This window comes from Corvus cornix, chromosome 3 (genome assembly GCF_000738735.6).
Source record: "Corvus cornix cornix isolate S_Up_H32 chromosome 3, ASM73873v5, whole genome shotgun sequence".
In the NCBI taxonomy this organism is placed as follows: domain Eukaryota; kingdom Metazoa; phylum Chordata; class Aves; order Passeriformes; family Corvidae; genus Corvus; species Corvus cornix.
In genome coordinates, this window is record NC_047056.1 from 52,924,758 (window position 1) to 53,136,473 (window position 211,716).

The following is a 211,716-nucleotide window of genomic DNA, read 5'->3' on the forward strand; positions in this document are numbered from 1 at the left end:
AAGACACAGAAGAAAGATCTTATGTAGAGCAGCAGTTCTGTTGTGTGAGTGTGACTAGTGAAAGGCTTTCTTGGGTTATGTTGAGGCAGCTATCACAGAAAGTGACCACGGCAGTAACAATTCTCTTGTGCCTCATTGCTAAGTGCTCAGAAGTTGTTCTTTCTCAGCTGTGAAGGATTCATTATCTCTTTAGTTTTCACAGTTCCCAGAAATAAGTGCCCTTCAGATAATAGCTTTGAGAAGAAGTCAGACAGGTGAGAAGGTTTCTCCCCCAAGACCTTGCTTGCAGAGGCAGAAAAAAATTTACTGACAATGCCTTTTCTCAGAGAACATGAGCAAATTACCAAAAATATCCCTTACACCATAGCTTGTGAATTGCTTTCATGAGACACAGGGAAATGGCTTATTTTGACTCCTTATTTCACCTTAACCTAGCTCCAAATCTCCTTCCATCATAGCTGACAGCCTGTATTTCCACACAACAAGAGATGTTCAGACTGCTTGCTGAAATCCCAAAAAATCAAGGACCTCTGTCCGTGGAAGGTTCATCCTGAGGCTTTCCATGATTACAGCTGTGAATTGAGGTCACCACTGGATTTTATAAATTCTGTATTTTTTTCTTGTAGCTTGCAGAGAGTTTTTTTTCTGTTATTCTGATTCTCTGTATTTGCAGAGGCTAAAACAAGGTGGGGCATGTGGATGGGACTGAGACTAGATGAGTTTTGATGGGGCTTATTGCAATAACAACCAGTGCAGATAAGAGGGGGAAGTGTGGAAGAATTGGAAGGGGAAAACTGAAACTGGCTGACTGAGACAAGTGGGTCCAGGGAGGGAGAGGAAATGAAATTGGTACTTTGAGAACAAGTCAAAAGCTGGGACTTGTTCGATTAAAAGAGAAATAGCTGGATGAGGTCAGGAATGGAAGCTGGGAATGGAGAGGGAATAAAAATGAGGCAGAGATAAGGAGTCAGAGGTGGAGAAGGTAGAGGTCTGAGTCAGGGTCTTCTGTGGTGGGATGGAGCAGAAATCCCCAAACTCTGGAGGGGGTGTAGTGGTTTGGTCATTACTCATTACTCATTACTCCTTTGGTTAATACTCATTACTGTTTACCTTCTGTGAGGTAAGAATTAGGAGAAAAGCAAAGCAGGCACAAAACTTGAAAGAATATAAAGAAGTTTATTAATAGACCTAAAATAAGGAAAAAGAAAAGAAAAAAAAATCATACCACACCTTCAGAACACTTCTCCTCCCCCCACCTTTCTCCCTTCTCCCCTTGACAATGTAAAAAGACAGCCCTTGAGATGTTCAGTCTGTTTACCACTTCCATAATAACCTTGTTCAGTTCATTTAGGAAGAGGAGTCTCTCTTGCCCATGCTATGGAGAAATTATCACAACGAGACCGCTGCCCGGGTTGGTTCTCTGCTTGCATCATGTGGGAATCCCTTCCCACGACTTGCAGCTTTTCCTACAACTGCTTTCGAGGGTCCAATCTTGAGTCACTGGGGTACAATTTTAAGGTTGAGCCGTTCAGAAACAAAAGTTCACCCATCTCTGGGGGCATTTCATCTCTAAGAATAGAGGCCCTCCTCCTTCCCTGGGAGCAAGGGGTCCTCCTCATCTTCATCTCTAGGACTATCTCTGGGAGCATCTCTAGGAACTGAGGTTTTCTCCTTTCCTATTTGGAGCAAAAGTCCTCATCGCTTCTATCTCTCCCTGTTCAAACTTCTCATCAAATTACAGCTGCTTCAGCGTCTGCCTATCTCAGCACAGGTGCTTTTGCTCACAAGTACAAGCTGAACGCTCCACCCCCCATGCCTTCATGAAATTACAACGGGTACTCTGATACCTCATAGCTTTACAACAGAATTTCAACTTTAAGCATCTCCTCTTTCTCCTCCCTAAGGTTTTCAGCTCTTCACAGCACTAAAAGTGTTAATCTCACCTAGGCCTTGCAGCTGGACTGTCGATTATTGCTGTTGGTCACATGATCTTTGCTGGGCAGCAGGGCAGCTTCAGCTGAATCTTGGCCGCACTGGAGAGGGGGAGCCAAGCCGCTCCGTCTGCACAGAGCCGGGCTGTGGGGGGGGCCATGGGTGGAACAGGGCCCATCGGCTCCAGGATGGCCATGGCCGTGGCCCGGCCCGGCCTGGGACTGAGCAGGGCCTGGGCCGGGCCCGCTGGCCCCCTGCACTGGGCCCACAGCCACCTGTCCCAGCACCGGAAACGAGAGAGAGAGTCTGCCTGGGGTTTGTCTGTTCTTAAGTGTGGATCACAGAGGCGGTCACAACTTTAAGTGGCTTAAAAAATTGTCCATATTCAAACTGGCCCGCTGATAGGTTCTGTCAGGTTATAGAGGAGCTGTAAGCATCCCTTTGCAAGAACATCACTTCCGGGACTATGCTTTGCTAACCCATGACAGGGGGGCAAGCAGAAGCGCCTATACCTGCTCAAGAATGCTTCTTTTGAAGACACAGATGGTGCCTAAAATCCCAAGTGTTACCCTTTCTGTGGTGGCAGTAGAAATGTCAGCCCTAGATTTTACAGACCTACTTAAGGTATCTAAATGTAGCATGTGTATGTAAGGTGAAAGTCTAAGCTTACATCACAGTCAGAGAAGATTTTGGGGAAGGATTTTACAACCTAAATGTCTGGAATTTTATCCACTTTTGATGCCTTAGAAAACTCCTATGGCCCTAAGATATCCAAATGACTTGAAAGGACACCTTCTTTCAGACAACTGTGTTGCACCTGCACTCAGCTCAGTCCCAGTAGTCCAGAGAGATGAGACAATAAGAGCCTATGCCTCATTTTCTGCAGACTGTGCAGAAGATGAGGCACAGGCTTACATAAATGCTTGCATAAAAATAAATAAATGTGTGTGTCTACATCTGCAGTCTGCACCTGAGTGTTTGAATGCCTGCAGTCTGCCTGTGTGTGAAACCTGCAGGCATGATGTTTCTCTCAGTCTTCACTAATGTTTGGCCACAGAGTTGATGACAATATCCTTTTGCTGTAAGTTGCCATCCTAATTCAAGTGGCAGAGAACAAGTTTGCAACTTCCTGGTGCACAACATGGTTAAAGAAGGAGTTACTCCATGAGGAACTCCTTTGTTCTTCTGTTTGCTCATTCAAATCCTGGCAAATGAGACATAGATGTATGTCCAAAACATGGATGCCTGCTAGGCAGACTATGCTGGGGAATGCCAGAACTAAAGTTTTCCCCTTTGCTGCACAACCTCGATTCCTTACCGGTGCAGGTGCATCTTATGGGAAAGAATAGAGTGAACCATGTGTTTGAAAACAGCAGGCTGCAAACATAAGGAACTGAATTCAAGCTGCATCACCAGCCTTAATTCCAGCATTGCCTTACAAGGCAATGGCTTGGATTTTCTGCTTTAATATTGCTTTTTTCCCTCTTCCAGTTCTACCTGCCCTGTATGTTTGGAGTGTCTTCATGAAATTTAATTAGAAAATTTTGTGTGTGAAGCAAGTGGTGCAATACTGATGACGGACAAACTTGTGGAGAGTGGAAGTCTGACTGTCATCATTCGACTCTTGTGCCAAAACCCATCTCCAGCTGACCCAGTTCTAAACGGGTGTTTGATCATTCTGGCTGAGGAGTAAAAGGCAGCTTTGGCAAGGCACTTGTAAAACAGATAATCCACTTGGTGGATACAGGAGTTAAAGGGCCTTACACTTGGAGTCCAGGGTAGTTGGTCTGTGTCTTAGAATGTGGTAGGGTGGACTGGGAGTATGATGAAATGGTTTTCTGAGCCAAAGGCCAATGAGTAAGTGCTGAAGCAAAGTTCTCTACTTCTTGTGTCATTCTAGTCTTTTGAGATCTCTTATCTGCCTGCATAGAAGAAAAATCACTTCTATGGAAATACATGACATGAAAATAATGCTGACTAAACAGTCAAGTCTGAAGGGGTGAAGGAAGTCAAAAGCTATCTGTCAGTGAGGAGGCAAATATCTTTTGGGGTCTGTTTGCATTCAGATTTTCTTTAATCATGGTATTTGCTGGACTTGAAGAAATGCAAGAGCAGGGTGAGGGGGACTAGGCCACTCTTTTATAGAACTCCTTCACCTTACCCCTTTTTTGTTAACAATGTATAGAGCTTCTCTCTCTTCCTTTTGAAAATTGTCTTTTCCAAATGTTTTTTCTTATTCAGGAGCTGGAAGATTTATACTCATCAATATTGAATATTTAAGCCCAGGTGAACTTTCTGAGTGAGATTGTCATATATGCCTTAGGACATCTTAGACCTAAAGAGAGACTTTCCTTGTCACTGGTGAAGTGACCGTGCTTATTTTCCCTGGGTTTTCTGGTGTAGTTACAGGGCAGGAATCTTCTTGGGAGACTTAGTCTTCTCACAGTCAAAAAAGAATGAGTCACTTAACAAAGAAGGAGCTGTATTGTTTTTAGATTACATTTCAAGGTTCGTGTTTTCTGTTTTATGGCTTCTGAGCCTTTTCACTGCACGTGGATTATCTCTTCATACTTGTTCTTCCATGAAGGTAAGATGCCTGGTTTTTTACACAAGAAAAATATAATTCCACTAAACCCAGAACTAGAGACAATAGGCACAAATTAAAATACAATCAAACTCCATCTGAATGCAAGTAGACACTTTTTCAGTGTGAGGCTGGTCAAACATAGGAATAGGTTGCCCAGAGATGTTGCAGAGCCTCCATCTGTGGAAATATTCAAAAACTGTCTGGACATGATCCTGGGTAACCTCTTCTATCTGACCCTGCTTGGGCAGTGGGGTTGGACAGGAGGACCTCAAGCCTCACTGATTCTGTGACCCAGGAGATGCAGATTCTAGAAAAAGGTAAACACCTTTTGCATCAGAGCCCTCTCATTCAGCTTGCTTGGAGGCAGAGTGCCGGTTTGGGAGGCCAAGAGAAGTGACGTTTTCTCTAGTTGCAGACTACCAATATGGTTTTTCTCATGTAATTTCTTCTCAGGTCAGGCACCCTCCTTCCCTTTTCTCTGTGTCCTGGGAACACCCATACCTGGAAAACATCATTCTTGAGAAGGTGGTGTGCCATTTTTAATGTGTTGCACTTTCAGAGCAGCATCACCTCTTTGCAGTTTAACTGCTGTTACATGGTTGTAACAACAGAAGTTGTTTTCCTTGAAGAGAGGGATTTGTAGCCTGCAGCCTCTTACAACAACAGCAGTGATACTGCTGGTCATTTCTTTCTGCTACTCAGCTATGCCATGTCATTCAAGCAGACCTGCAGTACCTGTAGAATAGTATAAAAGTTGGTACAGTATGTGTATGGCCTGGATGTTTTAAAAACTGACAATGGACAGTTAAGCATTCATGCAGAGAAATGTTTTATTGTAGTGAAGTTACACAGGAGTCTCCCTGCTCCTGGTTTAAGGCTATGCTGAGCCATAAAAACACATTGCACTTCCAGTCATTTTTACAAGGTTATAAGGACACCACCGAGTATTTTCTTTTTGTCTTTTTTTTTTTTTTTTTAATGAGCTTTAAGTATTTAAAGCTGGAATGCAGCATATTTCCTTATTGGAGTTTTTGTTGTTAGTTTTTTTTTGTTGTCCTCAAAAAAGCAAACCTGAAGACTGACTTTCTTTCTTTCTTTCTTTCTTTCTTTCTTTCTTTCTTTCTTTCTTTCTTTCTTTCTTTCTTTCTTTCTTTCTTTCTTTCTTTCTTTCTTTCTTTCTTTCTTTCTTTCTTTCTTTCTTTCTTTCTTCACCTGTCCAGTGTATTTAGCCTAAAAGCACCTCAAGACACACGAGGGTTACTTTACACATTCCCGTAATGACCTTAGAGGGCTCTAAACCCAGGCTCAGTGTACAACACTAATCCTGATTAGTGGTCAGATCATTCTTATCACAGCAAGCAGGAAGATGGAATGGCAGCAGGTACAGGGGGTTTATGGAAGAGTGCTGAAGTGGCCGAGATAACAGAACAGCTCTTCCCCTATGAAGGTAACTGCCAGCCCACTTTTGAATGCAGAGAACCAGCGAAGCACTGCATCAGCCTGGAGCACACACACGCATGACAAATGGTACAGAGTCTGTGACAATACAGGAAACAAAAAGAAGGTGAGACAGGTTTTGGACCTGCCAACATTTTAATTGTCATTTCAGAAATACAAATACAACACTGTTTATGATCTGCTAACTACTCTTCCCACACAACAGGTTATGTACAGCATACTAACTTACATTTTTACATAATGATACACAGGTTTTCACCAGCAACAACTCTTGTGGTGAAAGGATGTGACATGTCAAGCTGACAGATACTTCAGAAAAAAAAGTTCATGCAGAGCTAGCTTATTCTTTGTCTCTTGAAAGTAAAATCCTACAAATGATTAGCAAGATGTCTATTTTTACAATATTTACTTTGTACAGTGCAAAGAGGAAGGATAGGCTTTTTAAACGTAGGACTCCTTAGCAAACTGGATCTGCTCTACCTCAAAAAGCGGCTGGCTGCACCTCTGTGCTACATACTCGAGTTTGTTCTTTTGACAGGACTCAGACATGGCTCTCATCCGGTAGACTCCTGGGGTCACGGGTAAACTCACACGGGAGTTTACTCCTACAGTGATGCTGAAGGTTTCAGTTTCCATGTCAGAATCCTTTGTTGCAGAAACTCTGGCACTGTGCAGATCCCTTAGATCCGTATATGCTGTGTCCTGTGCACTGTGGCTGCATGGATGAGGCAGCAAAGCATCCTGGTTTGACACCGCTAATCTCAGAGTTTGAACTGTGAGACTGTGGGAGGGAACTTTAGTGGCCAGGCAGTTTTTAACAGCCTCTTCATAAGAGGGTGGTCTTCCAGGGTTTTTCTGGTCCACATCTCTGAACACTTCATCAACTGACCTGAAACGGGGCCTCTGCTGATACTCCACATGCAATGGTTTGTCATCATTACGACTGTCCTCCTGGACAATTCTGCAGGAGAACTGATCTTTCTTTGTGAAACTGTCCCTCTGAAAAAACATGTTTTTTCCAGGCCCCCAACTCTGGGTTTTTATTAGTGTTTTCCTGTGGTTTGCAAAAGAGAATGACATGGAATGTTTTTTGATCTCTCTGCTAGGTGTACTGCAGTCTTCAGTGGCCTTGGTGGAAAAGGACTGAGGCCTATTTAAAAAGGTTTTTTTGGGACTAGAGGGTGAAACTACTGGGGAGCTGGTGAAAACTGAGCCATCAGAACTCTCCAGAGAGCAACTGGAGGATGTTTTGGGTAGAGAGTCAGTTGATAATTGTGAAGGTAAGGCTGCAAGACGTTTCTCCAGTGCCTCCAGCCATGGCTGTTTCTGCTGAACTGGAAAATTGTCCTCACTTTTGTTTAGTTTCTGTTTCCTTATTGTGTCATCAAGGCAGTTTTGGAAGGACAAGTCTGACTCTGAATACCTCCTGTCCATTGTGCTGATGTCATTTCTGAAATTAGTCAGTGAAGGGGCAGAGATGTGTGTTGGGTATTTTCTGCTCACGGTAGCATTCCTCCCTTTGGCCTGCTCCATCTCAGAGGTACAAGGGCAGCCTTCCACTTCGGGATCTGGGCTGTCATAGGCAGAGTCATTCTGATGAGCTGCACAGAGTTGTTCTGTGGGGAGAAAGCAGACATTAGTTTTCACTGACCAGCTGAGAATGAAAGAGAATTACACAGAGAGAGTTCAGAAGAGCACTTCAACAGTTTTGAACCCTCTGTGTTTCCACAGATATATTCGCATATCAAATTCAATAATTTGGCCCAGCAGCCCCAGTCAGTGACATCCCCAGTCCCTTCTCATACCTGTGGAGCTGTCTGTGTGCTCTGGTGACTCCTCAGCCAAGGCACAGGCAGGAAAGGCAATGTCTTCCTCAAATATTTCCGAGCAGTTGTTTATGAGGAACTCCACCAACACTGTCACCTGCACACAGAAAACAGCCCATTTCAGTCAAGAGGGATGAAAACATATTGCAGACTCTTTCCTGAGCCTGCCTGCTGTCTCTGTAGGAAGGATGGCGCAGAGCAGGGTGGCTTCTGCAAAATCCTGGCTTACAGTCTGAGGGTGAGTCCACGGTGGGGGTGAGGCCTGGTGCTGCAGACAAATGGATCTGCCCCAATACAGACAAAACACCACCAGCCCCAGCTTTGGCCTCGCTGCCCGAGGGCCCGGGGGTGACAGTGCCCACGGGTGGCCCTTGCTCTCCACATGCAAAGTCTGCAGGAGCTGTGCTGTGACTTAGGGGGCTGCAGGGCAGCTGCTGCTTTTGCTCAGAGGAGGCGAGACCAGGGGCAGCCTGGCCCATCCCATCGCGGGCTGAGGGACACCTGAGCCGAGGGGTACCCCCAATGTCCCGGGGTGCTGTTCTGTTCGGCTTCCGCAAAGGCAGTGGGATCCCTGTGGATGGCTCTGAACTGCCGCAGAGGGAGGGAGCGGCTGCTGGGTGAGTTCCACGCACCTTGTCGTTCATCTCCTTCTGCACTTCCAGCGGGAGCGCGTTGTCTGTCCCCGGGCTCAGCATATTTGGGCCAATGCAGATGGCCAGGTTGCTGGAGTCCATCCTGTTGGTCTCGGCATTTTGGCTGATGTGGTGGAGCAGAGAGAGCAAGTGCTTGAGCAAGACGAGGTTTGGTCTTGGCAGCTTGTCAGCCACCCTGCATGAGCACAAACGACATGTGATGTTAATCGATGGTGCAGTGGCCTCTGCTTCTTGATTTGAGCAAGTCTCAATTAAACTTGGAGCGACAACACTTCCTCCAGAAAGGGGCACGTGTGTGCTCACTGTAACTTTCAGAAATCCCCAACTGCAGCTGAGCATGTGGTTAATTATGAGACCTTGAATTACAAGGTCCTGACTGAAAGGCAGCATTGCAGAAGCCCATGTCCCTGGGTAGATGGGATGCTGCCAGGAGATGTCACTGGAGGCTTCCCAGCACCCGTGGTTGTACTGTGGGGCTTTCAAAGCACTCCCAGTCAGCCTCCACACCTACTGTTCCTAAAGAGCAAAACACAGTGGTGGTCTCCATGTGCCCAACTCCACCCCCAGCAGATGTGAGAGCTCCGTGGCAGTGCCTGTCCCACAGCACCGTGACAGCGTTAGCTGAGGCACTCCAGCCTCTCTCCTGTTCCTGCATTGGTGGTTTCATAAAGCAATCTCAAGTAACTTCAGGAAGTCCTGGAACCCTCTAAACCAAACCCCATGGAGCAATAGCAAGCCGATATAAATGGCAGGTTTTTAAATGAGACTCTTGATTTCAAAAGACATTGTTGGCCTCTACCAGCCACTCCATTTCATTGGGGCTGATTGCAAAATTTCCTGGTTGAAAAACTTACTCTTTCAATTCTTCAATTTTTTCTTGCTTGTTTGGCTTCTCTAGAGCTTGCATCCATTTCTCATAGAGGTCATCTGACAGGAGTTTGGAGGGAATATTTCGGAGAAAGTCCTGCAAAGCCAAGAGATTTAGATGAAGCTTTGACACCACTCCTGATCACAGAGGGAGCATTACTGTCACATGGGCTCTCTAGGAGGCAGGTTGACTTGAGCTACCTGACCATCAGCACTGACAGAGCAGTGCAATGCACAAGTGCACTTGCACTTTTGTAGTAACAGGACCCAGCTTTCAGTTGCTTTTCCTTTGCCCATAAATCTCACTATTGCTCCCTGGCAAGATACTGAGCAAGAGGACAAAGTGAGTTTCCTGTGGGCATGCAGGAAATCAGCAGCCCAACAAGTAGGACTGAAAATCAGGTGGAAAAGGCCAAACTTTCCTAAGCCTGAAGCAGTAAGTCTGGCTTTGTTCTGTCTTTAGCCAAGAGTCCCACCTAGGTCAGCTTGGTGCATTGGATTGGGCCTGTGCATATTAGCCATGTCCTCCCACCAGTGTAGCTCACAATTACTCACCTTCAAAACCACTGCCAGCAGGTGCACAGCTTTGCTTTTCAGATCAACATTCCCGCCTTTGTTTAGGTCCTCCTTCAACTCCTTTCGTGCTTTCTCATTGGCAGCTTTTCTGAATATCCCTTCAGTAGAAGGTCCTTTCATATACAATATGGCTAGGAGATCCTGCAGGAAAAAAAATCAAACAAGAATGGAAGAACAGTTACTTCGATGAAGGAAGTTAGCAGGTGAGCATTTCTTTAGAAATAGAAGAAAAATTGTCTGAAGGTACACTGTACTCTGATTAGCTCAGAATCTAGTTCTTGCTCCAAGTAGATTACATGGGAAGTAGTCTGATTTTCCTCTAATCCACCTTCTTTTTGAACTGATGAACTCCACTAACTTCAGTGGAGTCATCCTTGCTTACTTCCGGAAGGAAACAAGAGATGGCTTAAATCTTAGTTCACATCCCCTTTCTCACAAGCCAGGCAAATACTACATAGAAGAGACAAATGCATGTCTATCGGGAAAGCCAATTCAGTGTGAGAACTGTTTTTATCCAGACCATTTTTATCTAAAGATGGTCTTTGTTTGGTCTTTGTTAGAAGATGGTATTTGTTTGTGGCAGTCCATAGCTGAATACTTTTTTTTTGTGGAAATACAGAAATCCTTGGAAGTTTATGTTGCTGAAAGATTCATTTAAATTACTTCTTTAAAATCACAGATGTTTATACTAAGAAGCCTATCTTCAGTTCCTGGTCCTGGGCTCTCTACACTCCAAGTTACTTCCAGTGAAAGTTGGGTGGGCTGGACAAAACCTGCAGACCTGAGCCTTTCTACATCAGGGATGGGTCCTGAGTTTATCAGGGGTGTGTGTGTAGGGTAAACACCAAAATCACTCATCTCCTGGGTGATGCAGCAGAAGTACAGGGTATCCTGCCTCACACTGAAGTCAGAGGTATCACAGAATCACAAAATGGTTTGGGCTGAAAGGGACCTTAGGGATCATCTCATTCCAAGCCTCTGCCATGGGCAGGGACACCTTCCACTAGACCAGGTTGTTCCAAGTCCCATCCAACCTGACCTGGAACGCTTCTAGGGATGGGGCAGCCACAGCTTCTCTGGATGACCTCATACCCTCACAGCCAAGAATTTCTTCCCAATGTCCAATCTAACCCTGCTCTCTGTCAGTTTGAAGACATTTCCCCCTTGTCCTGACACTCCAGGTCCTTGTAAACAGTTCCTCTATAATGGTACCTCCTTACCTGGACTGGCTGGGGCAGTGTGTCATCTTCCCCACAGATAAGTGCCAGAGGCTGGCCAAACAAAGTGATTTTGGCACCTGAGTCCAGCTGTCCTGAGGAATTTCTTTTGGTAAGGCTCCGTCTCAGAGTAAATGACTGCGATATCACCTTCTTTCTTTTCTTTGTTCCATCTGCTGCAAGTAAGAGGAAAACAAAAGATCGATTTAAAATAAAAAAAAACCAACAGAGCACTATGTGGTCTTTCATCTGTGTGCAGTGCAGAGATGTATGTTGAAACAACTCAAACCAAATGGGGAGAAACTGAGAGACAACTAAGTGGTTACTAGGGAAACAACTGCATAAACTGTAAAACTGTGGCCATCTCCCTAAGGCCACCACCTTTCCTGTTTTGGGTTGGGTGTTTTTTACATTCTAGTCACTGTTTCTTCTTAGAGAGTGGGAACATACAAGGCACAGAAATAACAACATTTGTAGAGATTTTTGATATTGCAGTAGTTTCTGTGATAACTCTGAGGCAGATATACCACTTGGGCACCTAGCAATGACAACAATAATTTTCACTATGTGGTCTGACTGTGCCCCAGCCTTAGGGCAAGAGTACAAGTAGGGGTTCCTGCTTCTTGGCCCCTTTCACAGCCTGAAAACATATGGCTCCAGCTCTGCCAGCTCTGGAGCCAGCTCTATTGACAATGCTCCTAGAGCTAGTGCTTGCCCCCTGCCAGCCAGCCAGTGGAAGGTGATACTTGCTCCAAGAGGATGGAAGCATCAGAGTAGGGCCTCACTGGCTTCAGGGCTAGAGATCTCTTAGAATGGGTTTTCCATCTACTTCATAAAGAGGAGGGCCTGGAATTTGAAGAGGATAGTTTTAATGGGGGGGGGGGGGGGGGGGGGGAGTATGCCTTTTTTTTCCCTTTCAGAAACAGAGAGAAAAGAAACCTTTACCGCGAAAGCTTTCTAAAGGATTTGCCTTCTGCAAACTTCCAATATATGTCATGCCTTCTACTCCAAAATGAAGTTGTCTTACACAGATGAGAAGTTCTCAGGACCTCTCCTTGTGACTTAGCACAAGCTCTTGGTAGGTGGGGGTTAAAAAATTTGAAGAAGTCACCTAACATTATAGTGTAATGTGAAATATTTGCTTCTGATACTCCTGAAAACTGATCTGCTGTGGTGGTCTGCTCCAAATCTGACCCTGCTCTATTAATGGTCTTCTGCTCTGGGTTGTTTACAGGTGCTGAGGTTTTGCATGGTGAGAAAAACAAGTGCTGGTGCTTCTGCCAAGAGGGTTTATTTGCTCTGGTGTGCAACAGCTGGTAGCAGTACTCAGTACTTTCTTGCAGTGCCACACCTCAGTGGGGATGCTTGAGTGAGAAAGAAACACATTTACTTCCCATTGCTACCACAGAACACAATGAAACCTGGCTCTGAGGACCAGGGAATGGGAATGCAAGATCTCTGTCACTCAGAACTGTCACCTCTGCCACTGAGCATATGGGAAAGAAGTAATTTGTGAGTGGCAGTCCAGGGCTTAAGTCCTCTCCTGGGTGGGAACTGTGGCTTGCTCTCAGGGAGGGGAAGCAGGCGGTTTCGGGTGGTTTTGCACAAGTGCCAGCTTGCAAGCATTATATAAGAAGGCAGTTCCTCAGTTTGTTTTTGAAACTCACCATTTGAGAGGCAAAGTCCGTCTTCAGTATCTGCTGGGCCTGACAAGGGACATTTCTTGGTATCATCCTGCAAAAAAGCATATTAGGGTTACAGAGCTGCCATAGCAGTGAGGGCCACCAGCGAGCTGCTGCAGCTCCTCAGAAGTCTGGGGAGGCCCTGGGGAATAACCAGACATGCCCAACATCTGCTGAAGGGGTGCCTCGGCCCAGGACTGACACTGCATAGCTGCCCAGTGGAGGGGTCTGTGGTAAACCCTGCAGCCAGACACCCCAGTCATGCTCAGGAGGTCACAACCCTGTGCTCTTTCAGGCTGCACTTTCAATCCAGAAAAGCCACAGTAGGACATAGCCTCCATTTTTGTGTCCTCCCCTGGCACTGGAAATTTCCTCCCAAACTCCTCCAGGAAGCCTTGATGGCTTTGAAGCCTGTAAGATTCCTGAGAAAAGCTCCTCATGAGCCAGGGGAATGCATGGACTGCCCCCAGCAATGTCCAGCTCCCTCTGCTCAGTGCAGCACAGAGCTGCCTTTGAAGAGCTCTGCCCATTCCTGGGTGAGGGTAAGCAGCTGGCAGCTACTGAAGGAGCCACCCCCACTTTGCCAAGGTATCTCACACCAGTACCCAAGAAGGATCCAGGAAAATGTAAGGGCTGCTTACCTCTGTCTGGCACTCAATCAGACTCTCCATGTTCCCAGCATTTAGTGTCTTTGACTAGTCAAGAAAACAAAGACACTGTGTGAGTAACTGAATGCTGTGGTTTAGAAATCAGAGCTTTTCAAAATCACTATGTTGACAGAGCTGAAATAATTAAGATACTCACAGTATTACAGCTGCTTAACACTTTCATTAGGAGTTTGATCGGAGGAGCTCTGGACACTCTGGTTTCCTTCAGTCCTTTTGTTTGCCTGTTTATTGAATAGGGAATGGACAAAGAAGGAGTCTTTTACAACTGCACCCTTCTTTCTCCTCTGCAAGCCAATCTAGCATGTATGATCCTGAACCAGCAATATCTCCCACACAAGTAAACCATTAATCCCTTCTCTGGAAGGGCATTCAGCTCTGCTGCCCTATCTGCCTCCTGATTAAAACAAAATAAAAGCAGCTTTCCATTTTTAATCCACACAAAAAGTGAGAAAGTGGTGACAGTGTGGTCATTAATCCGCACACCCAAGGCTGAGCAACTCAGTCAGCTCTGCCCACAAGCTACACTTAGCAGTGGGTGCACCTCTCCCCATCTATATTTTTGTACATCTCTGTGAAGCTGCATCTGAAGCTCTCCACTGACTTCAACCACCATGCCACAGATTTTATCAAAGGCAGTACTTACCCAAGGAGTGAGTCCAGCCAGAGCTCCTTCACCTCCCTTGAACTGCAGAGGAAAGGAGAAACAGCATCACTCCCCACTGCTTACTAATCCTTTGGATGGAGGCAGGCAACTAAACAGTGCATACCGCGTGTGCTGCCGTATATACGCAGAAGGGGCAGGTGGAAATTCACAGGCAGGAAGAAGCATCATGGGGCAGGACCGAGACACTACCAAATTTCTGGCTTCCTCTTTCCTTTTAGAGGAGCTGTTTTTTTTGGTTCCCCCCCCCCCTTAAAGAAAAAAAAAGAAGCTCTGATAACTGTTATGGATGGAAAAGATGAGACACTTGCCAGGTAAAGGTTCCAGCTGTCATCACCAGCATGAGGTGAGATGTGCAGAGGGGACTGCAGTGTGGGCAGCTTCTCTTTACCATTAAAGGACAGTGGTTACAGTGTGTCCTTTGACTGCTCAGAGACATTAGATTTGGCAGTTTAAAGACGCACCACCAGATCAAGTTACACTAAGAACAGTGAAAACAGCGGGGAGGTGAAATAGACCAGATTCAGAGGAGTGTTTCTGTGTATCTTTTTAAAAGCTAATTGCAACAGTTTACTGTCTACAAGCAGATGTAGACACACATTTTGTCAGTGCTAAGTAGTTCTTGAAAATCTAGGCACTGGACTTCTATAGATGAAGTGGTGTTATGTAATAATTTAGTAATGCATGACAATATATAATTAAAAAGTCTTGCTTAAAATATATCTTAATAAGAGCTTTGTGTCCACATATTAAATTTTGATTCAACTGAAGAGATAAAAAATCTAGGAAAAATCTACTTCTGCTTGACCTGTACCATTCTGTTGCTGACTGCCCCCCAGCTTGGGCATATCAGGAATACAGTGCTCACTCTACCAGGCCATTATGAAAATTCATTAAGGTTTGATGTTAAATACATGATATTATTTCTATTGATTTATTGACTGAGGCAAATTACAACCCTGTTCTGGGTGCCAGTCTGCTGATCTTGTGAAAAAGAATAGCTAAGGCTGAGAGTCAGGGTTGGGAATTTTTCAGTAGTGGATTTAGCTGGAAAGCACACTTGTAAAACTGTAGTTCTGTCTTTCTGCTGCTTCCCTTGTGGATGCTCCATTTCACATGTGCAGAGGATCGGGCTGTCTTAGCACAGCTCTTTGCAGATGCACATAATGGCTACATCCGCTGCTGAATTCGCCCTCAAAGCCATTTTTGTGTAACCACATCAGACCCGGTCAGTGTAGTACTGACCCTGTTTCATGCAAAACAGAAGGGTGATCTCTGTTTGACTCTGGCAGAAATTCAAAGTGCAAAATTCACTTTTGGTTCAATAGAGATGTGTCCAGAAGAGCAAATGGAGACCTGCTCTGCTTTTGTAGGGGGAGTTGCTGTAGGTCACCTTTTAAGTCCTCCTGAGGCCCATCATTTCCATGCTCCTGTAGTGGCACTGGTCTGTAGACTTGTTTAGGGCTGAAACTTACAGCAATCTTGATCAATTAGTCTGCAGCCCTGTGCATTTACCACTGATCTTTTACTCACTGCTCTGATTTTTTGTTGATTATCAGTCCCATGACGTTTGTAATTTCCCAACTAAATTCCATGGGCTGCTGCACATGCTTCCAGAAATATTGTCATCCTACATCACTTTCTCCTGAGAATTTCTTTTGAGGGTCCTTGGCAGCTGCAGCACCACTGCTGATAGTTTCAGTGGGATTCCTCAACAAGAAGCATCTATTTTTCGCTGCATCTGTTAAATGTATATCCAAACACACCTGTCTCTTAAGTATGTCAGAGGTTTAGGGGACCTATGCTGTTCAATTCTGCCTTGCCTTCACTTCCAGCACTGTACATAGATGTATTTCTGAGCTTAGTCTGTTTCATGATTAAGACATGGGGTTTGATCTGGAAAATGTGTGACTTGTGAAGAAAATGTGAGTTTAATGGGTGGTGATTAGGTGATTGGAAGCTTAGATTACAGTTCTGGCACTGGCTGTACAAGGGGCACAATGCATTGAATTTCCCAGAAGATACAGTAATGGGTGGTGTATTGATAGCACATCACCAGACTGTCCACTGGCACAAACTGATGTATCTCTATCCAATTAGTTCTCATCCATTAACAGTTGTGGAGATATAATGCCTGTTGTATGTGGAGGGTGTGTGTATAGGCCTGCCTGTCTGCCCATTTGAAAAACAATTTGATTTGTTTTTACCCTCCTGATGTCATTCTTTATTTAATAGCTCTTTTATGGTATGTATCACAGCACTTAAATTGTGCCAAAATTACTTTAAAGCAGCTTAGTTTATTACAAATAAGTAGGCATCCTAAAATAGTATGGTTTGGCAGAGTAACTGCATGGCAACACAGAGGGAATCTTTACTGTTTTTGTGAAAAGCGGGAAGCAAGCACATGCTGATTCCTGCCAAACACCATAGAGCTGTGTGTAGGCTTCCAGGGTCAGAAGAGCTGCTCTCACACCTGCCAGCCAGAGCAGCTTCACAGCTTCCCCATCAGCATGGAAAAGGTAACACAGCTGTAGGGCCCAAAGACAGTCTCCACCCTGAATATTAACAGAAAAGGCCTGTCATATGAGATGTTTACAAATTAAGTTCCCTTATATGAACAACTTCTCTCCCTGAGGAGGCCGATTCCATCTCTACCTCCCAGTTCCGCTTTGCAGACTTGAAGCCTTTGCTATGGTCAGCTCCTCCCTCAGTATGGTGCAGATCTTACACCACAATTCATCAGAGCAATGTGTCTGTTGTACCACAGCCACTGCCCTAGGGCAAGCAGAAGAGATGGCAGGTGGCTTGGGCACACCTGGAGCTGTTTGCAGGTGATGTGTCTCTCCCAAGCCATCCCTGGCTAAGTGAATGCACTGTCCTTCAAAGACACTGGATGTTTACACAAAGATCAAGGCACGGGAGAGGGGGTGGATTTGCAAGGGTTTTGTAGGACTAGCCTGTGTAGAAGCTCTTCCCCTGCTGTACACCAGGCTCTTCCCTCAGTTCTGCTGAAGTGCTTTACATTCACTGGAGAGAAAGCAGGAACAGGGAGGTCCTGCAGAGCAGCCAAGCCTGGGTGGATTCAGCCCTTTTAAGGACTGGGTTTGCCCCCCCGAGACATTTTCCTTAGAGAAGCCAGGACATCAGTTTGATGCCTCTGCCTCCCCGTGGTCCCAGCCAGTCCCTTTCCCCTCCCAGACTGCAGCTGCTTTTGTGGTCCACTCCCAAACCCCCTGCCTAACCAGTGTTTGGAGAGAGGGCTTATATAGCGCTTCCTGGCAGCATGGATTTTCCAAATGATGATTTTCCCCTTTGCATGAGCTCCAGTCAAGCTAGGCATTTTCTCTTCTTTTCTTCTCTTACCCTGTGGCTCTGTGAAGGACTTTAGACCACAGCAATGAAAGAGCAACACCAGTTGGCACGAGAAAGAAGTCAGGAGTTGACAGTGAAAAAAAGAACAAAAGAATAAATCTGCTGTGACTGGAGAGTGTCTGTTTTCTTCTCTCCTTGTCAAACCACGAACGGGAAAACCCCAGCCACAGCTCACTTTTGTTTATTTCTATTATTTTTGCAAATGTTTGACACCATGGCTTTTAGGAAGGAGGAGTGTATGAATGAATCCTGAAACTCGCCTTTGCCCTGCTATCAACCAGCAGGGAGGCAGAAGGAGCAGAGCTATGAGAAGGCTACAGCAGAATGTGCCTGGAGCAAGGATCCTTTCGAGTCCATATAGAGCAGAAGGAGCCTTCACCAGTGCCTCTCCATGTGGAAAAGGGATTGTATTCCAGATTTGTCTTCACTGCCACAGCTGCAGTCTCCCTAGGGAGGAACAGGAACATTTACCAAAATAAGGAAACTAGTTCTGCCAAACTCAGAGAGCTGTTGGGTTGGTTGTTTTTTGGAAGGGAAAGCTCTGTACAATCTGCCCACTAACTCAAAGAACAAGGTGGCAAGTGGGTTCCTGGAAACAGGCCACATTTATAGATGCTTCTGAAGGCAGCTCTGATTTCCTACCACTTTCCAGAGTGTGTTGTGAGATGCACAGGCATTGTTCAGGGTTTGATCACAGAAAAGAGGTCAGACAGATCTTTGATCAGACCAGTCCTTACTTCCTACCTGTAACAATTCAGAACAAGATCCATCAATCCAGCTGGTGTTGAACTCCTACAGATTTAGTAAGGTAGAATATGGGCTCATGCTAAACTTGCCTTTGGAAAGTGAAACACATTGTCAGTTTTTCCCAGCTCTGTTCAGCTGATTTCATCCTGAATTAGACACCAAGGTTAGATTGCAGTGTGGGTTAGATTGCACCACTCTTCTACACACTGTGCTACTATTGCACAGGAAAAAGTTACAAATCAAAAATAACACTATAAATACAGCACAAGGTGTATTCTATGCCCTTCCCATGACACCATTTTGGTTGCATTTGCCTTGCAGGATGGTTTGTTTATTCTTTCATGGGTGCCAAGACTAAGTTGGCAGCTCTAAAGATTTTTACTCATCCTTGTGTGACTGGTTCCAGTGGGTGCTTTTTTAGTTGTGGTGGGCAGGTGCATATGGGCCATTTTTCCAAAGGCTCTGTGCTGCTGTTTGGCTGTGTCTGCATTCAGCTTGCTATTGTATCTCTGTGGCACTTGGAAATTACTCATTCCTTGGGTTCCCTGAGGTGGCCAGCACAAAGGAATCAGGGCATTGAAGTCGCCCATCATTTCTGACTGAGCAGATGCAGATCTAAACTTTTGCTTACTTACACAAAAGTAGTAGAGAACATGTGTAATTCAGTCTGAAATCTATTCTTTTCAAGATGCCTGGTTGAATGTATTCAAACAATATTGTAAAATGTTATGCTTACTTCTTTTGTTACTCCAGCAGGTTTTTCACTTAATTTGCTTCTTTATGTTGTTCATTCACAAATCAGAAACTGAGATGAGACTTTGCCAAGCTCGTTTGCTGCCAGGGACAGATTATGCCTCTTACCAAATACAGTGAGGTGTGAATCTTGATTTTGCTATTCAGGATTAATATGAATGTTTTCTTTTAGACTTTTTTTTTTAAATAGGCTTGCATTTCTCTTGTTTCTGCACCTTGTGTTTTGCTTTGAATTTCAGCATCAAAATGATCTCAGATCTCAAAATATGAATCGGGGGAAACAAGAGAGAACCTGGATTTGACATTGAATTCTAACTTGCATGTGATTTTCAGACATAAGTCATCTCACTTTCCCATAAAATATGATCTGCAGACTGCCCACTGGTCTAGGAGCCAGTCTGGAATAAGACCAAGAAAACTTAGCCCACGTATAATTCGGGGTTTCATTGTACATGTGTCTCATTGATACAAAAATTAGAAAAGACAGGCAGGTTCAGGAATGGCAAGACCTTACCACTCCCCTGGTAGTGTGAGAGCTGCTCTGGGCATAGCAAGTGCCGTGGCAACAGCTGTTACCACAGGTGCCCAGAAGGAACAACCAGAAGTAATTGGATTTTGCCCATCATTTCTCTCCAATTGGCTTCCTCCAAGCCCCAGAGGTGTGATGGGAACATCCCCAAACTCTTCGTCATTGTGTTGCCCTTGTGAGTTTGTCATTCCTGCGTTGTACCTGCTTCCTAAGTAATAAGTACAACTGCCAGTAACCAGGTCCTCAACACCACTAAATTAACCAAGAACAGGAACTTTTATGACCACGCATCTAGATTCCATTCTCCAGGCAAAAGCAGTGTCAGGCAAAGCAAATCTTTCCAGGGACAACTCTGCTAACTACAGCTGAACTCCCCTGAGCACATTTGACCCCATGCTTCAAGAGGGTTATTTGTTGTCATGTGCTGTCCTTGTGCATGCACAGCCACACACTGCAAAATAAAATGTGCTGTGAAGTTTTGGCCACCCATCAGAATCAAGATGATAAATTTGAAACAAACATCTCCATATTAGTTGGTGATTGCCATATTGTTGCTACTAGCAACAGCTGCCCTGTTAGTGTTTTATATAAACACTCCACTTCTGTACTGCTATCCCATTTTCAAGCACGACTACCTTATGAGGATTTCTGAAAGCAAATGCTTCTCATGGCACGGGTTCTGCCTCCTGCTGCAGGGCATCACGAGGTCTCCGGGAGGAATGGACATGCAGAGAGTGGAGGTGCCCACAGGGCAGGCCAGGCTGGCGTTGGGCACCAGCTCTGACCGACCAGCACAACTGGAGGGCACCGAGGGCTGCCGCACCCGGAGCCGGGGCAGCCAGGTCCTCACCCTCACATTTGCAAAAGTACAGTGACACTTCCAGGCCAGGAATAAGAGAGGAATTCCCACCCTGCAGGGCAAGCAGTAGGTGGGATCTCCCCCTTGTGAGAGTGGGGTCAGAGGAAGAAAAAATGCTTTTGAGTTTAACTATTTGACCCATTGCTGGAGAGGGCTCAGCTTGAAGGCCAGGCTGTTCCCTTCAGGCCTGTGTTCCTGCAAAGCTGGCCATTAATTTATGCTGCTGACATGCAAAGCAGGTGCTGTTATGGCGCCTTTGCTTATTCTGCCTGTGTGTGCCTGCTCTGAACCCTGCATTTGCTTTCAGTCCTGCAGTCACTGCACAGAGATGACACTAAGGAGTATGTAGAGAAGGTACCCTGCAAGCCAAAATGTCCATTTCCCTGTTCAGTGATGGTGGAGACTTGAAAAGAAGAATTTGTTCTCCACTTCCACTTCCTTTTAAAGGTTTGTTTGTGCTTTGTTTGCGCTTTATCTTTTCTCCCACTTATCAGAGTATGTTTCTTTGGGATTTTTTCCCCTGAAAACAGTATCTGTGTGTGTTCTTACAGTCACAAACTGCCTTATTCATAAATAGCAAGTCTGTGAGGGGGGATATATCTTCAACTAGGCCAAATAATACAGGTACAAAACCCTTCCGCAGGTCTGACAAGAAATGTCTGTCTTCACTCTCAGGACAAGTTGAGAAGAAATGCTCTGAATTTTACTAGATCCATTGATCAGTTACACAGTTACTTGTTAAGATTAGATACCCCAGAAGTACCTCAAGAAGGTCTCTTTTCAAAGAGAGGTGGAATACTCTTTCCTTTAGGCACCATAAGATCTAAAAATGCTAAGCCAAAAGATGTGCAGTTCGGCAACTGCTGTAACGTTTGTGTAAACCGAAGACCGTATTTGCTACAGAGTCTTAGTTCTGCTTGTGCAACACTGTGAACCAATCTTTTCCTTGTGTAACTTGACTGAACTTAATATTCAGGCAGTAAACATGAACACTCATTATCCTGTAAGTTATGCCAAACCAAAGATGATGGTACTTGTGTCAGGGGGTCCTTCTTCCATTTAGTATCTAACAGGTCAGAGTAGCTTTTATTGAATTATATAAAAATCTCCAGAGTTTATCTTTCAACTTTAACCTCCTGGAATTATTATAACTAAGTTAATCACCTCCAATGCCATACTCAGAGAAACAACGTTTGTAGATACAACATATCATAGTAATTGACACCTGTCTGGGCTGTTTTAGGAGAGACAGATTGCTGGCAGAAGAGTTTGAGAGGCCTTTCTTATGTCCCAGTGGTTGTTCCTCCTCCCCGCAACATTTCCATTTGCTTCCAGAACCAAATATTCCCACAGTTTTCTTTGGATGAGAGTGTGCTGCAATGTAAACCTGTCATAAGTGTGAGACTGACACGAATAAACAATGCAGATAATATTTTCGTTCTGGCCTTAAAGGAACAGTCCTAATGAACGTCACAAGCATGGAAAAAGTCGTTACTTCAACAATTGAACATGCTTACTCAGCACTCAGTAATCAACCCGTAAATGTAAACAAGCCACTACACAGTAATCCCCCTTTTAGGGAATTTTCAGACGAACCAAAGACTATAATTGCATTTTTGTGTTGGGATTTTGTGGGTGAACTCTGGGAGATGCTTCAGTTTGCCCTTTGATTTTCCATGCAACATCTGAAAGGTAGCCAGTATTCTGTGTAGACAAGGTGATTTTAATGAAAATAAGGAAAAAAACATGCCTGTATTTTCCAGTTTAGTTTCTAAATGCTGGATGATATTGTACTTACTGAAAAAAAATCAAGAAGTTTCATCAGCTTGAAAGTAGTTGCTTAATTTCTTATATGGATGTAATTCATTAAAAGGAAATTATGGTCAGACACTGGTTGTTCTCTTCTCTTCCTTCTCTTTTTTATTCTTTACAATTGCTTAGCAGATCCTAGTTTTAGTTCCTCAAAATTCAGTTTTTGTTCGTTCTCCTTTTCTCAATGAGCAAGATGCTACCAGTCTTTGAATTTTCCCGCCAAAAATGCCTTCCCTCACAGTGGTTTGTGTGGCTCTTTCTGTATCCGTGTAGGTACAACCAAATAGGGCCCCATTCCTACAGCTTGGCAGTCCAGGCACCCCAGGTATAAAATACCACCATTCTGTTTAGGTGATGTTCAAAATTAAACAGCGATAAGTTTCAACAGAAAATGGGAAAAAATCCCAGGCCTCTGGTTTTGGATTGTGGCTTTATGAGAGAGCACTTATAAAAGCCTGCTGTCATGAAATATTCAATCACTTTTAGTAAAAATTTCTATCTTCAAAATGGGGGATTTCCATTAGGAACCACAGACGTGGGGGTTTCAAAATTATACACATGCATGAGGGCTCTGCTTTATATGGTCAGGGTATCACCCTAGTCCCTGTTCATTGGAAGAGAAGAGGGGATGGAAGCAGCATGTGCCTACTGGTGGGATTTTATCTCCTTTGCCACAACTTCTGCACCATCTCAGTAGGAGGAGACTGGAGCTGCCCTTGGCATCTGTGGGTGTCCTTGTGCTGGGGAGTTACCACTGAGGGCTCTGGTGGGGAAGTAGAGCCAAGGACCAGATTCTCAAAGGGACCTATTTCCTTTTTAATCACCCACTCACCCTGAATCAAAACAGGAGCTGAGAACATAACTGCCTTGGCAAATGTTGGATGAGGTTAGTGCTGGGGAGAGGTCAGGCAGGCTCCTGCAGCATGAGGTCTAACTCCTTTCAGTTTGCTCTTCTTCAAGACCACTGTGCACTAAGCATGGCTGCGATAAAACTAACCTGCACTTAGGCAGTACCTTCTATCTGATCCCTTTTATTTTCAGTACCAGTGAAAGGAGGTACAGGGAGTCTACCTGATGCAGCCCCCAAGTCACGTCTATAGAAAATAGATGGTAAAAGCATAAAATCTTGACCTAGACTGTACATGATAATACAGAGGATGGATTTAATACCAGGATGCTTGCCTGGAATTCTAGGTCTGGAGACACAGAGAGAAAAGAGATGTGGCTCGGCATCTATGTTTTGATTTGAGTTGTCACAGAAATATTGCACAAGAACATTGCAAAGCTGGGATTCAGAGATGAATTGCTCTAAATAGTGCTTGAATCAAGTTTTAGTAAATGACTCATCTCTAAAAAAATTAGTATGATTCAAAGACCTAGTTCCAGCCAAAATCTTATGAATGAAGAGATTTCATTTCATCCCTAGTGGAACTCTGTTCAGAATGACCTCTGCCTTGGACTAACTTATGGGGTCACAGTGAGATGTTACTTTAGTGCAATATCCTTTACTGTAAGTGGGCACTGGATCTCTGATATCCTTTGGCACACCCTCACCATGGTACCATGGGTATAAGCCTTTAACAGGACTTTGGCATGCTAATAATCTTGTGCACAGGCAGGAACCATTCATTCTCCACAAATCTGGGGCATTAAAAAGGGATACACATGACCACAGAAAAATGAAGAAGGTATAATTTTCTTTCATGAACAGTGTTAAACTGCAGAGTGTAAAGTACCAATCCCTCTTGCAGAAATTCAGGAGGTGTTGGGATGTTCCCATATAATATGCAACAATAACAAAAGTGTAGAGAAAACCAAGAAGCCATCCTATTGTATTGGTTGATTATGGGCAGTAGCATTTGTACATCACAGCTGATTTGTACTACAGACTCCCCAGTTGTCACTGGGCCTCATCCCATTAATGCTGGCTAACCTGATTCCCACTAACCAGCTCTCCTATGGGAGAATGTGTGTATGCTCACACTTAACACCTCCAGGAATGATTACACTTCAACTGAAGAGCAGCTAATAACAAACCTTCAATGCACCTGCTGACTGTAGCTCTCTGTAGAAGGGGGCTAAAGACAGAGTGATACAAATAACCCTTGCATCATTTTCTTCAGCCCCAGTCAGCTTCTGGGGAGGTAGAAAGTACCCAACATTGTCAAACACAATTAAGAAATATCGCCACCATTTTCCTTCCACCCATTCTGCTCACAGTATTCAACAGTAGCACCTTGCTCTTAAACTGTTCTTCCCAGCAGTAGCTCTCACTCTGCTCTTTTGTGTCCCGAAGTGCCTCTCATTTACCTGCCTAGGCTCCCTTCAGCAGCATGAGTCCCTACCACTCTCATGCCTCCCTTATGACAAAAGAAGCCTGGGATTCCCATGTCTCATTTCTCTTGGTGGTTTTGTAAGAGCTGCTTTAGCACCTGCCATGCCACTGGAGATGCTCTAAGCCGGGTCCTCCCCAGCTTTGCCCAGGGCACAGGGTGCGAAACACTCCCAGGACAGCAGTTGGGTTTATGCCTCCAGACCAAGCAGAAATCAGGCAAAAAAGGAATTAGAGCAGAGGCAGATCAGCAGATGGGATTGCACATGTCAGCAAGGGCCTCCTGTGAAGGCTACGTAACAGCAGGTGCTAGTGAGAGGATGTTCCAGCCCACTGTGCACTCAGAAAGTAATTGCTGGTGACATTTCCTCACACCATCCTCCTCCTCAGAGAGGAATTGGCAGGTTCTGAGGCATTACACTTTTTGTTTGCGTGTGGGAGGCTGATAAAACTAGAAGTGAGGTCTGCAGGGAAAAACAGTCCCTTTAATCTGAGCAGCTATAATAACTTTCAGACTTGCAACAATCTACAAGAGAGTACGGAAAGGTAAAGGTTTGCCCGCTTTCACCTTGCTGAGACTGGGGGCCTTGCCCGTCTCTCTCATTAAGGCTCTTAGGGACTCCTGAGAACAAGGGACTAAGAATACAGAATGCTACAGAATGGGAGAGATAGAAAGCCTTCCACCAGGGCCATGGCAGCTGATCTGCTGAGTAACTGTCTAAAAGGCACATTAGAGAGATTTTACTCTGCAAACCTGGTTCACATGACTGACAGCATCATAAGATCCATGGCAGCTGGTCAGTCTCTTGCTTCAGTACGTAGTGGCTGGCATGTTGTGCAAGCATGAAAGTTTTCTACAACTCAGATACACTCGGTTTCTTTCACATGAGATCTTCACTTTGTTGCCAGTCAAGTGACATAGCTTGACTTGTGTTTTTCTTTCGAAAGCAACTGTGTGCCTTTTGTTGTTTGAGAAATTTGCTGAATTGCTCATTCACATGACCAGGTTTCTCTGTTTTCTGGGACATGTTGGTTATCATTGCCCCACTGGGTCTTCCCCCAGTGCTGAGATGACCATTGCTTGTGTCATCCTCACAGCAGCTGACTGACTTAGTGATTACAAACCATAATATAGTTGAAAAAGTCAGACAAGGGTTTCAGATTATGTGGTAACACAGTGAAGAATGGTTGTCACATTCATGCCTGACCAACCAGCATTCAGTCAGCCCAAAACAAGGCAAAAGTTCTCTTGGACCCCTGGGAAACAGTTATTTATCAGTAACACCTGTGGGTGACTTCAAGCTATTTTTTTAGATTTTTTTCACTTGTGGGGTTTTAACCTTTCACAGATGACTTCAGTCCTTTGGAGACCTTCAAAAACTAGAAAACATACAAACACACACACACACACAAACACACACACACAAACACCCGCATCCATCAGCCCAAATACAAATAACAGTTCTGTGACATAACACTGGCACTCATCTAGGTTGCCCTTTAAATATGCTGAACATCATTTATCAGTCCAAGTCACTGGGGCACGTTCTGTCTGTGGCAATGTTCCTGAGGTGCCTCAGTGTCCCATCAGATGAGAGCCTCATTTGATTGCAACATTAGCATAGCAGCACGTCTGCCATCCTCCCCATTTCCAGGACAAAAGATAGATGGTGAAGATGGGTTTTTCAAGGTGAGAAAGACACAAGTGAGGTACCCTCATTCTTCTCCAGATCTCCTGGCTGGTCCCCAGGATCTCTGTCAGCCAGCTCACAGGACCTCTCCATGCTTCTTTTCTTTGCAGTATGAGGCATTAAGAGGCAGAGCAAAACCAATCAGACAAACAAATCTTCTTTTCATAGACGGAAACTTAACATTTTGCAAATATTTTCTAACCTGGAAGATGCTGAAGCCAAGACCCCCAAGCCCCAGGCAAGGAGGAAGGTCAGGGAGTTCTAACTGTTTCTCAAGACATCAGCTGCCATCAGCCTGGTACTCTGTGCTGGGAAATGCAGACTGTGCTCCCAGCCTTCCATGGCTATCACACAACACTGGATGCACAGCCACTGTAACAGACAACCTCCTGGCCACTGCTCTGAGCTGGTGGTGATAAAGCAGAATTCTACTTTTGAGTGACTATATTTTACTAAACAAGCTATTTCTATTATACCTATTTATTCCAAATTGAACAAGAAAACCTGAATTTTGAAGAGGCTGGCCAGAGTCTCTCTGAGCATTGCTACCTCTGTCTCCTTATAAAAATGCACTGTGTAAGGAAAAAACTAACAGGATCAATCCCAATAAATGCACAGTTACATAAGCAGATATCCATATACACAGGTAGGCAGCATTTGTGTGCTTACATGATTTTTACTTGGGGAAAAAATAGGGGCATCCAGGGCAGATTTGCAGACTACATTTATATCTCACATCAGTAACAGTTTTGAGGCACACAGTGTCCGTTTAAGGGGACTACCCTGCCCTTTGTCCATGCTGATTGTGTTGAGGTGTCTACAGAGCAAATCCTCAGGCAATGCCTAATCTAAAGGCTTCTTTGTTGCAGTCTGATCCTCAGAGGCTGGGGTTTTCTGAACAGCCAAGCACAGTCTCCTTACATTGTCTTTAAAATATGCTCAAGGATGGGGAAGCCCAAAAAATCTGAGTTACAGAAGCACTCAGCAAGAATGGCGTACCCTGTGAATGAGACTAGCATTTGTATTAGCTCTGGAGGTCTTAGTAGTATCCTTCACTTCCTGATTTTAAAAACAGCTTGGGGAACTTCCTTTCTTGGGCTATTTTGGAACTTCTGCTTGTAGTTGTAATTGAAACCAAGCTCTGTGAAAACGTGTGGTGGTGGTAAGCCCCTACTGATGACCACAGCAAAACTCCATACCCAAATACTCAGCAGCTCAAGGGAGCCCTGAACACAGTTGAATTTTCAGCTTGGGTCATTTTGTTGGAGAAAACTAGTGTACATAAAGTATAAGAATATAGAAAATTAGCAGGCTGGGTCATTCTCCTGAACCACCTAATCCAAGTTTCTATCTCTAATGGCAAATGATGCTACTTGTTTCCAAAATAGGTGCAAATCTCATGCCTTCATAAGAAGCTTTTTCCTCCAAGCCTCTAGTTCATTAATTTTATTTACTCTTGAGAAAAGTATATAGGAGTAGGCTGATTTAGTTTCTTACTTCATTAAAGACTGTTTTCCTAGAAAAAGTTGGAATAATAGTGAATTTTGGTTAAGAATTTTGGTTTTACTATTATATCAGCTTCTGTCCCCATGGGCAGAAGAGCAGAGAGTTCAAAAGAAAGATGGCTGGTAAGGAGCCAGAGCATTCTTCTGGGTACCTTCTACCCTCAAAAGTAGAATCACTTAACAAACTTTCGTCTAATCCATGTCTTGTGACAGCAAGCTGTCACACATATGCTGCCATTTTGCATTAAGTCTTGGCAGTGGGACTGTGAGCTTGCTGTCCTTGAAGAGAAAAGAGCCTTTTTGTGTCAGAGCCTCTGCTTTTCACACCACCCTGTTCTCTCAGCCATATACAGAAATATCCTTACCTTGGCTGTTCTCTGAAAAGCAGCATACAGTCATGTTAAAGAATGGGGACATTCACTAAGTGAATTAATGTGTTCTGTTATTGCATTAGTCTTTTCATGCAACATAAGCAAGATGAAAAATGCTTGAATGAGCTTACACTAGAAATTCTGTGTTTAATTACTCTATTTCTTCCTCAAAGGCACCTTAAAATGATACTTTTTACTGCTGTCTGCTAAAGAAGGTAGATGAAAACATTTCCTTTAAATGTGCAGCCTTTTTTCTTTGAGTGTCAGCTGGGTTGCCATTCACTTTCCTCTGCCATCCAAGAAGAAGCCAAGTAAAATAAAGACAAGATTTCAAATTTTTAGTAGTGCTATCAGGAAAAAAATAAAGGGGAAAAAAACCCCACCACCAAACAAACCCCAAGTAACCAGGAAAGACTACTGCTCTTCCTCGTGCTTCTCAGCAGAAGAAAAAAAACAAAACACAAACCTATGTCATGGTATCATAAAAGTGACATTGTAAATTGATTTTAGGAATTCTGCCTATAGGTACCTTCTAGGAAAATTTCTGATGGGAAGTGCATTTAACACAGTAACACAATAACTGAACAATAAGTGAAACTTTTTAAATTACTCTAAACAATGGAAATTAAAATCTACCTCCGAACTGGCTTTAAGTAGAAATTAATAACAATATATTTATGTATTTCTATTCTTTTTCAGTAATCTCTCTCTGATAAGTCACTTCTCAGCAGACATGAATAGCATTGATGGGAAGCAGAAGATGCTCTTTGTCCATTAGACAAATACCGCAATTGAGGCTGAATCAGTAGGTGCAGCCTTTGTTATTTCCCACATCTTCAGACTGATAAATTAATTCATCCCCTGACTAATTTAAGAAGTGTGGGCTTTACCAAGAAGTACCAACTTGTTTGAATGTAGGAGGAAATCAAAAAGTCATTGAAGTGTGGTGGCCTGACTGACCTGTGCCCAGGCTGGATGTTTTGCCTGTGAGAAGCGAAAGGGTGTTCAGGGGTCTTTGCAGTTTAAGACTGTAGCAGAAAGACTTTCAGAAAAGTTGGTATATTTTCTTCCCCGAGAATTTAGAGCTTAGGCTGGTGATTTTACTCAAGGAAAGGGTCTTTCTAAGAACCAAACAAAATTCTTTGGGCCCTGGAGAATGATAAAAGTCCCTTTCTCCAATCCTGACAGGAAAAGGAAAATTAGTCTGATTTGTGGTGTTGCTTTTCTAAACATGCAGCACAATTACCTGGGCAGAACACAGGAGGATGCCACCATTTCTGCTACATGTATGAGCTACACAGAGTTTAGATGCATGCAGGCAGAACAGTTAGAGGAAAAAAACAAAATAACCCCAAAACCCGTCAGAAAAACAAACAGCAGATGCCAGCAATGTCATACTTCATGACCCATTCTGTGCCTGCTAGGGTACAGAAAACCTTTCCTTCTATTGCAACAAAAGAGCTGTCCTGGTCCACTGGGCAAAAGCTTTGCTAAGAGTCACTAGTCAGATTGATTTACACACTAGATTGCAACACATGCAGCTGGCACCTGTTTAGAGTGGCAGCGTTTTCTGAATAATGGTCTACAGTGTCCTAGATTCCTGATGCATTTTTTTGTGAGGATCAAGAGCTTTAAAACCATCGTTCCCCTCAGGGTACCTGGTCTCCTCCATTTTCCTCTAACTGTGAAGCTTACAAAAAACAAGAGCTGGGACCCTGAAATTAGCACTTTACCCAGCAAAGAGGCTAGAGAAACATTTATGATATGTGAAGCAGATGAAATGCATTTTAATGTTGAACCTAATCTTTTTTCTGCTGTGGACTTCCCTGGAGCTATGCTAGCAGTTCCCCTTACACTAAGATTGTCCAGGGAAATTCCCTTTCTGCTTTTAGTATTCTCCTGAATAATTATATTTCAAAGTTTCTTCAAAATAAAGAGAGATGCTGGCTCTCTCACTTCCATTTTTTCAAAGGATCTGCTCATTAGATAGCGTCTGAACCAGAGACTGTATTACCAGGGTCTAAATGGAGAAATCCAACCAGAAAAGTAGAGCTGGAGGAGGAGGAGGAGAGCTGCCCATGGCTGAACCCCAGTGGGGAAGAGGAGTGGATATTGATGATTTCCTCAAGGTGAGCACAGATTTTATGCAAGTTGCTGTCCTGAAGTGAAAGCTTGCACCCTTCATGTATATCAGGATACATCAGATGGCTGATTTGAAACTCATTGATGAATGCTTAAGTGCTAGATTCACTGAAAAGCTTGTTAAGCACTGGAACAGGCTGCTCTGTTCACCCGAACAGGGAAGTGGTAGAGTCCCCAGCCCTGGAGGTACTTAAAAGATGTGTAGATGAGGCACTTGGGGACATGGTTTTGTGGTGGGCAGTATCAGGTTAAGGGTGGGACTCGATCTTAGAGGTATTTTCCAACCTAAATGATTCTTTGATTCTGCAAAGAGTCAGTTGACTGTTTTGATAAGGAAGGGTTACTATGTCAGTATGTTATATATTTAGAAAGGCTGGGTTTATGGTCCGAGGGTGGGCACGCCTGATTGACTCTGCTGTTGCTGACCTTGCCACCAGCATGTTTATTATTGACCTTGCCTCTTGTAGCACAGTGCCTGGGGCTCAGCCAAATCAGGGCACCACCGGTGACACAGGGACCAGGTTTCTGCCTGAGCAGGTTATAACCTGGACACAGCAGGTACCTCTGGTCTGTGCGAGGAGAAGATTATCAGCTTTGCAGATGAAGAACCTGCTACCAGTTTCCTGGGAAATATTTTTATAGCCTAAGCATAACAGCCTGGAGAGTTGTGACGTAACTAGGCTCTCTGAAGTTAGGATGTGGGCAGATTTCCCTGGGGGCAGTGGCACGTCCATTAGCAGGTCCAGGCTGATGAACCAGGTGTTGCAGCCGCTTGACTGTTCTGCCATCTATCTATATGTGAACCTACAGCAGGGCCAAAGTGGTAAATTTGCTGAGGAAAAATAGGGGAGGTTTGTCTCTTCACAAAATGAAGGGAAGACTGAAACTGTTTTAAAAATTACTTCTGCATCATGAAAACTTTAACTGAACATAAAATGCTTTCACTGAAAAAAAACCCATTTCTTCAGCTAAACACCAGCTACTCAAAATGTGAGACAACTTCTTAAACTTCTTCCAATTTCAGGACCAACGTTCCCAGCAGCCTGCCAAAAATAAGATTTTGAGCAGCTGTTCTTAAGAAATCAAGGTCCTTTCAAGTTTCTTCTTCAAGCCAGCACCAAAAACACCTGTTTGATTGGTTTGGTGTGGGTCAGAAGCAGAGTTGCAGATTTACCCAGTTCACCTGTGGTTGGCTCAGCATGGCTCCAAGCAGAGACTGACTTTCACTTTCAGTTTGGCTCTGAGCTCACTCACGCAGAAGTTGAACTTTGAGAAATCCCCAAACACAAAGCCCAGCCACAGTGCGACAATTAGTCAAGTGTAGGATTTTCCCATTGTCTGTTTATAACTGACTACTGAATTTCTTGGGGGTTTTTGTTATTTTTCAAGAAACACTTAAGATGGGGGGGTTTCAGGGATTATTTTTAGATCTATGAAAAAAAGATAAATATAAGAGGTAAGAAAATCAATTTTACTTGATATTTGTGAGACATAATCAGTAGGGTTACTGCTGTTAGCCAAGGAGAGATGGTTTCTCATTGCTGGGTTTCTGGGAAGCTGTGATCCAAGGTCACCGTGGGTCAAACCTTACAGCTGTGGATAAGAGCAAAGTGTGGCTGGCTGCAGTTAAATATTCCTGCTTGCCCAACAAAGCGAGGAATTGTCTCTCTAGATGCATCTGGATGTGTTTGGTCCCTTTAGATGCTTATTCTTTTGCCATCCTGCAACCCAGCCCTTATTTTTGCAAGGAAGCTGTGAAAGTGACACGTCAGAGTCATGTTCTGAGCTGGGAGAAGGGCCAAGGGTGAGATCTGGCCTTGGCCTTACAGAACCATGTGAGTAACACTTTGAAGAGGTTGGTGGAAACTATGCTCAGGTGAGGACTGCAGGACGAGGAAACGTCAATCAGAAGAAACATGTTTTTCTTTTTTCCTTGGGAAAACAGGTAGTATGAACACATAGGTTCATCCCCAAGGCCAGAAAATAGTCCATGAAATCATCTGGTCTGACTGCATGTCCACACTGGAATTTCATCTGGTTAGTCTTGGAGCAAACCCAGCCAGCAATGTGTGTCCGACTAAAATGCTTCTGCTTTTAGGGAACACATCCACCTCCTCTCCATGCCCCAAAAGGCTCTTCCTTTTGACATGGTGATCTCAGCAGAGACCACCATTTACCTTGATTTTTTTTTTTTTTCCCCCCACTGTGGTTCAAACATTCACAATGGCTTACTAACAGCATGGTTATTTTCACCTTTTATTTTTCCCAGTTTGCGCAGCTAACTCTTCTCCTAACACCAATTTCACCTACTTCTAAAAGCCCCTTCTTGCAGTTGTTTCCCTTACATGAACACATCCACACATACCCTGAGCCATCTCCTGATCTTCCTTTTACTATATTACCTAGGCTGATAGCCTTCAGATTCATTCTGCAGGGCTTTCTCAGACCCTCCAGCAGTTTTTAAGGGATCTTTTTGCAGTTTCATCAAGTTTTCAAATCCTTTAAAAAATACAAACACCAATATGTGAGACATCATCCAGTTCCACTGTTTCAAACACTTTTCTAACTTAAAATTAATCTTCTTACTTCTGCTAAGTGCTTCATATATACCTAAAGGTCACATCAAGCTTTGAGTACATAAAAGCTTCCTTACAAGTGGTTGTCTTGGTAATAAACACCTGAAAAATGCTTTAAAACAAGTTACTTCTTCCAGTTTCCATTATCTACCTTCATTAAAGCAAGATATGGACCATGGACACACAGAGGATGAAGGAGCTGTGCTATTCCTTAGGAAAGCTGATGCCAGGCACCATGGGCCATGCAGACGCTGGTGGGCAGGTCTGTCTGGAGATGCTACGGCCCTTTGGCTGCAGGAGACGTGGGGACAGCTTTCCCATGACTCTGGGGGATACCAGGACCCCCAGCAGCTTTACACCTGCAGTCTTGAGGAAACCCAAATTCATACCCCAGCAGAATAATGTTGATAAAACTCCTGTATATGGATATAGAGTGTAGAGACTGACCCACAGAGCAGAGGAGTCTTTTTGACCAACAGCGTTTCTAAGGGCTTGCACTCAGTGGGTGCACAGTGAGGACAGGACTAAGGCATCCTCCTGGATGAGTTTCGTGGGGTCAGACTGAGTACAAGAGGCTTAGAAATACAATAGTTGATTGTATATATATATTATTTTCTCGGGATGATATTGTTTAGTAAGAAATAAATGCAATGACTTTGGCTAAAATCCCTCCTCCTAGCCAGAGGTGGGCAACCCGGTGAGACTTCATTTTGACATTAAAGTAAGTGGAATTCTGCTTTTATGTCTGTAACTGATTTAAAATTAAATAGTCCATCCACTGATGGATGAGTGTTGCATGGGAAGCACCAAAGACATACTTTATCCTCCCCTGAGAGCTCCTCAAGTCCCTTGCTTTTCACTGGATGCTTGAAATCTAAGCAACTACTTTCATGTGCCAAAATCAGCAGCATTTCCTCAGGCCACACCTTTATGGGACTAATTAATTTCCATGCCCACGTCTTCAAGGCATGTGAAGGTTCTCCTTCGTCAGCCAGCTGCAGCTTCATCTGCTTGTTCCCTGCCTAGCTCACTCTTCCTCTGCAGGGCAGGTGACGGGGTGACACGTAGAATGAAAAACACAGATGATGCTACAGTAACCCCCTTTTCTCGTGCAACAAGAGCACACCCACATACACGCTGCTTCCTCCCCAGCCCTAGCTTGCTGTGCCAGCTGAGTGCTAGCAGGGAGCTCAGGACTGCTGAGAACTGCAAAGGTTTTGCTGCTTTGGTTGACATTTAACGATTAACCAATTTTGTGGAGACTGAAGGAAAAGGTGTTGTTTGTGGGAGGTGATGTGTGGAAAGGAGAAAGAGTAGGAGTAGCAGGTGTCATGCAGAAGGAGCTGTCTGAGCGTGTCTACCCATTTTGACCTTATCTGTCTTAAGGACAGAGCTCTTCTGGGTCCCTCACAACCACATGAGGTTACAGGCACCCATGCTTGGCTAAACCTGGGAGTTAAGTATTCCTGGGCCTGGCTAGCAGGAGATTGCCTGGCAGTAGAGGCACTGCATAAGTTCATGTGTGACTGAACTTAAAAGCTCTGCCAAATATGAGAGCACAGGCGGGGAGTGGGAGAAAACCCTCTGGTTCTACTCTAGTCCATATAGGCTGACATTGAGGCACAACTCAAAGCTGATCTCCAAACAAACCTGGAGACATCTCATCTTGATGAGATGAGACATGCCTGGCTCTCCTAGCTTCAGTGAGCACCAAAGACTCCCTGTTGGGGAACAGGCACTGCTTCAGGCACACCTGAACAAGGGGAGGATGAGTGTTATGTGGCTCAGCTTAGCCCGGGGGCTTCTCATAGCATTGGGATGGCCCTGCAGCCCACTGTCTTTCCTGATCTCAAAGATGCCCATTGCCACTGTCACAAGTGGGCTGCACAAGGACATGCCAAGTGCCTTTGCAATGGGATAGCAACAGGATTCAGCTTTCATATGCTTTTCATTCACCCATAAATCTCAGTATTCCTCCCTGAGAGGATGCTGAGGAGGATGACAAAGTGAATTTCCTCTGGGCATGCAGGAAATCTGGACTCCAGCGGGACTGGAAGTAACGTGGAATAGGAAAACAACAAACTTTCCTAAGCCTGAAACATTTAGTCTGGCTTTGCTCTGGCTTTACCTTGGAGTCCCACCTAGGTCAGCTCAGGGCACTGGAGCAGGTCTGTGCAGATTAGCAATGTCCTTTCACGGCTGGAAGTGGAGAAGGGAGCTAAAGAGACCAGGGCTACGCTGCTGGCATGGTTGGGCCCTGTCCACACCCTGGCCTCAGGCAGAGGGTGGTTCCTCATAGTGTCCTCACCTGACGACTGGGGAGATGCTAAATACTGACCACGGCAATACAGCATGAGCCTGGTTCCGTGGTGACCTGGCACAGGGCAGCCCGCATTTTTGCTGTCCAAGGCTATCATCCTGCCGAGCAAAGACCTTACCCAAGCTGCCTGCTGGAGATGTCCAGCTTGTGCCAGTTTCCAGATGGTATCAAGATTCTGCTGGCAAGGGCTGGCTGGCCTGGGCAGATCTGTGCTGGGAACACCTGAACAATTTCTGAGATGATCAATCGGGTGCCAGTGATGGGGAAAGTCCTTGACAGCACCATGTTTGCTAGCAGAGCAGGTGCCCTGGTGAGCCCCAGGAGACCTCTGGGGCTGCCTCATGCTGCTGAGCACAGGAGGGTCCTGGATGGAGTGCCCATGGTGCAGTGGTCTGCATGTCTGGCACACTGCTGGCTGTGCTGCCCACCCTGCAGCAGCAGCACGGGGGAAATGGCAGGCGTGAGTGTGAGCCTCGGGACGCCCACAGCATGTTTCCTTTCCAGCAGCAGACAGGATGTTAGCTGTCATGGGTGTTAATTAGCCCACAGCGCGATGTTCCTGATTTTCATCAGTGCACCTTTCGGTTTGAGGCTCTCTCTTCTCAGACCCAGATTTTAACAGGGTCACAGCACTGAAGCCCCCATCCCTCTGAAGTCTTCTCGAGGTGCAACTTATTTTTTATTTTAATGAAGAATCCTGTATTCTACAAGCATCCCATGAGCACCACTGGCCATTTCTGGAGTTTGTCCAGATGTCTGCAGTGCTGATAGACTCAGATAAGTCCTAGACAGCACTGCACATGCTGCAGCACGTTCCCTGTGGCACACAGATATGAATAGCTGTGTGTATGCAGAAAGGTCATGAAAACCTTTTCTGGCTCACCTCAGAGTTTCATTTAGAAGTAAAATGAAATTATTAGCTGTTTAGAGATAAGCTGGTTATGACTGAGGCTTGGACACATAATAAAAGTTTTACTGTTTTAAACAAGATGTGTTGGTGGAAGTACAGATTCTGCCCCGTGTGGAACAGTTGTTCAGGTCAGCATCTGTGAGGGAAGCAGCTGCTGCCCAGCAGCTGGATGTGGCTTGTCACTGGCCATCTCATGAGAACTCTGCTCCCACCTGTCTGCAGGTGAAACAGAACAAGTGAGTGCTCCCAAATTTATCTCCAGTGGGAAATACCCATCTTATTTCATGCCCCATCACGCAGAATTGTAATACAGAAATAGCAGAATTGATACCAGAGCACCCATCAGCATTTGCTGCTGTTTATAACTTTCAAACAGGGAATGGTGTTAAGTGGGAACAGGGCAGTAACACCTGAAGACTCTCCAGCTTTTTAAAGCTGTGTGGATGCCTTTATGGGCCACTGCAACTTGGACACTTCTTGTTGCACAGCTGCATGGGCTCTGCAGACCATGCTGCTGCAGGCTGATGCCTGTGTAGGACATGCTCCCAATTCACCCCATTGAACTCATCTCATCACAGCCCACTGGGACTGGTCGTGGAGTCACAGACATATTTGTGGCAACATCAACCAGCGTCGGGGCAGTATTCTTTCAAAACATGTTTATTTTCCATGTTTTTTGGAGTTTATTGAATACATTTGGGTTGCAGCTTTCATGAAACTGTAATTTATCAAAAGCACAATGAGGAATCACACAGGCCAAGTTTCTAAAGCTCACATTTAAGTTAGGTCGTAGGTAGAATGAAAGCTTAAAGGTCTCTACCAACAACAATGACATTTTTTTCCCACTGAGAAGCTTTTCAGTTTGGGTGATATTTTCAGTGTTGCTTTTTTTCAACACAAATGTAACTTCTCCAAAGAAAGCAGACACATTCTATAATAATGTCAGCCAGCCTCTGAGTTTTTCATCAGAACAATTTCTATAAATTGTTTTGAATGACAAGCTGGATATATTATTCTGTGTTTATAAATAGATCTGTTTTCACAAAACTCTTTCTCAAGGAAATTGCTCTTAATTAATATGAAGTACTTTCACTTATTACTTGTATTATAAAAAGAGAGGAATCCTGCATGGATCAGAGTCCTGTTATGCTAAGAGTTAATAAAGGGACAAGTCTTACCCTGAAAATACCTCATCTTTTGGTTTGCTCCAGGTCTCTGCAGTCCCTGATTGTCTAATACCCACCTCCAAATTAATCAGCCCCATCATTCCGTTGAGGCCTTAACTGCTTCTTTCCTCACCATATCCTTATGAGGAAAGGCAGCACTATTAGCCCCGTGTTACAGATTGGGACCTGTGGTGCAGAAGTGAAATGTCATGATGAAAGTTGTCTGAACCAGAGCAGGGAATGGATGCCTACTCTTCCCCTAAAAAGCAGCACCCTGCCTGCTATGCTTCCATTCAGCTGGTGCTGTGATAGTATTAGATTTTTGTTCATTAATTTCCCATCAGTTAGTCTATGAAAGAAAACTCACAGTACTATTTTCAGCTGGTTACACAAGAGAGCGAAAACATTCCGCTAGTATAAGCACACAGAGGGTGAAAAATGGAAGTTAGTAAAAGTGAATGAAGAGAAAAAGTGAAGGGCAGGAGCAGTATGGTTGTCAAGAAGTCGTGGGAGAGTATGGAACAGAAATTGAAGCTTCAAGCTGACCCATAAAACTCCGTGATGTTACCAGCAACCTCACTGATTTCACCTTCAGAGACTGTGTTTTGCAGTAACCTTCACTTGAGTCATTGACACCTGCCCACTTCAGTCCTGTGGCCAGCCAGAAACCCTCCTACCTCCCCTAACCACAGCCTTGCACACAAGGGTCTCTGCTGTCAGCCCCCAGGCTCTGCATGGCTCACCCCTCTGCATCTCTGCAGACACTTCCCTGAGCTTTCTCAGCTTGCTATGGCAAAAATAAAAAGGCAAATAAATGGGGTTGCATGATGACAGGAATCAGATTTTCAGTTTTGGGACGGGATCCAGTGTCTCTGTAGGAGAGTTCAGTACATGATGTGCCTCCCTGCTTAGACCTGGCTGTCTAGGCAGGAAAAGGAGCCAGGGTAACTTAGAAAAGACCACACAGAGCCCAACCTCCCCCATTCCTTGTTCTTTCAGTGTGAAGAAACCCCCAAAATGATGTTTCCCTCTACATGGAAATGCAGTGCTAGCTTCATTATCAGGTTGGAAATCAAGAGAGTGATTAGTTAAATGACTTTCCCCAATGTCACACTAAGGGCTGCAGATCAGACTTGCTTCACTTTCCTAAAAGCCAGTTGAGTGTTGTCTTCAGTACACTGCTCCTCTCAGCTCCTGCAATTGCATCTGCAGTCACAGCAAGAGCTGGTCTGGGTCTACTGACTTCTCCAACACGACATCAGTGGAACACTCGGTGAAAAACCTGTGGGGTAAGAATCCTGTCCCCATGAATATTTGAAGAGAATGCACCTTATCTAATGTCTTCCCTGTCAGGAGTGGGCAATGAACTTAGCACCTAATGAGCAATATGCAAACTCAGCCTCAGAGGTACACAAGATGTCCGGTACAAAAATAAACATCAACTGCCAGAAAATATCCTCTGGACAACATCCCAAGGAATAAGTTTCTTTAGGGACTCAGTTTGCTAGGAGGCTGTTGGCTTTAAAGTAAACTTTGCCTTACTTAATTCCTGAGGTTTGTCATTGGTAGTTTTCCAACATAAATCTGAGGATTTCTGATTGGCCTGTTGGTTAATAACCAGATAGTAAGCACAGGATTATGCTCATGTTACCTTTTCCTAATGCTACTGATAATTGCTCAATAGGTTCAGAAACCAGACACTTCACTGACTTTTATCTCATGAGCCAACTCTTCATGCAATGCCTGGGTCTGCACTAGTTGATTAGAATAATGTTACTGCAGTAAGGAATTGGTTTGAGGGCTGGAGGGTACAGTTTCTAGATTGTTGAACCTGCAGGATGAATAAGTTAATCCATTTTCTGGAAATTACTTATGGTTCAGTCCCAACAATCACCTGCATTAGCCCAGTCTAGTTGCTTGTGCATTTCCATAGGGGAAAGGAAAAATCACATTTAGACTGAAAACATGGATGGTTCAGAGGTTTGGCAACAAACTCACAAATGCTATTGCCTCCATGTGAAATTCATCCTCAATGTATAGTGGCTAAGCAGGATAGTGTTCCAGTAAGTGCTCCATGGTACTTGCATAGCTTACTGCCTGCAAAGAAAAAAATTCAGGGAATATTCCATCTGTGGCTGCTCTCCATCCTGAAAGGTAACAGCTTTATGAAGGTGGGTTACTTGTTAAAATTCCACCTTCCTGCTATGAAGTGTAGTAGAGGCTTTCCTTTTTATGCTTCTATACGTGCAGGGGCTTTAGACCATGTCTGCAGACAGCAAGTCTGGAATGTTGCCCAAGATGGCAGTGTTTTTGGAATACAAAAGATATTTTTCATTTAAAGGCTGATTAGCTTGTGCTGATCACAGACACTCAAAAATCACTTTCCATGGGGCTTTGTGGGCCTCCTCCATTGCTTCATGTCATGGTGAAGCCACCAGCGGCTTTGTCACGAGGCTGTGAGGTCTGGGGAGGGACTGTATGGAGCACAAAGGAAGCTGGGTTTGACCTGACTTTCACAACAGCCTCTTCTGCACCTCAGAGGTTTTGTGTAATCATTGACTCCGGTGTATTCAGTAGAAACGTTACTTCATTTCGTAAGATGAGCTGCTTCAAGGCCTTGATGGCCATTAGTGCTGTGAGGCAGGTGCCGATGAGGAAGCTGGGGCTCCCTCCAGGCTACTGAGATTAGCACAGCTCGAGGGATAGGCTTAAGCAGGCAGCCACCCACCCACAGGAGCAAAGAGTGTGAAAACATCACAGCTCTCCTGCCCACATTTCCCGGAGAGCAATGTGAAGGCAAGGCTTGGGGCAAAGGGAGGCAGCAGCTACTGCTGAACTGCCACTTGGAGGAGCAAAATTAGGTGCTGGCACGAGCTGCAAATTAGCTGATGGCACCAGCAACAATGTGGATTAGACCACTGAGAATGCTCTGCAGGAGCTCTTGGTAAATGCTGCCTCCTGCGGAAATGAGAGGGAGGGCCCATACTGAGCATGAAGTGGGGATGAGGCGCTGGGACAACTTTCCTGCCCAGCACAGTCTGTTCTCATGGACAGAGGTCCAAAAACCAAAGCCAGAGGCTGAAGGAGGGAGGAACTCAGGGCTGGACAAGAGGCACAACTGCCCTCCAGCTGATCACCCCCATCACCAGCTAACACAGGGATGCTGCTGTCTTCTTCCTATAGTGACATCAACAGCCCCTTTTTTCCACAGGCATCTGTAGTTTGCAGCTATTGTGGGCAGGAGGGTAGGGTGGGGTGTGTGATAGTATTTTTCACTCGTAACACCTACCAAATTATGGCACCAGTGAAAACAGAGCAGTGAATCCTAGGTACTCGTTCAGTATTTGAGCTCCTCCTGTCCTCCTGGGCTCTAGGATGATTCTGGGCTCTGAGATGGAGCCGTATGGCAAGCCAGGAGGTGTCACACAGAGCCACTTCACAGACTTCAATCAGGAATGTTTCCAGCAAAAGAAAAATGTGTTAAACTCAGCCGTTCTCACAGTCTGACAGCTCCTGATGTTCGTGTCAAGAAATGAATGCAAAAAAAATGTGCTCTCTCTGAAGAGAGACATAACTGACAAATAATTAATGAGTAAGTGCTCATACAGCACAACTTGCCCCCTTCCCCATGCAAGGAGTGCTCAAGGCCTCAGACTTTTGAAAGACAAAGACCAAAGATATTGATGCCCTTTCTGCCTTTCCCCTGAAGACTTTTTTGTAATACGTAACAAGCCCACTTGCAACACCACCATGCCCAGTTAGCAGCGCTGTTTGACTAACTGCTCTGGGTTTATTTGAGGGGAAATTGGGGCACTGAGGTGAAATAGCTGCAGCTCAAATAGCAGTCCTTCTTATTGGAAATAGTTTAATCAAGGAAGGAGACACTGCCACTAACATCAGCAGGTATTATTTCCCATTGGTTTGTGTAGGTAAGCCATGACCTGTAGCAAAATAAGGCGGTAAACTCTGCCAACTCTTCTGCCTGTTTTGGAGGCTTTGCTATCCAGAAGAAAGAAGAACAGGAAGAAAACAAAGAATCAGAATGCACCAATGAGAAAGCCAATGGAGACTTCTCAACAGCACTAGTAAGAACAAGGAGCCAGCACTGGCAGCCCTTGGCATGGGATTGGAGAGATGGAGGGAAGAGGCTTATCTCCTGCTGCACAGGCCTGGTGGGAGGGCGAGAAGAGCAGCTGGGTGCAATGCCAGCAAGTGCAGTTCCCACCACCTCTCCCATCCATCCCATCTACACCAGCAGCCCCCACTGCAGCCACAACTGCCAGCTCAGCCACCCCAGGCACCACAGGTACACTCCCACACCTGCAACTCGCCTGGGGTCCTCTAGTGCAGAACACTGACAGCACATATGCATGGGCAAGCCAAGGTGTATGACCTTGCTCCTGGGCATCAAACATCTGTGCAGCCACTCGGTGTACGTACCTGGCTGAAGGCAACCATGGCTTGCTCAAACCTTTGCTGAATAGAAGCGATGGTGCTGAACACCGGCGGGAAGGAACAGTCTTGAGGGGCTGAAACCAAGAATAAGTTTGTTATCAGTTTCCATCCTCCAGCAAAGCTCCCACAAAGGTGAGGGATTTGATCATTTATAGGAGTCATTGTTACAAAGTGTGTATGGGAGGAGAATACAGTCTGTTTGTGCTCCTGACTCCTGGATGCTGCCAAATTTCCCCTCGAGTGTCAAGGCTCCAAGCCCCATGGTGTTCGGCACAACAGCTGCTGTCACACAGGGCCAACTGGCCTCGGGGGCAGTGGCCAAGGCCAGCGCACAGCCACAGCACTGTGGGCAAAGCCCTGGGGCCACCAGCTGAGGCACCCCCCACTTGGGGCAGGCTCGGCACCAATGTCTGCACAGGGGCTGCTCAACACGAGCTGCTTTCCGGGCAGTGGGGAGACATGGACACTTGCAGGGCACCGTTCTTCCCTCCCTGCTTCTGCAGCAGGCTTGGGAGAACAGGAACCATGTCCTTTCCCAGAAGCGCCTGCTTCTCTGCCCTGACTGTAAAAGGCCTTTGGAGCAACAGGGTTGGATACAGACCTCTGCATTCTGAAACGTGGGGTGAGAGGAGGCCGCTCTTGGTGAGCCCAGCATGCAGAGGCAGCCAAGCTGGTTTCAATTAGAGGTGCATAAGCTGCTGCCTCCAAATCCACAGGGAAGCTCCATGCCTCTTGAAGATCTAAAATCCCTGCAATCTGTGCCTTGGGACAGCAGGTTCTGTGTGGCTGCCCGCCATCTGAACACAAGCATGAGTGCTAAGGAATGAGGCTATTTTAGGAACAAGTGACACAACAGAGGAGCATCAGAGGCAAGAAATGGCTCCTTGCTGCCAAGTGTTGACATGAGGCCAATAAAGGGCAGGTTACCACCCTTTGGGGGGATGCCTGTCTTATTAAAGTTGTATTTACGGTATTTTTTGAGATACTTGAAAAGAAGGGTGATATATTTACAGAGAACTTTCTGAACATTTGGCCTCATTAACTGAGTGGAAAAAGAATGATTAAAAACACCATCTGCTTTTTATTGAACTTTGTTTCAAATTCATCAGAATTTCATCAGCTTTAACCTCTAATTCTCAATTTTTACTCCTGAAAGTATGTTAGCAGCATACCACCCCATGCAGTTTACAAATGGCAAACAAGCCCTGGTGGTGTCTGCAGATCTTCTCTACTAAGATCTCACCAAGTCAGTGCAAACCAGCTCAGCACAAAGGGCAGGCAACTGCACGACATGCAGCAGAGCTGGAGGCACCGCGTACTCCCTGAAGGTGTCTGAGACCAAGCCCTGAGAAGGGTGACTGGGAGTCCAGCTGGCTGAGACCACCCCATGGTGCCACAGCCCATGTAACCCAAAGCAAATGCAGTTTCCCAGAGGAGATGAGCGATTTTCCCCATCATTATCAGCAGAAAAAAGTAAAGCAGCAGCAGGAGAAGTCACCTCACTCTGCCTGCAGGGAAAAGTGCTGGCACACATAGCTATGAAGCTGCAGCAGCACTGCACTGGGATACTAGAAAACCACTTTTTGCTAGGAAGAGTGAAAGACAGGAGTGGTTTGTATATTTACTCCTGGTTTATACCAGTTTGACACTGGTATATTTAGCCCAGTGGCCTCTCTGTACGCGGGAGCTTGTGTGACAGGCATAGGTGACACTGCTTCATACCTGCAGAGGAGCTGGTTTCTGATGGCAATGTTTGTTCCCATATCTGTACCATCATGGCCTTTCTGCTGCCTACCTTTGACAAATACCTAAATACATGCAATCTGAAGTCAAAGAAATTAACATTGAAATTGCTAATCATGTTATCAGAGCAGCAGGTCTTTGCTTTTCTAAGTAATGACTCATTATGACCAGAAGTTCTTCTGCAGTCTGCTGCCCAACAAAAGGTCAGTATGTGACAAAGCCTGTGCTGCTCTCGCAGAAGTCACTGCAGAGCTCATGGAGTTAAATGCATTTTGGAGAAAGGTTATCCTTCTAAGATCATTCTAAGATGCTGTAGGGTGTTGTCTTCATGCTTAAGCCCACTGAGACTCTGGCTGGGGGTAGTTCTCTAGCTCCAATTAAAATACCATACGCACGGAAGGCATGGTCTATTCATCACTGCGTTTGTAGTATCAGGATAAAATACCAGCCTAGTGATAGAGCAATGGAAATAGCTGCTCCCTGCAGGGGAAGTGACGACGAATCCTGACCCAGGCAGAGGCCCATTTTCTCCCCAGCTTACTCCCTTGTATCCTGAGCTCTGATCACAGCAGCTTATAACACTGTCAGTGTTGTCATCCTGCCTCCATTTAAACTCACAAGGACTGCTCAGTGCAGACTCCCAAACAAGATACACTTGGGAGGGCAGACACCAGTTTCTTAATCTGGTGCAACATCTGAGAGGTCAGCCAGGATTCTTTTCTGAACCCACCCAGGACCAGCCAAAAGGCACTCTCTTTGCAGAGCAGACAGGGAATGCTCAGGAAAATGCAACCCTCCCGGCATCCTCCCAGAGTGGCCATGGGGGTTACAGCTGCTGGCAGCAGGATGCTCAGGGTGCCTGGATCAGTGTGTCACCAGGACAGCAAGCAAAGAGCGCTGCACTGTGGGGGAAAATGGTTTTGTTTCTCTCCCCAAATCAGTGTAAAGCAAATTATTTCTGTTACCGTTATTCTTATATTAACTCTATTCTAGAGTTGGCACAATTTCGCCTGCCAAATGCATATAGCAAAGATTAAACAAGCTGTGTATTTCAAGTGATATATGTACACACATGCACCTTTTGACACAAGTGAAAATATCAGGCCTGATATTCCTCCTCTCACTCCAAAAGCAAGGGACTTATTACTTGGTTTATTGAATAAGATCATGTCATGTCATGAAGAAAAACTTTATTCCCCAGTGTTGCTGCTACTTTGGTGGAAAAAACTACATGTGATTTTTACTGAAAGACTGCAGCAGGTGAAGAGAGGACAAATTAACTTTGCCCTGTGCTCCAAGACCTGGGAGAATTCAGAGTTATGCCAGTATTCGCTGTCAATTACATCATACTTTCTCTCTTCATGGAGGATATCACAGTTTCTGCCACAAGTTTAGCTCCAGCCCTTCTTACTCCAGCCTGTGACCTGCTCTCATTCCGAGGCACACAGCAGATAATGTAAGGATGGCATCTGCAGATGGCAGAATTTCGAGAGCACTCATGGGGATTCATTTGCTCCAGGAAATCACCTACATGCACATGCAAGGGCTTCATCCCAAGCAAGGGCTTCGTGCCAGGCACCCACAAGGAGAGCTGCCTGAAGACTCAACCGTAACCAGAAAAACAGAAGGGAAGTCTAAAAAAGTATCCCAGTGCTCTGCACACTGTGGTGGGATATAGGGACGAGGGTGCTGAAAAACGCTTGCACCAAATGATTTCCTTTTTGAAACTGGCACAAAAATCAAATCTCTTTTATTATCTTGAAGCACTCCACCAAAAGTCCTGAAAATCCAGAGTTCAGTCATTCTTCCTCAGGTGACCTAACCATGTCCTGTTGGTTTATAGACAAGCGAATGCATTGCTTGTCTTTACTCATTCAGAAAGCCTTTCAGAGTGTGTATACAGGGACATGATTTTGCCATCTGAAGGGATTTTTGGGTGGCCAGATTCTTCAGCAAGTAACAGCCAGCATGATCTGAAAACTAGATGCCATTTCTAAAACCTTGGACTTTTGTTTCTTCATGACTTTCAGAAATGCCCCCACATCTACTAACATATTTCTACAATCCTTAAGGAAAAACTAAAAGCCTCTTTACACACTCGGTGAGAGTCCTTGTGAAAACAGTAAACTCATGTCCTTTCTTCTGCTCCTGAAAGAATCCATCAGCAGCAGAAGCACAGTTCACATAAAGTGATCACTTAACCCAAAGCCCACAAGACACCAAAAGCAGAGGAGGAGAGCCCAGAGGATTTCCAGGAGGTGTGGTGGCAGGTAAACCTGCCTTTCCTTGACCAGGTTTTCCCAGGGAACACAATGAAATTCCCAGGGACTTTCCTTTCCCCAGCCATGTAATGCACATGCACATGCAGAGGAGGTTGGGACAGGGGAGTTGTGATCACCCTAGCACATCAGGCTGCCAAAAAGGAAAGGAAAAGGGGCTCCTGAAGGCAATGAGTCCTTTAAATGAACTTTTTCATGGACCTCTTCCCAATTTTGTCTCTCACTTGAGGTCACTAGCAAGGAGGTGACAAGAGGTATGGGGATGCCATCCAAACACTCTTCAAGGAAGTGTTGCACTGCCAAACCAAACCACTGCAGATGCTGCTGGTTTCATGGCTCAGGCTGTGCTTGTGTTAGCCAGTGCTGCCCATCCTGAGGCAGGACTCTGCTCCCACTGGGAAGATCCCAGGACACTGCTGCCTCGAAGAGGGCAGGGGTTGAACATGGCAGTGCTACTTGGCATGGGCCAAAGAGGGTTCAGGGCTGGCTTTAACAGTTTATGTGTGATATTATAATTTATAATGATTTTAGATAATTATGCTGCAGTGCCAGGGAGCACTCTCAAGTGCTTTTTAATCTGTTAGTGCAGGCAAATCATGAATTGTGCATGCCCTGGTCATTTCTGCAGCCAGTCCCACTAGCTGACATTTCAGATGAGCAACCCTCTGTGAGTATTTCCCAGTGGCACACAGATGTGTGGCATTGCCTGGCTCCTTTGTCCTTCATGAACCAGGGCACATCTGTACCCCCTGGGATCTGTTGGGTGCTCTGCTGCCTCACTGCCCCCAGCAGTACCCAGGAGAGCTGCCCTGCAGATGCTCCCTAGGGGCTGGTTTGGCTTAATCAAGCAGACTGGGAAGGAACTTAGAATTGCATGCAAGAGGAGGATTTCTGGTCTTGGTTGTGTCAGCGTGGGCAGAGTGGTCCCTCTGAAATAAGCAGCAGCACTCAATTTAAACTAGCCATCCCAAGGTGATCGGTCCAGTCTTATACAGAATAAACAAGACTGGAATTTGCCTTGAGCTAGTCCACAGTAAAACTCTTTTCCAAAGCAACTTTGTGCCACTATCACCACTCGAGTCAGTGCAGTTACTCTGGACTTCTAACAATACACAGAGTTTTATCTAAATAGGTTTAAAAGCTGACAGCCTGGTTATGGGGACTGATGAGATTTCCTTTATTGACTGTGCAATCAGTGTGATTTAGAGTCTCCACGGGGGCCTTGCTGAAGGCTCTCCAAGACCCAGCTGTGACAAATTCTCCCCCCCCCCACCCCCACCCAAGCTGGACACTGCTGCTGGAGACAGCGGCTGTGGTTGTGGGACCTTGTTCCCCCCCCCCATCTTCCCACCCAAGCTGGACACTGCTGCTGGAGACAGCGGCTGTGGTTGTGGGACCTTGTTCCCCCCCCTCATCTTCCCACCCTCCTGATCCTGCCTTCCTGGTGTCCTGACCTCCCACGGGGCCAGTTATTTGTCTGGCATCACACCCCTGCCTTCCAAGGTAATAAATTACTGCGGGAAGCAGCTTTGCACTGGACCTCATTAACAGCAAACACGGCCGTCCCTTTTCCTGCCACACCATGCAAGCCAGACATCCATGACTATCGGCAGCAGATACGCATTTCTCAAGCTCCCAGGAGGACCCCCAGGTCTGTGGCAGATGGTGCACTGGACTGATGGATGCACAGGGCTGGGGAGGCTAGCCACCCTCCTTGCCTCTTGGGATCGTGTCCCAGCACAGCCTGGCCCTCCTTGTGATGCTCCATTCCGGTGCCATTGCAAGGGATTTGTGGACATTGTTAATATTGAAAAAAGTGGGAGGTAGAGTGAAGAGCCTCTTTTGGTACTGTCTTGCTCCATTTTCAGAGACTGCTGGTACTCTGAAAAAGCATCAGGCTTAACAAAACAGACCCACAAAACCTGAAGTGTCAAAGTGCAGTAAAATGGATCCATTCCCATGCTATGGGTGCAAGTACTAGGGCTGTGTTATGTCTAAAGAAAATAGCAAATTTTTTTCAATGTATATTGAATGGTTGAATAAAGTTAAGTAAAAATTGATCTTGGGGCCACCAGCATCCCAACGTTCTCTGCTAAACAATCACCCACTCTTTTCTTTTTATTTCTTCTTTACTTTCTCACCAGAAACAGAAAAATAAAGAGTGATTAAAAAGAAAGAAATGGGAAGAAGAGAGGGAAAAATACGCATATCTGAAATTTCCTTTTTTTTACAATGTTTCTACAGACAACTTTGAAGAAAATGTAACTATTATTTGTTTCTCTTTTTTCCTCTTAACTCCTTCCTGTTTTGGTTTGGTTTTTTAATGTAAGCTCTTTCTTATTGGAAAATAGTTCATTTCTGCTAGCAGCCCTCGTTTTGAAGAGCAGGAGGAACAATGGAAAACCAGATCAGTTGTCACGTAAAATACTCTTCCAGGTTTTATACTTGGAAGCACTGAAGCTACCACTTACGATCCATGCATCTCCATGTAAGGGAACCACGCAGAGAGCCCCTCATTTTTTGCAGAAAAGTTGATTTGCCAGAGCTGACAATGTCATGAAGAAATGATACGTTTCAGAGCAGAGATTCAGTCCTCGGCAATTTTCTTTTTGTTTCCCTAGCCAGCACCTCGCTCCTGTCTGAGGTCAGAGTAAATGATGTAACGCTCCCTTCTGGCCTCGTAATCGATGGGCTGGTGGCCGGGGCTTCTCTCCCTGCTGACAGGAGCGTTCGCTGCAGCTGAGACCCCGCCGGGGACCAGGCTTTGGTCCTGGGCTCGCACCAGGAGACTACCAGGTGCTGTGGGACAGTGTTCACAGCATGCACTAACGTGAAACGTGTTTCTTGCAACGATGTTAAAACTTCTCAAGAAGAACAACAACAACAAAACAAAACCCATCTTAAACTCTTCCCCTCACAAAGATATAACCAAGAAACCCGCCAGTTTTATTTTAACCAACGTCCATTTACTCGTGGCTGAGGGTTTTATTCGGTTTGTTCCGTTTTTCAAGACTCTGCTCCCCTAGACACGGCGCTAGAGCAGTTTGACAGTGCAGTGATATCGCCAAGAGGTCTCTTTAAATTCCATCTCTGGCAAGAAGGGAGGGACTGCACGCCGACCTGGCCCCTGCTTATCTGACCCTGACTCCACCCGGCTCCCGTGGCCCCTTTCTCGGGATGAGAAGTGCTCTGCGGTGCGGGGCAGGGACCACGCACCCGCGGAGCCCAGGAGTCCGGGGCTGGCCCAGTGCCCTGCGAGCGCATCTCCGGAGTTGAGCGCGGGAAGTCTTGGGGTTTGTTTGTCACCGGATTCAGGACCAGGCTCAGATCCCCGGCAGATCCTCAGCTATCCCTACGCCCAAGTCACCCGCGGCAGCGGCAGCAGCCGCATCCCCTCTAACACCCGGGAAGGAGCGGGGGCTGCCCCGCGCCCCCCGGCCCTGCCCCGCTCCGCGCCCGCCGCGCCGCGCCCGCACTCACCGCCTCGGGCGCGGGGACCCCGCTGCCGCCTGCCCGCGGCCCCGGCATCGCGCCGGGAGGCGGCCGCAGTAGCGCCGGGTCCGGGTCCGGGTCCGGGTCCGGGTCCGGGTCCGGGTCCGGGTCCGGGTCCGGGTGCGCCTCGGGCGCGGAGCCGGAGCGAGTGAGCGGAGACCCCGGCGCCGGCCGCCCCCGGCCCTCCCCGCCGAGGGAGGAGCCGCTCCCTCTCGCAGCAAACCCCGGGGGTCCGCCGGGATGCCGAGCGGGCCGCGGGCAGGGCTTGCCAGAAAAGGGGAGGCAGAAATCAATAGGCGCAGGGAGAAATGAAGTGAAAAGTGTCTTACAAAGAGAAAACCCTTCACGGGTTCTTCACAGCCAACCTTTCAGAGCCAAGCCCTCCCTGCCAGGATTATTACTGAGGCAGCGTGGCAGATATGAATGTAACACCGTAGGGTGTCGGACATAACGAGCACCAGCGCCGGGCAACTTTCAGTCCAAATCTGCGTCCATCAGGCATGAAGGAATGAGGGATGGGACCAAGCGGCATAAGGGACAGGGGTCTGCATCACCACTGGCCTGGATGTAAAGACTCTGTAATGCACTCATCATCCATACAAGTGTCCACTTAGTCCTGGAAAACACATTCTCATTGTTATCCTGAGCACAGTTTGGGGAATCACCCTTTTAATTCTGGTAAGAATGGCACAGAGCTATAAAGAAACTGGGATTGACTTTCTGCTACTCAAAGTTCTCCATCTTCTTATTGAAATCTAAATGACCCAAGCACTGGGAAGCTTTATCAGTTCAAAGTGGATTATTTCTTCTACAGACTTGCCTGTACTTAACCATCATATTTTACAAGTGACCTGCTCTCACTGAGTTGTGCTGCTTGGCAGCTAGAGATAAAGCTGCGGGATTTGTTTCAAGTAATGATGAATTGTCTCCAGATGGGACACTTGCTCTTGCAAGTGGATTATGGTATTTTCACTAGGAAAAAAAGCATAGGAACTGCCCTTTCCCATGAGAAGAACAAATGTCCTGTCAAATATGGGCTGGTTGATAAGAGCTCCAGTTTGTCCTTGAGGAGAGGGAGGGGTGAATTATCATGCCCCTGACTGCCCACAAGGCACTCCTTAGGAAAAAAAACCCAAACAAAACAGCAAAATACAGCACCTTTCAAAACCACTCAGACCCGTTTAAAGGACAGGTAGATAGAGATCCCTGCATTAAGTTGCTTTGAATGACAGCGGCTCTGCCTCTGCTTGTGTATAGCCAGCTGCTGTCAATCAGCCACCTAGTTCTGCCTGCATTTTCCTCCCCTTCCTGGCTCTGTGTGATCCAAGGATTTCTGGAGGGCTTTTTGGTTTGTTTGGGTTTTTTCCTCTTGTATTTTTTCAGCTTTATTACTGGGAACATCACTTGTATAAAATATTAACAAAACTTCATTCCAAGCTGCTGGGTCCTCTCTGTGACATCCTCTGGCAGCCTGCAAAAAATCAACAGGGAAGTTACATGAGATTTGGCATCATCACTGCAACTATTGTGAAGGATCAGTTAAGCCCTCCAGGACATGAATGCAGGCCAGATTTTCAGGAAGTTGCAATATGTTCCCGGACAGCATGATCAGTAGTGATTGATTTCTACATTTACAAATGTGTTTATTATTTTACATTAGCTCAAATTGGACAGATAACAGACCTCCAGAGAAGTGAGACAGACCATTGCTTTGCTGTTTAGGTCAGAAATATTTTCTTTATTGCCGCGAAGGGAAGAAATTTTTTCTAAGCTCACACAACACCTTGGCCAGGACCTTTAGGCATGTAAAATATTGGATAATTTAAAGGTGAAAACTGAAGACTACAGGGAGAGAAATCAGAATTGCAAACATGGTCACCTTATTTCTTACAATTCATATTTCTTTTGATGCTTACTCTAAAAAAGAAACCGTTTTGATCTGCACAAAGCCTCATATGTTTTAGCAGAGTAAGATTAACTGGGATGCCTAATTAAAACAGGCAGTCACCAATTAAGATAATAAAAAATTGCTATTTGAAATTCATAAGAGACTGAGAAGTTAAAGAGACACTAATCCAAGAGCTTAGCAGGTTTTAATTTGCGGATACTTAAGGAAAAAAAAAAGGTGAAGACGCACTTTGGAACACAGCCCAGTAAAATCAGAGAGGAGTCTGCGAGCTCCTGTGACGCTTCATTACCAAAGCGCCTGCTGCTCGCCAGCCCATTTGCTTTTGCACTCCATCTGCCACGTCTTGTATGTACTGAGACCCAGGCTCTGCTACCATCACTTGTGCTGACAGCTCCCCTCAGGTGTCCCCAACAGCACTGCTTGGACCACCTGAACAGTGCAGGACCTGTCCCAGCACACGGGTTTTCCTTGGGACTGGGACAGCACTTCACTGACATTCACTCAACACTGCTTGCTCTCACTCCTGGAAGCTTTATGCAACACAGTAGCAATATTATTGTTGTCGTTGTTTTTATTAATAATACTACTAATAATAATGACAATTATAATAAAATTATAATAATGAGTTCAAAGAATTTATGTCAATTCTCCAACCTGAAGTTTCTTTCACATTTAGTTGCACCATCTGAAGCTGACTCAGTCTTCTCTGCCTGCTGTTACTAAGCGAATTCGCTCGGGGGGAACATTTGTATGTTCAGGTATATGAACATATGTACCAGCCTGTGAGTTTGTACATGCACGAGAGTGTGGTGGGTTAACCTTTGCTGGCTGCCAGATGCCCACCCAGATGCTTTCTCATTTTCCCTCCTGAGTAGGACACGGGGACAAAAGTAGATTTAAAAGAAAACCTTGTGGGTCTTCCTAATCACGCCTTGGCTCTTGAGCTGGTGAATCATGGATGGGAACCACGGAGCCTTGGCTGATGTGTATTACCAATGGTGCACCATCGTGGCAGCCATGGGCACCTCCTGTCCTTTGGCATGCAGCAGTCCCACAACACAGAGATCCTCCAGGAGGCAGGGCAAGGCAAGCAGATGTTTATCCTTCTCTGAATCAATGGCAACTACATCAAAAGCTCATCACTGCCTTTTTGGGTCCTTGAAGTATCCTCTCCTGAGACAGTCTATGTCAAGGATACATTGGGCCTCTGAGCAGGTCACAGTGGAGTACTTTTTGCCATTTGTCTCCTCTTAAGCTCACCTGAGCCTCCAACATAGATATCTTTTGGGATCCCCCTGTCAATCCAGAAATCCAGATGGGTTCCTCTCTGATGTGTCATAATGCCACTAGGGTACACTGTGCACCAGGGTCTAGCAATGCTTTAGACTTCTGTGGATCAGTGTGCCAGGCCATTGAATCCACACAGCCCAGTAAAGCTGGTCACCCCTCTCCTCCTCCTGACCAAAGGCAGTGACCCTCTATTCTAGGCTGGAGACCCTTGCAGTGTCAGACCAAAAGTCCCTTCACCAAAATCAAGAGAGGCACTCTTAGTCCTCTTCTATACCAGGGAGACTGCTGGTTGCCTTCTACCACCTCAACAGCAGCTGAACTGACAGCAGTCTTGGATGGCCGTCCTTATCATCTGTCTTCCTGGTCAATTTGTGTACCTGGGCTCCTAATTTGGAGGAGGATCACCATCCTACTTCCTCATGAGGTCACTCAGAGGGAACCAGAGAGTGGCACACGGCATGTGTCTGGTTGCCCCTGACAGCCACTGCTTTGACCTGTGGGGACAGGGAGAGAGACAGGTTTTCGGCTGAAGCCAGTCAGTGGGATGCTCTCTCCACAGCTGGTATATTCAAGGTCAGTCCTTGAATCATTTCCAGGCAGATGGAATAAAATGCTGGTGAATTCCAGACAACCCTTCTGCACTTGCTCATGTACAGTGGCCATCTGAATCTTTGGAGAGACATGGTTGTCATCCAGGTCACTGCAGAAGACTTTCCAGCACTGCTAGTTGTCTCAGATATTGGATGCCCTCTTCAGTGGTAGTGGCAGCAACCTGCTTGCCTGTCTGGAGGCTGTAATGTTTTACCATATTTTGAAGTCTGCCCAAGTTTCAGAGCTGGTCATTTCTCTCACTTCCTCCTCTTGCTTCCTTGCTGAAGGACCAGCTGCCAGATCAGATCCTTCTTCCTCCTGCTCCTGTACTAATTGATGGTATGGACCCATGACCTCTGCACCCAGTGATTCTTTATGACTGCTATGCTAATTACTGTAGCTGGGGCTTGGGTCCCTATCTCATCCATGGTGTTCCCAGATGTGGTTTGGGTCTCTGTCTCAACCATGTTCCCCTCATGAGGCTGAAGGGAGGCTCAAGAAGCACAAGGAAAGCCCCAGGGTAGTGCCAAGAGCTGCTAGGTTTCACTGGAGCAGGCAAGGCACCCTTCCATCAAGTATGCCAGTTCAGCGGGATTACACGCCAGTAGAGGTGCAAGATCACAGGCTATGGGAGGTGATAACCATGCCAGGCACCCTCCCAAGTCCTCCCACACACCATGCAGGCACCCAGGGATCAGTGGCCTAAAGGCATGTTTCCTTGTCACCTCACTGGCAAACTGGCTCCTCGTAACACCAGACCAAAATTAGTTTCTATGCAAATGGCAAAAAGATGACATTAGTCAAGCAGCTTAGATAAGGATGTGGAGAGGACCTCTGGAGAGGAAGGCAGACACATCAGTCCCAGAGGGGAAGGGAGAGGTGTGATCCCTCAGCTCACCAGAGGACAGCCCTCCTGGCACAGGAGCAGTGCCCATGCCAGGGCCAAGCACAGGGCTGCTGCTTTTATCAGAATGTTTCCAGGCACAGCAAAACACAGAGATAAATGCTGCAGCAAAGACAGGAGCTGAAAGCAGCCACTGCAGAGCCCGAGGCTCTGTTACACTGTAAATCAAGCAAGCCTGTGAGCCACGCAGAAGCCTGCCAATTATCAGCTACTAGAGCTACAGCACACCCAGATCAAAACTGGCTTTATCTCGTGCCCAAGAAAAAGGACTGGTGGGTTGATCTAGGCTGGCTGCCAGACATCCACCTGGATGCTTTCTCACACCCCCCCCACCCCCCCAACTGGACAGGGGGAGAAAATGAGATTAAAAAACTCCTCAAGGGTCAAAGACGGTTCAATATAAAAAGCAAAAGCTGCACATGCAACCAAAGCAAAAAGAGGAATTCATTCCCTGCTTACCATCAGCAGGCAGATGCCCAACTACTCCCTGGGAAGCAGAGCCTCAGCACGCGTAAGGGTGGCTTGGGAAGACAAACACCATAATCCTTCTTTCCCTGAGCTTTTATTAAAAGAGATGTGCAGCCTCTCCTTTGTGTGCTGCTTGCCCTGTGGGTTGGATCAAAGGGCTGGGAAGTGTGATCTGCTGAGCCCTCGGCAGGGACCATGCAGTGAAGGAGTGTCTTACCTCATGTGTGTGCTGGGGGCAGGAGTGTCCCTCTGCAGCCCAGCAGGTAGGATGGAAGGAGATTTAGCAACAGAGAGCACCTGATTCTTGCATCGGGCCACATGAACACTTTACACCTGGGGAAATGTTCACTGCAGTGCTGGTGGCCGGTTGCAGTGTGGGTAAGGCAACCTCTGTGCCTAGGTTGGTTCATTCAGCTCTCCAGTTGTTCTTGAGGGACGCTCCTGGTGTTTATTTCCAAGTTCAGAGTTCATGTCATCCCCAGATGGACTTTTCTGTTCAGGTCAGCTAACAAGTTGGAGGTGTGTCATAGATCATTCCCAGAGCTGCTGCGCATAGATCAGGCACTGCAAGTGACTTGGATCTGCATATGCCAGGATATTCCACAACAACTGCTCAGGAACTGTATCTTGAAGGGTTTGTACCCTGGAAAAGAGGCACATCTGCATCCTTTTCTTATTGCCAGCCCTGACTGGCAAGTGCTGCTTGCAAAAGCAGCCAGTCCCGTGCCCCATGGTCTGGAGGGAAACTGGCATCAGGCAGCACGGGATGAGGCAGAATTTGTTCCTCGAAGACAAAGAGCACCAGAGGAATTGCTGGTGGATCCTGAGCAGTGAGACAGCAGGAATATATTCCTTATCGAAACACTGCTACAAAAACATTGCATAATGCTTGCTGAGCTTTCCCTCCAGGACTCCATGAGAAGAAAATGTTAGTGTTTTATGCAGGCAGCTACTTTGCTGTGGACTGGGGTAGGAGTAGTGTCAAGGGTCTGTGCTAGGAGCTCTGCTCTTAGGAAAGCAGTCAGAGATGCTGGAGGAAATGAATCGCCACTGGCAGCTCTGGGACTGCAGACTAAATGAGTTTAATGCAGTGTGCAAGCAGAACAAGGCTGCTCCCTGCACAGGGTTTGGTAATGAGCCCACAGTAATCTGTGCTTTTTGAGGTACAGCACACATTTTTCAGGTGGCTGTTGAGTGTTTCATTTGGTTTTATACAGCCTGCTCTACAGGTTTGATCTGTGCATTTGATTTCAGAAGTTAAGCAGTAGAAAGAAGGGAGTGTCTTGTCATTTCCGCTGAGCTGTGGGACTGGATTTCCACAAGGACAATGTCCCTGGACAAATTTTCAAAGCAGCCAGAAGATAAAGCTCTTCTGAAAATTTGGGTTTTTGGCAGCCCATGTGGGATACAAACTTTTTGGAAGATTTGCTCCAGAGAATAACTTCCGGTTTTCAGTGGTTTGATTTTGCCATATCCTTTTTCTTCACAAATATTGCAGGAAGATTTCTGTGACAACAACAAACAAAAAAACCAGAAATCCAACATTGTACCTCTCTGAGTGCTGAAGCCTCTGCTTCACTTTCACAAAGTGTGCTGGAGCTGTGGTGCACGATTTCTCCCACCTTCAGCTGAGTCACCTCATAATGGTGGTGTAAAGCTAAAACACCAAATTCTGGCAAGGAGATGACAAGGGCTACTTACTGGGACATCCAAAAAGATGGTTGAATATAGGAAGGGAAAGGTATTTTTTCCTCCAGGGAAATTTTTCCTTACTCAAAGGACAGACTGAAACAGCTCTGCTGAACTTTTTGAAAGGTGAGGTGTGGTGTGGAAACATTCAGCAGTTGCAGTTAAAAAGCCCTGAAACCCACCATCGTGGTGTGGACTTAGCAGAGGACATGTGGACTTGTCAGGGGCATTGGATTCGATGATCTTTAAAGGTCGCTTCCAACCCAAACCATTCTGAGTCTGTGCTCTTACTGTGAACTCTGTAGGGTGACCCTAAGTTTTGGTTCCTCACGTTAAAAGTATGACCAGATTTTCCAAAGGGTCGACACCTTTGGGGTTTAGCAGAGGAGAGAAGTCCAGATGGGTATTACTAGTGCAGGGTGTGCAATGTGTAGTAGGTGACATTCCTAATGTCTTTCCAGCCATTTCTCCAGCCTGGTTGCCGTGGGCTGTCCTGCCCTCTAGTGCCTGCAGCGCCAGCTCCCTTTGTCCTCTCTCTGCTCCCCCGTGTACATACACACTCACACTCAATGGATGATGCTGTGGCTCTGAGTAGGAAACAGGAGCTGGAAACCCCCGTAGCCTCCCCTGTGCGACGATAAGTGCAGAGCCAAACTGGGGGAGAAGCCCTGTGGGAAAGTGAAAGGCTTCTTATCAAATCCACAGGGGTGGCAGGCTTATTATCAAAAACAAAGTCTAAGATGTTTCCTTCCAGCTGACACATCCAGGACTGCAATTTTCCTCAATGCTCAAAAAAACCTGCAGCTGACAATTTCTGCAGCAGCCAGGCACCCTGTAGCACCCATGCCTGGCTGTGCAGACCCACGTGCAGACAGGGACTGTGTGCCAGACCCCATGCACTGGGGAGCAGCAGCCCCTCCGGAAGCCAAGACCCACACCCAACCGCCTACCTTCATTTCTGTGTCTCCTCAGCTCTGGGGTGATGGATCACATTATCACAGTCTCTTTTTCTAAAGCATCATGAAGTTCCGAATGACTTTTTGATTTCGGACTTAGTGGTGGCAGCCCATAGGCTTTCTGAAGAGGATGTCCCTATCCTTCTCCATGTTCCTGTCCCCTGGGTTCATGCAGCTCTGGCTCACAATGTTCTGCTTTACCTACGTGTCTCTGAGTACTTTGTAACCCTCCCAAGGAGCCTCTGACTGGCGAGTATGGGAAAACACCCTCACCAGTCACTCCATTTTGTCCAGGGCAGACCCTGCTGGTGGCTGCTCTACAAAATGAATGGCATAGGAACAGGGCAGAGGCTGCAGTGCCTCAGCTAACGCTGTCACGGTGCTGTGGGACAGGCACTGCCACGGAGCTCTCACATCTGCTGGGGGTGGAGTTGGGCACATGGAGACCACCACTGTGTTTTGCTCTTTAGGAACAGTAGGTGTGGAGGCTGACTGGGAGTGCTTTGAAAGCCCCACAGTACAACCACGGGTGCTGGGAAGCCTCCAGTGACATCTCCTGGCAGCATCCCATCTACCCAGGGACATGGGCTTCTGCAATGCTGCCTTTCAGTCAGGACCTTGTAATTCAAGGTCTCATAATTAACCACATGCTCAGCTGCAGTTGGGGACTTCTGAAAGTTACAGTGAGCACACACGTGCCCCTTTCTGGAGGAAGTGTTGTCGCTCCAAGTTTAATTGAGACTTGCAGAGAAGCAGAGGCCACTGCACCATCGATTAACATCACATGTCGTTTGTGCTCATGCAGGGTGGCTGACAAGCTGCCAAGACCAAACCTCGTCTTGCTCAAGCACTTGCTCTCTCTGCTCCACCACATCAGCCAAAATGCCGAGACCAACAGGATGGACTCCAGCAACCTGGCCATCTGCATTGGCCCAAATATGCTGAGCCCGGGGACAGACAACGCGCTCCCGCTGGAAGTGCAGAAGGAGATGAACGACAAGGTGCGTGGAACTCACCCAGCAGCCGCTCCCTCCCTCTGCGGCAGTTCAGAGCCATCCACAGGGATCCCACTGCCTTTGCGGAAGCCGAACAGAACAGCACCCCGGGACATTGGGGGTACCCCTTGGCTCAGGTGTCCCTCAGCCCGCGATGGGATGGGCCAGGCTGCCCCTGGTCTCGCCTCCTCTGAGCAAAAGCAGCAGCTGCCCTGCAGCCCCCTAAGTCACAGCACAGCTCCTGCAGACTTTGCATGTGGAGAGCAAGGGCCACCCGTGGGCACTGTCACCCCCGGGCCCTCGGGCAGCGAGGCCAAAGCTGGGGCTGGTGGTGTTTTGTCTGTATTGGGGCAGATCCATTTGTCTGCAGCACCAGGCCTCACCCCCCACCGTGGACTCACCCTCAGACTGTAAGCCAGGATTTTGGCAGAAGCCACCCTGCTCTGCGCCATCCTTCCTACAGAGACAGCAGGCAGGCTCAGGAAAGAGTCTGCAATATGTTTTCATCCCTCTTGACTGAAATGGGCTGTTTTCTGTGTGCAGGTGACAGTGTTGGTGGAGTTCCTCATAAACAACTGCTCGGAAATATTTGAGGAAGACATTGCCTTTCCTGCCTGTGCCTTGGCTGAGGAGTCACCAGAGCACACAGACAGCTCCACAGGTATGAGAAGGGACTGGGGATGTCATTGACTGGGGCTGCTGGGCCAAATTATTGAATTTGATATGCGAATATATCTGTGGAAACACAGAGATTTTCTGACCGTTCAATATGTAAATGGATTGTTTTTCTACAGGAACACCTTCCAGAAGTTCAAAATTACAACACTCACAAAACAGAATTAAATCCCAATGTTAAACATCTAATTCAAGCATATTTTGCTACAGATGTGCTGAGACTTCAAGGATCCTTCTGGAAGGCTCCAAAGAGAGGATCATTCTCCCAGCCAAACAGTTCTAGAGGGCTTTACTTAGCCACTGCTTCTCAGGAAGAACAGGCTATGAAAAGAAAGACACATTCTCAGCATAGCTGATATCCTATCTATGTCCTTTTTTGCACTTGCCTTATCAAAGTTAACTGCCTCAAGAACTGTTTGTTCTTCAAGGTGAGATGAAACTTGAAGGTTTCGATGCTGGCTTCAGAAGTCTGTGGTGTGAAACGTCCTCTCAAGAAGCATTTTCAAAAGAGCAGAACACATTACAGAGAACATGACATTACAGCATACACAGATGCCTGGTGTATGTTTTTAGTTGGGTTTTGAGTTTTGGGTATTGTTTTGTTTTACTGTTTATTTATTGGATGTTTACCTTACTGAATTGTCAGGTTTTAAAATCACAGCAAAGTCCAAAGTTTTACTTTCTAGAGCTGCATTCAGAAGAGGAGTAAGTGAGGTGCACACAGAGAGTGAGAAGGGGCCTTTCTGGACACACAACCCTCTCCGTTTTTTGCCCAAGAAGAAAGAGGAGTACATGCAGCCATGCAAATATGAAAAGGAGAGGTGCAGTTCCCCAGCCACTGTCAAAACAAGTCCTCCTGTATGAAACAAGCATCTGATGCAAAACTGGGGAAAAATCAGAAAGGAACTTCTTCTCATAGAAGGTATTGAAACAAAAAAAGTCTTCAATTTACACCATGATGTTAAGTGCAAAATTAAGGAAGATGTGTTTCCATGTGCACTGGTTCTGCTGCTTTCAGCTAAGAACTATATCGCTGAGAAATGCTGTCCCCTATAAAATGTGTCCAGCCCCAAGAAGGGACTGGGAACACAGAAATAGGGTCCAGGGAAGTGCTTGGCTTCTCCCTGACAGTCCCCACAGGGGCTGTGGGAGGGCGTGTGGTGTCTCACTCCAGCCCACTCACTACTTAGCCCCCAGCAGCACTCATGATTCTCTCTGCCTCAGCTGACACCGGTCCCTCACCTGCACCTGCTGAATTGTTGCCATGTTCATTGATTCGGAAGGGCTGTGAGATCTGGAACACTTACAAGGCAATATGTAGCTAACAGTAACAAAGAACAGGTGTTTATCAACTGCTTTTCAGGCACATTAAATATTTTGGTGGCTTTCTTGGTTCCAGTGTTTCCCACCACCAAAAAATCCCATGCTATATACAGACCTGCTCAGTGTTTGCTCCTGTCATGGAGCACAGTCACCAGACGGTTTTGTCAGAAAGAAATACATTTTGGGAAATACATCCTTGTAAAATAGTTCATTTGGGATGGGCCATTTAAATTCATACACAACCTTTGGAAAGATTTGAAATGACTTTACTGCCTATTACCACCAGATGTCACTGATAACACTAAGCAAAGCACCTTTACCTGTGATTAAAGCCTTCCCTCAAAGGCAGGCTTGCACACCCACATATTTATTGCCCACAGTCTGCACCATGGCCACAGGTGGTTGACATTGCAGACATTACTTTAGCATTTGTCATGCAGAGCTTATTCAGTGTAAAGCCCTTCCTGGCATCGTTCCTGCTTATCACACATTTCAGGTTGTGTAATATTTTTCTCCAGAATCTCTCCAGATTGGATGGACAGAGGCCTAGGGACCAGGCTTCCCTAAATGTGCAGCTGTGGGAGTGACTGGGAGACCAGTGCAGGCTTACTGATGCAACCTGGCAAGGTACCAAAAAACACACTTTCCATAGTTTAAGGTAAAAATCAAAAACCTGAAAACTGAAATGGTAATAAAATTCTACCTCTGGACTTGTATCAAAATGATTCTAGTGGGCAACAGAGGATTAGGATCATCTTTAGAGAGACACTCATGGAGATTGATGTGGCTGATATTAAGGGTAGGCCAGCAGCCACCCTCTCCCCCTTGCCCAGGGCAGATTGAGCAGACCAACCCAGCCTGGGGGCTGACAGGGACCTGAGAAATGACTAACAGGAAAGCTATCATCACATCTGCCTCTTGTGCCCTGACAGAGCCTCACATGGGTACCTCAGCAGGCAATGGAGCAAAGGCTACTGTTCCTAAAGGTCTTCAGAGTGTTGTCTGCCACATGTGCTGACCTAGCAGGGTAGATCCCAGTCTGAGAACAGAATATCAGGAATGACACCGTTCAAGGACCCGATCCACACCCCACACCCTCAAAAGGGTCCACTGGACCACTTACATTTGTGGCTTCAAAGGCAGGCCCTGCCTTCCACCCCTCCAGGGCTAGAACCATCAAGTGATAATCAGGGCAGCTCTTGCTTACATGGAAAAGCTCCCTTGGAAGGTGTCACCCTCTCTGCGGGTGGCTGAAAAACAGAAGTAATGAGATGTAACTATCAACAAATCCACTCAGTGGTTTGAGGATCAGCAGATTTGAATGTGTTAAACTGAGTGTCTGTAGTCAGATGGGTTGAGGTCAAAACTAGGCTAGCATATCACAGACATGTTTTAAGGATGCAGTGCTCCTCTGTAAACTCTGGGGTTTACATCACAGCAATTCAACACACTGTGCTATATTTTCATTTATCAGTAATTCCTAAAAGTATCCAAATAGATGTCATTTCTCTGAAACCAGAACCTTCCGTGCTCACCCCACCTGCCTGTTAGTATTTGAGAACAATTGCTCTGTTTCTTTTGGTGACACGCAGGACAGGAGCCAAAGGCTGGCGGTGAAAATTAGGTTTAGGTGTTGAAGTCAATGGGACCACGACTTTACAACAGTTTTGTTTTCATGAGAATGGAGACTCCTATCATGACTTCATATAAATCAGTCTTATTATGGCTTATTTTATCTGGTTTAAAATAAATAAAAAGGACATTAAGGTGTGGCATGTGAGAACAGTAATATTTTAGCATCTTTAGCGGAATATTAAATGTCAGTTTTAGGGATTACTCATTACTGGATGTCCTCTCGCATCTTTACAAGGGAGTAAGCATCACTAGGAGGATTGCTGTGGATATTTGCAAAAAGATTCAAGCAACTGAATGCTGACTTTAATATTTGTTTTAGAAATTGCCCAAGGGAAAAGTGGTCAACTGGAAGATTTTAATTTCTGCCATTTCTGCTTTGTGTTTTATTGGCTGGAAAATTTAGTTAGAGGGTGCTGAATTGTTGTATTTAAATTGTCTGTGATGTTATTTTTATTCTTAAATTGTTGTAAGAAAAATTAATGAATTATATCCGTTGCAATAATTCAGTAATATTGGTTTATGAAAGGTCAAGAACACGTTGAAGAGAAATTCCAAAGTTTGTACATCACTGCTAATCATCACATAACATTTTAAGTGTTGTTCAGAAAGTCCCTGTCCTCACCTACCTGAAGTGAGACAAACAATGCACAAGCAGAGAAAAGAAAGGACGCTTGGTTATATCTCGAAAGACAGGCTCCTGACTTCATATCACTTTTTTTGTTTTAAAGTAGAATGTGAAGAGTTTGTTTGGATTTTTATGTTGTGAAAATTGTCAAGAAACACCCAAAGTCAGCCTAAGGTGTTTTAGCTGATGTTGCTTGGGATCTCACCCTCTACCTGCTGTGGTATGGGCAGAGGGCACTTGTGGAAAGTTATGTGAGAACTTACATGTTGATATTTTTCCTGTAGCATCATGCACATGAGAGTGCCACTTTTACTTCACTAGAATTTACAAATAAATCCAAGCCTGTAAATCATACCTACACTTTAAAATCTGCACTTAAGAAAAAAAAAACTGGCATGAAAATATTACTACACTGTAAAAATTACCTTGCAATAAATTTGCAGAATACATTAGAATAGGAGAGCCAATTCTCTTAACCCTAAAATATGGTGCAATCTGTGTTCTTTTGTCAACAGCTAATGGTTATGTTTGATTAAAAACCTCATAAATCTGTTTCCATACCCCCTAAATAAAATATTTGTTTAATGATAACAGCAGCATGGGCACCAGGAATGCTTATTTGATGAAAAATATTTCTTCACATGGATAAGGTGTACCCAAGTTTAAAAGAAAAATATTATAATGGCCATTCCCAAGACACCTTTTGCAAGTGACTCTTGGTGGAAGGACATGACTGTGCTCTGCAGTCAGCCCGGCAGTCACATTCCTTCGGCTGAGTGGGAATTATTTAAGTTTGCTCCAACTTAAAGATAGCAGTAGCAACAGAATTTACTTAGGAGCCAGACAGGCTCCTATGCCAATAAAATTGCGCTGCACTGACCCAGAGAGGGCATCTTGCTAGTAGACAGATCAGTGGTTGGGCAGGTTCTGCTGCATTTCCTTCCACTTGCCCCAAAACATTTGCACACAGCAGCGTTAGAAACGTGCAGCAGGGACAAGCTGACACACGGACAGGGAGCTGGGGGGGACTAAAGGGTACAAGAGTTGTGCCTGACAGGTGACAGCTGGCCCTGGGGTCTCTGCTGGGGAGCAGAGGCAAGTGAATGTCCCGAGGCTGGAGAAGTGAGGTTACTCCAGGGTGACCAACCTTGCAAGCCGCCTGCCAAAACCCTCATATGGCCAAAGGTTAAGGAAGAAGAGAAAGCTCCAGCACGGGTTTACCTGAACCCCATGGGCCCATGCTCTCCATGGGGCTGGGGAACCACCTCTACCAACAACCTTCATGCAACACAGTGCTGGTGCCTGGGGTCCCCTGGCAGATTCTGTGCCTGCACAACCCACTGCTCATCCTGTGAGGCCACTCCAGCCCGGGGAACCGCACTTGTCCTGCCCAAGGATCCACTGCTGGACACCTCTGATCTCTATTCCTAAATACCTCCACCCTTCCCAATGCATAAGCTCCTTTTGAAGGGTATTTTACTGATGTGGCAAAGACAAAACCACAAGCATTAGGATTTGCCAGCGCAGCCCTCGAGGTTCTTACACAGTGCACGCCATAGGTGCCTATAGAAAGCCTCACCTGTCCTTGCTCCATGCAATGCCAAGGATGGACACGGGACGAGAATGCTACAGGGACTTCTTGGGGACAGAGGTGGGTTTGTGGCAGAGGGTTGCAGACAGAGACAGAGCAGGCTGGCAGTGTCACTAGTTCTGGGCTTGTCCAAAGCCTGCCTCTTCCACCGAGGTCACACGTAATGCTAGGTGAGCATAACTGAAATAGCTGAGAAATGTATTTTCCTGTTTCACACAGGTATAAAAACGTACTAAATTTAAAAATCTTAAGAACATGGGGTTTGCAAACAATCTGTTCACTGATACTGCAATTCACAAATCCAGTATATTACCTTTGTTTAATAAACATTGATTCATAATAAACATATATTATTTCGGTAAGTATGCCCAGATTATTTCCAACAAACACCTTAAAGATGGTAGTTTTCTGAATTTTGAATTACAATTTCCCTTCAATGTTAGCTTGACACACCAAATGAAGAGCAAAAGTATGACTCACTAAAATGTAAAAATTACAAATACAAATTAATGTATTTTCATGTGTATAACTGCCCAAACGACAGGCACTGTCTAGTTCTGGTTTGAGAAAAACACAGACTGAATGAAAATGTTATATATGTGTCTGTGAATCAGTACTGTCTGAAGACACAGTAGTGAATAAAGATAAGTCTTTCTCTTAGAAAATTAAAAAAATATATTATTTTAATTTTTTTTCTTTCATTATGCCTGTGTGGCACCATCTCTGTATCTTTAGACAATCTATCAAAGATTCCCTCTTCCAAAGAGTCTCAGGTACTGCCCCCACTCCAAGGAAACATTGCTGCCCTCCAAATGCTATTGAGACACAAGATCTCCTGCCATCCCAGCCATGGATGACTTGCAGTTCCTACAAAAGTTGTGCTGATGAACTGCTCCATGGGAACACACCTACACCCTGTGCCTGGGCTGCAGGAGTTCCCTGGCCTTGCAGACAGTACAAGGCTGTAGCAGCACCTGTGGGAATGGGCTGGATGAGCTGAAGGAAAACTAAAAGGGAATCCAAGCCACGTCTTGTTCAGGAGCTGAAACTCACAGGAGTCAGGAGAGCTCTTCCCTATCACTCTGAGAACTTTGCATGATCTTAATAGGGCCACAGCAGTGTGGGACTTGAGACTGGAAAACCTGTCAACCACAGGGACATCGTGCCAGCACCCCTGACCTCTTCATTCCTCCTATGTGACTTCAGACTTGGGACTTTTGGACACCTCCTAGCAGTCTGAGGTTCATTAAAAAGTTACTGGGAAGTAGAGAAGGCGGCTATGGGTGTGCAGCCAATGTGGTATAAATGTATGCTGAGTGTGGGGCAGGTGGAATAATTGTTCTGCAGCCCCTTTTTTTGAGCTGAAGCCCAATCCCTGCTGCTGGTTCTGTGGGACTGAGCTCAGTGACTTATTCCATCCCTTCCAGGCCCTCCAACTAAAGAATAAATTCAGTTTTACTGTCTTTATTTACAGCGTATGCTAATTCACTTCTGGGGAAAAGCTGCTGTACAAAGCATCTGAGTCCAAGGTAGTTTCATGTTTAAGCAGCTATTGAAGAACTACTCATCCTCATGAAACAGCTACCTCTGAGGGGCTGCTAAAGCCACAGTCTGCGTGGTTATCAGCAATACAGATGGCAGTCATGTAAAAGAAACATGACTTTGCAGCAGGACAGGCTTCCATGGTCAATCTCTGTAAGTAGCTGCTGTCTCCCATTCCATACGTATGCAGCCTCTCTCTGATCCCCCACAAATCAGCAGAGCAATGGGAACACAGGTGAGACAAATAGGAAGAACAACACCTCTACTGTTTGGCTTTTGCTGGGTTACCCACATCCATCCTGAGCTGGATCCTTGTACACGTGGGAAGTTCTGCCTCCAGCCCAAGAGCTGTACACTGTTGTAAAATCCAATCCACATGGCAAGGATACTCCTCAGCAGCAACAGGTCCTCTTTTCACTTCTCCTTAGTGAAGTGGCCTTCCCTCAGGTTATTGCCATCTGCCTTATGACTGATACACTGGATTTCCACTACGTTTAAAACAGCCCATGAGAGTCTGTAGCAGTTCACCAGCCTTGACAGGAAAGGAACCTTTTTCACAAGACCTGTGCTGAATACTGTTCAATACAATGGGATGATCATGCTCCTTTTCTCCATGTGATCTCAGGGCACTTCCACCCCTGAGCACTAAAATTTGTCTTGTTTTTGGGAAAAAAAACCCCGCAAACAATGCCAAACTGACTCTTTGACAGAAAGTGTATGTGGCAACCCATCTCCTTCCAGCAGCAAGGCTGGAACAGGAGCTCCCTCTGGGCCCCTCAGCCAGCTCAGGCAGCTCAGGGCAGAGCTGGGGGCTGGCACCACTCAACCCCCCATGCCAGTTCTGCTATGCTGGCACCTCGTTCTTGCTCTCACCCTTCAGAGTCAGCAGGTTCACAAGGTCTGGTCCCTAGCCTAGATAATAAATGCAAGCCCTTGCAGATGTGGAGTGTGGAATTTTAACTGTTTAGGCAGGTATTGCTGGTATTTCAATCACTTTCTCAAACGGCCCATCTGTCTCATTCTGCCAGCAAACGATGACTGGAGCTCCACAGTTTCTTACTTCATGTCTCAGTTTGAGACAAGTTTAGGGGGAAATGCTCTGGAAGGAACGTCTCCTCCACAGAAGACAGGTTTCAGCACTCCCTCCCCCACCAATACGAAAGGAATTTCTTGGAGTAAAGTGAAAAAAAAAAATTATTTAACAAACAAAGTGCCACAAGGCACAGGAAAAAAAAAATAATGTTAGATATTAAACTTCCTCATTGCGGAGAAAGCTGGTGGATTTAGAGTTCCCTCTGTAGCTGGCCTGGCCCCTCCCGAGGTCTGAGGCCAGGATGTGGCATCCCCACAGCCTCCCTGCCGGTCCACAGGGTCTGATGATCTGGTCCTCGGATCACAGCTAGACCAAACAGTTCCGGAAGAAGAAGAAGTTACCAGAGGATTTTGGTATGCCGGTATGCAGTCCTGGGAAAATTTCTGGCCTCAGCTAACAGGCTAGCTAAAAGCAGGAATATGCTCTCTCCTGCTGCAAGCAGAGTCGAGCAATACAGGGGAGAGTGAGTCCTTGAACACAAACTGCACTGAAGAATTTGCCCGGCTTAAACCCCCCCCCCTCCCTTTTTCCTCAGACCCAGCCTAAAGCTGCGGGACCCGCTTCTGGGCATAAAGTGGAAAATAGGGAAATACAGTATTGTCATAAAATCACCCCAAGATGCTTCGAGTGTTTGAACAAGCAGTGAACCTTTTGGCTTGTGGCCACCTTCAGAAATACAGATTATTAATATTTATTTATATCAAATAATTAACCAGGAAATACAGGCGCAGAGCAGTGCTCAGCTCGATAATGTGGCATTATACAACCACGCAGCAAAGCAACCTTCCATCCCTCAATCAAAGTACCAGGCAGGAAAGAACAAGAGAGGTACAGAGCATAAGGAAAGAGCATTTCTGTGCCACAAAGATTTATTGCAAGAATTGCTGTCTATGACTAATAAAAGATTTTGAAAAAGCCCATGTTGAATGAAATAACAGTTAAATGTAGGGATGACTGTGCTGGGTCAGAACAGCAGCATTTCAAGCCCAGTCCAGGACTATCTCCAGAGCAGCCAGCAGTAATTGCCTAATGGCAGCATGAGCACAGGGGAGGCTGCTCCCCAAAATGCTTCCGCAGGATGCGGATTTGCACCTCAAAGAGTTCCTGAATCAGAGGTGTTTTTGTTGAACATCCCTGCACAGATTTTTCTTCCATGATCGTGCTTAATTGCTTTTTGAACTGCTTCCTGACATCCTGTAGCAGTGAGTTCCAAGATTTGAAGAGGCACCTTCTTTTGAACCTGCCACCCCATAATTTCATTTGATGATCACTCTTCTCCCTCAGCTGTTATGCTAAGCATTTCAGTAAATGCCTCCCCTTGAATCCAGTGACAACTAAAAGAAGAGAATAAACTTCCTATTTAGAGAATTCAGCTGTATGAAAGCATATATATATCTATATAAAATCACAAGATACTCTGCAAGGTATCTTCCCCAATAGCAAATGCATATTCTTTATTATCTTACCAAGGTCTCACCAAAAAAAAGTAAAAAAGCCTCCAAAAAAAAAAAAAAAAAAAGAAAAACACAACAAAAAAACCCACCCAAACACACACAAAAAACCAAACCTGGTGATCCTATAGTAGATACCCTATCAGAGAGTAGCAAAGGACTGTGTGCAAGTAGCAGGGTGAGAACAGGTACATTTGCACAGTGCAGACTGAGAACATATATGTTGGGAGCATTGCCACAAAACCAGCACAGCTTAAGCAAGTAGGAACACATCTTTGAAGGCATCCACTGCACTTACAGCCCATGCAATCTTGAGTATAGTCAGGAACTTGGTCTATTTTTAACATTTTCCGTATCACTTTTTTTAAAAAGGCCCACATCTTCAAAGAGGAAACCGTTTGCTTTCATTTTGAGTCATATCAGTTTTCACAGTTCTCCTCTCCTCACCTGCTTGTGATGCATTCCCATCTTCCCCAGCTGGAAAGCAGATAAAAAGAAAACCCCACCTTAGGTTTCTCCATTGGTGGATGAGAGTTCATGCATTCATCGTGCATGTCTGTATAGGATGGGGAAGCCCGACCCCTGAGCCCCAGGCAGGGCGGGCCTCAGTAGCATCCTACCCAGAAAGGGCCTGGCCCTGCACTATCTCTGCAACCTTCTCCGGTGGCACCACGGCTCAGACTAATGCAGGAGAGATGGAAGAGCTCGGGCCAAGGCGATAAGCTTTATCAGTCCACTTCCTCCACTGGGAACAGGCAGTCTCAAGTCTCAAACAGATGCTGTTTTAAAAGCACACACATGACACGGCTGCCAGGACAGGTTTGGGTTTTTCACCGGCTCCCCTCGGTTGCTGCACAGGAAGGTGGAGCGCACGCTTTGAAGGGAGGAAGGAGCTAAAACCTGCAGGAAGAGTCACCGAGTCCTTGAGGGAGGACAAACTGACAAAGCCAGGCACCACGATCCCCGAGGCTGCCACACCCCGGCTCGGAGCTTCTCCCGCGGGCCGGGACCGCGCCCCAGTCGGCCGCTCGGGGCGTGGGTGAGCCGCGACGAGGGGAGGGGCGGGCGGTGGCGGTGGGGCCCGGGGCGGCGGCCCCCGCGCTGCGCCTCCGCCGCACCTGGGCCGCGCCATTTATAGCGCGCTATTTCGGGCGCGCGGGGCCATTGGGCGCCGCCGCGTGACGGCACCGCCGCGCCCGGGGCGAAGTCCCGCCGCCGGGGGGGCACGGGTGGCGTCCCGCGCGCGCCGTGCGCATGCCCGGGCACCGGGGCTGCCGGCGGGGCGGGGGCGCTGCTCCTCCGGAACAGCCCCGAGGGCCCGCGGCGGCCTCCTGCCCCGCCGGAGCGGGGGACACACGGCCCCGCCCCGCCCCGAGCCCCTCTGCCGCGGCTGGGGCAGCGCCCGCCCGCTGCTGCTGGGGAAGGGAGCAGCGCCCGAGGGTGGGATTGGCAGGGGCGGGCAGGGAGGGAGTCAGAGGCGTATCTCAGGCCGTTCATCCTCAGCCGACCTGCCGAGGGGGAGAACATCGGCAGCCACTTGTCTCTGGGGCAGCGCAGGGACGAAAAGCTGGCAGGGGCAGCTGGGCTCAGGTATGAGCCTGATGGGAGGTGGGTGCGAGGGAGCAGCGACAGCAGGCACAGCTGCCCTAGGTGTTGGTCTGAGTGTTAGTGTGCTGTGGCACCAGCAAAAGGAACCTGCAGGGAGCAGCCAGGTTGTGTCAGTCTGTAGGTGTACAGGCTACCTTCCCAGAATCAATTAGGTTGGAAAAGACCGCTGAGATCATGGAGTCCAACCTATGACCAAACACCACCTTGTCAACTAGACCATGGCTCTGAGTGCCGCATCCAGTCTTTTCTTAAACACCTCCAGGGATGGTGACTCCACCAACCTCCCTGGGCAGCCTATTCCAACGTCTAATCAGCCCTTCTGTGAAGAAATTCCTCCTAATGGCCATCCTAAATCTCCTCTGGCACAATTTAAGACAAGGTCCTTTTGTCCTGTCACTAGTTGTCTGGGAGAAGAGACCAACCCTCACCGTTCAGGGAGTTGTAGAGAGCGACAAGGTCTCCCCTGAGCCTCATCTTCTCCAGGCTAAACAACCCCAGCCCCCTCAGCCATTCCTCATAGGACTTGTGTTGCAGATTCTTCACCAGGTTCATTGCCCTTTTCTGGACCTTAAAATACCTTAATTCAGCTTTGCTGATTTAGGGCTCCAGATAGGAGCATCCTCACATTCCCAGTCCTCCATGACAGGATGGCACAGCGTCCTAGGGCTCAGGTCACTGCAGAATTTTTTTTTTTTTTTTTTAATTTTTTTTTTTTTTTGCATATAGCGAGAGTGCTTTGGAAACATTTAACAAATGGGCTAAATGTTACTAGAAATGTTACTAAGTGCCATTCAAATCAGTGCCATTCAAAAATAGCCTCCAGAACCATGCCTCGCCCATAAAAGCCATGTGTGACTTTCATGCTCCACTTATAGAGACAGTGTGTGATGATGGGTGGGATATACATTTTTTGGCAGCTGCAGTCCTCAGGTCTCCAGTAGGCCTGGTGGGTACATCGGTGCACACCTGAGAGGAGGGTCAGAAAACTCCACTGGGAAAGGTGAAAGAGCAGACTGCTATTTCATGTGGCCAAAGAGCGCCACAGTAAGTAGTGTCAAGATCCAATTGCCCAGTATTGTTACATGAGTGTGGAAGTTTCTCCAGTTTACCAACTCTGTTCGGCTAAGACAGCGCTTCAAGAAAGGTGCAATTATTGGCTTGGCAAATGTAGCATGGGACTGAACAAGCTGTGCAAATTGCCTTCCTTAAGTCTTACAGGAGTCATCATCCCTGAAGTTCTTGGATGTAACTCTCAGGAGAATGTAGAAATCAAGCCACATGGAGCTGGGTGTCCAAAATCCCCAGTTTTCTACAGCCGGTAGAAAAGGTGCTCCCAGCATTTTCTGGGAGCAATACAGGTTGGAAAAGCAACAACATATTGGCATGGCCCTGAAATAGTAATTTGTGTAAGCTGTTCATCGCTCACAGGATTTTGTCTGTGCAGGCAAGTTCTGTGTTAATCTGGAGCCTGAGCCAAAAGACTCCCGGGCAGTTTCTGCCAGGTCATAGGTCTATCACATGCTAAGCACACAGACAGGGAAGGACATTTTACATTTCTTGTCTGCTAGCAGCTATAGTAAAATATTATGACTTTGAATGGTTTAGTTCACACCATTTCATGACTTAGACTACACTTCTGGCAAGTGGAGTGCAACATCTAAATTTTGCAGAAGCTCTTTCTGTTTGTCCATCTCTTGTTGTAGGGTTTCAGAGCCTTTTTATGTTATGGCTTTAAAGTTATTCCCAGGAGTACTGAATTGTTTAAACTAAAGATTATGCTACTGTCTGCCTGGCAGTGCTTTGTAATGTCTAAAGAACAATCCTGGCTGTAGGACTTTTGTCCATATATTTAGAAGCGTATCATTCTTGTACAGGCACAAGTTACGTGTGTTTATTCTGCATATGAAGCACTGTTAAAGAGAAATGCACTCCTCCCAACAGCTGCTGCTCATTATTTCATTAAAATAAAATCTACTTCTGAAAAGCTGTTCATTCAGGAATTAACATGTACTATTCTATGAGGGTTCCCAAGCTGTCACCACTATCAAGCCATATACAACAGTGTACTATAAAACTGTACACATTTCACAAAGCTGGGCACTTCCACCACTCTTGATCATATCTAGAAAATGAAATTTGGGAATCTCTTGATGCTCACATTCAGAAATTGATTACAAGTCCATTGTAACCTGTAAGAGTCTTTCCAAGAATTTCACTGTGCTTGAGGACATGCCCTCAGTGCATAAAGGTTCATGGAATCCTTAATAGAGCTTACTGCTAAATTGTCTTTACTAGGGAAAAAGTTCAGAAGGGAGCAGAAAGTTAAGTTTACAGGTTTAGTATAGATCTGCCTCATATCTGGTTAGCTCTGTCCTTGTCCATGTGTCTTCAGTTGTTTTATCCAAACAAAAATAAAACTAGATTCCAGTTTTATAATAGTCTTAATTTAAAGACAGTTTACAATGTCTGGAAAGTCAAGGTTCACTGGCATCACAATTTCAGTATTGTTCCTCAAGGAACTGTTTTGGAAAGATCCACACTTCCCAAATGCTTCAATTTAGCAAAGTTTTAGAAGAAATTCAAGATTGTATTATCAACTTATAAATTCATCTGTCAGCTAAGATCTAACAAAAGCTTATATTTGGATGCAAAGATTTTATTGCCTTTGAGCTAACAGTATCAACTGCTTGATAAGCGGAGCATTTCTGCTAATATTTGGAGAATAAACCTTGACTGCTGGGCTTTTCCACTATCACTGAAGCAAAGGGAAGGATTCTCTAAGCTGTCATTGACTTAACTGGGAATTAAATCAGAACCTGTGCCAAAAGTAAAATGCAAGTAGTTCCACAACATTAAAATAGTGAAACTGCATTGTTAGTGGAGATGTTGATTTGTGTGGGTTTTATCACTTAACTGTAGTAATTGTAGGTTACTGGGACAAGCAGTTTTGCCACCACCATCAAATCAAAGGCATCATCAAGGAATGCCAATGAGGTTTTGTGCTCACTGAATCTCATCTACTGCGGGGCGGGAAAAGACTGAGTGGTGCTTAATGATTAGATAGATCCAGTTTCTGCCTTGCCATTGCCTTGGTCAGCAGGTGCACTGCTCAGGGTTTTCTGAGACTCTGGAATGACAAAGAATGAACTGAAACCAATAAGGAATAGCATGTGATGGAGGGAAGTTTGGGAATGATGTTATTTTCATGAAAGGAGCTAGTTTTATATTACAGTGGTTAACCCAATGTCATGATCAATTGCATGAAGTCAGATTCTACCTGCCTCATTAATAAACAATTTGTAGTGCACAGGGAAGGGCAGACTGAGGAGTAGTATGTGCCTTTGCATTCAGAAGACTCTTTTAAAAGACTAATGTAAAGGGGTGCTTAAATAAAATTATTTTGCCATATGCAAAAGATTTCTTACCAGGCTGACCAAATTCTTGGAAGCCTAATGAGAGTGTTGTTGCAAGCCAGTGTTGTTGCAAATCATGCTGCACAGAAAAATAATTGCAACTTTTTTCATGAAAATGTGAGCTCCAGCATTCAGGGAAACAGTGCACCATTTTGCAGAAGGGAACACGAGGTCGTTTTGGGTGCATGCTCATTAAGGAAAGGAATTGCATTGGAATGTAGGAGGGTTGAGAGTAAGAATTCGAAGCTCCTATGTCTGCAAGAAAACAGGGCAGTATGTATGCCATGGTGACTTCTGATGTACAGACACCATACTGAAATTCTAAAAATGTTAAGGATGTAAATTAGCTGTACTGAAGATCACAGTCACTGTAAGTTGTCCATCAGCTCTCCCTGAACTCATTAGTCAACTATTATCCTTGAGTATGTACAGGAATGCCTTCTGGGCCCGGGCTTTATTCAGGCTCCAGTTCAGCAAGACTTTTAAAGGACATGCACAGGGTTAAACAAGTCTTGTAATTTCACTGAATCCTGGAGAATGCCAGCAAGGCTGAAGTCAGTAGCCTCACAGTGAGGTACAACCTGCCTTGCCACTGGGTCCCAGAGACAGTTCAGATATTCACCTTAAGCTGTGGGAATGCTTCAGATCCAAGGAGATCCCAGTCTTCATCTGGGTCAGTTCCATTTGCTGTTCAGCAGTGAAACTGCACTGTGAGAAACAGTGTTACATCTGTGAAGAAACAATTGAATAATGACATTTGAAACCTGATCTATGATTTCGAGGATCAAGAATAGAGGAGTCCAGATCTGTTTCTCATACAGGGGTAGTTGTAACAGGACAAGACAGGGGTTGTAGAATTATTTATTTATGAACACTTCTAACTTTGAAGAGTATTTTAAGGCATTTGTAAGAAACCACCCTGATGCTGGGAAGTAATTGACAGTCTCTTGGACTTCTTTCTTACCATTTCAGTTCAAGTACCCATCCTGGGCCTGGCCCTGACTGAATGAAACCCATGAGTGTTTGGAGTAAGACCAGGGTCACTCTAATGCTACATTGAGGCTGCATGGAGCAGAAGTGCTGTGGAACTAACAGAAACATTGAATTTTAAAGAGCTGGGATAATTTTCACTTCCTCAATCTTTTTCAGTAGCAACATTGATTTATTTTTACACTGTTACAGGCTGGTTGCCGTGTAGTCTGAGGCTGGACCAAAAGTGCTTGGTCTTCTCTAAAGTGTTGTGTTTGCTCACCTGTATGTGCCACTACTCCCACAGAAATGCAGTACTCAATGCAACTCAAGTGTTTACACAACACTGTAGTAAAGCAGGCAGTAAATTACTTCCTTTATGGATAGACCTGTGGGTACATTCTTCTCACTGCTGTATTAACTGAATATTAATGATTAATGAAAAAAAAACAAAGACATGAAGAATAGTAAAACCAACCTGTTATACTTTTAGGATAATATAAAGTTTGCTGACCGCTGTAGCAGACTGTTTCCATCCTGCATGTATTGCCCTGTACGCATGCTCTGGTGAAGGCCCTGGCACAACCTACAGCAGCCTGTTTCTAGCCCAGAACACCTGGAGCCAGCCTGAGAATCACTACATTATAGATCAGATTAAAAGGAATCTATTAGTTTAAATAATTTCTCTTCTATCTCTGTCTAGGACAAACAACAGGCATAGGTATTTAATTTGAGTTGAAAATAAACAGGGCAACTGTACTGACCAGGACCACTTCAATTTTCCCTGATTACCTCAGATTTTTATAATTGCTGAACCACTAATTTGTTCCATTCACGTCATCTCAAGTTTTCTAAGAAACATAGAACTCACCTCTTCCACCTCTAGTCGTGTTTAAATAAGATTGCACAAGAAATCAGGTAATAGCACCATGGCTACCAGCAGCAGAATCAGGCTGGTAAGATCTATTTTCAGATGACTGTCACACCCACAGACTTTTAATCTGGTATTTGATAAGGCCCAAAAACAGCTGGATTGCTGTGATCAGGTTGTCAGAATCAGCCTGATTATGACCTCACACAAGTGCAAAATAATTTCTGACTTTGTCCCTGTGTACTTCATGCAGGTCTTTGGATTATACTTAAACCATGAACACAGTTCAAGGTTATCATTTCACATTAACAAGAGTTGGCTGAGAGGCTAATCTAAAGTAACCAATTAAGAATTACCATGGAAGCCTCTCATAGTGAAGTCATGGAATTTTCTGCACTAAACCTCTGGGTTACAGGCCTGGTCCCACTGTCTTGACTGTGAAGGGCTCTGACAGGATGGCAAGCTTGAGTCCTGTGGAAGGGGCTCACTTACAAGCATCACTAGCTTGCATTGAAACAACCTCCGGCTTTCATTCTCTTCTCTTCAAGTAGGGTTTCACTGCAGCTGAGTTTACCATAAATGGGTTATGCAGAATTAATTACTGTGTCTAAAAATTACTCAGTTACCTTTTTCCTGATGTTTTTCCTAATATTCTGAGATAGCTTACAGGATATAAGTTTGAATCCATCTGGGTACTGGATATGTAACATTGTATTTCTTCTCAAGGGAGAAATAAGCAAGTTATCAGAAGAAAAAGAAAATAACTTAAATCCACATTTAAATCCTGCAATGTACTTCTCAGTGTGAGTTTTACTGCTTGAATTTTTTTGAGGATACTCATTACAAAATAAATCTTTTAACACCATGTAGTTTCTGCAATCATTTTCCCATGCAATAGCAATTTAAACAAAATTGTTTTAACTGAAGTTAAAAAACTCAATCTCAGAAATTTACAGCCACAGTAAGAATCAGTGGTTAGAGATTTTAGAGCCAGCAGAGATTATTTTGATTATCTGCCTTGTCTAACATGAAACTCAGGTTGTCAGTCGGGAATTCCAGTAAGTTTTGTTTAGGACTTTGTTTGAGTTAGATTGTCCTGCTGAAATTTAACACCTGCAAAAGCAAACAAACCTTTTTTTACTTCTTATTTAAGCCATTATTTACTCACCATTGCTGTGTGGTGGCATTTGAAACATAATACTTAATTGCTACTTGAAGCACAGAAAAAGAGATCGTTTCAAATACTACACATTGGAAACCATGGGGAAAATCGTGGCCACAATCTTACTTGAAACAACACCACTGTTTCAAAAGTCCTTAGCACTGCACTAACTATATTGCATGCTGCATTTTAAGGCAATTTCTGTAAAGAGGGGTTGTTTTTTTTTGTTTTAATGTTCTTTTTTTTTTTTTTTAAACTAAGGGTGCAGACTGAACTCTGAGACAAGAAAGAACATTGTGCAATACTCTGTGCTGTTATCTAAAGAATATTGTTTCTTATCTTCTCTGGATTTGTACAGCACAGCATGGCTAAACTTTAGTGATGAGTGAGCAGTTATTTCAGGCGACAGGGGTGGAGGGCATTGAGAGGAATGCAGGGAAGGAGCACATTTAGATACCTGGAAAGATAATACATTATAAAATTATTCTTTGCTGTTACATTGCTCGCTTACAGGACAGCCTCCTACAGGGATCAGGAGAGTTCCCATCACTTTGAACACAAATGGAAAAAATGGTGTGTTGTTAGAGATGATTGCAGTGGGAGAGAAATAAAGTGTGTGAAGTGCTTTCATTAGACCTGTCCATGTGGCTTTCTGGGAGCACCTTAGGTGCAGTTCTCCAGGATGTCCCTGAACCCTCCCAGGCACATCTTCTCTGTGCAGAGTCCCCGCCTGTGAGACCAGTGTCTTGCTTTGCCAGTGTGTCCAGCTGTTACTCCGCCCTGTGAATCAGCTGTACATGCACACCCTGTTTTGCTGTCATCTCTAAGGCCCTTTTGGTGTTTTCCTGCCTCACCATGTCAGACAGGTAAAGGGAAACCAGGCCAGTGGCCAGAACTCTCAGTTTTCCCATTCTGTGCTGCTGTCCTGCCTGGCAGAGCAGCCATGGAGGGCTGCAGGTCTGGACTGCCACGTAGACATGGAGACAGCTGAGCCCTTCTTGCAGGCTTTCGCGAACAGGGCTCAAAGACCACATTCCCTATGAGTGGCAGGCAAGAAGCCACTTGCATCCCTGGAACCAGAGCATTTGGACACTCTGAGGTGAGTCTGTCCCGGGTGCTTCAATACGCTGGGTCAGAAACAGTCCATGTTACCTGGCATGGCCCTTACTGTGACAGCATCCCAAGTGCTCACAGCAATGGCTCTACATCAGAGCTCCACAAAAGATGGCCACAGCTGACACTGTGCTTCCCCCTCCATCTGCCACAGCAGGCAGAACACAGCCAGGGAGAGCAACAAAGGGCAACCCACTTTCTCACAGGAAAATGCTGCATGTAACAGTGTAGTATGCCTTAGGGACAATATGGTTCACCCAGGACTACAAGGTGTTCCCAGCTCTTGTGCTCCTGGTCTCACTCAGGAACAAACTGAGCCTGGCTTTGGAGATGATCCAAGGCATGACTTTGAAGGTTTCTAATGGATATATGTTTGTACTAAATTACCCAAAGCAAAGTCCGTAAGGCCAAATGGCATGGGTAGGAAAACCAGACAAACCTCTTGGATACAGAAACTCTACTTCATTTCTGATTGCTGCAATGACAATGTTTTTACTGTTCCAAGATAATTAAACATACTGAACAATTAGCTCATGAAGCACCAGCTCTGGAGTCACCCGGTCCTCACCCTCAACTGATACCAGGTGGAAGGACACAACACCCTACTTCTGGAGTCCAGCAGGACCTCACCCTTCTCCTCCCACACTGGAAGTGCTTGAAGGTGGAAACAGAGCAGTGGACCAATGAATCTGGCTCCAAAGGTGTTGCTAGCAATTGCTGAGACATCACACAAATGAAACCATGGCACAGAAGGTGTTCATAAGATTACATATGACAGATTTTGCCCTTTCATCTTGACATTTGTGTTTTATTAAAAGAGACCAAAGAATTCATCATGCCACCTGTAAAAGATAACAAGCTTATTACATAAATGAACTGCTGAGCTGTGTTCTTCCTAGGAGCAAATCAAGTCTGTGTGAAATCCTGGTTACATCTGAGGCAGCACAGCAACTTTATTTTGAAAGCTTGAGTGCTACTCAGTTAATACTCAGGTCCTGAGTTGCCTGCTGCAAACACGTGAAATTCACCCAGTATTTTAAAGGAGGCATACTGATATTTTCCAAAGTGTTTTGGTGAGTTGCTAGCCAACATGCTACAAGACTCAGTGTTTATCTTTTGTGTCATGCGTCAGAGCTAATTACTTCACTGGGTAGGTGTGTCATTGGGAAGCACTGAAAACTCCCTTTGTTTCAGGTTACCTGCATGCCTCAGTGTGGCAGGTGAACAGTAATCAACCTGATCCCCTTCTCCTCCAGCAAGGCCTTACAGAAGTTATTTGGTTTGGTAGCCTCTTTGTTTCTGAGTTACTGCCTTTAAGGCAGCTGGGGCTGATTAGATAAGGTGACTGTGTATCTGCAACCTTGACAAAAAATGGATTTCGTTTGGCCTCAGTGTTTAGCAGGGTCGTTGAAAACCAATTAAGGATATATGTAGCCATTTGTAAATCGTATATGAGCTGTTTGCTATGAAACACAAATATTTTTTTCTCATGAATGAATATTTAATTGAGGTACAGTTCGAGGTAAGCCCTTGCAAACTATCAGAGTTAAAATTCAGGTCTGGTGAAGGTAGGCAGTGTGCTGCTTTGTTTAGAAATGTCAGTCTGCTTGTATCTCTCTTGTACTTGGTCTTATGTCTTCATCAGTGCCCACCTGTTTTCAGCATTATTGCTATCACAGAGCAAACAGAGGATTTCCCAAGAGACAGGTGGATACTTGTACTTCAGACTCCAGCCTGGTGTCTTGCTCATGATACACTAAGGTCAAAACTCCTTTATCTGTGTGAAGAATCTCCATTAGTATATTCTCTCCTGTTCAGTGCTGAGAGCTCCCTGTGCAGCCTGCACTGCTGTTGGGCAGCTGTGGTCTGAGGGGAGCACAAATAACTTCAGCTCCTAAGGGCACTTGGAAATGTTCATGTTTGCAGCAGATGCAAGTGATGCAGAGTAGGAGAGATAATGTATGGACCAGTAATAAACTGCATCCCCAGTATTATATATTTTCTGTTTCTCTCACTATTAGATGCAGTCTTTAAGGTTAACTAGTCTTACACTACAAAATAAACCTGATCTCTAATGTTCAAAGGAGGAGAGCCTTGTTGCATAGAGCACTTAAATCAGGCTCGGCAAAATATGAGAAAATATCTGAAAGAGGCAGTCCTGAGTGGCAAAATAGGCTAGAGTGATATTTGGGACTTCTGAACCTTACCTAGTAACCTCTACATCTAGGAATTTTTTCCTGTTTCAATTGGAGAAAAATATGAAGAAATGGTCTGGCACCAAACTGCACAGTAATGCCCAGCTTATATTACTGACTTAGCTAAGGCAAGATGTTTTATTTTTCACTGAATATTTAACTGCATTATAGATAATGCAGCTTGTGAAATTGAATGAGAAATACAAGTACCAGTCAGTGCAAACAACTTTCACAGCTTACACTGAAAGAGCACTTGGCTCTGGAGAGAACTGGTCAGGAGGTAGAATCACTGCCATTCAGTCTTGAGACTGGGGTTTGAGGCCTTTCTAATGTTACACACTGGATTTGAGAATCACCAGGCGAAACTCAAGAGCTTAGTTTATACTGAAAGTCAAACAATGTGATCTTAAAACTGATCTTAAAAGGTGTGTGTGGGTATCATATCACAGGAAAAGAAAAGGTACCCTGTCTATTAATTGTACATTGAACTTTGCACTCTTATCCCTGGAATTCTGAGTTTGGGCACCCTTAGTTAAATTGAAATAGCTAATTACTTGTGGTTTTGAACTCTTACAGCCTCATTCCCACAGTCGGAGCAATACAAATGTCAGCAGTATATGTAATTATAAAACAATTGTTTTGGAGTAAAAAAACCCAACTGTACATAGACTATGAACTATTTTTCCCGCTATCAACCAGTGGACATTTGTTTTGCCTCCACCTTCCTTACCACTCTCATCTTGCTCTAAACACAGATCTGTGCTCTGTCTACGAAGCACATGAACTAAGTTAGTTAATGTTATTTGACATGCAGTTTTTGTCAGCACCATCTTAACAAATCTCTTACTTTGATGTTAAAAACCAAAACCATCCAAATGAAAAAAAACCAAGAAAAAACACCACCAGCAAAAAAAAAAAAGCCACTAAAAGAGCTGGTCCCATAGAAAGTGCTCATATGTGCAGGGGGTATTTGCAGTATATGGCACTCAGCTCTGCTTTTAATCAGATTTCAAATAGAAAGCACAAAGGAAGATATCAAGGTGAAATAGAGATTACTTAAGCAGGGGAACTCCCTTCCTCTTTCCTTTCTTATCATAAGCATTAAGATCATAATTTCATTTTAAGACGTAAAGGCTGCGTTGGCCTTAGTTTCCATTTGCTTTGAGCCTTGGACAAACATGGCTGGATTTACACATGTGGTATAATCTCTACAAATTCAGTATGTCATGAACTTCATTCATCATTTTACAGATTCTTAAACAATGGTTTGTGACATGATTGTTCTCATTAAATAGATTCTGAAAAGTCTCAGTGCTTTTTCTATTTGTTTATTTGTTGGTAAATCAATAATTCATTGTGGATTTCAGTTACAAAGATGATTACCATAGAATTTCCTTCCCTGGTCACATTCATGTTTAAACCTGCCTTTACTGTGAGTAATATTTTATCTGTATTTTACCTACCACTAAGACTTGCCTTCCCCATCCATGGTAAATAATTTCTCAGTCTCAGTGTACACAAAATGTAAATGCCAGATTATGTTTTGTTTCAGTTGAAAAGAAGATTTTATTGCACACTTTGCATCACTCCCTGTGAAAGTTTCCTGTGGAAGAAGAATGTGTTACTAGAGTGGTTACTAAGACAACTCTCATGGGAACTGAAAGCAAACTGGGACTTCTCAAAAATTGCTGAGAAGAAACATTCTCATAATCTTCCTTGAAGATTTCTTTCTCCTTTTATGATGGGTAAGAACAAAGCAGATAAAAGCATGAAGTCTTGTCTGCTAATTTTTCTTTCTTACAACATTTTCAAATAATCCTTCATAAACTTCATCATATATACTTTTCTTCATAATCTACCATGTCCTCATAGGGCTCCATGATGGTCAATCAGAGAGTCAAATAATCCCAAGGACTACTTTGGGGGTGCTGCTGGAAGACAAAATGGTTGCAAAGATAAGGATCTTCCAGCATGTAACCATTGGATTATTTAATGAGGTTTATTTCCAGGCCTGAATGAACCTAACCTCTTGTTGGTGCAGGAAAAAAACCCCAATCTATGCTTACTGAAAAAAAAAATACAGCAAAACAACAAACAACTGAACCTGGCAACAGCAGCTTTTCATGTAGGAACCACAAACAACTGAACTTGGCAGCAGCAGCTTCTTGTAGGAACAAAATGCAAAAATGAGACACAAGCCTTGCGCTCTTTTTCGCCATTTGTCCCCTTCATAAGAAATCCAGAGAATGTCTCAAGAGTGCTTTGTCAATAGATGCTGGTCCACTGTGACCTCAATCCGTCAGGTTTTCAGTAAGCTCAGTGGGGGTAGTGGGGGAAGTAGCTCTCAGTGCAGACAGAACTATAACTTGCCAGGTCCTTGGTCAGTCTTCCTGAACGGCTTCTTAATCCTGTAACTTAAAGGCTTCATTTTGATTTGGGTCTTATGCTTAATTGTGAGGTCTGACTGAAGATGATGTGGTTAGGGTGGCCATAAAAGCTCTCTCTTCTTCCTGAAGTCTGACATTTCAGGAATTATAATGCCAAAATTTCAGAAAGTGCAATGGGTAATAAGCTGCTTATTCAGTTATGCACAATGAAAGAGAAACTATTGTCAGTAATACCATATGGTTCTTTTTTCTTTTAAAACTCTTCCAGTTGACAAAGAAAATCACTCTTGACTGTCCTGCATGACAGCAAGCCTCCTTAAAACTATACAACATGTCTCAGAACATGGCATCATTTCCATTAACTGTTCTAATGAATATCCTTTCTTTTAGCTGCTATACTAAATGCACAGTCTATGAGTTGTCAGGAGGACAGAGTTAGCTACTATCGATTTTTGTTAATAAAAAAATCCCTGGAGTAAATCTGCAAACAAACCAGCAGAGATGCTGCAAAACTCCTCCAGCTATGCCTGACCTTACCTGGATGAAGCTTTCTGTTCAAGAAACAGGGAGTTTAGGTATATCTGTTCTGCAAGAGCAACCAAGAATGATGGATTTAGGGCATGAGATTCCATGTTTCCCAGTTCCAGGATGAGCTGGCTTAGGAAGTTTTATGTTGACTAAAAATTGGCTGGCATGAAGCCTGTTAAGCAAAAGCCACTTTATAGTGAAAGGACTTCCTTGAGCAAACTCAGCCAAGTACTTGGAATACATAAATGACCCACATCAAGTTTAAATGTTATTACAGATTAAAGTATAAGAGGAAAATTAAATGGGTCTTCTCTCTAAAACAGGGAAGGCAGGCTTGATGAGGATGACACAGTTTGGTTAGGGGTCAGTAAGTCACAGGAACTGTTACAGGGAAGAAGACAGAAACTGGGTTCTGCTACTGACCTGCTGAGCAATCGGGATTCTTTCATCACCTCCTCTGCCTTATTAATTCCTGTAAATGGTTAGTAATGCTATCCTCTTAATAAAACAGGTTAAGAGTAAGTGCTGGATTAAGGCAGATCTTAATCCTGTAACTTAAAGGCTTCATTTTGATTTGGGTCTTATGCTTAATTGTGAGGTCTGACTGAAGATGATGTGGTTAGGGTGGCCATAAAAGCTCTCTCTGGCTTTGCTAATGCCTAAATCAAGAAGCAGCCAAATTCCATGGAGTTTTCATGTGGAATTTTCTCCAGATTATATATTTGTATCTGTTTTTTCTATATTTGTACTTCTGCCCCAGGATGTCTTGATGTGGGTTGATTGTTTTGTGCCCATTCCATGCCTTCTCCAATATTCCCTCACACACACTCCAAAGTGGATCCAGTCTCTAAGCATTCTTAGACAATGCTTATTGGTATTATACATGATGTCCATACTCCCAAAGTTCAACATACCAATTTTCAGGACACTCTCAGGAAAAACAGAGAACTGAGGGCTTTTACCCCCACTGTGGAGCAGAGGGGAACTGGTTTGTGTCTGGAAAGGATGAGAATGCTCCTGTATAAAAAGGAAGAAGGGGCTTGCATCATATACGTTCCCATCCTTCTAGGGGGGGAGGTTGGGAGAGAACTACAAAGGAAGGAGCTGAGTGACCCAGCTATAGAAGAGAGTTTCATACTGTCACAAAGACACCTACCCAGCCAAGTGTACGATAAGGTACGGAGCTCTGCAGGCAAGAGGGTTTGAAAACACACCTAGCACAAGGCAAAAGCCCAGGAAGGAGGCGAAGGGTGTCTAACACATACTCCAAGCTGGCAATTGTTCTGGTTCCTTCCACTGAGGACAATTCTTCCTGTGTAAGCTCAGTATGTTCACAGTGGCCGGTTTTGGGTGGAGCGGTATTGGGCAAGCTGGTAGTTACGGATGCCATTGAGGTACCTACCTTTCCCCATGTATTGCAGGTGACTGTGGGAGAATAGCAGAAAGTTATGTGCTGTGGCAAACAGGAACCTAGAGATTGTATGTTGCCACACTTAATTATTAGTCACCTAAATTCCTTTTGCCCCTAGGTCTGTGTGGTTAGGAAGCAATGGCTAGAAGGAAAAAAAACAAACAAACAAAAAACCCCAACAAAAACCCAACAAAAACAGGGGTTTATGCTTGGATATGTAACTAACATATGGAAACAAATACCTGACTAAATATGATCTATTAAATGAGACATCTCTCTGACATGGAGTTGCTTCAACATGAAGCCCCAGGGTGATGGTCTCTGAGCCCATGTTGAGCTATGGACAGGAGAGGATTTGGGGAATGAAAATCTCTCAGAATGGCAATGGGCTTCCCATTAGATCCGTGCAATGGTTTGTTTCAAGGGGATGCAGACACACATAGTTATTTTGATTTTCTTTTTCCAATCACAGACAAAATATGGATTTTAAAACTGGATTTTAAGGCATGAAAATAACTCATCTGAGTGAGAGCTGCAGAAGCTGGGTTCTTACAGCACTTCTTATTTGGAACAGTTGTTCCTTGTGCTTGGCAGCCTACCCAAAACACTGTGATAATTTGGTCTGGTTCATTTCCAGTGTCATCTTACTGAATAAGGCATGAATCCCACCATAAACTTATTGCTTAACAGAAGAGCATAGAAGTGTCCCCACAAATCATATTTTTGTTAAATTAACCTGATCCAAGTGAATGTCAGTATATTTTGTTAAATTAACCTGACCCAAGTAAATCTCAGTGGAATTGTTTCAACTGAAAATGGAGGCCATATCTGTTTCCCAAGGATGTTTGATCCCATGGCTCTTTTCTTGGAAGCTGTTCAGCTTAGACTATTTCTTCCCACCTGCTGTTGGCAAGCTGCCACCCCCATGGCTCTGTTTTGATGGTAAAGCCACCTCTAATCTCCGAGGATCATGCAACAAGAAAGGAATATTACCATGAATTCTCTCAGCCTTCAACTCAGCTCCCCTCCCCTTTCTTTCACAGACCTGGCACAGTAATGATTCTTTTATTTTCATGTGGCACAACCAGTTGCTGCTTGGTGGACTCTCTGAGGGATGACAGCATTTGGATCTCTGCCAAAGCAGGACCCGTATTGTTTGGGCCATCCTTTTTGTCACCATGCCTTGATATTTCCCAGGCTCTCTCCTGCCCTATGTATTTTCCATGTAGTGGGTTGTTATTCTCCTTGTTCTGTGCCTCCCTGTTCCTGTGCTACGTCCTGTGCCAAACAGACAGACACTGGTTGAAGTGGGATGTTGCAGACAGCAGTTTCAGTACAGGCTGCACAATTTCCTCAATCTCACAGCTCAACTACATGTCATTGCTGGCACAGTGGAAGAGCTGTGTCCTACAGGCCGTTGCCCATGACTATGTAAATCAATGTGCTCCTGTGACCAGCCAAGCAAGGAGATGCAGTGGGAGGCCAGCGGCTCCTGGCAGACACTATCCACAGAAGTGCATTACATTAATGGGTGAGGAGGGAGAAGGAATGAGGGGCAGAGACACAAACTTTGTTATCTGTGTATGCCTATCAACTGTTAGGCTACTTGCATGAGCTTTTTTGTGCTTTATGCAAAGTCAGAACCCACTGAAGTATACCCTATGCTTTATAGTTTCTGACTGTAGATGGATTTTCAAAGTTTGCTCTTTTGCTGACATTGCTGAAAATATGGTTTACTACACAAAGCAAGCCTGTATTTTGTTAAGTAATCATATTTTCCGACCTTGCTCTTCAAGAAACACAGTGACAGTTATTATAGGCCAGCGACAATGCCCATCACTAGAGAAAGCTGGAACTCATTCCCCGTTCCCCGGGCTCGATGGAGGCCGGGGCAGTTGGGGACTCGGTGAGCCCACGTACGACAGCCGTTCCTCAGGGTCCTCTGTCTCCCCTATGGCGGACGCCTTCCCCGTGCCATCCATCGGCTTGGGAAGCGCCGACCCCGGCGCTAGCCCCGGACGGCGCCGTGCTCGCTGGCCCCGGCGCGGCCCCGGCAGGTGCGGGCGAGGCGGTGGGGCGGGGGTCTCCCCGCGGGGGTCGGCGCCGTGCGGGGAGCGGGCTCGGCCGTGCCCGGGGGTCGGGACGGCGCTGCCCCCGCGCTCCGGCACCTGTTGCCCGCCGGTTCGCGGGCGGCCCCGCCCGGCCCTCACCGCGAGGGGCGCGGGGGCTACCGGAGGCTCCGGGCCGCGGTGCCCCCTGCGCCCCAGGGACGTCGAAGCGAAGCTGGCGGGGGTGCCCGGCGGTTGGGCGAGGCCGGTGCCGCGCTCGGCAGGCGCCGGGGGAGCGGCGGGCAATGGCCGGCGGCGGTGAGTCACCGCCGGGCCCCACCTGCCGTACTTAACCCGCCGCCGGGAGGCCGGCGCCGCATTCGCGGGCTGTGCTGCCGCTGTGGCCGGGAGCGGCTCCTTCCTCCTCCACCTCCTCCGCACGGGGCGCTCGGCAGAGGCGAGGCAGGCACTGCATGAACGTTTGTCTCGGGAGTAGCAGAAGCACCAGCAGCCCTCAAAATGCCGAAGCCGGTGAGTGGGGCGCGGCGGGAGGGAGGCGCTCCGCGGGGCCGCACCGGGGCCCGCCCGCCCGGCGCTGGGGGCTGCCCGAGCCCGAGCGCCCGGCGGGGCGGTCACCTCCGGGTGCCGCGGCGTGGGCTTTTACCGGGCTGGAAGAGCTGAGTCCCGGTCCCCGCTGCCCGGGAAGGGGCGTTTGTACTCGAGCGCCCTGGGAAGTTCTGCGCGGCGCCGGGAGAGAGCGGCGGGCACCCCGCTCGGGAGCCACATCAGCGGCTGCTTGGAGCGGGAGGGAGCGCTAGGGCGGCTGCCTGCGGGCGCAGGGCCGCGGGCAGGACAGAGGCGCCTCGGGTGGGCTGGAGGATCACCTCGCCGTCCCGCCGCCGGGAAGGGGGGCACGGAGCCCCGGGAGCTGTGCTCCAGGGATCAGGCGGTGGATTGCTCCGTCTTGTGTAGCGCTTCCGTGCTAGACACGCACAGAGCTCCCAAGCAACTCTCGAAAGAAGAGCTTTCATCACACTCCCGCTTAACGAGAAATGATATAAGTGTGCTGGCTGCCATTTAGTATGCTTGTGGCCTATGCATTTATCTACAGGAAACATGTATGCGTCTGTAAACATAGGAGAAACCTTGTTCCGCGATCTAAAAACTAAATGCCGAGGATTCTTAATAAAGTTCTCCACACTGGTCTTCACTAGTCATTACCAAAGACCTATTTCTGGTTTTGGCTTTTTTTTTTTTTTTTTTTTTTAATTGAACGGTCTGTTTCATGCCTTCGTCTTTCTCCTGACACCAGCACCACCTCACCGGCTCTCCCTCCGACCTTCTAGTGGTTTTTTTGTTTGTTTTATTTTAAAGTCTGTTGCTACTGTGCCGGTTAGAGACGGTAATTCCCTTGGGGAGCCAACTGCCTAATGCAGAGCTTTGAGCACTCGTTGGAGCAGACGCACTTTTGAACTTTGAAGAGCATAATCAGAACAGATTGTTGTTACTATCTGTTTTCAACAGAGGCAATATTTCTTAAAATGCAATGCAGTGAAGGACTTATGTGAGTATTAGCTCACATAAATGAAATGTGAAATAAGAGCAAACAAGCTTATCTTTGTGGTAATAAGTAATTGATGCCTTACCACCATAATATTAAAGTTAGTTGAACTTTTTTCTTTGTTTTTTAGGTGTTTAGGGTAACTTACATTGCAGTTCCTGTAAACCTACCAAAAAAACAAACAAACAAAAAAAACCCAACAAAATCAACAACTCAACAAAAGACAAAAACATGCCAAAACCAAACTGTGCTCAGTCCTTTTAAGAACTGATAAATCTTCAGTCCCCCTGGCTCTATTTCATCAGTAGGATGTGATATATTCCTGCATATAATAATGTCTAACTGAAAGGACCCTTCTGTAACTGGGGAAGCAAATGTATCTTTTACAAAGTATGGATATAGAGGATTGTGTGTGAATAATCTCTTTCTACTTTGTTGCTGTTTGCTAATTACAGAGTGCTTTCTTGAAATATCCTGGTTAGAATAATCTGAAATCCTGGTTTAGGACTAACTTGCACTGGAAGCCATGGATGGGTACACAAAAACTCTTTAATCTCTTTAAAAAATACAGCTGTGTTTATCCTTTTGCTTGGCAGGGCTATGTTTCTATTCCCTCAGAAATGGTGATTTTTCTTTGTTTCTTGGCTGACTAGCCAGTGAATAACAAAGGTGGATGGTGTAAACCACCTTCCACTGGGAAAGGACAGTAGTACTGTAAAGACTTCTGAGATGTGACCTACTGGCTGGGATTTATGGACAAGACTCTATGTAAATACTTTGTAAATATAAGCTTTTTTTAAAATTTGATCTGCTGTTCAGTAGGGCTAACTGCCACCTTTTTGTAAATGGAAAAGAGGAATTTTGCAGAGGTTATTTTAGTAAAACACACTGTTCAGTCTGTCTGCTTTAGACTGAGACTGGATTTGGATCCTTCCCAACTCAGCTCATTTAATCTTAATACAGCTAAATAGGATTCGTGTCAGTTTGCATGGAGAGAGGATGTAAAGCTGTCACTCCAGTGGCAGAACTGTGCTCAGGACGAATGTGACAACAGCCTTTGGCATGTGTGAGGAATGATAGCACTACCTCTTGGGATGCACAGAGAAGCAGGGTGTTTCTGCTGGGTACTTGACATGGATGCTAAATATTTATTACCTGTGCTTGTTTGCATGTGTCTTGTCTACATGGCATAAGTAAATATGGTGTTGCTTGGCAGACTTCATGCTGCCGTGTGTGAAGTCTCACACACTGGTCATCAGTTATTTACAAGTAAAGATGATGATGACAGAAAGCAAAATTTTGGCAATAACTTCCCCTCTTGCCCCTCCCCCCACAACCCAATAAGCTAAACGTTTGTACGAAGCTAATGTTTTAAGAAAAATTATAAATGCACACACAAAGCTTACAGATCATGTTTGTAATTTATTATTTCACAGTAAACGACTAGTGAGTCCATTTACATGAGAGCATTAGTGATTTTGTATTTTAATTGAGTACCAAAGTGAAGTGCCAGAAAGCCAACTGTATTCCCAGTTCTGTGGTAACGTTTGGTCATAGTTCGTAGTGTGTGATGCGTGTTTACCATGCTCAAAATAAATTTTAGTAAAAGTCCAGAAAATAATTGTGAAATTAGTATATTTGTTAATATAGACACATTTTAATATGTAATTTAACACAGACAGTCTGCCACGTGTAACAGTTACAAAGTAAAGAGATCTCTCCAAGGTAAGCTATAAATATATTACCTATAGCCAGTTCATGAGGGTTTATGGCTGGGAGTTCATCAACAGTTCAGATGCATGATTTCCATAGAGTCTGTACAGAGGTTCGTTAGGCTTTACAGGTAGTGAATTATTTTGTAAGGAAATGCAAAAAGCATCATCTTGTCCAAATCTTGCTGTGTTATCTGGAAACGAGTGAAATGCTAAATAAACTTACTTGCTCAGCCTTGCTTCTTTTCATTACTGGAGTATCTGTGTGCTCTCTGCATTTTTCCTAGATTCATGGTACTAGTTTATTTCTTTTTGACTCTTTGAATGGATGATGTTTTAGGTGAATTATATCCTCTTGCAAAACAAACCAATCTAATAAATTGTGGCTAGAACAGCACGGCTGCGGGCTAATGAACAGTGCTTACCAAAGGAGAAGGAAATGTGATCTCAGGTCTGTAGAGCTGTTAATTTGATCTGATCTACCAGCGTTCTTGGTTACTTTATTGGAGGTGGATTTTTTTGTTTTGTTGGTTTGGTTTGGGGTTTTTTTCTGTTTCCTCTTGGGGGGAAAAAACATGAAACTTCACAAGAAATTAAGTCAACTTTGCAACATAGTATTTGATTGATGTGGTGTTGCACAAGAACTTTTAATACTTGTTTGAATGTGTATAAAACTGTGTAAAGAGAGGACAGCAGTAAATGCAGTCTCACAACTTCTGGTGCTAAAGAGAAAATACAAGTGAATAATATCCAGAGGCATCTTTTTTTAATACCTTCATTAATGGCATGTGGTCAGAAAGCTGAGCATAGTCATGAAATCTGTTAGTGCCATGCTGTTGTGGGGGTGGTATTGATGCAGAGGGCCAACATATAAAGGGGATTGAAGGACTGGGGTAATAAGGTCCCTTTGCATATAGCTAAACGTGGAGGGGTGGGGAAAGAAGGTCTCTCACTAGGATAGGGTGGAAGGAGATGGATTAATCAGTGGTAGTACAGCTGTCCCTGTTGTGCATGTCATCTGCAATGTGTAAGGCTTCTCTATCAGAAAGCATCAATAGAAGGTTCTAGCGAGAGCTTTCCTTTAATGTAGGTACTTACCTCTGTCCAGGAGAGACAAATTCAAAGCAAAACCTAGAGAGGGGGTTTGGGATGACCAGAGACAAAAATCCACCTTAAGATAAGAGGGTGCTTGGCTAATTTAGCCTGGTAGAATTCAAGGAGTTATCTCTTCCTTCACCTGTGTAAAATGTAAGGGATTAAAATGCCAAAGAGGAGAAAGAATTGCTTTAAGCAGAATTTGTGGTTTAAGAGATTTTAAAGCTTTAGAACAGTTAAGTGTGTGTGGTGGGTTTTTTTTTTTATGGGTGGGTAGGGGTTTTTTTTGCCTTCCTTGTTGATCTTATTAGAAGACTATCCCAAGACCTAACATCCCTTAAGATAAATTTTGACAAGTACACAATTTAATGCTGCTGCTTGTAGGAATGGCGAACTGGAACTGATGTCTCAAAAGGTTTTTCCCAGCCCTGTGTTGTTAATGTGCTGGTTTTTGCTAGGCATTAAGTGGTTAGACAAGTCCTCCATACCTGTTTGATGTTGAATATACATGCATGCTGTCTGCAAGTTGTTTTTTCAGAATACAAGTCTTTGGCCAAACCTTTACCTGTCTCTGAACAGACTATGGCATTAAAATTTAACAAGTTTTCAATAAGCCAGCCCAAAAAATATGCAAGTGTAGTGACAGGAATTTATTTCTAAATATAAACAATTAATAATAATGATCATTCCCAGATCTTCTCAATTTATTCTTGACTGTATATCTTCTAACAACACACAGTGGTTTTATCTCAGAGCTCTTCACAGCAGGTTGCTATAACTGGACTGAAGTAAAAATACTTTTTCATATCCTCAAGTGTTCATAATCAATTAAAATACTCTTAGCTTATGGATGGCTATAGATTTAGTCAGGAATAAAATATTGCCCTTGTAAGCACCACTTGCAGTCCATCAGGTGATACAGTATGTGGTGTATTTGATACCAGGAGATGAATGCTCACTCTGGGGCAAAATGGAAACCCAAGGAAGCTTCCATTTGCCAAATGTAAGTGTCACTCACTGCTGCAAAAGAAAGGTGGAGGATTCTATGAGTAGTAAATTTAAGGAGATGACTAAAGTTATCAGAGAATGAGTTCACAGTTTTGCCAAAAGCCTTATTTACTGCATGAGCTGAATAAGCATTTCCGAGGGCAGTTTCTTGTGGGATGTTAGCTGCTACAGAGAAACCAAGGGTGTTAACTGTTATGTTAGTCACTAATTAAAGAATTTCTTAGCCTTCTTAAAGGTCAAAAGGAGGGAGCTAAGCCTTCCTGTTCGGCTCCCTTCCTCCACCCACATGAACATCTTCTTTGTCCATGAAAAAAAGCTGTGATACGTCAGGACTTTTTGAGAATAAGACTGTTTGATGACCACTGAAGATTTCCACATTAGTGTCATTCTTGTTTGGCACACTGTGCCCAAAGAGCTTTACATGGACTGTAAATCCCCTAATCACTCGATTGACCTTGATGGAAGGCAGTGCTGCCCAAGATCACTGAACCACGCTGCACACTGTTAAGTAATGTACTTTAGCTGTGTTGTGTGCTTGCTTTGAAGCCTGGTTTCTGCAACAGATAACACTTAGCCTGTGAGCTAAGAAGTACAGCTCTTTGCAGAAGAACAGCAGCGTATGGGATCCTTGCACAGAGGAGAGGGGAAAATTGTTGCTATATGAGGCTGGAAACAAGGCATAGCTCAGTGTAACAACTAACCATGCTGCCTCCATATTGCTCATCTGTTCAGATCCAGATTTTGTTTCTCTTTCTAGTTCCTACTTCATAGTGGGGAAATTCACTTGCCTTCTCTGCATCTGCTCTCATCTTTGAAAGAGCATGAGTAGCAGGCATGTGCTCAGCTGGGGCTGATGGACACTTCATAATAACAGGTGCCCATTAAAGTAAAAATCCCAGCTCTAAGCATTAACATGCAGGAGTCTGCCTTCTCCTTGAGTAAGTAAGAGAAACTGTTGCTTGATGACTATGGACTTGTATTTGGCTACCTACTGTGTAGGCTCAGTGGAAGCAATACTGACTCCCCTACACAAGGCCTGTAGCCTTTTGCTACCTTTGAGAAGGGAGTGTGTGATTGCCCTATTTGGTTTGTATGCATTTACTTCTCCCTGTCACTTTCATGAGCAAGTGCTGTAGCTATAGTGTAAAACTCTGAGGTGTCACTATCACCATCTCTTCCTCTCTTGTTTTTGCATGAAGAAGTCCAAGCCTGCTATAGTTGTTCTAACCTCAGCACAAAATGAGCGTGAGAGAGCTCTCTGGGGATGAGTGGATGGATGTCCTGTTGCTGAATCTTGAGCAGGCTTACAAAATTGCTCTAGAGTGGCTCGGTTCTGCCAAGAGACCACTGCTGTGTAGATGCAGAGAGCAGATCTGTGAGCTACCTGCTACCTAAAAAAGTAGAGATTTTTAATCTCACCTTTGTACCCAGGCACCTGAATTTAGCCTGTGTAGCCTAGTAGGTAACTTCAAGCCTGTACTGTAATTTCTGGGCTTCAGAGTTTTTTGTGGGAGCTAAAGTTGTTCTTCAGCACCTAGCTGAATACACTTAGCTGGCTGGACTTTTTGTCTTTGTAGAGATAAGTGATTATACAAAGTTCCTGCTGCACAAACTGTGTTGTGAATTGGTGGGGTGATTTGCATAATTGATACTCGATGATCTCAGTGTGGGGGAGAATCCTTTTTCCTCCACAACAACTGTCACAGCTGTGAAAGGAACTTTTTCTGCCCTCCTTGTGCTCAGGGTATACTTTGGGAACTGCTGGAGCATATTTGTTTGCCATCATAGATCTATAATGAGGGGAGTGGGAAGAGTTTCATCTCAGAAGTCCTTAACCTGTTTTAGGGGTTAGGAAAGGGTACTTGGCCAATCCTTGCAATCACTTTTCCTTTATGATCTGTAACTGCTCAAGAGCAATATCTTTGTGCTTAGGTGACATTCCAGGACTTGCTATGACCTATCTTTATCTGGGAGCAAATAGTACCTGTTGCATGCTGTTTGAAGTACCTTCTTGAGAAGTGGAAGCAGTGTAGTGTATTGCACATAGATCAGATTATCAAGCTGTCAGAGGCAATCACATCACATAATTCCACTGATGAATTGCACAAATGCCATGCAGTATGTTCCACTGAAGTCCGTGAGTAAAATGAAAGAGGCTGATACAGAAGAGGTAAAACAGAAGGGTGAGATATCAAACAAAAAAAAAAAAATCTCTGACAAAAGGATTTGTATCTAGAATGCAGAGTGAACAAACATCATTACTGGGCCTTGTGTGACTTTTTGCGTTGCTATTTCTCCCTAAGTAAATGGAGTTCATTTTCCTTCTGCACTTTGATGTCTATATGAACATGGCTGGCCTTGTAGGTCAGGCAGAAGCCCTTGCAGCCTAATAGTACATCTCTGATGTTGGCCAAAAGCTGATGCCTGAGGAAGAATATTTCAAAGAAACGCACCATTGCTTTCCTCTGAGGTATTGGAGGTTGAAAGGTCCTATATAATGAGTTACTAAATGGATTTCTGTGAACTTGTCCAGTCTCCCTTTGAAACCCTGTGAACTCGAGCATCTACAGTATACTTTAACAAAGGCTGTCCTAGATAACCTTCACATTGTTTGGAAAGTGATCTACAAACCTCCTTGCTACAGTGCTATTTGATTTTTTTTTTTTTTCTTGTTCAGTGTTGGTGCCCTGTAGTTGTTTTGTTGGTAGAACCATGAACACACGTTCCTTGTCTAGTCTGTTCATGCAGCTCAGGAGTTTATATGCTCTTATGTCCTAGCCTCAGTTAATTTTCTTCCAAACTGAGAAGTCTAGCTAGCTTAGCCGATCCTTGCATGGTAATTATTTGAGCATCCTTGACCTTCTTCCAGTTCACATCTGATGAAAATACTTCTTTGCCTCCTGTAACATCTCGATCTTGGAAGAGTACAGTTACTGAGAACATTTCTCCAACAGTTGTTTCTTGGATGCCTTAAACTCCCAGGTCATACTCCTATGAGAGAGTAAGTCACAGATAATAATCCTTTTGTTCACTCAGCTCACCCTGTTCCATGGCAATGTAGCTCTTCCACCCCAGAACAACCACCACAGGGTCTACTGAAAGTGTTGAGAGCTGTGTGCTGTCAGGCTGTGTTGCTGCTGTCAGACTTCTGGCTCTGTAATGGCTGTGGGTTTTCCATGCACATTGCCCTCTGGAACATAGATCTCTGCACAAGCATTGGAATAAAAGGCACCAGTATTGGTGCTTGGATTCAGGGGAAGCTCTGAGGCTATTGTAGCTTTATTTAGGTTATACACACCTTCAGATCCTGCCCTGGTTGTTGTGAGTTGGTACTGTGAAGTTCACTTTTTGTAGAAATTGTCGTGTGTTTGTTGCTTTCAAGTGAAAAAGCCAAGCAGAGGTATGAAATGGTGTTTGTGTTCCAGATCAAAACATAAGATACTCATTTATTTTTTATTTTCTCTCATGGGGATTGCAGAAGGATGATATTGCTTTATGTAGTGTAAATATTGGAGATGTTAAATTGTTTAGAAGACTCTGAAATTACTGTAAAACTTGAGCTCTCAAAGCTCTATATTATCTGCACTTGGCCCCATGCTTATGTTTCTGATGGAAGATGGCAGAAGATCTAAGCCATTCTGGACCCTGAGCAACTTCTTGAGATAAAGCATATTTGAGGATTGTTTGTGGGGCTTGCTTTAAACTTCATGTGTAAAGCATTAGTCTCACTACTTCATTATGTTTAATTAGATGCAACAGCTGTCATGATAAAACAGTCTGTGTATGCAGAAGTTTGATCCAGTGGCCTCTAGCTTTCCTCTGTATTTATTCTTTACGTACAAAGGAGCTATTGTTGCTGCACTCTGTGTTCCTAAATCCATCCTAGCATCCATTGAGGGCAAGTGACACATCCAGGCAGTGGTGCTACATTGAGCCTGTTGTCACTGGCTGTGTGTTCCTTCTTTAAAGAACAGACTGCTGCTTGTACACAGATATTCTGAAAATGCTAATGGAGTATCGTACAGCATCAGAGAGTCTTTAAAGTGAAAATTAATGTATTTCAATGAAACACCATAAACCCTCCTGCTTCTTCATAATATCATGTTCAAAGTAAATAATTCTTACATCCTCCACATAGAGTGAGGGCAAGTGTTTTGCATGAAAAACACCTGGGCTCCCTAAGTGTACAGGGCTTTGTTCAAGGGCAGTATCCTGGGGCCTGTCAGACTTACTCTGCATTGCTTTATGTTTTGCCAGAACATAGAACTGTGCCAAGGTAATTTTACATTTAAAAAAAAATTGAATTTTAAAGTTCTAGGTAGGCCTCTATCTCTGTTTTTCAATTTGTTCCTAGCTCAAGATGCAGAATGATGCAGATTGCTTGTTAGGAAAGAGCTGGGGAATCTTCAGTGACTGGAAAAAGATTAAATTTTTTTTTTTTTTTTTTCCCCTGGGAAGAGTGCTTGCTTGGTTTTACTGTTTCACTGAGCAGTTATTGTTAACTGCACAGAGCTGACCAAAGGTGGAGAATGCTGGCAGTCTGTCTGCGGCCTAGGCATTTGGGAGCCAGGGCTATCAGAGATGTACTGTCACTTGCACTTGCCACACCTGCATGAAATCTTCATGATCTTTTGGCATGCAAAGTGCTATTGCTTGACCTAAGATAAAGAACTGAATTGCAGCCATGGCTGCTTCTTGATTTTTCACGCAGGTGCCTACTATGCAGTTAGTACATGCTGACAGAAGAGATAGCAAGCTTTCATTAAGGGATCTGAGATAGGCATGTAATTTAGTTTGGCATCTTCTGCACATCTAAACATAAAAAAGTTTGAATTTGCATTCTAGGATTATGTTCACGTTTAATTATAAGAAAGGTTTCGTGCTATCTTACAAAGAAGAGTTAAGTGACATGGCTGCAATACCGAACTTGATGATTTGCTTTCTTGTGACCTGTTTGTGTGTGCTGGCAGGGAGGGGGAAGTTCATTCTGAAAATTCCACCTGCTTTGTTAAAACTGGAATTTGTCTGACTCCCCACATCTGGGTATTGAACGTTTTCCTGCTCATATGAGCCCCCCTCCCCTCCCTCCACTTCATCCAGAAGTCTAGCTTTCAGATTTCGCTCCAAAATGTTTCTCAGCTTCCCCTCAAAGTACTTTATTTCCTCTTCTGAAAAACTGCCACAGAAGAAGTCATGAGTCTTTTTCACCATACAGGAGAGCAGCAAATACCTGGGCTCCTATTGTCTTGACTAAACTTAAGAAATTTCAGTTTAGTATAACTGATATAATTATTGCTCCTTAAATACTGAGGACTAGTGCCCCCAAAAATACGGTTGTGCAAGATGTTGCATTAAAGCTGACTAGTAGTTAAGGCTAACAATCATACTGGACAATTTTAAAGTAACTACTAGATTATAGATTATTATATACAACTCAATTTACCCTCAGTGGTATTTCTCCCTCTCCTGGGAAGGTAAGCAAGATTTTAAGGAGCAAAGACCAGCCTACTCAGCTCTAATTTTACCTGTTGCAAATGCAACAATACCTAACTGCTTCATAGACTCTGAGGAATTCCATTGGAACATGACTTAATGTTCCCATTTATTTGCAATGAGGAAGCAATGTTTAACACAATGAGGTCTGAAATGGAACACGTCCTTCAGTTCACAGATGGGTATTTCAATTTAGCATGGTATACTTGAGAAACTGGGTCGGTCAAATGAGTGCAACCAGGTTGCCTTGTCAGCCAAGGGGATGCCAGTGAGGCCATCCCCTGTTCACAGTTTGTGAACTGCTGAGGCTCTTTTTTTCGCTGTCAGCAAACTGTGCTCCCCAGTGTGTGGGGGAAGGCTCATGGCTGCTGTGCTGTGCTGCCCTCTCTGAAATGCTCCGTGTTGGGCAGGCAGTGCATGACAGGTTCTGCCATGGGAGCAGGGCGGAGCATGTGAAAGGCTTTTTTTGGTGCTGTGCAGTTCTTTCCCATTCTCATAGAAACTGGATTCTCCTTCCCACTGAAGAGAAATGGTGGGTCTGTCATTTGCCTTCTCATTTCAGGTTCTTGGACGTCATTTAAATCATAAAAATGTAGCACTGAGAAGGACTTGAACTTGTGTTTTCTGAAGGCTGCATGGAAGTGGTTACATAATATCATAGTATCTTACCACTCCAGCAATTATTGTTTCTTGTCATATCACTCAGCCTGCAGCAAGAGGGGTTTTTACTGGTTTTCTCCATGTGGCTTTAGAAGTTGCTGTCTTCTATATAAAATGTGTCATGTTTCAGACAATTCCCATTTGGAAGGGGATCAGTGAGATGTTTAAAAATAAAATCTAGTTTGAAACAAACAAAAAAAACCCCCACAAACCAAGAACCTCATAGACACACAGATTAAAAAAAAAAAAAACAACTGGCAGCCAACCCAGAAACTATTGACCTGTAGATTAGTGTAGCTTTTCCTTGATGAACTTGCCCCCTTCCAAAAGAAGCATTCAAATTTGGGTGACAGCATTCCAACTAGCAAGTCATCAGGCAGGCCGAACAGAATAGTCACCTTCTGTAATGCTTCCGGTGACAAATACACTCAAGAATGTAATTTTCCCTTCTATGTAATAGCATCACACCAGGAAATGTGGTGTTTTTCTGGGGATTATAATAGAACACATCCTTGTCTACAGTCCTGCTGTAGCCCATTGTTGGCAAGGCTGTAATTTGTTCATCTCTGCCCTTTGTCTATTCTCACCTCTCCGAGTGTAACACCTGTAACTTCAGACCTACCAAGATATTTGAATTCCAGCCCTGTCCTCCCAAAAGTCTTTCTTACTTGTTTTTGACTAGGTGCTGTTTGTGATCTTACTCTGTGAGAGTACTTAACTTTGTTTTCTTATTCCTCAATCCCACCAGACTCACATCCCCTTTTTAAGACCTTGGCTCGACAGGAAAAGGTCAGAGTATGTGTCCCTGAAATAGTGCCAGCAAGATGAAGGTGCTGAGCCCAGCTGGGAGGGGAGCTGTGTTTTGGCAATCCTGCAGAAGCAAATGGAATTGATCATTTGTTTGATATTCATGACATTTGTCTCCTGCTCTGAAAGAAGCTGTGGAGAATGTGGGTGCACAACGTGTCATTTGGTTGTAATTTCACATGGCTCAGATTTGTTTTATGCCTAGTCTATGTTGTATGGCACCATGTCAAATATGTTACTAGATGAGATTTGCTCCATCAGGCAGGTTATTCTGTCAGAGAAGAAACAGAATTGTCTCCAGGTGTTGTGTTCTTGACATGCTGGTGTTCATAAGCTCTTAAGAAGAATATCGTAAATTGAACTAATATTTCTGCAGTTGCTTCTGAGTTATTTGTGCTATTTACCTTCTCAGAGTTGTCTTCTCCTCTGCACAGTCTCTGAACCATTACCTGTTGACTTAAGTAACTTGTGGAGGACAGAGGAATGCAGATACTGAAGTGTTAGCAGACTAGCTCTGAGTTCTGAAGCCTCTAAGATTTTTTTCCCTAGTCTAAGTTGAAAATTTTCCCATAACAGTTTCCAGGAGCTGGGACAACAGTTACTTCATCAGTTAGCACAATATCTTTCTTTGTTATTGGACCTGGAACCCGTGGACACTACTGAATGGAATGTGGAAGAACAGAGAGCAGTTGCAGTGCCCTTCTGATGCTGCTACATGAAGTTGTTTTTCCTATTACCAGATACTTAATCACTACACGCGTCTATGAACAGCTCTGGTTGCTAAGGTCAAAATGAGATTACTTTGTCCTTGCAGATGCATTGCAGCCCAGGCCAAGAAGCTTGCCTGTTATTTATTCCATTAGAAGTTGCTGCTTGTGTGGCGAAAGAGCAGACCTGCAGGAGTGAGGATTAATGCTACTACTTTCTTAACAATATTATTAGTGCCACTGCTTCCTCTTGCTTGTTAAGACTTCGGTATTTCTTCAGCACAAGCAAGTCCTTATGTACACAGTCAGTTTGTGTGTGCACGAGAAGGCTCAACAGCTCTGCACGCTGTTCTTCATAGAGTGTGCTGTGCAGCGCAGCACTTCAAAATGTGGCTGATTTGCTTAAACGTACCAGCGACTCCTGGGATTTCCAGACACCCAGCGACTGAAGAAAGGAGGCGTGTCTATCTAGGCTCTCTACTCCTAATTGCCACCACTTGGAAAGATACTGCACTTGGAAACCGGCTGTTTCGGAGGCTCTGGTCTTTCTTCCTCCTTGGAAAGAGGAAGAAAACATTCCTGAGCATTGTCTAAGGCATTTAGAGCTGCTAATGATAAGTGACACAGTTAAGTACCGGTTTGTCCTGTGTTAATGGGTAAAAGTTGGTATTTACTGCCCTTTATCTTGTGTATTCACTGGAATTGAATTGTATGGTCTTACTTAAATGACTTGCACAACTTCATGGTTTCACTGAGCTATTTTATTATGCAAGTGAACTATTAGATTACATGCATCAGGGTGCAAAATATCCACAATGGCATAGTGTGTCTGAGAGCTGTGGGGTTGGTTTTTTTTTCCCCTGTCCTGCCTGCCCTTTTCCCTTCAGTGTGGGATCTTTTTCAGTGGAGCTGCAGTATCAGGAGAGGATGGTTAACTTCAAAGATACCGTGTTGCCTGCAAACAGAGACAGATTCTGCACCAAGGCACTCAAGAGTCAGATGTTAGAAAAAACTACAGCTGTGCATTCATAGTGTCCAACGCACCTAGAAACTGGGTTTTTGTGACAGAAAGGGATTGAAGAGGCAATGTCATCTTGGGTTCCTGTCTGGGCCTTGATTCTTCCGCAGAGATGGTGCCACTCAGCTGGTTGGCAGTGTGTTGCCTCCTTTGAATATTTTTCAAATGGCACTTCAATTTTTCAAGTTAGACACTCTACTGATGTGCATGGACTTTGAAAGGCTGCACCTGCCCCACAGATTGATCTACTGACTTAGCATTAGAAAAGATGTTGTTTTAACAACAACAACAAGACCAAATGCATGACTTAAGGGCATTGCTGAAGCACAGAAGATTCCATTCTAACTACCACAGCTTTCCATAGTGTTACAACCATTTAAACTTTACTCTGAAGTTCTCTCTAGCTCTGGCCTTCATCTTCTACTCTCTTGTTCGAGCTGGTAAGGTAGCTAACATGTTGCAGTCCAGTCTGAAGTCATGGAACTGGTGTTCAGTCTTTCAGTGTACTTAGATCTTCAGCTTCATGGAGAGTTTCTCCTTTTAATGCAAATGGCATTGCCTTTTACACAGCATGCTCTTGTGGATCCAATTTGTTAGCAATTTTATGCATCCTAAGACAGGCGAAGAGGAAAAACTTGTGTTCTGTAATGTTTTTGTAAGCACAAGCAAACCTTAAAGGCCCTATTTCTCATTTTAAGTGTGTTAGCCTCAGACAAAAAAGTAGAATTACTGAATATTTAAGGTTGTAAGGGACCTTAAATATAATCTGTTTCCAACCCCAAGAATAATAAAGTGTTATGACATTGGCCTATCAAGAAAGAAGTCACATCTTACTGTCCAGGATTTTTAGCATGCTTTGTGTGCTTAAATGCACATATTTTTTAATATAACCCTTATTTCATGTAGAACAGCCATATGCTGTTCTCTTCCCTCCACACCCCTGTGCTCTTAAAAATGAAAAACTGTTTTCATTTTGGTTATGGCTTCAACATTGTCCTGGATTATTGCCAGGATTTGGTAGGATCTTACAAAGGACATGCCTTGCCTAGACAGGGTGAGCAGGACTTCACTTGTGAAAGTTGTGTTAACTGTGTCTTGCTCTTTTTGTTGCTTATGGAAATTAGTTTGAGTTGTTCCCTGTTTTCCTCCCCAACAATACCTGAGTTGGTTAGCACTTTGGGTGTTGATTTAATCATCTTGTTGCCATGGGGAGTTTCATCTGGTCTGACCTGAGTCCCAAACTGATTGACTCTCAATGTAACAGGCATCAAGGTTTCTTCAGACTGTCTAACCCAGGGTTTCATGTGGGTTAAGCTCTGTTTGCTGCTTTACTATGAGCTTCTCTGCGGCTAAAAGCTTGTATGGAGTGGTTGTAGGACATCCATTTAGAAACACTGTTAAAACTATTATGTTCTTGAAGTCAAGGTTAAGGTTTGGAGATGAGAAGCAGAAGGGCTTAATAGGGCAGGAAGGAGACTCAAAGGATATTCCCAGGCAGTCACCAACTCATTGAAGGGACAGAAGGCCTTGTCTCTTCTTGCTCTGCCTATCATGTGGCTGGCAGTCTGTCTGAGGGCACACCAGGGAATTCCTCTTTGTCCTGATGGTTATGCAGCCCTTAAAGAACACAGAAATTAACCTTTACTGCAGGGCCCAAGTGTCCTTGAAAGCTTTTTGGATAACCAAGTAAGTAGTCATGTTCCTGCATGCTTCTGACTTTAAATGATGATTGAAGTGGAAAAGCACATTACTACAATTTTTGGTCTTATTACTAAAATAATTCTCAAAATATGTAGCAGCTAAATGGCTTTAGCACCAAATAGCTCACTATATAGCTGATCCTACAGTCTTTTAGTGTTGTAGTAAAACAGGACTAGGGAGTTTTAACTTTTTTTACTAGCAGATTAACCACTAAGGAGAGAGAGGAAAATGCATACATATTGGTACTAGCTGGAACTTTGTACTCAGCCATCATTCTGCAGGTTTTCTGGTAAGCAGTAGGAAGCACTTCATTTTAAGTTCTTTAGCTTGTAAAGTGATACTTATTTTACACCACTGTGGTGTTCCAGCCAGAAGTACAAATAACTTGCACAGCACAAAACTGAAGACAACAAGCATATGTTTTCTTGAAGTGGGTAGAAAGGGATTAGAATATGATTAGGGATTTATTGTTGAGAGGGATTAAGCAACAGGTGTTTTTTAAGGTCACATCTTTGAATTGCAGCCTTGCTGTTCCAGAGAGTTTGATACTGAATTTCCCCTCCCTTCCTACACTGGAAACACTTCTTGGGAAACCTTTGGTTCTTAAGGCACAGGAAGGAAACCTTAAGCATAATTCCATGCTCCATTATGATCCCAAATGCTACAGTTAGGTTTTCCAAGATCTCCTTTTACCTTCTTGCTTATTCTTTCATCTTGCATTTAGAGATTTTTTTTTTTTTTAAGTCCTAATTTAGACAGCGCTCTAAAAATACAACTTGAAAGTGGCATCACTAAGTCACCTTCTCTGGTTCAGTTCTGGGGTCCCATGACTTGGAAACTGCCTTCAATCATCTTTCTTTGGGAGGGTCCTCTGTCAGGTGGGAGAGCACAGAAGAAAGAAACAATTCTATAAAGATACTTGATGCCTTCATAGAATCACTTAGTTTGGAAAAGATCTCTAAGATCAAGTTCAGCCATTACCCTAACATTGCCAGACCCACCATTAAACTGAAGAAGGTTGGTTAAACATTTAGTGTCTCACTGAAAAAGGAGTACAAAACTTTCTAACATATTTTACTAAACCTAGCTGAAGCAACTTGTTTTATTCACAGTTCTGTGTTAATTATAACATTCTTACATCTGACATTTATCCTAGAGTTTAAACATACATAATTAAGTTGCTGGGAACTGCTGAAGGTCAAAGCTTTGTAGAGAGTGATTCTATTCCTCTCCTGCCTCTTTTACCTCTCATTTCTTCAGAGGTGTGCCAGGCTCTTCTGGTCTCTTAGCCCTGGCTTTTTGTAATGTGACATTTACAAGTTGTTGGGAAATTGTCATGAAATCTCATCTGCCTGTGTCTTACCTGTTGTCTGGCCTTGTATTTACATGTCCATTTTTTTGTCTCTTTTGTTGAAAATATTGAGCTAAAAAGCTAGTTATTAGCATAACCATACCACACAATCATCCATGTTTGGGTTTTTTAGATTTTTTGGCGGGATTGTTGGGTTTTTTGAGAAGTAGTGTGATATTGCAAGCTGTAGTCAGAACATTTGGAGATAATCCTTTCCCAGTTTTCCATTTTGCTGGTCCTTATGCCATTCCCTGCAAGATCAGGTGCTGCTTTTGCCTCCCAATTAACTGCTAGTAGACTTTTTCTAGTCATTAAACACTCTTGCCTTCTGCATTCAGTAGTAACCTCTGTCTTGCAGTCTAGTGCCATTGCAGTAAATCTGGTTATGTTGTTTCTTCACTGACAGCAAGAGCTTATTGAACTCTTGCCCTGTAGCATCATTCAGTACCTGTTGCTGCTGTTTTTATGTGCTGACTAGATTTTTATGAGGGAAAGAATGAATGTTTATCCGGTTAATGCTGATTGCTTTATAAGAATAATCTGCAGCCTTTTGCCTTTAAAACCTCAGACTAATTCCAGCTCTAATATAAATGGAAGTTAAATTATAAGTCTTAAATTTAATTTAGTCATTAGGGCCTTTCGTAATCCAAGGGATGGCCTGCAGGCAGCTATACTGTGCATTCACAGTAGCTCTTAGTCCAAGAGGGTTTAGGCCTGGAAAGGGTCAAGTCTAAAATACCCTCCTGTCGAACCAGAAGATCTGTCCAATCCTCTGTTGAGTAGGAAAACCTGTGGTGCAATTTGGTTAAAACAGCAGAATGAGTGCCCCAATTAAATTTGCTGGTGTGATAACACGATTCTAATTGAGTCTTAAGTGTGTTTATTATAGAGGTTATGGGAGTGCATCAAAGCGTAGAGACTCTTGTACACAAAGTACTGTGTTAATACCTAGAAAAACTTCCAATGCATCTTAAACAATGCTTTTTGTTTTTCTCCTTAGATCAACGTTCGAGTTGTTACTATGGATGCAGAGCTGGAGTTTGCCATCCAGCCAAACACTACAGGCAAACAGCTGTTTGACCAGGTCAGTGAAGGGTTGGTGTGGGTTCTTGTCATTTAATTTTGGAGTATGTTTTGGACTATAATGTTTTCTTAAGACTGGATTCCAAACCTGTCTTTCTTCTCTCTACCTCCTAATCAAAGGGTCCCACTCTGAACTAAGATCTCTAAATTTCATCACAGTAAAAGTAAAAGGTAAAAACCGTTGCAGGTATGTTGTGTTCCAGTGAAACCTGTCTTCCTGGCATGTTGGATGATGAAGTGTCACAAGGGATCTAAAATGCTTAGACAGCATAGGTACCATGTAAAAATGCACCTCTTGCTTTGAAATACAGCTTAGCTCTTATATAGCTCTTAACTTCTAAGGTTAAAATGGTTCTAAGGCTTCTAAGGTTTTATGCTCTTGTGCATAAAACTCTTCAGAATCAGGTCTTCAGGTGGCTGATGAGGGTGTTGGCACAGCTACATTCATTCAGATGCTGGGTTTGAGGAACCACTTGCCACAGTTGTTTGAGTTTGCCATAGTACTGGAAAACCAGAAGAGCTCGTGGTCTCTGTGCAGCATTTACAGGCAACATGCCTTGTAAGAAGCCCCTGTGCAGCAGGACAGAGCAGAGATCTGTGCAGCCTGCCTTCAGGGATTCCCAGGGAAGTGGAGGGCATGAGTGGCCAAGACTCTTCTCCCTTACTGTTATTCTTCCTGTTACTGCATTAACAATGTACAGGTCTGTTTGAAGATGGACCTACAAAGGTCAGATAAAGACAACTAAAACAAACAATGTGCTATTTATAAAACTTTGTTATTATTGTCTTAAGTAGCTTGCTGTTATAACACTGAAGCAAGGCCTAGATTTCAGCAGAAAACACTTACTGCTCTGAAACTCAAAAAAAAAAAAAAAAAAAAAAAAGAAAATACTTGCTTCTAGCCATTTCTACTGTAGACCAGAAAATAAGACTTAGTCTGTGCAGATTTCAGTCACACATTTTAAGGTGATCACAAACTGTTATTTGCACTTCTCCCCTTGTACCCACTAACCTTGATAGCAAAGGGTGGTTGAGTTTTAACTCAAGTAGGCAGTACCAGCTAAACAATGTCCATTCCTTCTGAACTGTTGTTGGTACGATTTCTTGTTTCAGTGAGTTAACTAGAACTTGCTAGGCCTTATGGCAATTGTGCATTAAGAAGTACTTAAAAAGAAAACCCAAAAAACCCCTCAAAACAAACAACCCACAAACCAGTTTAAAAAACAAACAAAATTCCAAACCCCCAACAAACAAATAGGGCAAAAACACTTTTAGTGGGTTCTTGAAAGGAGTGAAAGAAGGAAATCAAATTCTAATCACTGCAGAACTTCACAGTACAAAACCGAGTACTCCAGCTTGGGTTTACCATTAAATCTAACTTTAATTCCTTTTGATTACTACTGCTGTGGGATAAAGACCAAGTATTCATTGAACACGGAGGTCAAGGGTTCAATCCCCATGTGGTTCATTCATTTTGGAGTTGAACTTGATGATCCTTGTGGGTCCCTTCCAACTCAGAATATTCCACGATTCTGAGACTGGAAATTTGCTGAAGAGCATTTGAAACTTGCATTTTTATGGAACCAGCATTTGGTGTTTGATCTTCCAGAGGAGGGTCACCAAGTTGATTAGGAAGATGGGTCACCTCTCTTATGAGGAAAGGCTGAGAATTGTGTGATTATTCAGCTTGGAGAAGAGAAGGCTTCGGGATGACCTAACTGCAGCCTTCCAGTACCTGAAAGGAACCCTCAAAGAAGTTGGAAAGAGACTATTTACAAGGGCATTAGTGACAGGGTAAGGGGGAATGGATTAAAACTGAAAGAAGCAGGTTTAGATTAGATATTAGGAAGGAATTCTTTTCCCTGAGGGTGGTGAGGCACTGGAACAGGTTGCCCAGAGAAGCTGTGGATGCCCCACCCCTGGAAGTGTTCAAGGCCTGCTTGGATGGAGCTCTGAGCAATCTGGTGTAGTGGAAGGTGTCCCTGTGCGTGGCAGGGGGGTGGAACTAGGTGATCTTTAAGGTCCCTTCCAACCCAGGCCATTCTATGATTCCATTCACTGCTGGTCACCATTGCATCAGAGTAACTTCTTCCCCCAGCCCATTCATGTTAATCCAAAACAGAGAAATCAGATTTCGTCTCTGACAGTACAAAAATCCAAAGTATTGAAAGCCAGGCTTTTAAAAGCAGTGTTTTAGATTAGACTGTAAGTATGTCCTTATGACAAGCAGTCAACAAGTACTTCCCTCCACCCCACCCCCGCCCCCCATATATATTAACTAATGTTTACATCTGTTAAGAGACAGGGTCATCTGTCTGGCAGAAGAGAAGCTATTTTCTCTGCCTTCAGCTGAGAAGTTCAAAATCCTGAGACATGGAAAAGGCAGGATGTTTCAGATTGAAGATACTTCTATTGTAGCTTGCTGTCTGGGTACTTTGGGATTTCTGAAGAATGCTTGTCACAGCACATAGTGCATTATTGGGATAGATCTACTCCTCATAAAGATTTGCTCCTTATATCCAATGGCTTGGGTTTAAAAGCTGTGATTGGAAGTTCTTATCCATATTTCGTACCTTTTTGGGGGTACTTCTGCATATTAAGGGAAGGCTGAGGTAGAAGTGTGCAGCACAAAACCAGTAAAGGTGAAGACCATACATTCTCTCTTCAGTTCTGTTGAGCAAACCTTTCACTAGGCCCTTGTCTTGGGTGGAGTTTACACTCAGATAGAGCCTGTGGGGCCACAGGTTTTCACAGGTATGGGGAGTGGCCCAAGGTGAACTGCAGAACCACTGTGGGGGTTTTGAAGAAGCCAGCTATTTTTAAAAACTACAGGGTGATTTCTTGGCCTGGTTGTCAGCTAACAGAGCTACTCTGTGCCCTTGTGTTTTAGGCTTTGCTAGTATGACTGTATCCTGCACGTAAGGTGTATCAGAGCTCCTTTTATAGGAGAGGGAAAATAGTGGAAACCTGGGGATATTAAGTTCCATTCCACTCAAGCCTGTCCTGTAGAGAGTTTATGCTGCAGTGAGGTCTGAGGTGTCCCAAGAACCAGCCCCCTGGACTCTGCAGCTCGCTGAAGTATCTCCCAGGTAGTAATGTGCCCTTCTGACCATGAGTAAAAGAAATTCAAATGAAAGAGAGTGTAACTGGCATTTTCTGGAAGTAAATGCATTACTGGGTGGAATGGGCAGACTTAAGATTTGCTGCTTCATGCATTTGAGGAAGCAGAGGAGGTGTCTCCCATCTTGTATATAATGCCTCATTTCTTATTTCTTCCTTGTTTTGCCATGGAGGAAGTTTACAGAGCATTTCCCCGTACAGCTAGAACATTCTTTGTTCTTTGTTCTTTGTGTTGGAACTCAAACAGTCAAATTGTGAAGTTTGGCTCAATACTTTCTTCTTCCTTGCTTTTAAGTTTTTGGGAAGAACTTGAGGGGTCATAATTTCTGCAAGCTTTCTAACTCTATTTTTAGGAAGAGTGTACTTTTTCTCTTGGAAGAGACATTCAGAGATAATGACCTGATAACTGCTTGATTTGTGCAACTTTTTATTTTAACAAAGTTGCAACACTCTTTTGTGCAACAGGAAGTACCACACTCAACATACCCCTGCTTTTCTGCTAGACTTCATAAAAATACATCCAGCTGTCAGAAAACTTGTCTCTTCCATGATGAAACAAGCCACTTTGAGGGAGGAAGGAAAAGGAATTTTAGTCAAGTTAAAGCTGAATTATTTTCAGACCCCAGCTCTTTTTAAAAGGACATGGGTCTTGGGGTTGTTTTGTTGTTGTTGGATTGGTGGGTTTTATTGTCTTTTTGGTGAACTCTAGTTAGTCTTAGCTAACATACCATTGTTTCTCTCAAGTCTGCTCTCCAGCCAGAGTGTCTCCAGCAATACCATAAATGTGGGGGTGAAACAGATCCTTGGTTGAGATCTTAGATTTGCTGAAGCACGGGTAACTACACATTCTCAAGTCTGTCACACTTCCCTAACCTGCAAAGTGGTTTTAAAAACTTCTTGCCTTCCACTCAGTTGAACTCCCTGTAGCAATGCCTACATCACTTTTTGAGGGGCTACTCTGCAAATAACATCTTGGAAGTGATCCAGCTGTGTACGTAGTAGATCTTTGCAGATTTTGGCTGTGTCTAGAGCACAACTTTACAGGTAGATGAGCTGGCAGCCAAGCACTTGGCTATAAGAACAAGCTGTCAAGAGTAGGAGGAGGTCAGGGACCAGTTAGGCTCTATCCTCCACTGAGGAAAAGTAACATGTACAAACAGGACTGTTTTTCCTAGTAGGTGTGCCATCCAGTCAATGGGTGGTGTTTCTGCATCTTTCAGCTGGTTAGTATTTACAATATAGGAAATGAAAGTTGTCCTAATGTGGGGCCATCAATGTATTTTTGTCCTTCATAAACTCCCTTCTTGGGAGTTTAAAAAAATAATAACCTTGACTGAGAATACTTGCATCTTGTTATAACTCTGAGCCACACAGCAGTGGTATGAAGCATCTCTCAGGTGCTTCCTCCAGAAGGAATAATTTCTGGTGACTGGCAGACAAGATCACTTGAGCCATTAGTACTGCTGACTAGTTGTAGTTAGTACTAACGCCATTATAGAGACCATCCCACCAACAACTTTGGTGACATAATTTGTCTGCTTCACTAAGTACAGTTTTAAGATGGGACAGTAGATAAAGGCAAGCAGAAGCCCCACCTGCTGCCAGTGTATCAGTCCAGCAGCTGGTGGCCTGTCACTTGCTGTTTGTCTCACCTGGTTTCCCCAAGATCATCATCTTCTAGAAACTGGGTGGGACAAGTACCTTAGCCTATGCTGTCATCTACTATGGCAGATGGGTATCTTTGTCTACAAGGTGAAATTAAGAGATGCCAAATGAGTAGGTTTAGGCTGTTGCCTGCACCCATCACAGGTGACATGGGACTCGAAAGGATACCTGGACCTCAAGCGAAGTTTCAGCTGCAATAACTTTTTCTTTTTTTACCTTTGTGTTGCAGGTGGTTAAAACCATAGGTTTGCGAGAAGTGTGGTACTTTGGTCTGCAGTATGTGGACAACAAAGGATTCCAGACCTGGCTGAAGCTTGATAAAAAGGTAACAGACTTTGGGCTAATTGCTGGCCAAAGGTTAAAGCTTGTGTGTTTCCTGATGTGTTATTGGCTGCAACTTTATACACCTTGTGCCTGTCGTTGATTGCTCCCTAATTTTCATAATTCCAGGACTGTTTATAGAGTTAACTTTGTGATCTCCATTGGTGAGGTGTGGCGTGGTAGAAGTTTGCCCTTTCACTCTCTGAGTTGCAGGAAGCATTTGCCAGATGTGCAGCAGCAGCTTGATACTGTACTTTGTTGGGATGAAGCAGCTGCGCTTCCTGTGGCTGGAGGAGCACCTTGGCTGATGATGGGCTTAGGCCCTGCCAGTGTAGGATCAGTTGTGCACTAATTGGTAAAGGGGCACTTCCAGGCTGGGCAGTCGAGTGCTGACACCTCTGATGTGCTGCTGTTTGTGTATTCCCAGCTCTTATGAGGGCATGAACTGCTTTTCTTGATGGGGCAGTCAGTGACACACCTGTTTAGTGTCAGGGGGCTGTTCTCTGGCAAACACACAATGCTGGATGGGCTTGCCATCTGATACAGCACAGTAAATCATTCTCCACTGACCAGTATTTGCTGTACAGACAGTATTTAACTGGCTTATTTAGAAAACATAATGCATCTCCCCTGTGTTCTCATACTAGTAAACAGCCAGAATTAAGGAATTCCACTAAGGAATTGGCAGTCACTCGCCTCTTACGGCAAATGCCCCAAATCCCTTTTTCTGTGTGAAAGCAATCTATTCTAGTATTTGCAAAAAAACCACCTGCTCATTTGTGGTGTCACCTCTGTCCTCAGGTTTCTGCTCAAGAAATCAGAAAGGAGAATCCCCTCCAGTTCAGATTCCGTGCCAAGTTCTTCCCTGAGGATGTGTCTGAAGAGCTGATTCAGGACATCACGCAGAAGCTGTTCTTCCTGCAGGTGAAGGAAGGGATCCTCAGTGATGAGATCTACTGTCCTCCTGAAACAGCAGTACTTCTTGGCTCCTATGCTGTGCAGGCCAAATTTGGAGATTACAACAAAGAGGTGCACAAGCCTGGATACCTCAATTCAGAGCGTCTGATCCCCCAAAGGTGAAGGAATTGGCTGATGCAGTCTTTTTTAAAATTTGAATTCAAGTTAAATACAAAGAATTTCATTTGAAAGCATGCTTGGGTTTGTTTTGTTTTTTTTAATTGAACTGTATACAATTGGGGTTCTCCCTTATTTTATTTCTACCTGTCATATTTGAGTATGTTTTTGCTCCTCCTTGATTGGTTAGAGAGAGGAAATATAGTTTTGTATTCAGCTTTTATTTCTTAAACACTACTGCTGTACTGGTAACTGTAGCAGTAGGAATGTCTCCTCTTTAAGAAGAAAAGAGCAGCATTAAGTCAAGAATATGTCATTCCTGAAGAAGGTTGGGTTGTGTGTCCTTAATCCTAATGTACAATCCTAAAAATCTTCTATGTGGAAAGCATGTCTTGCAGCTACACAGTCCATCCCCACACAGGATCAGTGGATGTTATCAGACCAATGGCTTCTGCTTACACTTCCTGATGACACTGCAGCAATGTCTGATTCCAGGGATTGCGCCAACTTTTGCTTTGCTTTAATCCCCTGGTGTCTGCAGCATGTGTGTGATTCGTTTGCAGTGTTTTGCTTATACCCTCTCATGTGTCTGGTCAGTGACCAGAATGGCTTTGCAGAGGGTTATTGTTCATTCTGAGTTGCTCTGCTTCACAGAGAACATCTTTGGGCTGAGTAGGGTTTTCCTTTTGGCTACAGTAAGGCTTCCACCAGGGTGAGAATAAGACCATAGCAAAGATCCCCATCAATGGATACTGCAGAACATCTAATCTCGCTCATGTCTGTTTCCTTGTACAGGGTGATGGACCAGCATAAGCTCTCCAGAGAGCAGTGGGAAGAACGGATCCAGGTGTGGCACGCTGAACACAGTGGCATGCTCAAGTGAGTGTTTTGTGTTGGTCCTTGGACTGGTCACCTTGCTGCTTGTTTGATTACCTTAAGTTTGCATTTCTGCAACGTGTTTTGTTACTCTGTGGTTTAGACTCTGAGCTGCCTGTGTGAGCCTACTCCTGGTGTGTTTTTTTAGCTCAGTATTGAACCACATGGCAAAACACAGCAGTGTATTTTGTACTGGTGCTGAGAACAGTGTGGCTTCCTGAAGATCTTGGACCTGTGTACGTTGTATTAGTGATAGCTTTGAGTGGGAAAGAGAGTAAATGTGTATGTCAAACCTTAGAGTCATTGAAGCATTTCCATTGGCAGATGGGGAAAGCTCAAATACTATACCTTTCCTACTCACCGTACCATGAGACAAGGATGAATGCTGAGAGAGATGAATGTTGCTAATTTTCTGTCTGGAAATACTAGGGATTGGTAAATGGGAATACTCTGTCTGTGTCTGCTGATAGATCTGATATCATAACTTCTAAAGTGAATCCCAAATGGTGAATGTTCAGTTTTAACTTCTGTGTTTGAAGTGAGGTTTAGGAAAAATTATTTTTTTCTTCCGAGGTGTTTGTGCTTTCTGAGACAGAGCAGATGTTGGTTTCTCATTTATCTGACTTTTTCTTGTCTCAATCAGAGAGAATGCCATGCTGGAATACCTGAAGATTGCCCAAGACCTGGAGATGTATGGAATCAACTACTTTGAAATCAAAAATAAGAAAGGAACTGACCTTTGGCTGGGAGTCGATGCCTTGGGGCTCAACATCTATGAAAAGGATGATAAGTAAGACTTTTGTTTTCACCTTTGATCTTCCAAAAAGGGCTGGTATGGGACATTTCTCATTTACAAGAATGCTTGTGTTTGAGTTTTGAATCAGTGGGTGAAGCTAGGAAATGGGCTTTCACATCACCTGTGCTTTCATGTCTTTCCCGACCTGCTAACAGTACCTGCTGTATAAAGAGAGATGTCAGTTGTACAATGCCATCTTCATAATAGTGTGCAGTGGTGGAGCTGAACCCCAAACTGAGGAGTTTACCAGGCTTTTCCTTGAGTCAGGTCACCGAGTTTGCCATCAGTGGCCACAACACAAGAACCTGGCTAGGCTAAGGTATCTGCAGTGTTCAGACACCTAAGGACACTCCTGTCCTGAAGTTAATGATGGATGTGTGTGCAGCTGCCTGGTTCTGAAAAAGGCAGATTATGGGGTGGACACAAAAGCAAAGCTGGGTGACACCCAGAACTCAGGGAGGAGCTAACCTATATAGTTACTGTGAACAAGGAATGAAATGAGGGCTTGCTGAGGTATGCACAGTTTTAATCAGCCCTTCTGGTAAAGGCAGAGCCACTATTAATTGGATAGTAGGTGGGAAATGATAGACTACATCTATAAATAAACATAATAAGAAGGTGAGAACAGCTGTGTCTAAGCCTGCTAGTCTCTTCTAATACTCTGCAACTGAAGGATTGAAGGGAGCTAAAATAGATATTTTTTAGATGAAGCATTGCTGTCTAGACTGCTTTCTTTTCCTCCTCCTGATGTTTCAAACCTTTGTTTCATGTCACTAATCTGTAACAGGCTATCACTGAAATGCAGAAGGGATTTCACCTGTTCTATGTCTTTGCCTCCAAAAAGCTTTGAATGCAACCCAAATATTAATTGGAACTCTCTGGAGCTTCACTTGATAAGGCAAAGAGAAAGCAGTCTTTTCTGCAATGCTAATATGTGCTGTCACCCAGAAAACAAGGAGTGTCACTTGAAAGAAAAGTAGTTTCGCTCATGTAATACTCCAGTCTTGAATGACTGGTCTTGCTATGTAACCATGGTCACCCAAACAGGTTTTTCGAGCTGCAGAAGCAGCGTGTAGCCATTGACTGTAAAGAGCTATCGAGAGCGTTTGCAAAACAAATACAGTGCTGGAATAAACTGCTTATTTCTGCTGTAACTCTTGCCACAATATAATTAAGTCTTTGCAGCAGATATGGGGACTAGAAAAATAGTGATGTGTATGGCACCTCTGGTTTGTAGGTGCAAAATTTGTGGACTGAGGGCAAAGGTGAAAAAGCAGAGATTTCATTGTTGAAGTTCAATGTGAGGAAAATGAGGCTGTGCTGTAGGTGTGTGAGCCTCTATACTGCAGTGCATGTCAGTGTCCTGTTTCCAGGTATATTCAAGCTTTTTTTTTTCATGCATTAAAGAGGAGAATCTGCAGTAGAACTTACTAATGAGTGAATTATTTTAGTTGTCTGTCATACTGTATTATCTAGAATTTAAGCACTTGTACTAATATGATGGAGGGTGGAGTAATTAGTTAATCTTAGTCTAATCAAATGATTTTCTTTACAGTTCTTAATGTTACACACATGCACTTGCATAATCTTGCAGTTGAGTTAGAGGTTAGGGAGTGGAAAGTTCTGAAGAGGATGAATTTTATTCTTGAAGTCTGAATTTTAAAAAAGGGGGTTTTGTGCTTGGACCCAGCAAGATCTTGTGATGTAGTAGCTTTCCATCTCTTTGAGTGAAATTCTTCCCAAAATTGCTCTTTTTTCTTTAATCAATGTAGTCCATAGAAGTCTTACAGAATTCGAGTGGTCCACTGTGATGATAGACATTTCTTTAAGTGCTAAACATTAAATACTTGTGTCTTAAAATCATTTGCAAGAATAATTGTGACAGAGACACATGTTGGAGGGGTTAGACAGTAACAAGAAGATTGCTCATTGGTATTATCTTTTATGTAAAACACAATTCTTAATCATTAACAGTTATCTCCAGAGAATACACCCTCCCTTGATAAGAGAAGAATAAAAGAATAATAATGTGATATTAAATATAAAAACAAAATATTTGGTTGGGGGAATTAAAGGACTTTATTACAGTCAAATACACGAGTCCTTGTAATGCTACAACTGGCTGCAGAGCTGATCAGGTGTGTGAGGTGAAGTTTTGGAATGGCTCAGAAACATTTGATCTCATGACAAACTGGATGCTTTTTATATGCAAAAGTCTGGAGAAATTCAGGCAGAGGAAAATCTAAAATGTTGAGTGAGTCTTATAGAAACAATTTCAAACAAATCAACAGACCTGGACTCAGCAGCAAGGAAGAGCTGGGAGTCTGAATCTTGCCCTTTGCTTCATCGGGGAGCTTTTCAGTAGTGGGGAGCCACGTGGCACAGCTCGTTGCATGACCAGTGAGTAAAGTTCTGCTTGGTGACTCATGGGATCGGCTGAAAGAGCAGTTTGTATGGAAGGAAAGAACAGGGCCCTTTGTTACTAACATTGCCTGTAATCTAGGGGAGGAGAAATGTGAAGGGAGGGTGTCAAGAGGATGAAGTCAGGTTGCTCTTGGTGGTGCTGAGCAATAGGACAAGGGGCAAGGAGCAGACACTGATGCACAGGAAATTCCACCTGAATATGAGGAAGAACTTCTTTACCATGAGGGTGACCACGCACTGGAACAGGTTGCCCAGAGAGGTTGTGGAGTCTCCCTGACTGGAGATATTCAGGACACAATTGAGTGCCATGTGCTCTAGGATGACCCTGCTTGAGCAGGGAGGTTGGACCAGGTGACCCACTGTGGTCCCTTCCAACCTGACCCATTCTGTGATTCTGTGAAACAAAAGAAAATAAATCTTCTCCTACCAATTGTGCCTGTCCAGCACTTCAGAGTGAAGGCATCAGGAGGTGACTGGGCTAGCTGTAACACAGCAGGGTAGGTTTGCCTGTGGCTGCTGTAAGCTCAGTTACTTTGGCTTATGCCTCCCAGAGGTGTGCGAGAGGCCTCTGGGAAGCACTGCACATAAAGTCTGCATGCTGTGGATTTTGGGCCCAGATTTCAAAAAAACAAGCTTAAAAGCAGGTGAGCATGTGGCTTCAGTAGACACCATCCCTATTACATAGTCAAAGGTCAGTAGGGTGGCTGATGAAAATTAGAAGAGACTCAGAAAGGGAGGCTACTGGTCTTTTCCTATTCCCTGTGGTATTCTGGTTCAATTACTGGCTTCTCTCTGTTGGGAGAGCTTTGTGAAGCATTGCATTCCACCAAGTCTGTGTGTTAGAAGCAATATGGGAGAAAAATGTTCATTGCATCATCTCTTAAAACAAGTTTTTCTTCTTTTCAGACTAACCCCGAAGATTGGGTTCCCCTGGAGTGAAATCAGAAACATCTCTTTCAATGACAAGAAGTTTGTTATAAAGCCTATTGATAAGAAGGCACCAGTAAGTATATCTAGAAAGGATTCCTGGATATTGCATTTGAACAAGTGATACTGTTTCTTCTCAAAATAAAGTAGTCTTGGGAGAGGAGAAAGCCACAGATACATGCAAAGATATAGGCAAAATAAGCATTCATATTTAGAGTGTACTTAGAGCTGTCTGTTTTTCTGTGCAGCATAAATGAAGGGCTTATAGTGATAGCTAATGTGGAAAAAGATAAGGATTTTACAACTGCAGAGTCTCTTTTTTTGTAGCAAACTAGGTATCTTCATGCTCAAATTTGAAATTCTTTGCTAGTTCTGAGAGTCCTCTCTGGATTTCTTTCAGTGCATGGAAGCTGATAGGTAAATTTTATTTTTGTTTTTTCATTTAAAAAAAACCCAAACATCAAAAATGTTCATTAAAAAAATTACAAAAGTAGTTCAAATGCTACTGCAAAACCACGTGGACACATGTGGCTTCCCATTCATCACTGCTTACTTCCACACTACTGAGAAAGTAAAATGTGGTGTTCATTTGCTTTCTTGAACACCAAGGTAAATCTCAGGGATATGACTTTGGTGGAGAACTGAAATGTAGGTACCTGTGAATGTTGCTTTTCAATATTTAAAAGTATGTTTTCAGAGTTAGTTTAGCGAGGAGTTAGAAACTTACTTTGACCTGTGGAGAACATAAGGTGGAATAACTGGTATAGGTGGATGTCATTCTGTCAGTCTTGTGAAATTACTGGAGTAGTTGAGAAAGACCTCCTCTGCTCTTCCCCCACCCCAGTACTTGGCCTTGGTGGGTAAGTACAGCCCTGAGAAATAATAAGCAGCCTGGCTTTGGCAAAGGATGATGGCTTATAAATATCTCTAACAGAAAAAGATCCTTGCAGTAATTGAAATGATACTAATGCACAGTGTGCTGCAGGGATTTCTTCCTTCCCCCAGATAAGAACCTGGGGGAGAGGAGCTTTTTTCTGTGATGCTGTTAGTGAAAACCAACAAAACTCCCCAGAGACAGAAAGCTGGTCTGTCAGGCATGCTTTTCTCAACAGAAGAGCCTCTTGCATGTGTTGAACATAATTATAAAACACACATCATGGCTTGCCACCCACTCCCCAGAGGGTAAATCTGACTGAGTTTGAAATGGAAGGCTTGCAAAAGGCTGATGCAGAAAGGTGTTAACATTGAAAACCTCACTTATGTTTCCTCCTTCTCTGTCAATTGTTCTTTTCCCTCTGGCTGGTCGTATGTTTAAAGCTGTGCCTAAAAAAAGAATTTATCTGGGCACTAATTCTGAATATTCAGGAAGTTGTCTGGGTCTTTTCATGTGCTTGTGTCTCCTTTTAAAAAGGATAAAGGCATTATAACTACAGCAAAATACTCAGTCCAACCAAGATGTGGGTTGGAAGTGCTCTTTTAATTTGGAGGATTCTACATGCCTGTATTTAAATTGACATTAATGTAGAGGGTAGAGTCCTGTGGCACCTTGCCCAGAATAAGCTTTTTAACTTTTATGCTTGTCTGCCCACATACTCCAAGGTCTTCAGCACATTATCTTTAAAATATTGACGTGCGATGCTCCCAGTTATGTGAGATCTGGGGTAGGCTGGGGATGAGGAAAGAAAGGAATTCTTTTATATTCTTATTTGAATATTTTGTCCCTTGATTATGGCCTTAAATGACAAATGCAAGCACCATCCATGCCCTCAGTATTTACTTCCATGTAAGTGAGCTTTGCCTCAGCATAGGACTTGTTCATCACAATGAGCACAGTTTTTGTTTTTACAATTACTTGTCAGAAGTAGGAGGTTGGATGAGCAGCTTACAGTCAGTTATCAGGATCACAGGATCAGACCTGTGCAGCTCGGAATGGCTCCGGCAGGATTTAGAGGGAGAGCACAACACACTGCCCTGACTGCCTCTTCTGCAGCCTGTGTGAGCATTAGGGAAATGCATCAGAGAAAATCAGTCTTTGTCAGCACATTCATTTTAATATCACTTAGGGAGCTTTTAATTGTTCTAGTGTGACTTCCAGTCTTCCCAGAGACTGTTGTGCTTCACAGTTGTGCTTCTGAGCTCAAGCAATTAAAAAAAATGATCCGTGCTTCCATTCCTGGTTCCATCTATGGCTAAAAGTGAGGCAATCCACAGGAGAGTGATTCCGAGGAATGGGCACTGGTTTATGGTGGTAACGTGGCATCTTGCCCACTGTCCCTGTAGTACACAGAAAAAGGACAAGAATGTTTGTCTACTGTGTAAGTTCAGACTGTGTTGTAAATGTGTGTGGTTGTGGATTCAGAAAAATCATCAGGGAGGTAATGAACTCGGGCCTCCTGTATCCCTTCCTTAGCTGGTTTTCTTCTAGAAAATCTAATCTGGTTTATAGTTTCTGTAAAAAGTCTGATTATAACATATAATGAGAAATTTGGGAATGTCCTTTTTATTGAACCAGAAATTTTAGAATATCTTGTGTTTTGTTACTGCCTGCAACCTGATGTTCCAAATAACCCATGTGGTTGGTTAAAAATTATTTTTCATTTGACGCTCTTGTAACAGCCTAGGTCAACTTAACTAGGAAATGCCATGGAACAGAAAAGAATTATATTGAAAGGCATTTTTCTCTGAAAAAACACATGTGGGGCCTTGAAGGTTGATTCAGATAGATCAAGAAATTCTACAGTTACATTTGTAGTTTGTGCTTTGTCTTTCAGTCACCAAACTGCAAACTGAAAAACTACTCAGTACTAGAGGTCTGTGTGTTGCCCAGGTGTTTACCTGTCAGCCCAGAATCTTCTGCAACATCTAACAATCTCCATTTAAATGAGACTTCATCAACTTGGGATTTTTCTCTAAAAGATGCTTTTTCTAGAAGAGTAACTTGTCAGTTCTGTGTAGAATGGGGAATATAAATCACAATAGTTTTGGCTTCAGATCACATTTGCAGTCCCTGCTGTTATTGTTTAAATGGTCTTGCATGTATGTCTGAATTAGAATGAAATTAGTAGCAAGATGTTGTCTGCAGTTAGCTGGGAGAAGAGAAAGTGTGTTTGGAAAAAAAGGACTGTGGTGTCTCTCTCCTAGGACTTTGTGTTTTACGCCCCTCGTCTGAGAATTAACAAGAGGATCCTGCAGCTCTGCATGGGCAACCATGAACTGTACATGCGGCGCAGGAAGCCCGACACCATTGAGGTGCAGCAGATGAAAGCCCAGGCCCGGGAGGAGAAGCACCAGAAACAACTGGAAAGGTGGGCTTGGATAAAGGCAGCTGACATGGGGTGGCAGAAATAGATGACCCTGAAGTTCCGGGGTTCAGCAAGCAGCTGTACCTGTCAGTAACAGGGGTTTCACTTGGGAGAGGCTCTGAGCCATCCCAGGCTCACGAGGAGCACGTGTGGTCCTGGAACTCTGGAGTACAGGGGGAATCACCGGGGTGTCCTGAGTGGGACTGTGTTACTCTTCCTGCTTGGCCCTGTGTCTACACAGTCAACTGTCCTGGCTGCAGCCTCAAGAGCTGCAAGGAAATGTGCAAGTAAAGGCACAGCAGGCTCTGGTGGGGTGTTGTGCGCCTAGAGAAGGGTTTTCCTGACTCTTGAGTGTTGGTATCTGATTTATGTGCTGGGCCATGGGATGGTTGGGAGTAAGGGGAAACCTTCACAGGGAGCATGTGTGTATGCTATAAAGACAGAAGGAACAGGAGTACAGGCAAGGAAATGGGAATAGCAATTCTACCACTGGCTGCAGGTTGCTTATGATTCAAGAAATTGTGCTGCTTTTCTCCTGTACTTGTGGATTGTTTGTCCCCATTCCCTCAGTGCTGTTGTTTTCACACCTCCTTGATGTTCCATACCACAGAAGTAACAAAGTTACATCTCCTCTGCCTTGCAGTACAAGTCCTGTTTTTCTTCTCTGGGTCTAGCAGCTGTTTGGTGTTCTAAATTTCTGTGGTAACCAACAAAAATACAAATGTTTTTATGGAACGGGGCATCTAAAACTGAGCAAAAATTCTGAAGAGATGAAGGAATGGCCTATTTCTGTCTGTTGGCTCCTGTTTTGTGGCAGCCACTTTCCCATTCAGCTGCCTGGAGAGATTCCCAGCCTGCTTTCTTGTCTGGCAGTAGCTTGGGTCTGAAAGTGAGCTTCCAGCATGAAATGTGTTTCTAACAGGAAACAACTAGAAGATGAAAAGAGGAGGAGAGAGACAATTGAGAGGGAGAAAGAGCAAATGCTGAGGGAGAAGGAGGAGCTGCTGGTGAGGCTACAAGAGTATGAAGTGAAGACTCAGAAAGCAGAGAAAGGTAAAGTACTTGTCCTGGCTGACCAGACCATGTGTATTGTGCTCCATAGAGGGGTTGTACAGGTTGCTGCCTATGCCTTGCCTAAATCTGGTGACACTGGGATCTCTTGGCAAGACTTACTAATGTCTGCCTATACAGCTAGATATACAGATGTGCATCCAAAATATGAAAGTAGCATAAAATCTACAGATTTAATTGGGAACCAAAGGGCAGGAACTCTCTTCTCCCCTGTTGCCAGGAGGATTTAAGTAGCACAGCCTCTTCCAGCAGTGAGCAAGAGTTCAGCCCTCAAGTACTTTTTACTAACTCCTAACAGAAAACATACTTTGGGAACAAGTCTTTCCAGTGAAATGGACGCTTCTGTTTCAAAGCACAGAAGAGCACATTGGAGGCAGCAACATCTGGTCCATGCAGTAAACTGTCAGTTAAGGGCAGCAGGGTCTTGTCAATGTTACAGACTTCAGTATAAACATCTTACAGAAGATTTGATTACAGTGTACATCTGACTACTTCTGAATCCAGTTACTTGGTGTGTTATGCAAATAATTACTTTGAGGTGCACAGTGAAGGGAGTAAAGTCCTGTCATGACTTCTGCAGTTACCTAAGAGACTGAAGTTCCTTAGCTTTGACCAGACTTGTGGACTAACCACATTGATCTGTCTCTTTGCAGAGCTGTCAGATCAGATCCAAAGAGCTATTCAGCTGGAGGAGGAGAGGAAACGAGCCCAGGAGGAGGCAGAACGCCTGGAAGCTGACCGTTTGGCAGCTCTGCAGGCCAAGGAAGAGCTGGAGAGACAAACTATGGACCAGATAAAGAGCCAGGAACAGCTGGTAAGACCCAGTTATTTTGAGAACAAGATATACAGGCATGTTACTGTGCCCTTAAGTAAGGCAAAGCCATTGTGTCCAGGGAAAAACATACTGCAGTGAAGTACTAAACCATGTCTGGCATGATTGTGGCACTGGTTTCTATCATAAGCAATGTAATTTTTATTTCTTTGTTTCCTATTCAGTCTCTATTACTGTATTTAATACATATATATTATATATATATATCTGTATTTTTTGTTGTGTTTGGTTTTTTGGTTGGATTGGGGGTTAAGAGTCCTTATAATTCCCATTTTATTATTCAACAGGCTACAGAGCTTGCAGAGTATACAGCCAAGATAGCACTTCTTGAAGAGGCAAGGAAGCGTAAAGAGAGTGAGGTTGAAGAGTGGCAAATCAGAGTGAGTTATCTTCTTTACAAGTTGCTCTAAAGGTCTGTGCTTAAGCAGAGCATACTGTGGTGCTTAGCCCAGTGTGAATTCTCAAACATGTGGAGGCAAACATCTGTACAGCACTGAAGAAGGGCAAACTTGTGATGAATGTGCAATATGCCTGCAAAAACACCTTTCTTCTAACAACCCTTCAGTCAAAAGTCAGAATGAAAGCCTGTATAAAACCTAAAAATGTGATCATTGTCTTGGAGCCTTGGAGAGGAAGGAGCACATGAATAAATAATGCATGTAATCCATGATATAATGTCTGAAAACATTACGTCAGTCCAGAGAAGATGCTGCAGATGCAGCCACACTGCAAGTATCTGTTTTGAGGAGTGAGTGCTGTTGTCAGTGGCTTCCTGGTACCTGGATCAGGAGAGTATAATCAAGTGTTGCACTAAAACCAAAGACAAACCCCACAAGGCTTGGAGTGTTGGCTCCCAGTGTCCCCCAGCAAGCGCCATGGGACACATGGGAGGGCAGAACCACTGCAGTAGCAGGGAATGTGACTGCCTGGTGTGTAATTTCATTAAAAATGCCAACTTAGATTCCCAAGTTCTTACTCTGTGGAACACATGTCTCTTCAGCCTACAGCTCTTCATGGATGGAGAACAGAATGAAGATAACTGTAGCTTTCCATAGAACCTTTTCCTGGGCTGTTTTATTGGACAAATATTCTTTGTTCAGACCCCTGAACATTACACAGTGCCTGATGATGGTGATAGCGTTGCTAGCGCAGAAAAGGTTCTCTAATAATAGAGTACCATCAGCTGCAGACATTTAATCCTCTCTTACTTTTCATAGTAGATTGAAAAAAACTGGGAAGATAAGCATTTGTGTTCATGAAGCTGATTTAAAGCAAGAAATGCATTTAAAATATTTTTCACTCTTTTCCCAAAGGCCAGGGAAGCACAAGAGGATCTGGTAAAGACCAAGGAGGAGTTACACCTGGTAATGACTGCTCCACCTCCACCCCCACCCCCTGTCTATGAGCCAGTGAACTACCATGTCCATGACAACTTGCAAGATGAGGGCTCTGAGTACTCTGCCTACAGCGCTGAGTTCTCCAGCGAGGGCATCAGGAATGACCGCAACGAGGAGAAGCGCATCACTGAGGCAGAGAAGAACGCACGTGTACAGAGCCAGCTGAGGGTAAGGCACTGCTTGGAGGAGGCAGAGCAATTGAAACAATCATTCCACTTGGTTAAACACAAAAAGTATGGCAGTTTCTCTTTGTTTACATTTCCTATAGGAAGTTTGAAATAAAGGCAAGGTATATAAAGATTACTCTCATTGCTCAAGCTTTGACATTGCTTAAATCATCCACAGTGTTAATAGAAAGCCTGTGTTGTATCCACGTCACTTCTCTGTCCGGGCATTAACAACTGTCAGGAGCTGAGAGCTTCTCACATCTAACCTGTATTTAATGTTCTTCATGTTGCAGGCACTGACAGATGAGCTGGCCCAGGCTCGAGATGAGAACAAGAGGACCCAAAACGATATCATCCACTCAGAGAACATGCGCCAGGGACGGGACAAGTACAAGACGCTGCGGCAGATCCGGCAAGGCAACACCAAGCAGAGAATTGATGAGTTTGAGGCAATGTAAAGATGCTTGTAAGAAGACAGGACTGTGGGAAAGGCAGATCTTAATGCTGTGTTCTCGTTTTGGGGTTTTGTTGTATTGGTTTTTTGGTTTGGTATTTTTTTCTCTGAGGAGGGGTCACTGTATGACACTTAACAAATGTTCTCTAAACCCAGAGCTGTTTGAATCTCCCTTTTATTCTGAACCTTCTGTGAAATTTGGTATAGTTTAAAACTTATTGTACCACAGATCCTGGTAACTTGCTCATGCCTTTGCTTAGTGCCAAAAGGCCTTACATCACATCTCTCTTTAAGCAAGAAAATTTTAACAGGCCATGCTTCTATTTAAAGATGTGTGTCCTGTGCAGGTGCTGGATTCAGCCTGGTCTAAAAGATAAGCATCTGTGGGTGAATTTTGTGCCATATGTCTTTTTATTATTAGCTACAGTGTAAAGTATGACAGCTGAGAAGACAGGTTGTAGAACTTAGGATTTGCAAGCACCTGTATGGGTGTTGTTCCTCCACACACAGGTGCTTGTAGACCCTGTTTTTCCCTTGGTCTTGATGCCCATGTTCCCTCCCCTGCCCCCCCCACACAAAAGAACTGACAACACCTCAGACCTACTTTGTGTAGAAATTAGATATTTTCTGGTTGCTGTTCTCAACTGGAGAAACTGTGCAGTGATGGCTCAGAAGTGGCATAGGGACACTGATAACTTCTTCATGTAACAAGAAGCAAATACTCCTGGAATTTAAGACCACTGTGTTTGCATTCCAGCTTCATTACTGATCACTTATAGTGTAGTATTTATATATATATATATATATATATATATATAAAAAACATGCAATACATGAATTGCATTACTAGTTAAAGGGAAATAGTTTTGCTCTGTATATTTTGTTACTTTTCAGATTTAATAAGACTTGCATCTGTAAAAATGCCTAAACAAGACTGTAGTCTGATACAGTGCAACTGATTATTTAGTATAAAGCATTATTTGTAAAGATCTTTTTTTTACTTAATGGAAACTGTTAGATGTACACATGATCCAATATATACAATTTTACTGCACCTATTTTTCTAACAAATTTTCTAATTTTTTTAAATGTTTGATTTAAAGTTTCAGACTCCAAAGATGAAGGGACTGCTTGTTTATATCACAGTTGTATTCTCTCTAGTAGAGAGCATTTCTGTGACTATCCTTCCCCCACTCTCCCCTTTTTCCTTGAAAATCTGTTAGAAAGTGAGATACAGTATGTTGTCACCTTTTCTCTTCCATTTACAATATCTATGCTGCATTATACTTGAGTTGAATCTTGTGTGGGGTGTTTTTTTTATTTGCAGCAGCAACCATCTAAATAAAAGATCTGCAAAGTAACAAAGGTGATGGAGTGAAGCGTTTCTTGTGTGGGGTGAATTTTGTGTAAGTTGTGCTACTGCTTTTTTAGTTCCTGAGCTCAGCTTATGAGTCCCTGTGTCTTTGAATCTCAAATACTTAAAAGCCACACTCACCTAGAAAGGAAGAAAGGGGAATACTTGCAGTAAGGACTGAAAGTATAACTCAGCAGCACTTGGTACAGTTGTACACAAGAAGTTTCTGCTGACTGTAAAGCTACATCCAAGGCAAGGCAAACAGACACCGGAATTTGGCCCTAAGCCTGTTCACATGAAGAAATGAAGAACTTAGCTAAACTCTTGCCATGTGCTGTACAACCCTATGTCTTACAGTGGCAGCTGATAAGAAGGAACTTGTTATGCCCACCCTTATTCCACTGGCTGTGGTCCCACACTGCTACTGACAATTTATACATTTAACTTTCTAAGCACATGCGATAGCACACATTTGAGAGACATGGCCACAGGCCAAAGCTTTTGAGGATCACATGAAATAGTGGCAGTGTAGATAATGCTGAAGCACAGAGACATTAGCATCACCCGTTTGCAGCAAGCAGACAAAGATAAGCTGGTTTTGAATTCCGCGCCTAAAACATCAACAGCAGAGCGAAATAATGTCATTGCCTTGCTGTAACAGTTATTTTTTCTGAAGTAGTCCAAGTTGTGCTTTAAATTAAATTGTAACAGTTCTGCTAGGCCTGGAAATAGAAAGCTGTATATTGTCTGGCTACTGTTGCTTTGTCAGCATAATACATCTCACACTGAGGCTGTCACTCCTACAGAAACAACATTATCCTTACATTCCAGCTAGAGACAGAGGTTAAAGCCTTAACTTTTGAAGAAATAAAACATTCAGACTCTGACACATGTTCAAATACATAATTCTATTCCCCAAAAACTGGAATAGATGCTGTTGCAGTGTCTGTTTTCCTAGACCTGAAGTGCATGTACTACTTCAGTTTAAAACATCAGATGTGGGGAAAGAAAATTGTTGTGTGATAACCTCTCATGATTTAAAGTTTTCCTTATTTGAATGCAGTACAAGTGTGAAGTCCGTCCACGTGTTTGGGTTGCAGAGCACTTCCTGCCATTGGAGCACTGCCTGAGACACAAGGTCCATAGAGCCAAAAAATTCCTCTGCAAGAAAGCAAAAGGAAAGATCACAGAGTTACTTTTCACCTGGCCTTACCCAGCTTCTGGCCAACCCTTTCACGCACTGGTACAGTCATTTCAGCTGTTCTGTAATTCCTAAGGCACTAATAGCAAAAAACGGTGTTTATACTTTGGAACAATTATTTACATCCTGTTAAACTGGAATCACTCTCTGAAGAGTGCAACTTGCAGCAAAGAAAACGTTTTTGGTTGTATGACTGAAAGCAGAAGAGCAAGTGTGCATGCCCACAAAAGTGCAATTCTGCTAAGTGTCCTGCTTCAGTTCATCTCCACTGACTTCAATGCATTTCCAGGCTTAGGGCTTGGATCACTTACAAGCAGATAGTCCCTGCTCTAGCAGAAAGGCAAATGCTGGATAGGATAAGCAAAAAAAGTTCATGAGGAAGCCTGCAGCATGACATTGAGTTACCACCAGTGATAATACTCCTGTAAAGTGCATGGTGATACCAAAACAGCATTTGATCCTTTCCTCTCAAATACTGAAACCCACGGCACTTAACGCACTGGGGGGACAAGGGTGGGAGACTGTAGGGCAGCCTTCAAGGGACAATGCTGCCCTGCTCAACTACCAGTGAAACAGGGCCTAGTCAGTGAGGAGAGGATTTCTCAGACATTGCTCAGCCTTGAGAAAGAAAGCTCACACTTGTGCTAGAGCAGAGGCCAAAACTTCAAACATCCAACAGCCCCTTTGGAGCAAGTTTCACCTCCTGTATTTATTAGATTGGATTGATTTGTGGATGTAAAATAATAACGACAAACATAAGCAAGGTTAGAGTCTATGAGATGATTAGTTCTCCTGCTTCCTTTTGATGAGAAGTTATTTTAAATAAGTCAATTCATAGAAAACAAAGGAATAAGTCTTTAAAAATATGTAGAGCTCTGTGTGAGTTAGAGCCACGCCATTTCTGTGCTTGTCTTAGCATGGCTCTGACCCTAAAAATCACCACACTAACAAATGGCTTTCCTGAAAACTTCCAGTGACAACCTTGATCTTCTGCACAGACCTGAACTGAAGCACCTGCATCAGTCCTTGCAGGATCAGAGCCCAAGACTGCAAGTTGCTTAGGAAAGAGGCTGGGACTGTATGTCTAGGCACATGATAGCAAGCAATAAATAGTACAGTGTGATTATTATTGCTTGGGATATAAACTAAATGAACTTTTTCCCAAATTACTTTCAACTTTCAGTGATAAAGAACTTACTTGCACCAAGCTTGGCTCCTCCTAGGAATTGATCACTTGAGCTGAAAGTTGACTTGTGCCAGACAGTCAGGTGTAGACATGACCGCTGCAGCTGAGCTAGGGTCACACCATCAAAGACAAACAAGTGTTTCCACTGTGGACAGGCTTCTTTCTTCAGGACAGGAGACTTTTGCTTTACCTCTGCTTGGTCTGGAAGGATAAGACAACTTCCCCCAAAAAATAACAGTTCAGCAAGGTTACTGACTTCTCAACCAGAAAATGGAACATTTTCCATAACCAACTAGGGCCCTTTGGTTTGCTTTAGATAGGAAACAAGTTCAGCCTTAGTGCAAGGTAGAACATGGTGCTCTTTTGTTTATTTTGGGACTTGCACCTTTTCCTGCCAGCCTTTAGTGCAGGTGCAAGTAGGCTCTTGTAGTCTGCTTTGACTCTGCTGTCACTGACTGCTGAGGGCATCTTTGCTCTACATGCTGCAACCCAATAGTACCTGAAACCTGCCTTTCAGGAGATTAAATGCTCACCCATTTCACCAAAGGTGGGTGCCACAAGAGGTGAAATGGCTTTATGAGATGTAAGTTTACCCCAGTATCATACTTCCAGTGGCATCTAATGCCCGACAGCAAGGAAGTAAAATGATCCCACATACAAGCTACTCAGCACACCGAAGAAAAATTCAGTTCCTTCTCTTTAAAATGTCAAGAATGAAGAGGATAAAAGTTTCAGTGTATCCAGAGCTATACTTAATTCTGCAAAGGCACAGCTGAAACTGTGACAACACCCTCTTTATTTGCACCTTTTTTTCCCCTCTCCCCTAATATCTAAGAGCACATACCTAAACTAGAGAACTCCAAATCTAATGTAATAATTAAAATCTAAAGTTCAAGACCAAAAAGGGCAGGTGGGACCTGTCACCACCCTGCAAACTGCTGCTGTTCTGCAGACACCCAAGGGTCACCATTAATAGTAAGTCTGACTAAGAGTGTGGGGCAATGCCACTTTCCCAAGCCAGTCTCCTGCTGAAAACATGTTAATATGTACATTTGCACAGAACACGTGTGACATTCTCTATTTGATGTGTTAGGTCTCAGACATACCCTTTAACAAAGGAGTTCAGCATTCCAGCAGATCTCAGCATGGGCAAGTTCTTGGCTCCAAATATCATAACCTGAAGCTGGCAGTTGAGAACCCCTTGGTCTCTGTTTCCTGAAAAAGGAGCACTTATCACATGAAATGCCCAGTTAGTTCAGCTCATAGCTTAAGGCTGCTAAAAGTAAGTAGGGGAATGCCTAAGTGGCACTACTGAGATAAGGAGTCATAAGGCTGGACTAGGAACATTTGAAAGATTTGAACATTTGTACAGTGAATGATTCACACACAAAGAAAACCAAGCAGTGAGTAGCTGGCTGCTTTGTGATCCCTGTTCCAAAGACAAAGCTTTCTGTTGTGTTTGTGAAAAGTAAACACTGGGCAGTACACACAGAAGCATTTCTCTGGAACAGTCAGAAGCAGGGGAGAGAGCCAAACCCATGGTGTGATACTGCTCCACTCACAGATCGAGGGACAGAGCAGAGACCCAAAACAGGTGGGCATAGGGAAGCTGGTAACTTTAGGGTCATTTGGTAAAGAAAAGGGAACAAAAATAACAAAACAGCTAATTAGAGCTTCCTATTGGTATGTACCTGCTGCTGTGGTCCTGACACAGAGAGCACTATTAGAGCTCTGAACATCTGTACACCTCACTAAGGTCTAGGGAGGTAAGGAAAAGGAGGTTTTCCTATCTCTCCCTCCCAAAGTGTTTATTTCCACCAGCAGGTGCTTGCTCTGACATACTACAGTAATACTTAGTGGTCTGGTACCCCTGCAGATACTTCCCTTCCACTTTTTCCCTAAATTGGCAATCTCTGCCTTGGACAGCAGAACTGCTGTTTCACCTCCAGAATGATCTCTACTGGTAACATCATGACAGGCACAAGTTTGGAAAACAGCTGGATGCATCATACAGCTGCCATTATAATGTACAAGTTTTGTTGGCATTAAAAACAACAAATATACAAAAGCTTGAAAATGTTTTGATTTTAAATAATCTAAGATATAAAATACCAAAAAGCACCATTTGCTGTAGTAGTTAAAAAATCCATACAGGAATATTACATAGACACTTTGCCAGTCCTTCATGGATCTCAATTCCTTTCTAGCCAAAGAATTCACAGAATCATAGAATCATTTACGTCAGAAAAGACCTCTAAGGTCATTAAGAGCAACTGTTAAGCACTCATGTACGCCAAACATTTTATACCTTCAAACTGGAGATTTTGATACTGGGCTGGCACTGACAGCCTTGCAGACACGAGGAGCTCACCGCTGTACTGGATAAGCTCATCTTCAGGCTTCTCAAGCTGAAGAAAGGGACATACAGGAGTCTGCATTATTGCAATCATTCTCTTCCACATCCTTCTCTCAGCTTATTTATGTTTCCAACATATCTTGCCAATGGGCTGGATTGACAGCATTTTCCCCTCCATAATCTCATAGGGGTGATTTTTCTCATGGCTTTCACTACATCATGCTCTTAAGGTACAACTAAGCACGAAAACTTAAGAGTCACCTTGGGTTTGAGTGGGTACCAGTCCAACAACTGCATCGAGTCCTCTTCGAAATTCCACACTGCCAGGGGAATCACCACTTCCCCCAAAAACACCCTGTATTTGAGGGCTCCTGCATGCCACACAGAGATCTGAAGTTGCCGACTTCTTAGCTGGGAGTATTCAATCTTGTACTAGAAAGATAAACAGCATTTACAGAGCAATGCACAGGATCAATGCAGGCCCATGCTCATGACCTGCTCCCAGGAAGGCCAGGCACAGCATGACTGAAGGCCTCAGGATGCAGACAGAACCATGTTGTCTGAGTGTGCTTTGCAGCCTGAAAAAACCCCAACTACTTAAATGCTGAATAATGCTCCTTCAAATAGGAAACAACATTCAAGGAATAACTTGACCTGCCTTGCTGAAGTTTTTGATTATTAATTCAGAACTTTAAATAAGTCTTGACCACTTTTGCTGGGGTTTTGGGGGAGTTTTTTTGTTTGGGTTTTTGAGGAGGTTTTTTGTTTGTTTTTTTTGGCGGGAGCGGGGGAGCTTATGTGTGTGGCTTTGTTGTTGATATATATGTATATATTTCTGTTTATACTCCCAATAGAACATGGCTGCTCTGAAAGCCAGTTCAAGATGAAGACATCTAATGATGGTGCTTAAACTCCCACTCTGGTCAGTGGGCATTACTTAAATGCAGTCAGCAGGGGCAAGGAAGCAATTCAGCTGCTCAGTAATTAAAGCCTTGATCCACTCTCCAAACATAGTTAGAGAACCCTTTGAGACATTGCTGGGTATCAAATATACCCACTGAGACTGGCAAACCCAGCCCATAGGTGACCTGCATGGAAAGCTGGAGGCAATGGCACAGGCAAGGAAATCAGTGCCCATATTTAGGCTGCTGAATCACAGGCCGGGTGTGGGCTCTGTGGCTGATGACCCTGAGTCACCCTGAGCTCCAGTGACTGCCAAGAGCACTTGCACAGCTCTCACACATGCAGCTACCTTAACCTGCAGCTGAATCCCACCCAGTTGGATCTCAGTGTCATGATGGGAGTTTACCTGCAGTAGTGCTGTGCACTTTTGACCATTTTTGCTACTCTGGATAAACTAATAATTAAACTACGTTTAAGTATTTCTAAGTAAACACCTTTAGAGTTTATGCAGCCAGATCAGGCATGGTTCTCATTTGCCTTCTATCACTTCTGCATGACTCTGGCATTGAAAAAGGACTACAAAATTAGGACCAATGATTTCAACTTCTGGCTCTTTTTTTCTCCCAACTTAAACCCTACAGACAGGCTTTGGGCTGTATAAGAACCATATATGTTACAAAAATCCTTTTTTGGTATTATGAAACTTTTAACTATGGTCTTTACAAACATTCTGCTTGTTTCACTCACTACTGATTCTTGATATTCATACACACCAAGAGTTGGGGGTAACACAAACTTTTGTGTAGTTCAAGAAGCAACACTACAAGTTTGCCCCTCCACTAACTTTCTTTTATCTCTTCCAAGACAATATATTACTGAAGAACTCATCATCTTATGTTCTACTGCAGCTCACCACAGCACACACACACAAAAATGGTTTACAGTGATCTGAGTACAAAAGTGGAGCTGGGAAAGCTGGGAACAACCAACTAATGCAGGCTCTCCCAGCTGACAGTACTCAGCTTCATATTTCATGAAGTGTCTGTGAAGTAAGAATAATGGCTCCCATTTCCTATGCAGAATTCTAACCAGGATGCAAGAAGCAATACTGAGATGCATTAAGGAGCTGAAATCATAACTACCCTTCTCTGGTGGAATTATTAATGTTTGAAATTAGACAGTACAAAGAAATGGCCTGGCATCAGTTGCACAGGGAAAAGGAAGCAGACAATGTTTTAGAGATTTCAGTAGGCATACAGTTAACTGTAGAGAGACACTTCCAGTGGCACTGACCAAAGGGGGATCACTTGAAAGGGATACTTGTGTAAAATTCCAGCTGTTCTGCAATACACCCAAGTTCTGACTGTACAAGTAAAAGCATCTGTGGAAGACAATTTTGCCACAAGGTAAATCAGAACAATACTGGTATTCACTAAAAGTATTCTCTTGAACAAAGGCAGACTTTTCTAATGGTTTGCAATTTACTGTTGCAGGTCCAAAAGCAACTGTTTTACTTAGACAGAAAAACATAATTTTAAAAATTATTATTGTCTGTGACTCCTAAATTTGCCCCATCAGGTCAGTTTGGAACTTGCAGGGTTGTACCACAGAGAAGCACACTTAGCATGGAATTGCAAACCTTACCTTCAACGTCTCATCAAACTCTGGATCCACTGTGCTCTTTTTGACAGCTGTCTTCCGCTTATTCCAAGGAGATTTATCAGGAAGTAAATAAACCTTAACATACCTTGGAGATAAAAGAGAAAGATACATGGAAAATGATCAGAAGGGGTAGGGAGGATCAAATGAGAAAAACAATTAGATGAGAGGAGATTTTTCTTAATTCTTAAACAACTTTGACTTTGTAAGTTCCCAAGCAATAAAATGACAAAATGTGATTTATATATTTTCTCAATAAAAGCAGCTAGACTTTAAGGATCCTTGTGTACCAAGTTAACGTGCTTCAATTCCATTGTACTTGGGAAAGGATTAGGAACTGAATAGGAATCCTGTTATCATACTCTTGGCTCTGATAAAACAGCCCCCTAAAGAAGTCACCTTGTCAGTTGTAGTGACAGCTTTATAATGAAAAAAACCAGCATATTATGTGCTCAAAAAAATGCTATATATATAAACTCAATCAACTTTAGGGTTACTGCTGCTTATTCATGAAGAAAATCTCATCTTCACAACATCAGGTACCATGTAGAGAAAAAGGCATTATCATATAAATAATACAGAATAATTCATAGGTCTTACAAATGCTAATTGTTCTAATAGTCACTAGAATGAAAATGGGAGATTGTCTAAAGGGCTCAAAATTGCCCTAACATTGATTCAAAGAAAACCAGCCAAAAAATTTCTGGAAGCTGAGTTGGACCAATGTCAAGCACCAATGATTCATACCCAAAGTTTCTCAAGTGTAGGTCAAGTGAACACTAATACTTAAATATTCCCCTCAGTATCAGTTCAGTGTGCTGTACTTGTGTTATGGCTTCAAAAGTAAAGAGTTTCAGCAATAGAGAGTTCTCCCAGCTTGTCAGGGAAAGGAGTGGTTGTTTACATAATACAAACCATTTTTAAACTGTAGATATACATATTTCAGATATTATGACTTAAATGAATTTTAAAACATCCTCTTGATTAACTTACTGGGTAAACAAAATCAGCTGTATCTCATAATATCAGTGCAGAACTTACACATATTCCCTACTTTTTCCAAACTGATCCATAGGTAAAGCTACTTTTTAAAATATACAGGTACTAGAAGATTTAGCTTCTTGTTCTATGAACCTAGATCATTTTAATTAAAACATAGCCAGTCAGACTTCAAACCAGCAAATAAGCTAAATAATTCATCAGGTTTTAAACATCAGTTAAAAGCCTGCTTTTCAGCAAGCACGTCAAATAACTGTGCTGTACTCTTTCAGTTGGCTTGGAAACCAACAGAAATATAGGAATATATACCCACACAGAACATAACGTTTGCTACACAGCACTTCCCACATTTCCCTTCAGGCTTCCTGCAAGTGTTTGCCTGGCTTAATTACCAGGGGACTTAGAGAACCTTGACCCACTTCTGAAGTGCTCCCAAACAGCCCTTCTCCACGGGCTGCTCCTCCAGCAAGGCACTGCTCATCATCAAGCTTGTCTTTATGAATATTCTCTGCAAGATGCACAAAACCCATCATCCTTCTGGGTGAAGGTGACTGCAAGTCCACAATTCCAATGTGGGCACTCAAATGCTCAAATACAGTGAGACAGCAGGGGCAAGAATAGGTAGTTAGGGATTCTACCTGGTGATTTTCTACCAATGGTTACTGCATGGTTAGAGAAGACTCTAGTGATAAAGAGAGAAATCACTAAGGCTTATTCCAACCAAAATTTTCTATGGCATATTTAATCGCAGAAGCAGATATTTGTTCCTCTTACAATGGTACATAATCATTAAACAGCTTTTGATTTTAAAATACATTGCAGCACCTGAAATTTCTACTTTTATCACAGAAGATGGAAGCACCCAAGTAGTATAGCAATCACCCAGTGCCCCACAGCAAGTCAGCAGTCAAATTAGAAACAGGACATCTCATGTTTCAGCCACAATTTAAGAACTAAAATGTGAACAGCTATTCCTGAAGCCCAAAGGTACTCACCAGCAACACACATACCCAACTGCCTGCACACAGGCAGGGAAAGAAAATTCCTAGCAGAAAATAGTCAAAATGGAATAAGCACTGGTATGAAACCTGTTTGTCTTGCAGTGTGTACGTGTGCAAAGCATTGGTGTGTATGCTGGATGTTCTGAAGGTGCCAATTCGGCATACAATCACATATAAATCTGTTTCACTGCGAACATACATGAGTATTGTAAAAAGCAGAATATTTTCCTTACATTTCTTCTCCTTCTCTACAGAAATACTTACGGGTTACACTTTTTCTTCTTCTCTTCTCCATAAGCCAGGTTCCTGCATCCCTTGATGCAAACTTCCAAGATGCAAGCTCTGAAGTTGTACTTTAGGGCAAACTCTATTTCTCCTGTGATGTTAGCCTTGCCAAAATTGCCAGACTCAGTGCAAGTGCTGTTAAGACTATACAAACTCCCCTGAGAAAAGACAAATGTCTGGTAAAAGCAGTTTCAGATCAAACAGGAAAAAACATTTATTTCCCTCAATAGCCAGTACCTTTACAGACATGACTGTAAAGCTACTGCAAATCATGAAATTAAAGGTAATCTGTATAAAACATTCCATTGCTTTCATAACATCCCTGAAAATTATGACTGTAATTGCAATTCTACTGCTTTGCCCCCTTCTCTTCAGCAAACTCTCTAAGCTGAGAAAATGCTTGAAGTAACCTCTAGATTTAGAACCTGTCTTTATATAAAACTGCTATATCACTTCCCATGAGAAAAATGGGGTAAGTATCTGAAAGGGAATGAAAACACCCTCTGAAATCTAAAAAACATTAAAAACCCATTGAATTAGACTGCTTTTAATACATAGCTCATAGTAGGGTACATTCACAGTAGGGTACATTCAGTTCTACCATGTATTAGAGGAAATACCAAAGTGGCCTGCACATCCAGTAAATATTTTACAAGATGTCCCAATTCTATATAAAAACGACATACGCTGTATTGCAGACCATTCAAGAGAGACTAAAATATGAATACTTCCTGCTGTTGTATGTGGGTGCATAAAGATGATGTTCCCTAGCTCACCTCAGCCCTTTGTTCTCCCTTCATCTACTTTCACCTTCGGGGCGAAGGTCTGTATGCTTTATGTATGGTGCATCCACACATATAAAGAGTACTTATGTCTAGCATTTACAGAAGCCAGGACACTGCAAAGAAGGAAGAGACTAATCCTTCATGTGGCCCAGCCCAGACACTTAACTTTAGGGTGCTATCTTGCCTTCACTGTAACAAATTATCAACTCAGAATAGTTGGGTCTCCATTCATTTATAATGATATTCTTTAAGGTGAGCCCTAGAAACTTCTTACACAGCATTTGTCACGAAGGCACCACTGTTGTTGGGATCAGTTTCTCAGCAACACTGCCCTAGATTGCTAAGAGATCTGTGTTAGATCACTCCTCCCCCTGAAAATAAACACCAACCCACAGAGGACTGGTTGACCAAGGAGTTCTGCATTGCACAACCCAGCAGCTACGAGTGCAAAGTAGTGTTTGCAAGATTGTATCTCTCTTCTATGGAGATGCTTTTCTTCCTTTGTACAGCATGCTAAATACTCAATTCACACCAAAAGATTTATTAAAGAGGCTATCTGCTCTCTCTTTTAAGCTCTAAGCAACACACACGTGTCAAAAGAAGGGTTAGAGAGTGCTTACTGAGGAGGTCAAAAGAAGTGTAAGGACTGCTTTGACCGGATGCTTGTTGCATGTAATATTGCCCCCTCCACAAGACGTGTATCAGTGTAATCAATCTCCCTTGCAGCTTTGTTCAGCTCTGCTCTTTCATTCACTGACATATTTTTATTCACCAGACCAGAAAATGCTTATTTTCCACCAAAATCCTTTATGGCAATGGAATGCAATCAGAGTTTTTTCCTAAGCTCATATGTCCTAAAAAAAAATTCTGCAAAAGTCCCTAATATTTATTCCACAGAACACCCTATTTATTTAGGAAGGCTGGATAGGTGTTATGATTAATGATGTTTGGACTGAATATAATTACATATGCCTCACATCTGATAAGGCATCCCATGGATGGGTGGAAGTCACCCCTTTTGGTTCAGTGAGCAAGGATTTAGCAATGACTTAACATATTGTACTTCTGCTAGCATAACTGGAAGCAATGCCATCTGATGTTTTGGAAGATATATTTTTTATGGAGTTGCCTTCAACATCCAGCAATTACCCATAAAGGGAAGTTTAATGGAATTTGACCTCCACCTTTATAAGATAGTAGAAAATATTTCAGTTTTAAGCCTGAGCTTTCTATAGCCCAGCTCAAATGGTTGTCATGAGAATCACAAGTGTAATACAAAACTGTTTTCCATTTGTCAGCTTAACACCTCAGACTCCACAGTGCAGTAAACTATGAGAGAGGACCAAGGCCCCTGTGTGTGTGTTTGCTTCTCTGTCAAGTGAGTAGCCTGGTTTAATTCTGATTCCCTAAGCCATTTTAGCTCCCTTCTTTGCAAGATCAGTCATGAATTCTTTGGATACTTCACCTTGCTTAACCTCATCACTAACAGAGAGAAATTAGCTTCCACAGTTAATCATACAGGCTTTAAAGCATGTGCTGAATTCATTTATAACTGGCTTCCTTCTCTCTCATTTGCAGTATTCAAAATGCCATCCAACAGAGGATGATTCAATGTCATCCCCTAAGCCTATGAACTGCTCCCCTGGCTTCCATCACTGCCATCCTCTTCATTCACTCACATTCTGACATTTGAATTTCCACTGACATTTCCACTACCACAGTTCTTGCAGACTGACAAAACCCTTCTAGTAAATGAAGCTTGAAGAGAAAAAGCCAGATACTAGGTGAGAAAGTACCACATTCATAACCCCAATCCTAATAATCAAATGGGAAGAATGTTAGTTGCATTTGCAAAATTCATAAGAAGCTGTTCTATCAATTATTCATTATCAGTGGATATATCCATCAATTATCCATTATTAATTTAATTTGCCTTATGCTTCAGAAAGTTCACAGTGTTACTATGATGACTGTGCCAAAGGCATCAGTCTTTCATCAGATACAAACTCAAGTACAATTCCTCTTTCATTTTGTAATATAATCCAAAATACACCAACATTCTGCACAAGCTTTTATATCTGTTCCCTTTAAACACTTCTTCTGTTGTGTTTCACCCTTAACTTACATGCTTTCTGCCATCACAGAAAACTGTATCACTTGTAGGACTGGTTGTCATGTCTTCTTCCTCCTGGCAACTACTTTTGCTCTGAGTTTCACTGTCATTTTGGGCCCCAGTGATGAGCTGTTGCAGACTGGGTGTACTTTTCATCTGTAAGAAATCCAGAAAGTTGGGGTTTTTTTTTTTCTAATTGAAGAAAAATGTCCCAATTTCTTCAGGAAAAAATTCAGTAAATGGCTACAATTGACACTGATTAAGGTCATGCAGGTGGCACACCTTCAAAGATAATGTAGTAACTTAATTTAAATGTTGATTTATAACTCTCTCAACCCAGTTATTGGTACACTCATTATATTAATAATTCTCTAAAATCAACATACCATCAGCTAATCTAAGTATCACAACCACAGTAATTACTAACAGCCATCTACTAATAACACACCAAAAGTAGCAATATACTAATAAAAGTCCTTATTAGGCCTTAACAAAACAGTAATTTTGGAAGAAAAAAATAGTCTTGACTCCAGGAAATTAAAAACTGTATTTTGCAATATGCATGACACATGCCTGTGTTTACCTATGCAAGAGTGAACATAAGTGGAAAGAGATTTGAAAATAGAAACAGACTTCCAAGTTCTTATTTAGTTTGACTTTGCTTTGACTAAGTCCATTCACCTTTCCAATTTTCCCATGAAAACCCTGCTAATTTCTGAGAGAGTTATATATATATATATATATCAATCAAAACTCCTTGAGATTTATCTACAGCCACCTCTGTTACCAAGAGCAACAGTTAATGGAATGAAGTGCTGGAACACAAATACACAGGGCTGGAAATATGCTCAAAATATTGGTGCTTCTGGCACACCACTTCCTGGGGATACTACAATCTATGAAAAGTATGTTAACACCTCAATGGATAGGAAAAAAGCAAGGTAAAATTGTATATAGTTAGGATCTAAGAAAATAATTTCTTTCAAAAGGTTTTGTAACAGATTACCTGAAAGACTAAAAAGAGTCTAGTGTGACTGAATCAATAGAAAGGATTAGGACTTATTTGCATAAAAGAAACAGAAAATGTGAGAGAATCCCTCCTGCACAGTCAACATAAAGCACTAGAGAACGACAACGAGAGATGAGATAATAGATGGAGATTACTTCTGAAAAAAACAGGACGTGCAAAATCCTAACCAGTCTGCTGTTATTAAAACACACGGAAATTGTTATGTCTATTAAGTGTCCTACCTTAAGAATAGATGCAAGAATTAAGTTACCTTGTGAGAGGGAAACAGACAGAAAATGCATTCAGAATACAGCCTCAAAAAAACCCCAAGCAAACCCAAAATAGTATTGCCTATCACAGAAACTGTCTTCTGCTTTATAAAAGCTGAAACACAATCAATTTCACTTGCTAACCAAAACAACCTACTACACACTGAATTTTAGCTTCTGCTTGGATCAGAAAGACTTCTCTCTTGTGCAGTACAGAACATAAGAGACTGACAAGGCAACAACAGCTACCAGTGCTAAACTCAGCATCCGGTCACAAGCCCAGGCCAGCTCTAATGTCTGTTTCTGTTGCCACAGGAGAAGTATCCCACAGCTACCAATGCACCACAAACAGCTCCCAAACGTGGCACATGCCTGCTTGTTCCCCCAGTGAGGCAGATATAACTGCACTTCCCTTAATAAACTTAGGGATTCTGATGATGAGAGGCCCTTGAAAACACTATTTATTTCCCAAATCCAGATTTTACACTGGCTGGTACTTCATGCCATTGGATTGGGTTTTTTCACTAATACTGAGGTTAAATATGATCTCTTTCAACTTTAATCTGAAGCAATCAAGTTCTGCACACATCGCAAATTTAGAAAGCTTACTTAAAAAACAGACAGTGTTCTCGAGGCTTAAGTAGTGCCTCAGCCTTACACACTGCACATTCGAACTTGTGGTTACAGTTATTACTTCACAGTCATTCCTAAAAGAAAAATATTTCTAGGCAGAAAACCCTCTGCTCTGATTCATTCTCTGAAAATGAAAGTTCTTTCTGGGGTGGAAATCACAACAAGTAATATTTCAACGTGATATTTTCTTATAAATATAATTAGTTGTTTTGCAAGTGTAATTTAAAACAGGTTCTGTCCCACAACTTAAGGCATAGCTCTAGTAAGGATGTAAACAGCTACCCTTCCTAAAGGAAAAACAAAGATGAATGACATTTACAAGGAAAAAATCAACAGTACTTCTAGAAAAACTAAAATTCTAGCTTAAATATAGTCCAACTCATTCAAATGATTCAGAGAAATAGTGCTCTGGCACACAAATATTGAAATCTATCTTTCAAAACCTGCAACACAAAGTGTGGACGTAAGTCCTAAATCTTTAAATGGGCAATTAAAAACCCATACAAATAATTCGGATTTTTCTGCTAATTAATTACTGAAGGCAAAGACTCCATATCCGTCTTTTAAATGTGGCAGATTGTTTGTGATCACCGTGCAATGAAGCCTAGTCTAAATTCCAACTGTAATGTTTTACAACACACCAGAAGAGCAGTGCTCTGCCTGTGGAATAAAGTTAACACCAAAGTGTGGCTTGCTACAATGAAAGCAGCACTCAGGTAACTAATAATTGTTGCCAGCTCTGTTGATAATTTAATTGCATACAAAAATACCAGAACAAATTTCACTGAGTTCTCAGACCTTGCTGGGCCAATTCAAACTGCCCAGTCCATGCAGCCTGACATCCTGTCTCTCCTATTTATCAGCACCTAACCCTTCTGAGGAAAGCAAAGTGCACAAGGGAGCTGTGAGTAATGTGTCCCACAAGGTCTGGCCCAAAGCAAGGCCTTTTCTCAGCATCTAATCCAGGCACTTAGCAAACCACATTGACCTCATTCAGATGAACAAGGCAATTCAGTAAGTACCCACTATGTGGAAAACTAAGTATGGACAAAGTTCAGTCACTTGAGAGAGCTGAAAGTGTACAAAACAAAATCTTCAGTGTAACTCTAAAACAGAAATGTGACATCATCTTCAGCCCTGCACAATTTGTAGGAAAACAGATGACTGGATTTTTCTCAAACTTCTCAAGGAAATACTGAAAGCTAGAGACTGTAACCAAAGCAAAAGGAAAAGAGAAGTTGCATAGCAACAAACAGCAATGCTTTCTCCCTGCCAACTTAAAATATGCTCTGAAAACATCAGGATGGGTTTGGGATAGTCATAGCTTGTCCTGTTCAGCAGCAAAAGGGGCAGGAAGAAGACAAGATAGAGCACCTCTCTGCAGCCCAACAATCACATAGAGCAGATATCAAGTCAATGTCAAGAGTGTCTGTGAGCACCTAAGAGCAAAATGCCCCATCCCCTCAATCCTTCCCTCCCTTTGCAAAAATCTCAGTCTAATATTTCAACTCTGAGCTGAAATCAATTGTGCAGAATCTGTCAAAAACCTTGTGAAGAATCAGAGTTCTGACCACAGTCAGTGAACATCAGCTACATCCTGTTCATAAAATAAATGCAAAATTTCACTGTGTACAGATTGCTCTCACAAATATATTTCACTCCTGAAACAGCTCTTACAGTTACAGACTGTGTATAATAATATGGATACCCTGCTTGTAATGTTGATTGCAGTGTCAGACTGGCTCCTTCTTTGCTTTCTTCTTTCCACATTCTTCCCATAATCTGTGGTTAGGACACACCTGTCAGCCATATCATTCTGGGACTTTGATATTTCTGAAGTGAAAACATAGAGAAAAGTCACTATAACAAACTTTGCAAGCAATGCTATAGATTTATAGGCTAATTCTGTAGCTTTCAAACTGTCATCCTGCACCTTTAGCATTGATCTCCTAACAGTAAGAAAGAGATAGGAAGACAAGTGCTTGTCATATTGTATATAATTATATTTTGCCTCCCTAAATCTTTCATGCTGTTTCAACTGGAAATTATACTCCTTGCTCCCTATCATTATAGCCACTGCAAGGAAATGTAAGCCATCAAATACAGTTTCCTTGCAGAAGCAGCTACTACAGTCCCTATGTATAGTTTGATTTGTAAAGCAGTTTGGTTTGGTTCAGGATAAAAGCAAGATTTTTATAACAACATAAAGCAACATGATAATGAAAAGTAGAAAGAAGATCATACTGGGAAATATTTAGAAATGTATCCAAAATATGGGTGACAGGAGGGATAATACACACTGGTCCCAAACAACATATAATTTTAAGAATGTGAATAGCCCTCATTCACTTCAATAACATTACTCATATGGATAAGCTTATGTCCATACTTAAGCACCTTGTTGAATTAGCACTTCAGTAACGTGTAGTTTATCGGCAAGTAAGTCTGCAGGACAACTGGATATTTAATGCTCCACTTTTCGCTTCTTATTCCTCAGTGTACACTCAGAACTTCACTTAAAGGGAAGAGCAGCACTCATCCATGACTTCTGAAGTTGAATATGAGCAGGCTTAGCTGCAGATACTTTGTTGTCAATCCCAGATAGATTCTCATGAAGAATTAAAAATTTATAAGTAGTACATGAAATAGCTATCATATGTTTAATTCATACAGAAGAAATAAACACTTCTCTCACAACATGAGTCTCTGTGGAAAAACCTCAGACAGCAGACAGTACAACATTATGGTATTCAAAAACAATGGCACTCAGGTGTGATTTTTAAAGACACTCTGGGTTAGTTTTGTTCTTAGTAGCAATCAGTCCTCAGATGTTTACTGTACTCTGCGTACACCATTAAGGCACCATGTGACCTATTCAAAGGCAAGCTCAATTAAGCCATCTCTGTAAATGAAACCAGGATTTTAACATACACAGTGAAATCAGAGATCATAAAAGAGACCAGAATTGAGAGTTCTAATGGAATAGATACAATCTGAGTAGTTTGACCAGCAGAAGAGGCAAAAACACCAGCTTGCCTCACATTCTCTTAGAATGAACAGGTTACAGAACAGGTTATTGTGGGAAAAAACAAATGTTCAGTTTTCATATCTATTCCTCTTTTGGCTTCTCTACCCAAATGTCAGCAAGACTGACACTCTCTCTAGTGCCAAGAGGAATTTTTCATTGCAAATAAAACTACAACCAGTAATTCATTTTACATTCACCAAATGGCAACCATTGGATTATAATCTCCTCTTGCTGCCAAGCCACACTGGAACAGGAGGTAACAGCACAAAGGAGCAGACTGTACAATGGCAGCTTTGTGCTGCATGCGCTGATCCCTCGTTCCCGCTGCTCTCAGACACACACACACACAGGCTCCAGTGAGAGAGTCAGAGGCAGAACAAGGTTCTCCAGGTTTATTTACTGCAATAAACAAGAGCTGGGTATATTAAATACCTCTGCAAACCAGGACATTTTTGTCAAGATAAGATACAGAGTACTAACTTTAGACACTTGTCACAAAAAACGTTTAACAGCACAGTACCAGGTTTCATTGAGAGGCCATATTGTCTGAAAAATCTGGTTTCTTAAGTCAAGAAACCCAAGTCTTTCTCTCTGTAAGACTTCCTATACTTTTTAATTACTGACTTCAATGATTGCAGCAGCCTGTTATTTTCTCCCAAATTAAACTGCTCCACAGTAACTGAGGATGAAAGCACCTGAGTGGGGTTTCATCCACAGCTGAACTGAACTAAAAACTTGCTTCCATCTCCCTCTGCAACCACTGCTCTGCTCTTCTCCATCCCTAGCTCCTGATCACACGGACCAGCACTCTGTTGCACATGTTCCAACATATATCTTACCTTGAGCCCACACTAAAACAGCAGAAAAGTACCTATGTGTTTTGTCTAGGTTAATGTTCTGCCCTTTAAATTAGCTAAACCAGTTTATAGAAGGTCCCAGATGCTAATTATGGCAGCATAAGGCTAGAAACAGAGAGAGAAGAAAGATGTGAGTGGAGAAGGACCATCCTTTTGGTAGCAGTGAATTAATAAATCACTCTGCTGCAGTCCTGACAGTCTTTACCAGTAACTCTGGGATATGGCCAGGCTTCAAACTAACAGAAATCTGAATAAATTACTCTGCATCCCATTCTGTGCTGCCAGTATTACTGCCTCCAGTAGTAGTGTCCTACAACACCATATACTTCTGTTTAGGAGCAAGTCACCTATGTCTCTGCATAGCTTTACTGTGCTCACACAGACACAACATTAAATTTGCATAGTTAAAGGGGAATAGGTCTTTAGGATGGGTGGAAGAAGCTCAAGGAAAGATCAAACAAAAGCTAAGAAAAGAGTTAGGGAGAAAGGCAGAAAGGCACAAAAGCCAGATTTGTTCAGGTCTAATCTCACATGTGGGGTTGTGTAAGTTGAAGCTAGCAAGAAAATACTACGGTTTGTTCAAATCCATGCAAATGTGCAAGCCTCTGTAATCTTCCTAAGGCTCAGAAGTTGTTTTCCTCTGGTCACTGATGCCTTTAATTTGTTTTGCACAAAGGCTGACTGTCACCAATGTAGTTTGCCTTAGAGGTGCACACACAGTCCTGCACCCCTAGGAACAGCAGGCAGTGCAAGAGAATGGAAGGAACCAAAAGCATCAGAATGGAACAAGAGTTGTTAGGACTGGATAGCACTTAGAAATGTGCACTGAAAAATTCCACACAACTAGACTGAGAAAGAGGAAGGAAGTCCTCATGAATACTGCCAGTTAATGAAAATATTAAACTCCTGTTAAATGATAGACTCTTTGACAGGGTCAGCTGGGGTTCAGCCAGATAACATGAAGATCAGCAATTGGTTATTACTCTAACATGAATTAAATATACTGCATCTGAACACCTGGTGAATTTTAAAAAAAACATTATACAGTCTTTTCACATCTTTACAAGAAAGGTGTTCTGGGTTGATATAATCAGGTTATTTAACAACTGGCAGAATACTAGGAGAATTCGATATACTGTATTATTTTTCAGATTGGCACAGCCTTGGCATTAGTTGTTTCAGCCATTACTCAATAGCCTTTTTTAATAACAATTTCTTGGCCAACACTGTGGCCAAAAAATTGAAACATTTGACTACATTATTCTGGAATGACAAGACAATGAAAGCTACTTACTTTTTATATGTGTCGTGAGAGACAAAAACAAGTTTTCCACAGATTTATTAAACCTTTTAGATTCACCAAGTTCCTGCAAACAGGAGACACAAAGAGTAAGAAAACACAAAATATTTGTAATTTTAAAGTTTCCATGATTACATATCTACAGACCACATAACAATCAGATGGTAAGGCTGCAGCCCTTTGCTCACTTCTGTAGAGAAATACTTCTGAGGACATACATTGACATGGTCGGAAACTGTCACACTAATGGATGAAGATGGAAAGTAATCTTTTCAGTTCCATGGTCCTTCACATGTAAGTGGAACTCCTTGCAGAAAGATCACATAGCGAGTTCATAAATACAACTAATGACATCACAGATTTGTTGCAAGGTATTTAATACTTTTATCTATTAAAGATGCTCCTGTGTCTCCAAATCAAAGAGTTTTCATCAAACTCCAGGTAAGCACATAAAAATGTTTACAGAAATGCAGTGGGCTTCAAAACCAGGGCCTGAGGATCCAAAACTAAATGAAACAGTAATTTAGTGCAATTTCTATGAGTTCCAAGCCACGTTCTACTATTCTGTCACTAGAAACTGGAATGCAAAGGCACCCATCAAATTCATTGTTTTTCATTCAGTAATGAAAGTGACACATGATTATTGAACGCCATGGGAACATGGGATCCTTCAGGCTCTAATGGTGCTCAGATCTCAGTCCAATCTTCCTGTGATGAGGCACCAAAAACCAGATGCAACATTCTAGTGTGAAGTAGAGTGGTTAGCCACTTCCCTCAAAAACTGAAAACTAAAGGAAAACAGCCCTCATAGCCTCTAAACCTTCTTTCCAAGTACCAATGCAGAATAAAAATAAAGACAAATCAACAAAAGGCTGCATATATATTGCAGGGTGATGTTACAGCAGTTATTTACCACATTGCTGTGGCTGACCTTTTCATATGAATGACACCCTAAGTGGTGCACTTATACGTGTTTTCTGCAGATACATACATTTACCATCACATTGGTTCCTGCTGCTGATTCTGTGAAAGGAGGTGGAGTCGGAGGTACAACAGAAATTTTACTAGAAATTTAAGAGATAAACAGTGCAACAATTAATATATTATGCCAACAGATGAATAACCTTTCTATTTTCTCAATCTTGGGGTGCTCCAGGTAAAATTATTAAATTAGAACTACCAGGAAGACCTAATTTAGGATAGGCTCCCTAGACTTCTATATGGCTGTCAGTATTACAGTCTGTGTCCTGTGCTCTAAATCACAATTCCTGTAAAACACACCCCATGTCTCCTCCAGAGATGTTTTCAGACAACAGTCATCTTTATTTACAATACTAAAAGGATCCTTCCTTGCCTAGGTTCAGAGCTGTTAAAGACCCTTTAAACATTCCTGTCATTCCATCTGTGCTAAATAGTCCTGGTCTGTGAACAAAAACAATCTGTCTGATTCTGTTATCACAGCACAATCACAGATCCTAAGGTAGTTGGTGAACTTCCTTTTTGATTCTCTTTTAGTTTTGCCACACCCAGGTAAAATCGAGTCCTGGTTAGGATCTTATCCAGCTGAATATAAGTTTCTTTCTTATACAGCTGTGCCTTGCCAGACAATTATATTAAATTGAAAACATTTCTTCGTATCTTATTTTACATGTGGCTTTTGGGGGGTTTTTTAGTTGGTTTGGGTTTTGGTAGTAGTTTTTGTTGTTGCTGTTTGGTGTTGTGGTTTTTTGGTTTGGTTTATTTTAAGGCAGAGGATTACTTAAATAACATATTTTAAGCAGACTGTTACATCATTATATATCACTGGTAATAATTTAAGTATGGTCATGCTTCAGCCTCTAGTCAAAGTACTTATTCACTGTAAACTAGATTTTTAATTTTTTTAAAGTATGGTAAGTGAAAATGTCTAACTTCTTGTCTACTATTTATTGTAAAACTATCATATCAGCAATATCTCCCATTGAACAAATAACAATGCTGTTATGACAGCTAGTAAAAAAGTTGCATTTACAATAATTTGAACGTATTTTGCAAGTTTAACAAAAAATTGTATAAATAATTATGCAAAAAAACATAAGCAGATGAAACAAAAATAATGCATGCCCCTTTGTTTCAAGTAGGATACTATTACTCTAAACAAAGAGTAAAGTACTCTGTTGTACATCAGATCTGTTCTATGGATTGCTGGCAACTAAAAGGGAAAAATTTTCTATGCTTTTATCATTTGAACTCCAAAAGTATTGATTTTTTTTTCATAACAAAGGAATACAAACTGCTGGCTGGTTTATAACATAAAATAGATCACCTATACAAATTCTCAGTGTCCTAGGACTGTTTGTCCTTTTATGAGCCTTACCTCAGATTCTGGTAAGATTCCAAGAGCTTTGCACCAACTGTTTCATGTCTGCCTATGAAGGAGGTAAAGAAAAATTCCAAAGATCATTTAGCAGCAACAGCAGCTACTTATGCCTGTATAACATTTTTTTTAAATCAGTGCCTTTCAGGAACTGGCCTGTATTTACAGAAGCTCATGCACATGCAAGTCAGGAGTGAAGTCAATTCCCAGCTAATGTATCAGCACACACGCCAAGCAACACACAAGTTTCTCCTGGACCTCAAACGTCTCAAACCATACCATGATTTCCTCCTCCCCTGTTGCAGGTGACACATTCAGATGAACTCCTCACAAATGTTAAGGACAATCACATACAGATGCCAACAGGCCCATTCCTAAAGGTTGCTAAGTGCAGGTGGTGCCCAGGCCCACTGCACTAAAGCGCACTTTAACCACAAAACTCAAACACTAAGGGAAGCTTGAAAACGTGTACAAGAGCAGGCACATGATCAACTCTTGCATCTCATGAAAAATTCTTTTCACTTTTCCTACTAGAGATGAGCAATGATGAAAATGCCTGACTAGCTCACAAACATGAGCAGGACCCCTTGCCGAGAGCATCCCTTGCAGGGAAATGGCAACCACAGCACATTCCTCAGGTAAGCAGCCACATGATGTGAAGACACCAAGGAGCAAGAGCTCCATCAGGCACAAACAATGAAGACTCATAAAACTGTAGTTTGTTCCTGGGGGATCACAAATATAATAAAGGGCTAAAAGCACGTAACAAATGGCCAACCAAAATTATCTGGAGGGACTTTAATCGCTAGTAATTCCTGATACATGCATGTGATCCATGTTTTGCTGATGATGTCATTAATTATAACATTACTTACATAAAAGAAATAGACCTTAGTAGTGGTAGAAACAATAATCAGTTCATGGATGTTACGATTTTCAATTGGAACTCCAGAATTCTCTTTTATTGATAAGTAACATTTGCTATCTTAGATTTTAAATTGATTGCCTTTAGTGACCAATCTACCACTTTTATGAAAATAGTAATCTTTTTCTTTAGGTAGAAGCTACAAAAAGATTAATAAAAAGCATAACAGTGTAATTTTTTTTTACTCTACAACATGAGAAACTTCACGGTAAAATTTTTTTTTCAGTTAAACTTATTTTCCAGTGATTACTTCAGTTATGCTATATTTTCAAACCAAAAGAGGGCACTGTCCCTCCAGGATTGAAGGATGCATAATGGTTGCTGTGTTTCAAAATTTGTCACGTTTTTAACCCCTTTAAATATATCAGTTGGTCTAATCAAAGGAACTAAACAAAACATATTTCTCCCTGCAGGTTTATCTTCTGTACATCCTTAGATCTTCATGATTTCAACAGCATTACCATTAGACTAACTAAGCAAAATGCTTCAAGCACCCATAAAGCTTTGATAATTCAAAGTGAGATCTGATTTATTTTGCTGGGAAAACACACAGTCAGTGCCTTGCAATATCAGATTCAGTATCTGAGAACAAAATTTTCCAGTAATAGAGAGATTGATAAAATTACCAGCTTTAGACTCGCTGAGAAGAATGAGGGGAAATTATTATCAATGGTTATTGGATGAAACTGTGCTTTAACAAAATCAGCCAACTAATATTTCAAAATGAGAAATTGTGTTAGCTAGAATGGACTTCAGTAGAATCTTTCAAATTTTAAATTAATTGTTTTAACAGGAACTTTAGTTTAGTTTCCTAATATGCTGCCTGATGCCTTTCACAAACACCTAGAACCCAAACTTTGCCGGGTTACGCTCTTCCATTTATAAAATTCTTCCTATTCAAGCTTCCCAAGAGAGATTTAAGGCCCAGTTGCTTCCTTTTCACCAACTACTCCTAAACATAGACGCAGATACTGGAAGTGAAACTGTACCATTTAACTACAGTCAGGCACAAAATGAAACAGATGCCTATCTGAAGTGGCACTTCAAGGGATAGAGGAAAGAAATCCTCTCCACCTCACTAATTAGCGTAGGTGAAAACAAAAAATAATAGCTCCTTGGCTGGCAAAACACATTCCCCATAGAGCAATCCATCCACATCCTCTATAATTTCATTTAGGGCTTTGTACTTTCAATGGCACTTAAAAGACCCCAGCACAAGGCAATGGCACAGCCAGCTGGCTGGAGGTAATGAAACAGTAAGCATTTAGCTCTCTGCTGATTTATAGCTATAAATGGGGGGGAGGGGGAGGGGTGGTTATTCTATTCTCTCATTTCTTTAAACTTTAGAACCTCCTCAGTGAAAACAACTGAAATTTTAACTTTGACAAATGATGAATGCAAGATCATTTTTTCCTGTACATATAACATTTCTATACTAATTTAATGCCATTGTATTTCTTAGAAGTCTTACATGCTCATTAATTCGAATTTACAGGGTCAGTAATTTTCTTATTTTTATTACTCAGACAAAATAAGTTCTACCTTTAAATGCATTCTGTTAATTTGTCTTCATGTTTTATTTACTGCACAGACAGATGGACTGCATGGTAGAATGGAAGAAACATTAGATACAGTGTCAGACTACATTCTGTGTTTCACTTAGATGACAACTACACATTATATAGCAGTTTATGATCTGTCCCAGGGATTACCTTCACCTGGATATTTCTTTGCTCGTTCCTCAAAGAACCATTCACCAGCCTTTACTTTCACATCTCTGAAAAACAATCAAAAGATATTTAAATCAAAATGTTTGCAAGTACATTTCTTCAAGTTTTCAGTAACTGCTTAACAATCCAACATCCTTTCTTAATCCTACCATAAAACTAAGATTTCATGACTACTCAATCCACTGACTGGTTTTGCTGTGGGTCTGAAAAAAAACACAGAGGGGAGGAATCCTTTGGGGACTTTTAGTTTGGTTTTGACAGGGGTTTTGTTTGATAGTTTGTTTTCCGTTGCAATGTAGGACTGCCCATGGAACGTTATACCCACTGCTCTAGGCATTGCTCTTAAGGCAGGAGTCCTGGGTGCACTCCAGTCTGTACAAGCGACTCGCAAAGCAGCACAGGCGCTTGTGCTGATTGGGGCGCTGGCTGCTTACAGCTGCAGCTTCTCTGAGAAGTGGGGAGTGGCCATGGTAGAGGACACGGTTCCAAGCAGAACTTGGGATGGCTACCAGGAAGCACTGAGCTCCACAGGCCTGACAGCACAAGCACTTCATGGCCTATCTCTTCATTTTGTGGAGACTACCATCAGTTACATCGATGTCAAAGGCACCAGGATCACAGGATCAGAAAAGTAATGATTAACAAGTACAAAATTATATCAGATTAAATAGCTCTGTCAAGATCAGATTTTCAGCAAATCTTACTCTTGCTGAAGGCTGCAATTGGAACTTAGCCATTATTAAAGAGAGATTAAAAAAAAATTAACTGATGATAGGATTCTCTGGATTCTTCAGGTTCCAAATTCTCACCTAAATGTCTTACTAATTTGTATATGACATATCTCCCTTCCTTGTGAATTTTGTGATGCTTATTATAAGATGAGGTCTCACTGCAAAAATTTCCTTGATGCAGGCACTACTAAACTTTCTTCTCTACCCAGTAGTTGATTTTCCTTCTATAAAATTAATCTCTTTATTACCATTCCGTCTGCCAAAATGGCTTGAAACTGGCAACAGCATATAAACAGTAAATTCATGTAGGGCTTATCTTCTTAAGAAAGCAAAATCTCTAAACATAAGAGCTAAAGTGATATCCACCAATGGCTAGGCAACAAAACCCCTGGGTCTGCCATTCCACACCTCACCTTATTCTGTGTTGAAACAGACAAACTGTAGGTAGGATGCTTTTTGCTCTGTGGCTTGATTTTAAAGCCTTTAGGCATTTAAATTGTAACTTTGTAAGTAGCAATACAGAATATTAAAAAGAAAAACACTACCCATGTAAACTGTACAATTTATTTTCATGCCTAACCATAGATCCTTGTGCATAACTGAACACAGGTGAGTCTGAAAATTAGGTTTAAATAACTGAGACAGGATACTTACTTATCTTGGATGGACATCTATTAACTAACAAATGTCTGAAATCTCTGCCTTCAAGGGCTTTGCATTGGTATAGTGCCTTGATTTTCAACCCCAGCTCTCCCTTTATGTTATTCCCACTACGCCCTGGTTATCTGCCAGAGTTTAATCTCCAGTTCTGCACCGATTCATGTGATAATTGAATCTACCTGGAGAAGTTTGGACACCCCTTCCTTGGAGGTGTTCAAGGCCAGGCTGGATGAGGCTCTAAGCAACCTGGTCTAGGGAAAAGTGTCTCTGCCCATGGCAGGGTGGGTGGAACCCAGATGATCTTTAAGGTCCCTTCCAACCCAAACCATTCTATGATAATTAGACCATACCGAATGAAAATACCTTTTTTTTTGTGGATAAAGAGTGTATTGAGTTAAGATATGACCAAAAGTATGAAAACAAACCTAATAAAGAACCTTTGTCAGGTAAAATAGACTAAACTCCTCCAAAGAAAACATCATTCTAGACTCCTAGAAGATAGAATTCCTTTAAAAAAAACCCCAACACGCTATACCAACTCCTTCCACACAAGAGATGTCTCTTCCAGGTGAAAGATACAAACTTTGTCAGTTCACAAGCCTTGCAAATTTTCTTATTTTGTAAGAAATACAAAATTTGCTTATCCCTGCTTACTCTTTCACTGAGGTGTATAAGCAAGTTCCTTACAAACATGACCCCAGTGTCTAGGGGAGAATCTACATAGTGCTGCTGCTGCTGTTTGGTTCAGGAAAAAATTACTCTAGTGATAAACAAGACTCAAAATTAGAGCTACTTGAGACTTGAAAATAAGCTCTTACCTTTCTTAGCCATCCTATTTTCCCCTCACCAGGATAAACAAAAGGTGCTGAGTAGCATCTACCACATTGCTGCACTTCCTACCCTTCTTGAGATTTGCAGCTTTGATGTAAAGCTCGCTGAAGGCGATGGAAGAAGTCTGACTGAATTTAATTGACTTTACATCATGACTAAAGATCAAATGTGCTCTCTCTTCGCTATAAAGAGAAATTCACTAACAGCTGACATATCCATCTGTATTAGCAAGATTTAAAAAAGGTAATTTCCTGAAAAAAAGTAAAAAGGTCTTTTAATTAATCTAAATAATGTTTTACTGGTTTTACCACTAAATACCTGGACCAGCTTATGAAATAAATAAAGGTGTGCAGCACTACACAAAGCAGCTTAACAACCAACCACTCTCAATAGGGTATTTCCACTGTGGCCACCAAATAACTGGAAACTAATTTAAACCAAGAAGTGGAGAGGGTTACCTAGAGAAGGATATGGAAAGTTAACTTCTGAATTTTCAGTTTAATGCATATAGTTTGAAACACAGCAAAACACATGCACCAAAGTCTAGTAACTGTTTTGTATCAAGTATAAGTAGAGCTGATCTACCTATTTTGCATATTAGTTGCTAAATAAACTGAAGATTCAGAAAATATCTTGTTGGGGATAGTTTATAACTCTCTTACAAACTATAAAAAAATTACTTCAAACTAGTACAAATTTGTTTGAGACCAATACTTTGCCTTATATTTCCCTTTATTTTAATATCATTTTTGCACCTGCAGAGGGAGTAGAGTGGTGGATTCATCTTGTACTGGCATAAAATAAATTTTCATCCAAATCCTCACCCCTTCTACAGGGATATATATATATAATACAGCAGAGCTTTTGAATAATTTCCAAAACTCTCATTCTTTGCCTACATATTATTTTTATCAAATGTGGAAGTATACCTAAACCATTTTTGCTTAGAAAGATTGTAATGAATAGAATGGACCACGAAGGAATATTTTGTTATTAAAAAAAGTACCAGTACAGTAAAAGAAAGATTGTTTCCTGTATCCTGAAATACAAAAACGTGATACAGTATAAAAAAAAAAAAAAAACAAAACTAACTCAAAGTAAACAAATTTGGATTTTTGACCATATTTGAATAAATCTTAGCAATGTTATTAATTAGTTTTGCTTTCTAAAATTTTATAAAGCATGACTTAAAATTATTCATTGATCCTGGTTTCTCATTCCTGTGGTAATAGGCAGAAAATAATGATTAGGAAATTGTCAAGAAATTGGCTATACTACATCAAAGCACAGTGCCTTCAGCAGGTTGTGAGGACGCCCTGGTTCAACATTGAGTCAGGGGAAGGAGTTCTCTGTGTGGCTCAGAAACTCACGACTGTTTCTCTGCTTCGCTGTTCTCACCTTCATCACACTCACAGTACCTCTGGCCTACCCTGAGGATTCATTTTGCTAAACACAGGAAGGGAAATACCGACTACGTGAAGTATCACACGAAGTTCTCAACCATTTCATCACTACCAGGACTTCAGCCAACATTTTCATTACACCAGTGGCTTTGTTTCATTAACTGTTTAAGCAACAGATACACGAAACCAGTGGGCATCCATTGCATGACTGGTGTAAACCAGCAAAATTCCTTACCCATGAGCATAACAAATGGTGCATTTCCAAAGGCAGGGGGTCAGGCAGACACGGCATTCCGAGCACACCCGATGACTGCATCCATTGCACACTGCGCCTCTGTTCATCAACACCCCCAGTGACTTCTGACAGCGAGCACAAGATCTCTCCTGGTATTCATGCCTTGCATTTTTTGCCCCCTTCCACCGAAGTTGCTGCAGCTGCAGTTTCATTTTCCTAATCCCACGGGTAAGAAAGGAAAAGAAAAAAATTACATAGGACAAAATCCTCATGTAAAGCACAAGTTAATAATACCCTGGTTGTGCAATACCATTTTGAGTGGGAGATATGCCCTCAAGTGTGACCTCTGTTGAGCACTGTTTGAAAACATCCACATACAGCATTTTTGCAGTGACTCTGTGTGTGTGACCAGAACTGTGCATACTAACAGAGAAAGAGTCAAGTATAAATGGGGTTTTGTTCATTTCAGGCCCACTCAGGGCAGGGTGCTGAAATCATTTTATGTAAGTGATTATGCATTCACTTACAAAAACTGAGACTAAACAGTGCTCCCTTCCATTTGATGTTTTTTTTATCATATTTATCCAAGAACTAAATATTCCACCAAGTAAAAAAATAATCATAACAAATGCATCCACTGAAAGCTAAAAAACCAAACCAAAACAAAAAAGCACACCAGCCAAAAATATCAAAACCTCTCCTTGTCGTTAACTTTGCTTCCAGTGCATGTACCAATAATCAAGATCTGTGGTTTTAATTGTTAGTAACATCATCACCAGTTGAAAGGGATTTTCTAAACAATTCAGACTTTCTATATAACCCTACAAATAATTATTATTATTTTCATTTAATATGTCCCGTAATACTTATGTAAATGTTTGATGTAGACAAAGTTTAAGTTTCCACATTTAAGGGATTTAAAAATGTATATCTTATCCACACCAATATCTAGTTTTCCAGGGGGATGCAATATCACAAAGCAGGAAACAAGGTACTAGGAAATCCTTGTCCTAGCCAAGATATAAATCAAATAAAGTGCTGGAGAATTATCCTTTATCCTCCCTAGCTGAGATACTTGCACAGTGTGAAATTAGTAAATAAAATCCTTTCCTAACCAACGACACCTATTGACACAAGTAACAACCTCCAAGGCAGCACTGTGTGCTTGCCACCTGCTGTGTGTGAGAAGGGACAGTGATGGATTTAGCACAATGAACAAGTATCCAATGATTCTTAACTCCTGTCTTGGAACAATGTAAGCTAAACAAGCCAGCCAAAGATCTGAACATGTTCCATGTTACCAAGACTATACATATGCATACATAGGAACATTATGAGAATGCCATAAAGCCTTAAGAGAAAAAATACAGCCAACAACTGAACTTTCTGTGAAGGCTGGAAGTAAAATTCCCCAAGTAGATTATTCAGTGAACAGGATTTGCTGATCTTTAGTGTAGAGTCAATAGAATGGCAAAGTCAGGAGGCTCTGGATAACCTTAGATTTCCCAGAGAATAAAAAGGCATTAGCTAACAAGAAGTCAAAAGGGGAGTACATTTAAAAGGACAACAAAATGGAAGAAGAGTAATTGAGAAGGAAAAAAAAAAAAAAAAAAAAAGAACAGAAAACAGGAATAGGGGAACAGCAGATACCTTATTCTTTCCTCCTCTGTTTTTCTCACCATCTGGTCACGGTATAGGACTTCCAGAACAGCCTCTCGTTCCAATTCCTTAAGGAAGTTCAGATTAAATTCACAGGCCATTTTTGCCAAATTCCACTATTTCACTTGTTTCATAAGACTCCTGTCCTATGGGTTCCACTACATCCAGAATGATGGTCTGGGTGTTTCCTAAATGCCTGTGCTCTTACTTGATTGTTGATGTGTTTCACTGTGTCATACCATTGACAAGAAAAATAACTTTGTCTGTCTTTGCACAGGTCATCATTTAAGTGTCTCTGCTACCCAGGGATTATGAACAGTTATCCAGGTCACAGCAGTCTTGACTTTTTCACATGTCTTTTAACTTCCTTTTCTTTTCTCCACTGAAAGTTGCCCCAAAAGAGATGAGAGCTTGCAGCAGTGTCCCAGATAGGGCTTGAACTGGCACCAGATGGAGGGACAATTTGTCAAGAGATGGAGTAAGCAGTGGCAGAAATGGTTTGGGTTTCTTTATTTGGTCTTGTAGACTTAGGATTTCTGGGCCTAAGGAAAAAAAAGTACATTATCTCTTCAAGACATTGCATATAATGTGAAGGATATATTTTGTTACACTCAAACCTTTCATGAAGTAATTCGGACACAGGAGAGGTTTTAAGATAGTCCTGTTCTCCAGGAAGGCTCACCATATTGTCCATTTGCACTCAGGCACATACCTTCACATTTTTCATACAGTCAACATAAAACAACCAATAAAAAAGCTTAAGTTAGTTTTGAACACAGGCCTACAGACCCCACGACTGTCATATTGCTTGAGACAAAATTTTGGAGAAAAAATGTCCCTTTCTAATCTCATTTTATTGAAAAGACAAGACATCACAAGACTAAGAGGGGGGGAAAAAAGACCTCTGAGTCACTTCCATCAATTACCTGTGTCTTTTAAGTCCAGATAAACAGTTTGACACCAAATAATGCTATTATCTTTGCTAATACACAGAAACACTAAAAAGTTAAGATATATATATTATTTCCAACTGAGTGCACTAACAATTTTGGTCCCAAACTGATAAAACTAACATACTAATATATGAGAAGTCTAAAATTAAAACAGAACCACGACTGTAGTTTGGGTATATTCTGTGACCTTCACTTTTGCAAAACCCCCACTAAAACATAAAATAATTTTAATATGCTTTGCAGCAAAGTCGAGAAAGAAGATTGTTCACTTAAACCAGCTTACACACCACATTAATTTTCAACATTACGGTCTCATGTTTAGTGCATATTACTAGAACTGTAATACAATTCCACTTATGGTATACCAATATTAAAGGTGCATATATGGAAGCCAGTTAAGTGTTTCAAACTTTATCTGAAGTAGATACACATGGTCAGGCCCTAGGCAGGTGTAGACACTAGGACAGAAGGGTAAAGCTTTCCCAGAGCAGTTCCTGATGCTTCACTGATGGACGTCAGCTGAGAATCTGATCAACCATCTGCATTGCTGGATCATTATTTTCAAATACTAAGTTTTAAATTTAAAACAAACAAAACCCTAAACCACCAAAATAACCCACTAAAACTTCAGACATATAGTGACACTGTACTTTTGTCAGTGCAGGGAATTACTTTACATGCAGCTTACCCCAATTAAGTTACTTAATTTTCCCCCAGAAAAAGCAGAGGATGATAGTATGTATACATAAACAGGTTGCATTCCATTTGTGTATGGGAGGGTTTTTGTGAAACCCTTCAACAGATACCAAAAGGACAAAGCATTTCACAGAAGCTTGTGTTCAAGAAAAAAAAAAAGATTGGTTTCCTGTGGAAACAAAAGAGACAGAGATAGGCATAATCATATTTTATTTCCTTACCAACTGCAGTTTCACAGGAAATTACTCATTTGAAACATAAAAAGCCTGAGCAATTTTTTTTTAACACAATATGTCATTTTCAAAGGCTTCTGCATCCTTCACCTGCTTTCATCTTTTACCTTATGAATACCTGCTGGGATTGATGAGCATGTTTAAAGCCATCAACTCGATTTAAGTCAACATAATCTAAAGAGGAGTCAGCACAAACTCTGGCCACTCTGCCCTACACAGGATACCAAAACATCCACTACAGGGCAAGGCACATTTGCCATAAACTCCTAAGATTTTGGCATATCTCAAACACCATCAGAAAATCCCACTAAAGCATCAGTAAAAGCTAGCAAGCGCATGACAGTCAATACTAAGTGGATCCAATAAAACTGCTCTGGTGATCTTATAGAAAATACATGAATGTCTTACAGAGCTATTAAGAATGTGCCACAGTAAAACAGTTACAAAGAGCAACACCTGCAGTTAAGCAAGCACAGAAAGAATTGCTATTTGATGTCTCCTTCAAATTCTTTAAAAAAGGATTACCGCTCTTCTTCACAGAAGAGCACAAAGATTTCCATACATCAGGCCTGTTCAGGCAAATGGGTTTCAGATGACACTTCAAACTAGCTACACTTCATGCCCTATTCTGGGTGATAAATCATAAGCGCTGAATCTAATGCCAACAGTAGAGTGCCAACAGGGACAAGGATGGAAAGGATGGATCATCTCCTGCTACTAAACAACAGAACAAACTTACTGCAGAGTAAAGTGCCGGGGGCCCTCTATCCTACAGTATTTGCACTATGCAGAGAGGGGGAAAGCCACTCATGGCTCTCTCATCACTGAGCAAGATGATCATACACTGCAGACAGTAAAGCTTAAAATACACCACACAGCCAGCAACTATAGCAATATTGCACCTGAACACTCCTACAGCTGCTTTTTTAACATTCATGAAGATTTCAACTCTGACAATCATTGGGTTCTGTCGGTATTTCTTGCACAACCAAAGAAAACTCAAAATCTAGCTTAATGATGAGGTAGCTGTAAGAATAAATAATGTACTATAAAAGTATTACAACTCCCAAAATGGGAGATAATCCTTGGCCCCACAACAAACTTGAACTTGTAATCATTTCACAGAGGTGTTCAAACTGGACTGAAAAGCTCTCTACCGTTGTGAAATAAGAACTTTTCTCTTACACTAAAGCTGTCTGCACTAGAGTAGTCTTTTCGCAGTAATAAAGAAGTGTTTTCAGTAATGACCTTCTTAGACAGGAAAACAACTTCATAAAGCTTCAGAGATGCCCTCCTTTCATGGTCACCCACTGAATCCAGCTAGCAAGCTGTTTTACACAGTCAGCTAACCTCAAAGCTGAGCATCTTCTATGTAAAAACAAAAGTAGCAACAAGCTTTTTAGTAAATACCACAACACTCTTTCCTTTTCAGCACAAAGTTCACAAAAAATATTCTGTTCAAGCATTATTTTAAATTATATATTTATCATTATTTATTATTACATTTTGTATTTAAAGTAATGCAGTGTCAGGCACCTTGCAGATGAATCAGTAACTTCTTGAAAATATCGTAAGAAATCCCAAAGCCATTATAAGGGAGCAGGGATGACCAGTGTGCCTATGCCTTAGGAGAGGGATTCGTGCATGAACAGAGTGCAACCTCAAAAATCCATGGGTTTTTTCTGTCAGGATAAAATAGTATGTAGTTATATTACTGAAGATCAAGCAAAAGGCCTACCTAACACTAGATTAAGTTTGCAAAAACAGTTTCTTTTTTAAGTTTTTAAACTTAAAAAGCCTGGCTTAGCAAGCTTTTCCTCAAAGCAATTTTACCTGTAATGTATTATTAAAATCCTTTCAGATCCTTAAGCATTAGCAAAATAATGACAAATAATTATAAATTAACAGATCTTCTAAAGTCACAGTCTTCATTTACTTGAGATAATTGGATTCACTCATCCATTAACCCAGGAGATGGATGTAATGCATCAGTAGCGAGGAACAGATTAAGGAAGTTCAGAGTAAAACCAGTCTCAAAAGCTATTGCAATTTGTGGCTATTTTCTATTCTGCTGAGACCAATCACATAAATTCATTCTTAGTTAAGAAAATTACAAGTGTTATTTTGTACTACCTGGCTGCAGCAGTTTAACTTTCACATTCCTGCATATGCACGTGAAAATTATTTAAGTTCTTTGATAACGGTTTACCAAAATTAAGTCTGTGATATTAATAACATCCCACCCCAGAATTCAGAGTAAAAATAAAACCAAACAACTAAAGTCAACACAAACAGTTAAGTTCCAGATGCCATTTTTCCATTAAATATTTTTCAGTTTGAAAAACACCATGCCTGTAAATAAAAATGCATCCCCCTATGCTATGTCATACAGAATAGAGTAAAATGACATCCTTACCTCTTCAGCAGCCATCAAAGAGAGACACCAGGAAGCAAACTGCTTATAAAAGATGAGTAGCACTTTAATTATTTAACTACCTCTCCTTAAAGAAAACTGGTGGCTGTTCTCCACCCCCTTTCCTTCCTTTGGGCACCGATACCACTGATCAGAGGAGCACCCCAAAGCAGCTGAAAGCAAATGCACTTAACAAAGAGCTCTAGTGTTACAACAGCTTTTGCCAGGTCTCTGGTTTTGTTACCAGCAACAAGCAAAGATATTTGTTTTTCTAACATTAAAAGGAGACTCAGCACAGGAGACTAAAAAAGCTGACTAATATAGCAAAATATGCTCAGTCTTCAAGCCACACACAGGAAGAGAAGTGGCTTTGAGTTCTGTATAGTTTCTTTTTCTGACACCATAAATGTGAAAATGCTTCTAACCTCAATATCTCCAGGACTTGCACAGAAACCTTGGTTTGTATCATAAACAGTTCTTTCCTGGAAACAGAACAGTTTTCTACTGAGGTCTGCATAATAAAGCAATTAGTACAGATAAAAATTCAACAGAATTCTGGTTTTATGCATCTGCAAGGAGGAGGTTATTTTACCTCACAACTGGAAATCTGATCTCACATAACAATTGAAAATTAAAACATTATTCAGATTGGATATCCTAAGTTAGCCTCCTACAGAATTGAGTGTGGGTAATAAAGTTCAAAATCATATCCCAATTATTTCAAAATCTGGGGGGGGAAAAAAAGAGGCTATTCTTACAGTTCAATCTCCTCCTTATTCCTGGCTCTACCAAACTGCACATGTAACACAGAAGCCCTTCTTAACTGTTCCAGGTGTTTCAAGATAAGCACAGCAATTCTACTCACATGGCAAAGTTTAAGAGCCTGCATTTTATAACCTCATTAAGCTAAACAGGTTCAAACATTTCCACCTGTGTATGTCAAGTTTTAATCACCTTCTTCAGCTGCATCGTGGAAAAGGAAGCAACTGCTAGTGGGGCACAGGGCTATGCAGCTATGCACCATGTTTGGATAATCTGGGCCTCAATTTCAGGCAAAACTTTAACTGATGAAGAGGCCAGAAATAACCTGAGGATTATAAATACTCACAGTGACAGATGAGTTGTATCCCAAATCCAGGCTGAGGAACATTAGCCCTACTATCAGCTTCCCCCCAATATTTAATCAAACACTTAATTGCCACATATGTAACTTGTATTTTTTCCTCTCATCCCTGGACGTGAAAAACTGCTGAGGTATTTTATACATGCTAAGAATATAACCAAATATATGGTTATAAAAGCCATTTATGCTTTTGTTCAAACAAGTACCACTTGTCAGTCTTCCCATAGCCCTTACCTATTTGTCTCTGCTTTCTGGAAGCAGCAAACACAAGACTTGGAATGGGGCTGAGGATGTGCTCAGCATCCAGCCACAGACCCACCGTATCCCTCTGGGGTGAGTGGAGCTGCTGCTGCCCGCAGGGTGCCTGCAGAGCCCCAAAGTGAGGTGATTGGTCAGGGTCTCCTTTTGCAGGAGAAACAGGAGGCAGAGCCTGACAGCAGACTGGAGACAACATCAAACCTTATCAGTCAGCACCCTCAAGCCCTGGAGCTGTAACTCCCTCAACTTTCTTGAAATACAATGCCCAAACCTGGGTTTTCCTTGTGCAGCCTTACTGCAGAGAGGGCAATAGGAATACTGCTTCCAGGTTCTCTGTCTTTTTTTTTGTCTTTTTTTTTAACAGCACCATACGATAAATTGAGATTAAATTCTACCTAAACACCTCCCTACTCTATGTGTCTATGGAACAGCTACCAAGTGAGCTGGTCCTGCACTTATAGAGCTAGTTATTCCTGTCTCCATATAGCCCTTTTTACGTGTCCTCAGTAAGTTATTTCTTCCTCCATCCAGACTCTTTCGGCAGTTCATCCAGGCCCCTCTGAGTCTGAACAGCATCTTTGACTGCCTAGAGCAGCTCTCAGGGGCTGGTAGCATCAGTGATTTGGAAAATCTGTAAACACTGCATACACACGACATCCAGGAACTGTGACAAGTGTGCCCTTTAATTTCCTTCTCCTGGTTCTTACTATGTCTGCTAAATCTGCTTAGAACTGTAAGAATTCAGATATTCTTCTGTGGTGGGTTGACCCTATCTGGATGCCAGATGCCCACCAAACCTGCCTTGTCACTTCCCTCCGGCTGAGGTGGGGGGAAATGCAATGAAAAGACAGGGAGAGTTTTTTCCATGATTTTCTGTTTGTGACATAGGCAGGCCTTCTTTTCAAGCTATTTCCAGAAACAAGATGCAGATTCTCCTTCCCTCCTTGGGAAGCAGGGAAGGACCTCTTGGGTAGCTGAACCCGAATGCCAAGCTATCCGTATGAAAAGCACAGCCGTGACAAGCACCCCCTGCCTCTCTCAGCCACAGGCTTTGGGATGTTTTACACCACCACGCAGCGCCATCTCCCGCCCGGCTCGGGGCCGCTGTCGCTACGGGAACCGCGCCATCTTGGAGGCCGCCGGGCCCAGCCCAGCCCAGCCCAGCCCAGGCGGGCGCTGGCGCTGACGCGCAGGCGCAGTGCGGGCGGCAGCCGGCGAGGGGCTCAGCGGCGCGGGGGCGGTGCTGGGGGTCGGTGGCGGCGCGAGCGGCTCCGCCGGGAACATGGACGAGTTCCAGACGGGAGAGGAGGTAACGGGACGGGGGACAGGGGGAGCACAGTTTCCCGCCTGGCGTCTCCGTTCAGGGCCGGCGGAGGGTCTCAGGCGGTGCCCGTCCGCCTCGGACCCCACCCCTCGGCGTCCCCCGCCGCCATCCCTGTGGCCCTCCCCCAGGGTGGAGCCGTGCGTCCGGGGCACCGGCGGGAGACGGACCCAGCCTTTGTTCTACCGCCCTCCGGGAGCTGGCCCCTTGTCCGGGTGTTCCCTGGGCTCCTCGACCCTGGCTTCTACCCCTGCTGCTGCAGGTCCCTTGGGGGAAAGGCGTGAGGGGTATCGTGGCTTCGGGCTGCCCCCGCCGGAGGAGCCGAGCGCCGTGGTGGGAGGGTGGCCGGTGCCGCTGAGGTCAGGGGAAGACTCGAGCAGGCTGTTTCTGTGCGGAAAGAGGAGTCCAAGCCTCTGGTCGCCGTGCTGCTGGCGCACTGATGGGGCGTCACACCCCATTCACAAGATACGGAGTGCGATAAATCAAGGGTCTCAATCAGTTACGGTGCCGAATGACCCCCTGATGTCCCCCCGCTAAGGAGGAAGCAGCCAGTGCTGCTTTTGCAGAGGGACAGTGTCTGTGAGCTGTGACACTGTTGCACAGCCGCGATGTGACTGGGTGAGACAATAGCGAAGCAGCGAGAGGGGCGAAGGTGTGTCAGGCTTGTCCTGTTCTAAAAGCCTCGTCCCAATGGCCGGGCCTGGCCTGTGTTAGGGCCACAGACAATTTTTTTTTTTAAATACGCAATTAACATGCTCGAACATAATTTTTACAGCTGTTTTCAAAAACGTCTTCAGAATTACTAAAGACTGTAGTATTGCTCTGCAGTTGGCATTTGTTGCCTGGGATTTTAAACAAGGTGTTGGAAACATTGTCTGCTTGCTTTGTGCTAGAGAGGTACCACAGGGAAACTGTAGAGTAACCGACTATTTTTCCCCCCAAAAAAAGTTTTTATGCCATCTTATTAAAAGATGACATAATGATAAAACGGGTAGTGTTGTATTATTTCATAGTTCAGTTACAGCACATATATCCCAAATCTGGATATCAGGAATTTGTGTTCATTTTTGTCATTCCAAAAAAGGAAGAAGGTTGAAAAGTAACAGCAGCCCTAGAAGCAAATTCTCAAATCTCTTTATTGTTTCAGTACAAATTAGATATCGAAATACCTTTGAGAACCTGGGTTGACTTTAAGTCATTTTACTTTGGTGTGAACCATGTTTGTACTCACTCAAAAGCATTTCTGAGCAGACTTCATGGAGAATAAAACTGTATGCAGTTTATCTTCTTGCTTGACAGCAGTCTTCATGTCTGTCAGCATAGCATGTCTGGAATGCATATCCTTAACTTAAGCTCTGTGGGAGAGTGTTTTTTGGTAACTGTAGCCCTTATTTTGTTAAATACATGGGTGCACCTTAAAATGTATGCGCCTGTAAAATGTAGTACCATGAAAATAAGTGAAGCATGTTAAAATTAAAGTCAAGAAGGTGAAAGTAAAAGGCAATTTGCCACAGCACATAAAAGCTTTTAAAAATGTTGAATTTTGCAAGCAGGTTGGTGCCTCCAAATAGGCATAGAAAAGGAATTGCCCAGTATGTCTCCCAGGGTGTGCTGTTTCTTCTGTCACAGAGAATGATCAGTTGCTCTCATTTTTCTGAATGTCACATGTCACTGAAGCTGGCTAGACTGTTGACCTTCTGGCCAAAGGTTTATGAATGTGATGTTGAAGTTCTCCTGAGCAGGTGTAACTGCATCCCACCTGCACACATGAATTATGCTGTTGTTCATTTTTGTCAGCTGGGGAAGCTGACTGACCTCTCAGTGAAAACCCAGTCAACATACACCTGGTTAGGTTCATTCTTGCATTCTTATTTGGTCTTTTGAAATTAATCAGTTTGCCTTTACGTGCTCTTCTGTCCTAGTTTGTGAGGTGAGACTGTGAGATACCAGCAGCGACAGGGTGGTGTGTGACTCGCTGCTGTACCTCATGGGGCTCCCCCTGTCAGTGCTCCCTGGCCCTGAGTGGCCACCCCAGCAGTGGGAGCAGCTTGTTCTAACCCCCTGACATGGGAGGCAGCAGGAGCAGAGGGAATAAAACAAGAAAATGTAAACTACTAACGGTACATGTAAATGGGTGGTAGTTTTGGTATTAGTGAATGTTGGGGCATTCTCTCTCTTGATTCCATGTGCTTAATCTCTGTTCCCTGAAGGCTGAAGGTCAGCTAGCTACATTTCCCCTTTGATTTCCAAGGGGCAGCTTTATTCTTATCCCCAGCTGAGATTGTCATGACAGTTTTTCCTTCAGCTCTGAATTGATATTTTGTCCACATCGATGCCCTGGAGATGTCGGTTCCATTTAACTGCAAGCTGAGGTTATCTCCGTGAGCCCACTGTGATGTGCGGACATTAGTGCTTGTTGGGAAAGGGGAATATATATGTACACAAGTTCTATACATGTTATTAATGCTTCCAAGTTAAAATTGGGAAGCTTTCTTGACTCAAAAGGCCAGCCAATACTAGTTCATCTCTTACTTTCTGTTGTATTTCTAAGAAGGTTAACTTGACTGGGCAGAAGGAGCCAGAGTACATATATATGCAAATGAAGGCAGACTTGGTATCTTCTGACTTGCCAGAAATCTGACAAGCATAAATTAAATTTTGAGTGCATATTCTTAACAGAGCTTGAAGATCATAAACAGAAGAATGTGTCCACTGATTATTTAAAATTCTACTTTTTCTTTTGTAGACTGCCTTTGTTGTTGATGAAGTCAGTAGCATTATTAAAGAGGTAATTTAAACATTTTCCCTTTGTTGATGTGAAATTTCAAATGTTGTCTGCTGTGTACTAAAAGGCATTCAGTAAAATATGATAACTGATACGTAAAAGATTTCTAGATAGGTTGCTCTCAAAGTACAGCTAAATGTTGATTTAACCAGTGTGTGGACTTCAGTGGAAATGATACCAAGCTTTAGCTGCGATTTATATTGCAAATCCAAGACATATTTAAAGTAATTTCATACACCCCTCTCTGGTTGCAGTGCATCCCTATTAGAATTTCTAGGGGGATATTTTATGTTAAGCCCCATAGAAATAGATTTTGTATTGTAGTAAAATACAGGAGTGTTTTATAGACTGCATATGCATGTTACTGTGTTCTTTCAAGATGCCTTTCTCTAAAGTGAGTTCTTGTTTGTTTGGAATGATTGAACTACTCTTGTTGCTAAGAAACTTGAATTTTCTGTCAAGAAAATTTCCAGTGGGATTTGGAATTCCTCTTGTAAACTAGTGCAATCTTTTTCTTGTTGCAAAGTAACTGTTTTGGTCAGACTCTGTAAATTGAATACACATGCCTTAATACATGCTCCTGTTTCTTCCAAATTCGAAATAATTTTGTGGTTATTCTTTAAATAAGTTCTGTGATGAAAAAATGTGCCAATGAAGAACATGTAGCTTTAACATACTTATATTGCTATCTTAAGGGGGAAACTATCCTCATAAGTAAAATGGATTATTTGGCTGGAGGCTTCTGCTCTGTTAGTAACCAGCACTACATGGGTCTTTTGTTTTAATCTGGGGGTTTGTTTCCCAAAACAAATTCTGCTCAAAAATCTGAATTTCATTTCTGTAGAAGAATATGTGTGAATGAGCTATTGTACTATTGTGCCTTTTTAAATTCTCTTCAGGACTGTTCAAATGCAGGACCCTTTTCATAACTCTGGCTGTATGACATTACAAATAATCTAAATATCACAAAATGAACAGAGCATGGGATCTGTGGTGATTTCCCCTATGCCCGGCTCAGACTCTGACCTGCATGTTTTTAATAATTGAAAACACTTCCCACAGCCAGTGTGGACCAGCAGTATTTAGGATTTTTCTATGGTATGGGGTCCATGTTGAAGAGGGTTAATGGGTGCCTTGCAGTTGACAGCAGCGCAGCTCCTTTACCTCTTTGTCGCCCCCAGGCCATAGAGGGTGCTATCGGTGGCAATGCCTACCAGCACAGCAAAGTGAACCAGTGGACAACAAGCGTGGTGGAACAAACCCTGAGCCAGCTCACAAAGCTGGGGAAGCCCTTCAAGTACATCGGTGAGCTCAGCTTCCCCTTCTCTGTGAAAGCTGGGACAGTCAAGTGCACTGATAGGTGGGGGGTGGGGGAGGATCTTAGGAAGAACCTTGTCTGTAAACTGCTCACAAGCATTCATATTTGTGTGTGTGTGCTAAGCTGAGCAAAAATGGAGCTAAATGTTAATGTTAGCGAGAAATTAATCAAAGCTTCTCTACTGACTAACAGTGACTTGTGTGATTATGCAAAAGAATGGTGCTGGGCTACATACAGCAAGCTCTTGCTTCTGGGACAACTCCAGTGATGGTAAGAAACACAACTCTTGGATTTTCCAACTTGCAGCTTAATGCCAGTCTCTTTAACACTAGGCAGCATACTTTTATTTCCCCCAAGTGCTGTAGTTTTGGAGTAATAGCATACTGTTTGGTATTTTTTTGTATTTGGTATTTTTGGTATATTTTGGTATTATCTGGCTGTGATGCTAACTGGGCTATATATGAAATGCTTGACTGTTCTGAAAGCTTCATTCTTAAGATTCTTTAAGGAAGCAAGTATAAAAATGCATATAGGGGCATGCATCTAATCACTGTAACTTCCTTCTGTTTCTGAAGCCCTTTTTTGTATTTGCAGGAACCTGCACTGTGAGATGGGAGAATAAGACCATGTACTGTATTGTCAGTGCCTTTGGACTTGCATTATAATTGCCTTGAAATCATTCATTCTTCTCTTTTCTATTCCTGCACTTGATTCCATCTCCACTCAAACTGTGAATACCGGAACAACTTGTTTTTAATGCATTTTTAAAATAACTTTTCTTCAAAGGTAGAAATTTGAAAATATGCTGTTACATGTTTTATGTTTGTACCTAGTACCATCCCAGTGTTTGCTATACTTTTCTATTACTTCGGAACTTCTCTTCAAGGTGCTAATACTGAAATCTGCTGCAGTGTAAACACTTTCTCTAGATTTCTTTTCTAAGACCAAAATAAATGAGACACTGACTTTCACACTTTGTACTTTTGGTTACCATTAAATTATTGAAATTCATAACCGTTGGTGTGATTCATTTAAACGTAAATCTTCTGTCATTGGGGAAAAAGTTTCAGTTTTTCAGTTCTCTTCAAGATAGTCGAGGTGCATACCGCAAAACAAAGCGCTTCCATAATTTTGCCAAAGTCACTACAAAGTTGCAAGAAAATTACATTATGTTTATCAAAAAGCAACTTGGCTGCATTTTTGGGACCTGTTTAATCTTTTTGTGTGGTATTTAGGGCATAAAATGATAACTATTTTCATTTAACAAAGATAATAAATTTTTCACATTCTGGAAGTGCTCAGCAAGCTACACCTGGGTAATCATTCACTTCTGCAGCCACTTACATGTGTTAAGTAGGTCTTGAACTTACTTGCTACAGTCCATGTTAATTTTGCTGATGGGTGAAGGTGATGAGTTCTGGCAGTTGATGAAACATGATCCTTTCTGAAAGGGAAAATACCACCTTGAGGTGATGTGACTAAATATGAGTAAGTCTCTTGTCTTCTAGTGTAAAGTTGCAGAAGAATAACAAGTAAAACAAGTTTTCAGCATAGGCTTGGGTACTGTTTTGTCAGCTAATTAAAGAAAGGGGAGCATGCTATGAATTTCAGAAAACCTCTGCAACTGGCTGTGCTGCTTCTGCAAGCAGTAGCTCACTGCTAATGAAAGAATTACAAACCCATGTGGGAGAGCATCCCTGGGCTGGAGTCAGTCTGAGCAATCTGTGATTTGCTTCTTTGTAGGAAGCCCTGTCTAATGTTTTCAGAATCTGGCTCTCAGCTAGAGCTGTTTAAGAGAGAGATGATTGCTAATACAGCAATATGATTCCACGAGCTGGGAAGATGTAATACTGCAAATTCAAATGACAGGAGAGGACTTGTTTGTCACAGTGTTATGTGCTCTGTGATAACTCTGCTCAGTGTAGTCAGACTGTGGAAAGCCCTGTGCTAGGCAAGGCTTGGACCCTCTTCCTCCCTATCCATGTCTGCTGCCAGGAGGGCAAAACAGGTGTATGCACCAGCAGCTTTGGGCTTGGTAGATTTGAGACTTCTAATAGAGCTGTAAGGATTCTGTATTTCTGCTGACATTCCAGTTTCCAAACAGCTCCGTAAACACATTTCCTTCATGACAAGCCACTTCATTCTTCTCACATATGTCCTCGTGAGCACTACAGGCTATATACCTTAGCCTGAGGAGCACATACCTACATTGCTGTAGGAGAGAGCTTTAGTATGGGTTCAGTCTTCAGTCAGAAATGATACAACACCTGTAAAAATAAAATTTTAAAACCAGATTGAATAACATACGTAAAACAGTCATCAGGGTCAGAGAGAAACTTGTCATGAAAAGAATAAATCTTTGCTCTCTTGAGTTGCTAAGGAAATTTTTCAGCTGGATGTTTAGATACTTTATCTCCTTTCCATCATACCAGAATGATGCTGGCAGTGTAGTACCTACTGAGCTATTTATTTACATTTAAAAGAAACAGTTTTGTGCACTTTGAGTGGTTTGCTTCTTGGTCAAGCCATTCAGACATTCCTTGTCCTTTGTTCATGTTAATAATAGCAAATCCCTTGATTCTTTGCTGTTTGTTGATGCCTATATGAGCTGCAAAAAAAAAAAAAAAAAAAAACCCCAAATGTTTAAGATGCTTGTCAGTGTAAAGGCTGCATGGCAGGAGAAGCCCCTGTTGCATTAAAACAGTTGAGCTGCAGAAAGGTAGCTACAGTTTTATAGATGGTTTCATGTGAGCAATAACCAGTACTTCCAATGTAAGTTTTAGGACTACAGAAAGGGGTTTAGAGGTTGTGGATTTTTGGGTGTTGGTGTCCCCCTCCCATGATTAAAATAGTGCTTTTCTTTAAAATTGCATAGCAATTGTATATTACTGTTTCAGTGTTCTACTGAACCAATTTAAAATTTTCATTACCTTCAAACACCTTAGTTTTAATTACTTCTTCCAGAGGCTGATGGCCAGCTCATCTCGGTGCCAAAGTAAAGCATTTGGGTGAAGAGCTGGCAGAGTCCTTGTTCTAGGTAATTAATTGGCCTTAAAAAAAACCCCCACAAATTGTGGGCTGGAGCATTCAAGGTAATTATAAAGTCAGTCTTTCTTGTCTCCCGCTTATTGCCACGGCTCTTCACATGATTACAGCTATAGAAATGGGGGGCATGGCAGCCCCAGTCTGCAGGGGAGGAGGAGGAAGGGGGAAGCCATTTACTGTCATGGCCACAGAGGAGTCTGACCTGTGTTAACTAAAACCTAAGGGAATGGCTCCAGGATTAACTGCTGCTGCTAAATGAGCACTACCCTATCTGATAGTCCAGCCAGGAGTAAGGTGCATATCCATTTGTGCACAGAAGTTTGTGGCCATTTTATTCAGCACAGAGATTTCAGTCTCAAGTCTATACAAGAAATGGTGTCACCCCAAAGAGCAAGTGATGTGCTCATTACTTCTGCAGTCTACCAGCTATGAGCAGACTTTTGGAAGACAGAGTTGTAAGAAGTTGATGAATGACATCAGCATCTTCACCATCTCTAAACCTTTTATTACTGGCACTAACATTCACCAGGAGAATTCTCACTGCCAGCATGGCCACAGCAGGCTTTGCAAAGCCACTGAGCCATTTGAAAATGCCAGGTCCCTTATGTAACCTGGCTGGTGTATTTAGGAAACTTAGCAACCTGTCCTTCCACCCTGAAGTCCAGGCAGGGTAATAAAAAAATCCCCCAACAAACAATATAAAACATCTGTGATGACACAGCCTCTTGGATCCCATCCTTATGCAATTAACCAAATTTAAATATGCTTAAGAAAATGCATGTAAACTGAAAATATATGTGTAAGTCATGAAAACAGTTTATGAGAAGTAAAATTCAGTAGAAGGAAAATAAACCTAGGATACAATATAAAGATATAAAACTTTATTATGAACATATTTAACAATGATTATGCACATAAAGTGTTCCAAGAAACTTCCTTGAAGTAAAATACTCAAGTTTTCCTTCATATTCCACATTAGCATGAAGTTTTACAACATAAATGGATAATTTGCTCTTATTAGCACAACTTACAGATACACAGAATATTTAACATGTCCTCATGCACACTTTCTCAAAGCAGCATTTTATTACAGCTTCTCATTAAACAGAGCATTTATCTTACACATTTTTATACCATTTTGGTACACAATTTTTCCATATTTTCATTTTACATATTTACAAACTCCTAAAAAAATTTTTACAGTGATGCAGAAGTTATTACTGGCATAAGCAAAAGGAAATGGGTGGGGAAATTAGGTGACTATGGATAAAATGTTGTTGTCATTTGGCTCAGAGAAAAACAAAAGTCTTTCCTAGCTGGAACCATTCTCCCCAGTACTGGTACCACAGATCCAATGCACTAGCTGTTTCTCACTGGTGTTAAGCCTTAGGCTTCCTCTTTGCCAGTCCTAGGAAAGTTTTCCACCAATTTCAACACCAACTGTGTTTGTAAAGCAAGTACTACAGAAAGTAGTTGCTGTGACTGGCCTGTGCTCAATTACTGATTTCTTAAAAGTCCCTTGCAATCATTGTGTACATGGAAGTCTTGCAGTTACTTGATGTATGATGTCTCCTTTAGAGCAGGACCACTGTATGCTGTGGGGCCTTTTCGTGTACTTGTCTTGTTCTGTACAGTTGCAGTAGTGATGGAAATAACTACTTTAGCAGAAATAAAAGGAAAGCCAGGCTAGCTTCCTAAACAGATTTCTTCTGTTTGACCCTTAGACTTCAATACTTTACTCAGAAGTGAATTTATGCCACCTACTCCTCAGCTGTTTACAATCCATATTGGAATATTCTTCAAATACTGTCTCTGCTTTTCAATCATGGAAATAAGAGGAGTCTTGCTAGCAAAACTAGTTCCTCACCTGCTTCACTGCTTCTGTCATCTTACTGTATATTGAATTTGATGCAACAGTGATTCAACCAAGCTACCATAACACTGTAGCACTTCCAAAATAGAAGGCTATTTTGCATGGCAAACCTTGCTTAAATATAATCTCTAAAAATGACCACAGAAAGTTATTTTCTCACTATTTTCATAGTAAGATACTTACTTTAAGTACACATTTCCCATTCTTGGCTTTTCTATTTCCACTTCAAATGTAGTTACATAGTGAAGTTTATTCAAACAAAACAGCAAGAGAAATGGGTTGAAAACAGCTTAGAAAAAATAATCTCCAAGTTAGATTAAAAATAAGCTTTTTAGTCAATGAAATCCCAAAGCATAGCACTGTTTCAGAGTTAACCGTAACAACCAGTTAACAACCAGACTGTGATAAGAAACGTAAGTGTACTTTGCACACTGGTCAAATTTTATCTCTTCATAACAATTTAGGAGAGAATTGAACAATATCAGAGGAAAAATATCTGAGTATATAAGAATCGTGTAAGTATCAGTTTTTGAAAACCTACTTCTTGTACGCACTGTTACTGCAATGGAACTTGAAAGGATTTGGCTTATGTAAACAGTGCCAAGTTGGTTCCCAAGTCTAACTCTGCACATTCAAATAGGGAGAGTTATCTCAGGAATAGTAAAAATGAGAATGGACTCTACAATTTTAGGATACAGAACATCTCCCATACCCTATGAAAAGAATGTAAAAAGTTCTGAGGATACATTTTACTAGAGTTCACTGGAAAGAAAATCACTACTAACTTGGAATACTTCTTTAATGTTTTCCTGTATGTTCTTCTAAAGTAATATCAATTAAGAAGTTAAAGGGATAAACCTTCTCTTCCTCCCCAGCAATGTCCTTGCTTTAGCCATAGAACAGTGCTTTGGCTTCTAACAAAGAAATGATCCCTGGCACAAAAAGGTTTCAGATACTCTCCTAAAATTTCACAGCTCTACATAATTTTAGAAAGTTTTCCTTCTCTCTCTCTCACACACACACTGTCTCAAGACACATCTTTATCAGAGCACTGATTTAGTCTGAACTATTCTACGACAGTAAGGGCACAACCACATAAAGCAGCTCCTTTGGTCCTCTCTGAGTTGCTGCCTTGTGAAGTCTCCCCTTCATGATCTTGAACAGCCACCAAGAGGTTATCGCAATGGGCACAGTCTAGAGCAATCGTTGCATTAAAGCACAACGAATCTCCTTTTTCTCGAGTATGATTCAGCAAGTCTAGCAGGATTTCATTGCACCATTCTGCTTAAACTACTTTAATGATGAGCACAATTCCCTAGTGCAACCCAGCACCATATTGTAGTAGATTAACAGTGCTTTTGAGAGTCTTCTACAGCAGCAGGGCAGAGAAATTTTACAAGAGTAAATCTCTGTTACAGATACATGAAAAAAGGAGATACTTTTAGAAAAGTATCTGAAAACAAAAGTAGTTACAAACAAATATCTTAAATAAAGAACTGAACAATGGTGTAGGAGAAAAACAACTTCTAAGTGGAGAAGCAGCAGCATTGTACAAGGAATACTTAATTCCCATATAACTTTGTCCCAGCACAGGCTGGAATACAGATAATCACAAAATGTGCTAGTGAAAGTTCCCATCATACAGGTGGTGACTGGTATGACAAAGAAGCTGAACTGTGCATAGAACAAGTTCACAAGCTGACTCTCAGGCACGTTCAATACATGAGCAACCACAATTGTTCCTAGCATGTAGAGAGTAACTATCTATTAATACAACTTAAGGGAAAATTCATGTAGAAAAAAGAACTCTAAAAATGAAATGTTTGGAAATTTGAAATTGTAATTCCTTAGAAAACTTTCATACTCTATTCTCTGCAAGTAACAATCTCCTCCAGCATACAAGACCAGTAAGAAGCCAGTACTGGCTTCCTTCTGAGATTTGTTGTTGCTGAAATACTTCCATTTGAAAGGGCTGTTTAAAAAAACCAGTAGAGACACTTCTGCTGTGACAGTAAAGCATGTCATGAAACATATATTGTACAAATAATTTCGCACCACTGAGACTTTTTTGGCTCACTACAACTTGACTATTTGCCCATATCTTGCACTTATAAATCCAGTAAACTTACTGAAATGTATTTTTAAAATGGCCTTAAATCTATATCACTTATTTGAAGGAAGAATAGAAAGCTTGTGTCTTCTTGCACTGATTTTAAAAAAAAAAAAAAAAAAGACCACTTCACTCCCTGCCTCCAGCTCAAAAGGTTAAGGTAGAAAATTGAAAGGGAAATGAGGCACTTCATACCGCAGTGGACAGTATACAAAACAGCTAATGCAAATACCACAGATGAATGGCAGTATGCTGTACATCACCCTAAAGAGAAAAAAAAAAAAGAAAAAACCAAAACCAAGCAGCAAGGAAGCAATTTGAAACTCAGTATATACTCTGTGAGACTTTTAAATGGAAATAGATGAAGATTTTAGTCCACAGACATCCTGCTATCAGGCATTTTTTAAGACATGTAAAAATTTTGGTTTCTTCAGTTTTCAACACAAGCATTACAGCATTTGTTTTCTCAGTTTTATCCTTGTAAACAGAAACAGAAGCAGGATGTCCTTCCTGGGAGTTGGTGTTCGGATGACAGCAGACTGTAAGGAAGCCAAGGAAGTTGTCCATCTAGGAAAACTTCAGAATTGGCTGAATTCCAGATGAACAAGTCTGTCTAAATTGAAACTATTCAATCAATCACTGTCTGACTCTTCTTTATATTTGGCTCTAATAGCTTGGCCGTTCTGAAGGGGCATCTCTTCATAGTCACTCCTATGAAACAGACACATGTTGAAACTTTTGAACATGGTGTTCAGATAGAAGTTGAAATAAACAGTAAAGTTCTAAACTACATTGAGGCATCAAATTGTTACTTGGGTAAGAAGCTGGTATCTGTTTTTCTTCCTTATGGGAGCTGTGAACAACATACGATTTTTCTCCAGAGGACAATGCGTAATAGAAGTTATTCCAGTGAAAGCCGTTTTTCACATGGATTTGCACAGAAGCAAGCTGGCACTACCACTACTCATCTAAGTAACCAAAGGCAAGCTATCCCAGCATGGACTTGTTCAGGTTAGTGCAGTGTTGGTCCCATCCTCACTGTTCCAGTCACTTCAGCATCTTTGGTAAGAGGTGAAAACATCATGGGTGTGTTTCACTGTCTAGCACAGAGACATTGGGTTGGGATGGGTTTCAAGTGCTACTATAATTCTCGTATTACACAAAAGCACACAAATCAAGGAAGTTTTGCTAGACTCGATTATTCATAACTCAGTAAGTGCTGGAGACTTAAGAAGCACCACTCTCCTTCCCTGAAGCATTTACATGTGAGCTGCCTCTTTGCTAATTCCATCTGACTCCTGCTGTCCTTCCCAGTGTAAAAAGGAAGCCCTTTCCTTTCACAGCTCTTGCTGCTTTCACTCCATGACCTACCAGCATCATAATACTTTCTTACCTGTCTGTATTAGTGCCACGGCACTCCCTTTCAGAAACCAAAAAGAAGAAAAAACATGCATTCTCATTGTATTTCTGTCTCAGAAAAGGCTACATTTCTATTCTTCAGGCAGAAAACTTTCACTAACAAACCCTTCACTTAATTAATATGTCAAAGAGTATTACAAAAATAACACACCAAAAGTAACTCTCCATAGGTATTTTATAATCTTACCCATAAATCACATCATCATCTGAATCATTCAGCATAGAAAAAGCAGGATTGTCTTTCAACTGTGATTCTGGAAAATACAAATATGGGTTAATTTAGTGCATTAAATATGTGACTGTAGTTCTAACTCAACACTGTAGCAACAGACACAACAACTTCCAAGGCAGTCACAACCACAGTTCAACAACACTGTATCCAAATAGGAATTCTCTCCTTTAAATTCTCTACCCTTCAGCCACAGAATTATAGTGCTCTTAAGAGTTAAGGAGACAACATAATTATCTCATTTTTAGACAGATATTCTCCATGTTGGGTAAGTTCATTTCCTCCCCTGTGCAATTTCTTGTGTCATATTTCAACCTGCACATAAATTGATTATTCTTAATCGAAATTTCATATATATTTAAAAAGCACAGCCTTCTTGGTTATTTCTAAGCTACAAATATAGTAGACCAAAGTTGGAATCCCTTGACTGCAAGTCAGTGATTATCCAGTTATTTTCTAACCTTGTAAGAGATGAAGGAAGGACTTGTACCTTTATGGTGAGATGAAAAGAAACATGTACTTTCCAATTGCTGTTTATGACAATTCCCTCTAGCTTAAGGCCTTTATTTCTTGCATAATCTATGCTGCTTAGCTGCAGTTCATAGTTACATGCAAGTAGAATCCAATCTAGCAATTTGCCATAGCATCTTTTTCCTGGCAGCCTTTTACCTTCTGCTGTCTATGAATAAGTATTTCTGTAACCCAGCAGACGGTTTTCAACTTTATCTGCATGCAGCCAGTTCTTTTTCCATTCTGGATGGAAAAATAGCATTTTCCTGAAACAATTCTGTCCATCTCAACTCTAATAAGTTTAGAGAAAGGACCAGCTCCACTATTTAGTGCCTTCCCCCTGCAGGCTCTCAGCATACAAGATATGATTGGACAGGCTGCTAGATAATCTCATCTAGCCTCCTTTCCCATGAAAGGCTGGGCCACAGCATCTTTCCAGGTCTCTTCCAACCTGGGCTCTTCTATGGTTCTGTATTTTGAACAGAACGCTTAAAGCAGAGAATGTACTCAGTACAAATATTTATTTTAAAGATCTTTATCTGTTAGAGAGGGAAATGCTTTATAATCATCATGTAAGTCAGACTGTATCCTCTACATAGGAATCTAAAACCAGAAGCGACACTCAATCCTTTATCTCCCTTTATATGGGCCCTGTGCAGCCCACCCCACAGCAAGTTCTCCAAAATTCTTCCCATATTAGAGATCAGTTTCACTCCTACTTTTCCAACAGCACGTTACTGATTTCAGAGTCCAGTTTGCCAGCATGCCAATGTATTAACTTTTGTTAGAAAGAAGTACAAATGAAGTGATGTTGTTCCTTAAGGGCTCTCTGTGAGTCACTTCAAAGGTGACTCAAAGCATTACAGGCAAACATCATACTGGCTAATCAGTTGATTACATTTTATGTGTTCCTTCATATTTCCAATACTAATTTGCTCAGGAGCAGTGAATGCAGCTTCTGCTTATGTTAACCCAAAGCAAACCGGAACAGTAATGAGACAACCAAAATACAAAGACATTGCACTGCATCTGCTAATATGGCAGCTCTTGTCACCCACATTTGCCAGACAATGACTCACACTTACCATACAGTGCATTCTTGGAGGGAGAATACACGAAGGCTAATGTGTAGAGATAAAAGTTCAATAAACCGTAAAATGATAAGAATTCTGCTGGTAGTAAGTGTCAAGGATATTGCTCAGCATAGTTCCATACATATTAACTTTGGAAACAAGACCCAACCCATACACAGGCTGTTTCAATGGAAAGAATGTTTACCTTACTGAGAGCATGAATGGCTAAACAAAACTGCATGTTTTAAATTCAGCGACAACTAATCTACTCAAGCTATTTCAAGGTAAAGCTCCCACTGAAAACAGAGCTTTAACACAAGTAACATCAAGTACAGTCTGCTCTTGAGCAGTGGAGTGCATGATCAAATAGCTCTTCTTTCAATGCTGAAAGAAAGCAGAGTAAGTTGGGTGTTCAGGTGGGTTTAGTTTGGTTCATTTTTTAAAAAGTTCTTCCTTAGCACAGTGATGAAGGAGGAAGGAGAAAGGACTACAGGTGGATAGAACTCTGAAGATGGTTTCTTGCCACTGTTTTGGGTAAATACTAAAGGTTTTACATATTGTTTTCTCCTACCTCCCAATTCATACCTAAGCTGATCAGTAGCCAGACCAGCTGCAGTCACACAAGCACTCTCAGAAAGTAGAATGAATTAGGATCTCAAGGTTCATGGCCAGGAATACAGGTCATAATCCTGTTGTCAACAGACATCAGAAATAGTCTCTCCCAAGGCACTTAAATTATCTGTTGTGACCTGTATCACATGTAGACTTGGACCAATACACAAATGCATTTTCAGTGGCTTCAAAACTATTAATTTCTCCTATTTTAGTATGCTCCATGACAACTGGTAAATATAGAGCAAACAACTAAGGCAGCAAATACAGCCAAATTTGCCATAATATCTCATTAAAATTAGTTAGATTTGCACCAGGCATGCATATCTAAGTCTTCATTCCTCTTGGAGAGTATCACAACCAGTTGTGATGCATTGTGTCCATAGTGGACACACTAGACTGAGACTGTCTAGATTATAACCTTTACGAAGAGCCATTACAAAATGCTGACAGGAAATCTCAAACAAAACAGACTCAACTTCAAGAGTCCACCTAGAAGTCAAAGGTCACAGTCCTAGGTACATCATTTTAAAGTACCTTCTGCATGACAACAGATTAACATTCCCACTTGAGCAGTATCACAACACAAGGATATAATTCTGATAATGAGTTGACAGCTCAGCAACAAAGTTGTCCTGTAGAACTTGTGCTCCAAAGCGTAGGTACAGTATAACAATGCTGTGGGGAAAAAAATAAAGCATATAGGTGTACTGTGTCCTTAGGCTGCAAAATTGAAACAGTAGGTTGATAGAAGAGTGTATGAGAGAATAAGTATGTTAATATGCTGACCATTTATTTTAAGATACATTTGCTTTGCTAGGTCTAAATTAAGAATGATTCTTTTGTGATTAAAAGTTAGTACTCAGCTGAGAAAAGAGGAAATCCTTAGATTTCATCCATTACAGACAATCCAATAGTCAACAGCTATTTGAAATAACAGCTTGGTGTGGGGAAAACAGATATTAACAGTAATGTAAGAAATTAACTTTTAACTTCTGCTTTGACTAAGTGAAGCCTACAAAGCTCCAGAAGAGCTCTGCCAAGTGACCTTCTAAATCTTGTGCATGGCCATGGTAATCGAAATAATATAAAGTTAGCTGAAAAAGCCTCAAGGGTTAAAAAATTAGGAAATGCTTGCCATCACAGTAATATCAAAAGGCATTCTTCAGTTTCACTGACTATTTTATTAGCAACAAAATGTATTCAAAGCCCTGAAAAAAGGTTAGAAAAGTTACAGTACTGACAAATGTACTTTGAAAAGCCTTACCTAATGACAAGCACTACAAAGGTTAATGCAGTCAAGAATTTTAACCTGAGATCTGAAAAAGATTAAGAAAAGTTGTTATCAGTTAATTTACACCTACATCTAGGAGAAGCAAGCCAGTTTGGGAAGAATCAAAAGAAATATTCCTTACCAACATACGGCATGTTTCGAAGTTCTGAGCATGCCCTCACTATCAGGAACAAAAGGTAGAGAATGTATGTGGTTGCCACCACAAGGAAGAAGATTTTCATTCCCTGTAAGAAAAGTGTTAGGTTTTATTATTTAATAAGATTTCATCTATTCCTTCTTCCATCAATAGAAATCATTAGTCACCAAAAGCACAACACAGAATGGTCCATTTATGCAGGGAAAGTAGGCTCATGAAACAAGGATGGTAATACAGTCAGGTAGGTTTTGGGCAATGTAAAGAAAGGAAACTTAATAGAAGCCAGATTTTGTTAACTGAGTTCAGAGTTGGCTGAATCTCAATAATTTTCTAAAAACACAGCTCCCAAGAACAATACAAGGACCCATGTACATCAAATTTTCCTTTAAAACAAGAAAGTCTGAAATTTACTAGGGTAGGGGACCTTGGCAGGAGTTAAGATGTACAAAACTGACTTAATAACAGACTTAATTTTTTTTCTTTCAATCCAAACAGGCAGTTTAGTCAGTTTAGTCTGTGACTAAACTTGTGGTGTTTAGTCTCCAGATCTGCAAGACAATTTACTTTTCTCAATGGGATGGATCTCAATATGGTCTATGCATGATCTAATGCAAAAACAAAAGTAATCTAGTCAGAGTAAGACCATCTGACCAGCACATCTAACACATCTAAATTGTGTTATAGATTTTTATAGAAGAACAAACCCCATTTCCTTGTATTGCCTAACTGCACCTGACAATTGGACAGCAAGAAGACGTTTTTTACTTACCTGGAAATTACCTGTGTCAACCCTGTATTGATATGTAGGATCATGTACTTCATTCACGCTAGAAGAGATTCAAAATTAAAAGGGGGTACATGCACAATTCCAGACAATGTTAAAAAGACATACTGACCAAGAAACCCACTCACAAAGAAAAGGTTTAAGGTTACTATGCAGAGTTTATAACAAAAGGGTGTGGCTGTATAAGTTGGTGCAATGCCATTAAGTCCAATGGAGTCACGACAATTTACTATATATAGCAAACTAAAATTGAAGAAATATGGAGGATTTAAATTGTGATCATGTCCAATGTCCCCACTTGTTTCTTAGAAAATGTGTGTCTTGTAAATTCCAACAAACCTTCAGGATTCCTACAAGTCTTCAGGATTCAGTGTTTACATTTTATCCTTAGGAAACTGCAGCATGAGACCTTCCCTCATAGCAATTTTACTAACAGCATGAGCATTTCCTGCAACTGCACTGCTTTCAACAAGGTACAATGGCAAGGAGAAGGTTAGAAGGTATCTCCCTTCTGAGAGGTAAAATAAGAGGCAAACACTTGAGACTAAAACAGGATAGAAACAACAAATATACTAAAATGGATGAAGTTTTCTGGGTGGGGAAGAGTGACACCTTTATGTTGACACAACAAATTGGAAAAAAAGGAGAACCACTAAACCAAGCAAAAGAAGAGAGTTTTGAGTAAAGACAGCAGAGCTTGAGCCATGTCAGTACCAGCTGAGCAGGTATAATAGTCCAGAAAGTCTGGTCAAACTATGTCATAGTTAAGTACAGACAAACTGTTGCTTCAGCTACTAAAATTTAAATAAATTGAGACATAGCACTGGAGTGATTCTTGTAGGGAGCCACAACATATTGACAAAGTAGTGATTTCTAGATCGCACTCAGATTTATGAAATTATTTACTACTAGCTTGTCCATGGAGAACTGTTTTCAATCAGTCACAATTTGCAGAACAGGAAGAGGTAAGAATTTGAACTCTGTTCCTGTATCACAATCAGAGCATTAACAAATAGATACCACTAGGTATACACAATCTTCTCATTCTTGAACACTCTCAGCTCATACTTGTGCACTACATTTTAAATTACTTACGTTTGCCATATTCCCAGTGTAACAGAGGCCAGCCACAACAGTCCAACAATAAAGAATTTGGGCAGATAGAAAGTTAAGCACTTCCTTTCCCCCTGTTAGGAAAACAATAGTGTGGTGAAGGTGTGAACCCACATTTGAGATTTTATTCATTCTTGACAGAATAAAATAACTATCATCTTTGTGTCACTCAACATGAACTGGATTAAGAGATTAATCTTCTGTATTTTTATCCTGCACAAGTGACTAGAGAAGACATTATATTGCATCATCATTTGTGTTCATAAGATGAAGTAGAGTTGGAGCATCCTATTTATAAGGTCCCACATATTTCACTGATAATGTAAATACACGAATAGGCTCCAGAATTCCTATTTCTCTTACACAGTATTTTAAAGTAGTTTAAAAAACCAATCAACTACAACATACAACATCAAAACTCTTCAAGCAAGAACAAAGCATAATGGTATCATAATTCTGATGACTGTCCCGTCTGTTTCATTTAGGCTTGGCAGACTCAAAATAATCTACTTCACCATAAATCATTAACTCCAAAGCTTCATATGTCACATTGTATTTTAGGAATAAAATAAATGTCTGTTTTGTAAGAATTTGGTTTCACTTTTGTTACCTTTTGAGAGAACTGAACAAAACAAGTCCTGTCTCCTCGCTAAGTAGAAGACAGTGTTGTATCCCTTACCTGTACTCTTATACCATGGTAGACACAAAGCCAGAACAACAACAATGCACACAGAAACAGTGACTGGAATAGATCATCCAGCATTCCAGGAAACCAGCTGTTCACCAGAAAAGAAAGGGGGAAAAATGGATCTGTAACAAAAAAAGGGGAAAAAAAAAAGAAGAAGTCAAACAGAGAGGAAAAAAGCTTTCATTATGAAAAGTTAAGCAGAATCTATCTACAGCAGAACAAAAAACCCCTAGATTTTTCAAATTACACGAGTAACTGAAACTGAAGTTTCAGCAGCAACCCGCTCTGCTGTAGAAACTCAAATGGTTGCCAGCATTTCTAGAAGATGTCAGGTTTTATTAGATTTTCTACTAAACCGCTGTTAAAGGTGATGACCTAAAAATTACCATACGATGACTAAGATGCAAATATTCTTTTGGTACTGACAGAAAGTGCTAGAATTTGATGTGTTTTACTGGACTAAAAGTAGCCTCCATTTTTAACTAAAGTGTGAGTATCTAAAAAATGAAGAAGACAGCAGACAAACAGAAACTGAAAGGTTCAGTATGGTAGGCACCTATTCCAATCACGGCTTTAAACAAATAGCTGACATTCATGTGACTGAGAAGAACAAAATCCACCTACTCCTTATGCCCTTGAATTTGCTACACTTGGAAAGGGTTTGTTTTTTAAATTTAGTTTTCTGAAGCCATACAAACAGCTGCTTATAAGTTCAAGGAGAAATTTCATTTTGCCTTCTCTTTCTTTTTTTTTCTACTTCTTTTTTAAAAAGGAGGCTTTCTAGAAATTCCAGGATACGAGTACCGTTGTAAAGTAGCAATAGAGGAAGTAGGATGGACATCCATTTCTGTTCAATACCCCAGTCTCTCATGGAGAATTTCCGCAGGGAATGTGCAAACAGACACTATAAAACAACAACAACAATTTATAAGGAAGGCATACAGCCTTCAATGGTTTAACCAGAGCTAAGAGAGAGCACAGCACATTGCAAAGGCTACTTCATGAGGTCTTTGCCACTGAGAACACTGTAAAACAGGAGCCAGGTCTCCTCGTTTCTACTTAAAGTTTGCTTGCTGACCCCAATGCAAATTACTTAATTCCTCAAGCAAACTAAGAAGTAAATCAACCAGTACATGAAAATCAACATTATGGGGAAAAAAAAATGTTGCCTCATTACTGGTCACATACTATCAACAACTTCCACTTGAATTCACTTTTTACAAAGCAGACTGCATTTTATATTCAGTTACCTCCTGAGCAACATCATCTATGTGAGAAAAATGCTATGCAAGTGTGCAGGACTTTGATGTCCCTACTCTGGAAATTCTGGATTTTAGATTTTATGTTGGTTTTTTTTTTTTTCCAAACACTTATTCTCCAGGAGGCAAGACAGGTTAGAAAGGATACATCATCTAAATCATAGCATAATTTAGGTTGTAAGGGACCACTGGAGGTCACCTGGCCCATCTTCACATGCAAGGCAGTGATAATTTTAATGTTAGATCAAGGTCATATTCAACTGAGTTTTGCTCATTTTCAGAGACAAAGAGCCCACACTCTGGCCATCCTATTCCAAAGTCTGAACCTACCTACACTGCAAAGAAAAAAAAAACTTTTCTTTAGCATCTCATCACAATTTCCTTTGTCTAAGCAGAATTTTTTTTCTGTTTAATCCAAAACCAGAGTTTAGAAAAACAAGTTTTCCCATTTATCCTATTTTCTTAATGTCCCTTCAATATAGCAGCAACTATGAAATACGTTAAGTGTTTCAGAAATGTTTTTACAGCCATTCAGTGATATGTTAACTTTGCTGCCTGGGGTTAAATTACTAAACACAGCACTGCAAGCAGCTGCCTCCATACTAAACTCCAGAAAAGCTGAAACAAAATCTTACCGTGACCATAAAAGTAAGAACTACAAAAACAAATCGGAACCATATTTCCACTTGTGAAAAAGTTGGATTATAGGTCTTCCACTACAAGAAAACAGAAGAGCCCAATGAATGGTATTTTGACAGACTACATACGACATCAATAATTAGCGCTTTATGCAGATACTGAAAAGTTCTGTGGCTTTTCAAAATTTAAAGGTACAACCAAATTCCACTATGTCACCAGGGAAAGATAAATTTGTACTCACAGGACTATCTGATAAAAAAATAAGCAAAGCAGCCTAATGGCAGTGCTTCTCTTTTATCTTGCCACTTCATAACATACTCGGTGCTGTCATATGTTAAAGCACTCTCAGGACAAAAAGGATAGTCTTCACTGATTTCAGTTGCACTTTCAATCAAATGAATTGAATGTCAATAAATGAGTAAATCCAGTGTGTTCTTCTGTACTACCAAGGTCAATGCATAAATTGATTATGAAGAGGTCAAAAAGGTACAGGGGTACTTCTGTAAGGGGTTTGTTTTCTTAAAGCTTCCTCACTTGTCTCAGAAGTTAAAGAAAGGATAACTTATTACAAACACAGAAATCTTCACATGGGTTAAGGGGGAAAGACTCCTTCTTCTACTGTAATTATTAGAAGGGCATAAATATTAATTATAACATGTCAGTTTGCATAAACTCTGCTCTGTTGACAATTTATCTCATACCTGGCATGCTTCTGAAGCCATTTTTGAAATGTAAACTCCCTGGCACAATATATGCTCTGCTCATATGAACAAGAAGCTTTACCTTTCAATGTATTAAATCTGTCAACCTCTTTCTTGTCTTTTTAAACTGTAAATGTAGAATGAAAATTATATGTAGAGAAACCTATTATGCAAAAGGCAATCCATTGATTTCAACTGAGATCACCATAAACAACTGTAATAATGAAATAAATATGACAATGTTAGTTGCTGCGGGAAAGTTTGGGTTGGGGTGGTTTTGGGGTTACACACAGGGCTGCCTTAAAGGCAGCCTGCAAAGCAAGATAATAAACTGTACAACTACAAATGCCCCAACACTTTGTTCTGTTTGAAATCTGGCACTAAATAAAGAGTTTGTGAGCTTAGGGGTTTTTTCCCCCCTAGAGCTTATTTTTAATTATGTGCTTTATGCATTAGAATATTAAAAATATTAATATTTAGAAAGTTAATTCAGTATATTAAAAATATTTTTCCTTTACAGTAAGATTTTTGGTTGCAACCTGCTCTCACACACTGAATGCTATATACCATAGTAACCTGTGTTATAAACTTAGTTCAGTTCCCTCTTCTCCCAATGCAAATGTTTCTAAATTTCTTCCTGGAGTCAATCAATACACATGATATAAGTGTTTTATAAGCAATCTTTAGCACTATGAACTGAGGTAGTTATTCCACTGGAGGTCATTTTAGTGAGTTATTTTAGTAACCTGCTTGTGTTAGCTGAAAAAAAATAAAAATTCTCTTCCTCATAAGCACAGCACCCCCCAAAAAAATCTCTTCATTTTTCTTTGACTTTGTTAAACCTTTCCAGCCCACACTTTCATGAAGTCTGGAAAATTTTGATAATTCTGATATACCTCCTGGAGAGGCTGAAAAAAATACCATCCTTCAGACAGGCAACATCTCTATAACCAAATGCAGAAAATTGGATTTCTAATCTAGCTTGCCTATTGTAAAAAGTATCTCCCAGCATTCAGACTAAATTTATGTTACAGAAAACAGCAGTAGTAGTTCTGAGAGAAAAATTTTTCCTTACAGAGTTTAAAAAATTGGTCTAGACCCTTATCAACAGTAAATGCTATAACAGCTCTGACATGAGTAGTGACAGAAAAAATAATTATGGTACATTTTTTTATTTATCTTCAAAAATCTGATACTTCTTTGTTACAGATAAAGCACACTTCTATGGCATTAAAGAGACTTCTTTTACTAGTACAAAGCTTTATACTTACTGTGAAAGTAATATTCTGGATGGTGTACGTTAACTTTAGATCTTCAAAGCTAACAAATACGTTGTACTGAGTGTAGTTCAGGTAGCCCAGATGAGCAACAATGATTTCACTGCATTTCTGTGAACACACACAGAGAATAGTACATAGAAGGCTTCAAATTATTCCAGAACATGCGCTCTTTGTACAGGTTGGAGAATTTGTTTCTAAATGGTTCAATATTGATGATATTTATTATATAGCTCACCAATCTCAATCAGTCTGATCAGGACTTTCTTGAAAGATACCAGAGAGAGCAGAAGATACTGATAAAGTCAGTCAGGTGGATCAATGACTGAACAATAAACAGGGCCAGCTTTTCACTTAAGCTGGTGAAAGCAACTGCTTTCAGCACCAGGATGGATCTGAATAACTCTGTCGGGTCAAGCTGAAGAGATGGGGCTATCCTGTACTAACTCATTTTTTAAAGTTAATAAGAGAAAAGATAAAAGCCAAGTATATTGCTCTCTTGGCTGTGTAATTAAACCTAATGGAGCACTAGTAATTAATTTCTGCAAATTTCATTGATATGTGCATATATCTATATAAAAATAAAACACTTGACTTACTATATATGCTTATCATAAAAAACTTCAGCTATGGCCTTCCTCAAGGATTTGCATCTGGAGAAGCTGGATTGGATGTCTTTAATCTTAAAAATTTCAGTGCAAATTACATTAGAATATCCAAACATTCTTTCACAGTGACAAAAAAATTTAGCTTTTTCAGAACACAGTAGCCAGCTGATTTCAAGCAGACTCTGCAAGGTGTTGGAGAAGAATTTTTCTCTCCTCTGGAAGCTCACAGCCAATCTTCTGCTACAAAATTCCTTTCTTCAGTACTGCTAAATCTGTTTAGTGACTGAACAGGACCCACTGATTTACTGGGAAAGAGCAACTCTAACAAGAAAAAGGGGTCTTTAACAGGCAGTAGACAGAAGTCACAGAAGTAAACAGAAAAGTGATGGACAGGCAGCTGTCTTGTCAGCATCACTGCCCACATTGCCACTACAAATAAAACTGTCCTGTAGACTTTTTCCTGAGACGTGTTTAACAGACACATTCTTCTTATTTGCAGTGTAAGTAGCATGCACACAGATTTAAAGAAAATGCAGTACACCAGAGCTTTTTTTAAGCAAGTACATACTTGCGCACAACTGAGTAATCTTGTCCGATTATGAACCTGGTTGTTAACATATGGTGTGCTTCCATCCTTCACCACTCCCAGTACTTTGACTGTCACAGTCACATTCTTCTTGAGGGATACTGGAATTAAAACAGAAAACATTAATCTATTGCTACATGCAGAAATGAAATCTCACATAGAGTTCCAAAATCATTTAAAATACATATGCTATCCAAATACTACTCAGACTTACTCAGTTATACATTACTGGAGTAGGGGTATTTTTATATATAGGCAGTAAGTCACAAGCCCTTTACTGAATCTTGACAGATTAACAATTACTAATACAGTATTTCTCACATATATACAGGGAAGCTTTATTGAAAAATCAGTATCATTACAATCTACACACTTAATTCCCCCCAAAATGAAGAAAGAAATACACATATTATTTAGATACTACTGTTTTCACAGAAATAACAACTTTTCCCCAACTCCTGTTGCTTCCAATTCAATCAGTGCTGTCCATGTCTTTACCAAGGGAGGGGGGTGAAGTGGAAGAAAAGCATATCAGAGGAAAAACCCACCAACCACAGCCAGAAAGCAACAGGATCGTGCGTAACAGATGAAATTAAAGATACAATAGACAGGTTGCTATAGCAATTTCCTGAGAATTAGGTAGGAGTCTCACCATCGTGCTGGTCCAACTCAACTACGCAGGTCAGCCACAGCTGCTGGTTGTAAGTTGACAGTGGTGGCGAACTTAAATTAAATGGCTTCAGCTGTAAAAAACCCCACAAAGTTAGCACCAGCCTTTACACTGTTACATGACATAGCTGTAGTTACAACGATGAAAGGCATGTCAATCATGTTTGTGAGAATGTTTTTGAGAAGAGATTTATATGTGCTACTCCATGGACAGTGTGATAAGCAGCTGACATAGAAGTCTTACAGAGAAGTAGTTTAAACAGCACATTTATTTTGCACAGCACTGCAGTAAGGAAAGGTATGACTACCTAAAGCCCATCAAAGCAGCAGCAATAAAACAGGAATTCAGATATGAAAAACAAAATCCTGAGGCCTAGCCTGAATATAAGAAATAATTTTAGCACTTTACTTCAAAAATCAGATTTGTGGGCCTTCATCTGCTACACAGTTTTAAACTTGTTCAACTATAATTACAAAAAAGCCCTGTTTTCCACTAGGTTTTCTAAAAATCCCACATTCAGTTCAAAAGAATGCAAGATATCATTAAAGATAAAACCTACATGCAAGAAAGACTTCTCTAATTTGAAATCAAGATGTATTTTAAAAAAAATAAAATCCACCCACAGTACTGTATCAATCCAAATATATAGAGGTGACTAATAGGTTAAAAAAATGTCCCAGAGTATTTAAAAAAAATCCACAACAAAACCTTTTTAGTGCTTTCACAAAAAATACTTTAGATATTAAGTTGATAGTGAAGAGCCAGACAAACAAAAATGCAAGAACTGAGAACCAAAATATGAAAGCATTTAAGAACATGGGAATTTTCCTGTTAGAAAGCCAGATCCCGTATCTTGGTCACATGATAGTGAACAAATAACAAGAGAAAGAAGTATTTCTTTACAGATGATAGAACGGGAAATCACAAGAGAGACATCATTAGTTGCCACTGAGTGTATTGTTTTTCAATGCATGTTCTCAATTTCTGTTTCTGAACTCCCTACAAGAATCTCCAACATTAATTCACCAGGGAAAAACTCATGCATTTCGTTATCAGAAACTGCCTAGTGCAGAAACATCCTAGAATTCTCCACCTGACCTGCTCGCAACAGGAAGAGACCAGAAACTGCTGCTGGGCTACTCATGAGGTAACACAGTGGTAGTACAGTATTACATGTTCAGCTTCAAACTGGAAAGCACCACTAAGACATTTAGAATAACTGGAGGAAAGGAGGGAAATGTTTAACATTACTAACATTAAATAAAGCCATTCATATAATCCAACAGTATTTATTAACTCTTACCTTTAGGCTGTTATTTAAGTCAGTTCTTGCTACAGAAGTTTCAATTACATTAGGACCTTTACAATATATAAGAAGGAAGAGAGAAAATATATTGAAGTATACATATTACTGATAAATAATGATGTAAATACAGGCTTTCAAAAGACTGTACAAAATAACTCCCTGCAAAGCAAGTAAACAGTATTCCACTTTTCAGATGTTTCGGATAAAGGGTAAAGCGCTTGGATATTTCAATATAATTTATAAATCTGACCTGCATGTTCCTTTAAGCATCTCTGCCATAGTATTTCTAGGAATGATTAAATTGGAAGTAAATTATAAATCAAGAACTCCATGTCAGAAGCCCTGAACGTGTACTCTAAACTACTACAACAAACCACACAATATTTATATACATATATCCCAAGGTTTTTATGGGAGTGCAGTCATGAAAGCACTCAGCTACAGAAAAAGCTACCTAAGCACCGGTGGTTCTGTTGTTACAGCAACTCAAAGGTCAACAAGGACTGCAGAAAACACCTGAAAAAACTGCACGTTAAATAGCAGTACAAATTTTCCATGGCCAAACTGTTACCGCTACCTGGCTTACACGGAGCACAGTGTCCGTAATGCGCTGCACTCAAGGCTCAGGTACCAGGGCAAATGCATCCCATTGTATTTGGTGCATGATGCTAAAGCCTTTTTAAGTACATGTAGTACTTGCCTATACAATCACAGTAACAGCACTTTCTGACTAATGATGGATTTTCATTGCATTGGTCTGTTTAAGCCAAGGTATCACATGTTTGTTTAGCAACAATTCTCAATTTACTCAGATTGGCCCCCTCCTTTTCTACAGAAAACTGGGCTATCATATATTATGTGTATCATCACATCAATAAAGAAAACTGCATGGAAGCTGTATAAGCAATTTCTCCTGCAGCAGACAATCTATTTAATAAATAATTTCATGTCCAATTGTAGTCAGAGATGCTCAGCTCGTTATCAGAGCTTTTCTGCAACCACTCCTCCAATCACTCTGGATATGGACACACACACACACTTAGCATGTACTGACCAACACATCCACTCACACCCTACTGTATGCAGTAAAGGGGAAGCAATAAAACCATAATTTATGTTAGAAGAGACATACAGAGGACATCTAGTTCACACCCTTGTTTAATTTGATCAGGTTGCTGAGGGCCATGTCCAGTGAAGTCTCTAACATCTTTAAGGACAGAGACTCCCACAACCTGTCTGGGAAACCTGTTCCAGTATTTAACCACCATTATAGTGAGAAAAATTTCCTAATATCTAACTGGAATTTCTTGTGTTCCAGCTTGTGTTGCCTTTCCCCCTATCATCATGCACCTCTGAGGAAAGCCCCATCTTGTGTGTATCCCCTGATAAGGTGGTTCCAGACGGCGGTCCAATTTCCTTTTTGATATGCAGGAGCATGCGGTACTGAGGAGAAGAACGCACACGTTTTTATGTACACAAAACATGAAAGGACTAAACCAGGAAAGTGACAGGGAAGAGTAGGCAAAGATCTGTGACTATACAGCAGGTTGTGAACACACAGAGATGATGTATAGCAGGATAACTGCATGGAAGCTGTATAAGCAATTTCTCCTGACACGAGCAGGACATAAACACCTGTATTTGGGCCAGTAAGATCCCTCTGTCCAAATGGTCTCTCCCTGTATATATTTGGTCTGGTAATTTAACGGAATTTATTAATCCTCAAAATATGCTCTTTCAATCACAAACTCAGTATTACAAAAATTATGCAAGAAAAGCAGTTTCTCACAAAAACCAAAAACTTCAAAGTCACTACGGAGAAACAATGGAAAAGAAGGAAGTTTATAAATGAGCAACATGGGATCACTGTGCAAGAAGTATTTTAGGTTAGCTGTCATGAGAGCTCTAAACGTGCAGCACTGCTTGGGCTCCTGCAACCGCTCTAATAACAATATTAACCATCTTACAGACTTAAAAGGAAAAATTAAGAATTTCAGCCATCACAGACAGAATTTCATATTAGACTTGCAGTGCAACATCACCAACAGCCACCCCCTATAAAATCAGTTCTGTATCATTGAACTTTTCAGTTCTCAAGTACATATAAACCAGATTTTTGAAAGGCATTTTTTGTTTTAAAAAGCATAATTGAGTTTCAGTAGGTGTTCACAGTTGGTGAGCCATCACGTCAGTAATTAAGTCTTGACAAAACAAATAGAATTAGCCTTTTTTAAGGTTGTTTTTTTTTTTTTAATCGGAAGATAGGAACCAATACTGGAACAGAGAAATCACAGTCAAATTTTTAAGGACAACAACCAAGCAAATAATGAAGTTCTAGTGCTATAACTGCTACTTCTCCAGCAAATGATATATAAAAGCTTTTTAAAGCAACTGACCAAAATGATGCTGTGGCTGTATTACTAATAAATGAAGACTAATTTAAATAGTTATTGTTTTTCTTTTAGTCTTGCTCACTTAACAGAATCACAGACAAAGGCAAAGAACCACCCTGAGGTGATGAACTGCACAGCTACAGAAAATGAGTTCTGCACCTTGGATTTCCTTTGCACTTGTCTCACCCCAAAGATAACACAGACCCATTGGGAAAAGGGAAAGAAAGTGAGTGCAACTTGGAAAAAAGACCAAACAAGTCTGTCTGTCTTGGGTTACAAGAACTGTCTTTATTTCTCAGATGAAAAGCAAGATTTCTGCCAGGCTTCCCGAACTACAAGTAGAGATGTAGAGTGTGGTCAGTGGCATATTCAGGTAGCACAGAAAATATGGGGGTATCTCCCACACTTGCATTTACTTAGCGGGTTTGGTGAACTTTTCTCAGACTGTACCCTTTAATGAGGGAGCATTCTGTTGTTAGGGCCTCTCCTTCTATTCACAGGAAGCAAGCAGCTGTCAAGAAAAGCCACGAGGAATATCACAGTAATTGTTCTGTGAGTCTCCTCCCAAGGTAAACAGCATTCTTTTAAAAATATTTAAGTTATAATGAATTATGTCAGCCAAACTATCCAGCAGACCAATCTTACAAGGAAGAGAATCCCACAGCCACGCCAGGTCAGGTTCTGCTACTGATTAAGAACAAAACACTCAGTTTTGTCTTCCAGGAGCATTGCTTTTTGCCTAGTCTTACATAAAACACCTTTCTTTAATTTCTTGCAGCCTGGCAGTATAAGTACACAACTACAAATATGGTTCAATTTTAAAGCCAAATAGCCAAATTACACTAAAGTAAATAATTCCTTTTTTCCCCTTTATCATTCATATAAAATGTGCTTTTGCAAATGTGTTTATGCAGTATTTTAGGGGCCAAATAATGCCCTTCAGCATCCTTCAGCAAGTCACAGGAATATCAGCAGTTAACCTTTATGAACTGAAAGCATATTTAGGCCTTCGGCTGCTATAATAAATCAAACGAAGGTTTTATTTCACAGACAAATTTTATTATTTAAGGCTATTATGAAAAATCTATTCCCTACAAGGCACAGATGGGCACAAAAAGCCTGAACAGCTGTCTCCAATTAATCTGCCCTTCTTTCCAAGGCTGGCAGGACTGGATGGCTCCCAGGCCTGGGCAGCCCTTCTCCCTCTAAAGGAGGTGAAGGACAGGGCAGAGGTAGAGACAACCCAACAGACAGGTCAAAAAGTGTCAGAGAGCGGCACAGGAGAACACACTGGACATGCTGGGTGATGTGGAAGTCAGCAGCAAATCGGGGAAGAAGATAACAACCTAAAGTAATTCTTATATAGGGAGTGGGTTGCTTACTGACTAGTGATGCCTGAGATGGCCACCTAAAAACAGAGACTAGACAAGAATAAGGGAACAAAGGTACTTATTTGAAGGGCCTTCAAAGGCACACCTCGGGCAGTTAAAAGGCTCCACCCAAGATGGATCCTGAGTCACGAGTTCTTCACACTTTTGTAAGTTTGGTCCATTTGCATATCAGGATCAATTTTCCAATTACAACTTCAGTTAATGATGTAATTTCCCCAAGTTTACTCCCCTTCTTACAACGTTGGTTCACACATTTTGGGCCTAGGACAATCTGGGTGTCCTTGGAAAGCAAGCTTGGAGAGGCTTGTTATGTCTAACCAGCATGAGAGAACCGTAGCTAGCAGCCACAAGAAACTTCAGAGTTACACACTAGGCAGTATGGATTTGAAAAATATAAAAATTAAAACCTAAGGAATCACTAGCAGTCCCTCCCTTCCCCTCTACCTGTCTGTCATTTCTGTATTGATAAAGCTCTCCTGACAGCACAATATTAGTATATTTAACACTGCCATGGCAGCACACTGACTTATTTTTCAAGAATGTTTTAGCCCTGGAAAAGCCCTCTGGCATGAAATAAAGAGGGCTCCCTTGCTTTTCAACTCCCTAGTGATACTGCGTCTTTGTTGACCAGACTACCACAAATCTCTCTGATCTCCAGGAAAAGCACCCAGGCACTAACTGCTTAGCCTCCCAGGTCACATCAGGACTCTTCCAAAGATCTTCGAAACCAGAGACCTAAGCTCACACATTTAACAAGTGAAGTTCGTATTTTTACACTAAAATATTTTGTATTTCTGTGGCATTTATCACCCAAACATTTAGAAGGCTTTACGAACAGTTATCAGTGTCCTCACAGGAAATTACGTACTAGCACCACCACTTTACAGACAGAAATACAAAGAATTAATGTAGCAGTCTGCTGAAAAATTATGTTACAATGAAGCTGTTTTGTTTCATTTTACTGACTCTCCCCTGCAAAGCAGTTGCAAATGCTAAGTCTTTGTAGGTAGTACTCCCATGAAAAAGTGAGATGGAAGAAACACTTCCCTGTCCCTTGCTCAGACATCTCAGGAGCAGTAAGCTCATTAGCACTTAAATACATCCATAAATACCAACAGGTTTAGACAAAATGTAGGAGAACTGTAATCTTTTAAAAAGAGAACATCCTTACCTGCTATTCCTATGAAGACTGTCAGACCAAAACAAATAAAGAATACTACAAAGACCAGAACAAAATGCCTTTTGGACAGTGTATACAATCGCATCGGGGCCAGCCTACAGGAAGCAAAAGAACCACAGAATTAGTGTCAGTCATATTTCTAAAGGGTCAGAAAATAGACCCCATTCATTCTTCAACAAAGAAAATTAAACCAAACTCTGAGGTAACATGTAACACTAAGAAAAATAATATTAATGCTGCTTCATAGAGCAAGGATAACAACACGAATTATTAAACATATATATGTGCACACGTATCTGTGCTCCACAATGTATGAATTTTGCCCATTCTTTTTATGCTAGGGTTTTCTATTGTCCTAAGACTTGAGCAATAGAAAACATTTGTCAGAGGGAGAAAAAGTTGTGGTTTTGTTATTTCGTACATAATTAAATAAAATAATTTAAACATCCAAGACACTATGTCTCTTGCAATGACAGCTTAATTTAAAGGGACAGACATCACTAAGAACCCAGTTACCTGCACAGGATCTTGAAGAGCTGTCTATACCCCATAAATATACTTCACCCCTGCAGGATCATCCCTAACAAGGAGTAGGGCAGAACTCCAGATCTGCTAGATGTGCATGCTCAGGCTTTGAATTCTTGTCTGAGCTCCACCAAAGCTTGGGAAATAGAAACCTGAACTTAAGTTTACTATTGGACACCTAAAATACAAATACACATACAAACAATGTCATCTCTTGCACTATGCTTTGGTGGTTATCATTAGGTTAAAGACAAAATGGAAGGGGGGGGAGGGCAGGGTGTATTCAAAATACCAACTGCATTCCCTGGAGAACAGGTAACTTCCAGTTCTGTTAGCCTAAGGGAAATATGATCAAATAATTAATCCTAGATAAGGTATCCCTCCTGTATCTTCCTTTTTGTTAAACACATAATTCAAAAAATTCTTGAGTTACACCAGAACTGAGCCACTATATACCTGGCTTTCTACTGCTGTTCCAGTAGGTATGATCACAGGAATCTGTACAGTTTACATGGGAAAGCTGTAGGACTGGGGGGCTGATGGGGTGTATGAGCACCATGGCAAGAAATGAAACTGTAAGACTTCAATGACAGTGCTCCCTTTTAGCTTGGAATAAAACAACTTCTTTTTGCCAGCTGAATGGTGCTCTTACTGGTTCACCACATCAGCAAAGAATTGCAGAAAAGGTGGTGAAATTCTTCCCATAAGCCCAGCCTGAGCCCTGGGACCAGGTACCACATGCTGCATGCATGGCAGCCCTTAAAAGCAAAGCAAACAATTCACTTTAAACCAGTACAAGCCTTTGTTTTCTTTGAGAATCACTACATTCTCTCCAAATGAAGCACTAGCAAAAAAAAAAAAAAATTACATTATTCCTTCACTGTAAAGTTTGAGAGATCCAAATCTTAATTTATTAACACACAAAGGAGGTGGGAAAGGGGGGAAACCCCACAGAAGTAATGAGAACTGCAAGCAAGTAACTGCAAATGTTACGAGTCTGCACAAACTGGCCGTGCAGAACTCCAGGCAGAGCACCTGCAAAATACTTGCCATACATCTTTACACACAGCAGAAACTCTGCATCAGTCTAGATGTCAGAACAGCTGATTTTACAGCCAAAAAAGCCAAATCATACATGAAACTACCAAGTAATTACCACAGAAGCAGCGTCAGATCTCCGTCAGAGATCATTGCACAGAAGCCTCACAGACAAATATGATTTCGACTTTTAAAAACACCAATTAAGACAGGCATTTCAAACCAGAACTTGTCTGCACAACTTTAGCAGGGATATAACTGCAGTCTTTTTCTTAAATCAATATCTTAAAACCCCAGCCTTCATTCCTTTAAACCATGTGAAAGCTATTAAATCCGTACTAGTACAAAAATAACTAACTAAGGTGCATTGTTCTACCAGCTCCAGGGCTCCTTCAGTTCCACAGATGACCTGTTTACCAAAGTACACCAAGTATGGGATACTATCTTAAGATACCTAAGTATTAATCTTAACAAGAAAATCCTTGATTATAAAAACAGTACATAAAATGTTGACACGCCTAAATTAACTATAAGAGTTCAGGTGGATACCACATGCTTCATGGCAGAGCACATACTGAGGATCTCACAACACAGGGAAGTCCATGGGTCGAGCATAGCTGACAACTGGAAGAGTATCATGTTTGCAGTAAAGCATAACATGTAAGCTGTTCAGAACAGCACAAGTGTATTTGGACATCCACTTGACAGCTACAGACTGATGTAGGATACTTCTGACTTGCTGTGCATGCTCTTGGTTCTTTTGATAAGTTTCCTAATTTCAAAGTTTTTGCAGACACTTCAAAATGCATGATGTAAACATGAAAAGCAGCTCCCTCTCCACACTCCTTACAGGACAGTCACCAGTTCCCCACCCAGCCAACAGAGTATTACAACCACTGGCAATTAGCACCTTGATTTACTCATAAGCCAGAGTATGTGTGCTTGTGAGCTTTTGAAGAAACATGTTCCAGACACTGGCTCATTCTTTATTCCAGCTGCTCTCCGGATGGTGCAACACCTGGCAGTCAGAATGGGTAGGTGTACACCTACCTACCAACAGGGATGCTGGTACCTAACACAGACTGGAGACACAGAGAGGAGGGACATACCCTGTGTTTTCCTTTCATTCATACCTGTACTCCTCAAGTCTCACTTAAGCCACCGACTAAATGTGCTGCTTTAGAGGTCAGTAAGGCAACATGGACACTTTTATTAACAGCAAATGTAAGAACTCAGCCAAATCTTAACTACATTTCTCAAGAGGGCAAACAACAATTTATAGCATTTTTATCACGCTTCGTTGCCCCTCGCCGCAGTCGCAGAACTTTCTTGTGTAGATTTAAGTGTCTTGTTGCACCTATCACCAGCTGACATACAAAGCAGATAAAATCACCTTCCCATAAGTTCATTGTTTAACACCTGCCTTTGGGAAAGAGATTATATAAAGTTTATGAATATACATAAGTGCAAGTTGGTGATCCCCCACTGACAGCTTCTTTCTTACATTTGAATGGCCCAATAAAGCATGAAATGTTGGAAACACATTTATGAGAAAATTTTAAAAGGTTCCTCCCTCTGGAAGCACCTGTTCAAACAAGTAAAGAACTGTGCTTTGCTTTACCAGCAGAAGATGCTTTAATCAGCCCAACCACAGCAGTCAAACGCTCAGGACTAGCCATCCAAGTGTCTGCAGCTCTTTCAGGCAGCTTTTACCACCTATACTCAACTTTATCCTAATTCAGAGCTGTTTATAATTAACTTATGCCTGAAACTGACTGCAAAAGAGGAAAAAGCACAAAGATACAAACAAAGAAATGTTATATTTAGACATCTCAAATAGCAGTCAATAAAAACTAAACTGCACTAGTGCAACCCGTGACAGAGTGAAATTTGGAAATGCACACTCATAACAACTGCACTCTTTCAGTAGCCATTCATACATGAGATGTAAAGGTGAGTTACATCTTGCTCTTGGAGTAAAGTTTTGTCTCAAAAGGTTTAGCAAAATGTTTCTCAGGATATTCCTCATCTTCAAATCACTTCTCATGACTGTACAACAAAGTCTTTAATGAAGACCATCATGAAAAACAGACCCTGTTATACAATAGTTTTCACTTAAGACTGACTTTAAAGAAGAGAAAGCTGTGGCAAAACTGAGATTAAGCAGTAGGTAGGCACAGTTGATATTAAAATCAGAAATAACTCGCTTTTATGCACAGCAGTTTTTCTAAAATCCTAGCCTCAACATCTCTGCCTCCAACTGCTCTTCTCTATTTTAGGCTCACTCGCAAATAGAACCATCAAACCCACTTTGATTTGAATGATTACGTATGCTACCTACGTTCACAGTACTGGGGTCTATCCATACACCCTGCACTTGCTCATGGTTTAAAGACATTGCTTGCTTCGGTGTCCCTCAGAAGACCTTGAATTTCTTCTTGCAGATGTATTCCACAACGGTTAATAGCTAATGAGGCAGCACATGACTACATAAAAAGAGGCATAAAATTAACATTGTCAGCACTATACAGAACTGCTATATGACAACTGACAGATAACCATGGCCATGCTTTACCTTTATATGGTAAGTGGGGTGGGTTTGGCTTTTTTTTTTTTTTTAGTTCCAGTTTGTTGTATTCATTTAAGTCTGAATAATTAGTCACGGCTATGGCTCTATCCATGCAAAGAGATATCCGGGAAAACAAGTTTTTCTTTTTCTTTTAACAAACAATCTGAGAGTGGACATACCGGGGGTGGGGGGAGGTTTTATCCACCATAGGAAAGGGAAACTTACAGGGTTCCTCTAAAGAAAAGGGCAGTCACCACTCGGGCTTCTGAGTGGCGAACCACAGCCTCAGAAACATTCACTTAACCCTCAGCGGGCTGATTTCCTTAACGAGGATAACGTGTATAAACTGAAATTACATTCAGATTGCCCAAAGAGACTGGGGAGTCTCTCTCCCTGGAGATATTCAAGACCTGTCTGGACACAATCCTGTGCCTTATGCTCTGGGACTGACTCTGCTTGAGCAGGCAGGTTGGACCAGACGGCCAGTGACTGTGGTCCCTTCCAGCTTGGCCCATTCTGTGATTCTGTGAATGACAACACTCAGCTCCTCCCTCCGAGGACGGAGTTTCTTCACCCGGACCCGCACCCGCACCCGGACCCGGACCCGGACCCGCACCCGGACCGGACCCGGACCCCCAGCCCCTCAGGCTCGCGGCGCCCCCCGCGCCCGCCGCTCCTCCCCGCCCCCACTCACGGCTCCATCGCGGCGCCGCACGCGCAGTGCCGACACCTCCTCCGCGCGCCGCCGCTGCCGTGGCACAGCCGCCGCCGGCGCCGCGCGACGCCTTCCGCGTGCGTCACCGCGCGGCCGCCACGCGGCCCCAGACACGTCACGGGCCCCGCCGCGCCCCGGCCGCGGGGGAGCTGAGGCGGGGGCGGGGAAGCTACGGCGAGCCCGAAGGGCCAGGCGCCCGCGCTCGGCTATGGGCGGCGGGAGGGAGATCGGGAGAGACTCCTCGGGAGGGAGTGCGATACGGCACCACCTTATCTTTGGAGAGCCACCTTGCGGCGCCAGCACATGACTGGTCCTGCCCTGGCGGGCTCTGCGTGTTCAGAATCACAGTAACACAGAATCACGGAACCAGTTAGGTTGGAAAAGACCTACAAGATCATCGAGTCCAACCTATGACCTGACACCGCCTTGTCAACTACACCGTGGCACCGAGTGCCACGTCAGTCTTTCCTTAAACACTTTCAAAGATGGTGACTCCGCCACCTCCTTGGACAGCCTGTTCCAATGTCTAATCACCCTTTCTGTGAAAAAATTCCTTCTAATGTCCAACGTGAACCTCCTCTGGCTCAGCTTGAAGCCATTTCCTCTTGTCCTGTCACTGGTTCCCTGGGAGAAGAGACCAACCCCCACCTGGCTCCAGCCTCCTTTCTGGTGGTTGTAGAGAGCAATAAGGTCTCCCGTGAGCCTCCTTTTCTCCAGACTAAACACCCCCCCACACTCCCTCAGCTGTTCCTCATCAGACCCGTGCTCCAGACCCTTCCCCAGCTCCATGTCCCTTCTCTGGACACACCCCAGCCCCTCAATGTCCCTCCTGTAGTGAGGAGCCCAGAACTGGACACAGCACTCGAGGTACAGCCTCACCAGGGCCGAGTACAGGGGGACAATCCTTGCCCTGGTCCTGCTGGCCACACTATTGCTGATACAGGCCAGGATGCCATTGGCCTTCTTGGCCACCTGGGCACAGCTGGCTCATGTTCAGCTGCTGACCAGCACCCACAGGTCCTTTCCCACTGAGCCACTTCCCAACTACTCCTCTCCCAGCCTGTAGCACTGCATGGAGTTCTGGCCAAAGTGTAGGACCCAGCACCTGGTCTTGTTGAACTTCATACTGTTGGTTATGAAGCCAAATGTGTCATTGTGTGGGGATAACAGCAGTATTTCCCCCATTTCCAGTGCGCTTTTCCAGCTTGTGCTGTAGTAGTAGCAACCACAGGTAGAAGAGGGAAATTTAACTATATAAACAGAAAATACTTAGGACAGAAAAGTGGTTCTGAATTCAATCTAAACCCATCTGTTATAGGCAAAAGGCCCAATGTGACTCATCCATGCTGAACACGCCCATGTTTAGTGCCGCCTGGGTTGTAAATGGTTTTGTTTACCAGCTCTTTCAGTGGAATTAAAATGCTGTCACTGCAGTCACCTGCACATAGCTTTGTGGTATTCAAGGGATGTGATTGATGTATTATGTTTGCAGAGAATTCAGTCAGCTCACGAGCAAGAGAAATTAAATCCCAGGAGTAAGCAACTACTTTGAACACACTACTTAATACAAATCTCTAGTTCATACCTAACAGTGTTTTATTCTTGCATAACGTTAGGATAAAGTTGGATTTCTGTTCTGATTTTCTGTTAAATGTCTGAAGACTGGGCAACAAAGATTGTCAACTGATCCACTGGGTAGTGATGATAAAGAGTAGGCAGGTATAGGGGTTAGCCAAACTATATTTTGTACGAATTTTTAATAGCTCTAACATTTGCTCACAGAAAGTCAGCACTGCAGTAACTAAAACGTGGGAATATCTGATGTGTAGTTGAATGAAATTCAGAGTAATTGCCTGGCTTTGGGGTTTGTCGTATACAGCAGAGCCACTTCGGGATGACCCCAGAAATGTTCAGATAGATCACTCAACATATAATTTAAAAATTATATCTTCAACAATTAAATACGTTCATTAAAAGCTTACTTAGATGATATGATGGTCCTATTGCATTTCCTTTTAAAAAGTACTTAGGATTAATAACATCATTCATTTTATTCCGGTACTCTGTGGGCAGTTATGTCATTACTTGTGATCTGTGGGACCCAGGATGACTCTTGTGTAACACCACTGAACCTAAAAACATGCTGGGAATTAATTTAATCATTGATACCGATATTTATCTCGTCTGTGATTTACAGCACTGATGATCACTTAGTAATCTCATAAAAATAGCTGTCTTGAGAAATACATAGTACCAATTGATGAAGAAAAGGTGTCCACGCATTTTAAATCAACAAGAATTTAAACCGTAGACAAGAATTAACTGGGGGGAAGAAAATAAAGCTTTGAGTGATAAGGACAAACTGCATCTGCTCAGAACAAGTTATCACTGCCAAGCCACAATTTAGTCATTAGGTCATGGATGACTATGACATGCCTTGTGTAGCTTTCAGCACACTTCAGGCTTCTCCAACATGTTCTCCCTGGCCAGAAAATGACTGAATGCTTACAACATCTGTGAGCATTCCCAGTGTTCTGGGAAGTGCGGTTGCAGAGTTACAACCTTCTGCAGTTACACTTCCATTTATGTGCACACAACTGAGCTGTTCTGAGGCCTGCTCCAATCCCTCTGGCACTCAGGTGTCTCACTAATGTGAATTTATTATCCCCAAACCAAAAATATGTTCTTCTCATTGAGTAGGTAGGAAATTTGAAGCACAGAGAGGCAGAGCCTTGCCAAAAGTCACTTGGAGAACTGTGTGGGTGGCAGAGCTTGAAATCCAGCTCACTTCAATTAGCCGTGGGACCACATTTCTCTTTGCCATCTACCAACTTTCAAAGAGTTGTGAATACACTGTAAACATGTACATTGTACGCTATTTTTTGTGAAAATTTTGGCATTGAGTTTACAAACTAAACACTCGGAGGGAAGGCACTGTGAAACTCCTCTCTCTCCACAGAGTCAGTCAGTCTCACTCTGCTTCTTCCAATAAGGTACCACTCAGTGCCTTGTCTGACCTGCTCTGAGATGAAATAGTGCCAGAAGCTGCTGTCTGCCTCATCTGTTGTAGGAGCTGGACAGTGTGTGATGACTGAGGCTTGCAAGAGAAGGCAGACCGAGCTATGAATAAGCAGGCTGAATGCTCGCTCAGCTGGGATTCTACTTACACTGACCACCTTAGCACTAAAGCTCTACTTTCACGGCTCACACCTACAGCTTCAGTGACAACAGGTGAAATCCAGCCTCTCTCTAGCTGGAGCTCTTTGAATTTTGCCAGCACTAATGTTAGTGCAGTAGACTGGTGAATCAAGTAGTGGAAATCATTTGAGTTAAAAGTCACTCAAGAATCAGTTGCTCAGTCACTGTGAAGATAAAAGATTAATTGTGGGCAGATGAGGAAGAGAGCAGAAATGTGTGACCAGGGAAATGAGAGCTAGGATGGCTTCTCCCAGTCACAGAGCCTGCTTATGTCAGCTAAAAAGCAATCCATGAAGCTACAGTGTTGGTCTCATCCTCCTTTCTCTGTTTCAAGCCTTCTGGCCCTAGCTATATATTTCACATTGGGGTCATTCAGCTTCTGCCCCCAGTCGCCAGGACCCTGGAAGAACAAGAGAAGTGTACCAGCTGTGGCTCAAAGCAGCCACTGAAGATCCTGCCTCGGTCAAGGCTGGAAGCAGCACGAGCCTTCCAGGAGTTTGACTGCGGATGTCCAGCAAGGTCTTGTTGACCCCACGGCTTCTCACAGACTTGCACTTTGAGCACTGGTGAAAGATTTTCAGGTGGGAAGAAATGTATACTTATCACAACAGCCTTCTCTGGCAACTTCAAGTTTCTTCTCTGAAGCACACAGGTACTAGTTCTCTAAGGAAAAATGAATAGCTTCTCTTAGTTGCTGAGTCAAATGATGTGCCGTTCTCTGGTGTTTTTGCCAAAGGGGCAGAAGCGCAGTCAATGAAATTTTTCTACATGGTTTGAAGATTGTCTATGTAACATCAAGCATTAATTAAAGCTGCAAGTTAAAAAGTACTTTTTGTGATGTCCTACATATAGTCTTTTCTTTTTGATGTACAAAATATCATATTATTGTGTGGATGCTAGCAAGGGCTAGCAGAGGAATTTTCCTGTGAAACTTTTCTTTCTCATAAGAAAGCACTTAGAGAAATTCAGCTTCTCACAGCTTCTCTGTGAAAGATTTCGTTCTCATGAGAACTGGATGGACAACAGTTTGAGAGAATGTAAACCATTTCTACACCTGCAAGTTGTTGTGAGGACAGTGGAATTGTTTTCAGTCTTGTGAGAATAATATTTGGAAATGGGTGTCTTACTGCTCAACCTATCACCTTGAGAGGTGGTGGGTCAATAGGCCAATCATGTAATTTCTCTTCTGCAAACCATGCTATAAAGGGTACGGGTGATTAAACGAGGTCACTTTGGACATATCATCTGACCTGGACTTATGTCGTGATTTTCGCCGTTCCCTGTGTGCAACAGTGACATTATTGCATGACAGGAATTTAAAACTTATCCCTTGTTTAAAGCAGGGCAGATTGTAGGTCATTTATCTCAGTCTCTGGGTATTATTACTAAATTCAGCATCAACACTGTGCTTCTCTGTATAAGCTGATTGGCTGGTGGGATGTGTTCAGTAACCTAGAAATTTATTTTTCAGGAATGCCATGTTGTTACTTGCAGTTATGCAACTCTGATGTCAGACCACAATTTGGCCACCCTCCTGATCTCTCCTCTCTTACCAGGTAGGCACTTCAATTCCTATCAAAGTGTTTCCAGCAAGGTGAACTCTTCAACATCAGCTAGGTGAATAGAGTTTTGAAATTCCCAATGAAAAACATCGGTCAGCTGTTTGGGAAGACTGGTGTCTTTTGGTAAGCTTTGGTATCTCACTGCTAACATGTCAAAGAGATAAAAATGTGGTTTAGTAACATTGGTACTAAACTCTTTTCCTGTCAGCAATCTACTCCAAATGGCCTAGAGAAGCAGGGCAGTCATCATCTGCCAGCCCTCCACCAGCTCTCCCTGCCCTGCCATCCTGGCCAGGAGGCATGCTAAAGGAGGAAGGAACATATTGGAGTGGGAGAGGGAGACACCAGGCAAATGAACAAACTGTTCATTCAAGGGGCTTGTTTGGAGCAATCTTTCAGAGATACAAAATACAGCAGTCCTGAAGTTGCTGCAATAAATCTGATGGCTTTATGGCAGTCCACACGACCCATGGGAGAGTGTAACACTTTTTCTTCCTCTGCCTTCTCTGAGCTTATTTACTGCTCCAAGTACTACATGGTGTACCACAGACTAATCTTCAGTGGGCTGAGTCCAGCCCAACCTTGGGTTTGGGTTACCAGTGAGGTTATTTAATACCACACCCACTAGTCTGTAAATACAGTGTCTCTTTGACAAGCACACCATGCAGTGCCATGTCTGCCTAAGGGAACCCCTAACCTAGACAGATGGGGTTCATCAGTGTGCTGAGCCATGGCTAGCCCTGATCTCTCAGTCTCTCCCAGATGAATGAGTGAAGTAGCTCTTGCCCATGGGGAAATACACCAGGAGGCACAAGGTACAGACTGTTCTGGGCTATTGGGAAGAGCAAACTCACTTGTGGACACCCCCTCCATCTCTGTAGTGTGAATGAGTGCCCTGGGGCTCTGCAGAGTGAGAATGACATAAGTTGGGATGGCCAAGGAGTCTGCCAACCTTAGTTGTGCCCTGTGCCCAAAGAACAGGCTGCTCACAGAAAGTTGCTGGACCACATATTCAAGACCACTGTGCATTAAAGGAAAACATCACCAAAAAATGTCACTAAACTGGGATGGCCTCAGAGCTGAATCAGAAATTACTCAGCCATGCATGCCACAAGAGGACAGTTACTTGGGATAACAGCCCCATCAGCCATCTCTGAGCTATGTCATCCCCTTGTACTGAGTCCCCTCTCATGGAGAATAAGCAGGTACAGCACAGCGTACAGCAAGCTCTCCTGAGTCAAGGGTCACAGAGGGGACTGACTGCTAGGTGGTTTTCCATTTCTGTATCAGCTCTGCTCCAAAGCTTTCCAGTGTTGTCTTTTCTGGTTGGCACTCAGAGAAGGATGTCCTTATAGAAATCAGAAATGAGATTGCAGCAGCCAATTTTCTTTTTAAATACTGATGATGAGTAAACTCATGGCCCTGCCCCCCTTTCCCTACTGCTTAACAAACTAGATTGGGGCAATGGAAACCACCAGCTGATAGCTCAGTGGCTTTGTTCCATCAGCAGGAGGGGAGAGTTAAGGCTGACAGTGGTTGATAGCCTCACATCTGTGAATACAGTGTGTGAAAGGGAAAACACATGCTTTTATATGGTTTTACCATCTCTTCTTTTTTTTGGTCTAGTACAAGATGTTATTTGCTTTTAGTAACCTGATTGTTTTAGAGAACCTCCATGGTTTGAAGTAAAGACATGCCACACGGCATTTCCTTGGTCAAATTTCCAAAATTCCTTCTGCTGTCAGAGCAGTAAGTCTCTCCATTATACCCCTGAATGTGCTTATTTATAACGTGACCAAACATCCTGAGTAAAACAAAGAGGGACAAGAGGATCAAGCATCTAATTCTCCTTCCCATAAGTGAGAGTTGGCTGTAAGAAGAATGCATGGTAGCATCAAGAAACCCTCCTCCACAGCAGGAATCTAAAAACCAGGTGCCATTGCTACATCCATCCATAGTGCTGAAGGGAAACACTCGCCAGAACAGCAGGTATGCACTGGCAGTAACAGAAACTCACTTTACACCAGGTCACTTAGGCTAAGATTTTGGGAATTCAGAGAATTACTAGCATGACTTGTAAGTCAGGAAATATTATTTCCATGCTAAGAGTCCAATGTTATTCCATTTCATTCTACATGACCTGCAGCTGATACCTCTTTGGAATATTGTCACTGAAGAAAAGGCAATCTAGCACTAACTCTGCGAGCTCATTGGATTCACTCCGGTAGCATCTTTTCTTTTCAATGCAGAAAGTCCCTCCATACACTCTTATGGTCATAAAAATGAATTAGTAACATTTTACCTTAGAGAGCTCAAGTTTCTTCTGGAAATAAAGCTGAACAAATACCTCTCCCAGGACCTCTTATTTGTTAATTCAACAAGTTAATGTCTCCCCTCTTTCTCCACTCTAGTGCCAGAATTCCTCATCACACTGCCAGATGCACACAGGTACATTTCCATCACTCCTTATCACCTCTCCCATGGCTTCTCACACCACGCTCAGGTGCAATGAGCCACTGCTTTGCCAGGAAAGACTGCAATTGTGTTAGACACTGCCAAGCTGTCAGGCAGTGTTTCCAAGCTCTGTGACTCTAGTCTTTGCTGTTGCAAACAATGAGACAAATTCAATCTAATGGACCACCTGCCCCTTCACTGGGAAAAACAGAGACCTCATACTGAAGTCAAATGACTTAAGCACAACAGCTGGGGTACTGTGCAGAAGCAGACTGCCCAGACACACGGTAAAGTAGAGCTGGCAGAGACCTCACAAGGTACCTCATCTTTCCCTCTGTCTTAGGAGAGCATCTGCCAGATCTAAGACTTCCTTGGCATGTGTTCGTCAAAAGTGTTTAAAAACCTCCAATGATGGAAATGCTAGAGCCTCTCTGGATAATCCTTTCTTGAAGTGTTTTGCCATCCTTCCCATACAGATTTTTTTTCTTGATGTCTAACAAGAACTTTTATTGCTTCAATTAATATTACTCTGTAATGTTTTGTCCAATAGGAACATGAAGTTTCTCTTTACAGAATTTCCTATTCCTCCAACTTCAATATTTGTTCTTTTGGGGGAGTAATCCCAAATTTTCCTCAAAGCTATGTTTTCTAGACTTTTGATTATCCATATCCCTGTCCTTATCCTCTCTTCCACTGGCAGGCCCTTGAATTGTGGTGTCCAGAACTGAACATAGCTTGCACTAAGATCTGAAGTGTTGACTAAAGTAGGTGGTGTAATTCTCAGATCTTATGAACTGTGCTTCTGCTGTGCAACCAAAACTATTTACCTTCTTCACATGTATAAGACAATATCATTGTTGAAAGAGGTTATTTTATAAAAGATTACAATTTCCATACCCTTCTTTTACAAAAATGTCATATAACTGTTTGTTCCCCAACTTGTATTTGTGTGGCTGAACAGCATCCATTCTCTGCATATTTCCTGGCACCTGTTTCTCCTGATGTCTACTTTTTTGGAACCTTCCTCATATTCAAAAATTCTTTTCATTTATAACCCAGGCCTCCAAGACCTTTGGAGTCCTTCCTAGCCTTGTGTAATCTCAAACCATCCATACTCTCCAGCCATCACTGGTCAGTCACCGAAACAGCAGACAGGGCAAGGCTCAGAAGAAGTGTGGGTGTAGCCCACACAGTGTATCTGTCCCTTCTGACTTCAACCTTTGCTAACCACTCTCATTTCGTCATCTCTTCCTATCCTGTTCCAGGATTGTTTCACGGCTGCTTTTAGAACGCAACCCCCTCGCTTGCTACGATAGTGGAAAAGGCGTAGCACAGAGGGACGCAGATGGAAATTGCCCGTGTGAAGATGTTAATAGGTGAGGGCAGGAGGAGAGGCGTGGGGCTGTCTGACCGGCAGGCGCTGCCAAAGCACATCCCCAAGGCGGAGCAGGCGGCCCCTCCGCGCCGGGGTGCGGGATCCGGGGCTCGCCTGGAGCAGCCCCGGGGCCGGGCGGCCGCTCCTCGTGCGATGTCCGGCACCCAACCCCTCGCTCGCCCCCCGAGCCGGCCCCTGATCCCGGCCGGAGCCGCGCCCGGCAGTACCGGTAGTAGCGATCATCCTTGTAGGGCGTGAGGTCCTCCTGGATCTCCCGGTAGGTCTCCCGCACCCGCCTGCAGAAGCGCTTGACCTCGCCGCACAGCGGGCTCCCGAAGGCGGCGAAATCCGCCTCCATGCCGCCCACGCCGCCGCCTCAGGCCCCGCGCTCCGCCATGGAGCCCCGCCGGAGCCCGCCCGGCGCTGCGCGGCCGCGGGGTGGGGGCGGTGCTGGAGCCGCAGCGGCGGCGGCGGATGCGGGGGGGAGCGGATGCAGGAGCGGGGGATGCAGGGAAGGGGGATGAAAGGGGGCGAACGCAGGGGCCACGGATGCAGGGGCGGGAGATGCAGGGACGAAGGATGCAAGAATGGGGGATGTAGCAGCGGGAGATGCAGGGGCGGTGGATGCAGGGCGCGCCCTCGGGGGCGGGGGGAGCCGCTTCAGCACCACGGAGAGGGGCGGCCGGTGCCGGGAAGTAAGCGAAGAGTATGCACTACCTCTGCCGAAAACATCTTATTTTTTTTTTTAATAAAACTGATTTGTTCTCAAAAACATACCAGCTCTATGTAAAATAAATGTTTTATTTATTTTCTCTTTTCTTTAACGTAGCACATATGTCAAACAAATCCTATGCTAAATCCACTTTTCACGGTCACGACACTGTAAATGGTTCAAAACTAAGAATGACGCTGTTTACATTGCCTAAATGTAGAAAATCTGAACTGAACTCTAATCAGTTTGCAGAGCGCCCTGTTAGCTTCATTCATATTGAACTTTCCTTCATAAACAAATTCACATTTAAACTCGTTTAAATTATTCTATCAATTGAACCCTTAATTTCCACTAATTAACGGCAGTGCTATCCATATTAAAAGCAAAAACCCCGTTACTATTGATATGCAATAATTGTGTCTAGTAGGTATAAATATAGAAGTCTTCTGTACTGCTCCTCCCATGTAAATATCTTCCCTGTTGACTTTGAGGAAGCTGGGCTGAGTTATTTCCCAGCTTTGCCCTTAGTCTGTATTTTATCACATACTAAGACTGGAACATGCATTTTTGCTTAAACTAATCTCTCACAAATATGTGCTGGCAAGAGGTTACTCCTGGTGGTGCAGTGGGAGAGGGACAGACAATTTGTCTTCCCCAGCAGGTGGCGGAGAAAGGGAGAGGAAGGTTCATCTCTGACCAAGAATTCCTATTTCCTACCTGTGAATATTTCTAAGCTTGAGAAGACATAGCAGCGGGATAAAAGCCATATGCACATTTAATCTGGAGACAAAGGTTCTAACAACCTCAGGACTGTTGCTGAGGAGCAAAGAGCTCAAGGGTAGAGCCTGACCAGCTCCTGAATGGCTGCTTTGAAACCCTGGGACAGGCTCGGCAGGTGCCCTGTGCTTCTGTGACTGTTACAACATGCCAGCACCCTGCTTGCTACCACACACGCGGCTGACGTAGCCGTGTAGGATTTTCCTGGAATGGTTTATTTCACGGGACACATTTCATTAGGGATCAAGATTTAGCCATGTTTTCCCTCGAAGCAAGAATTAAAATTCTTTGTTACGTGTGATTAATGTGCTGCTTCCAGCACTCAGGCTAAGAGGTGGGAATTATCAATGGGATCTTTAAATATTTTACCAAAAGGAAGAAATAAAACATTTAAGGCTTCAGCTGAGTAAAAATGTGTTCACTGCTGGGAATTATGCAGACAGTGTGGAAAAGTAATAAAAAATGGAAGATTAAAAGCTGATTACCGTTTACTTACTACTAAGTGACCTCTATTGCATTTATTTCTCAAAAAAACCCCAAACCAACCAACCAACCAAAAACACCCCTATTTTTTTTTTTTTTTTGGTTGGTTTGCTGGTTGGTTAGTTGGTTTTTTGAGGGCCCAGAGCAGCACCATTCCAGAGATGCAATGTGGTTCCCTCTTTGTTGTGCTGAACATTATCCAGTCTGGCTTCCAATGGTGTCTGTCTCACTTCACCTTGAATGCCATGAGAGGGTTCCACACCTTCTGTGGAAGGCTGCCAGTCAGGCTTGCAGGTTACTCACAGAGATGGTGTTAGCACTGACCACATATTAACCCACAAACTTCTGCTATCAAAAAAGCCAGAGAGTGTTTCAAGTAACAAATACCAGATATTACAGGATTAAAATTAGGCTTGTGAATAGCAAAGCTTGTGGGAAGAAATGTTCAGCAACTGTATATTGCCACTGTGGTCCATATTAAACACTCAGAAGACTCTAAGAAGGTCAAGAATGCATTTTGAGTATCCAAAACACTTCAATACATTGACAAAACAAGAAATACTCAGGGGCTGTATGTAATTCCTAGGTAACATTTCTAAGGGGGAAAAAACCTAGCTTGCATTCAAACTTTTTTGTCAAAGAAATTTCAGGTTTCCTTATTATTGTAAATGAGAAAAGCATTAAAACATATTTTTAATATTGAACAGACACTTCTATTAAAACTGCCAATCTATTTTCTTTTGTGAAAACCTGATGAATGAAACATTTCAGCTGGCTGCTCACTTACCCCCAGCCCTGCAGACCTAACAGATCACACTTCTCCCAGTATCAGGTGTCCGTCTTGCCTGTCCAGTGCAGTCACAGCACAGACTGGGCTGGCACAGAAGCGTGTTTGGTTCTGCAGGAAGCGCAACGTAAGTAGAAGCAAAGGGAGGCCAAGTTTTCACAGACAGCTTTGTGAACAAGGTGCAAGAGTAACCAACAGATACCTTGCACTGGGGCATGACTTACCGCACTCATTTTAGGGTACTCCAGCTCATCTATCTAAGCACAGCACCTTCTGTGTCAGCCTGATTTTGCTGATTTTCACAGCACATGATAAAAGAGAGGCAGAATCAAACCACATCTAAGAACAAACCAATTTAAAGTACTACTGAGAGTCTTACAAATCTCAGTTAGAATTTAAGCATCTGGAACTCAATTCATCCCCTGAGTACTTCTGGACTTCACGAGGGAGAGAAAAGCCCCAAGAGTCTAAGACTAAGATGTGATCAAACTCAACATCTGCACTGCATTGTATCATGTAACCTGGACAGAGTTTATTTTTGAGGGTTGGGCTTAACAGAAGTCCCCCTCCTCATTTTTCTTCCTGGTTCTCCTCCTGTGTATAGTGAGCCTTTTGCAGCATCAGCCACATGTATTATATTGTGATAGTAGTTAAATACAAAGCTTAGCAATCCATATAAAAGGTGCTGAGAAGTTAAAGGAGTAAATGCTGCCAACTCAAGTCCCCTTCCCCCCCGCTTTTTATTCCTGCAAAGGAATAAACCCCTCAAACAAACAGAAGTTCAGCTGCTTAACAAACACTTTCTCCCTCAAAACTGTTTTGAGACAGAGAAAGGCAGTAGTGGCAGCTGCTGGCTGAAAGCAGCAACTGCCTTTTTCCTTCCAAGTGGAATTAAAGATGGGTACATCAGGTAACACAGAAATAAGCACACGTCTGCACTGACTGCCAAGATAAGAGAGCCTGTGCTGCTGTTACACAGCTTCATTTATGCCCCTGAGTCTCGCCACATACAGGAGTTGTCACTGAGCATCACCAAACTACAGAGTAGAAACTGTGCTGACCCCCACAGAAACCTTGTGAGTTTGGTCCACCTGCCCTATTATTCACTGCTGCCTTAACTCTGGAAGAGAATAACCCTTGCCTTGCCTCAGGCCATCATGGCTTGACTGCCTTCTCAAAGCAGAAAACTGCTTTGTCACAGCTAACCAGAGACGTGACAGTGACGTGACTAGACTGTTGTCACGTACCCCTTGCTGTGCACGTAGAGGATCACAGCAGCGTGCTGGGGAGAGAAAGGTGATGTTGCTCGGCAGGAGGGCGGTGTTCACTGTGATGCAAAGCTTCTCATTTATTTGAAGAGGTGGCACAGAAGCACAGCTGGGACAGCCCGTGACAGATCACCCATAACAAATCATCTCTGAGCTGACAGGGACTTTGGAGCCACAGCTGCTCTTGTCATCGCTGGGAGGAATAAAGCTCTACACAGTTGGCTGCAGCTGGCAGTCCTGACCCTCACAGCAGCAGCAAGAAAGACTCATCACTCTCTCCCTGTATCTTTGAAGATAAATCTTCCCTGTGTCTATCCTGCTTTGAAGAGATGTGAGGACAATAAAATAAAATAAGATTTAAAATCTCTTTTGATCAAAATTGAAGAAGAATCTCTTGTGAGGTGATTTCAAGGAAGACAAAGAGGAACGCTGATCACACCTGATTCACACTCTGTGAGAAGAGCTGGGTTGCTCTTCTCTCGACTGTCACGTTGAGAGCAATGGGAAGATTGAAATGCCCTAATTGGGAGCATAACTAGATTGCCTGTCCTATATATAACTTAACATTTTATATGGTGTTTCACTGCGATTATTTGCTTTCAAATGTCAACTACATTTGGAGTAATAATTACCAGTGGCATTTATTAACTTAAATATCCCACTGGTATTAAAAGGAATACTTCTAAGGGAAATAAAAACTCAAAAACTTGTGATATCTAGATAACAACTAGTGAAGACTTTAGACCAACTGCATATTTTTAGCTGGAGCTTTAACTTGTATTTTAGTTACCTCAGTCCACTAAATAGATCACCATCTTTCCGGTTCTCACACAGTGTATTGCTGCAAGTGTACTTCAGAGAAAAATTTAAACGCAATGTTCAAACTACACAGATATATTTTTCTAAAAAGTTTCATAATGTTTGAGAAAATACATGTAATGCCATATCCTGCCAGTTTTACTATGCCTATTTTAGGCAGAACACCTTTGTTTTGATTTTGAGATGCCTATTACTCTTCCTTTGAAATTCATGTCTCTTGTGAGATACAGTCTTATCTCTCAAGAATAATTAAGATTGACTAATAATCATGCAAATTCTATAATCTCAGACTAAAAATATGTGGTGGGCTGACCCTGGATGAGCAGTAAAACTCCCACCCAATTGCTTGCTCACTCCCACTCCCTTCCCTGAAACCAGCTAGATAGGGGAGAAAATAAAAAGGACCAGAGTAAAAAAGATCATCAGTAAGATAAAGACAGGGAGATCAATTCCCAATTACTGTTGAGGGAAAACCAGACTTTACGCAGGGAAATTAACTTAATTTATTGTCGATTGAGATAAACGTTTGGGCACTGATTTGGATAGCAACAAACAGTAAAGCTGGGGGAGAGGCCTGCCCCACAATGGAGCATCTCCTCCTCCTCCTCCAACCTTGGTGTTGCCCTGCTGTTTCTCACTCTTTTTGTCCCCTCCTCCTGCCTGTGCCCTATCTTGTTTCCACAGAGGTGCCACCAGCTGTGCTCATGCACTCAGCTGTGTCCTGTGCTGGGTCCAATTTGAAGCTGCCTGAAACCATCCTGGCCCAATGCAGGGCAGCGCCGGCCTCTTCCCACAGAAACCATCCCTGCAGCTCCCCCTGCCAGCACCTGGGTACCAGCTCCACATACAGTAGGTCGTTATTCAGATAGAAGACTACATGATACTTTTCCATTATTTATTATTCTTCCATTTCGGAACTGTTGTCTGTACATCTCAAGGGAAGCAATTAAAACTAACATGGAAATAGTGAAAAGTGAGAGATATTCTGGAAAACTTCTCTCCTTTTAGAAGCTGCTTATTGTCTACATATGCAGTCACACATTAATGAATGGTGAGACCCTCTAGGTACTGCTAGATCTAACTAGAATCATGCAGCATCTCCAGGGGAGGGCCTTGTTCTGTGCTTGGGAGTCTCCTTTCTCCAGTCAGTCATTTCTGCTCTGAACTACAAAGATGAATACCCAGTTATAAATAGCATATGAATTTTTTTTTTACAAAGTAATAGAAAAACTTGGAAATTACAGGGTTTTCAGCGTGTGTTTGCAGCCCACTGGAATGAATTAGCTGTTTGTTGTGCAAACCAACAAATGGGTCTCCCACTCAGCCATTTGAGACTACAGCTAATTTGCAGGACTTGGGCATATTTCTAAACTCCCAGGCCTGGGAACAGGTGTGGCTAAATCATGAGCCCACAAGAGACAGGGACTCCTCATCCTCAGGCCCTCACTTCTCCTCCCCTTGTAGGAAAGAAAGAAAACTGGGCACATGCAGATGGTGAAAGAGCAGGAGTGTCCTCCAGCCAGGTCATCATCTGGCTGATGGGAAAACCAAGACCTTGCCTATTCCTCTGGAGATAATTTGCCTTTGGTCATTGCATGTTTCACACATTTACCTCTGTATGAAACCAAATTCATCTAACTGAAGCAGCCTTCTTTGGAACACTTCACGGAATGGAGAATCCACGAGTTCTTTGAGCTTGTTCCAATGTTAATCATTTTCATCATT

The 211,716-nt window shown here is 42.5% G+C and overlaps 6 protein-coding genes and 1 long non-coding RNA gene across 15 annotated transcripts; 3 read left to right on the forward strand and 4 right to left on the reverse strand.

Annotated features, from left to right (window-relative positions):
- Positions 1-6,079: 6,079 nt before the first annotated feature.
- Positions 6,080-41,737, reverse strand: LOC104689794 (T cell activation RhoGTPase activating protein). 2 transcript variants are annotated; one of them, XM_020583679.2, is made up of 11 exons: positions 41,653-41,737; positions 14,110-14,151; positions 13,603-13,687; positions 13,440-13,493; positions 12,784-12,850; positions 11,120-11,289; positions 9,879-10,040; positions 9,311-9,420; positions 8,436-8,631; positions 7,783-7,900; positions 6,080-7,593 (listed from the first exon to the last, which is right to left on the reverse strand). In XM_020583679.2, exons 3-11 carry the CDS (start codon positions 13,627-13,629, stop codon positions 6,419-6,421), a joined length of 2,079 nt encoding a protein of 692 aa, XP_020439268.2. In that variant the 5' UTR covers positions 13,630-13,687; positions 14,110-14,151; positions 41,653-41,737; the 3' UTR covers positions 6,080-6,418. The 2 variants fall into 2 exon arrangements, with proteins under 2 accessions (XP_020439268.2, XP_010398414.3); XM_010400112.4 differs by having other exon boundaries at positions 11,120-11,292; positions 41,653-41,734.
- A 16,030-nt stretch (positions 41,738-57,767) lies between these two features.
- On the forward strand, positions 57,768-58,673 carry LOC109144749 (T-cell activation Rho GTPase-activating protein-like). The gene is made up of 2 exons (XM_019286482.3): positions 57,768-57,989; positions 58,527-58,673. Exons 1-2 carry the CDS (start codon positions 57,888-57,890, stop codon positions 58,671-58,673), a joined length of 249 nt encoding a protein of 82 aa, XP_019142027.2. The 5' UTR covers positions 57,768-57,887.
- Positions 58,674-67,123: 8,450 nt separating this feature from the next.
- LOC109144899 lies at positions 67,124-68,986 on the reverse strand. The gene is made up of 2 exons (XR_002045945.2): positions 68,366-68,986; positions 67,124-67,801 (listed from the first exon to the last, which is right to left on the reverse strand). It is a non-coding gene; the product is annotated as an uncharacterized LOC109144899 (long non-coding RNA).
- A 16,997-nt stretch (positions 68,987-85,983) lies between these two features.
- EZR (ezrin) lies at positions 85,984-123,059 on the forward strand. 2 transcript variants are annotated; one of them, XM_039569048.1, is made up of 13 exons: positions 85,984-86,154; positions 103,737-103,820; positions 108,834-108,929; positions 109,727-110,001; positions 110,795-110,878; positions 111,519-111,665; positions 115,002-115,098; positions 118,164-118,327; positions 119,247-119,377; positions 120,049-120,209; positions 120,515-120,607; positions 121,541-121,792; positions 122,085-123,059. In XM_039569048.1, the coding sequence occupies exons 1-13, from the start codon at positions 86,143-86,145 to the stop codon at positions 122,247-122,249; spliced, it is 1,761 nt and encodes a 586-aa protein (XP_039424982.1). In that variant the 5' UTR covers positions 85,984-86,142; the 3' UTR covers positions 122,250-123,059. The 2 variants fall into 2 exon arrangements, with proteins under 2 accessions (XP_039424982.1, XP_010398446.1); XM_010400144.4 differs by lacking the exons at positions 85,984-86,154; positions 108,834-108,929; positions 109,727-110,001 and having other exon boundaries at positions 103,762-103,820.
- Positions 123,060-123,095: 36 nt separating this feature from the next.
- On the reverse strand, positions 123,096-160,513 carry SYTL3 (synaptotagmin like 3). 3 transcript variants are annotated; one of them, XM_019290176.3, is made up of 16 exons: positions 158,012-160,513; positions 153,705-154,255; positions 152,055-152,270; positions 148,183-148,241; positions 145,540-145,591; positions 144,175-144,247; positions 143,178-143,250; positions 139,707-139,831; positions 136,100-136,243; positions 133,169-133,347; positions 130,890-130,992; positions 128,604-128,774; positions 128,295-128,394; positions 127,093-127,201; positions 125,999-126,204; positions 123,096-124,760 (listed from the first exon to the last, which is right to left on the reverse strand). In XM_019290176.3, the coding sequence occupies exons 2-16, from the start codon at positions 153,812-153,814 to the stop codon at positions 124,630-124,632; spliced, it is 1,851 nt and encodes a 616-aa protein (XP_019145721.1). In that variant the 5' UTR covers positions 153,815-154,255; positions 158,012-160,513; the 3' UTR covers positions 123,096-124,629. The 3 variants fall into 3 exon arrangements, with proteins under 3 accessions (XP_019145721.1, XP_010398427.1, XP_019145717.1); XM_010400125.4 differs by having other exon boundaries at positions 148,177-148,241; XM_019290172.3 differs by lacking the exon at positions 158,012-160,513 and adding an exon at positions 157,132-157,988 and having other exon boundaries at positions 148,177-148,241.
- Positions 160,514-160,587: 74 nt separating this feature from the next.
- Positions 160,588-165,827, forward strand: DYNLT1 (dynein light chain Tctex-type 1). The gene is made up of 5 exons (XM_010400154.2): positions 160,588-160,698; positions 163,457-163,498; positions 164,677-164,800; positions 165,006-165,083; positions 165,408-165,827. Exons 1-5 carry the CDS (start codon positions 160,672-160,674, stop codon positions 165,476-165,478), a joined length of 342 nt encoding a protein of 113 aa, XP_010398456.1. The 5' UTR covers positions 160,588-160,671; the 3' UTR covers positions 165,479-165,827.
- A 2,890-nt stretch (positions 165,828-168,717) lies between these two features.
- Positions 168,718-205,577, reverse strand: TMEM181 (transmembrane protein 181). 5 transcript variants are annotated; one of them, XM_039569019.1, is made up of 18 exons: positions 196,536-196,608; positions 195,614-195,758; positions 191,701-191,804; positions 186,743-186,798; positions 185,422-185,512; positions 184,752-184,870; positions 183,570-183,686; positions 181,594-181,674; positions 180,504-180,603; positions 179,691-179,821; positions 178,994-179,085; positions 177,884-177,941; positions 177,100-177,202; positions 176,952-177,003; positions 176,280-176,362; positions 175,085-175,174; positions 173,448-173,514; positions 168,718-172,552 (listed from the first exon to the last, which is right to left on the reverse strand). In XM_039569019.1, exons 3-18 carry the CDS (start codon positions 191,792-191,794, stop codon positions 172,474-172,476), a joined length of 1,413 nt encoding a protein of 470 aa, XP_039424953.1. In that variant the 5' UTR covers positions 191,795-191,804; positions 195,614-195,758; positions 196,536-196,608; the 3' UTR covers positions 168,718-172,473. The 5 variants fall into 5 exon arrangements, with proteins under 5 accessions (XP_039424953.1, XP_039424951.1, XP_039424952.1 ...); XM_039569017.1 differs by lacking the exons at positions 195,614-195,758; positions 196,536-196,608 and adding an exon at positions 205,373-205,577; XM_039569018.1 differs by lacking the exon at positions 195,614-195,758 and having other exon boundaries at positions 196,536-196,603.
- Positions 205,578-211,716: the final 6,139 nt, after the last annotated feature.

Coding starts and splice junctions, on each gene's coding strand:
- DYNLT1 (XM_010400154.2), top strand. CDS start 160,672: ATGGACGAGTTCCAGACGGGAGAGGAG. Junction 160,699..163,456: donor AGTTCCAGACGGGAGAGGAG/GTAACGGGACGG, acceptor TTTCTTTTGTAG/ACTGCCTTTGTTGTTGATGA. Junction 165,084..165,407: donor CTGGGACAACTCCAGTGATG/GTAAGAAACACA, acceptor TTGTATTTGCAG/GAACCTGCACTGTGAGATGG.
- TMEM181 (XM_039569017.1), bottom strand. CDS start 205,503: ATGGAGGCGGATTTCGCCGCCTTCGGGAGCCCGCTGTGCGGCGAGGTC. Junction 179,822..180,503: donor TCTATTGCTACTTTACAACG/GTACTCGTATCC, acceptor TTTTTGTTACAG/ATCCATTTTTCCCCCTTTCT. Junction 177,203..177,883: donor TTGACACAGGTAATTTCCAG/GTAAGTAAAAAA, acceptor CTTTTCTTACAG/GGAATGAAAATCTTCTTCCT.
- LOC109144749 (XM_019286482.3), top strand. CDS start 57,888: ATGGACTCCAGCAACCTGGCCATCTGCATTGGCCCAAATATGCTGAGC. Junction 57,990..58,526: donor AGAAGGAGATGAACGACAAG/GTGCGTGGAACT, acceptor TTCTGTGTGCAG/GTGACAGTGTTGGTGGAGTT.
- LOC104689794 (XM_010400112.4), bottom strand. CDS start 13,629: ATGAAAGTGTTAAGCAGCTGTAATACT. Junction 8,632..9,310: donor AAAATTGAAGAATTGAAAGA/GTAAGTTTTTCA, acceptor GTGCTCATGCAG/GGTGGCTGACAAGCTGCCAA. Junction 7,594..7,782: donor GCACACAGACAGCTCCACAG/GTATGAGAAGGG, acceptor TTCTCCCCACAG/AACAACTCTGTGCAGCTCAT.
- EZR (XM_039569048.1), top strand. Junction 115,099..118,163: donor CTATTGATAAGAAGGCACCA/GTAAGTATATCT, acceptor TCTCTCTCCTAG/GACTTTGTGTTTTACGCCCC. Junction 118,328..119,246: donor CACCAGAAACAACTGGAAAG/GTGGGCTTGGAT, acceptor TGTTTCTAACAG/GAAACAACTAGAAGATGAAA.
- SYTL3 (XM_010400125.4), bottom strand. CDS start 153,814: ATGGCCTGTGAATTTAATCTGAACTTCCTTAAGGAATTGGAACGAGAG. Junction 148,242..152,054: donor ACCATTTGTTATGCTCATGG/GTAAGGAATTTT, acceptor ATTGTTTTTCAG/AGATGTGAAAGTAAAGGCTG. Junction 136,244..139,706: donor CAATCAACATTACAAGCAGG/GTATCCATATTA, acceptor GATTTCTTACAG/ATGAAAAGTACACCCAGTCT.